General features: G+C 48.0%; 3 protein-coding genes across 12 annotated transcripts; 2 read left to right on the top strand and 1 right to left on the bottom strand.

The window, feature by feature from the left end:
• Positions 1 to 26,069: 26,069 nt before the first annotated feature.
• On the top strand, positions 26,070 to 41,817 carry COMMD7 (COMM domain containing 7). 2 transcript variants are annotated; one of them, XM_033153886.1, is made up of 9 exons: positions 26,071 to 26,218; positions 31,223 to 31,276; positions 34,099 to 34,201; positions 34,835 to 34,891; positions 34,982 to 35,019; positions 38,649 to 38,739; positions 38,923 to 38,972; positions 40,097 to 40,145; positions 41,338 to 41,817. In XM_033153886.1, the coding sequence occupies exons 1-9, from the start codon at positions 26,135 to 26,137 to the stop codon at positions 41,412 to 41,414; spliced, it is 603 nt and encodes a 200-aa protein (XP_033009777.1). In that variant the 5' UTR covers positions 26,071 to 26,134; the 3' UTR covers positions 41,415 to 41,817. The 2 variants fall into 2 exon arrangements, with proteins under 2 accessions (XP_033009778.1, XP_033009777.1); XM_033153887.1 differs by lacking the exon at positions 34,835 to 34,891 and having other exon boundaries at positions 26,070 to 26,218.
• Positions 41,818 to 92,009: 50,192 nt separating this feature from the next.
• On the top strand, positions 92,010 to 237,816 carry NOL4L (nucleolar protein 4 like). 7 transcript variants are annotated; one of them, XM_033153879.1, is made up of 12 exons: positions 92,010 to 92,156; positions 142,236 to 142,361; positions 145,897 to 146,052; positions 158,261 to 158,372; positions 162,673 to 162,782; positions 198,241 to 198,382; positions 226,138 to 226,409; positions 228,795 to 228,980; positions 229,321 to 229,512; positions 231,469 to 231,591; positions 232,011 to 232,212; positions 233,558 to 233,766. In XM_033153879.1, the coding sequence occupies exons 1-12, from the start codon at positions 92,115 to 92,117 to the stop codon at positions 233,764 to 233,766; spliced, it is 1,872 nt and encodes a 623-aa protein (XP_033009770.1). In that variant the 5' UTR covers positions 92,010 to 92,114. The 7 variants fall into 7 exon arrangements, with proteins under 7 accessions (XP_033009770.1, XP_033009771.1, XP_033009769.1 ...); XM_033153878.1 differs by having other exon boundaries at positions 92,011 to 92,156; positions 158,261 to 158,381; positions 233,558 to 237,816; XM_033153880.1 differs by lacking the exon at positions 142,236 to 142,361 and having other exon boundaries at positions 158,261 to 158,381.
• A 1,251-nt stretch (positions 237,817 to 239,067) lies between these two features.
• Positions 239,068 to 271,423, bottom strand: ASXL1 (ASXL transcriptional regulator 1). Of its 3 annotated transcripts, none has more exons than XM_033153875.1 (13): positions 271,295 to 271,423; positions 260,995 to 261,077; positions 258,365 to 258,367; positions 256,746 to 256,854; positions 256,077 to 256,197; positions 253,176 to 253,273; positions 250,164 to 250,257; positions 248,918 to 249,064; positions 247,752 to 247,915; positions 247,557 to 247,653; positions 245,426 to 245,531; positions 244,305 to 244,890; positions 239,068 to 243,526 (listed from the first exon to the last, which is right to left on the bottom strand). In XM_033153875.1, the coding sequence occupies exons 1-13, from the start codon at positions 271,352 to 271,354 to the stop codon at positions 240,722 to 240,724; spliced, it is 4,473 nt and encodes a 1,490-aa protein (XP_033009766.1). In that variant the 5' UTR covers positions 271,355 to 271,423; the 3' UTR covers positions 239,068 to 240,721. The 3 variants fall into 3 exon arrangements, with proteins under 3 accessions (XP_033009766.1, XP_033009768.1, XP_033009767.1); XM_033153877.1 differs by having other exon boundaries at positions 248,918 to 249,055; XM_033153876.1 differs by lacking the exon at positions 258,365 to 258,367.
• Between the last annotated feature and the right edge of the window lie 1,553 nt (positions 271,424 to 272,976).

The raw sequence follows: 272,976 nt of genomic DNA, 5'->3' as shown, positions 1-272,976 counted from the left end.
ATTAATCCTTTCGGCTCCTTTCCTCTCCCACCTCATCTGACAAATCAAAACTCTTGTGCACTTAAAAAACAACAACACCAGGACCTATTGCAGCAGCTTTCAAGCCCATGAGACTCCAAATCTCAGCATGTCGGGGGGGGGGGGGTCCTCATTCTGTCCTTAAAGGTAAAGGGACTCCTGACCATTAGGTCCAGTTGTGTCCGACTCTGGGGTTGCGGCGCTCATCTCGCTTTACTGGCCGAGGGAGCCAGCGTACAGCTTCTGGGTCCTGTGGCCAGCATGACAAAGCCACTTCTGGCGAACCAGAGCAGCACACGGAAACGCCGTTTACCTTCCTGCCGGAGCGGTCCCTATTTATCTACTTGCACTTTGATGTGCTTTCGAACTGCTCGGTGGGTAGGAGCTGGGACCGAGCAACGGGAGCTCACCCCGTGGCGGGGATTCGAACTGCCGACCTTCTGATCGGTAAGCCCTAGGCTCTGTGGTTTAACCCACAGCGCCACCCGCGTCCCTTCATTCTGCCCTTACAGATGACCAAAAAGGGGAAAGAACCAATCTCAAGAAACTGGTGCGGGGAGAATATCGCCCTTTTTAGTAATGCCAAACCCACTTCAGCCAGGAACAAGCCTTCCTCGGGGCCATTTGTGTTTCCTTGTGGACAATTCAAAAACATCCATTTTGAAACACCCAAATTTCTTGCATTTTTCAGGGTGCGTCCTCAGGAGTTCTGCCTACAGTGTTTTCAAATATGCTTTCAGTTGTCCACATGGAAACGTTAAGTGCACCTGTCTTGGCAGAAATGTGTTGGGAATAAACCAACAGTGCAATATTCTTTATTCAGCACCTGGATACGGGCTCCCCCTTTTTGGGTCCTCCTCACTGGAGGCCTCCCATTTCTGTGTGTTGTGTGCATCCTCGCAAATGCCAGAATTTCCCCACAAATGCCTGTTTGGCTCTGACCTTCATCTCTGGAGCTCTGCACTCTCTGCAACAAAGGGAAGGCAGGAAGCAGGCATTTGTGTCCTGGGTAGAGTAAACCTGCCAGCCAGCTGCTTACCGAAATCTCACTGATCCTGCACATCTGCTCCCAGACCCAGGACACAATGTGGGAGGAAGCTGCCTGGGCATGCGGGACCCCACCCTGTTACACAGAGACCCGCCTGTAAATCAGGCAGACAACCAGAAACCGTCTCAAGGGGGCTTTCCTCCAGAGAGCGATGCCTCGTGTGGAATGCAAGGACCGGGGCTCAGCCCCTGGGCCCAACTCTGTTTTCAGTTCCAGGGCTCAGCCAAATCATGTGTGAAGTGCTGGTTGAGGAAGAGACTACCCCTGACCATGTGCAGAGCGCTTTCCCCCCCCCCCCAAGGAAGAGAACACAAAGCTCTGGATTGTGCGTCCCATGAAAAATGTAAAGAATTAAAAATCCATGAAAAATGCATGGAAATTGCTAAATTGACATCAAAAATCAGGCAACAGGGTGACGAAACTTTTCGAAAAGAATGGGGAAATTATATGACATATATAGACAAGATGTGTAAAGTAGAACAATATGGAAATGAACCTCGTAACGGGGAGGGAAATTCAGCAAATGGAAATAGAACAGAAAGGTAATTAGTAGATGTTTGAAAAGGGAAACAAATTATGTACATTTTGAGAACATTAGATGTATAAGTTTGAGAGATTAGTTATTAAATTATGAAAATTGGATAAGAATGTGAAATATAAAAGTTTGATTTAAAGAAGACAGAACACGGAAGATTGGAAGTCGATATTAGATATAGAATATAAGCTATTCTATGTAATTATATGTGTATATTAAAATCAATAAAAATCATTGTTTAAAAAAAAACAGAAAAATGTAAAGAATTAAAGAAAGGCTACTATGTTTGGAAAAGGAGCTGCCCCCTGCATCTCTGCATGATTTGCCGCTCGAGTTTTATTCCTCCCATTGGCCTCCTTTGCAGAGCAGATAATTCTGCTGCAACCTCTGCCTTTTGCTCCTGATGCAAGCAGTGCAATGGAAACACGGGGCTTCGGAGGAGGCTGCAGGCAGGGACTCCGTGGTTCAGTTCAGACCATGATTATTATTAATTTCATTTCTGTACCACTTTCATCTGTTTAAGAACAACACCTCAGAGCGGTGTACAACGTACATTAAAACACCAAATAAAGCTATCACCTATAATAAAGTGCAAGTGTCTCTGCGTCCAGTCCCTGTGTCCGTGGGATTGCGCTACTGCGCATGTGCCCCACGGACAGCCGTTGGGACTTGGAGTGCAGAGATGCTCTGCGCGTGTTCCTGATGTTGCTAGGGTAACAGTTTGACCACATATGTTCTAGCGCCCATTAATTTAACAGGGTTAATGTACTAGTCCAGAATAAAACACTGCAGAAGAAAGTCAAAAATGTAGTATACATTCAAAGCAACATAAGTAACAGGAAAACGAAATATTCTCTCAAAGATTCCAAAATGAAACACTCGCCTTAGCCCAATAGTTCAGGTGTAGATGACAGACACAAGGCAGCAGGTAGAGGGGTGGCCTGGCCTGCCCAACGCCCAAATTGCCCAATTCACACATGCACGCAGATCCCTTGAGTTCTTCGCTCAGCAGCTGCTAGGCGAAAATGTAGGCTGACTCCCCTGGGAAGCAAGGCTGTGCCTGGGACGCTCCATTTGCGCAGGCCACCAGGGAGCGAGCACACCTTTTGTGCACCAACCTTTTGACTGGAAGGGGTGTGTAGCATTGTCCTCATTTTATCTTTTCGTGAAAATCTATTGTATCCTACCCCACCCCACCCCCAAACCCTGGAACAGGTGCAGGATCAGAGAGCAAGACTGCAGCTTGGCTGGCTCCATCAGTGAATCACACGGGAAGAGGAACAAACAGATGTGGGACGCTCTGGTGAGAAAGAATACAGCCAGCTGCCTTCAGGATCAGGTCAGCCAACTCCAGAGATGGGATTTCAGTTCTCTTAACTATCTTAAAATAAAATAAAAAGTGACCGGGGGGGCGGTGTGAGGAGGCACACATGGAGGGAATACGGCTCAGTTTCTGGCTTGATAGTCAGTGATTTGATCAAAAAGCGATGGATCCTGAAAGCTGGCGGTTATTGATCTCGCTTCCACAGGGGGCAGCGAGGGCCACCAACTTTAAAAGGTGGGCAGGAGCTAGGACCGAACAACAGGATCTCACTCCGTTGTGGGGATTTGAACCGCCGACCTTCTGATCGGCAAGCCCTAGGCTCTGTGGTTTGGACCACAGCACCACCAGCGTCCCCACACAAACAATAAAACCTGCTTTATTCCTGATTTGCGAACCAGGATAGGGCTTGCTTTCTTATCTCATGTAGGCATAATAGAAATTTGCAAGAAGCAGGCATTAAATGGTGCATTTCAAAGGAAACTTGCTATGTCCTTTGCACAAGTTAGCAAGGAAGGGATGGAGGTCAAGGGTGCTGGAGATAGCTGGGCTTTGGGAGGTTTCTGTATCATGGAAAACTTTAATTTAAAAAATGTAACATGCAAAAAAAAAAGCAGGGCAGCAGTGATACTGATGCAAAATACAATGTCCCTATTTTCATCTGAGGACTGTTGGAGGGAATGGGCATGGACCTGGGAGAGACCAGGTATGCCACCTTGAGCTCCTTAGAGGAAAAGGTGGGGTGTAAAAGGTAAAGGTAAATGGGACCCCTGACCATTAGGTCCAGTCGCGGATGACTCTGGGGTTGTGGTGCTCATCTCGCTTTATTGGCTGAGGGAGCCGGCGTACAGCTTCCGGGTCATGTGGCCAGCATGACTAAGCCGCTTCTGGTGAACCAGAGCAGCGCACGGAAACGCCGTTTACCTTCCTGCCTGAGCGGTACCTATTTATCTACTTGCACTTTGACGTGCTTTCGAACTGCTAGGTGTGCAGGAGCTGGGACCGAGCAACGGGAGCTCACCCCTTTGCGGAGATTCGAACCGCCAACCTTCTGATCGGGAAGCCCTAGGCGCCACCCGCATCCCTAACTTTAAAAGAGGATTGGACAAATTCATGGCCGAGAGGCTTATCCGTGGCTCCTGGACAGGATGGCTCTGCTCTGCTTCCACAATGGGAGGCAGCAACGCTTGTGAATCCCAGTTGCTGGAAACCGCAGCAGGGGGAAAAGTCTCTGTTGAGCTCAGTTCCCATTGGGAGCATCTAGTCAACTAGTGTGAGAACAGGATGCTGGACCAGATGGGCCACTGTTCTTATGGTCTTACGTTTTGGGGGGAGGGAGCAGCTGCCCCACACCAGCAACCGGGGCTGCTGCCTCTTTCTTACCCGCCTCCTTTCTCCAGAGTTAATCCCAGGCTTTTGTCCTCTGCTCCTTTCAAAGGGATGCAGAAATAATTGGTTGCCATTTAGCAGGTTCTGGCTGAATTTGTTTAATTGGGGCTTGCCCAGAGGCCCCAATGGAGGAAAAGGGGAGGTGCAAGTCAAAGGGAGAGGGTGCAGGTGTTGGAGGAGGAACAGGGGTGCCCGGGCCTTGCCCACCCCCCCATCCGCCTCTCTGCATGGCAGGCATAAGTACCGGGGACCAGCTCTTGGGAGAGGGGGCTTCTGCAATAGCCAGGACACCCCAAAGCTTCCAACCAGTCTTAAGAGACTGAGATATGAAAATCAGGAACTAAAAGGCGCCTTAAACCTAGTTTACGAGCACAACAACGGAATGTCTAGACGCACTTTTTTATATAACAAGAATACAAAGCTGGAAATGAATGGACAGCAGCTAAAATATTATGTTCATTTTTCACATGGTCGAGTCCTTTCCCTGCCCACCCCCTAATATTCTTAAGAGGCTCTCTTCTCCAGTCTTCAGAGAGTAGGTGGAAGTGGGGAGGAAGAAAAAGCCATTGCTCAAGACAAGAGGCTGGGGAGGAATCCACCCTGCCCTCCCCCCAGATCATTTTTTGCCCATGCAGCAATTCTGCATTTGTTCGGTTGTCCAGGTTGCAGAGACTAGGCTCGAGGTCTGTCTGAGGAAGAAAGGCCTCACCGCAGGAAGGGGGCAGAACCTCACATTCCTCTCCCAATATCTACCTTTCGGTAGAGCTGGAGAGCACTGCCCTGGCGCCTGGCACATTGGGCTCAGACTAAAGAGAGTACCGACAGCTGGAACCACAGGCCAGCAGAAAAATGGGTGCACAGATCACTTCTAGAAGCACTTCAGTATTTTAAATGCCTGTAACATATTTAGAAAAGCCACTAGCATTCTCCATGTGGGTTATAAAACAGGTCAGTGGCTCCCTAAAATGAACCACTTTCTGCTACTGAATGGCTTCTGTAAACCCTCAGTTTCAGAATAATTGAAAATGTTAAAATGGTGAGGATTTTTGGTGCACAAGCAAAATCCGGTTGAGCTGTTGCTTGAAAAAAATCGATAATACATCTACATGTCTGTCTGTTTGTTTGTTTTTTAAAAAAATGAAAGTAACTTGATGTATTAGAAACTGGCATTCTTAGGTAAAAAGTGACCACAAAATAAAATAAAAAATTCCTTCCAGTAGCACCTTAGAGACCAACTAAGTTTGTTATTGGTATGAACTCTTGTGTGCATGCGCTACGGTGGAAAGGTAAACGGCGTTTCCGTGCGCTGCTCTGGTTCGCCAGAAGCGGCTTAGTCATGCTGGCCACACGACCCGGAAGCTGTATGCTGGCTCCCTCAGCCAGTAACTCAAGATGAGCGCCGCAACCCCAGAGTCGTCCGCGACTGGACCTAATGGTCAGGGCTCCCTTTACCCTTTACTTTTAAGGTGCTACTGGAAGGAATCTTTTTATTTTGTTTTGACTACGGCAGACCAACATGGCTACCTACCTGTAACCAAAAAGGGACCAGTTTCACGCATACTAACAGTGCTTATGGGGAGGACAAAGGATGTTGCTCAGTGGTTAGAACACTTTCCTTGCAGGCGAGAAGATCCCAGGTCCAATCCCTGGCTTCTCAAGGTAGAGCTAGGAGAGATTCCCATATGATCCCCAGGTTAAACTCCAGCTAATCTGCGCAGACTAGGAACAGGCAAGACTTCAGGCTTGTGGAATCTACTTTGATGTTTTTACTAGGATCCACCAACCAGAGCCTGTTGCAAAAGACATACATTTAGAATTAAAGAATCCTGAGCCCAGGAATTTACTTTGAGCCCTGGATCTGAATGGAGTTCACAGTGCTCCCACCCAAAAATATATTCCTAATATGTTCCCCCACCACCACCCCAAAAAAAAAAACAGCCAGCAGAAGAAAACGATCTGTCAAGGGGGCGGAAATCAGCACAATCCCAGCTTTGGCTTTAATGTCTGAATTAATTTGGTAGGTTTCACTTCATCCCCAAACATCACACACGCAATATCCATCACCATCAGCAGTTGAACCCATGCCAACTTCTCCTCCCTTGCCAAGGATTATAGGCAGAGACCTTCTCTGAAAACAAGGCCAGGCACTTAAAAAAAAAACCCTCAGCAGCTACAGTCTCATTAAATTGTGCAAATCAGCAACAATTATGCACCTCTTAATTTGCATGGTTTGTTCTGCAACCAAATTAACTAGGCTTTGCGACAGAATTTAGACTCTTTTGACGAGGAGGTGGGGAGGAGGGCAAGCGAGAGTCAGTAGAGGAAAACAGTCAGGCCAGAGACCGTGTTGGTGGGGGGACGCAACGCATGAAGAAGGAGTGACATGGAGGTTGTGGAAAGGAAAAGGGGAGAGAATCTCAGGAACGCAAGTCCTGCTCAGTTGGCCACGACTCTGTGGCCACGACTGCAAAGGAGGTCCTCCTTGATGCTGAGAGCATTTATGTAGATAGGCGACAAGTCCTTGCCCTCATTTCACAGGATTTCTGCTCTGCAACTGCTGTTCCTCCTAGAATAAAGGTAAAGGTAAAGGGACCCCTGACCATTAGGTCCAGTTGCGGATGACTCTGGGGTTAAGGCGCTCATCTCGCTTTATTGGCCAAGGGAGCCGGCATACAGCTTCCGGGTCATGTGGCCAGCATGACTAAGCCGCTTCTGGTGAACCAGAGCAGCGCACGGAAACACCATTTGCTTCCCGCTGGAGCGGTACCTATTTATCTACTTGCACTTTGACGTGCTTTCGAACTGCTAGGTTGGCAGGAGCAGGGACCGAGCAACGGGAGCTCACCCCGTTGCGGGGATTCCAACCACCGACCTTCTGATCGGCAAGCCCTAGGCTCTGTGGTTTAGCCCACAGCGCCACCCACATCCCTCCCTCCGAGAATAAGTTTATTTGTTTATAAAAGCATTTCTGTACCGCCAGCTCGTTTATTGCTACTGCCATAAAACATAAAATGACTGGTTTAAACAGCTGTATAAGCCCACTGGCATATAAAGATATTTCAAGAAACCTTTGGAAGTCAAAGGCGAAGAGGATTCTGCCAAATCTCTGCCAAGGGAGTGTGGCTGGTTGCCCACTAGGGCATCTGGTGGGCTACTGCGAGAACAGGATGCAGACATGAAATACCTGACTTCAACAGCTAACATTCCCTCCCTCCCCCAGGACAATCTCAGGTACAGAGCTGGGCATCTTTAAGGCATCCTGGTCCCAAGTTGGTTGGGGCTTTGTAGATGAACACAGGTGCCTTAAGAAGATCAGAGGATCCACCTGGATCAGGCCATGGCTTGTCCATCATCCCGTTCTCACAGTGGCCAACCAGATGGGCCTTTGGCCTGATCCACACACGGTTGTTATGTTATCATTCTGTTTCCACAGGGGTCAGTGAGATGCTGAAATGATGCTCCTTGCAACTGAGGAGCAAAAGTACTTAAACTCTCCATTTGTGGAATGTTCTCCCCAGGGAAGTTCACCTGACACCATTCCTTTCTATATATATATTTTAGGTGCCAGGCAAAAATGTTCCTTTTTAACCAGGCCTTTGGCTGATTAATAGTCTCCAGTCTTATAATATGTGCCTTGTTTTGCCAGTTTTATTTTAGTTATTTCCTCACGCTTTTATCTTGTATTTTATTCAATGAATCGCCCCGAGATCTTATGATGAAGGTCCAAAATGTACAACTTATTTGAATGGGAAACGAAAGAAGAATTGGTAAAATCAGCGCTGATTCACTGGGCAAGAGATACAGGTCATAATATAAGAGTTGTCTGCATGGGAGAAATTATGGGCAAAGGATTTGAAATTTACAGCATGTTACACACTAAGGTAGAATTACACGGAAATGATTTATGGGTGGTATAAGTAAATGAACAAAAATGTACAAATCTGAAGCAGATATCTGTCAGAAATGTAAATAAAAAGAAGGTACATTTCATCATATGTGGTGGAAATGCAAAAAGGTTAAGACTTACTGGGAGATCATATATAATGAACTGAAAAAAATGCTTTGAAATCATTTGTTAAATGCCCAGAATCCTTTCTTCTAGGTTTAACAGATGAAAGTGTATTGAAAGATCAGAAATCCCTCTTTATGTATGCAACTACAGGAGCTCGAATGGTATATGCCCAGAGGTAGAAAGAGGGTGTAATATCAACAAAAGAAGAATGGCAGGTGAAACTGATAGAATATGTAGAAATGGCGAGATTGACAAATAGAATAAGAGATCAAGATGGAAAACTATTTGAAGACTGAAAATGTTTTGTAGATTATTTGGCAAATTACTGTAAGCATATTTAAAAAGTTAGCAGTAAAGGAGTAAATTCAGCAGTAATAACTAGGGAGATATAGAAAATGAGACAATGAAAAGATAGGGATTAATTAGAATATGCAGTAGAAAAGAAAATAATGAAGTGAGCCATGGAAAGGGCAGAGGGAAGTTGAAATTAAATGTGTGGTTGGATCATCGTTCATTGTCCTTATTGTAAAATGAAAATGACAGATGACTATTAAAAAAAGAGATCTTATGATGAAGGGTGGTTAATGTTAACAACAACAACAACAACAACAACAACTGTATCCCACTCTTAGATCAAACGATGGCTTGAAACTTAGCCGTCTCCAACGAAAAGCAGTGTGCTTTGAGGTGTCTTCCAGGGACTTGAACGTTCCAACTGTGGCGAAAGCAGAACTGTTCAATCAAGAATGTGGGTCACCGCAGTGGCCAAACAACCTCCGGAACTCACTGCCGGAAGAAGCAGCAATTGTGTCAAAACTCCAATATCAGCATCCTCAAAATACCTTTGCAAAAGGTTTGGAATAACTCATGAAGGATCTTGGGTGAATTCGGTGAATATCAGCTACCAATTTGTGTCCACCTTGGTGCAGCCCCCAGGGAAGCCAAGCTTATCCCCCCATCAGTGGAAAGAGTCTGGCCTTCTCCTCCTCCAGTGTGGTGTAGTGGTTAAGAGTGGTAGACTCGTAATCTGGGGAACCAGGTTCGCGTCTCCGCTCTTCCACATGCAGCTGCTGGGTGACTTTGGGATATCCAAACTCCTCCTCTTCTTCTTCTTCTTCCTACCCCCTCCCCCTCCCTCAATTATACTGTTCATATTAAGTGACCTGGGGATAACCAGGAGTGGAATTATGTGTGGAAGGACATTGAGCACTATTACAAAATTCCTGACACAAAAATTCCTGAACTTAGGATCTTTTGCATCAATCTCTGGGTGACAGAGCTTGGGATTCTACTAGATCCAGAAACCTGATTCTTCTTAGGCATTTAATTCACATGTCGATCTTTTTTATACACAGATTATTCAGGTCCCCAGTCACAGCTAAGGATGAGCATATATTACAATGTGCTTTCCTGCAAGATGCATTTGATGGTGGGAAATAAACTTATGAGCAGTGTCTAATTTGTTTTTACAAGGAAATGGTTGACAACAAGCATTCTTGTCGCAGATCCTTAACCATCCCAGCAATAATTTGAATGTGAGCTCTCCTGCGGTCGGTCACTTTTAATTGCATCCCAGGTTTGTTTGTTTCACTGTATAATTTTGTCTAATTGGTTTTACTGTCGTGGTTCTTAGCTCCCTTCAGCATTTGGAGGGACAGCATTCATATTTCAAACAATGTGTGCTATCTGGAGTGTTCAAAGCATAGCACATGCATTATCCGTAATCAATCATCTTCACAACAGCCCTGCAATGTGGGTCAGTATGTTTTGCATCTTCGGATTGCAGTGAGAGTGGCTGGGACATGAAATAATGCACAACCCATCCTAATCCAAGCGGAGACCCTTAGCCACGATGATTTGGCAGCACTGACACCGAGCTTGGCTGAGACACCCACCGTAGTGATGAAGGAACTCCCCACATGCTCAGAAGCACTGTTGTTTGAACCACCGCCAGAGACTTGGCGTTTGAACCAGGCTCTGGGGCTGAGCTCTACATTAAATGCAAAGTGAAAATTAGACCTGCCTCTAAACTCCCTCCGGCAATCTTGCCTAGCCCTCCAGCCCCCAAGGCTAAGCAATGTTGCCTCTCCTAGACCTCTCCCCCTATCTCTGTCGCTCTCACCTCGCCATTCTAACAGAGGATGTGGCCCCCATTTCTATCCACCTTCCCTCCTTCACCCTCTTTCTTTAATTACATCATTACCGGAAGGCCTCAAGCGCCAGGAAACTTCTGTTTTATAGCGGAGCGTTTGGAGAACTCCCGGCTCCTCTTCCTGCCTAATATCTACTCAAGACACACATTCTGCTCCCAAAGAATGGGAGGTGCTCTCTGAGTCCAGCAGCTTAGTCTCAGGTTGGCATAACCAATCCTTTTATTAAAAGGCAAATAAGAGCAGCCTGCTGAAGCAGGCCAATGGCCGTCCATCCAGTCCAGCATCCTTTTCTCACAGTAGCTAACTATGCCTAGGGGAAGCCCGCAGTCAGGATTTGAACACAAGAGCAGCCCTCTCCCCTGCTGTGGCTTCCAGCAACTGGTATTCAGAAGCATTGCTACTTCTGGCTGTTGATGCACAGCAAACATAGATACAACCACCACCTAGAGCCAACTTTTCAGGTAAAATGGATGTTGAAAGCTTGCAGGCCCGTTTGAAAGGCTATCTAGCCTCAAGACCATTCCCCCAGGCCCTTTGTGAGGAGAGGGCAATTGTCTTAGGCCTCCCGCATGGACAAGGCCACATGGGCCTGGACAAACAGTGCAACCTGACTGAGAAGATAAGGAAGGGGGAGGTCTCAAATGCCCACGCGCACGCACCCAGACCTCTCTGAGCATTAGAAAGGTCCTGGTGTGCTTACAACCCAATTCAGACATGCATTTCCAGGGCTGAGCGCACCCCTGGAGTCACAACATGGCGCATGCCTTGCACATCTCTTTGTCCGAAGCGACAACCCAGGTGGAGCCAGCTCTTTCAGCCCTTTAAACACCACAACCCACCGAGGAATGGCTGCGGCACAAGCAGGCTGCATCACAACACCGAAAGCGGCATGTGTGAATGCGCCGGCGGCGGGCAAGGCTTTCGTGCGTTCTCACATTACGTCAGGCGCCACCATTTCCCAGGCGCAGCTGTCAATCCCCCAGCATATAGAGGAGAGAAATCCAGGGACATTCGCAACCTGGCCTGCGAACATGAGGCCCAGTCGCAGTGGCAAGCTCTCTTAAGCAAGCTGGTAGCCGCTTGGACCAGACGCTGCAACCTTGCCATGTTTGAGTCAACAGCCCCCACCCCACCCCGTTATTCCGCAACCGTTTTTCCTCCGTTCGCAGAACAGTAGCAACGGAAAAGGAAAAGTCTTGGATGGAGAGTTGTGTAAATAATTCCCAAAAGATAGGCAAAATATGTGGGTTGTAGTATCCAGCTAAGGCAGGAAGGCAATCGTGCCTCCTAGGATGGGGGCTGTGGGGTTACCTGGGGGGGGGTGGCACTGCTAGGAGTGGGGGGTGAGTGCTGAAGGTGTCAATGACTATCAGACTTTGAAAAGCTGGTATCTCTGGATCAAGGTGATCAGTTTTGTTGAATTAAATTAAACTGAATAGTTTTTTCCCAAAGAGTTGCGGGGGAACCCCAGGTCATATTTAGGGGCATGGGGGTAAAGAAGATGAATAGAAGGTTCCCTAGCGGAATTGTTTAGCTGGATGCCATCCATTGAAATCAATGGGCTTGAGTCGCTCACAACCATTAGCATCAATAGGTCTACTCTGAGTAAGACTAGCACTGTACAGCAATCTTACCAATATGTGGGTGCAGGACGTAGCCACCCCACTTCTGTGAATAAAAATGTGGTTAAAGGTTTCAAGAGATAACAAATCCACATTTTGGTATATTGTTGAGAATACCAGCCAAAGAGTGATTATTTTAACTCTCATCAAATGTGTCCATTGCAGAAACGTTAGTAAATAACCAATGCAAGTATGATCTTCTGAGTTACACACACACACACTCTCTCTCCCTCTCTCTCTCTCTCTCTCTCACACACACACACACACCCCTTCATTCTGAAATCTTCAGACACTTCCTGCACAGAAAAGTTCCATAGACTTCAGTAAGATTAATCAGTAAATGAATGATTTAAAGAACTCTCAATGAATCAGCCATTCCACCTAGGTGTCTCCGCAGGTGAGATGGGCCACATCCCAGCCATCTCAAATTGCAAACATAGGTTGTGCACGTGGGCTTGTGGGCTTCTAACCGTTCGGTAAACTTTCCCCTTGCCACCTTCGCCAAACTAGCGCCCTCCAGCTGAACCACAAATCCCATCAGCCCCATAGCCAACATGGTCACTTTATAGCGTTATATCTTGCTAACTCATTTTGAGACCCCTTTTTTCTGTGTAATAGAACCTGACAAATATAAATAAATATAAAATGTAAATAAATAGGTAAACAACATCTGGAGGGCACCAGGTTGGGGAAGGCTGGCATAAAATGTAAACGCTGGGCACTCTGTAAATGTGCGAGCCCATCATTTCACGTGCTATATGAGCACACACAAACACCCTTTTACCTATAACAAAGAGGCTTATTATGTCACCTTAAAGATGTGCATCCGCCTTCGCCAACCTGGTGCCCCCAGATGTTCTGGACTACAACTTTACTCCAAAAATCTGGAGGGCACCAGGTTGGTGAAAGCTGATGTACCGATTTGTTGCATGTGACAGATGGGCCTTCTTATCAGCTTCTGCCACAATGAGTCAGTTCCTCTTCAAACTTCCACTGGGTATCAAACATGTTTAACTTCTGTAAAGGTAAGAGTCAGAGAAATGGGTTCTGGAGAGCTCACTTGAGTGGTGGTCCTCAACTGGGGCAGAACACCAACCCAGCCCCACTTGGGTTTGGGGCGCTTCTCAATGGAGAGGAGAAGAAAAGATATGGGGCGGGGCGCGCGGGGGGGGGGTACTTTTTGCAAAGCTCTTTGATGTTGTTTTGAACCAGCCACTTCCCACCTGGAAGCTCCGCAGGGGAATCCGCTTCGGGGGACAAAGGAAAGGGGCGGGAGGCTGAGCAGTCCAGCCCAGAGGGCAAATGCGCCACGCCGGGAGGGTCCCCACGGTTCCCCCATTGAGTGGAGAACGGGGCAAGTGTAGGCAATGCGTGGCCCACCCCAAACGGACAGAAAGAGGGCCCTGCAGTGCGATCCTACACACAAAAATGGATGCATGCATATGTTCCATGGGACTTGGGAGTAAGTTTGGAAAGGGTCGCAGCCTCGACGTCACGGCCGGGCTTTGGGCTACTCAAATCTTAAGCCAAAGGAGAAAAGAGAAGACCCACCTCACTGGGCTGTGCCGCTGGGGGGGGGGGACACTTCGACAGCAAACCACGACCCCTGCGAAGGGATGGCATCCCCCATCCGATGAGGCTACCGCCCTGCGCGCTTTTCCTCTGGAGGGAGCTCCGGGGTGGAACCGCGCGTACCACCGGGCTGCGCATCCCACCTTCCCCGGCGCGCGCTTCCTCCTCCCGGGGGCTGCGCCGCCGTCGAGGCAGCCGAGCGTTGGCTCGGAAACTCCACGGGGAGCGAGGAAGGGGGCGAGGAACCGGGGAGGGGGCGACCTACCGCGCTCCGGCGCCTCCCCCAAAACCACACACCCTCCTCACAAACCCCCCGGGGTGAGCTCCCCAGTGGTGGCGTCCCAAACTGAATCGCAGTCGCCGTCGGTGCGCCCGCCCGTGCCTCCCAGCGCCCGGCTTCCTCTTCCCTCCCCACGAGGACAAAGCCCCGGGGAGCTCTTCTCCCATGGCCCACCCCGGGCCCCGATCCCGGGGTGCGCGATCACCGCCACCCCCACCCCCGGGCTCCCCACCAGCACCGCGCCCGAGGCCACTCACCTCGGCGCCCGCCTCCTCGTCCTCTCCGTCGGGGTCTCCGCGGTTGGGTTGTATTCCTGCTGCTGCCGCCGAGGCTGCTTTGCCCGCCCGCTGCCAGGCGTGCCTTTCCCCCCTTTTCCCGGGTCTCAAATCGGAAACTGACAAGCCCCAGACGACGTTTACATGGGCGGGTTAACCCTCCCCGTGCTGCGCTGCACTGCTACGCTCGCTGGATCCCTTGCTGGCCCGCCGGGCGCCCCTCCTCCTCTTGGGCAGGGGGGGGTGGGTTATCAGGGGGAGGGGATCGGCGCCGAGCACGCCCCCTCCCCCCACCCCCAGCCCAAAATCTCCCTAATCCTCTCCGGGCCAGTTGAAGGCAGCAGGAGGCGGGTCTCCAGGTGAATGCTTTTGCCAGGCCTGGGGGGGAGGGGAGGGAGGAGGCACCGGGCGCCTACCCCACCCCCAGGCCAGATTCTCCTCCCAGAGCCCCCCCATCCCCCCACCGCATGCTTCTCTCCGGATCCCTTGGCCTCCGGCAGGGCCCGGATGGCCAAAAGCAAAAGTTTCCAGCGGGTGGGGTGGGGAAGGGAGGCGGGAGGAGGAGAAAATAGGTGAGTCTGGCGACGTGAAGCAAGGAGGGGAGCGAGGTGGCCTGGCCTGGCCTGGCCTGAGCAGGGGTGGGAGGGAGAGAGGTGGGGGCCTCGCCGAGGAAGTAACCCAGAGTCCGCACACAGGAGAACCAGGAAATGGACGGGGGTGCTGCTTCCTGGGGTGAATATTTTCCTGGGCAGGCTGGCTCTCTGGTAACCCCATTGCCTTGCAAAGTAGAAGGCAAGTCTCCCCGCTGCTTCATTAGCAACCTGTTACAATGATCCCAGAACATCTTCCCAAATACAGGAGCATTTTGATTTTCAATGCACAGCGCATTACGCCTATTTTTATTGGTTTCTAGGAAGCATGTGACACTCTTGAGTGCATCCAGCCCCAAGGTCCCTGCCCCTAGGAGCTGACAATCTGACATTTGACAGGGGGGCTACACAGGGGTCCCCGAAACGAGGGCAGACCAAACGGTGCCAGAGGGAATATGAACACCCAAGAAGTGTGCATGCACACGAAAGCTCATACCAATAACAAACTTAGTTGGTCTCTAAGGTGCCACTGGAAGGATTTTTTGTTTGTTTGTTTGTTTCAACTACAACAGACCAACACGGCCACCTACCTGTAACCCCAACACAAAGTTAACCTATGGAACTCCCTCCCCCAGGAGGCAGTGATGACCACCAACCTGGATGGCTTTAATTCAGGATTGGAGCAAATTCATGGAGGAAGGCTACTAGTCAGGATGGGTTCTGCCCTGCCTCCCCAGCAGTGCTTGTGAATCACAGTTGCTGGAAACTCCGGGAGAGTGGAGGGCTCTTGCACTCAGGTCCTGCTTGATGGTTTCCCCGCATGCAACGGTGAGAGCAGGATGCTGGACCAAATGGGGTCCCCTTTGGCCTAATCCACAGGCTCTTCCTATGTTCTTGACAGGGAGTGATGGACAGGGCGGGCCCCATTGCAAGCAGCCCAAGAGCCAAACTCCAGGGCACCGACCTCAGCATCTCCTACTGCAACATAGCAAGGGGCTACCTCTCATGGCCCAGGGTGCATTTTGCAACTAGCTTTCCCCAACCCGGAAGCGAATATTGTCCAAAACATCTGGGTGGCACGGCATTGTGGAAGGCGGCAGATGTCCTGTGCTCCTTCTCAAATCCTGCTTGGCGGAAAGTATGCCTTAAGAGCGTGAGAAGAGCCTGGGTGCCGGATCAGACCAAAGGCCCGTCGAGTCCAGCATCCTATTGTCCCCAGATGCCCACGAGAAGCCCGGGGCCAAAGTGCCAGAGCACTGCTCTGACCCACTTGCGATCCCAGAAACTAGTATACGGAGGCACATTGCCTCTGGCCTTGGAGGCAGAGCATAGCCATTGTGACTAGGAGCCACTGCAAGCCTTATCGTCATCCATTAACGCAGTGGTTTTCAACCAGTGTGCCATGAAGGAGTCAGGGGTGCCATGGGCAACACTGGCCTCTGTCCCTCTTTCTTTCCTTCCTACCTTCCCTCCTCGGATGCCTCCGAACTTAAAAATGGAAAGCGTAATGCTGGTGGTCAACAAAAGAGGTTTAAAGACTGTCTCAAGGCAGTTACAGGTGGGTAGCCGTGTTGGTCTGCCATAGTCAAAACAAAATAAAAAATAAAAAAAATTCCTTCCAGTAGCACCTTAGAGACCAACTAAGTTTGTTCTTGGTATGAGCTTTCGTGTGCATGCACACTTCTTCAGATACACTGAAACGGAAGTCACCAGACCCTTAAATATAGTGAGGGAGTGGGGAGGGGTATTACTCAGAAGGGTCTGTACATGTGCAAGTTTCTTGGTGAGGTTGATGGACTTCCATTTCATGCGGCTCAATAAAAATGTAGTATAAACACTGACAACTGGGAAACACTTGCCTGCCAGGGCTCCAGTTGGAGAACAGCCTTTACCAAAGGTGTCATGGGCTTTGAAGACACTCGAACTCAGGACACAAGGGAGAAACATGCTAAGAGGAAGGCATGCTTGGCAAATCCACGCCGTGATCAACTCCCGCCCGCAAACCTATGTCCCCACTGTGGAAGGACGTGTGGATCCAGAATTGGCCTCTGAAGTCACTTACAGACTCATTGTTAAAACCGTGTTTATGGAAGACAATCTTACTCGGCTACAAGGGATCGCCAAAGAAGTTTTCTCTGCCTCCCAGAGGCTTCCACAGCTGTTTGTTGCAGCAGCCCTGGCTACAAGCACCGCAGGCGAATGGTGCCTCTCGGGCTGGTCAGGAGGTGCTTCCCAGGCCCCTGTGGGGCAGTGTGAGGAGGCACCTCTCTTTGGGGCAGGGGGGGGACAGCTCAGAGACCAGGGGCAGCGGCAGCAGCTGCCCAGAGGACTCCCAAGGAGAGGGGAGAGGGGAGGAGGGAACACTCCACAAGGGGAGGGTGTTTGAAAAGGGGCCAGCTCTGCAGGCAAGGAGTGACATAACTGGGCTCTTGAGCCCCACAGGGGTGCCGCAGAGAGCATCTAGCTGGTCAAGGGAGCCGTGGACCCAAAAAGGTTGAAAACCTCTGCATTAGCATGTGTAATCCTCTTTCAAAGTCACCAAAGATGGCTGCAATCACTGCCTCCCGTGGTTGTGAGTTCCTCAGTTTAGCTCCGCTCTGTGTGAATAAATCCTTTTATTTGCATTTCCTGAATCTTCCAACTTTCAGCTTCACCATCTCCCCAGAGGCATCTGCCTGGCTGCTACTGGCAAGCAGAGCATGAAGGCAACCACCTTCCCTCCTCCGAGCATTGGAGACCCCCTTCAGCGTCAGGGCTTCTGCCGGTGGTTCTCGAAAGCCGTGGGTGATGCCGCACTGTTGTGGCAGGAGAGGGTGGCAAATGTGGCGGGGGAAATTAAGGACAAGCGAAGAAGCATTTCCGTGTAGTATGGAGGTCCCACCAGAAACAGGATCCACGTTCATAACTATGTATATTTTGGGAATTATTTGTGTTCTTATGTAGCTGCATTGTTTCATACTTTCTGGGTGGCCCAGGATCATGTCATAAAGTAACCACGTTCTGTGTTACCAGTCAAGCGCTGCTAGAACTTCTTTTTTGTTTTTCAGTGCATTTCTTATCAATAAAATATCTGGTGAAAGTGTAGCCCAGAAAAAAAGGGTTTGAGAACCTCAGACAGGATGTCGTCAGCTGGGTTTTTTTCCATGGAGTCGTGCCTCTGTTCTTTTCAAACGCATCAAGGCCGCCACAACCTATGGTGATGTCTAGGCCATGCATAGGATAGCTGGGATAGCTCAGTGGGTAGAATATGAAACACTCAATTTCTGGGTCGTGGGTTCGAGCCCCACGTTGGGCAAAAGATTCCTGCATTGGAGGGGTTTGGACTTGATGACTCTTGTGGTCTGGATAATGTTATTTTGTTTGCCATCCCAGGACTAGGAAGTCTTCTGCCGCATGACTTTGGTTCCTGCGCCGCAACATGCAAACTTCTTGGTTGTCTGTCCACAGGGTCGCTATGGGAAATGGACGCAATGAAGGCTGCAAGATTTCAAAACTGCCTTATAATAAGTGGAAACTCCACGACTCCGCTGGTATTTCCTCCTGAATTTTGAAGTTTGATTTTTACATGAGTGTTATCATTAATTTTCTTTACCCCCTTTCCTCCGTTCACAGTTCTGCACCCCTCCCCATTTTATCCTCACAGCAACTCTGCGAGGTCGGTTAGGGGCGAGGGGCAGTGGCTGTGACTCAAGGTCCCACTGACCCAAATCCCCTCTCACTAAATGGCTGAGTGGGGATTTGAACCCTGGTCTCTCGGGCCTAGGCGCTAACCACTCCATCGTACTGCCTATTCTGCTGCTCCCCATCACTTCAAAAATGACTCCCAAGTCAAGATAGCATACTGGCTACAAGGCTTAGCTTGTTGTTGTTGTTCAGTCGTTCAGTCGTGTCCGACTCTTTGTGACCCCATGGACCAGAGCACGCCAGGCACGCCTATCCTTCACTGCCTCCCGCAGTTTGGCCAAACTCATGTTAGTAGCTTCGAGAACACTGTCCAACCATCTCATCCTCTGTCGTCCCCTTCTCCTTGTGCCCTCCATCTTTCCCAACATCAGGGTCTTTTCTAGGGAGTCTTCTCTTCTCATGAGGTGGCCAAAGTACTGGAGCCTCAACTTCAGGATCTGTCCTTCTAGTGAGCACTCAGGGCCGATTTCCTTGAGAATGGATAGGTTTGATCTTCTTGCAGTCCATGGGACTCTCAAGAGTCTCCTCCAGCACCATAATTCAAAAGCATCAATTCTTCGGCGATCAACCTTCTTGATGGTCCAGCTCTCACTTCCGTACATTACTACTGGGAAAACCATAGCTTTAACTATACGGACCTTTGTCTTAGCTGCAAACACACAAAGACCCGAGTTCAAAGCATGTCATTTGAATTATACACCTTTAGGTGCCAGGAGAAGATGTTCCTCATTAACCAGGCGTTTGGCTGATTGACATTTGATGCCCTTTTGACTGTGTTGTGGAAGCAGAGATTATTGGTTTGTTTTCGTTCCTATTTCTGTTATACATTTTGTGTTGTTGTTGTTTTATATGGTAATTTTATGTTGTGAGATCTACGGGCACAGGGCGGTGTACAAATTTATTAAATAATAGTGATGAAAACAAGGTGCACTTCATGGAGGAGAGGGGTACTGATGGTTACCAGGATACTAACCATGAGGGGCACCTGGCTGGCCACTGTGAGAACAGGATGCTGGCCTAAATGGGCCATTGGCCTGATCCTGCAGCCAGGCTCTCTTTATGTGGAGATGGTGTGCTGGGCCAGAGGATGTCATCTGCAGCACCTTAAACAATTAACAGATTTATTATGGCATGGACTCAAATCCAACTCGCCAGATGCCAAAGGGGGGGGAAGTGACACCATTTTGCAGCTGGCCAGCTGTGCAACTGTTTGAGCTCAGGCAGGCGAGGATTGCATAAAGCAAAAATGGGTAGAAATTCACTTTTTATTATTGCAAAGTCTCCCTGTCCCCTGACACATTCAAAGAGGCTCTTCAGAGTAATAGACCTGGTGGTCACTTTTCCGGTAGTTATTTAGTTTCTCAGGACTCAATTGCTCTCCCAATTGATTGATTTTTGCCTGACAGAGCATGCTCAAGGTCACTTAGCACAGATTATGTCCCCAAACAACCATCCTTTGCCTCACCTTTGTACTCACAATGGGATACAGTTCCTAGAGCAGGGGTCCCCAAACTAAGGCCTGGGGGCAGGATGCGGCCCAATCGCCTTCTAAATCTGGCCTGCAGACGGTCCGGGAATCAGCGTGTTTTTACATGAGTAGAATGTGTGCTTTTATTTAAAATGCATCTCTGGGTTATTTGTGGGGCATAGGAATTAGTTCATTTATTTATTTTTTCAAAATATAGTCTGCCCCCCCCCCCCATGGCTGAAAAAGTTTGCTGACTCCTGTCCTAGAGAAATGAGCTGGCTGGAAGTTTAGCCCTTTTGTTTTCCCCCTTTGCTTAAACAAAAAGCACTGTGAGTTCTATAAGGCCAATTCTTGCAAAAGACTTTTGGGCAGCCCTCCTTCCTCTCTTCATGGCAAAATGGGCAGATCCATCTTCATGACAAAAAGTCTTTTCAGGCAGTCATTTGCAAGATCAACCAGAGGCAAAGGGAGATTTGAATATGCAGAGATTACCTGAGCTTCTGCATTTCAATGTGCAACTTCCAGGCCATTGGTCAAATCCCATCCCTCTCCTTCCAGCCAATGTACCCCTAGCTGGGTGCATGCGCTTTTTAGAGAATCAGAGTTGAGTTGGCAGGGATCCCTGAGGGTCATCTAGCCCAACCCCTGCAATGCAGGAGTCATGACTAAAATATCCATGACATACCAAACTGCTTAAAAACCTCCAAGGAAGGAGAGTCCACTGCCACCCGAGGGCATCTCTGTTCCACTGTTGAACAGCTATCAGAAACAAAATTTAAAAATTCCTTCCAGTAGCTCCTTAGAGACCAACTAAGTTTGTTCTTGGTATGAGCTTTCGTGTGCATGCACACTTCTTCAGATACCTTTTTCTCGTTGTTTTGATTAGTAGCCTGTAGGTTGGAAAGGTTAGAATGTTTTTTGTTTTTCTCTTTTTTTCAGTAACTCCAGTTGAAAGGAGTAAATGGTTTGTTTTTCCTTGTGGACCTCTTGCCAAGCTGGGTGGTTCCTAATAGAGTTGTCCGTTACAGAGAGTTCCTCCTTTATTTGCTTCTGTTTAGAGTACAGAACGCCGATCAGATGTTTGAGCAGCTTCTTGGAGAAAGTGTGGCGTAGTTTCCTTGCATATTCAGTAGGATAAGTGGATCGTAGAGGGTTCTTAATTCTAAGACCCTTGGGTATAATGTCCAGGTTCTTGCATTTAGTCAGAAACAAGATGTCAGTCTGTACCTGTGCAAGTTTCTCGGTGAGGTTGATGGACTTCCATTTCATGCGGCTCAATGTGGTGCCTTCCCTATTTCCATAGGCCAACTAAGTTTGTTATTGGTATAAGCTTTCGTGTGCATGCAAATTAGTTGGCCTCTAAGGTGCTACTGGAAGGAATTTTTTTAATTATTTTTTTTTTGTTTCGACTACAGCAGACCAACACGGCTACCTACCTGTAACTAGAGCTACCAGAAAGTTTTTCCTAATGTTCAGCTGGGATCTCCTTTCTTGTCATTTGGATCCCGCGGTTCGGGTCCTACCTTCTGCACCCGAACCAAGCCTGCTCCCTCTTCCACATGTCAGCCCTTCAGATATTTGCAGGTGAAAGAAAGAAGAAAGAAATATATATATATATAACTAAGATAACAGTAAATCATTCATTCTTCTTTCTTTTCTTTCTCTTTCCTTTTCTTGTTCCTTTCTTTATGAAGAGTTACCTGTATCAGAGGAAAAACAAAATAAAATAAAAAATTCCTTCCAGTAGCACCTTAGAGACCAACTAAGTTTGTTCTTGGTATGAGCTTTCATGTGCATGCACACTTCTTCAGATACATGCACACGAAAGCTCATACCAAGAACAAACTTAGTTGGTCTCTAAGGTGCTACTGGAAGGAATTTTTTATTTTATTTTGTTTTGACTATGGCAGACCAACACGGCTACCTACCTGTAACTGTATTAGAGGGACGCAGGTGGCGCTGTGGTCTAAACCACAGAACCTAGGGCTTGCCGATCAGAAGGTCGGCGGTTTGAATCCCCGCAATGATGGGGTGAGCTCCTGTTGCTCAGTCCCTGCTCCTGCCAACCTAGCAGTTCGAAAGCACGTCAAAGTGCAAGTAGATAAATAGGGACCGCTCCGGCGGGAAGGTAAACGGTGAAGGTAAACGGCATTTCCGTGCGCTGCTCTGGTTCGCCAGAAGCGGCTTAGTCATGCTGGCCACATGACCCAGAAGCTGTACGCCGGCTCCCTCATTCAGTAACGCAATATGAGCGCCACAACCCCAGGGTCGTCTGCGACTGAACCCAATGGTCAGGGGTCCCTTTACCTTCACCTTTTTACCTGTATTAGATGTCTCTCTCTATTTTTCACTATTTTTTAAATTTTTGATTCTTTCTATTTAAGTGATTTGTATGACGATTGTAAATTTTGTTCTAATTGTTTGTATTTGCAGCATTAACTCAATAAAATAATAGCAAGGTATTTGCAGGTGGCTCTCATGTCCCCTCTCAAGACTTCCAGGCTTTGAGATTGCTCCTCCCAGACTCCCACCTGTTCTGCAGCTTCTCTTGCCTCGGATCCTCTGCTCTAAATGCCACAGCACCAAGCAACATCTTCAGTTAATTTCTTCGCAGGCCAGACTGCCCTACCCAAATCTCCTTGCAACACTTGGGACTTAGCCAGGCTGCCGGCCATTCATTCCCCTTGACTGTTATTCTTCCCCTTCTTTATGGACTCCCAGTGTCAATGGAACGCAAACTCCCCACAAAAGACTTAACTTCACAATTGTGTTGGCATTGTTTGTGCTATTGTGGTTGCTTCTGGTGCTGGAGGCACACCATCGCCATTTGTGGCTGGTAGCAACTGATACCTTTATCCTCCATGAATCTTCTTTCAAAGCCATCCCAGCTGGTTGCCATCACAACATCCTGTGGGAGAAAAATCCATCGTTTTAACTTCACACTGCATGAAGGTGTTTCGCACTCCTGAGAAATCTCTATGTGGGACAAGAAGCTACAGTTAGAACTGGATACGGAACAACTGTTTGGTTCAAAATTGGAAAAGGAGTACGACAAGGCTGTATATTGTCTCCCTGCTTATTTAATTTATATGCAGAATTCAAGGCTGGACTGGATGAATCCCAAACCGGAATTAGGATTGCAGGAAGAAAGATCAACAACTTCAGATATGCTGATGACACAACCTTGATGGCAGAAAGTGAGGAGGAATTAAAGAACCTTTTAACGAGGGTGAAAGAGGAGAGCGCAAAATATGGACTGAAGCTCAACATAAAAAAAACTAAGATCATGGCCACTGGTCCCATCACCTCCTGGCAAATAGAAGGGAAAGAAATGGAGGCAGTGAGAGATTTTACTTTCTTGGGCTCCATGATAACTGCAGATAGTGACAGCAGTCATGAAATTAAAAGACGCCAGCTTCTTGGGAGGAAAGCAATGACAAACCTAGACAGCATCTTAATAAGCAGAGACATCACCTTGCCGACAAAGGTCTGTATAGTTAAAGCTAGGGTTTTCCCAGTAGTAATGTATGGAAGTGAGAGCTGGACCATAAAGAAGACTGAGCGCCGAAGAATTGATGCTTTTGAATTCTGGTGCTGGAGGAGACTCTTGAGAGTCCCATGGACTGTAAAAAGATCAAATTTATCCATCCTTAAAGAAATCAGCCCTGAGTGCTCACTGGAAGGACAGATCCTGAAGTTGAGGCTCCAGTACTTTGGCCACCTCATGAGAAGAGAAGACTCCCTGGAAAAGACCCTGATGTTGGGAAAGATGGAGGGCACAAGGAGAAGGGGACGACAGGGGATGAGATGGTTGGGCAGTGTTCTCGAAGCTACTAACATGAGTCTGACCAAACTGCGGGAGGCAATGAAAGACAGGCGTGCCTGGCGTGCTCTGGTCCATAGGGTCACGAAGAGTCGGACACGACTGAACAACAACAAGCATGAAGGTGTTCTTCCTTTAGTCTCTCCTGAATCCTCCAAGGTTTGGCTTCAGTGTATGGCTGTTTTTTGTTTTGGTTTTAATGCCCACTTTTAATTCTTCAGCATATTTCCCTGCATGATTTCCCATTTTTACAGCAACTTTTCAATGGGTTTTCGGTGTGATTTCGCTAGATTGTTTTTACACTCCCAAGGATTTATGGCAATAAAATGGTTTGCATTGCTTCATGGAGCAAGATGGCTTTAAAGCTAGATCCAGATAGGGAACATGTGGCCTTCTACAAATCCCATCATTCATGGCCATTGGCTTTGCTGGCTGCTGGGAACTGAAGTCCAAAAGCTACTAGAGGACTGCAGCTTCCCCATCTCTGAACTACAGGGAGAGAAAACTAGGATCAGATAGGAAGACACATTTGCAGGGATCACTTTACTTATGGCAAGCTTACCGCCTGAGAAATGACCCACCAGTATGATTATTGCTTACTTATTAACTTCTATTCTGCCCCTTAGCCAAAAGGCAGTTTACAAAACAACAGCAGTAGGACAGTGCTTAGCCTCAAACTTACAATCTAAAAGGCGAAACAAAATAAAAATAATTCCTTCCAGTAGCACCTTAGAGACCAACTAAGTTTGTTCTTGGTATGAGCTTTTGTGTGCATGCACTCTTCTTCAGGCATAACACAAGAGGAAATGTTGAAGCGGAGGGAAGAGGAAAGAAGGAAGTTCAGATACGTGCATATGAAGCCGCTGGGGGAGGTGACTAGCAGGATTGTTAACAGGGACTTGGAGTATGGTCATATGGTGCCAAATTTTTGCATAGCAGTCTCCACTGGCTACCAGTCCATTTCCAGGCCCAAATTAAAATGCTGTCATTGACCCCCCGCAGACGGTCCGGGAATCAGAGTGTTTTTACATGAGTAGAATGTGTCCTTTTATTTAAAATGCATCTCTGGGTTATTTGTGGGGCCTGCCTGGTGTTTTTACATGAGTAGAATGTGTGCTTTTATTTAAAATGCATCTCTGGGTTATTTGTGGGGCATAGGAATTCGTTCATTATTATTTTTTTCAAAATATAGTCCGGCCCCCGACAAGGTCTGAGGGACAGTGGACCGGCCCCCTGCGGAAAGTTTGCTGACCCCTGCCTTAAAGGGTCATTTTCTCTGGCAACAGTGGTCTGGCATTGTGGTCCCTTCCCTGCGAATTAAGACCTTCTAAAAAAATACCCCCAGGCTTCTCAATCTTAAAACCTTTTAATGGTTTTTAATCTTCCAGGTACCCTTGATTACATTTTGATGCTGTTGTGAGTTTTGTTGTGCCAACTGGATTTTCTGCTGTATTATAATTTCTGCTGTTCTATCAGTTTTTATAGGGTGATGCTGTTGTCCATGGATCCCCAAACTAAGGCCCGGGGGCCGGATGTGGCCCAATCGCCTTCTCAATCCGGCCCACAGACGGTCCAGGAATCAGCGTCTTTTTACATGAGTAGAATGTGTCCTTTTATTTAAAATGCATCTCTGGGTTATTTGTGGGGGAAATATAGTCCGGCCCCCCATAAGGTCTGTGGGACAGTGGACCGGCCCCCTGCTGAAAAAGTTTGCTGACCCCTGTTGCCTTTACTTGTTTTAACTCAATTATTTGGTTCTGATTGCTTAAATTGCAGCACCAACATCAACAAAACAAACAAGCCATGTTATCCCAGGGGTGATGCTGGTGCTGTGACTGGAGTTTAAAACGCCTGTGCTCAGAATCATGCAGGGGGTTGGACTAGATGGCCCTCGGGATCCCATCCAACTCCACAACTTTGTGATCCAATGAAAATGGTTTGTTTTTAATTTTTGATGCTACTGTTGCTCTGATAAGAAGCAACCTCTTTCTCTGGACTAGACGTGGGGCTTTCCCTCCACGATCCCTCCAAGTGACCCTTACCTCGGAAGTAAGCGGCCGGAAGAAAACCCGCGGGGCTTGTTTCCGAGTAGACTCGATCCGACGGCGGGGCAGGAGCGCGAGGCCTGACACCCGCCCCCATCCACCCTCCAACCCGCCAACTCATGCGCGCTTTCCTCGGCAGAGACCTGCCGGGCGGGCTTACTCTCGAGTAGTAGCGCCCCCCCCCCCGGGAGCGAAATCGAAAGCGGCTGCGCCGGCAAGGGCGGAACGCGGCGGGGAGGAGCCGGGAGGCGGCAGCGGCAGCAGCCGAGGAAGGCGAGCGCGTCGGATCCGGGCGCGCAATGGGGTTGCTGAGCTTTGCGCGCGAGCCGGTACCGGAGACGCTGAGCGCCGACCTGCAGCAGCTCAACCAGCTGAGCGCCCAGGTGCAGCTGCCGGCGGAGCGGGGGGCTTGGGAGCGGGGGGGGGCTCTTTCCCGAATACTGGGGCGCTGTTCGCCCGAGACACCCTAAAAAAACCCACAAGTGGCGCGGAGAGGAGGGGCCCTCCGGCCAGTGAGGCTGGCGCTTCGCCACGGGGAAGGAAGCGGGGCGCACGAGTGCGCGCTCCACTTTTGCGCTTCGCTGCGCGTCATCCTAAAGGGCGGCACCACCCCCCCCCCCACGGCTGAGATCCTGTCGACCGGAGTCCCGGCACGCCCGGAGGCTCCGCGAAGCTGCGTGAGCAGGATCGGGGCCCCGGGCTTCCCTTTTAAAAGCCTCGCTGGTCTTGGAGAGGGTTGGAAGGGACCCCCTCCCCCCAAGGCTACAAATGCGTTTTAAGGATAAAAGCTGCCTTTCTGGACGCAGTCACTCGGGGAAGTAACCAAAAAACCAAACCACTTGCGATCAACTTTTTTTAAAAAAATAAATAAAACCCAGACTAGTTATTGGCATCCATTCTTCCAAAGAAAAGCACACGATTTTGGTTAGTTTGATATTCTGCCTTCAGAAACGGCCCCTCGCGTTTTATCCGTGTAATTTTAGTTGCCCGTGTAAAGGTAGGGCGTAGTACAGTATTTGCAGGATTATAAATGATCGGTGAAAACTGGATTAGAAGGAATAAAATTTAATTTAGCCATGTGCTACTGCAAAACTGCAGCTTGGTCAAGATACACCCCATAAGCTTCCTTTCTCTGCCGGCCTCGCCACAACCTCCACCTTACGACCATGTCTAAAATCACTTGACTCCCCATGAATATTTCATCTCCCTGTTTTTTGGAAAAACAAAAATCTACTCTCTAATCTCTTTGGTCTTCTGATCACCCTCTCTCTTTACCTAGTCTCAGATAATTCTGCAACTCTTGCCTACTCCGGGGTGTTGTTGTGGTTTTTATTCTTATATTTAATAAATTTTTGTTAATTTTTTTGTATGTTTATTTTGCATCTTGCAGTGATTGTTGTGTAGTTTTTAAAAATGTTTTGTTTTTTGGCTACTTGAATGTTGTGGTTACGTATTTCTTTTCGTGTTGTCAGCCGCCTTGAACATAGTTTAATCTGTGGAAAGGGGGCATACGAATAAAATTAGGGATGCATGTGTATGTCTTGAGACTCTTGATTCAGTTCAGGAGCGGAGGGTTGCTCCTGTGGTCGAATCCTGCTTGCAGGATTGGTTGGCCTTGAGAGAATAGGGTGCTGGGATAGATGCAGATCTAAAAACTTTGTGTTCTTATACCTCTGATCGAGCCGCAATACTGCCTTGTTTTAATTTTGTCTTCTGGTGCCGTATATTTAGTATTTCCAAGATTATAAACGATGCACAGGGACTGGATTCAGAGGAATGGTTTTTATTTAGCAGTGTGCTGCTGCAAAACTATACACAACAAAACGGCTGCATTCAGCTTCCTTTCCCTGCTGGTCTCACCCAGAACTCCTTCCCCGCATACAACCATTTCTAAATCACTTTAGTTCCTGCTCACGTTATCCCTCCCTCATTGCACAGCGAGCGTATCTGACCAAACGGCACCCAGCAAATTTTATGTGTGCCGCCTCAATAGCTGACCCTGTTCTTGTTTCTCCTTGGTTCCTGCTCCTCCACTCTGCTGGGGCCACTTAAAAAAATAATAATACCCAAAATAACTCTTTATTACTATTATTATTTTTAAAAAGGTTATACAGAATTCTGCAAAGTGCCGTGTTATCAAAGCAGAATCTGATGACAACATACGTTGCCCATATAGGTGAAGGTAAAGATATACCCCTGACCGTTAGCTCCAGTCGCGAACAACTCTGGGGTTGTGGCGCTCATCTCACTTTACTGACCAAGGGAGCCGGCGTTTGTCCACAGAGTTTTTCTGGGTCATGTGGCCAGCATGACTAAGCCGCTTTTGGCGAACCAGAGCAGCGCACGGAAACGCCATTTACCTTCCCACCGGAGCGGTACCTATTTATCTACTTGCACTTTGACGTGCTTTCGAACTGCTAGGTGGGCAGGAGCAGGGACCAAACAATGGGAGCTCACCCCGTCGCGGGGATTCGAACCACCAACCTTCTGAACCGCAAGGCATAGGCTCAGTGGTTTAGACCACAGCGCCATCCGTTGCCCATATACTGTTGAACAAATATAGACATGAAATGAAGCCAGAATAAATAAACCACAGGCATGCTGCAATAGCTCACTTGGTGGAGCATGAGGCTCTTCATCTCTGGGTCTCAGGTTCGAGCCCCATGTTGGGCGAAAGATTCCTACCTGGCAGGGGTAGATGATTCTTGTGGTCCCTTCCAACTCTGCAGTTTTATGCGGATGCGTGGAAGGTGGCGACATCATGATTAGACAAGACAAGGTTAATTAAACAACGACCCTGTTTTACCGCATTAGCCATATTTGTTTGTAGACCAAGCCGGGGGGAGGGGGGGTCCTCCTTCCTTACAAATGAAATAAAGTCAAACCAAACAGGTATGAAATCATCCTTTTTTTCTTTAGTGCCTAGGGACTCTCGGCCTACAAGTTAGTTTTTCCAGTAGGGTTATATCCCAGAGTGATACCCCTGTGGCTGCCACAGAGGTAGGGAGAGTCCTAACTTATCCTCAGCTGGCTCTTGGAGAACTCGTGAGCTTTCTGTCTCCACTCCAACCTGGTAGCACAATAAAAAGCGCAGCTGTTAGTCCTGCCTTTTTCGCATTCCAGGTATCTCCCTCAAGGTCATGCTTCTGTTGTGGGGTTATCGCCTCATCCAAGAATGCAACCGCTTTGCTGTCCTCGATGCCCTGCCTTCCGCCCCCTATGGCTGCACTGTTTCGTGATTTATTTATTTAAAAAAAATACTTGTAGGATTTCATTTTGATTATTTAGTTCCTAAAATGTACGCGCTGCTTGCAAAAAGAAAACTCTCAGAGCGGTTTTCAAAAAAGGCAAAACAATTTAATCTCATCAATAAGAAAACAATGCTAATTTAGGACTTTGGGAAAGATGAACTAACACGAAACTAAAAACAGATTAAGACTCGCATCAACTTTCTAAACATCTGGGTGGGCTTGTCTAAACAAGAATGTTTTAAGCAGGCGCCGAAAAGAGTACAGCGAAGGTTCCTGCCTGATATCAAGAGGCAGGGAGTTCCAAAGTCCCTGCCACACTAAACAGGCGAGTTCTTACAAATGTAGCACCTGTAACAGCACCGGTTCTAAGCAGCCGAGTGGCCGTACATGCAGAAAGGCGGTCATGTAGGTAAACTGTTTGCATCCAGTGCTAGTCCTGCCCAGAGTAGACCGACTGCAATTAATGAACAGTGCTAGCACTGAATCATAGAACTGAGGAGTTGGAAGGGAACCCGGGGTCATCTAGTCCAACCCCCTGCGATGCAGGAATGTCAACTCAAGCATCCATGACAGATGGCCATCTATCTGTCCATTAATTGTAGCAAGTCTACTCTGAGTAAACGTTGCTTGGCTACAACCCTTTTTTAAATAAATAAACTGCATTTAATGTGACCATGTGAGGACTCTGCCAGAGCTCTGCAGGCCTCCCAGGTGTGCAAACAGGGCTGCTGCCTCTCTCGGGGGGGGGGGGGGATTTGGAGAATGCCCAGCGCATGCAAACAGGGGGTTCCAGAGCTCCTGGGTGGAGGTTGATACCTTTTAATTGGGCCAGCTCTCCTTATTTGCAAACTTGCAAAATAAAGATAAATTGGACTCCTGGGTGTCACATTTTCCACAGAGCTAGCTTGCTCCTAAGGCTGTAACATTTTAAGTCAGTTGATTTAATTGATGCATTAAACCCTTTCCAGCTTAAAGGTCCAAATTGGGCGACCGTTTTTAAAACGGCGAATTGTGCTTCATGTGAGCCCTTGAAAATCCACGGGTGTTTCTGGCACGGGTTGCAGAAGAAGCCCACCATTCAGGAACGAGACCCCCTTCTAAGATGGTGCCCCCAACTTGGTGCCCTCCAGATGTTTCAGTCTACAACTCCCATCAGCCACATCTGGAGGGCACCAAGTTGGAGAACCCTGGCTACAGAAACACATGGACACGCACACAAAACCCCAGGCCCATGGAGAAGCCTGGCCAAACATAAACATACAGTCGTACCCTGGATCCCAAACATCCTGGAGCTCGGACGTCTTGGCTCCCAAACGCCGCAACCCCGGTTTGCGAATGTTCTTTTGGAACCCGAATGTCCGACGGGGCTTCCGTGGCTTCCGATTGCCTGGGGGACTTCCTGCAGCCAATCAGAAGCCACAATTTGGTTTTGGAAGTCGATCGGACTTCTGGAACGGATTCCGTTCCGCTTGCCCTGGACGTTGGAGGGTTAAGCCAGCTTTGGGGAGTGGGGGGGGGGCTCACCACCCTGGACCTCAGATAAGCTGTGCACCGGCCTCTGTTGATATGCACATATATGCAGAACTAATTAAGCAATTAAAACTCATAACTGTTATTCCAGGTGGGTAAGATTTATTTAATCTTCACAAGGTGGCTGTTATTAAAGCAATCTTAGTTGAATTGGTTACAGGTAGGTAGCCCCGTTGGTCTGCCATAGTCGAAACAAAATAAAAAATTCCTTCCAGCAGCACCTTAGAGACCAACTAAGTTTGTTCTTGGTATGAGCTTTCGTGGGCATGCACACTTCTTAGTTGAATTGGATTACTGAGTAATTGAGTTCCAAGTCTTAAAGGGGAAGTGTTCTGGCAAGGGAATCGGGACCTTCGTGTTGTGGGGCAGGGAGTGTCCCTGTTCCCAGGTCCATCCACCTTGATGGCTCCAAACCACTGCCTTCACACACCCAGACTGAACCACCAAGTCCCTTTTAAAAACTATATATACAGGGGGAAGTTTTGAGGATTGCTGCTCTTTAAAAAAAAGGAACAATCTGCATTACACACGGGGAAGAGCAGGAGAGGTGGGCCCAATCCCCGGCAGGTCTTGTGTTGCTGACACCTTCGTTTTGTCTCTCTCCAGCAATTCTCCACTCTCGTGGAAGTGGTTTTCCGATTTCTGCAGGAACCGAAAGAGGTAAGCCGTCCACAGAGAAGTAGGCAAGATAGCATCCGAGGGGGTTAGCTGAGGCTATTTTTGCTATAGTTTTACTCAAGGTGAGCATCTGAGGAGGAGGAGGAACTTTTAAGCGAATTACAGTAGCATCTTTGCATGAGATAAAACGAAAGGCCAGGCACCCTGTCACAAGTCTGCAAGTTCTTTGCAATTCTTTGTAAAGTGTAGATTGCTGTTCTCATTTTTAAACAATAATAATAATAATAGCAGTGTCATGAAAGTGATTATTATCTCAATCTGAAGGACAAGACGGGGTGCCTATTCTGTAAGGGCGCATTCCAAGCAATAGCAGAGCATGACATATCAGCAGAGGAGCATGTGTATGTTTAAACATGAGATCCTGTAAATAATAATTATTTTTATTATTATTTATACCCTGCCCATCTGGCTGGGTTTCCCCAGCCACTCTGGGCAGCTCCCAGCAGAATATTAAAAACACGCTAAAACATCAAACACTAACAACTTCCAGATTTTTTAAGGCTGCCTTCAGATGTCTTCTAAAAGTCAGATAGCTGTTTATTTCCTTGACATCTGATGGGAGGGCGTTCCACAGGGCGGGCGCCACCACCGAGAAGGCCCTCTCCCTAAACAAATGCAGTCAGCTTCATTAATAATAATAATAATAATAATAATAATAATAATAATAATACTGCCCTTCATCTGAGGATCACAGGGCTGTTTACAATATAAAAACTTGCCCCCTTCGCTGACCTATAGCAAACACAATTTTCTTTCGCCAACCCATTCTCATCCCTGCCTTTGGGGCACGGGGGTGGGGGGGGTTGCAGAAAAATTTATTGGACTGTTTGAAAAGAAAGAAAGAAATACTGTGAGTCTGACTGTTTCATCCTCACCAGATCTTCTCCAAAGTTAGCCATACCGAACTCTGTGGGGCTTCCTCCCAGGCAAGGGAGAAACAGGTTCTAAAGTCAAGACTATTAAAATGAGGCCTTCCTTAATTTACAACTTGCGCCAGGATCTCGCCCCTTCTTTGTGCCTCTTCCTTTAATGACTGCTCAGCTTTCCCTACCGAAACGCGTCATAAATTCTGCCCAAACTTGGGCAGACGACTTGGAAACCACCAAACGTCTGACTAAAATTATGCCCCGCTTTCTCTTGCTATAAAAGGAGGGGGGGGAGGCTTCTGTCTCTAAACAGGGACGGAGATATCGGCTAAAATAAAAAATAACAAAGGTACAGTCTCAAGGCAGTTGTCAGATAGCAGCGGAATATGTCATTCATCACAACTCGGGATCCCCAGTTTGTTTCTTAAATCCACTTTTCACCCCGCTGTTTACAAGTTGGGAACTTTTCCTTGAACATCTGATTCTCAGTTCCGTCAGAGACTTAAGGCAGGCACCCTTAAACTTCGCCCTCCAGTTGTTTTGGAACTACAATTCCCATCATCCCTGACCACTGGTCCTGTTAGCTAGGGATGGTGGGAGTTGTAGGCCAAGAAACATCTGGAGGGCCGAGTTTGGGGGTGCCTGGACTAAGGTAACTTCTAAGCTCTGAACAGAAAGTACTTAAAGGCACAAATACAGGATGGGTGACACCAGGCTTGAGAGCAGTACATGTGAAAAGGATCTAGGAGTCTTGTTAGACCATAAACTTGACATGAGTCAACAGTGTGATGCAGCAGCTAAAAAAGCCAATGCAATTCTGGGCTGCATCAATAGGAGTATAGCATCTAGATCAAGGGAAGTAATAGTACCACTGTATTCCGCTAGTCTGGTCACACCTCACCTGGAATACAGTGTCCAGTTCTGGGCACCACAGTTCAAGAAGGATACTGACAAGCTGGAACGTGTCCAGAGGAGGGCAACCAAAATGGTCAAAGGCCTGGAAACGATGCCTTATGAGGAACGGCTTAGGGAGCTGGGTATGTTTAGCCTGGAGAAGAGAAGGTTAAGGGGTGATCTGATAGCCATGTTCAAATATATAAAATAGAGGAGGGAGAAAGGTTGTTTTCTGCTGCTCCAGAGAAGCAGACACGGGGCAGTGGATTCAAACTACAAGAAAGAAGATTCCACCTAAACATTAGGAAGAACTTCCGGACATTGAGAGCTGTTCGGCAGTGGAATTTGCTGCCAAGGAGTGTGGTGGAGTCTCCTTCTTTGGAGGTCTTTAAGCGGAGGCTTGACAGCCATCTGTCAGGAATGCTTTGATGGTGTTTCCTGCTTGGCAGGGGGTTGGACTGGATGGCCCTTGGGGTCTCTTCCAACTCTAGGATTCTATGATTCTAAAATCAGAATATAGCCAAAGGTACACATGAATAAAAGCAATAAGGTATTTCATTCCCAATTAAATAAGAATTCTTTGTGGCGCCAGCACAAGCTCAAATGAGTCACAGAGGCAATTCTTTCTTTTTCATGGTTTTAATGATGTGCGGATCATCTCCTTCTGCACAGTGTCCCAGAACTCAGAAATCAAGTTCAAAGGGGAGCTTGATTAACAGTGTAGGTGCAGTTCTGTTTTTCAGCCTTAGTATACAACCCGGGGCAAAGTTCCCTCCTGGCATAGCTCAGACGGCAGAGCATGAAACTCTTTAATCTCAGGGTCATGAGTTCGAGCCCCATGTTGTGCAAAAGCTTCCTGCATTGCAGGGGGTTGGACTAAATGACCCCTGGTGGTCCCTTCCAACTCTACAGTTCTGTGATTCAAAGTCCCTGTGAACTCAGTGGAACTGACTTTGGAGTTAGGCAGGCATAGGGCTGCACCAGAAACTAGCATCCGTGTGCAGCTTGGTGTGGATCGCTCTCCCTGCTCTTCTCCTCTTACAGGTCGAAAGGTTCCTAGCTCAGCTCTCTGAATTTGCCACCAGCAATAAACTCAGCCCGGGCCCTTTGAAGAACATCGTTAAAAGCCTCCTGTTGGTGCCAAATGGTGAGTGGGGGGCTTGGGGGTCCCTGGCGGTGTGTGGATGCCTGCCATTGACCAGGGGAATCGAGAGAGGTGCTTCTCCCCTCTTTCGTGATGGGACCCCTCACAAGGGGGGGGGGCAGCTGCTCAGTGAAGTTAGGAACATAAGGAGAGGCGGGGTGCAGGATCAGGCCAAAAGCCCATGGATTCCTGCATCCTGTTCTCATGGCTGCCAGCCAGATACCCACAGGGAGACCCCAACCTAAGCACAATAGCAGCTCTCCCCACTTTCGATTCGCAGCTAGGACAGAGGCATCAAGACTGTGTAGCCACTGATGGCCTTGTCCCCGTGGATTTGTCTATCCTCCTTTTTACAGCCATCCGCATTGGTGACCATCCCTGCATCTTGTGGCAGTGAGTTCCAAAGTTAAAACCGTGTGCCGCGTGGGAAAAGTATCTCCTTTTGTCCGTCCGGAATATTCCAACGCTCCGTTCTGGCGACTGTAACCCTGGTTTTAAGGAGCTCATATACCTGAGTTTCTAACGCTGCTTGGGTGTCTTTCTCCCGCTCTTAACTCCATACAGTAGCGATGTTGTCTAACCAGACTTCTCTCTCTTTCTCCCCTGTCTGTCTCTTTTATGCATTGTTTATCTCAGGTGCCCTAAAGAGGAGTCTTTCGGCAGAGCAGGTTAGAGCAGATCTTATCACCCTAGGTAGGTCTCTCTGAAATGCCCCCCAGCGATTCTTGAAGGTGGACGGTGGCTGCCGGCCTCCCGTTTAACCGTGTTGAATTTCTCCCGCAGGGCTGAGCGAGGAGAAGGCCAGCTATTTCGAAGAGCAGGTACTGTGAGCATTCCTTTCGCTACTGAAATTTTAATTCCGGGGGGGGGGGGGGGGAGGTGCGTTTCTTCTGGGCTGCCTGTCCCCTGAACTGAGCTGTTGCCTTGTAACCAGATACAATCTGCCAGGCCGCTTCATTTGCCAGCTTTAACCGGCAGATCTTTTGTAGGAAGGCTTTTAAAGATGATTCAGGGGGTGATTATCATCATCTTCATCATCATCATCACCACTCTGGGCGGCTCTCAGCAAAATATTAAAACCACGGTACAACACCAACCATGTCATTTTTAAAAAGAATTTAAAATAAGCCTTTATTAAATTTGTGTTGTTGTTTTTTTTTAAAAAAGGGATTTCAAACATAAAACAAAACATTAAATCTTACATCACACAAATAATAACAGACATAAATTTACAATAGTCTCTTTCAAATTATACATCAAATTTAAAATATGACTTCACATTGCTTCTACAACGGTTTTCTTAGTATAATACTCATTTCATTACTCTAACTAATAATTTGATTACTCTCATTCTTACAAACAAACAAAAAATTATATAGTTTAAATCTCCCACGTGCATAACTTAATCCAAGCAAATCATTAGTTCCGTTTTCAAACCTTCTTTTCTTAAATATTCCTCCACATATTTCCATTCTGCTTTTGTTTTCTGTTTTTGTATATCTCTTATTGCCGCTGTCATCCTTGCTAAATTCATATATTCTATTAGCTTAATTTGCCATTCTTGGACTGTTGGTATTTTTTCTCCTTTCCAGGTTTTAGCTATAAGTATCCTAGCTGCAGCACACGTGTACAAAAGGATGCTTTTTCTGTCTTCAGGAATATTCTTGGGGGTCATACTTAATAAAAATAATTCAGGTTTTTTCCCAAATGTGATTTTCCAACATTTTTTCAAATTTTCATATATAATATCCCAAAATTCATAAATCTTTGGGCATTTCCACCAACAGTGGAAATACATACCTATTTCATTGAAATGAAATGAAATGAAGCATCATTCATTTCAGACTTCCCTGAGCAGGGCTGCCTTCAGATGTCTGGCTTCAGGTGTCTTCTAAAGGTCAAGTGGTTGTTTATCTGGACTGAGGAACATGTTGTTGTTGTTATTGTTCAGTCGTTCAGTCGTGTCCGACTCTTCGTGACCCCATGGACCAGAACACGCCAGGCACCCCTATCCTCCACTGCCTCCCGCAGTTTGGTCAGACTCATGTTGGTAGCTTCGAGAACTCTGTCCAACCATCTCAATCTCTGTCTTCCCCTTCTCCTTGTGCCCTCCATCTTTCCCAACATCAGGGTCTTTTCCAGGGAGTCTTCTCTTCTCATGAGGTGGCCAAAGTACTGGAGCCTCAGCTTCAGGATCTGTCCTTCCAGTGAGCACTCAGGCCTGATTTCTTTAAGGATGGATAGGTTTGATCTTCTTGCAGTCCATGGGACTCTCAAGAGTCTCCTCCAGCACCATAATTCAGAAGCATCAATTCTTCAGCAATCAGTCTTCTTTATGGTCCAGCTCTCACTTCCATACATCACTACTGGGAAATCCATGTATGGAACATGTTATTACTGTTGATTTATTAGGGCACAGTCTCTCCCAGGCATTCTCCTGCGTGAGTCCCCTTGAACTGAACAGGAGATCTGTTTATTGAGCCCCAGTGATGTCCTGGGTGCTGTATCAAACCAAGAAGGGTATGCAACCATCTCCCATTGCAGGACAGAGATGGGGTTGACCCCCTTTGAGCAGGAGGAAAGGGAGCGGGCTTGGCAGGGGTGGAGATAAGCAATAGATCACCACCTCAGCCTTAAAGGCTAGAATCGTAGAGTTGGAAGGGACCCCAAGGGTCATCTAGTCCAGCCCCCTACAATGCAAGAAACTCAGCTAAAGCATCCATGACAGGTGGGCATCCAACCTCTGCTTTGAAACCTCCAAGGAAGGAGAGTCCACCCCCTCCCGAGGGAGACACTGTTCCACCGTCGAACGGCTCTTCCCATCAGAAAGTTCTTCCTGATGTTTAGTTGGAATCTCTTTTCTTATAACCAGAAGCCATGGGTTCGAGTCCTACCCTCCAAAGAGTCCTACCCTTAAGATATTTATATCTTGTTCTCTAACACAAACAACTGGCATTCTTTGGATCACGTATTGCCAGTGCTGGATTTATGTATAAGCTAAACCAGCTATAGCTCAGGGCCCCACTCTCTTGGGGGCCCCCAAAAAACTTAAAGAGGGGGGGACTGGATGTACATTTCCAAAATATAAGATAAAAAACCAATAAAACAAAACCTACATACAGCAACAATGTTTTGTGTTGTGGAGGCTCCTTTGGTGTGAGAAATGGGCCCCGCCTGCTAGCCTGCTCCCTAAAATATCACTGGTTTGCTCATTTCTATATACAGTGGTACCTTGGTTCTCAAACTTAATTGTTCCAAAACCAAAACGTTCCAAAACCAAGGCGCGCTTTCCCGTAGAAAGTAATGCAAAACGAAATAAATCCATTCCAGACTTTTGAAAACAACCCCTAAGACAGCGATTTAATTTCACTATTAATATACTTCTTCTTAAATGTATTTCAGTTCAACGTTTACTTTGATTAAATACATATTTTGTTATGTGCAAATGGCTTTCGATACCTGTTCGATCCATAAATTGTTGTTGCTGTTCAGTCGTTCAGTCGTGTCCGACTCTTCGTGACCCCATGGACCAGAGCACGCCAGGCACGCCTATCCTTCACTGCCTCCCGCAGTTTGGCCAAACTCATGTTAGTAGCTTCGAGAACACTGTCCAACCATCTCGTCCTCGGTCGTCCCCTTCTCCTTGTGCCCTCCATCTTTCCCAACATCAGGGTCTTTTCTAGGGAGTCTTCTCTTCTCATGAGGTGACCAAAGTACTGGAGCCTCAACTTCAGGATCTGTCCTTCTAGTGAGCACTCAGGGCTGATTTCTTTGAGAATGGATAGGTTTGATCTTCTTGCAGTCCATGGGACTCTCAAGAGTCTCCTCCAGCACCATAATTCAAAAGCATCAATTCTTCGGCGATCAGCCTTCTTGATGGTCCAGCTCTCACTTCCGTACATTACTACTGGGAAAACCATAGCTTTAACTATACGGACCTTTGTCGGCAAGGTGATGTCTCTGCTTTTTAAGATGCTGTCTAGGTTTGTCATTGCTTTTCTCCCAAGAAGCAGGCGTCTTCTAATTTCGTGACTGCTGTCTCCATCTGCGGTGATCATGGAACCCAAGAAAGTAAAATCTCTCACTGCCTCTGTTTCTTCCCCTTCTATTTGCCAGTAAGTGATGGGACCAGTGGCCATGATCTTAGTTTTTTTGATGTTGAGCTTCAGATCATATTTTGCGCTCTCTTCTTTCACCCTCATTAAAAGGTTCCATAAATTACCATATAGCATATATTCAACACAAAAAAACACCGGCCATTTGTTGTTGACAAAGGACAGCTGGACATTACCTTCAGGAGCTGAGGGCCACATCAAACCTAAATCCAGCCCTGCGTATTGCATGTGAAACTCTGGGAGCCAGTCTTCCGTGGAGGTGGGCTTTGGTGGAATGGGCACGCCGGACACACATGCCAGGTTTTGCTTCATTTTGCTTTCTGCAATCTTTCCAGTGGAAGGAGAAATCGCCAACCCTCTCGCGCCTTGCTGTGGGCCAGACCCTGATGGTTAACCAGCTCGTAGACATGGAGTGGAAATTTGGAGGTGAGCGGCTCTGTGGGCTGGGGGAGACCTGTGGGGGGAGTCATAGAATCACAGAGTCGGAAGGGACCCCAAGAGTCATCTAGTCCAACCCCCTGTAGCGCCAGGTGCCTCCACCCCACGGAAGCTCCGCCTTTCAGCTTCCCCTGGGCACCCCACATTGCTTTTCTTTGTTCTCTCCGGCAGTTACAGCAGGAAGCAGCGAACTGGAGAAAGCTGGAAGCATCTTCATGCAGGTGGGTCTCCTGCAACACACGAGGAGATGCTGTTTTTGGAAGACCCCTCAGGTAGAGCCAGGGGCAAAAATAGGGTGATGGCACAGGCGTTAAGAAAGGCCACCCTGTATCCCGCAGACACTCGTGGGACAAGGGTGGCGCTGTGGTTTAAACCACTGAGCCTAGGGCTTGCCGATCAGAAGGTTGGTGGTTTGAATCCCCGTGACGGGGTGAGCTCCCGTTTCTCGGTCCCAGCTCCTGCCCACCTAGCAGTTCGAAAGCACATCAAAGTGCAAGTAGATAAATAGGTACCGCTCCGGCAGGAAGGTAAATGGCGTTTCCGTGTGCTGCTCTGGTTCTCTTTGTCATGCTGGCCACATGATCCGGAAGCTGTCTGCGGGCAAACACCGGCTCCCTTGGCCTATAGAGCGAGATGAGCGCCGCAACCCCAGAGTCGTCCACGACTGGACCTAATGGTCAGGGTTCCCTTTACCTTCACTGTCCCGCAGACACTCGTGCCTGAAGAATTCAGTGTCGCGGGAAACTGCTTTTATTTTAGTTTCCGAAAACCAAGTTTCTAGTCCTTATGGCAGCATAGAGAGGCTTGAAAGTGTTTGGGCAATGCGGTTTGGGGTGGTAGGCAGAGGGCATCCAAGTGGCACAGGACTTGAGCATCCTTGGTCCTCCCCCTGACTATCAGAAGCTGCAAAATAGTGAGTTGGTGCAACAGATTTGCCTTGGAGATGTGCCTTGTACAGGTGGCAGAACTGTAGCCCTCCAGCTATTTTGGGCTAAAGTTCCCATCAGCCCCAGCCAACATGGGACTCGGTTCCCATTTTGGGTAGGGTGGTAGGTGCAGATTTCTTCCCCTTCGCAAGTCTCCCATCTTTTGCTGTGGGTCACAGCCCAGAGTGGCTTGCCTCTGTCCCCCTGTCCAGAAGCACCCATGCAACCCCCCCCCCAAATTCCTGACTCCTCAGCTGCTCCATCTACCGCCATGTAAAAACGTTAACAGTGGAAGAATCTCAGGGTTTTCCATTTGCAGAAAAAAAGCACAGCGTTTTTCCTTTTTTCGCCTCCTTGCTCTGATGCAACTTCCTTTCTCCTTCTTTAAAAAAAAACACAAACCTGATTTTTATTTCCAGCTGAAATTGGTGGTTAAGAAAGGAAACAAAGTGGAGCCTCTGTACATGGGTGAGTGAGCCATTATTTTGTCCTGGGGGGCGCATTCTACAAATAGAGGGAGACAGTTGAAGCCCCAGGAAGGCTGAAATTGCACCCCCTGTAAAAGACAATGCAAGGGCACGTATTTTGGGATGGGGGCGGGGCGGGGGGAGCTGCTGCTTTCAACTAACTCTAAGGTCGGAGTTTTGTCCCTTGACTTGAGTGCATTCAGTGGTATCCAATTTAATAGTATTATTATTATTATTATTATTATTATTATTAAAATAGCTTTATTTAATTTCAGACTTATAAAATACAACCATATCAAATCAACCAATAGAAACAAATAAACAAACAAACAAACAAAAACCCCAAAAGCATATAATCTAGACATAATAATCCACAAAAATTATATTTGAAAAAACAAAACACACAGAAAAAGCAAAGAATTATAAATAATTATAATAATTATAAATAACATAATAATAATTATAAATAACAATTAAAAACTGACTTCCAATTGTCTGTATATCGCTTCCCTTAATAATGAAACAAAACTTGCTATACCTTATACAACGATTGAAAAATATATAACTAAATAAATAGCTCACATTTTAATATAAATCTCCCCACATATATCTCAATCTAAGCTATTATTATTATTATTATTATTATTATTATTATTATTATTTGTATCCCTCCTTTTCCCCAGACTGGGACTCAGGGCAGCTTGCACAAATTAAAACAACACAGATAAAATGCAAAAAGCTTAAAAAGGTAGCAATGATAATGGTGTAAAGCATTATTATTATTATTATTATTATATTACATTTTGGGAGCTGCAGCTGTAAAAAGAAAACTGCTCAGCTACTCAACCTCCAGTAGAGATCTCGGGGGGGGGGGGCACACATATCATTTTGCCTCTTACTCGCCTTTTCTCTGAACTTACTAAAAGTCCCAAATGCTGCAGCCCAGCCAGATGGGCGGGGTATCAATATTAAAATCACCGTTGTTATTACGAATCTTTCTTCTGTCCCCTTGATACTGTTGTAAGAATTTATGACAGTTACAGAATTTTTATAACAATACTTTTGGTTGCCCTTTTCCGAGCAACGGTTAACTTGCTACAGGGAAAATACAAGTGCTTTTCTTGTTTTGCGAGTCCTGAATCATTTCTGTTTCTTTCTTTCTCCCCTCTCTCTCTCCCTGCCCGCGGAACCAGAGCTGACGCTGCCTCAGTTTTACAGCTTCCTTCACGAGATGGAGAGGATGAAAACCAGCCTGGAATGCCTCAGCTGAGTTTCCGGAGGGGCATCGGCCGCGGCCTGCTTTAAACCAGACAGGGGAAGCTGAACGTCAACCACCCATGGCCCCTGGATCAGATCCCCCAACCGCCATTTTCCCCATTGAGAAGTTTGGGGTCAAAGAAGCACCCCACTTTTAAAGTCTGGCTCCCTTGGGGGCCCTAAGAGCCATTAAGGGACAGCAGAGGGTGGGAAGTGTTTTGTAAAACCTGCAAAAGTCTGGTGTTTTTTTCTCTCTCTCTGGCTGCATAAAAGGCTTGTTTGGGGAGAGCAGTGTGCTGCAGATAACGGTGCTTGGAAGGGGATTGAGGAAGCAGAAATAAAATGGGCATGGGGATGACTTTTCGCTCTCTTTTGAGAGGAAGAGGTGGCAGCTGTAAAATCTCCTTTAAAATCTATTTTTTAAAAGTGTAATATAGAACATAGGTTTGCGCAAACCACTGAGGAAGACGGTAACACAATAAAATTCAAAACAGTAGCAGTTAATTGCACAGTTATTTGAAAACCATCCTTGGAGGTTTTTAAACTGAGTTTGGGTGGCCTGGATGCTTTAGCTGAGATTCCTGCACTTCAGGGGGGTGCGACTAGATGACTCTCGGGGTCCCTTCCAACTCTCAATGATTCTAAAACCCAGTTTGGTTTAATTAACTTGACAAAACTGATGAACCGGGTTTCGAAGTCTGATAGTCATCTACACCTCCAGAACCACCACCTCCTTGCCTCTTGGTGCCCCCCCAGGCAATCCACGCCCCCCAGGGGGTGCCCATTTCGGAACCACCTGCCCTGAACGGAAGTACGAATTCCCCATTCGCTATAGCCTTGCCCAATGGGATGCGGGTGGCGCTGTGGTCTCAACCACTGAGCCTCCTGGGCTTGCCGATCGGAAGGTCAGCGGTTCGAATCCCTGCGAAGGGGTGAGCTCCCGTTGCTCTGTCCCAGCTCCTAACAACCTAGCAGTTCGGAAGCACGTCAAAGTGCAAGTAGATAAATGGGCACCGCTGTGGCGGGAAGGTAAACGGCGTTTCCATGCGCTCTGGTTTCTGTCACGGCGTTCCGTTGCTCCAGAAGCGGTTTAGTCATGCTGGCCACATGACCTGGAAAGCTGTCTGTGGGCAAACACCGGCTCCCTCGGCCTGAAAGCGAGATGAGTGCCGCAACCCCGTAGTCACCTTTGACTGGACTTAACCGTCCAGGGATCCTTTGTTATTGTTGTTCAGTCGTGTCCGACTCTTCGTGACCCCATGGACCAGAGCACGCCAGGCACGCCTATCCTTCACTGCCTCTCGCAGTTTGGCCAAACTCATGCCAGTCGCTTCGAGAACACTGTCCAACCATCTCATCCTCTGTCGCCCCCTTCTCCTTGTGCCCTCCATCTTCCCCAACATCAGGGTCTTTTCTAGGGAGTCTTCTCTTCTCATGGCCAAAGTATTGGAGCCTCAGCTTCAGGATCTGTCCTTCAGGGCTGATTTCTTTGAGAATGGATAGGTTTGATTTTCTTGCAGTCCATGGGACTCAAGAGTCTCCTCCAGCACCAGAATTCAAAGGCATCAATTCTTTGGCGATCAGTCTTCTTTATGGTCCAGCTCTCACTTCCATACATTACTACTGGGAAAACCATAGCTTTAACTATATGGACCTTTGTCGGCAATGTGATGTCTTTGCTTTTTAAGATGCTGTCTAGGTTTGTCATTGGAGGAGGAACCGGCAAGCCACTCCCGTATCCCTGCCAAGAAAACTCCATGGACAAAGACAACAGAGGTCCTTTACCTTTTACCTTTATAGCTTGGCCCAGATCCATGCAATTCTTATCAGCAGCCCCCTTCATTTGCACATGGAACTTCCAGCGTTGCCTAATAGGTTTGTGGGATCAGGGATCTGTGAAACCTGCCTCATTCCATTCCTTGGGATTTTTCCAGCCCTGTTCCAGAGATGCTCCAATGCGTCCCTGGGTTCTTCCTTTTTCCCCCTCACTGGAGGGGGGAAAGGGAAGAAAGTTGTGCAAGTTTGCCCAAAAAGGTAAACCGACTCTGGGGTTGTGCACTCATCTCGCTTTACTGGCCGAGGGAGCTGGCGTTTGTCTGCAGACAGCTTCCGCGTCATGTGGCCAGCATGATTAAGCCGCTTCTAGCGAACCAGAGCAGCGCATGGAAATGCCGTTTACCTTCCCGCCGGAGTGGTACCTATTTATCTACTTGCACTTTGACATGCTTTTGAACTGCTAGGTTGGCAGGAAGTTTGCCCAAAAATTCCTCTCAAAAGAAGAAGGCATTCACTAAGGCCAGACACCCTGATATGCCACCCTTGGGGGAAGATTCCCAGATGATGGGGGCCATGATATTTTATTTTATTTTATTTTATTTTATTCTATCCTTCCTACGGAGCAGCTGTCACCAACCTGTTGCTCTCTAGATATTTTGGACTACAATAATCATCATAATTTTATTATTATCAGACAGGGTTGCCCCAGCCACTGGGCAGCTCCCAACAAAATATTTTAAAACGCAATGAAACTTCATACATTAAAAGCTTCCGTATACAGGGCTGCCTTCAGATGTCGGTGGAAAGTCATGTACAATGGTACCTTCGTTCTTGAACTTAATCCGTTCCAGGAGTCCGCCCAACTCCTAAAACCATTCAAAAAGCAAGACACAGCTTCCGATTGGCTGCAGGAGCTTCCTGTACTCGATTGGAAGCTGTGTCGGGTGTTCAGCTTCCGAAAAACGTTCACAAACCGGAACACATCTGGGTTTGTGGCTTTCGTGAGCCACGCCATTCAACTACCAAGGTCTCCCTGACATCTGACGGGAGGGCGTTCCACAGGGAGGGCGCCACCACCGAGAAGTCCCTCTGCCTGGTTCCCTGTAACTTCGATTCTTGCAGTGAGGGAACCACCAGAAGACCCCCCAGAGATGGACCCCGGTGTCCGGGCTGAACGATGGTGTGGAGACGCTCCTTCAGGTATACAACTCCTGTTGTGGGAGTTGTCGTCTGAAACTTCTGGAGAGCACCAGTGTATTGATGGTTGTTCAGTTAGGCAAGTGTCCCTTTCTCGGCTATAGGGGAATCAAATGCTCTTTGGCAAAAAATCAAAATCTAGTGAACCTTCTAGTTGAAAGTGTCTGCAGGTGGGCTTCTCGCTGGTGATCCAGAATGATGATCTCTTGTGGCGGTGCAATCTGTCACACTTGCACACCTCTGGCCGTGAGACCAAACTAGCCTTCCATGTGTGTCCTTCCAGCCACACACTGCACCCCAACAATTTGCATTTTTTATATTGCAGAAAAATGGAAAGTGCCCAAAATGGATTTTCCAGAGTGTTCCATTCTGCAATAGTTTGCTTTTACAGGGACAACCCTGTGCCCTGGTATAATTCTTCGTAGACTCAGCAAAACAAACAATTGAACTTAGGCGGGGGGGGGGTTATTTACTGTATTTCATTAAATTTATACCCCACTAGATTGTTTTTTTTAAAAAAATCGGTTTGCAGAAAAGGCAAAATCAGAAAAATAAACAACAATCACTTGAAAAACTTTCAGAAAGTTAGCTGCATACTAAAATACAGATTAGAACTTGCACCAGCATTCTAAATACCTGGGCAGGCTTCTTTAAACGAGTGTTTTTAGCTGGCACTGAAAAGAACACAGTAGCTGAGGTCAAGAGGCAGGGAGTTCCAAAGTCTACCGCCACACTAAAATACCAAGTTCTTACAAATGTGGAACAGGGATTGTGTGGCACACTGTGGGCGTATATTGGGTAAGGCAATCTTTCGGGTAGACTGGTCCCAAGGTGCTAATGGCTTTATATACAGTACCTACTAATTGAATTTGGCTTGGCAGGCAGTGCAGATCTGTTGGGCGCAGGTGTCGCATGTGTGTGGCAAGGCCTCTTTTGTCAGCAACCGTGCTGCATCCTGCGCTAACTGCAGCTTCCGGACCAGGAATTTTGTCTTCAAAGAGTCCCTGCTTTCTTTCTCTCTCTCTCTCTCTCTCTAATCTGGGCCCCTGTGCTATTTTCCTTTGAGGCCAAAACCGGAAAAGAGGACTTTTCACTTCCTGACCACGCTTCCTGAAAGGCACCTTCTTTGCTGCTGCAGACAAGAACTTCCTCATCGCTTTGGGGGCTTCTCCGCACACCAAGGCTGAAGGCTTTTTCAGACAAAATGGGGAGCGTCCCAAGTAGCAGAAACTTTGGTTTTTGAAAGGACCATATTAGCGCCAGCCCTAATGAAGTACTAGGAGTTTGGTTTCCTAAGCACGGTATCGTTTGTTTGCTTTGCGGAGGGATGCTTCTTTAATTTTATAAAAAGGCAACCTTGAAAGCCGCATCTTTTGACTTAACGTTTATTTCATTTCATGGGATTTATGTTCCTCTCGATTGCAGGACACTCAAAAGCAGTTTATTAAACCATCACTAAGAAATTTGCAGCCATAATTTAAAACATACAGAAAGTTAAAACCACAATAGAATAGACTAAAACAATTGAAATTCCTGGGTAGCCTTGTCTAAATAAGAATGTTCTCAGCAGGCGCCTAAAATAATACACAATTGCAGCATCTACCTGATCTATTGAGCGCCACTGGACAGGACATGCACATTTTAACAAAGCAGGACCTTGGTGTTTTTCTGTTGCAAGCCATCCAGAGATCTGTGGATGAAGGGAGGTAAAGGTAAAGGGAACCCTGACCATTAGGTTCAGTTACGGATGACTGGGGTTGCGGCGCTCATCTCGCTTTACTGGCCAAAGGAGCCGGTGTCCAGCTTCCAGGTCATGTGGCCAGCAAGACTAAGCTGCTTCTGGCGAACCACAGCAGCACACGGAAATGCCATTTACCTTCCCGCCAGAGCTGTACCTATTTATCTACTTGCACTTTGACGTGCTTTCGAACTGCTAGGTTGGCAGGAGCAGGGACCGAGCAACGGGAGCTCACCCCAGATTCGAACTGCTAACATTCTGATCAGCAAGCCCTAGGCTCTGTGGTTTAGACCACAGTGCCACCCGCATCTGTGGATGAAGGGAGGTGTTGTTGTTGTTCAGTCGTTCAGTCATGTCCAACTCTTCGTGACCCCATGGACCAGAGCACGCCAGGCGCGCCTATCCTCCACTGCCTCCCGCAGTTTGGTCAGACTCATGCCAGTCGCTTCGAGAACACTGTCCAACCATCTCGTCCTCTGTCGTCCCCTTCTCCTTGTGCCCTCCATCTTTCCCAACATCAGGGTCTTTTCCAGGGAGTCTTCTCTTCTCATGAGGTGGCCAAAGTACTGTTGCGGTACACAAATATAATTAATAATAACAATTCTCATGTGTGGTGCAAAACCTGGCTGAGCCAGCATGCATATCACCCCACAAACACCACTGGGATGTGGGGCTAGCCTGTTTGTTCAGGATCCCACCCAGCGGAGGGCTAATCTCCAAAAGGCAGAAAGCTCAGCAGGGAAGTGAGGGCCTCTCGCACTCCGGTCAGAGTGTCCCTGCTTGGTGGTTTCTGCCTCCCCTCTTTCCATGGGGAGCCCAAGACTCTTCCATAGGCATCTTCTGGTTCTCCCTTCCTCCCTCCTGTTTAAAGAAGCCCTCAGGGCAAAATCTGCCTCAGAGCACCTTGCCAGCCTCTGAGAAATGTAAATCCTCACTCCTGACAGCCGCCAAGGTTAAGCCAAGCCAGTGTCCCACTGGGACATGGGAAAGGCCAAGATTCGAATCCCCCCTCGGCCATGAAGCTCACTGGGCGTGACTTTGGGGCAACCAGTCGTTGGCTCTCGGCCGAACCTACCTCACAGGGTTGTTGGAATTAAATGAGGGCTCTGTGGAGATAAAAGGAGAGAGAGATACACAATAAATAAATAGAAATGGCATTGCCTCCTCTTCAAACCCCCACTGTCCTTGCCTCTCTGTCCCGTCCCTGGATTTTCCCACGGTAGATTGTAGGCTCTGTGGGGACAGAGTCCTCTCCAGGTTTGAAATCTGTAAGATGCCACCTGTGTACCCCCCCTTCCCCCCCCCCCTTGAGCTGAAGCTGGGGAGAGAGCAGCAGAATTGAGAGCCCTGGTGGTACCCATGAAAAGAAACGCAGGAAAGTAGAAATGAATAAAATGCCTGCTTTTTATTTGTGATGTTTTAGGATGTTTGGAAACCACTTAGAGAATCGTAGAATTGCAGAATTGGATGGGACCACAAGGGCCTTTTGCCCAATGTGGATCTCGAACCCGCAACCCTGAGCATAGAAGTGCATCTTGAGCATCCTCTGGAAGCTGTTTATTGGCGTTGCCAGATGCACCTCTGTAGAAAGGGTGTTTTGCAGCTTAGGGGCCACCACAGAAAAGGCCCTCTCCCAGTCATAGAATCATAGTTGGAAGGGACCCCGGGGGCCATCTAGTCCAACCCCCTGCAATGTAGGAATCTCAGCAAAACCACCCACCACAAGCCACTGCAGCTAGAGGAACTACCAAGAGGACCCCCCTCTGCCAACCTCAGCACCCGAGAAGGTCTGTGGGGAAGGAAGCCATCTTTCAGGTATAGGGGGCTTGAGTCGTTAATAGGGTTTAAGCAGTATATAAATTAAGCAAAGGCACATCCAAATGGAATAAGTATATGGGTGGTGCTGTGAAAAATCCTCATAAACATGGAGAGCATTCTCCCTTCCCTCGGCAACCGCAGGAAAGCAGGATCCCATTTGCCATCTGCGCCCCTGCCCCCCGCCGCACGCTTCAGCATATATTGCTCCTAGGTTGTGCAACCAAATTAATCACCACCTTGCTTCCTCCTTGCCCTTTCTCCCTCGTGCAGCACTTGCTTCTGCAAGCTCAGGGCAGCCTCTGCAGGCAAGGTCCCTTCGAGGCTTGAGAGGCAAAAGCCCCAGAGGTGGGTGACGTACATCGCATCTTTGTGGGGGGGAAATTTGATAGGGAGCTGGGTATGTTTAGCCTGGAGAAGAGAAGGTTAAGGGGTGATATGATAGCCATGTTCAAATATATAAAAGGGTGTCATACAGAGGAGGGAGAAAGGTTGTTTTCTGCTGCTCCAGAGAAGTGGACACGGGGCAATGGATTCAAACTACAAGAAAGAAGATTCCACCTAAACATTAGGAAGAACTTCCTGACAGTGAGAGCTGTTCGGCAGTGGAATTTGCTGCCAAGGAGTGTGGTGGAGTCTCCTTCCTTGGAGGTCTTTAGAAGAAGAAGAAGAAGAGTTTGGATTTGATATCCCGCTTTATCACTACCCGAAGGAGTCTCAAAGTGGCTAACATTCTCCTTCCCCTTCCTCCCCCACAACAAATACTCTGTGAGGTGAGTGGGGCTGAGAGACTTCAGAGAAGTGTGACTAGCCCAAGGTCACCCAGCAGCTGCATGTGGAGGAGCGGAGACGCGAACCCGGTTCACCAGATTACGAGTCTACCGCTCTTAACCACTACACCACACTGGCTTGACAGCCATCTGTCAGGAATGCTTTGATGGTGTTTCCTGCTTGGCAGGGGGTTGGACTGGATGGCCCTTGGGGTCTCTTCCAACTCTAGGATTCTATGATTGCAGATGTGGACCACATCGCTGCCTCCCACAGCTTGCCTGTGCGCTGGAAGGACTTTTCTCTGCCCTGAATCTCCCAACATGCAGTTTCATGGGATGTCCACGAGTTCAAGTGTTACGAGAGAGGGAGAAAACCTTTTTCTGTCTGAGCTTTCTCCATGCCATGTGTAATTTCATAAACTTCTGTCAGTAAACTCAGTAAACTTGCTTTCTTTTTCCCTAAACTGGAAAGTCCCGAATGCTGCAGCCTTTCCTCAAAGGAGAGGAGTCTCTCCATCCCCTTGGATCGTTTTGGTGGCTCTTTTCTGAACCTTTTTTTTCCGACTCTACAATATCCTTTCCGAGGAATGCGGTCCTCCGAATGCGGTTTGCGCCAGTGATGTGAACAAAGGCTCTGAGATCTCCTTCCCTGCCCAGGCCAGGAAGAGAGGGAAAGCAGCGATAAGCAGGAGAGGGATAAGCTCCAAGTCAGTGGGGCAGGATGGGGGGGGGAGAGGCCTGCCTCTCAGCGGGAGAAGCAGCAGCATCTATGAGCAGCAGGGAGCAGGATTCGAGAAACGCAGAAGGAGCAAGTAGATGGAGGCTGTTGTGTGTTTTTCAAAGCGCAGTTACTTAACTCCGGTTTCGAAAGGTTCATTTGCATCCATACCATGTCGAAGAAGCTTGTAGATGAATTTAGCAGTCAGCAGAGGACTAGGTAGGGCCGGGCTGAATATGGTTTGAGAAGGGGATTGCATACCCCGCCCCCCCAAAAAAAATTAGCTGATGAAAATAGGAAAGTCCTATTCTATTATTCTTGTTTATTTTTTCTCTCTTGTTAAATTTGCTGGAAAATTGGTATCCGAAGAAGTGTGCATGCACACGAAAGCTCATACCAAGAACAAACTTAGTTGGTCTCTAAGGTGCTACTGGAAGGAATTTATTTTATTTTGTTTTGTTTTGTCTATTATTCTTATTAGTAATATTATTATACCCCGCTCATCTGACTGGGTTGTCCTAGCCACTCTGGGCAGTTTCTAACATATATAAAAACAATAGAACATTAAATATAAAAAAAACCTTCCCTATACAGGGCTGCCTTCAGATGTCTTATAAAGTTTGTACAGTTATCTCTGGCTTGGGGGGGTCGCATAACTCAATTTCCTCCAACATTTCTCTGAAGAAAATAGGGACATCCTAAGGAAAAGCAGGACTTTCCAGGATCAAATCAGAAACTGGCTCGGCTTCTGTAAATCCGGGACTGTCCCTGGAAAATAGGGACACTGGGAGGGTCTGCAGATATCTGATATCTCATAGTGTCATAGAGCTGAGTGAAATCTATTTTTTCTCTCTTGTTAAATTTGCTGAAAATCTTGCTTTCACTCTACCACCCTGCCCTCAAACATTATTTGGGGCACATTGTGTGACCGTGCGAGAGCCCCTTGCGCATTCTCCCCGTGAACAGGACAAGCTTGTGCATGTTTGCTCACAAATTAAGTCTCGCAGTCTCCTTTGCACGAGGCTTTTTCCTTCGTAAGCTGTGGCTCAGGGTGTCTCCTTGACAGGCAAACCTCCAGGCCCTTGCTTTGCTCGCTTCTGCCTGCCTGCCCCTGCCCCCACCCCACCCACGAAACACACACACCCCAAGGACACGCTGCAGAAGGCTCTGGGCCTCCTGCTGTGCCAGATTGCATTCATTTCCTCTGGAAAACGGCCTTGCGCTGGCTGCTGAAAGCAGAGGGCAGAAGTAATCTCGCCATTAGAAAGGAAAACCAGGGTAATGAGATTAAGCAAATAGGTCACATCCATACCATAAATCTAAGGCACATTTGAAACATATGGCTTCCCACCCACCCACCCCCAGACTCCTGGGAACTGTAGTTGTCCCTCCCCTTAACAAACTACAGTTCCCAAGAATCCTTGCACGTTTTAAATGTGCGTTTTCAATGTGAGGTGTCTAGCTGCTGCCCATGCTTCAAAATAGCTGCAACTCGAAACCATTCACCAACCGTCCATTTACATCTGAAATCGCTGCTGCGGCACACAAATGAGAGTTTGGGATCCCCACCATGTGTGCGTTTGTGTTCCTGTAACTTTCTGCTGCTGCTGGAAGTGGCAACACCTTCTGCCACCAGGAAGCTGTTAATCTTGAAGGTGACACAAGACACTTCGGCGTTTTCAGTTTGTTGTTGTTTAGTCATTTAGTCGTGTCCGACTCTTCGTGACCCCATGGACCAGAGCACGCCAGGCACCCCTATCCTCCACTGCCTCCCGCAGTTTGGCCAAACTCATGCCAGTCGCTTCGAGAACACTGTCCAACCATCTCATCCTCTGTCGTCCCCTTCTCCTTGTGCCCTCCATCTTTCCCAACATCAGGGTCTTTTCCAGGGAGTCTTCTCTTCTCATGAGGTGGCCAAAGTATTGGAGCCTCAGCTTCAGGATCTGTCCTTCTAGTGAGCACTCAGGGCCGATTTCTTTAAGAATGGATAGGTTTGATCTTCTTGCAGTCCATGGGACTCTCAAGAGTCTCCTCCAGCACTATAATTCAAAAGCATCAATTCTTCGGCGATCAGCCTTCACTTCCATACATCACTACAGTGGTGCCCCACTAGACGAATGCCTCGCTAGACGAAAAACTCGGTAGACGAATGGCATTTGTCTAGCGGAAGCTGCCCCACAAGACGAAAAAGTCAATGGGGCTGCCTTGCAAGACGGAAAAAAAATTTTTTTTCGTCTAGCGAAAACCGCTATTTGCATTGGTGCTTCGCTAGACGAAAATACTCGCAGAACGAATTATTTTCGTCTAGCGAGGCACCACTGTACTTTGATGTAGGTATGATGTATCTGGGGGGGTGGTCTTGAGCTACAGGGTGGGCAATTTAAAATGTCTATATAAGGGCCTGTGCGCATGGCTCGCCCCCCCAACCCCCGTGTGTGTGGGGGAGCACCCTGTTGCAACAGCTTTAATAAAGATCAAGCTTACTAGATGTTTTGCTGGCTGGCCTCTGTTATTTTCTCCTACTGGTAGGGAACCCACAAAAGGACTCTATACGGCCTCTTGGGTACCCCATAAGGGAAAAGGAGCAGGTTTTTTTCTCTCATAACAATTTCTAAGAGCTGTTTGACAGTGGAATGGGCTCCCTCAAAAGGTGATGGACTCTCCTTCAATGGAGGTTTTTAAGTAGAGATTGGATGGTCATCTGTCATGTACAATCTAGTTGAAATACCTGCACTGCAGGGGGTTGAATTGATGACCTTGTGGTTCCTTTTCAACTCTACAATTCTATGATTCTATGAAAGGAGAGCAGGAGTCGCAGAAAATGGATATTGCAGGCTCATCCTTGCCACTGAATGTCCTGGGCTACAAGAGCCTCATAGCATTTATATTTGGCTCCCAGGCAAATGGAAGAATGTTATTGCATTTGTTTTCATATGACATTGTAAGCTGCTTTGTGCTTCCTCTGGGAGAGGGGGGAAATGACATAGAAAGAAATGCTGAAATGAAGTTAAGGTTCGGGACAAGGAGTCTGAAAATTTCTGCAAACAATTAAAAGAAGGGTTTGTGCCAGGGGTCAGCAACCTTTTTCAGCTGTGGGCCGGTCCACTGTCCCTCATACCTTGAGGGGGGCCGAACTATATTTTGGAAAAATAATAATGAACGAATTCCTCTCTGCACAACAAATAACCCAGAGATGCATTTTAAATAAAAGCACACGTTCTACTCATGTGAAAACACCAGGCAGGCCCCACAAATAACCCAGATACAGGTAGGTAGTCGTGTTGGCCTGCCATAGTCAAAACAAAATAAAATAAAAAATTCCTTCCAGTAGCACCTTAGAGACCAACTAAGTTTGTTCTTGGTATGAGCTTTCGTGTGCATGCACACTTCTTCAGATACCCCAGGTAACCCAGAGATGCTTTTAAAATAAAAGGACACATTCTCTTCCTGTAAAAACACGCTGATTCCTGGGCCGTCTGTGGGCCAGATTGAGAAGGCGATTGGGCCACATCTGGCCCACGGGCCTTAGGTTGCCTACCCCTGGTTTGAGTGGTCACAGCTGGCCAAGTAGGCAAGACACTTGCCTCCCTATCTGGCACAAGAAGCAACTGGTAGCTATGAATATTCCTTGGTTATTAATATGCCACAATAACTGGTGAATACAGGGTCTCCGCCCCAAGGTGCTTACAATGTGCAATTCAAAGATGTGGGGATAAAAGTGAGGAGAGGAAGAAGATGGAGAGCTGGGTAAAGGGGTGAAGAATATCTGCCGAGTTTATGTTCTCTGGCATCATTTCAGTAAAGGATTAGGAGTCTGGAGGTGCGCCAAATTCACTCATGCATTGTGTTATGGCATGGAGAAGCTGAACAATCAGCGACCTCCATTTCTGCTGGAAGCAAGCCTTCCTCAGAGCTCTGCCTTTCCAAGCTGACATCCTTCTGCGACGGAAACTGCACAGGACTGAGAAAAAGAATATTATCTCACCAGTCGCCGCCCAGCGAAGCGTCAGATCACCCACTTATTGCGATGGGGAAACGGCATCCCTTTGCAAGAAAAGGAAAAACCCGGATTACCAAACCACACAGCCCAGCTGTCTCTCAGGGCCTGCTTGACCTGGTTTCTAGGTGTGCACTGATTCGGCAGAGACACCGCCACCTGCAACAGTCACTGTTAGCTCTGATTCTGCCAGTTGCAATCAAGTCACTATGGAAACTTATAGCCATGTCTGAGAACGTATTGTGTGTGTGTGCGAGCACACACACACACACACACACAGCTTGCATACACCTATCCCAGCCAAACCTACACAGCATCTTAAAAAGCAAAGACATCACCTTGCCGAGCCGACAAAGGTCCGTATAGTTAAAGCTATGGTTTTCCCAGTAGTAATGTAAGGAAGTGAGAGCTGGACCATCAAGTAGGCTGATCGCCGAAGAATTGATGCTTTTGAATTCTGGTGCTGGAGGAGACTGTTGAGAGTCCCATGGACTGCAAAAAGATCAAACCTATCCATTCTTAAAGAAATCAGCCCTGAGTGCTCACTAGAAGGACAGATCCTGAAGTTGAGGCTCCAATAATTTGGCCACCTCATGAGAAGAGAAGACTCCCTGGAAAAGACCCTGATGTTGGGAAAGATGGAGGGCACAAAGAGAAGGGGACGACAGAGGACGAGATGGTTGGACAGTGTTCTCGAAGCTACTTAACATGAGTTTGGCCAAACTGCGAGAGGCAATGAAGGATAGGCGTTCCTGGCATGCTCTGGTCCATGGGGTCACGAAGAGTCGGACACGACTGAACGACTGAACAACAACAATACCAGCCAAGAAGGTTGTTGTTTAGTCGTTGAGTCGTGTCCGACTCTTCGTGACCCCATGGACCAGAGCACGCCAGGCACTCCTGTCTTCCACTGCCTCCCACAGTTTGGTCAAACTCATGTTGGTAACTTCGAGAACACTGTCCAACCATCTCACCCCCTTCTCCTTGTGCCCTCCATCTTTCCCAACATCAGGGTCTTTTCCAGGGAGCCTTCTCTCCTCATGAGGTAGCCAAAGTATTGGAGCCTCAGCTTCAGGATCTGTCCTTCCAGTGAGCACTCAGGGCTGATTTCCTTCAGAATGGATAGGTTTGATCATCTTGCAGTCCATGGGACTCTCAAGAGTCTCCTCCAGCTCCTCCTTCATGGATCACTGCCTTGTCGTGGCGAAGGGGCTTGAATAATAACTCAGAGAAGCTATGAGCTATGCCGTGCAGGGCCACCCAAGATGGACAGGTCGTAGTGGAGAGTGGTGGCACTGTCAAAGATGATTTCTTGCAAATGAGATGTTTAAATATTGTAAAGAAAGTGTAGTGGGTTTGGGGGGTGAGTATGGATGGTGCCCTGTGTCCCTTCCAGTTCTTGGTATCCTGTATTTGTAGGGATAGAAGGTACAAGAGCAAGCCTGCCAAGTCAGTCCCTAGGACTGGTAATGGTTTTGGCTGACTAGTTAAGTACCACGATTTCATTCCTTTACAACCAGGGCTGGCTCGAGTCACGGCACTGCTTTGTGCACCTGAGCTGCGCAGTTTAAAAGTTGCGCCCCAGAATCCTTTGCAAAGTGGAATAGAATGCTGGGACACAACCCTAAGGTTACTTACATCATAGGAGCCTAAAGGTAAAGGTAAAGGGACCCCTGACCGTTAGGTCTAGTCGCAGACGCCTCTGGGGTTGTGGCGCTCATCTCGCTTTACTGGCCGAGGGAGCCAGCATTCAGCTTCCGGGTCATGTGGCCAGCATGACTAAGCCGCTTCTGGCGAACCAGAGCAGCACACGGAAATGCCGTTTACCTTCCCACCGGAGCGGTACCTATTTATCTACTTGTGTGCTTTCGAACTGCTAGGTGGTCAGGAGCTGGGACCGAACAACGGGAGCTCATTCCGTCGCGGGGATTCGAACCGCCGACCTTATGATCGGCAAGCCCTAAGCTCTGTGGTTTAGACCACAGCGCCACCTGCGTCCCTTCATAGGAGCCTACACAACACAAAACACTGTTGCTGTATATAGGTTTTATTTTATTTGTTTTTTATCTTATATTTTGGAAATGTACATCCAGGTTTTTTTTCCTTTACATTTTTCGGGGGCCCCAAGAGAGTGGGGCCCTGAGTTATAGCTTGTTTAGCTTATACGTAAATCTGGCACTGCTTCCAATTCAGTCCCACAAGTGCAAAGCTCCGTCTCTCTCTCTCTCTCTCTCTCTCTCTCTCTCTCTCTCTCTCTCTCTCTCTTGCCTTTTTCTATGGTGTCAGGCAACAGCACGGTCCTGAAGACTGCCTGTCTCTGCAGCAAAACCAGGAGAAACCCCACCCTGCATTGTAGTGTTGGGAGGGCTCCCCAGGGATCATCTATCCCAACCCACCGCAATGCAGGATTCACAGCTGGAGGATCCCCGACAGAAGAATGGAGAGCTCACTACCTTCCGAAGGAGTCTGTTCTACAGGCGAACAGCTCTTACCATCAATGTTTCTGACATTGTCTCCAATAAGCCCCCATTTCTAGGATTCTGCTGATCACAGAATCCTAGAATTGTAGAGTTGGAAGGGACCCCAAGGGCCATCTAGTCCAACCCCCTGCAATGATATTCTCTACCTGATTGCGCCCCCTTATGTGCTGCGACAATTTGGCACCAGTCTGGAGGGTATCAATTGCTCAGTTTGTGCGGCGATGTAGAGTTTTCGCTGCAAAATGCTGCAAAAAAAACCTGCAAAACTTTGGCACATGTTTGGAGAGGACCTCAAATTTGGGGGTTTGCAGTTAATTCTGCTTCTGCGAAGTTTACACAGAGAGATAGAGAGGGGGCACACCCACAAGGCCTCTCTCTTTTCGAAACTTCGCACCAAAGTGCTTCTTAGACATGCAGTGTGACCAGACAGACTGCAGAAGGCGTCCAAGGACCACGTTTTTTTGTGCAACAGATCTCCACCAAGGGAAGTAGCTGCAAGTCCATTAACAAGAAAAGTGGGTGGCAGCAATGATTAGCAGGCCCACGAACGCAGGACCGCGTGAAATCATTCTGGGCAGATCTTGTCACGCTGCACTCGAGCGACCAACTGGACAACCAGTTGCCAGTAAAGTCTTTTTAAATGTAACAGTGCCACCTTCCCTCCGTCGGTCCCCTTCCTGTCTCACGAGTCCTCTGTGGTTCCTAGAATTACAGTGTTTACTGGAGGCTGAGATGCAATTCTGGGGAAGCAGAAGGGCAGGACAGCAGCCGGGGCAGCAGCGAATGACGGAATTATTTGCAATGCACGACGAGATGATGAGCTCCTAAGAGAGAGCGAGAGAGCGTTTATTTTGAAATCGGAAATGGAAATTCGACCCAACAGACCGTCTTGATGTCAAGTGGAAGCCTGATTCTAGAAAGAATAGAAAATAAATGTCTGATATTTAAGGAAGGTTTGATTGCATAGCATTTCTGCAACCTGAATCTGCAAAACAGCAGTGTGTTTGCTACTCTGCACCAGGCGGCCAGGCGATGGAGACATCCCTGGTGCTGGAATCTGGCTGTCATTAACGGTGAGGAAGTAAAAGGCAGATGGGGAAGAATGCAAAAGAGCACAACATGGGTGAGCCTCCCTCAACCTAGAATCATAGAACTGTAGAGTTAGAAGGGACACCCACATGTCATCTAGTCCAACCCCCTGCGGCGCAGGAATCACAGCTAAAGAATCCTTGACCACGTGGCCATCCAACCTCTGCTTATAAACTTCCAAGGAAGGAGACGCCACCAGCTTCCGAAGTAGTCTCTTGCCACCAGAAAGTTCTTCCTGGTGTTGAGTTGGGATCTCCTTTCTTGTAACCTGAAGCCATTGCTTTGAGTCCTACCCTCCAGAGCAGGAGAAAACTGAGAGCCAGTGTGGTGTAGTGGTTAAGAGCGGTGGACTCGTAATCTGGTGAACCGGGTTCGCTTCCCCGCTCCTCCACATGCAGCTGCTGGGTGACCTTGGGCTAGTCACACTTCTCTGAAGTCTCTCAGCCCCACTCACCTCACAAGAGTGTTTGTTGTGGGGGAGGAAGGGGAAGGAGAATGTTAGCTGCTTTGAGACTCCTTCGGGTAGTGATAAAGCGGGATATCAAATCCAAACTCCTCCTCTTCTTCTTCTTCTTCTTCTTCTTCTTCTTCTTCTTCTTCTTCTTCCTCCTCCTCCTCCTCCTCCTCCATGGGACAGCCCTTAAGATATCTGAAGATGGCCACCGTGCCTCCTCTCAGTCTCCTCTTTTCCAGGCTAAACATACCCAGCTCCTTCAACCAATCCTCATCAGGCTTGGTTTCCAGACTCTTGATCCCTTTGGACACCCTCCTCTGCACACCTTCCAGCTGATGGACCAGAGGCGGATTTCGGGGAGTGCGACCGTTTCAGCCATGCTGGACGCGAAGCCTCAGGGGCATTGCGGGGGATGCTGCAACTATGATTCAGAGCAGAGCATGAGAAGCTGGAGTGCCCAATTTTGGCGTCACACAAGGTGCCGCCGAAATTGAGACCCCAAAGTCCACCACTGGGTGGACTCTCCTTCCTTGGAGGTTTTTAAGCAGAGGCCGAACGGGCATCTGTCAGGGATGCTTTAGCTGATTCCTGCAATGTAGGGGGTTGGACTAGATGACCCTGGGTGTCCCTTCTAAATGTACAGTTCTATGTGTCTGTAACTGAAGAGGCTTTAAGGTTGGATCTGTTAGGTGTGGCTTCTTTCCTGAGCTTTGGTGGCTGTTATTTTTGTTTCTGCCTGGTCCCTGTTCAAAGGAAGGGCTGCCGAACAGCTAATGGGGCAGCTTGAGGAAGATTACTGGGGTGCAGAGGTATCGACCAGGTTGGTTGGGGGGGGGCGCAGGATGCCTCGCAAGGCTGGAACGTTTTATATCAAGGCACGCTGCTCCCTTCTGCTTCGGCCCCCTTCTGTGCACGAAACGCCTTCTGATCTCAGCATGGCCTTGCTCCATAGCAACTGCATTCCATTTGGCACACAGACTTCCCTTTGCGTTGGGCTATGGGTGGTATCCTGCAGCTGCCAGATTGAGTCGGATCAAGGGAGGCCACTGCTTACAGCAGTCGGGATCAGGTGCGTCCAGGGTGGGGAGAAGTTAGGAATCCCAATACACACACTGCCGGGAAGAGCTTCAGGGGAAGCGAGGAGAGGCAGTGTGGCACAGTGGTTAGAGTAACAGACTGGGAGAGGCCGGGCTTGGTCACGAAGCTCGCTGAGTGACCCTTGTCCAGTCAGTCAATCTCAACCTAACCTCCCTCACAGGGTTGTTGTGGGGATTAAATGAGGAGGAAGGAAGAACCACGTACTGCAGGGGGTTGGACGAGACGATCCTCGTGTTCCCTTCCAACTCTCAAATTCTATGTACACGGCCTTGAACCCCCTCGGAGGGAAAGGAGGAATATAAATGCAACAAAATAAATAAATAAAATAAGGAGAGGGCCCCATCCGCTGATCAGTGAAGGAGCAGCTGCAGCTGCATTGCTTTCCTCTTCCCTCCTCATTCTTTTTCCTCTTTTGTGTCATGTCTATCGGCAGAGTGCTTGGAAAAGTGTCTGCACCTTATGCAAGTTAAATAACAACAGCACGCAGCGTCACACACACACACACACACACACACACACACACAAGCACAGTTCTTGGTATCAGATGATCCCAGGGAGCTATACATAGCTCCATTCTCTGGCCTAGTTCTCAGTGAGGTGGTAGACCTGTATGTAGGTGATGTCATTTAAGAACTGCAGGCAGAAAGGTGGCGGGAGGCAGCGAGGATGAAACGCTCGCTAGCAGCAACAACAAAAAAATGCCCCCAAGAAAATGAGTGTACCGGGGTAAGTAAGGAGAGGGTTATTCTACCCTACCCTTCTTCCTGTTGTCTTTGTTGTCTTTGTCTGAGAAGAGAAGACTCCCTGGAAAAAACTCCCTGGAATAGACCCTTATGTTGGGAAAGATGGAGGGCACAAGGAGAAGGGGACGACAGAGGATGAGATGGTTGGACAGTGTTCTCGAAGCGACTGGCATGAGTTTGGCCAAACTGCAAGAGGCAGTGAAGGATAGGGGTGCCTGGCGTGTTCTGGTCCATGGGGTCACGAAGAGTCAGACACGACTGAACGACTGAACAACAACAACAACAACCCTTCTTCCTGATATGCTAGTTTTCTATGTGCAGGGAATTTTTTTTTTTTTTACTAGAGAAGTGTTCAGGCATGTCAGACTCCCCCCTGCAGTCTGTGGTACAGCCCAGACACAGGCTGCCTACCCCTATGAGGACTAGGCACATGATAAGTCTCAGTAAAGAAGGCTGATCGCCGAAGAATTGATGCTTTTGAATTATGGTTTGATGCTTTTGAATTATGGTGCTGGAGGAGGATGCTTTTGAATTCTGGTGCTGGAGGAGACTCTTGAGAGTCCCGTGGACTGCAAGAAGATCAAACCTATCCATTCTCAAAGAAATCAGCCCTGAGTGCTCACTAGAAGGACAGATCCTGAAGTTGAGGCTCCAGTACTTTGGCCACCTCATGAGAAGAGAAGACTCCCTGGAAAAGACCCTGATGTTGGGAAAGATGGAGGGCACAAGGAGAAGGGGACGGCAGAGGATGAGATGGTTGGACAGTGTTCTCAAAGCAACTGGCATGAGTTTGGCCAAACTGCGGGAGGCAGTGAAGGATAGGCGTGCCTGGCGTGCTCTGGTCCATGGGGTCACGAAGAGTCGGACACGACTGAACAACAACAAAGGACAAAGTAAGAGCTGTTTGGCAGGCTCTGTCGGAAGATGGTGGACTGTCCTTCACGGAAGGTTTTTAAGCAGAGGCCTGATGGCTGCGATTCCTGCATTGCAGGGGGTTGCCCTAGATGACCCATGGGGTCCCAACTCCACCATTCTATAATTCTGTAACTCTGTGAAAGGTCGACTTTATCATCCAGGAACCTGGCTTTTATTTCAAAACTCTGGCCTCGCTTTTCCTTGGCAGCTAAGTTATAGGCATAAAAAACCCACATAGTTAAAAAGTCAAAAACAGCTACCAGAAAAAGAGAAATCACCCAGCGCATGAAACACACGCAAACACAAAACCAGCCAGCGCAACCCCAGTCTCCAAAAGACCCAGGAGAGTCTCCCGTGGCATTTTGAAAGTGAGCATCAGGGCAGCTTGGCTGGAAATATACTGCAGAGCCAAGAACCAGCATCACCAGGCAAAAGGATGAAAGGGGACGCAGATTTGCATATAATTTGCTTGTGCTAATCCATATGTATAGAAGCAAATTTAGAATCGGTTTCTAAATAAAAGTACAATACATTTCACTCATCATTTAGTTAGGTGAGGGCTGCCTGTTGATTGCCTAAAGTCCCTGCGGGTCTCTCTCCTCGCTGTTCTTTACAGAATCATAGAATCGGAAGGGACCCCGGGGGGTCATCCAGACCAACCCCCCTGCAACCTCCTCAGCTCTGCCTATTGAGACACGGCCGCCAGCAGCAATTCTCCTTAGTTGCCAGTTTGTACAGGACACATATGTCTCCCCATATGAGCCCCCCTCCCTTGAGATTGTCCAGAAATGCTCTGGTCAGAATCCCTCTCATAGCGGAAATGGGGATTTTGGGGGGGGGGGGGCTGGGAGCAGGGTCTTTCAGAAGTGGCACCCTCTTCCTGGAACACCCCATTGAGGGAGCCAGCTGAGCTCATTTCCTCCTCGCCATCAGGAGTCTAGCAAAGGCCTTCTTACTAGGAGGAGATTAAGGTTGCAAAACCGAGACCCAGTTCTGCTGACTTTTAATTCATCATTGCATGGACTTCCTCCCCAATTCTATAGTCACAACAACCTGCAAAGTAGAGGTTAGACTGAGAGATAGCAACTGGCCCAAGGTCACCCAGAGAGTTTCCTGGCCGGGCAGATTTGATCCTAGTTTTCCGTGAATACTCTTGCCAGCTCATTCTTATGTTAGATGGTTTTGCTATACCATAAACCGCTTCAAGAGCTTGTTCCGTGCCACTTAACATGGAATTTGTTTTTTTGTTTTAGAAACGAAAACGTTCCGTATATTTCAGAACAGAACTAAGTATCCACGTGGACTCACAAATAGCATATTTCTAAAACAATAATGACATTTACATTTATGAAACCACATTTTGCAGGGAGCACAGCAGCCAGAGCTTTGACCACTTTTCATTTACTTTTCATTTATTTATTTCATTTATAACCCACCTTTTCCTCTAACGAGCTCAAGGTTCTCCCCCGTCCTTATTTCATCTCCACAACAACCCTGTGAGGTAGAAACAAAATAAAAAAATAAAAAATATCCTTCCAGTAGCACCTTAGAGACCAGCTAAGTTTGTTCTTGGTATGAGCTTTCGTGTGCACCTGAAGAAGTGTGCATGCACACGAAAGCTCATACCAATAACAAACTTAGTTGGTCTCTAAGGTGCTACTGGAAGGATTTTTTATTTTGTTTCGACTACAGCAGACCAACACGGCTACCTACCTGTAACTAGAACCTGTGAGGTAGGTTAGGCTGAGAGGCAGTGACTGGCCCAAGGTCACACCCAGGGAGCTTTGTAGCTGAGCGGGGATTCGAACCCTGGTCTCTCAGGTCCTAGTCCGACGCTCTGAGCACAACGCCACCTTGGGGAAACATTCGGAAGGTGACGACATACTCGTTCCTTCATTTCCCTGCAAACTCCCCTTCCTTAAACAGCTCTAGCCCCTTGTGCTTTGGGAAACACACAGAGAAATAATTACTGTAATTTATTAAGTAGGAATGCCGCACATCACTTCATTGTGGGGGGAACTGTGACCAGGTCACTGGTCTCCTAGCTATTGGTGGGCAGCTGCAAAGCCCGCCCGCCCCCCACCCTTGCTCCTAACCCCCCCACCTCACTCCCCCTTATGGTCCTTGATCAACTTAAGCACCTAGGAAAGAGAAAAAAGCGGAATGAAATGTAAGGATAAATAAAATAAAGGCTTGTGAGGAGCCCAGAGGCAAAGCATGACAACAACAGCTCTTCCCCGCCCCCAACTGGCATTCAGAGGTACACTGCTCCTGGCCATGGAGGTTCAATAGCCATTAGCTAGCTGAATCCTCCAAGAATTTGTCTAGTCCTGGAGAGGCACAGGAGGGCCCCTGGAGCGACTTATTGGCGAGGAAAGCAAACGGCCAGAGCCCAAGTCTGCTTAGTTAGTAGAAGCCGGTTTCGAGAGGATGGTGTCTCGGGTTCCAGAAAAGCAGAATCCCTTGTTACAAATGCACTTGGGGAAGGACGAGTGAGGCATAATAATTTGCAATAAACAAATAACTGGGTGCTAAAGAAAGGGAAAGAAAATACCCAGAGGACGGGATTAAAAGCTAAGAGGCATCGAAACAGAAATAGCAACATGCAATTTCGTTTTTACGCCGAGGTTATCTACCAGTGCATGCTGCCCACAGAAGGGGGGAGGATTTCCCAGTCAGGGTTACCCCTCCCTCTCCCCCCCCCCTCTCCCAGAGACAGCTCTGCAGCTGCAAAAGCAACAACAACAAAAGTCTATTTTCATATTGTGAACTGCCCAGTGATCATTGGATGAAGGGCGGCATACAAATTTAATAAGCGAAGTAAATAAAGAACAGGCTGAAAACACAACAGGGGAAGCTTTTCCGGCAGGGAGGAAGTTTTACCTGTTGAGTTTCTGCCTGCTGTGTGCGGTGGCTAAAGCCATAGAGAGCCTTGCCCTCCCACCAAAGGAAGCGGAGAGAGGGTCGTTGCTTGTGGTCTGCCCATAGGCGTTGAAGTGGCCCATGCGATGACAGCAGGTTGGATCATTACATAGATGAGTTCCCTTTGGCCTGATCCAGATGCGGATGCTCGTCTGATGGTCCCACCTGGCTGCAGCGACTCCATTGAAGGCGGTTGAACTCGATGGCCTTGTGTGTCCCTTTCAACGATACAAATCATACAATCTTAGAAGTGCAGGGTGGGAAGGGGTCATCCAGTCATCTAGTCCACACACACACCCCACCCTGCAACACAGGAATCTCAGCTAAAGGACCCGACAGATGGCCATCCAACCTCCGCTTTAAAATCGCCCCATGAGAATCTGCCACCTCCCAAGGGAATCTGTTCTGCTGTCAAACAGCTCTTACAGTCAGAAAACTCTTCCGAAGGTATTTATTTATTAAAGTTATTCGTCACTTGTCACTCAAAGGTCTCCAAGCGACTTAAAGCAAAGAAAAATATACAATACATAATACCATGGGGGGATATTATAATACATTAATATTTCATATAACGGAACATTCATGGGACGGACGGACGGACGGATGGACGACATACCAGCTGTAAAGATAGTATCAAACAACATTAACAACACAAAGCAATACTCTAACCCACTAATTAGCGAATAAACAAAACCTCAGCCTCCCGCTAGCCCAAAAATCGTTCACATTGAACCAACAATGCCCCCATTTAACCCCCCCCCCCATTCTACCCAGAAGCCTGGTGGCAAGGCCAGCTGTGAGAAATCAGTGCTGGGGGGTCCCTTGTCCCCCAGCATCTCTCCTCTCCTCTCCCGTCAGGAGGGAGCAGCACCAAAGCAAAGCAGGAAGTTGGTAACAAAAGTTCTACCTGCTTTGCAGCTGACCCGGCTACTGCTCCTCTCTTGTTGCTGCTGGGAATCTCCTTTCCGGCCTTCCTAAGATGCTATGACTCCCACTGGTTGTGCAGCCTGGTTCTGGGCTTGGCGTCTATAATGCTTTTAGCATCCTTAAGTCTCCCTTCTGCTCCTTTCCTCCTTCATTCTCACGACTCCTTGGTGAAACCTCTGGAGGACGGGGCAGACTCGCCTCGCAGCACCCAGAAATTGAGGCCGGAGGGCCTTGCCATCTGCAGGAGGACCGCCGGCTTTCCTCGAGATTGCATGCCCTCCAAGTGTCCCGATTTTGCAGGGACAGTCCCGGAATTACAAAAGCCATCCTGGATTCTGATTCTTCCTGGAATGCCCCTATTTCCCTCCTGCCAGTTCTGCTGCTGCCAAGCCCAGGGAGGAGGATAAGCCAGCGCTTGTCCCCAGCAGCAGCTGCAGCTGCAAGGAAGCACCCTGTAACCTCTCCATCGCCTCTCCATGCCCGCCGCTGCCAGCCTTGGGCAGCTCGTAGCGGCTGCTGGAGAGTGGGAAAGGAAGAGGAGAGGCTGCCATCTCCAAGGCCCAGTTCCATGTGAGGCGCCAGCTTTGAGGGGCAGGGCAGAGGGCACAACCGCCCTGAGTGGGAAGCAAGGGGGAGCGGAAAAGAGCACAAGGTGTCTTCATTTATTTATTTTTTTAAAAAAATTCTTTGTGCATTTGTGTCTCATCATAGAATCATGAAGTTGGAAGAGACCCCAAGGGCCATCCAGTCCAACCCCCTGCCAAGCAGGAAACACCATCAAAGCATTCCTGACAGATGGCTGTCAAGCCTCCGCTTAAAGACCTCCAAAGAAGGAGACTCCACCACACTCCTTGGCAGCAAATTCCATTGTCCAACAGCTCTTACTGTCAGGAAGTTCTTCCTAATGTTTAGGTGGAATCTTCTTTCTTGTAGTTTGAATCCATTGCCCCGTGTCCGCTTCTCTGGAGCAGCAGAAAACAACCTTTCTCCCTCCTCTAGATGACATCCTTTGATATATTTGCACATGGCTATCATATCACCCCTTAACCTTCTCTTCTCCAGGCTAAACCTACCCAGCTCCCTAAGCCGTTCCTCATAAGGCATTGTTTCCAGGCCTTGCCCCTTCCTAACATTTATGTATCTCTGTGTGTTTTTTCCCCCCCTGCAAAGGTTGGAGTTTTGTAATGGTTGGAAGCTGTCCAGAGTGGTTGGGGCAACCCAGTCATATGGGTGGGGTACAAATAAAAAAATATTATTATATATTATAAATCTACCAAAGAATAAAATGAAAGAAATTGGCATTAAGGGGTTTTCTCAGGACAGCGGAGGGCTATGCCTCGTTGGTGAAGTGGCCCTCGCCTTTCTTCTGATAGAAAATGCTCTGGGCGGTGGGACACAAAAATGGGGGGGGGTTGTCAAGGAGGGTCAGTTGTGGGGGAGGGAGAAATGTCCCTATTTTCATCTGATGAATCTTGGAGGGTATGAGATTGCTCCTATAGCCCACTGAACCACCCCCCAAGGTCCACGCCTCAAGGCCTTGCCCCCGAAAAAAATCTAACTTTGAGGAGCAGAATTATATATTGTTGTTGTTTAGTCATGTCTGACTCTTCGTGACCCCATGGACCAGAGCATGACAGGCATTCCTGTCTTCCCGCAGTTTGGTCAGACTCATGTTGGCAGCTTCGAGAACACCATCCAACCATCTCGTCCTCTGTCATCCCCTTCTCCTTGTGCCTTCCATCTTTCCCAACATCAGGGTCTTTTCCAGGGATTCTTCTCTTCTCATGAGGTGGCCAAAGTATTGGAGCCTCAGCTTCGGGATCTGTCCTTCCAGTGAGCACTTGGGGCTGATTTCCTTCAGAATGGATAGGTCTGATCTTCTTGCAGTCCATGGGACTCTCAAAAGTCTCCTCCAGCACCAGAATTCAAAAGCATCCATTCTTTGGCGATCAGAATTATGGTCCAGAATTATGTAAAAGAAGTAGTGATTTGCAGATTATGTCCACAATTTTTTTTGTTGTTTCAGAACCGGTGCTCTGAACTGGCACAGAGTTGGGTGTGTGGCTTTGTTTGCTTGAATAGTGTGCAGAATCCTAATGACACTGCCATCTTACGGACCCAAGGGAGGTGGAAGGAAGGGCATCCAGCTCTGCCAGCCCCGCTGAGAAGCCATAGGGGATGGCAGCAGAGCCCCTTCTCTCTCTCTGAGTCAGCCCCCAACTGTGGGCACTGCTGCAGCTGGCTGGCAGGAATGAAGGCCGGCCTGCCTGCCTGCCAGCCGTAAGACCAGCTGCTCTGCGGAGCCGTGAATCAGCTGGACTCTGGGCTTTGAGCAAGGCCCTCCTGTGCCCCAGTCCCAGTGGGAAAAGTCTGGGTGGCCCTGACCCCCCCCCCATCTTAAACCCGGCAGAGCTGGCAGTGCCCATGCAACTCTGAGTCATGCCCAGGATGATGTGTATGGAAGTGACACTCAGTGCGGGGTCACATTTGGCAGCCGAGAGCGGGCATGCCTGTCTCGCATGACGCGAGCTCTTCAGATTTGGGGAGACGCAGGAGCAAATAAACAACGTGAGTAAGCCTGCCTCCGATGGCTGGTACACAGCAGCCCCCACAACTTTCACGCTAAAAGAATAATAATGGGCACCTCTCTTTGCCACCTACTTAGGGAGGGAACGCCAGCAACCATTTTTTGAAAAACAACAACATCAAAAAAAAAAAAACCTCTTTTTTTCTTTTCCATTTAGATTCCAGCAAGCTGCAAATTGCTCTGTGTCATGCCAACCTGGCTCCCAAACAGTGCAATATTCGGAATTTCGGATCTCAGGAGGCCCTTGTGCTATTAAGGGACTGAGGTGGCACTTGGGGCTGAACAGTCACGCTGGCAAGCTGTCCAGCAAAGTTGCTCAGTTCAGGGGAGGAAGGGGAAGGAAAGGTTGAGAGAGAAAGGGAACGGTGGCATTTCTCCGAGTTCAGGAGCTGAGCTCGGGGGGGGGGGGGAAGAGGCTCCGTCCTCCAATCGATTCAGAACCAGGGATGGAGAGAGAGAGAGAGAGAGAGAGAGGAGAGAGAGAGAGAGAGAGAGAGAGAGAGAACAGCATTAACTGGGTGCAGCGGGAGGCTGTGAGCTGTGCCCTGCCTGGATCCAGCTGCCTCCTGCTCTCCAACTTCACCCCCCAGTTCTGCCCTCCTTCTCTGCTGCTACAAAGGCTTGCTTGGCTGGCGAGCGAGACTCCAGCTGCCACACATCTGCAAGCTTCTCCTCTCTAATCTTAACATGCACATACATATATATATGCATGCATATAAATGTATATATAAATATATACAAGAAATGTGCATGCATTGTTTTGCCACAGAGGGGGAAATGCGAGGAGTGGGGTGGCATATATATTTTTTTGCAGGGAGAACACTGGAGAGCACAAGGCAGGAGGAGGGAGGGAGGGAGTTGAGAGGGAGATGCTTGCAATTATTCTCCAGCCAAACCCTTCCAGCAGATTGCAGTCATAGCAACCGCGATGGGTTGTCCCAGCCAGAGTCTGCAGCGCAGTAAAAGGAGTGTGGGACAGACAAGAGGGAAAAGAGGCAGCCTTGCCTTGCATCGCTCAGCGCGCTGGGCAATGGGGAGGGGGGGCGGCGGCTGGCACTGGCACAGACAAAGAGCAACTGGCAATCCCTGCAGCGCCAACCTTCACCCCCCCCCCTTCCCTCACAACACACACACACACACACACACTTTTTGTAAATGCTTCCTGACACACATTTGATCCTAGCCAGGGCTGACTTTGCAAGTTTCCTCGGCTTCCTCTCTTGCTGACTTCCATGCGACTAAATTATACACGAGAGGAGAGACAGGTTGGGAATTGGAAGAACAGACCCTCAGCAGATTTAAGAGCGTGGAGGGCTAACAGCCACAAAGCCAAGGGTTCAAATTTTGCTTCTCTCAGGCACTTACTCGGCGAGCCTTTGGCAAGTCACTCCATCATTTCCATCCTTTGTACTGGACTACCTTAAGAGGCTGTTGTCAGCCTGAAAACGTAATACAGAGGTTTGGCTTCTCCATTATATTCAAGCAAACGTGATGTGTCCCTCTGGTGCCTTTGGTCAAATGGAAGAAGTTGGTTTTTCAGGCAAGTGCAAAAAAACATACAAACGAACACCCTGCTAAACCTGTTTACTAACAGTGGGGTGAGTGTACACAAGGGAGATCGGAGGGAGTCCAAGATGGATGTGGGAGGCATCTAAGGAAACTGGTGTGGCTGCATAAGGAGCTTGCAGATGAGCTAAGAAGGGCATGCATAAGAAATGGAAGAAGGGGGAAATCACAAAGGAGCAGTATACATGAGTAGCCAACAGTTGCAGGGTGAAGGCCAAGCAGGCCAAAGCTCAGAATGAGCTCAGAATGCAAGAGAGAGGAAGAATAAATTCAAAGGGTTTCTTCAGCCATGTCCGAAGCAACAGGAAGAACAAACAAGCGGCAGGTCCTCTGCGTGGAGAAGACAGAGAAATGCTATTGGGTGGCAGAGAGAAGGCAGCGGAAACTCCTCAACACCTACTTTGCCTCTGTCTTCACCCAAAAGGAAAGTGATGCCCAACCTGGTGATAACAGAATAAATGTTGCAAGGAGGGAACTGCAGCCCAAGGTAGGAAAAGAGGTAGTAAGGAACCATCGAAGTGCTCGGAATGAATTCAAAGCTCCAGGGCCTGATGAGCTGCACCCAAGGGTGCTATAGGTACCGTGTTTCTCATAAAATAAGACACCGTCTTATATTTTTTCCCCCTCAACAAAACACAGTATGGCTTATTTTCAGGGGATGTCTTATTTTAACCGCGTCGCATCGGTACGCTGCATAGCCACGCCTCTCCAGGCTGTTTTAATGGGAGGTACAACGTCACTATGGCTTATTTTTGGGGTATGGCTTATTTTCAGGGAACGGCTTATATTTCGCAAATGCATAGAAATCCTGCCATGGCTTATTTTATGGCCATGTCTTATTTTAGGAGAAACACGGTACTTATGGATGTAAGCACAGAGGCTTTCTCTATGATATTTGAGAATTCTTGGAAGTGAAGTCCCTACAGACTGGAGGCGGGAAAATGTCTCCATCTTCAAAAAGGGAGGAAAGGAAGACCCAGGTAACTGCATTAATATGAGGAAAGGTGCTTAAACAAATAAATAAACAGTCGGTCTGTGAGCACTTAGAAAAGGATGCTGTGATGACTAAGACCCAGCATGGGTTTCTCAAAAATAAGTCATGAGTTCTCTTTTGGATGGAATTACAAACTCGGTGGATCAGAGGAATGCTGTGGACATCTTGATTTCAGGAAGGCTTTTGACAAAGTCCCCCATGTAAGTCTTGCTGCGAAGTTGGTAAAATGTGCACTGGACAAGGCAACTGTGATATGTAGCTGGCTGACTGACTGAGCCCAAACAGTACTCATTAACAGTTTCTCATCATCCTGGGATCTGGTCCATGGGGTTACGAAGAGTCGGACATGACTGAACGACTGAACAATAACAACAACAACATCATCCTGGGGAAAAATAACAAGTGGGGTGTCACAGGGTTCTGTCCTGGGCCCGTTGTTGTTCAACGTCTTTATAAACGACCTGAATGAAGGAATTGAGGGGATGCTCATCAAATTTGCAGTTGACACCATACTGCTGGCAGGGGTAGCTAATGTTGCATAAGGCAGAATCAGAATTCAAAATGACCTTAACAGATTGGAGAACTGGGTCCAAGGTAATAAAATGAATTTCAACAGGGACAAATGTCGGGTTCTGCACTTAGGCAGGGAGAACCAGATGCACAAATATAAGATGGCAGACACCTGGCTTACTAGCAGTACATGTGAAAAGGATATAGGGATCTTGGTGGACCAGAAGCTTAAAATGAGTCAACAGTGTGATGCAGCAGCAAAAAAAGCTAATGCTATTCTAGGCTGCATCAACAGAAGTATAGTGTCCAGATAAGAAAAGTCATAGTCCTGCTCTATTCTGCCTTAGACCACATCTGGAATACTCTGTCCAGTTCTGGGCACCACAATTTAGGAAGGATGTTGACAAGCTGGAAGGTGTGCAGAGGACAGCGACCAAGATGATCAGAGGTTTGGAAACCAAGCCTTATGAAGAACGGTTGAAGGAGCTGGGCAATGCCTGGACATGTTTACCCTGGAAAAGAGGAGACTGAGAAGAGATATGAGAGCCGTCATCTTAAGGGCTGTGACATGGAAGAGGGAGCGTGCTTGTTTTCTCCTGCTCTGGAGGGTAGGACTCGAACCAATGGCTTCAAGGAAGAAAATTCTGAATAAACATCAGGAAACATCAGGAAGGAGCTGTTTGACAGTGGAAGTTTTCCTTGGGGGGGGGGGTGGACTCTCCTTCCTTGGAGGTTTTTAAGCAGATGTTGGGTGGCCAGCTGTCATGGATGCTTTAGCTGAGATTCCTGGATTGCAGGGGGTTGGACTAGAGGACCCTTTGGGATCTCTTCCAACTCTGCAATTCTATGATCCTATGATAAGAGGAGGAGAATTTTCTTGCAAGTATTGCTCCTTCTTTTCTCAAAGTCCTGCTCCCTCCCATCCATGGGAAAACCAAATAGCATTACATGAGAGAGGGAAGTACCTCTGGTTATGTGAAGAGTGCCTTTCCTTACACAAGGAGCGACTGTGCAGGGCCGAATTTCCCCCGCAGGAGGCCCTTCTCTTTTCAAAGAGTTAAGAACAGCCCACACACCTCCCTTGACAGCATTCTGGTACCCGTGGATTCCTGAAACTTTGGTGGCATATAGCAGCTGCTCTCCCAGACCAAGGCAAAAACCAGCCTAACCTCAGAAATCACCTATGCAGGAACTGCTGCTTTCTCCAGAGTCTGTCCACACAAACACACATATTAGGACTGAAAGTGACTTCTTTGAGGCTTAACTTTTCTTTTTGCCCTGCTGTTATCATTAGTCAAACAGGTTTTTCAGGCTTCTGAAACTGCCCGAACCTGTTTAGCAGAGGTCAAAGTGGGATCTGCATTAACTCCTCTTCTCTTTACTCAGACTACAACCTTTCGCCATCCAAACGGTCTGCAGTAATGCTAGCCATATTCAAGCATATTCAAAGCATGCTTAAAACACATTATTTAAGCACCTCTGAAGAGCCAACGCTCAGTATTGGCAGCTTTGCTTGAAGCAGGAGAGCGCCGGGTTCGAGTTCAAAGGACCTGATAGGAAGGGCTTGGGAAGACCTCCTACTACAGATAATTCCAGACAGCCTTGGGGCCGATGGATGGAATGGGGGAATATTTGAAACTGGAGGGAGTCCTTGTCCTTCTCCGGCCTTTCTCCCTGACCTTGAGCTGAGCAATGTCCAAACAATGCTTTCTCGGGACTCTCCACAAGCCCTCTCTTTCCCAGGCCTTTTCTGTCTGGAAAAATTGGAGGATTAGCTGGTGTTATTTCTGCATATTTTAGTTCCTTGTTCTTCAAGAGCCTTCTGTTTTATGGTTGCCTGACCTGTCTTTCCAGTATCAAGTCAGAGGTTGCAGAAGGTGGTGGACTCTCCTTCACTGGAGGTTTTTAAACAGAGATTGGCTTATCATCTCTCAGGGATCTTTTTAGCAGTGATTCCTGCATCTTGGGGGTTGGGGTTGGACTAGATGACCCTTAGGAGCAACGTTCGAAACTCCCATTGTTTTAGGCACATTTTGTGACAGGGAGTCTTTTTCTGTTTCCTCACTTCCACCTACTTTCTGAAGACTGGAGAAGAGACCTTCTTAAGAATATTAGGGGGGTGGGCAGGGGAGGGACCATGTGAAAAATGAACGTAATATTTTAGCTGCAGTTCATTCATTTCCAGCTTTGTATTCTTGTTATAAAAAAGGCATGCCTAGACCTTCTGTTGTTGCACCCATAACCTCAGTTTAAGGTGCCATTTGGCTCCTAGATTTCATATCTCAGTTTCTAACCCTGCCCTTGGGGTCGCTTCCCAACTCCATGACGATAATAAGACACATACAGGTACGGTAGTCATTAAACATGAGGAATCAGCACGGTTTTGGTCCCGTTTCCTCTTTTTCTGGGACAGCATTGAAGTTCTTCAATAACGGCGCTTGTCCCTACCTCCTGCGACCGCACAGGTTGGCTCCTCCTGCCTCAGGGCCCAGGTAATGCCAGAGGGAACCCTGGGACTTGTAGTTCCTGAAGGAGTACGTCTGCCGTACACGTAGCTCGTTTGGTTAGAGCGTGGCGCTGATAAGGCCAAGGTCACAGGTTCGATCCCCGTGTGGGACAGCTGCATATTCCTGCACTGATAAAACTTAGGGAACAAGCGGTGTTATCATAATGATTAAGGCCTTAAATGATAATTTTAGGTTATATTTAGTAACTAAATTTTAATTTATATTTATATTTAATTGTTGCTATATCTGTATCGAAAAGCAATGACAAACCTAGACAGCATCTTAAAAAGCAAAGACATCACCTTGCTGACAAAGGTCCGTAGTTAAAGCTATGGTTTTCCCAGTAGTAATGTATGGAAGTGAGAGCTGGACCATCAAGAAGGCTGATTGCCGAAGAATTGATGCTTTTGAATTATGGTGCTGGAGGAGACTCTTGAGAGTCCAATGGACTGCAAGAAGATCAAGCCTATCCATCCTTAAAGAAATCAGCCCTGAGTGCTCACTGGAAGGGCAGATCCTGAAGTTGAGGCTCCAGTACTTTGGCCACCTCATGAGAAGAGAAGACTCCCTGGAAAAGAACCTGATGTTGGGAAAGATGGAGGGCATAAGGAGAAGGGGACGACAGAGGACGAGATGGTTGGACAGTGTTCTCGAAGCTACTAACATGAGTTTGGCCAAACTGCGAGAGGCAGTGAAGGATAGGCGTGCCTGGCGTACTCTGGTCCATGGGGTCACGAAGAGTCGGACACGACTGAACGACTGAACAACAACAACAACAATATCTGTATCGTCCCTGTTAGACCTAATTGCAAATTTAAATGTATCCCTATCGTGTTTTGTGATTTCCTAGATACTGTATGTGGGCTGGAACTGGTCTGTGACCGTGATTATAAATTTCAATTCCTGCATTGCAGGGGGGTTGGACTAGATGACCTTTGGTGTCCCTTCCAAGTTTTCCAATTCTATGATTCTATCTGAAAGCATCCCAGTTCTGCCTCTCCAACCCTGCCCTGGAGAGGCAGAGCACTAAAAATTGTGTTGGGCTGGATGGAGTTGGCACAGGTCTTTCCCCCCCCCTCCTCTGTCATCTTGTTGCACAGAGGAGAGGCTGTCACTCTCCATGCCATCTCTTAGCATTCAGTGCTGCTTGCTTGGTTTCCCCGGATAAGGGCCGCCCAGGGCCTTTGTAATCCTGCAGGACAAAAGGCGCAGAGCAGGACCCAGCGGCCTTGGGCACCTTCTCTGCCCTGTGAAGGGGTTTCTCTCCCTCCAGGCCCTTCTGTCCCCTCACTTCTTGTTTGGAAGAGAGAGAGAAAGAGAGAGAGAGAGAGAAGGAGGGGTGGCAGGAAGTAGCAGAATGGATGCTTGCAATAATTATCCAAGCAGCCCCTTCAAGTATAGCGCAACCATAGCAACAGACACATGTTCCGTCCCAGCCAAGGAGAGGCGCACAAAAATTAACCTCTTCCAGGCTACTGATAGCCAAAGCACCCTTTTTTTTTCTTGACCCCGCCAGGGGAGAAGGGTTCCGTGCCCCTTCCCCCCCCCCGACCCTGGTGCAAGCTGAAAGGCAAAGTGTCCAGACCCTCCTAGGGTCCCTATTTTCCAGGGACAGTCCCAGATTTAATGAAGCCGGTTTCTGATTTGATCCCAGAATGTCTCGCTTTTCCTTAGGACGTCCTTGTTTTCATCGGAGAAATGTTGGAGGGTTATCTGAGCCCTGAGCCATCTGAAGGCTGCCTTGTATAGGGAAGGTTCTTTTAAAAATGTGTTATTATGTTTTTACATATGTTGGAAGCTGCCCAGAGTGGCTGGGGCCACCCGGTCAGATGGGTGGGGTATAAACAGTGAAATAATAACAATACCAATATAATGATAGGTAAAGGTAAAGGGACACCTGACCATTAGGTCCAGTTGCAGACGACTCTGGGGTGGTGTAGTGGTTAAGAGCGGTGGACTTGTAATCTGGTGAACCATGTTCGCGTCTCCTCTCTCCACATGCAGCTGCTGGGTGACCTTGGGCTAGTCGCACTTCTCTGAAGTCTCTCAGCCCCACTCACCTCACAGAGGGTTTGTTGTGGGGGAGGAAGGGAAAGGAGAATGTGAGCCGCTTTGAGATTCCTTCGGGTTAGCGATTTTAAAGCGGGATATCAGATCCAAACTCTTCTTCTTCTTCTTCTTCTTCTTCTTCTTCTTCTTCTTCTCTTCTTCTTCTTCTTCTTCTTTTTCCCGCCAGAGTGGTACCTATTTATCTACTTACACTTTGACGTGCTTTCGGACTGCTAGGTTGGCAGGACCAGGGACTGAGCAACGGGAGCTCACTCCGTCGCGGGGATTCGAACCACAGACCTTCTGATCGGCAAGCCCTAGGCTCTGTGGTTTAACCCACAGTGCCACCCGCGTCCCAATATAATGATAGGATGCCCCTATTTTCATTGGAGAAATGTTGACCAATGTATTGCAGGCTGCAAAGCCACTGCAATGTCCAAAGATTCAGGGCCAATGAAAGGAAGTCCTTCTTCATGCAGCTCATGGTTAAACTGTGGAACTCCCTGCTGCAGGAGGCAGTGACGGCCTCGTACCTAGATGGCTTTAAAAGAGGGTTAGACCAGGGGTCAGCAACCTTTTTCAGCCATGGGCCTGTCCACTGTTCCTCAGACCAGTGTTTTTCAACCTTTTTTGGGCAAAGGCACACTTGTTTCATGAAAAAAATCATGAGGCACCACCACCATTAGAAAATGTTAAAAAATTAACTCTGTGCCTATATGACTATATATAAAGTAATTCTCTTGATTTTTCAATTTTTCCCAAGGCACACCAGGCAACATCTCGCGGCACACTAGTGTGCCGCGGAAAACAGTGGTTGAAAAACACTGCCTCCGACCATGTGGTGGGCGGACTATACTATGTTTTTTTTTGGGGGGGGGGAAAATGAACGAATTCCTATGCCCCACAAATAACCCAGGAGATGCATTTTAAATAAAGGACACATTCTACTCATGTAAAAACATGCTGATTCTCAGACTGTCCACGAGCCAGATTTAGAAGGGCGTTTGGGCCGCATCCGGCCCCAGGGCCTTAGGTTGCCCACCCCTGGGTTAGACAGAGTTATGGCAGGGAGGGCTATTGATGGCCACTAGCCAAGGTGGCTGGGCTCTGTGCCCAGGCTGGAGGCAGCAATGCTTCTGAATGCCTGCTGCTGGAACCACAGCAGAGGAGATTGCTCTTGTGCCCAGATTCCCATGGGGGCATCTGGTTGGCGACTGTGAGAACAGGCCGCTGGACTAGAGGGCCATGGGCCTGATCCAGCAAGGGTCTTCTTTTGTTCTTACATCACATTTGCACAAGATATGCATAGATCAGCTTTGGCCAACTTGCTGCTCCCTCCAGTGTGGAGAGCCAAGTGTGGTGTAGTGGTTAAGAGCGGTAGACTCGTAATCTGGTGAACAGGGTTCGCTTCCCCGCTCCTCCACATGCAGCTGCTGGGTGACCTTGGGCTAGTCCAACTTCTTTGAAGTCTCTCAGCCCATGCTTACCTCACAGAGTGTTTGTTGTGGGGGAGGAAGGGAAAGGAGAATGTGAGCCAGCTTTGAGACTCCTTCGGGTAGTGATAAAGCGGGATAGCAAATCCAAACTCTTCTTCTTCTCCAAATGTTTCTGTAGTCCAAAACAGCATGGCAAAGGCTGACATCAGACTATCCTGGGATGCAATGCTCAGCCTCTCCCCTCATCAATGGATAGGAATATTAATTTATTTTATTATAATTGTATCCCACCTTTCCTCCAAGGGCTCAAAGTGGCATATAAGATTTTTTTCTTTTCTCTCCCCATTTCCCCCTTCACAGGTTAGGTTAGGCTGAGAGGCGGCAGTCGGCCCAAGGTCACCCCAGCGAGCTTCATGGCCAAGTGGGGAACAGAACCCAGGACTCCCAGGTCTTGGTCCAAACACTCTAACCACTGCACCACACTGCCTCTCAGTCTTGAAGGAGAGGAAGAGGTGGGTTTCCAGGCAGAGCACAGCCACCCACCCATGAGTGAAGTGGGCCACTAATCCTGGTTCTCGGTTAGCCACACATAACCTGATATCTTAGCAGGCTGCCTGGACCCCTGCGACCCACCCACTGGAAAAGTTTCACTTCTCAAACTATGGAACTATTTTTGACATGCTCAGCTTCCTTTTTTTTATTCATGGGAGGGGAAAAACAACCTGACTTGGATATGGGCATCTCTGAAGCATTGTAACGGGAGGCCTTTACGTTGCCAGGAAACCGCCCCCCCCCGTTAACCCACAAACATGCCCCCAAATGTTCCAGGACTTCCTCAGGCTTTTAGGTTCCTCCTTTTTTCTGAAAACTGCATCTTTGAAAATGGAGGGTAGGCCTGACAGCTGCAGACTGTAGAGGCCAGGTGTGAGGCATGAGGGTGCCCACGGCTCTACATCTTGGCTGTCACTGAACTCAGCGCCCACACAGCTCTGGGCACAAGGAACCAGAAATCCACACCCAAAAATTTCAGAGCTGCCAGGCTGGGGATGCTTCTAAGCAGCCAGACTGAAGATGTTTGCTGCATTCTGCTCAGAGGGCTGTTTTAAAGCACACCCATGGGACTTAGGGTGCTCTCATCTGTGTATGTGCACACACATAGGAGCAGAAAGAAGGCCCGATCTCGAAGAATTGATGCTTTTGAATTCTGGTGCTGGAGGAGACACTTGAGAGTCCCATGGACTGCGAGAAGATCAAACCTCTCCATTCTGAAGGAAAACAGCCCTGATGCTCACTGGAAGGACAGATCCTGAAGCTGAGGCTCCAAGACTTTGGCCACCTCATGAGAAGAGAAGGCTCCTGGAAAAGACCCTGATGTTGGGAAGATGGAGGGCACAAGGAGAAGGGGACGACAGAGGGCGAGATGGTTGGACAGTGTTCTCGAAGCGACCAACATGAGTCTGACCAAACTGCAGGAGGCAGGGAAAGACAGGAGTGCCTGGCTTGCTCTGGTCCATGAGAAGAGAAGACTCCCTGGAGAAGACCCTGATGTTTGGAAAGATGGAGGGCACAAGGAGAAGGGGACGACAGAGGATGAGATGGTTGGACAGTGTTCTAGAAGAAGAAGAAGAAGAAGAAGAAGAAGAAGAAGAAGAAGAAGAAGAAGAAGAAGAAGAAGAAGAGTTTGGATTTGCTATCCCGCTTTTCACTACCCGAAGGAGTCTCGAAGCGACCAACGTGAGTCTGACCAAACTGCGGGAGTCAGTGGAAGACAGGAGTGCCTGGTGTGCTCTGGTCCATGGGGGTCACAAAGAGTCAGACACGACTCAACGACTAAACAAACAACATAGGAGCAGAAGTGAGGATGCTGTGCCCACATTCATCCTGAAAACCTCAAAAGAACACACACACACATCAACAACATACAACATTGGATGTATGGCCCAGTTTAGTCACTGCTGCAGATGAGGAACTTCAGACCACACGGAATACATTGTCCAATTCTGGGTGCCACAATTTAGGAAGGATGTTGACAAGCTGGAACGTGTGCAGAGGAGGGAGAGACCAAGATGGTCAAGGGTCTGGAAACAAGCCTTATGAGGAACGGTTGAAGGAGCTGGGTATGGTTAGCCTGAAAAGAGGACACTGAGAAGGGATAGGATAGCCACATTCAAATATCTGAAGGCCTGTCACATGTTAGAGGGGGCAAGTTTGTTTCCTCCGCTGTGGAGAGTAGGACTCAAACCAATGGCTTCAAGTTGCAAGAAAGGAGGTTTTGACTAAACATCAGGAATAATTTTCTGACAGTAAGAGCTGTTTGACAGTGAAAGAGTCTCCCTCAGGAGGTGGTGGACTTTCCTTCCTTGGAGGTTTTAAAGCAGAGGTTGAATAACCATCTGTCTTGGATACTTTAGCTGAGATTCCTGCATTGGAGGGGTTTATCATAGACTCACAGAATCAAAGAAATGGGGAGTTATAAGGTACCCCAAGGGTCATCTAGTCCAACCCCCTGCATTTTACACGACCCAGGTTTATTTTGTGCCCCCCTCCTTTCACCACCCCTAGGTCTGCCTCAGCCTGCACAAGATCACTCTCCCCTCCTGTGCCTTCTAGAATAGATGTTATGGATAGTAGCCCTTGATAGCTCTCTCCTCCTCCATGAATTTGCCTAATCCTCTTTAAAAGTCGTCCAAGTTGGTGACCATCACTGGCTCCTGTGGCAGGGAGTTCCACAGTCTGTGCTGCATAAAGAAGCACATCTTTTATGTGTCCTGAATTTTCCAACATTCAGCTTCATTGGATATCACACACACACACACACACACACACACACACACACACACACACACACACACAGAGAGAGAGAGAGAGAGAGAGAGAGAAGCTTTATGCACTTTATCCATGCCATGTATAATTTCATAAATTTCTACCATGCTACATCTTCCTTACCTTCTCTGTGGCATCCCAGCCTCTGGCTCTTTGGGAGAGACATTTGCTGTATTTCCTTTGGTGGGTAAAGCCCTGAGCTCTCTCATGGGCTGAGCAACACAACTGGGACCCTGCCTTTCGCAGAGGGGCAGCGGGCATGGCCAGCCAGCTGGAACAATTAACAGAACGGAGCCAGATGGAAGTAGGAAAGCTGGGATGAGGAGGAGTCAGCTTAGGTTTAAAATCCAAGCGAATAAAATAACAAAGCAAACAGAATCTTCCAAAGGCAGCCAATTTTCAAACTAATGTCTTTCTAGCAAAGGAAACTGCAGGCAGGGTAATGTCCCCCCAGCATAATTATGATATTTGCTTCATGTCCCAGAGCGGCCATCCAGTTAGCATCTTTTTCAGTCATGCATGCTGCTTGGGAACTGCTGCAAAAGGCAAAAGAGCAAGAAAAAGGCACATTTTCATTCATTCATTTAAATTGTTTGTCTCTTTATCTTGCCCAAAGCGACTTACAACCAAACACATTCCTTTTTGTTTATATATCGCCTATTTCCTTCAAAGAGCTCAAGGTGGCATGGATGGTTCTCCTCCTTCCCATATGATGGTTCTCCTCCTTCCCATATTATCCTTACGCCAACCTTGCAAGGTAGGTGAGCTTCATGGCTGAGTGGGGATTCAAACCCTGGTCTCCCAGGTCATAGCCCAACACTCCAACCATTACACCACTACTGGTTCTCATGCTGCCACACATGCACAACACAGACAACAGCAATCTTATGGCTGAGGGAGAACCAGCGTCCTGCTGTCTGTCTGTTTCTTGTCTATTATTCTAAGCCCAAATTGCAACACACTGTGCATGTGAAGAGGTGGGTATCTGAATCACTCATCGCAAACACGAATTGTCGCTTGGCTACACCAGTCCCCAACCTAGCACTTTGGGAGATGGGAAGGGCCATAGCTCTGTGGCAGAAAGACTCCGGCTCGTTCCACAAAGGCATCTCCAGACTGGACTTAGAATGACCCCTGCCTGGGATCCCGGAGAGATGCTGCCAGCCAGTGTCTACAGTATGGAGCCTCAGCTTAAGACAGCTCCATATGTTGTTGCTAAGCTGACACAGAGGATAGCTCGACTTTGGTCCTTTCCAGAGTCTTTTTTGAGGAGAGGGGATTTTGGCCGATGTTGCAGGCTCTGCGAGGGTTTGGCAGGTTCTCCACGAGGCAGGTGAAGTTGCCAACTGAGGAAGGCGAGGAAGGAAGAGGTCTCTCCTGGCATGGCAGTCTGACCAGCAAACATTAGCAGGTGGCAATGCTAATTTCTTTCATGCTGCGGAAAGTTTCACCAGCTCCTTTCTGTGGATCGAAGGTGCAAGAGCAAGCCAGACTGTTTGTCTTCTGGTAGGTTGACAATCCTACCTCCAAATATTTGAGGGTTGGCATGGGGGAATAGAGTCCTGTGTCCAAAGCCCCCCCCCTCCACCGAGTCATAGCTTTTTCCAGTGCAGAAAATTTAAAGACTTCAGTGCCTCTGTTGGCACCTGCCACCTCTTAGGCAACCTGTGAGATGTATATCCATCTCTGTCTCAGACTGACCTGAACTTTTCGCTTGCCCTCCGGCATCCCAGCAGATCAGAACTTAAGTTTCACGTATCACGGACTCAAAGAATCATAGAATTGTAGCCAAAGCATACATGGCAGGTAACTGTGTTCTTTTATTTTATTTATAAAGGCCCTTATAAACCGCCACAAGCTGGTATGGTATGCAAGTTTAAAAGGTTTCGAAAAAGCAGGAAAATCGCAATGCCCTAATGTAAAGCATAACAGATCAGCCCAAGGGCATCATTTATTAACTCCTGGACACCAGAAAATGTTTGTGTGCACATGTATGGGGTTTTTTTTAAATTAGTTTTTATTAATGATTTATTTATGTTATAAAACAAACAAATGAACAAAGAAAAGTACATGTAGCATCCCCATTTTCGATTCATAGATTCTTTTTCACAGTTTGTTTATATTCTGTATGAGACATATTTGTCATAGACATTAGGGGAGAAGGATGGAGGGAGTGAAGGAGATGGGGACGATAATGATCTTTTGACCTATTGCATAGTGTTTGTGCTGTGTTTTTGTGTCAGCATCATATTAAAATATTATTTATTTAAATATTTATTTAAATATTTATTTATTTTTATTGGCAAGAGATTGGAAGGTACAGAGCTTGGTTGGTTGTGTTCGGTTGGTTGCAGTGTGGCTTGTTTGTTTGTTTGAGGGGGGAGGCACAAGTATGTTTTTAACCAGTGCTGACAATTTCTTAGATTCCATCGGAGGAGCCACCACAAAGAAGGCCCTGCCCCTGGTTGAATGCACATCCAGTAGGGCATCTGTAGCAGAGCATCGTGTTGGGATATGGCAACAGGGAGATCCGCACATCTCATAGAGAGAGAGGCCCATCTCTTGGAAGATTCAGGACAGAAAAAAGGAAGACTTTCTTCCCACAGCACACAGTTAAACTATGGAACTCTCTCCTGCAGGAGGCAGTGATGGCCACCAACCTAGATGACTTTAAAAGAGGATTGGACAAATTCATGGAGGAGGAGAGGACAATTGATGGCTACTAGCCAGGGACGCGGGTGGCGCTGTGGTCTAAACCACAGAGACTAGGGCTCAACTCAACTCATTTTATTTTGCCTTTAAGCCCATATACATAACAACCAAAAACAGAAACAGAACAGCACAATCTGGTTTACAATTATTAACAATAAATTAGATTTTAAAAAGTGCAGCCTAGGGCTTGCCGATCAGAAGGTCGGCGGTTCGAATCCCTGCGATGGGGTGAGCTCCCGTTGTTCAGTCCCAGCTCCTGCCAACCTCGCAGTTTGAAAGCACATCAAAGTGCAAGTAGATAAATAGGTACCGCTCCAGCGGGAAGGTAAATGGCGTTTCTGTGTGCTGCTCTGGTTCACCAGAAGCGGCTTAGTCATGCTGGCCACATAACCCGGAAGCTGTACGCCGGCTCCCTCGGCCAATAAAGCGAGATGAGCACCGCAACCCCAGAGTCACCCATGACTGGACTTAATGGTCAGGGGTCCGTTTACTAGCCAGGCTGGTTCTGCCCTGCCACCACAGCTGGGAGGCAGCAATGCTTCTGGATCCCAGTTGCTGGAAACCACAACAGGGGAGAGTTGCTCTTGTGCCCGAACCCTGCTTGCAGGTTTCCCACTGGCATCTGGTTGGCCACTGTGAGACCACGATGCTGGCCTAGATGGGCCACTGGCCAGATCCAGCTGGGTTCTCAGCTCATCATGGTGCTGTGTTGGCTTAGGACAAAAGCCAGGGCAACTTATCTCCATTTAAAGAAACCCAAAATCTGGCATCTGTCTTAACTTTCAGTGCTTCTCAGATATGACAGTCTCACCTGGGCAAATCGGCGTGGCCAGACGGGCAGGGCAACTTCTGTTTCCTGAGAGAAATGCTTGGCTTTGGACAGTTCCTTTAAATCCCCTTTTGAAGCGGAAGGTGAACCGGGTGCTCTTTCTTCCTCCCGTTCCTTCCCCATTCCTTTGGCTGCCTTCCCGCACCCTCTCCAAACACACCTGGAGCCTTGCTGGCTGCAGCAGCAGGCAGTGGAAGGAAAGAAGGGCCAGCGACAAAGGAACAGGTAGGTGATGCTACAGCGGCCTCCTCTCCTCCCAGTTCAAGGGTGGATTCAAGGGCCCAGGAGGAGCCGCCAAGCCGTTGCCCTGTCCATCCTGGCACCAGGCCCAAACGGGGGGGGGGGGTCATATGGGCCCCTTGGCCCGGGCCTCCGATTCCAAAGGGGGCCTCGGTCGGCATATTCACAATCGCTCACCATTATTTAAATGTAAATACTTAAAATAATCCTTTCCCCTATGTATTTTTTAAAAAAAGCACTATTGTATATCTATACTTACCATTTTGTCTTTATATGCAGATACGGTTCAAGCCTTGAAATAGAATTATTTGTCAGCATAACTTTTGTGAAAATTATTTATATACTTATTTATAAGAATTCGGAGACCCCCAGGGTAAAAAAAGAAAAATAATAATAGAATCCTAGAGTTGGAAGAGACCCCAAGGGCCATCCAGTCCAACCCCCCCGCCAAGCAGGAAACACCACTGAAGCATTCCTGACAGATGGCTGTCAAGCCTCCGCTTGAAGACCTCCAAAGAAGGAGACTCCACCACACACTCCTTGGCAGCAAATTCCACTGTCAAACAGCTTTCACTGTCAGGAAGTTCTTCCTAATGTTTAGGTGGAATCTTCTTTCTTGTAGTTTGAATCCATTGCCCCGTGTCCGCTTCTCTGGAGCAGCAGAAAACAACCTTTCTCCCTCTATATGACATCCTTTGATATATTTGAACATGGCTATCATATCACCCCTTAACCTTCTCTTCTCCAGGCTAAACATACCCAGCTCCCTAAGCCGTTCCTCATAAGGCATCGTTTCCAGCCCTTTGACCATTTTGGTTGCCCTCCTCTGGGCACCTTCCAACTTGTCAGTATCTACCTGGCCCGGGCCTCTGCCTGGCTCTGCAAGGGCCTGCCTGGCACCCAAAGAAAGCAGCGTGGAGGCACCCCCTGGGGGCGGGGCGTCATGGCGCATGCATTGTGATCTCATGACGCATTGGATGCACTGCACATGCCCGGCTGGCACTGCTGCGAGGCGGTGAGTGAACAGCGGGTCGTGGGGCTGCCCCATCCGTAAAGAAGCACGGATGGGGTGCCGGGTGGTGGGGGAGGGGCCGGGGAGTGTCATCCCCCATCCCCTGGAACCCGGGGCAGAGCGCCCCCTACACCCCGCCCTTCCTACGTCACTGGCAGCAGCAACAACACCCCATCTTTTCCTGTCTCTGACCCACAAAGGCTTCTGCCATGAAAACAGGGTTAGTTTTTAAGAAGGGCCTCTGTTGCTCTCTTTGGTTGCTGTTTTGCTACAACAGGTTCACAAGGCTCCTACCCCTCTAGAGCAGGCATAGGCAAACTCGGCCCTCCAGATGTTTTGGCACTACAACTCCCATCATCCCTAGCTAACAGGACCAGTGGTCAGGGATGATGGGAGTTGTAGTCCCAAAACATCTGCCGGCCGAGTTTGCCTATGCCTGCTCTAGAATTAGTGCTGGTCCAGCAAGCATCTTCTGTGCCGACTATTAAACACATGATTCTCCCCGCCCCCCCCCCCAAAAAAACCCACACAACTGCTGAAAAAAGTTTTATTCTGCCAGGCCCATGCAGGCAATTAAGAATAATCTCTCCACAATGGCTAACAGGTTATCTGTTTAAAACTTTTTATGCTCTTATTGTATGGTTTTATATTTTCAATGCTGTAAACCGCGTTGATACCTTTTTACGATATAGCGGTATACAAATATTTTTTTTATGAATCAACAAGATGTTTTGCGGCCTGACGTGGAGCCCAGATACCTCCCCCCCCCCCAACTAGGGCTTAACACTTGAAAAAAAAGTCTAGCTACACTGTTCAAACACCCATTACTAGTGGGTTCTTCCTGCTTTTGTTTTTATTATATATTTTGTGTTTTTATATGGTGATTTTATGTTGTGAACCGCACTGAGACCTGCGGGCAGTATTCAAAATTTAGCAGCAGCAGCAGCAACAACAACAACAACTGCTTTCCAGGAATGGGGAACTGGCATTGCTGGTGTGGGGTAGAAAAGCAGGTCTTTAAAAATGACCAGTTTTGCTTGTTGTTTTAAATGGCTGGATCTTACATGGCAACATTTATTTCACCTGCTAATGTCTGCTGACCAAGCTGCTTTCAACAGGAAACATAACGAGTAAAAAAATAATAATATGAAAGCTCATACCAAGAACAAACTTACGGTAGTTGGTCTCTAAGGTGCTACTGGAAGGATTTTTTTTTTGATTTTTTTTTTACTATGGCAGACCAACACAGCTACCTACCTGTAACTGAGTTTAAAAAAAGTTGGCAACCTTGTTGTTGTTGTTCAGTCGTGTCCGACTCTTCGTGACCCCATGGACTAGAGCACGCCAGGCACGCCTATCCTCCACTGCCTCCCGCAGTTTGGTCAGACTCATGTTAGTAGCTTCGAGAACACTGTCCGACCATCTCATCCTCTGTCGTCCCCTTCTCCTTGTGCCCTCCATCTTTCCCAACATCAGGGTCTTCTCCAGGGAGTCTTCTCTTCTCATGAGGTGGCCAAAGTACTGGAGCCTCAACTTCAGGATCTGTCCTTCTAGTGAGCACTCAGGGCTGATTTCCTTCAGAATGGATAGGTTTGATCTTCTTGCAGTCCGTGGGACTCTCAAGAGTCTCCTCCAGCACCAGAATTCAAAAGCATCAATTCTTCGGAGATCAGTCTTCTGATCTTGGCAACCTTAGTTCTGGGTAAATACATTTTCCTTTCTTCACTTTCCACTAATGACAGTAGGAACCAAAGTGCCATGCAAATGCATGCAGGGAGCGAAGTAGTTCTGGGAAGCATCAGAAGAGAAGGGTGCCCAGTGACCATTTCGTGAATAGCTATTTTAAGACTTTTACAGTATTCCGTAAAGTTTTGTTTGGTCCATGTTTCATCATTCCACGTGACATCATTTTAAAGAGTTTGCTGCTGCAAACGTGAGCATCTTCGCAGCCATTTGCCCACGATTTCTAACTGGTGGGCTGAGCCCGAGATCAGTTTCCATCTCTCTGATCCGAGGGGCAATGCATTGGGCCTCGCTGGCCTCAAGAGATCTGTATTGTACAATTGATTTGTTGGGGCAAAAACTCATGCCCTTCAGAGGACGTGCTAACAGGGGCTCCTGGGAATTGTGGTCTTCAACATCTGGAGAGCACTAAATTGGTGAGGGCTGGCCTACATGATAATCTCACGCAGGTGGACGTTCTGACGAAACAGTACACAATTTCTGAACTATGCTGTGTTAGTCTTCGAGGCACCTCACAAATTGGGCTATTTTTTGCTTCAACAAACCAACACAGCTGCTTTCCAGAATCTTTCTCATCTGAGGTCAAAACCTTGAATAGCAGCATTTAAGAGCCAGCAAGCCAAACTTGGATCTTTCCTATCAATTAACAGTAACATAGCATGAAGAAGAAGAAGAAGAAGAGTTTGGATTTGATATCCCGCTTTTCACTACCCGAAGGAGTCTCAAAGCGGCTCACATTCTCCTTTCATCTTCCTCCCCCACAACAAACACTCTGTGAGGTGAATGGGGCTGAGAGACTTCAGAGAAGTGTGACTAGCCCAAGGTCACCCAGCAGCTGCATGTGGAGGAGCGGGGATGCAAACCCGGTTCACCAGATTACGAGTCTACCGCTCTTAACCACTACACTACACTGGCTACACCACACATGACCCTTTCGCCTGCCTGAGACAGAACGCGATGGTTCCATCATGAGGATTTGCATTTACTCTCTTTGCTTGGGCAATTTGTTTGCATTTCACACATGAAAATGGGGACTAACTTATAACATACCTAACTTATAACACACCTAATCTTCCAAGGATGCCGGTCTTCGCACCCCACTGAACACTGGAGAAGAAAGAATCATAGAAGTGCAGAGCTGGAAGGGACCCTGAGGGTCATCTAGCCCAACCCCCTGCAATGCAGGAATCTCAGCTTAAGCATCCATGACACATGGCCACCCAACCTCTGCAGGGACGTCTTGCCCATAGAGGCAAGTGGTGCGGGGCGCCGGGGCACCAAGTTCTGGAGGGAGCCAGGGAAGAGGCGGAGGCTGGGCGCAGTGCCTCCCGGCATCAGCTTGCTGCCCTCGCCCGCCTCGCCAAAGCAGTGCTGCGCCCGGAGTCTCCACCTCTTCCCCCTCCAGCTGCTGCCTGCCTCCTCTAGCCCCGCAAAGCTGCCAGCAGTGCCGTAAAAAGGTCGGCAACTCTGGGAACGGGGCTGGGGGTGGGACGCCAGAGGGATCTTTGCACCACGGCGCCGGATATACTTAAGACGGCCCTGAACCTGTGCTTAAAAATTTCAAATGAAGGAGAGAGCCCACCACTTCCTGAGGGACATGATTCTGCTGTCGAACAGATCTCTACTCATCGACTTTGCAAATGCCTGGCCTGCAGTTTTGAAGGCCAAGAGGGTGTTTTGCCCTGTGATCTGTATTCTGCCATTGCTACTGTGTGAAATTTTAGGCCAAGCATGACGCAATTTCTTGGTTGTTCACTAGTGTGCATTCACATGTATGCAGACCCTCCAAGTGTCCCTATTTTCCAGGGACATCCCTGATTTAGAGAAGCCATCCCGGTTTCTGATCTGATCCCGGAATGTCCCACTTTTCCTTAGGATGTCCCTGTTTTCACTGGAGAAACATTGGAGGGTATGGAGTTATCTGACCCCCTGAGCTGTCCGAAGGCAATCCTGTACAGTCATAGCTCAGGTTACGATAGCTGTGGGTTGCGTTTTTTTCATGTTACGAACATCGCAAACCCGGAAGTGTTTACTTCCGGGTTTCGCCGCGCACGCAGAAGCGATATTGACACTTGGGTTGCAGACTTTTTGGGGTGTGAACAGCACTCCGGAACGGATCATGTCCGCAACCCAAGGTACCACTGTATAGGGAAGAGGTTTTTTAAAAATGTTTAATGTTTAATTATGTTTTTATATATGTTGGAAGCAGCCCAGAAGTGCTGGGGCAACCCAGTGAGATGTGTGGGGTATAAATAGTAAAATTATCGTTATGGAATGGGACGTCCCTATTTTCATCGGACAAATGTTGTACGGCAAGAGCATTAAAGAAAAGCAAGAGAGGTGCACACTGAGCGAGAGATCTGCCTGGGAAGATCCTTCCAAAAGACATTTACACGTGCAAATTGTTAAGAAGGGAAAGGAAACAAGAGACAAGGGTTCTTGGTGAACATCAAGGCTGCCAGACTCAAAAGAGAGCAATCTGTCACAATTAAGATATTTGTCACTAAAAGGAACTGTATGATGCCTCCTGCTGACATCACTGTGGAAATAAGCAGCCTTAGCTTTAACAGGGGAAGCAAAGCTAAGCTCCTTCCTGTGACAAAATCTGCAGCATTTTAAAAAATTCAGGTGGTGATTAGATCCCAAAATGAGAGCCTCGCCCCATTAAGAATTCAGCTTCACAGCAGAAATGCACAACCCCTTCTTGGTCCTCATTGAAGCTTCCAAGCAGCATCTCGGCTCCTACAAAGCTCATATTAAATGCCCACATTTGTTTATAAGTCATAGAATGATAGAATCGTAGAGCCGGAAGGGACCCCAAGAGTCATCTAGTCCAACCCCCTACAATGCAGGAATGCCTCCACGGAAGGCAGTTAAGGCCACTTGGCAGAATTCTGGATGAAATTCCCCATAAGGAAAGTGAAAATGAGGTGTGATAAAACTTCAGGGGTTATATAATTCCAAGTTGTTTTGACCAAAGAATGGAATTAAAATTACTCATTGTTTAAACGTCTCAGTAAACACACAGAGACTGCATGAGTGATAAAGGTAAAGGGACCCCTGAGCATTAGGTCCAGTCGTGTCCAACTCTGGGGTTGCAGCGCTCATCTCGCATTACTGGCTGAGGGAGCCAGCGTACAGCTTCCGGGTCATGTGGCCAGCATAACTAAGCCGCTTCTGGCAAACCAGAGCAGCGCACGGAAACGCCGTTTACCTTCCCGCCGGAGTGGTACCTATTTATCTACTTGTACTTTGACGTGCTTTCGAACTGCTAGGTTGGCAGGAGCTGGGACTGAGCAACGGGAGCTCACCCCATCACGGGGATTTGAACCGCCGACCTTCTGATCTGCAAGCCCTAGGCTTAGACCACAGCACCACCCACATCCCTGCATGAGTGATACAGTAGGTCTAATCTTTCACTGGGTTGTTGGTAGGAGACCATGGCAGGAGACCATGGAGGAGGGAGACTTTGGAGCTGAAGGCAAACCTCTGCAGAGTCACAGCGTCTGCTATGCTGTGGCTGTAGTACATTAGGTATGTAAGACAGAGATAAGCATATTATGGGAACAAAGTGGGATAATATTTGTAAAGCACCTAACATAGGGACACATACTAAATGAACATACTCCTTTCTTGGAGGTTTGTAAGCAGAGGTTGGATAGTCATCTGTCACAGGTGCTTTAGCTGGGATTCCTGCATTGCAGGGTTCCAGGTTGTCAACATCCTTCTTAAATTGTGGTGCCCAGAACTGGACACAATATTCAATGTGTGGTCTGACCAAGGCAGAATAAAGTGGGACTATAGGACATTCCTTGGTCGGGACACTATACGTAATTCTGCTGATACAACCTGGAACAGCATTAGTGTTTTTTGCTGCTGCATCACACTGCTGACTCATGTTAAGCTTGTGGTCTACTAAGACATCTAGATCCTTTTCACATGTACTAATGGCAAGCCACGTGTCCCCCATCTTATATTTGTGCAGCTGGTTCTTCCTGCTTAAGTGCTGTGGGGATTAAATGAGGAGGGGGAGAACCATGCCTGCAGCCTTGACCTCCGTGGAGGATAAGGTGGTATTATTATTATTATTTATTGAATTTATATATAAATGCAACACATTAATACATAAGAAACTGGGAAGGGCCAACTCAGGTCTTGCCATTTGCAATGTTCCACATTCCCTGCTGCTCACGACAGAGTTTGCCCATCTGTTGGATTTTTAAGGGGAAATGAAACAAATTTTAAGAGGACTGGTTTTAAGAGGGCGTGGGGGTCCTCTTTAAATTTCTAGAGTAGCTTCAGACCTGGGGGGGGGGGAAGAGAGAGGATTTGCACTTGAACAGTGCAATCCTGGACATGTCTTCCCTACTGTTTTCAAAGGAGTGTGTATAGGATTGCAAACTTTGAAATGAGCCCGCTACACCCAGAGAAAGTTGAAAGGGAGGTGTAGGAGAAGTGGGGAAATCCGCTGGATGGGAATCCAGAGCATAGATGGGAATCATAGAGCATAGGGAGTGGTGCTTTTGGAAGGGCAGTCTATATCTCCATCATTTGCCTTTTGGGGATGGGTATGCGGGGGCGGAGGGCTGGTTTGGAGGCTGGCCTTGCATGTAGAGAACCTCCAGGAATTTCCTACTCCAGGGCTGGCCACCACAGGACGGTGATGTATCTGTCTGTCTGCTTTCTTTTAAAGGGAAGTTAAATGGAGAAGAGGACGAGGAGGTGGGTGGAGGAAAGGCCTTTGGCCAGTTTACTAAACCATTTAGCAGTGGCCATTATTATTTGGAAGGAAGGGAGGGGGCGCAGAGAGAAAGCCATAGCTCCTCCAGTGGGTCAAAGCTGTTCAATTCCAGAAGTGTTGAGAACCACCCTGAGATTTGCAGGTATAGGGTGTTATACACATTAATTAATTAATTAATTAATAATAGAAGTGAGGAGTAAAGGATCTCACAACCCTTTACGTCCTTGCCCAACCCTCCAATTCCAAACTCACTAGTGAGGAAAATGTAGTCTGCACATGCACAGAGTGTGTGTATGAACTTAACAAAGCACTTAGCTTTACACTTTTAAGTACTGTAACTATTTTTAAATAAAATAGGAAATTCTTTCCAGTAGCACCTTAGAGACCAACTGAGTTTGTTCTTGGTATGAGCTTTCGTGTGCATGCACACGAAAGCTCATACCAAGAACAAACTCAGTTGGTCTCTAAGGTGCTACTGGAAAGAATTTCCTATTTTGTTTCGACTATGGCAGACCAACAGGGCTACCCACCTGTATTTTTAAATAATTATTTTGTTAACGTTATTAATGTTGTTTTATAGATTATAAATGCTGTATTGATTTGTTAATCATATGAGTTTTGCTCTAATTGTGACGTATAGCATATTTTTTATTGCTGCTTTGTTAAAAAAAATTATATATTGCAATTGTTTTATTGATTTGTTCATTACTTTATATTATTTATGCTGTATTTAGAATAAAAAAATCTTGTATGTTATTGCTATTTATTGTTTGTAAGCCGCTTTGAGATTCATTTGAATGAAAAGTGGCGTGGAAATTCAATTAAATCAAATCCGAGAGCCACTGACAAGGTGATGATGAAAAAAATCACATGGTTTTCAACGGGGCTTGCTCCCTGGTAATTATGCATAGGATCGCACCGCAACGAAAGACTAAAGTACTGAATTCACAATCCCAAAATCAATGCTGAGTGGCGTTCTGCACAAATTCAAGGGCACCGTGTCTTTTAATCCGTCACGCATGTAGAAGTGGGCCCCCAACCCTTTCACTCTCTCCCCAGGAACACTCTGCACATGCTCAGACACCACTCTTTTCTCATTTCACACGTGCTGGGGCGAAGCCACGCCCCCCGGCCCGCTAGTCAGCAGCAAGGGCATTCTGCACATGCTCGTCGGCACCGGCTGTTTCCTTAGCATTTCGCCGGTCGCAAATGAGGTCAGCGCGAAGCTGTTGTAGGTTTCTAACCTCCGCCGGGAAAGAGGAGCACCTGCCCCCGATCCAGCAGCGCCCCCGGGGCGTCTCCCGGCCTCTCCCGCGTCGTCCGGGTCCGCCTCCCCGCCGAGCTGCGCGCCCGGGCGGGCCCGCTTGGCAGCGTGTCCGGCTTTCTCCCGGGCGCCCTCCTCTTCGCTCGGCAGGCTCGGAGCGCCCCCTGTGGCCGCCTCGCTGCCCCCGGGGCGCCCCTCCCTCTCTCCGTCCCTGCCCGCCCGCCTGCCTCCTTCCCCGGCCGCCTCGTCGCCGGGCAGCCGCGCCGTCCTTGCCCTAGCTCCGCATCCCGTCCTTGGCGCGCCCCGCCCCATCCCTCGCCGGCCAGCAGCAGCGCCGGCGGCAGCAGCCCGTCGTTGCGCGCGGCGCCCCGGGCGAGGACGAGCCGAGGCGGCGGCTCTAACAGGTGGGATCCCGCGGCGAGGGGGCGGAGGAGCCAGCGGGCGGGGGCAAAGGAGGAAGGAGCGACGAGACCCAGCCCCAGCCGCCGACACCGCCTGCCAGGCGAGCTGGTGTCCGCGCCACAGGAGCGCCTGCTGCCGCCCGAGCCGCCGGTGCCTTTCCGAGCGCCGCTGTCCCGGCCGCCTCCGTCCCGCCTGCCCGCCGCGTCGCCGGCCTCGCCCGCCCGCCCGCCCTCGGGGCTCCTCCTTCCGCGCTCGCCTTGGCCACGCCACGCCAGGCAGGGCGCCGCGCTCGGCGCTCGCTCGCGCTCTCCGCCCGGGACAGGGGCTGCTCCGCCGCCACCACCCGATCGCCCGCGATGCCGAAGCCGACCCAGCCGCCGCCGCTTCTGCTGCGCTCGGCCAGCGGCGGCAGCCGCCCCGGGGACAGCGAGCTGGGCCGGCAGTTCCGGGACTGGTGCCTGCGCACCTACGGCGACTCGGCCAAGACCAAGACGGTGACCCGGAGCAAGTACCAGCGCATCGCCGAGGTGCTGCAGGGGGGAGCCGGCGCGGGCGGCGGAGGCGGCGGCGGAGAGAAAGGCAAGTTCCAGTTCTGGGTGCGCTCCAAGGGCTTCCGCCTGGGCAACGGCGCTCGGGAGCCGCCGGCCGCGGCGGCGAAGATGGGTCAAGTGGTGGTCTATGTGCCGGTGAAGACGGGAACGGTTAGTGCGCCCCAAGCCTGTCTGTGCGTCCGTCCATGTGCAGTGTCTGTGTTTTCCCGGATGGGTGGGTGGGTGCGATTGGGGGGGGGATCGGCACCGCAACGCCCCGGAGGGTGTGTGGGAAAGAGGGTGTGTGGGTATCCCGGCCCAGCCTATCCCGGCACCTCCCCAACCCCCAGCCCTGTCCCGTCCCGTCGCACCCTGTCCCGTGCCGCATGGCCAGGAGGGCGCGCTGGAGCCAGACAGATGCCCGCGCCTCCAGCCGCGCCCCCTCCCGCTGCCCTCCCCTCTCCCTTGGCACAGCAGGAGGTCATTTGGGGGTGGGAGCAAAGTGGGGGCGGCGGCGGCGGCGGCATGGCTGTGTGCTCTCGCGTCGCCAGCGCTCTCCTCGGCGGGGTTGGGACAGTCTATGCTGCCAAGACCTCCCCCCTCTCTCCCTCACCGCCCCGGGAGGTCATTTTTTTTGGGGGGGGAGCGGAGACGCTGGGGAGGGGGAGGTGCCCCGCCTCCTCCTTCCAGTCCGCCCCCCCCCCCGTCTCCTCCAAATGTCCCACTTCCTCGACCTCAGCAGGCGCCGGAGCGGGGCTGGGGGCGGGGAGCGAGGTCGCCTCTGCGCGGGGCAGCCTCTCTCCCCGCGCCCCTCCCGGCCCAGCCAGCTGCAGCTTCCACCCCCCCCCCTCCACCGCCTTCCTCGTGCCAACGGATTTGGGGCCAAATCGCCCCCTCCTCCGGGCAGGCGCGCGCGCGCGCGGGGAAGCACGATGGAGAACGGACCCCCACCCAGCCCCTTCCCCGCTGCCCCCTCCTGGCCCGGCGCCCCTCCACCTGCTCCCCCTCGACTGCCTTGTCCCGGAGAGGAGGAGGGGGAGCCTTTCCCCCTCCCCTCCCCCCCTTTGCCCCCGAGGGGAGGGGGCGGCCAGGGCAGCGCCGGGCAGGTTGCGGCGCGCGGCCCCGGCTGCGCTCGGGGGTCTCCGCTGCTTGCCGCCTGTCCCGCCGAGGCGCCCTCATTGTTCCGCGCCTGTCCGGCGGCCGAGGACGCTGCACCGCCCGCCCGCTCGCCCTCCGGCCCGGCCCGGCCTCCGCACACCCCCACGGCCTCGCCTCTGTCCCAGCAGGCTGCTGGCCCGGGAAGGCGCAGCCAGCCAGCCGAGCCGGGCCCCTGCCGCTCCCGCCCGGAGCCCGCATTGTTCCCTTGGCGAAGGCCGGGGCGCTTTCTCCACCCCCCCCCCCCCAATTTAAACTTTCTGCCGGCTGTAGCGGGTGGGGTGTGCGGACGGGGCGGGGCAGCCAGGAGCCGCCTCGTGCATTTGGACATAGGCGCCCGTCCCCTCCCTGGGCCGCCCCCGGCCCGTCCGCAGCCACCCACCCATCCCTCCATCCTCCCTCCCTCTGCTCAGCTGGCTGTGCCAGGGTGGGCTTGGGCACGCTGGGAAATAGATGGGGGGGGGGGGCTCTTGCTCTCTCTCTCTCTCGCTCCCCCCCCCAGCGCTCTCTCTCTCCAGCTCGCGTCTCTCTTCCCCCCCCCCCCCACCCCGCCCCGGCGAGCCAGCCCGTCCCTTGCACCATCTGCCCAGGAGATTGGGCGCCTGGCAGACAATTGCTCGGAGGTGGCCTTGCTGGAAAAAAGTGCACTTGCGCCTGTGTCCCCCCCTTCCCCTCCCCCCCTCCCCAAGCAAGGAGGCACCAGCTTAGCTCTGCTGCTGCTGCTGCTGCTGAGCTCAAGGGTTGGCAGGGAGAATATTCTCCATGGGGAAGAAAAGTGTCTAGCAGAGGAGGAGGAGGAGGAGGAGGGATTACTTATTTATTTAATATTTCCCCCCTCCTTCCTTCTCCAGCGCTCCTCGCAGGCTTGCTGCTGCCATCAGGAGGGCACAGGAGGGGTTTTTTTCTTCTTCTTCTTTCCAGGCTAGGGGGGAGGATGCCATGAGGGCAGCCCATCTGTGTGAAATGGGGCACGGCTTGCCTCCCATCTGGCCTCCCTGGTTATGGGGGGGGGGAGGAAGGCCATTCTCTTTCCCCTTGCCCCCCTTTACGCAGAGAGCAATTTTGGGGGTGGGGTGGGGTGGATTTTATTGTTGGAGCTATATTTGGAGAGGTATGCTGAGGACTCTTAATGTTGCAAACACCTACTGAAGGTACCAGAAACCCATCCTTGCCTGCTTGATACTTCTCTTTCCTGGTTTGTGCGTCCTGCTTTTCTCAAATGATGTGCTTGTTTGGGGGGGCCCCACGGGGCCTGGGCTGCCTCCTTCCCCAGAGCTTTTGTGTTGTGTTGCGCACGCATGTGAGTTCTCTCTCTCCCACACACACACCCTTAACCAGTCGCTGTGTGATTTGGGACATCCTGGGGCCCCCAGGGTCTGCCTTGCACAGTGACAAGCAGAAGCCAGGGAAATCCTCTGTGTGTGTGTGTGTGTGTGTTGAGCCTCTGGGCCCAACATTTGCTTCTCTTTCCTGCGGGACCCACTGCACACCCCCTAGGCTTCTCCAAATCAACAAACCGCATCTTGGCCTCCGACTGAGGTTCAGAGGAGGGAGCCAAGGAGTCCCCAGTTCAATTCTCAGAGATTGCAGCACCTGCAGGCAGAGGAACGGGGATGGCTGCTAGGGAAGAAGGGAACCCAAAATGGCTCCAGCCCCTCTGCCATCTGTCTCAAACCCACCTGACCAGTTTTTCTGTCCCAACTTCCCCTCTCCCAATATTTGTGTGTGTCTCTTTTTGTTTGCGTTCGGTTTAGCTTTTACCTTAGTCAGGGGAGCTGCAACTATTTTTTTGCATGCAATAATAAAATAGTTTGCATGTGCAAAGGAGGTGCCATCTCTTGCTTAGGTAGCCTGATGGGACTGTCCTGGGACGTCCCAGTGCGTGAGTAGGGGAAGTCAAGGAGCGCCCCCCCCCAAAAAAAAATTCCTCCCCAGTGTTAGAAATTAGCCAGGCACGTTTGGCAACTGGCACAGGTCCAATTGCGACCATGGGGAAGTCTCTGGATGCCAGGTTGGCAACTCAACTCTCCATTTGGCTGGGCTCTACAGCTTTCTGGAGCAGGTAAGCAGAAGAGCTTGTGTATTGCAATCATAGCCCACCTTTTCCTCCAAGAAGTACATGGTTCACCCCCGCTCCTCAGTTGATCCCTACAACAACCTTGCGACGTAGCTTAAGAGGCTACCTACGACCCAAGGTCACCCAGTGAGCTTCAGAACTTAAATGGCAATTTGAACTCTGATCTCCCAGGTCCTAGTCCAACACTTGAATCACTATTTTATTTTTATTAAATTTTATTAAATTTGCATACTACCCTGTGCCCGCAGGTCTCACATTACACCCCACTGGCTTCCTAGAGTCCTTTTGCTATAGGGCAGCTCTATGAATTAAGTAGGTAAATAAATAAATATGGGGAAAGCAAAATGTCACTTAGAGAAGGATCTGAAGTATTTTCCTTGAAGCTTGAATTTATTTATTCTGGATTGTTTTATTTTATGTGCTAATGTGTTGTGGACCACTTTGAGATTTTTATTCTTTAAGCTATAAAGTAGTGTAGAACTGAAATGCATGATGATGATGATGATGATGATAATAATAATAATAATAATAATAATAATGTTCATTGCATTCCGTTGTGGCCACCGTAGCCTATGTTTAAAGGTGCCATTTGGCGATTAGCGCATATACCTGAGTTTCTAACACCGTTCCTCCCTCTTAAACACTAGGGGAGTGCATAGTTCCTGCATTCTCCTGCACAACCCCAAAAGAGAAGAAAAGTAGGTTTCTTGGCGTAGTCGCTATTTATTCCAGAAGTTGATTGGGCCCAAGGGCTGGATCTGCCCCCCTCCAACTCCAGCACCTTTAATGCCCCCCACCTCTGGGCCCCATCCCCCAAAGCACAAAGTGGCTGTTTTCTGCCCTCCCAACCCTGTGGCCATTTCCCTGTGTGGACTTCATGGGACCTGCATGAGACAGTCCTGGGAGGAAGTGTGTCTATCCTTTATGATACCGCCCTTTGCGTGTTTCGAGAGGAGGAGGAGGTAGACCGACAAAGCCAGCATTAGAGAAATGCGTGGAGCAGAGGGCCATCGGTGGCCCTGCCCTCCGCAGCTGGAGGCAGCAATGCTTCTGAATACCAGTTGGTGGCTGGAAGCTGCAGGAGGGGGGAGAGTTACCTGTACTTTTGTGCTGGGATCCTGCTTGTGGATTTTCCTTTAGGGTGCCTGGTTGGCCGTGGTGGGAACAGGAGGCTGGGCTAGGCGGGACCCCTTTGGCCTGATGTTGCATGCTCTTCTTATGGTCTTATGTAATTTCGTTACTGTTCCTTCCTTCCTTCCTCCCCCCAACCCAAAAGGGCCACCCTCCCCATGTCTTGTGGGTGCTGCTGTTGTTTTGCAATGCTGCTCGCCTCTGCTTTTCCACCTGGGCTTGGAACTGGGGGAAATGCAGGCAGGCAAACGCCTTTCCTTTGCAGCATATTCAATATTGTGCTTCTCTCCATAGGCTTTGGCGGGGGTGGCGGCGTTTCTGACTAAGACGTCTGCCTCTTTTCTCCCTGGGTGGGGAGGGGGGGGGGCGCTGCGGCGGCATTCCTCGGCCAGCAGAGTCTCCTTACATCCTGTCCCATCCTCCTCTGCCAAAAATGTGCAGTGACCTTGCTGGGTGGTTGCTGTGGGGCGACCCGCTCTGTGACCTGTTGCTCCAGCCTTTGCATTTGCCTTTTGCTCGCTGGGGGGCGGGGGGGGGGGGAGTGAGAGGCGGAGGGGAGAGGAGGCCGCTAGCTAGCCAGGGCAAAAAAAACCCCCGCTGCTGCCGAGATGCTGCTAACTGGGGCAATTAGCTCTGCCAATTAGTAGTGCAAATGCTTCCCAGCCAGTTTCTCTCTCCTCTCCTTCCCACCCCTGGGGCTTTCTGGAAGTGGAGTGGCACATTCCCACTGTTGCCACTGCAGGTTGTGTGTGTGTGTGTGTGTGTGTTTGTTTGGAGGGGAGGCACTCTACTCTCCAAAACGTCCTTGGGTTTTGCAGGCAAAGGGGTTGGGAATCCAGGCGGGTCCGCTGAGCAGGGAGGGGGCCCTCTGCCAGGTCCTGCTCAGTGTCTCCAGGTTGTCGGGTCGGAAATCTGAAGTCCAAAGAGATAGCAGAGGAGCGGAAGAATGTGCTAGGGATCCTCGCGGCAGGGATAAGATCTCGCCTCCTCATGACATCTCTGGCCTTGCTTGCGGTCAGAGAGAGTGGGCGTCCTCGGTTCCTCCGGCCGGGCAGAGGAGATGTCTCGGGCTCTTGCTCGCTGGGCCTAACTTTCCCCTCGCCCTCCTCCCCAAGCCCAGACCCAATCGGCTTCAGGTGGATTGGGACGCTGCTGCTGGCTGTCCGCTCCCCCCCCCTTTCATCTGCCAGAGGGATGGAGGCACCAGATGGTGCTGTGCTTTTGGAGAGCCGGGGTGGGACAGGCGGCCAGGCCTGTGTCTGGCACTGGAACTCTCTGCATGTCAGTTTTCCAGGCGAGAAGGTCTTTCTCTCTTGTGTGAGAGCGCCAGACAAAGGCCTGGCCTGGGCTGCTGGATACGTCTCTCTCCCCTCTCCCGCCAGCCCCCAGGGAGGGTGTGTGCTTGGTAACTGGTGCAGAGTGATCCGTGAGAAGCCCCTGGGCCATCCTGCAAATACACCAGCCCCTCCCAGCCAGGGCTTGGCTTTGGGTGTGTGTCAAAAGGTCCCCTTCCCTTTCGGCCTCCTCTCCTTCCATTTACGCTTCCGTTGGGATTCCTGCATTGCAGGGGGGGGGGTTGGACTACAAGACCCTCGGGGTGCCCGGCCACTTTAGAGTTCTTTGAGTCTATGATTCATTGCCGGCATAGGCAAACTCCGGCCCTCCAGATGTTTGGGACTACAATTCCCATCATCCCTGACCATTGGTCCTGTTAGCTAGGGATGATGGGAACTGTAGTCCCGAACATCTGGAGGGCCGGGTGATTGCCTATACCTGATTTACTGCATCTATCTAGCGCCTGTTCCTCCCAGGCAGTGGACGTGGTTCTCATTTAATCCCCACAACAACCCTGCGAGGTTTGCTAGGCTCGGAGGCGGTGACCAGCAGCCGAGGTCATCCAGTGAGCTTGGACCCTGCTCTCCTGGGTCATAGTCTGACACTGCGCCACACCTAGGTTTTTTGTGTTTTTTTAACGGGGTTCGCCGTGCGGTCTGGCCGGATCAATGCTGTATTTCAGCCAGTCGAGTCTCGTTCTTCAGCTTGTCATGGTTACAGAACACAGGCCAGCCTAGCGGGAGAGATTCACATCTCTGGCCGGCTGCGGCGCAGACTCTCGGGGTGAGTCAAAACTGCGCTGCGAGATGGGCCTTGATTTACGACGGGACTTCGGGGCTTGAGAGTTCCTGTTGTTTGTTGCTGTCTCTGGTTTTCCTGCCCCCGGAGCTCTCTGGATGCCACGGAGGCTCAGGGCTATCAATGGATAGGTTGGCTATGCCCTCTCGTCACAGACGGAGGCAGCAATTCTTCTGCATGCCAGTTGCTGGAAAGAAGGGGGAGGGAGAAAGGGCTCTTGTGTTCGAATCCTGCTTGGGAGTTTCCCACAATAGGCATCAGGTCGGACACTGCGAGAACAGGGATTTCTGGGCAGGATGGGCCACTGGCCTGATCCGGTGGGTTCTTCTTGTGTTCAGTGACAGCTGACGGATGGTCACCTGCCATGGATGCTTTAGTTGAGATTCCTGCATTGCAGGGGGTTGGACTAGATGACCCTCGGGGTCCCTTACAGCTCTCCGATTCGGTGATTCTAAAGGTCCATTTGGGGGTGGGAGCTGGAGAAGGGGAGACTATAAGTCAGCGGAGAGCTGCATGAATCCCTAAATTACGCATAGTCTATGCTTCCAGGCACAGAGGCAGTCTTATCTGGCAAAATCTAGGAGGCCCTCCTCCTGTTCTTCTAGGGGCTTAAGTGCTGCTTGCTGCTTTCATATGGTGGGCACCTGGTTGGGTGCCGGGAGGACAGGGTAGTGGCCTGCTCCAGCAGGGTCATATGGTGTCCTGGTGGAACCTCCAGTGCCAGAGGCAGTCTACCTCCCTTTGCAGGTTCTTAGGCTCAGGTTACATCCTTAGAGAGCCTCCAGCGCCAGAGGCAGTCTACCATGCCGTTTAGGTTCTCGGGCTCCTGTTGCCATGCTGAACCCTAGTCAGCAGTTACGGTACTTTGCAGGGGGTGGGGTTCACTCAGGAAAGGATGCAAGGTGGGGTGCTCAGGGAGCCAGGATCCTCTCCCACCTGCCCTACAAACTGGACTTTAAAGAAGATAAGCTGCACGCCTCTTTTCAGAAACAGGATTAGCAGCTGAAGGCCCAAGGACAAATCCAGCCCATTGAGAAGGTTCTGCTGGGGTGGAATATGATATTCCAGTCCACATTAATGCAGAGCACAGATTGGGGTTCAGGGGGTGGAAGAGGACCCCCCATGGATGTTACTTTGAGTCTTGTGGCTGTGCTGCTGTTTCCCGAAGCCATGCCCCTACTTGCACTGCCCTCCCCGGCCCCATCAAAAAGCACCACAACTGTATCACCCTAATCGTGGAGTCGGAAGGGACCCCAAGGGTCCTGTAGTCCAACCCCATGCAATTTCTGCAACGAGGTCACAAATGGCTGTGCTGCCTGGAGCGGATGGGAGGTGCACTTGAGAACACCTGGGGGGGCAACACCAGGTTGGCACAGGTGGGTTTTGTGGATTAATTGCTCCAAAAATCAATGGGCCAGGCAGCAGGCTTCTTAGAAGCAATTATAATTGCTTACAGCGCAAGCACTTGAAATCCATGGGCGGCAACCGCCCTGGTTCTCTCGCCCAGGAGAATACCTTTTCTGTTACGAAGCTTTGGAAGTTGCCTGAGAGATGCCAGACGAGCTTTGTCCATCTCAACCAGCTTTCGCCAACCTGGTGCCCTCCAGATTTTGCACTACAACTGCCAGCACAGATTTTGCACTACAGCTCCAGCCAGCACAGATGGAGGGTGCCAGGGTTGAACCCGAGACCTTCTGCATGCCAAGCAGATGTTCTCCCATTGAGCAGCAGTTCCTCCCGGGACATGTATGCATGCATCTGCTAAGGAACAAGAGAAAGAATGCTTGCTTCTTTCAGAGCCAGTGTTGTATTCATATGCAAATATATGTACATCCAATCAATTCAATTTGTTAAGATAATATTAATTGGCTTAAGATTTCTTTTCATCTTGTGACCTCCCTGGACTGACTCCCTTGTCTTCTGCGCTCTTGTAGGATTCGGCGTCCTAAGAACTTTGCTTGTTTTGAGAGAAATCAAGTTCCTAGTCCTCATGGGGCAGCCTTTCCCAACCAAGTGCTCTCTAGGTTGCTCAATGGCCACACTGGCTAGGACTGATAAGAATTGGGAGGCCAAAACTCAGGAGGGTACCAGGTTGCAGGAAGGCTGAACGGAGAGACATCTTTGAATGTTGGAAGATTGGGGACAGATAAAAGAAAGTCCTCCACGCAGTGCTTTGTTAAACTGTGGAACTCCCAACCACAGGAGGCAGTGATGGCCACCAACCTAGATGTCTTTAAAAGAGCATGAGATCCAGCAGGGTTTTCTTATGTTTGTATATATTTATGCTGGCTGTGGCTGATGGGAGTTGTTGTCTCATCTGGAATATCGCCTCTCACCTTATATACCCAGCTGATCACTGCAGTCTGCAGGAGAGGGCCTTCTGCAAATACCATCTTTGTCAGGAGGTCCCTTCTACAGCTACGGGGTCTTTAGAGTGGTGGCCCCTACATTTGGGAGTCCCCTCCTTTTGAACATTAGAAAGGCGCCGTCTCTGCGGCGGAAGACTTTCCTCTTTCAACAAGCCGTTAAGGTTGAGGTATTTCCAGGACCGCATCTGCGTTGGAATCATTTTTGAGAAGTTTTTAATTCTGATTTTAAGTTAAATTACCCCTTGCTTGCCATTCCGTGCTCCTTTGTCGGGGAGATTTAAACAGAATACAGGAAATAAAACAAATAGCAAATGGCTCAAAGCATCTGGAAGGCACAGGGTTGGTGAAGTCTTCCCTGGTGTAAGGGGCGAGAAATGGATCTCGCCTTTCATAGAGTTGGAAGAGGGACCCCAAAGGTCATCTAGTCCAGCCCCCTGCAATGCAGGGATCTTTTGCCCATTTTGGGGCTTGAACTCAAGGGATCAAGAGTCTCATGCTGTATTGGCTGAGTGATCCCAGTCGGAATAACTCAGGGCGGCGTCATTCGGCTCCCGTCTGCAAAGTGGGGGGGGGGGTGATAAACTTTGGCCTACCTTACAAGGTTCCTGCAAGCATTGCCTAGATCAGGGGTCGGCAACCTGCGGCCCATGGGCCACAAGCGGCCCATGGGGGTCGTTTAACCGGCCCACGAGCAACCCCTGAACCGAGCTGCCTGCTTGGCGAGTCCCCACGCATTGTGCTAAACTGTCACAGCACGAAGCGGGGACTCGCTTCCGCGGCGCCGGAAATCGCGTCTGCACAGACACGATCCGGCCCACGGAGCGATCTCCGCTGGAGTGAACCAGCCCAGGCGAGGTAAACCTTGCCAACCCCTGGCCTAGATAATGTGCACGAAGCGGTTTGAGCATTTCAGAATTCTGTCGAGTGTTTCTTCAGCCTTCTCTCGTGGTTCCTGTGTCTGCCCCATCTTTCCCTTGAGACAAAAGCCCTGCGTGGAAGGCGAACTCCCACATGTGCGGGAGAGAGAGAGAGAGAGAGAGATCTTTGCTGTGCTATTTTTGCAATTAGCTCTGTAGAAGCCACACTGGCAGGGTGGGTGGAATTAAGGATATAAAACGGCCTTTCCTCGATTATTTGCACATAAGAGCTGGCATGACAGGAGCCTGTAAAATTATGCATGACGTGGGGATAGCATGAGAACTTGTGGACATCCAGGAAAGCTGAGTGTTGGAAGATTCAGGACAGGTGAAATACTTTTTCCGCGCAGTGCATGGTTGAACTATGGAACTCCCTCCCACTGGAGGCAGTGGTGGCCACCAAAAATGGATGGCTTTAAAAGGGCGATTGGACATGTTCTTGGAGGAGAGGGTTATGGGTGGCTACTAGCTGGGATGGCTATGCTCTCCCTCCAAAGTCAGAGGCACCACTTGCTGGAAACCACAAGAAGGGGAGAGTTTCTTTTGTGCTCAGATCCTGTTTGCAGGTTTCCCATGGGGGCCACTGATGGGCCATTGACCTGATCCAGCAGGGTGTTCTTAATGTTCTTACTCTTGAGTGTGAGCAGAGTGCAAGTAGTGCTGGAATTGGGGCGCAAAAATTGAGAAGATCCATTTGGGGATGCCAAATTTTGGGCTCTCCATATTGCAAAAGGTTACCAAAGTCTGCCCCCCCCCCCGGTGAAAGTGCTGTGTTGTTGCGGGGAGATGGCTGGTGTTAAGGATATGAAATGCCCCTTTCCTGATTATCTGAACATAAGGATTCCTCATGCATGGTCAAAGTTAACCGCCAGTCCAAATCTCCACCGGGGGGGGGGGGGGAGACACACGCAAGGTTCACACAAAGGTGGAAACTTAGATGCAGACCTCACCTGGAATACTGTGTCCAGTTCTGGGCACCACAGTTCAAGAAGGATACTGACAAGCTGGAAGGTGTCCAGAGGAGGGCAACCAAAATGGTCAAAGGCTTGGAAACAATGCCTTATGAGGAACGGCTTAGGGAGCTGGGTATGTTTAGCCTGGAGAAGAGAAGGTTAAGGGGTGATATGATAGCCATGTTCAAATATATCAAAGGATGTCTCATAGAGGAGGGAGAAAGGTTGTTTTCTGCTGCTCCAGAGAAGCGGACACGGGGCAATGGATTCAAACTACAAGAAAGAAGATTCCACCTAAACATTAGGAAGAACTTCCTGACAGTGAGATCTGTTTGACAGTGGTATTTGCTGCCAAGGAGTGTGGTGGAGTCTCCTTCTTTGGAGGTCTTGAAGCGGAGGCTTGACAGCCATCTGTCAGGAATGCTTTGGTGGTGTTTCCTGCTTGGCAGGGGGTTGGACTGGATGGCCCTTGGGGTCTCTTCCAACTCTAGGATTCTATGATTCATTGTTCCTGGTCTGAGTGAATGAACATTAGGTGATGAGTTTCTAGCTCTTGGTGTTTCTCCGCCTCCTTACCGAATCTTTCCTTAATAGGCATTCATAGGAGTTCGTGCTTCCAAATCCCATAATGTAGGTTAGACTGAAAGGCAGTGACTGGTCAAAGGTCACCCAGTGAGCTTCTTGGCTGAGCGGGGATTTGAACCCTGGTCTCCCAGGTCACACAATCCAACACTCCAATCGTTTACACCACAGCAGCAAGCCCAATTACTACTGCTACTACTACAAATTTTACTGTTTATACTCCGCCCATCTGGCTGGGTTTCCCCAGCCACTCTGGGTCGCTGCAGCACATATAAAAAACACAGTAAAATGTCAAACATTAAAAACTTCCCAAGACAGGGCTGCCTTCAGGTGTCTTCTAAAAGTTGTGTAGTTGTTTATCTCCTTGACATCTGATGGGAGGGCATTCCACAGGGAGGGCGCCACCACCGAGAAGGCCCTCTGCCTGGTTCCCTGTAACTTCACTTCTTACAGGGAGGGAACCCCCAGAAATGCCCTCGGAGCTGGACCTCAGTGTCCAGGCAGAACGATGGGGGTGGAGACTCTCCTTCAGGTATACTGGGCCAAGGCCATTTAGGGCTTTAAAGGTCATCACCAACACTTTGAATTGTGCTCGGAAATGTACTGGGAGGCAGTGAAAATCCTTCAGGACTGGTGTTATATGGTCCCAGCGGCTGCTCCCAGTCACCAGTCAAGCTGCTGTATTCTGGATTACTTGTCTAAACCTAAGAGTCACCAAGCCATTTGAGATTCATAAACATAAAACCGTAATAAAAAACAAAGCAAAAATAAATTATTCCATTAAATTTGTATACCGCCCTTCATCCATAGACCTCAGGGCGGTTTGCAACACAGAAATACAAGATAAAAACACAAAATGCATATTAAAAACTCCAAATGTAACTAAATTATTTGCACCAGCCTTCCCCCCCCAACCAGTTGCCCTTCCAGATGTTTTGGACCACAACTCCCATCAGCAGCAGCCAGCATTTGTAGTCCAAAACTTATGGAGGGGTACCTGGTTGGGGAGAAGGAAGACCCAGAGCACGTAAGAGGATGTGCTTTCCTGGATGTTGCCGTAAAAAACCTGCCTGGACCTTTGAGCCAATGCGCCCAGGTCTTTGCATCTGTAAAGTGAAATATGTTTTCTGTTTGTTTCCTCTCTCCCATCACGGTTTATTAAAACCTCTCGTCGTCTTTCTCCCCACCGAAATAAAAGAGCCAAGAGTGCCAATTGTGAAGCCATCCTTCGTAGGGAAAGGCTCCGTTCCCCCACATTATCCTTGCGCTTGCTGTCTGTTGTGACTCTTTTTGATGTGTGTTGACTAGGAAAGCAGCGCATACCAGATTCTAGAGAGGCTGATGCACAATAGACTTCTGTCTCGACATCCTAATGATGATTTCAGCCGGAGCACAGCTCAGGTCTCTGCGTGAATCCGGGAGCGGAGAGATCATAGACCAGGAGGAGACTCCGCCCCGGTGTCTTGTCTTTCCCCTCTCCTTTTTCCTTCTGCTTGGAAAAGAAGTGGTTCCGCCACTTGCTTCAGGCAGCAAAATGTCTGGGGTGGCTTTAAAAGAGGACTTGGGGGGCTAAGGCTAGCGGTAGCTACTGTCTTCTGCTTTCATGGTGGCAGGCAGCGTTTCTCTCAATCCCAGTTGCGGGGAATCAGAAGGGAGGAGGATTGCTGCTGCTGCTGCTGCTACACTCAGCTCCTGTGTGTGGGCTCCCCACTGGAGTTTCTGGTCGCCCACTGTGAGAACAGGATGCTGGACTCGATGGGCTGCTGGCCTGATCCAGCAGGCGCTTGTGTTTTTGGGTTGGCTCCAGCTTCCTTATTCTTAAGGTGGTGGAGGAACCTTGTTGTGAACCACCCTGTGGTTTTCAAACCAAGGGGCAGCGTACCAATGTAATAAATTGAATTAAATAAATCGATCCCTTTGCGATGGAGGAGTCCCAGCTAGAGAACCCCGACAGAATGGGCACACAGCCTCCGTTCAGAAACCTCCAACAAAGGAGGGTCCCTGGCCTTCCGAGGGGGGGGGGGTCCGTTTCGGTGAAAGTTCTTCCTGACGTTTAGTCAGAATCTCCTTTCCTGCCGTTTGAACCCGGCTGTTTGGGTCCTGCCCTCCGGAGCAGCAGAAAACCAGCTTGCTCCATCTTCTCCATCAAGCGCACCTGCCCCAGATTGGACCGCCGCTATGCAAACCGCAGGAAGGAGCCGCGGGGATTGGATTCTGCCCTAAAACCAAGCCTGCCTCCTCGCTGCTTCCTTTGTCTAGCTTTCCTGCGGCCTCCCTCTCTCCTCCACCTCCTCCTCTGGTGCTGCGAGCATCGCTCCCTTTGTTGCTTAGATGCCAGGGATGGGCGGCAGTGCCATTCTGCACCCCCACCCCCATGCTCTGCGGCGAGGCTGCCTCCCCCCCCCAAGCTCTCTCTTTGTGCAGAAATGCTTTTAAGGCCCTTTCTTACTTCCACCTCCTCTTCTCCCAAGACCCATGGGACATCTTCCTTCACCGGAAGTGCACAGCTTTGCATTGGGGATTTTAGCCAGCCGCGTAGCTGAACCATCCCGGCTCTTTACCTGCGCAAGTATTTCTCTGCTCCGGCAGAAGCCCTCGAGCTTGTGGCGGGTATTAAAGGTCAGTGTGGGCTGGGAAGCACGGCCCTGTCTCTTAGCAACCGGGTCCTTCCTCGGAGCTGGACACTGAGGAGCATCATCCCTTAACGGCTGCTGCTACTGCACCAGAAAAACAAACAAACCACAGTGATGTGCAGAGGAGGTGGGTGGAAGGATCAGGCCAGGATCTCTCTCTCTCTCTCTCCCCCCCCCCTGCTTTTCAGGCACTTAAGAAAGCTCAGAGCCGTCCTAATCAAAGCTGCTCTTTAATTGCTTCTCTCTCCTGCCTGGGCTGCCTCCTCCAAGGTAAACAGATAGGCCATTGGCTGGCAGCAGCAGGAGGCCTCGTCCCAGATACCTGGAGAGGAGCAACGCTGCATTATTGATGCTGCTCTGGTCCTACCAGGCAAGGGGTGCTGCCTGCATCTTCCCAGAAAGCGCCTCCTTTGGGGTCCTCCTCTGACCTCTCCCACTCCTTTGCACGCACGCACGTGCAGCAAATTGAAGGGGAAGAAATGGAGGCAGGGAGAGATTTTACTTTCTTGGGCTGCAGATGGAGACGGCAGTCACGAAATTAAAAGACGCCTGCTTCTTGGGGGAAAGCAACGACAAACCTAGACAGCATCTTAAAAAGCAGAGACATCACCTTGCCGACAAAGGTCCGTATAGTTAAAGCTATGGTTTTCCCAGTAGTAATGTACGGAAGTGAGAGCTGGACCATAAAGAAGGCTGATCGCCGTAGAATTGATGCTTTTGAATTATGGTGCTGGAGGAGACTCTTGAGAGTCCCACGGACTGCAAGAAGATCAAACCTATCCATCCTTAAAGAAAGCAGCCCTGAGTGCTCACTGGAAGGACAGATCCTGAAGCTGAGGCTCCAGTACTTTGGCCACCTCATGAGAAGAGAAGACTCCCTGGGAAAGACCCTCAAGTTGGGAAAGATGGAGGGCACAAGGAGAAGGGGACGACAGAGGATGAGATGGTTGGACAGTGTTCTCGAAGCTTCTAACCTGAGTCTGACCAAACTGCGGGCGGGAGGCAGTGGAAGACAGGAGTGCCTGGCATGCTCTGGTCCATGGGGTCACGAAGAGTCGGACACGACTGAACAACAACAACAGCATGCAGCTGCCCCTTTCTGCCTCTTTGCAAGCCCAAAAGCTGTTCCCTCTGCTTGGGGAGCAAGGGCGGGGGAGGGGGGTTTCCGACTCCAGCAAGGTTTCATTTTGAAACCTTGGACACCTCCAATTCCTCTCCCTGCCCAATCCCTCACTTTGTTCCTCTAATTAATAACTCTGCAATTGGTCCCACAGGAGCCTCGGCTTCTGTTTGCTTAAAAGTGGAACCTGTTGGCTGCCGACTTCCCCCTCCTCGCCCCTGAATGCGGGTGGGAGGGAGCAGGGCAGATGGCTGAAAGTCTCCCCTGCTTTTTCACACCGGCCTCTTCCTCCAAACTGTGCGTCTCGCTTTCTTCCAGATTTCTTCTTGCTGCTCAGAAACATTTGCTCGGTTAAATTATCTGCCTGCTGCAAGACCACAAGAAGAAGCAGGTCGTGGTTCACTGGTAGAGCATCTCCTTTGCAAGTAGAAGTTTCCGGGGTCAATCCTTGGCAACCTTTCCAGGTGCGGTTGCGAAGGGACTCTGATCTGAAACTCTGGATAGCTGCTGCTGGTGGTTTGTGTTGAAGACAATATTGAACAACATGGACTCTGGCAGCGTCCTCAGTGCCAGGACCTGGTAGATGACACAGGTCTTTCCCCACAGAATAGCTTTTTAATGGCCGCTTGAACTGCAGAATTTGTCAGGTTACCATGCTCATTCTGTCTCCGTTTCTGTGAAAACCACCACATTTATGTAGAGAAGAACAGAAGAAGAGCCTGCCTGCTGAATTGCATACCTATTCCTATTCAGGGGTGAAACTCGGCCTTATTACACCCGAATTTAAATCCCTGTTTGGCACCCTCCCCATGCACTTTTTGCGTACACACAGGGTGGGAACCTCAATGGTGCCCCCCTGGTGGCTTAAAAAAGGTAAAGGTACCCCTGACAATTAGGACCAGTCGCGGACGACTCTGGGGTTGCGGCGCTCATCTCGCTCTATAGGCCGAGGGAGCCGGTGTTTGTCCGCAGACAGCTTCCGGGTCATGTGGCCAGCATGACTAAGCCGCTTCTGGCGAACCAGAGCAGCGCACGGAAACGCCGTTTGCCTTCCTGCCGGAGCGGTACCTATTTATCTACTTGCACTTTGACGTGCTTTCGAACTGCTAGGTGGGCAGGAGCTGGGACAGAGCAACGGGAGCTCACCCCGTCGCGGGGATTCGAACCGCCGACCTTCCGATCGGCAAGCCCTAGGCTCAGTGGTTCAGACCACAGCGCCACCCACGTCCCATACTGGAGGCTTTAACCATGGCAAAAATCCGGGGGGGCCCCCCCCCCCCCCCAGCTACGGCTCTGATCCTAATGGACCACCTAGCTCAGCATCCTGTTCTCACAGCATGGCCAACCAGATGCCTCTTTTAGGGTTCCAGCAAGCCAGGGCATGGGCACAGTTCCGCCATGCCCCACTCGTGATCCCCAGCCACTGGGATTCAGAGGTATGAACCTTCTGATCCTGGGTTGTAGCAGCCTGCAAGCAACCTGACCAGTAACCATTGACGGAGGTTATTCTCTGCACCATGCATTTAAAGCTATGTCGTACCACTTTAAACGGTCCCAAAGGATGGGAGGAAGACCCTTCATCGCCTACAGACAGCCACCCAATCTCAAACAGCTCCTCACCCACAATAATACAACAACAGGACTCAACATGGACACTGGTACCAGAGCCTGCAATAAACCCAGATGCCAACTTTGCTGCCACATAAACCCGGATAACACCATTACTGGTCCCAACAACATCAAACACACCATCTCAGGACTATTTAATTGCTCATCTTCCAACATTGTGTATGCAATCAAATGCCAACAGTGCCCTTCAGCTCTCTATATTGGACAAACAGGCCAAACCCTACGCCAAAGGATAAATGGACATAAATCTGATATCAGGAATCACAAGACAGAGAAACCAGTAGGAGAACACTTCGATCTCCCAGGACATTCTATAAAAGATCTCAAAGTAGCTGTCTTAATACAAAGAAATTTCAGAAATAGACTGGAAAGAGAAGTGGCTGAATTGCAACTAATCACCAAACTTAAAACCATGGAAAACCTGGTTTGAACAAAGACATTGGATTCTTATCTCATTATACATAACAAAGCCATCTTTAGCCATCTCACCCCTTGCCTTTCCCTGCAAGACTAATTGCAGCCGTTTAGAGTCGTCAACAGGTTTTCCACACTTATCAGCCTATCACCCATTCCCACCACCCTTCTGAGTAATACCCCTCCCCACTCCCCCACTATATTTAAGGATCTGGTGACTTCTGTTTCAGTGTATCTGAAGAAGTGTGCATGCACACGAAAGCTCATACCAGGAACAAACTCAGTTGGTCTCTAAGGTGCTACTAGAAAGAATTTTCGATTGTGGGAACTGTAGTTTGTTTATTAAAAAAAAAACATTTCCCCACTGCTATTCAATTCAGTGCTGCTCATAACATAAAGGTAAAGATAAAGGGACCCCTGACCAGTGTTCTCGAAGCGACTAGCATGAGTCTGGCCAAACTGCGGGAGGCAGTGGAGGATAGGCGTGCCTGGCGTGCTCTGGTACATGGGGTCACGAAGAGTCGGACACGACTGAACAACAACATACCTACCTCGGAGCTAAAATTTCCAGAGTGTTTCAGTTGCTCTTCCCAGGGATCTCTGGGAACTGTAGCTCTGTGAGGGTGCTAGGGGGTCTCCCAACAGCTCTCAGCACCCTTGACAAACTACAGTTCCCAGGATTCTTTTGGGCAGGGAAGCCATGGCTTTGTAAAAGAGGTATGATAATACTGCTTTAAGTATAGCGCAGATGAGGTCGGAGTTGAAAGAAGAGAACTGTTGCCATCGTTGCTGAGGAATAGACTTGGTAGGTTTAGGTAGCAGAATTTATGGGCTGGGTTTTGCTCGTCCTAGAAAGTGGCTTTCATTGGCTTCTGCTAATAGAGCTGTGAGCCAATTAAAGATTTTTCATCAACTAAGTCGCTGGCCTTCAAATGATTAATCGATGAATTGAAAATGTATGCACTGGAAAATAGCGGTGAAGGTGAGGAAGAATTTTTGTTCTTTTAAGGTTTGCAGTAGGTCGGTTCCTGTTGTTTTGCTGACAAATGCAAGAGTTCCCTTGGAATATGCTGATTAAATTAACTCCTGGCCCAGCAACAAAGTCAAGCTATCCTCTCTCAAAAGGATGAACTACAGTTTAGCCTCATTTCTGTTCTCATGGCAATGGAGTTGCAGCTTGGGCCAGATCCCTCTGGATTGCTAACCCCCCCCAGAAGTCTACCCGGTGTGGCTGAAAACCACTTCCTGGTTGCTTTTCAGGAAGTGCGTGGGAAATGTTGGTTCTTGGGGTGTTGGCGTGGCCTTTTTCCTTGGTGTGTGATATTAGCAGCTGTATGGCAAGCAGAAACACAACAGGCACGGCTTTCTCCGTTAGGGCCCTTTTGGGAGGTGAATCTATACCTGTTGACTTTCTGCCTGCCTTGCACATGTTAAAGGTGGGAAGAAAGCAACGTGGAACCCCCAGACAAAAGCTTCATTTATCTCCATGGGACTAATCAAGGGTAAGTGCTTTTGGGATGGCAGATCTTCCATATCCCTGAGGTTTAATAATAGCTGCCTGCCTCCTGGTGGGTGCAGTGTTGATTAATCAGATAATACCTTGAGCTCAGGTCAGTTTTTAGCAGAGTGCATCTTTCTTGCAGTACTTTGAAAATGCTTTGCACTGCATAAGTTTTAAAGACAGCAGGGCTTAAGTGTGTGAAAGTGAGCTTTAAAAGGGCCAGAACCATTTGCAGAACCCAACACGATGCATACTGCTTCACTGAATTAAAAACAGCACTTACCGTAATCTCGTTACAGGTAGGTACCTGTGTTGGTCTGCCATAGCCGAAACAAAATTAAAAAAATCCTTCTAATAGCACCTTAAAGGGTAAAGGGACCCCTGACCATTAGGTCCAGTCACGGACGACTCTGGGGTTGTGGCGCTCATCTCGCTTTACTTGCCGAGGGAGCCGGCGTACAGCTTCCGGGTCGTGTGGCCAGCATGACTAAACCACTTCTGGCGAACCAGAGCAGTGCACAGAAACGCTGTTTACCTTCCCGCCGGAGCGGTACCTATTTATCTACTTGCACTTTGACGTGCTTTTGAACTGCTAGGTGGGCAGGAGCAGGGATCAAACAACAGGAGCTCACCCCGTCGCGGGGATTCGAACCGCCAACCTTCTGGTCAGCAAGCCCTAGGCTCTGTGGTTTAACCTACAGTTGGTCTCTAAGGTGCTACTAGAAGGATTATTTTTTTTGTTTGCACTTAATCTGGTTATTATTTCTCTTCAGCTGGCTCCCAGATTTAAGTCTTAAAACACTCCTTAAATTGAGTTAGTTCCGCATCCAACAACTTCTCCTCTGCCTTCGAACTAATAATATATATATACCTGTCCTGTTTCCATATGTTGGGTTGGGATCACACCTTTTGCAGAAGGAGAAGCCGCTGCCCATTTGCATTAAAACCCATTGCTGTCCTTTTCTGCTGAATTATTTCTGACCTGCCACTGTCTTCATTTAACTGTGATGGGCTGTTGTGGTTATTAATCAAACAGCACCAAGGAGTGCATGATATAGGTGGGGATTTTTTGGCCGGGGGTGGGGGCAGATGGAAGATACAACAGACATCCGCAAGGGTCAAAAGGGATGGAAGGGGGGGCAAGACAGTGCAGTGAAGTGTTTGGTAGTTTAATTTCAGCTGGAGAAAAGCACATAAGAGCCTGCAGGATGAGGCCAGTGGCCCACCTAGTCCAGCATCTTGTTCTCTCTCTCTCTCTCTCTCCTTTTACAATATTTATTAAATTAACTCCTTACATAAATAAACTTTAATACATGTACAACTTTGAATACTTAAGCCGTTAGATAATAATTTACACTTGTATATGTACATGCTCCTTTCTTAGATTATTTAAGCTAAACAGAAATATATAAAATTATTAAATTCAATAATCAAAGTACCAATAAGCTAAATCTTATAAATACAGACTTCCCACCTAGTCCGGCACCCTGTTCTCACAGTGGCTGAACAGTTGCCTGTGGGAAACTAGCAAGCAGGACCAGAGCACAAGACCCCTCTTCCCTCCTGTGGTTTATTCCTTTTGTTGTCCCGTTAGAAAGACATGGCTTTGTGAGGTTTAGCACAGGGGTCAGCAAGGTTTATCTTGCCTGGGCTGGATCGGTCCTGTGGAGGTCCCTCCGTGGGCCGGATCGCTCGTGTGAGCACGCAATTTTCAGCACCTGTGCATGGTTTAGTGCAGCACTGGGCTGGTCAAATGACCTCCGCAGGCCGCTTCCAGCCCATGGGCCTTAGGTTGTTGACCCCTGGTTTAGCAAATTCTGTTGCAAAAGCTGCTTTCACCCTATAGCTCACCACCATGCAAATGGCTAGCTTCCTGAGGATACGGAAGAATTGAGAACTGTTTTTTCTCAAAACATCTAATCAGAAGTGGCCCTCTTTTCACCTTGACACGGGATGCAATCCTGAATTCTGTTAGGAGAAAATGTTTTCATTAGACTGACGTGGCACTGATGTGGGTGGCAAGGAGGAACACCTTGCGGGCACTGGGAGGAATTGTGATAACTGCTCTGATTTTAAACTTTTTAATGCTGCCTGTGGGGTTATGAATAGAGCTGCTTCATTTTCACTGGTGCCTTTGATAAATTACAAGTGGATTCCAGGAATCAAGCACAACTGACGGCCCCCCCAATATCTAACAGCGTTTAAATTATTTTATCAATGCTTTTATATATTTCTTTTTTTAAAAAAAATATTAGTGTGTTTTCTCCATTGCCTAAAGCGATAAGATTAAACTGAAGACGTCCTAAAATAGCAATTAATGAAACACGCTTAAAGGAACTGAGCACAAATGCATTTTTTGGCTCTAAATTTGTTCGGCATTTGACAACAGATATTTCTGCCTTGCAATACCGGGTTGGTGGAGTAGATATGTGCACGTGTTTACTCAGAAGTAATACCCACTGACTTTCCATGGGACTTGTGCTCAAGTAAGTGCTGAGAGGGGGTTGGACTGGATGGCCCTTGTGGTCTCTTCCAACTCTATGATTCTATGAGAGGACAGTAAAATAATAATAATAATAATAATAATAATAATAATAATAATAATAATAATAAAATTATTTATACCTATCTGGCTCCCCTGCATGGTTAACTGCACCTACAGCAGGTATGGGGAAAATTTTGTTTCCTTCAGCTATTCAAGCAGAGTGTTCTAGGGCAAGTTTGGGGTCATGGGATGGGATGGCAAGCACAAACCAGGCCGATCCTTTAAGGGCAGGTTTGTCGGGACGCGATTCTGTGCCATTTGACTGAGCCATCTGTTCCTCTGGCCTCAGAGCCGGGCTTATGAATGTCTCTTTGTTACCCTTTCTCCATTCCAGTTGCTGAAGGGAATTTTCACACATCTTCCCCGCCAACCCTAAAATGCTCCAGGAACCAGATTAAATATTATGGCGGAAAACTCAAAATGTGGATTTTGCGAAGCAGTCGAAGGTGTTTACACCCACATACGCACACTTCTTGAGGGGTCAGTTGGCATCGTTTCTGCTGTGTGTGTCACCATCCTTTCGTTTATTTATAAAAGGGGTCTGAAATTTGCTAGGTCAGTGCACTAAAAGCGACAGCCACGCGCGAGATATATATGATAAAGCAGACTTTTTTTTTACATAGTAAAATGTTCGGGATGACAACTGCTCAGTGGGGGAAAGCTCTGGGGCTCATAGAATCACAGAATCCTAGAGTTGGAAGAGACCCCAAGGGCCATCCAGTCCAACCCCCTGCCAAGCAGGAAGCACCATCAAAGCATTCCTAACAGGTGGCTGTCAAGCCTCCGCTTAAAGACCTCCAAAGAAGGAGACTCCACCACACTCCTTGGCAGCAAATTCCACTGTCGAACAGCTCTTACTGTCAGGAAGTTCTTTCTAATGTTTAGGTGGAATCTTCTTTCTTGTAGTTTGAATCCATTGCCCCGTGTCCGCTTCTCTGGAGCAGCAGAAAACAACCTTTCTCCCTCCTCTAGATGACATCCTTTTATATATTTGAACATGGCTATCCTATCCCCCCTTAACCTTCTCTTCTCCAGGCTAAACATACCCAGCTCATGTACCTTGATAAACAGGTATTAGTGCTTACTACAAATTTGGCAGCCCTCAAATGCCTGAATGGTGCTGATGGACACTGATCCTCTCCTGCAAAACCCTATACTCCTGGGTGGGAGTCAAGTGGGGGAGTCAGGAGGTGTGAACTTGGTGTGTTCACAAGAGCGCATTCACAAGAGCTCAGTGCTTCAAAAACTGGGCATTCCAAATGGCTGTAACCATTATATTAAAAATGATAGTTAGAAAGAGCAGGGGGTAGCTTTCTCATAGTGCTAGTTCAGGCATGTCCAACAGGTAGATTGTGATCTACTGGTAGATCACTGGTAGATCACTGGCTCCCCACAAAGAAGCTCAGCAACTTTGGCTCCCCTAGAAATCTTCCGCGATCTAAACCCTAACTAAAGTTACGCGCGCTTCCAACCCATCCAACCCTCAGCCCCAAAAACCCTTAAACTAATCTGAACTTAACCCAACTAAATAGAACCCAAAATAAACGCCAACTGAGATACCTAAGCAGGGAGCCGTAGCCTTTTATTGATAACCAAGTGTGACATCATAACCAATATATTTACCAATAGGAACGCTGTTGCTGCCCTCCAAAAAGGCGGGAAGCAGAATAAACGACCATTGATAACTTTGAAAACTTCTGGAACTACAATTTTAGGCGGAGTGATCTCAGTGGCAAAATGCCTACTGAGTCTTACTTTTACTTTCACTTTTGTGGGGAAGTACACATAAAATAGTGCTTAAATAACCATTAAATTAAACAAATAACCGCGGGTTCAAAGGAACCCACAAAGTGTATTCCCACAATAAAGTGCAGAAATACAGGTGAAACTCGAAATATTAGAATGTCGTGGAAAGGTTCGTTTCTTTCAGTAATTCAACTTGAAAGGTGAAACTAATATATGAGATAGACTCATGACATGCAAAGCGAGATATGTCAAGCCTTTGTTTGTTATAAATGTGATGATTATGGCGTACAGCTGATGAGAACCCCAAATTAACAATCTCAACTTTAGGGTTTTCATCAGCTGCACGCCATAAGCATCACAATTATAACAAGCAAAGGCTTGACATATCTCACTTTGCATGTCATGAGTCTATCTCATATATTAAACTCCAGTAGCTAATGAAAACAATTGCTTACATAAATGGACTTTTCCACAATATTCTAATTTTTTGAGTTTCACCTGTACATACAAAAATGAGGCTGGATGTTGTAATCATAAGGTCAGAATGGAAATTTGGCTCCAAGTTGGAGACTACAGGCCAAATATGATGATGATGGTGTTGTTGTTGTTTGTTGTTTACCTGCTCTTCACCAGCAGGTCCCAGGGCACATTACAGTGATTTAAAATTCCTTGCTACAGGCATCAAATTCCACACCTGGGATTCTTGGAGGGTTCACCAGTGGCAGAGCCCCCCATTTCTGATAAAGTGAAGTCTGGCTTGCAACCCAGATCTTCCCCATGCCTTAAATGAAGCACACAGTTTTCTAGGCAGGCCAAAAGCAGAAGAGAAAATAAGGCATTCTTTTGGTTACTTCTAATGCTACAGTTCTATGAGTGACGATAAATACCAGTAACAGTTAAAATTTATGTCCTACCTTATGGCCTCAGCAGGAACCTCAGGTAGACACAAACACACAAGATTTCGGTCCACACTGATAATACCACCACGGGTTTCTGAGATTCAGAAAATTTTTGTATTGTGATGATGACCAAAGTATCCAGCTGTATAGGCCATTGCTTCTTGCTCTGGTGTCTGCTGCATTTGTTCCTTGCCCTGGACACTGCCACTTGATTCTGTTGTGGGAGGGTGCTATCTGATTTCGGAAGGGCGTCTGGCCGCTTTCCTTGCAGGCACTGACAACACATAAATGTGAAAATGTGTTCTCTGCGCTGTTGGGTAGCGTGGATTTTGTCAGCATTTCAGAATGACTCGGAAACAGGCAGGTCACCAGATCTGCTTGATCGCTACTGCGTTTCGAACGCAGAGCATGCAGACTGTGTTCAAGCCCCCACCCCACCCCCCGACAAACGTCGGGAGCTGTGTAGATATCATAAGGAGCGGAGTGCCTCTGAGGGTGCGCAGAGAGTGGCTTCCCCTTGCCCCAGAGAAATCCATGCACCAGAAAGGTAGATTGGAAGTTGAGGTTTTGTGGGTCAGAGATTGGCTGTGCAATGTCCCTTGCTTACTCTGCACCAGGCGGAACATAGGAACGTCAGGAGCTGCCTTGTACTGAGTCAGACCATTGCTCCATCTAGTTCAGTGTTGTCTACACTGACTGGCAGCAGCTCTGCCCCAGCCCTACCTGGAGATGCCAGTGATTTAACCTGAGATGCTGCTGGCAAAGTAGATGCTGTAACCACTGGTGCACATGTGATGTTAGCCGCAACCCCGACCAGTCTTAATAATCTAATAATAATTTATTATTTGTACCCCGCCCATCTGGCTGGGTTTCCCCAGCCACTCTGGGCGGCTTCCAACAGATATTAGGATACATCTTGGTTGTTTCTGAAGAAATGCTGCATTTCGATGCCTTTCCCTGCAAACCGGCTTTGGTCTGCATTGAGAGGAAGAGCAACCTTGCTGCATTTCAAGCTCCTAATGGGTGCACAAAGCCTCTGCGGCTTCTTCCAGGCATGTTTGAGCACCTTCACCTTTCGTTGCAAAGACCCACAGCTGTGAGACTGAGGTGGAGCGAGTGCCTTTGCCCCCTGCTCCCGTGATGGGAGCCTTGTAGAGGGGGAAAGGCCAGTTATGTGGAAGAGCCGGGCATGCTTCTAGGGCAGCCGGCTGGGTCTGGCGAGCTGCTCCCCCCCCCCCCCGGCAGAGTGATGGGCGTTTAAAATGTGGTCAGAAAACAAGGGCGCCCGTTCACTGCCAGGAAGCCTTTTTGCATCGACAGGAAGTGGAATCCAGCTGGCATCAGCCCCTCCTCGCCTGAGGGCCAGAAAGCGTTCTATCTGGAGTCCTGCAGAGCGGAGGCCAGGATTGGGAGAACTGCAAGCCCCTTCCCCCCCCCCCCGTGCCTTAACCCGTGCCCTGGCCCTGCTAAGCCTCTTAGGGCAGACCTCTTCTCTTCCCGGCCCTCTCTAAGTGGGCTGGAGCTGGCTGAGGGCTCCCCTCCTCGGTCTCTAGGGAGAGTTGCCATCTGTGCCCCAAGAAACACTGTTTGCAATGTGCCTGCCTGACCCTGGGCAGAGGGGCAGGAGCCCCTCCAAAACACGGTGCATGCTTGCAGCTCCAGTTCTACTGTTTGGTGTCTCCCCCCCCCCCCAAAAAAAACGAATGCAGGGAGGACCCACAAATAAACTGAGCCTGTTTTGCAGATTTGATTGATTGGCATCTGGCGCAGAAAGGTGGGGTCTGCGGCCCATAGGTTACCGGTACTCGTTGACACAACGGTTGCCTCCACACACCACATTTCTCGCTTTCAGGAGATGCTCTGGGCTTGGGGAATTGAAAGGGGGGGTGTCTTGTTACGCCTGCAAACGAGGTGCGGGGCTATAATCTGTGCAGGGTCAGCGTAGAGGTTACTGGCGGAACCATTACTGTACAGATCAGGTGGCAGTTGCCTGCACATTTTGGAGGAAAGCGTTCTCTCATTTTCAAGCATCTAAGGCCATGTTCACGTAAACAAAAGCACCGGTTGCTCCCGCAGAGGTGGTTCAGGAGGAGGTGTGTGCCTGGCCGCTGTGTTGTGCTCTTATTACATAAAATTCCCACAAGGAGGAGCATGTTCGACAAAACACAGGCAGTTGTTCTTCGGGGCTTTTTGCTTTCCAGACAGTAGCTGGTTCTTCTCTCCGTGGTGGCCAGGGAGATCCCAGGAAGAGGAGATGGCCCTATATACAAGCAGTTCAGGATCCCAGGCTGCTTTGCTCTTTGAAATAGGAGCCTGTAATTTTGTTACCTCCAACTCTCTTTAATAACGCCTCTCTCAGGGGAGATCCAGAGCCCTTTCTTATTTTTTTTTTTTTTTTTGCATTTATTAAGTTTATTTACAACACATAGACATACACTCGTCAAACTCAACATAGAGATAATAATACAAAATCAAAAGATAAACAAACAACAATATAAACCTTAATTATTTACATAAATCTACGCATAACCCAAGTCCAAATTAATACTTGCATCGCTAACAAATTCAAGTACATAAATACATAAATAAATACATAAATAGACCTCCTGTCTTTCCTGTTGTGTACTCCTTTTCTACTTGTGAAGATACTTAACAATTTTTTTTTCTTTATTTATATCCAAAACCTTCTACATTACCGAATACAGCTTCTTTTTCTCAAACTCATTTTCATTTTCATTTTTTTCCTCCAGGGTTATTCAAAGGCCGCCACAGACTTTATACCATTTTCAATTCCTTGCAGGTATTTTTTATATCTCTCCCATTTTTTAACAAACTCCTGTCTATTATTTCCTCTCAGGCTGCTGGTTAGCTGAGCCATCTCTACATATTCTTGAAATTTATTTTGCCAATCCTTAATTTTTGGGGCGTTTTCCCCTTTCCAATTTGCTGCGATCAGCATCCGTGCAGCAGCTGTTCCGTATAAAAAAATATCTTTTAATCTCTCTGGTATGTCATTCCCAATAATACTTATTTTGCAGCTTCTGCGAGGGGAGGATGCTGAAAAACAACCTCTCCCCAATGCAGTTAAAGGAAGAGGTCAGGATTCTGTGCAGATGACGGTCACCAATGGGAACCTGAGTTGGGAGAGTCTTTCGCACCTCCTGACTCTGTTGGAATAAGTAAATGTTGTGCTCTGGGCAGCTGGTGCCCATTTCCAAAGGCACATCACATTGTGGTTCCCAGTAGAAGTCTGCAAAATGCGAATTTCCATCCCAGCACATTTATGTTTTCAAAGTGGGAGTGGCTAAAGGAACATTAAAAGGGAAAGAGTATACTGCTCTTGCTGAGATAGTTTTAAAAGCGGAGCAGTGATTCGGATTAACACTTTGGACTTGGCCTTTTAGCAGCTGATGCAGATCTCTCTTAAAATTTCTGCCCCTCATGCAAAAGGCACAGGAGCCTTGTCAGAAGAAATAGTGGCAGTCTTAGAAATCATTGAAACAAAATAGAAAATTCTTTCCAGTAGCACCTTAGAGACCAACTGAGTTTGTTCTTGGTATGAGCTTTCGTGTGCATATAAGGGTCTGGTGACTTCTGTTTCAGTGTATCTGAAGACGTGTGCATGCACACGAAAGCTCATACCAAGAACAAACTCAGTTGGTCTCTAAGGTGCTACTGGAAAGAATTTTCTATTTTGTTTCGACTATGGCAGACCAACACAGCTACCCACCTGTAACTTAGAAATCATTGGTGAGGGGAAAGGCACCCTACACATCCTCAGATAACCACATCACATGTTCATTCATTTATTCATTGAGTACATTCGTATCATTCTTTTGTTCCTTCGTGGATCTGAAGGTGATGTGCCAGGGTGGATTACAGAGATGCGCATACATTTCCCACACATTCATTATGAGGCCATGGGCCATTTCATACATTATATTTGTAGGTGTATACCTAAAGGCCTGGCAAGGACCCAGGTGGCGCTGTGGGTTAAACCACAGAGTCTAGGGCTTGCCGATCAGAAGGTCGGCGGTTCGAATCCCTGCGACGGGGTGAGCTCCTGTTGTTCGGTCCTAGCTCCTGCCCACCTAGCAGTTCGAAAGTACGTCAAAGTGCAAGTAGATAAATAGGGACCGCTCCAGCGGGAAGGTAAACGGCGTTTCCGTGCGCTGCTCTGGTTCGCCAGAAGTGGCTTTGTCATGCTGGCCACATGACCCGGAAGCTGTCTGCGGACAAACGCCGGCTCCCTCGGCCTATAGAGCGAGATGAGCGCCGCAACCCCAGAGTCGGACACGACTGGACCTGATGGTCAGGGGTCCCTTTACCTTTACCTAAAGGCCACAAAACATATAGGGACCTTCAGAGAAATCTCCTCACACTTTAAAAGGTTAATCTCACTCCTTATTGGGCTTGGTGCACACACATAAAGAGCGCAGTAAATATACTGCCTTGGGACGCGGGTGGTGCTGTGGGTTAAACCACAGAGCCTAGGGCTTGCTGACCAGAAGGTCGGCGGTTCGAATCCCTGCCATGGGGTGAGCTCCTGTTGCTCGGTCCCTGCTCCTGCCAACCTAGCAGTTCAAAAGCATGTCAAAGTGCAAGTAGATAAATAGGTACCGCTCCGTCGGGAAGGTAAACGGCGTTTCCGTGCGCTGCTCTGGTTCGCCAGAAGCAGCTTAGTCATGCTGGCCACATGACCCAGAAGCTGTACTTCGGCTCCCTCGGCCAGTAAAGCGAGATGAGCGCCGCAACCCCAGAGTCATCTGCAACTCGACCTAATGGTCAGGGGTCCCTTCACCTTTAAATATACTGCAGGGAGGAAATCTGCACAGGTACATTGGCATGTGCGTGGGGACCCTTCCCAGGCAGACCAAACACACAGCTGGTGGGGAAGGAGGCCAGTGTACTTGACAGGGCGGCGCACATAGGTGCTATGCGCTCTCCCAACACGTGAGGGGAGTTCTTTTCAACAGCGGTGCAGCTAGGTAATTTTAGACTCTGGACTTAATAGTCTTACGACGCAACACCTGCACTCCCCAGACATGTGCATTTAATGGCTGCAATTTAAGGTGGGCTGTGCACGAGAGCCTACAGGCTCTAAGGCCCCTCCAAACCCAGGAATCTCATTAACTTGCCATAAATTAAGTGGTTGTCAGATTCTAACGTAGCTTTAATATGACACATAAAGTTGCTTCTGTAATTGGTGCACATTCTGAGTTTATGCACTCCATATTTACCTAAAGTTATTCTCTATAATGTTTCCTCTCTGATCAGAAGGTGTGTAATTGGATACTATCAAACTAAATGGGGAGGGGCCTCCTACAGAATGTATTTTGCACAAGGGCCAACAAGGAAGTATGGTTGCGTCTCTGTGCATTCTTTCAGTTGTGAAGCACACAACCAACATTACTTTCATACTGCCTTGTGGTACATGCTTTCCATGTTTTACAGCTGTGTCTACAGTGCTACCTCTGGTTACGTACTTAATTCGTTCCGGAGGTCCATTCTTAACCTGAAAATGTTCTTAACCTGAAGCACCACTTTAGCTAATGGGACCTCCCGCTGCCGCTGTGCCGCCAGAGCACAATTTCTGTTCTTATCCTGAAGCAAAGTTCTTAACCTGAAACATTATTTCTGGGTTAGCGGAGTCTGTAATCTGAAGCGCATGTAACCTGAAGCGTATGTAACCCGAGGTACCACTGTATTTTTGTGCTTTGTTACAGAAACAAAGAACAAAATATATATATATATATATCTGAAGAAGTGTGCATGCACACGAAAGCTCATACCAAGAACAAACTTAGTTGGTCTCTAAGGTGCTACTTGAAGGAATTTTTTATTTTATTTTGTTTTTTAAAAAAATAGTTTGGCAGGAAAAATAACAATAAAAAAGAAATACTGTGAGCAAGTGCAGTTTTGTCTTTCAAAAGCTCACTTAAATCATAGCGCCATCATGGCGACATGATGGAAATGTGGTTTGTTTCTGCTGCCTGATCCTAAATCACATTTGCTTGGGAATTATTTATCTACTTATAAAAATATTTGTATACCGCTCTCTCTCTCTCTCTCTGTATGTGTACAGCAATGAAAACAATAAAAAACAATAAAACGATTAAAAGTTTTTAAAAAGACATCAATAAACCATCATGGAAGGATCTATTCTAAGCATCATTGGGGGGGGGGTGCATTAAAAAATACAACATTTTAAGATAAAAATAATAGAATGAGAATTTGTAACTATGGACGCAATGGGATGAGCTCCCGTTCCTCAGTCCCTGCTCCTGCCAACCTAGCAGTTTGAAAGCACGCAAGTAGATAAATAGGTACCGCTCCGGTGGGAAGGTAAATGGTGTTTCCATGCGCTGCTTTGGTTCGCCAGAAGCGGCTTAGTCATGCTGCCCACATGACCCGGAAGCTGTACGCTGGCTCCCTCGGCCAATAAAGCCAAATGAGTGCCGCAACCACAGTGTCATCCACAACTGGACTTAATGGTCAGGGGTCCCTTCCTTACATGCTAGGGGGCATGTGGCTGATCTAGAACATGTTTTTGTTTTGTATTGTTTTAATTAAAGAGAGAGAAAGGGTGCTACATCTGTTCCACTGGGTGCTGGGATTCCCACGACAGAAGCAGTAGTGCTTCTGCATGCCAGTTGCTGGAAACAGCAGAAGGGGAGAGGGCTCTTGTGCTCGGATCCTGCTTGCTGGCTTCTCACAGGCCTCTGGCAGGTCCCTTGAGAACAAGATGCTGGACTAGATGGGCTTATGTTTTATGCTTCAGGTGCTGAGGCTGTGCCTGTTTGCTGCAGCCTCCACCACCACCACCTCCCAATCCCTGGGTGCTCATTTGGTGGTGACAATAGTATGCAGGTTTCTGTTCTGGCCCAAGCTGCACCCGTTTGCATGTGAGCGTGGCAAACCAGCCATTTGAAAACCTGCCTCCTCTAGAGAGCGAGGATCAGTGGCGGCGACTCCTTGAACGTCCCCTGCCAGGCAAACCCGAGTTTGTTGCCTGGTAACGTGTGAAGCGGCCCTTTCTTTGTTCCTGCACAACAATATTCCCAATCCCACTCGGGCCGCTTGAAGGATAATGGGGGGTGGGGAGCCGCGTCGGTGCAGGTGGAGGGGACTTGTTGGGTCTGTTGAAACGCACCCACAGGAGCCCCATTAAGGAGGGGGAAAGCGCCACCCGAGACGAGGCTGTGTGTGTTCGAGAGCAGAGCATAACAAAGGGCAGGTGGCTGGCGCGGCAGGTGCGCCTGGGCAGGCGGGTGCGTAATTGGAGACGCCACGGAGGGGGCCCACCTCGCTCAGAGTCACGCGGGGCGGGGGAGGAGCGGAGGGTCTCTATCCCGCCGCGAGAGGCCTCTCCGCAGCTGCCTACCCTCCCCTTCCCTCCTCGCGCCCTGGCCTGCCTTGCTTTGCCCTGCCCTGCCCTGGCGCTGCCAGCTGGCGAGTGCCTCCTTCCTGCGCGCAAAGGAGGGGCAGCCCAGGACGGCCGACGGCTTGCCTGCCTGCCCCAGGCGAGGACAGCCCGGGGAGGGATCGCTGTGCCAGATCCCTTCTCCTCTCTCCTTCGCACTCCCCCCCCCCGGTTCCCATGGTTACCTTCAGTACCTGCTTGGCAAAGGCCTTGGGGTGGCGCTGCCCAAGCGGTCCCGCGGGGGATTGGCAGAGGGAATCTCGCCTCGCCTTGCAGCCAATGGGGCCGCCGCCGCTGGCTCGCTTTCCCTCCCCGGCGAGGCTCCGGCTGCTCCTCTCCGGGCGGCCGCGCCTGCCCTGCCCAGCTGCAGGGCTGCGCTTGCATCTGAGCCTCTCCGTCCTGGAGCCTGTTTGGGACGCTCCGGCGCTCGGCCTTGCGCTTCGGAAGCTGGCTAGAAGGAAGGGTGCCCTGAGCAGCCCTCCAGGCAGAGGGCCCGCCTGCGCCCCCACCCCACGGAGATGGGGCGGGGAGCGTTGCAGGGGGCTCGAAGAACCAGGGCATCTCTTGAGAGGGCGAGTGTACATCTCGCCAGATGTGCAAGGCGAGCATGGGGGGCTGCACAGGAACACTGACCCTAAACCCCGAGGCTTAGGGGCTGGTTGTGTTTACTCAGTGGCAAGCCGCATAGAATCATAGGGTTGGAAGGGTCCCCAAGGGTCATCTAGTCCACCCCTACAATGCAGGAATCTCCGCCATTCTGCAAATGCCTAGACAAGGAACATTAGAGCAGCACTTCTCAAATGGTGGTTCACAAGTTTCATTCAGCTTGCCCACAGCACGTCCACATTAGATACTCATTTTGCTTTTTAATTGTAGTTTTACCGCTTTTTTATTATATTGTACTTTATGTATTGCATTGCAATTTGAATTCTGTGGAATGTGAATTATGATACAATATAAGAAAGGGGAGAAAGCAATAAAAAATACATTTTAAAATCACACAGCGCCTAGCGCTGCATTTTCCAATTGCCGCAAGAAGCAGAAAAAAATCATTAAGTGGTCTGCCAGGAAGGACCCTTAGCAACTGGACCATTGGGGGAAATGTTTGGGAGCCCTTGCATTAAAGGAAGGGAAGATATTGAGTTACGTGTGCATCTCCGTGTCAGCAGCAGTATTCCTATCTGCCCCCTGCTTCTCTGTTCGATTTGTAGCTTGATCCTGATTTTTAGGAGGACAAAAGTATCACTACTAACTCTGATATAACTTAGGCCAAAGGGCTGCAGATAACTGCAACCTTTGTTCAGCTTTCCCCAACCTGGTGCTCTCCAGAGGTTTTGGACAGCAACTCCCATCAGTCCCAGCTAATGCATCCACACTGGCAGGAGCTGATGGGAGTTGTAGTCCAGAACATCTGGCCGCCTTGGCAGTTCCAGGACTCCAGAGAAGCAGCCCAACAATCTCTGCTGCCCTGACTTTCCTGCCAATAAGTTTTCCCCAAAGCTTCTGACATGCAGTGGAAAATTTTGAAGCAGGGGTGGTGGGGCTTTGGGGCAGAAAACCCAAAGAGATGGACTGAAGCTGGAGAGGGGTTTAAGTTAAAGTTACCAGATTTTTTTCAATGAATCCGGGGACACTTTTCAACTTCAGTAGGAATGATAGAATTTTGCCAGGGAACTGATTTGTAAATCCAGGGACTGTCCCTAGGAAATGGGGACGTCTGGTAACCTTAGTTTTAAGTTCTGCACCAGCCATATTTGGGGCTGGAGGCTCCTGGTCTTCTCTGTTACTACAGTGAGTGTTCCGTGACTGAATCCTTGGTCAGGTTAAGCCCAGGTAGGAGTAGCCCTTTTTAGGCCTGCAGAGTTAGCTCTAAGTGAAGCATGTGGTCCAAGGGAAAGAGGAAGTCTGGTTGACCCCATCCCCCCATCCTGCACCGCACACCCTCTTCTCTCCAGAGGGACAGCAGGCTTCTTAATCTGTTGCTCTCATTGCACCTTAAAGTATTTTGGCACAAGCCTTCATGGATTAGAGCCCGCTTCGTCAGATGCCCAAAGCGTTATTCTCAGTTGGCAGATGGGTACAGAGAGCATGTTCCCCATGCTAGACACCGGGGCCCAAAGCCATGATCTGCAAGTCTTCTTTTTTTAATGCAGAGCCGAAATGTTCACAGACAGGAACAGAGCGGTCTGTTCAAAGCAGCAGCCATTGGTGATAATACTGCCTTTCTAGCTGCAGTATGCTAGTTTAACACCTGGAAGGGAAGAAATGGGATTTTCCTGCTATAAGGGACGGGGAAACCAACATTGGAGGGCACTGTTGTTGCCCTGGAAGGGGGTCCAGGGGGGCATATACCTTGGGTGATGATTGGGGAATTAGCAGTGTGTGTGCTGGGATAGGGAAAAGGAAAAGGGTTTGTGAGTACCACCCACTTGGGAACAGGAAGTAGGACACTGGTATCACTGAGGGGAGGAGAGCGATTTTTTGTTGGAGGCCCTGGTGACTCAAGGGGAAGGGAAAAACAAGCCACTGGAATAACTGGTAATGCAGGAGACTGGGGGACTGGCACCACATGTGTGTAAAGTTGCCACATTTGTCTGCAGATATTATCTGACCGGGAAGGCTGTTGTAGTCTGAGTGTGCAGAGTTCTCTCCCCTCACACACCAAGGAGAATGATGGTGGGGGGGGGGACACCCATAAGGGCAAAGAAACAGCGGAATGTTTCAGACTTGGCTTGTCCACACTAATGTTCCATGCCGAGTTAGGAAGAGAGCAGAGGGAATTGTTGCAGATCCTTTGCATCCCGGTCATCATCTGTTTGATTTACTTCCATCTGGATGTCGCTACAGGGCTTTATATACAAAAACGGCTAGGCACAGGAACAGTTTCTTCCCTTGCGCCATTAAATTGTTAAATTCGTAGTTATGTAGTGGAAGGGGAGGCCAGTTATGGGTGGGGTTCCTTTGCTGTGTTACTGTATTGTGAGTGGAATAGTGTTGTATAAGGTACGTTTATATTGCAATGTAGCCGAAGCAAAATTCCAAGTATGTTGGTACTTCGCCAGTAAAATTATTCCTATTCCTATTCCTAAAGAACATGGGTCTGAGAGGTTTTCCATTTGCCTCGCTGATTTTCCCGGGGACACCCCCGCTTTACCACTGAATTGAAACAAACACTAGTTTGTGGGAAACCTGTTTGATGTTTGCTCCGATTCAGCAGTAAAGATTGGGTTTCCCCGGGGGAAAGTGGTGGGACGAGTGTGGACAAGCCCTTGGACGGGGGAAACCTCCATTCAATTCCCCATTCACCCATGAAATTTGCTAGGGGACATTTTTTTACCAGTTTAACCTATCTCACAAGGTGGCTCTGAGCATAAATATGGGATAACTTTAGGGGAAGTAGGGAAGGCGGTGTGTATTAATTTGTCAGGTGCCACTGAGCATTTGCAGAGTGCCTATGTTCTGCTTTGGCAGGACCTCATGTGCGGAAGCTGGGGAGATCAGGGAATGTGTGCCTTTATCAGTCCCATCCATCAAAATAGTGCCGGTGTGGGTCTCTGTAGTCTCACAGCCTTCACAAAGCACCCATGCACCCCACATGTGTGCTGTGCTGTGTACATGTGTGTCTTGCACACCGTGATAACTCACACATACACTAGGACAACAAGGGGGTGAACACTTTTTGTTTTAATCCTCCCACACCTTCTGGTGAAGAGACAAGAAGGCAAATGTGCGGTTGTGTCTGTAACATTGGAGAGGGAGAGAACAGTGGCTAGCTGGTGAGATGGTGTTAAGTTCCAGAAAGGTGGCATGGCGGGGCAGTCATTCGGAGAGAAGCAGCCAGTTTAGGCAAGGGTCACCCTGTGAGGTTGCAGGAGGAGCATTTGCTTTTGGGGATGGAGAGCTGAGCATCAGTCTGGTGCAGGGGTTGGCAAGGTTTACTCCAGCGGAGATCCCTCTGTAGGCTGGATTGCGCGCACATGATTTCCGGCGTCTGCATCTACGCAGATGCGATTTCCGGTGCCGCAGAAACGAGTGCCCGCACCATGCTACGTCAATTTAGTGCAGCGCACGGGGACTCGCCTAGCGGGCAGTTCGGTGGCGGCTCATGGGCCGGTTAAACGACCCCCGAGGGCTGCTTGTGGCCCATGGGCCTTAGGTTGCCTACCCCTGGTCTGGGGTCTGTTAAAGGCCATGACAAACAGGACCTGCCACAAAATGTTGCAGCATGAAGTGATCCTGCCAGCCAGCCGTGCCTTCCTCCGGGACAATACTCCATTACATCCTGCCTCCCCCCCTGCATGAGAGGGTCATTAGGAGTAAGGGAATGGGAGGGGGAAGCGAAGCTCTTGGGGGAAACGTGAAATGGTGAAATGGCATGATACAAGATAAGGAAAGAGACTGGGGGCGGAGAGGGAGAGAGAAGGTTGCCTGGGAGGAAAGGATAAGGGGAAGAAGAGGCTTTGGGGCCTGAGCAGGGGAGATGGCTGGAGGTTGCAGGGGGGCAGGGGGCGGAAAAGGCCGCGGTGCCGTAATGCTGCAACGTTGCACACGCAAAACAGTATCTGCTTGTTGCATTGCATTCTGCTTTAAACAAACAAGCGCTTAAAAAAAGAAAAGGAAAGTGGCTGCGGACAACATGCAGGGTGAAACACTAAATAAGTAAATATTCATTAAAATGTAACAAACGGGTCATGAATAATATTTTATTTTATGTTGGTCCTACGGAGCAACTGTCGTTCCCTCATGTTTTTGCGCTCGGCAAAGCCCCTCCCTGGCCCATAAATATAAGGGTGGGGGGGAAACAATCAGCTAATTGCTTTTTCAATTACCGTAGCAGTTCGTGCAATGGAGCAGAATAATAACAATAATAATAATTTGTTTATTAATCTTGTTATCTTTAAAAAATTGATATTTGGGGTGACTAAATTGTTTTGGGAATGCACCCCCCACCAAATGGCATGTTATAATCCCAGGTGAATATTGCCCCCTCCAATTTTCAGATTCGGAAGGGGGAACAAAATGGGGAAATCGGTCATTGTCTGGCAAGGGGGCCACCCTATTGAGGCTGGTTGCGTGTGTCAGGAAAATGGCCGCTGTTGCGCCACAGTTTGGCTGGGCCTTGAAGGAGGCCTACGATGGTAGTTTTTTTGGCTACTTCCTCAGAGTGCGCACAGCTCATTCTTCCTCAGGAATGCCAGGGCGTGAGGTAAAGGCAGCTTCTCATTTTCCCAGATGACTTTCTGGGGAGCGTGGTCTTGACACCACCGCTGCAATTTTTTATTTTTATTTTTAAAAAAGAAGAGCCCCTTTTGAAGAACATGGCTGCCGGGTCCCTGTCTCTGATGTGCAGCCATTTGCTTCCCCTCTCCTGGGCCTGCAATAGGAAGCAGCCTGGGTTTTGCAAGGGGTCCGGCGTCCCAGATGAGGCAGACATTTCCAGAAAAGCCAAGAGACGCTGGTATTTTCTGTTGCTTTGTACCTCAGCGTTAGGGTTGCCAGGTGTCCCTATTTGAGTGGACAGTCCACTTTTTTCACATTATGTTCACTATTTCCCCCCCACAAAATAGTGGACTTTTTTAAATTCAAAAGCTTTATGATGAAATGCTATTTTAATACACGTTAAAATGTTTGTAAGAAAATATATAAATTGATTTAATTTAACCCCCCCCCCGCTTGTCCGCTATTTTTTGGAAGCAGACCTGGCAACCCTACTCAGCGTCAAGTTTATTTTAGTTAAATTACGACTGTAGCGTAATAGCGTATGTTACTTATGGAGCGCACAAAAATTAAAACAATAAAATACAGTATTTAAAAAGCGGAAAAAAACAATGAAGTACTTTTAAACTGATAAGTACTTAGAAGGTTTCCTACAGGTTCTGGATTTTTCCATGTGGTACAGCATTCAGTCACTGAAGTGGTACAGGCCTGATACCAGTTTTGCGCCTCAGAGATGACTGAGAAATATTATTATTATTATTATTATTATTATTATTATTATTATTATTATTATTATTAAATTATGCCAGGCTGCTGGATCAGCCCAAAGGGAGCCCATCTTTGTAAACCACTTTGAGTTGTTGTTTTAAACAACCAAGTAGTGTATAAATTCTATGAAATCATGAAATACATCTAGCCCAGCATCCTGGGAAAAGGCCAAAGTGGGGCCTGTCTTTGCAAACTGTTTTGAGATGGTTGGGCTCCCCCCACCCGTTAGTTTGTTTTTTACAATTGAGCTACGTATAAATCTTACAAGATTATAAAATAAACCTAGCCCAGCATCTTGTTCTCATACGCTGTCTCACACCCTGTCAGGGGAAAAGGCAGGGTATAAATAATAAATATATAATAAGAAGTCCAAAATCGAAAAAAACACCCACAAAAAACACCCACAATGGCTGCCACAGTCTGCATGTAGCATTGAAACCACTGCCGCCGTTCAAGGTGCCTCTCCCTTTCTGCCGTATTTTAATTTATCGCCTTGGGAGCCTGCATGCAATTCAGCCTATTTTCTTCCTCCCACCAAGCCCACCCCTTGGGTTTCCTGCCTAGGCAGGGACTGGGACGTGGGCCTGGCAGAGGCCTCAATTCAATGTGCACCGTCTGCGGCTCAAACCACGCTGGTTCCTTCACGATGAAATGGGAGTCTGGGTACAAATAGCTGTCAGCCGAGATTTAGCTGAGATTCCTGCATTGCATGGGGTTGGACTAGATGACCCTGGGGGTCCCTTTCCCACTCTTAAGATTCTCTGATTCTAGAGTTAGGTGCTTGGAGGGGAAATGTGGGGAGACGTAGGGTGTTGAAGCAAAGAGAGAGACGGAGGTGACTGGGGAATCCACCCAGGGCATGTAGGATAGGAGCAAGAAACCGGAGCCATTTCAGCTGCCAGCCATGTCCTGGAGCAGGGGTCCCCAAACTAAGGCCCGGGGGCCGGATGCGGCCCAATCGCCTTCTAAATGCGGCCCGCAGACGGTCCGGGAATCAGCGTGTTTTTACATGAGTAGAATTTGTCCTTTTTTAAAAAATGCATCTCTGGGTTATTTGTGTTGTCTGCTTGGTGTTTTTACATGAGTAGAATGTGTGATTTTATTTAAAATGCATCTCTGGGTTATTTGTGTTGCCTGCTTGGTGTTTTTACATGAGTAGAATGTGTGATTTTATTTAAAATGCATCTCTGGGTTATTTGTGTTGCCTGCTTGGTGTTTTTACATGAGTAGAATGTGTGATTTTATTTAAAATGCATCTCTGGGTTATTTGTGGGGCCTGCCTGGTGTTTTTACATGAGTAGAACTTGTCCTTTTATTTAAAATGCATCTCTGGGTTATTTGTGTGGCCTGCCTGGTGTTTTTACATGAGTAGAATGTGTTCTTTTATTTAAAATGCATCTCTGGGTTATTTGTGTGGCCTGCCGGGTGTTTTTACATGAGTAGAATGTGTGCTTTTATTTAAAATGCATCTCTGGGTTATTTGTGGGGCATAGGAATTCGTTCATATTTTTTTCCAAAATATAGTCCGGCCCCCCTCAAGGTCTGAGGGACAGTGGACCGGCCCCCTGCTGAAAAAGTTTGCTGACCCCTGTCCTGGAGCCTAAAGACTTATAATAGCAAGTGAGGGAAGCCAGGCATGTTTATTCAGAAGTGAGCCCGGTGGGGCAGACTCTCAGGGGAGTGTGTGTGTATGTCCTAAGCGCATTTCCTATTCCCTTGAACATGGGGATTTACTTATGAGTAGACATGCTTGGGTGGGTGGCGGGGTCACATTTATAATTGAAACACCATTCCCTCACCTATCTATCTATCTATCTATCTATCTATCTATCTATGAGGCGGGGACGTCCAACTCCCAATAGACTGTGATCTGCTCATAGTATAAAAAACTGGCAGTGATCCACCCATTGTCATTGGAAGCACCAAAGTTGCTGAGCTTTTTTTTAGGAAGCCAAAGTTGCTGCCCCCCTTTTTTGGGGGGAAGAGGGAGAAGGAGATAACTGAGGGGCCAGAGATCTACCAGGAACACCCCACGATCTACCTCTTGGACATGGCTGCCCAGAGGGAAGCCATGGTTGTGAAAGTGGTTGAATGCTAGTTTAGGTTTGCTGATATATATAATATGTACGTGTATGTATGTGTGGAGCCTGTGGGCGGTGGAAAGAAGAAGGGTGTTCTGTGTTGGCAGTGGAGGGGCTGCAACAGAAAGAAACAGCCAGATGGAAAGATGCGAAAGGCAGTGTAGATGAAAGAGAAAGAATACGAGAGCTGGAGGCAGGCGCTTCTAGACAGCTGCTGTTTTGGGGTTGGTATTCCATCATAAACCGGCAAATTGAGGTTGCACAATTATAGTTGGTTGGGGGGGGGGGTCTTGTGCTTATCGGATTTTTTGCTGTAAGGGAAGTTGTCGGGGTATGGTTGCTGGAGCTCCTCGTGCACGGCCTTGGATTGGTTATGCACGAGGTACCAGTTGCGGGGAAAGTGGCCAGCGTTCCGCGTGCTTTTGAGCACGGTCGCCGGCCAAGCCTCACAGTCTGAAGGATGATGAGTAAGCCAATTGAAGACTCTGATGGTGTGTGAGTTCCTAGTTGCCTTCTTTAAAGAAACGTTGCCTCGTGAAATAAAATTTGTACCCTGACTCTGAATAGGCGGACCGATTTACAGAAAATTAAAATTTTACTTTACTCCCCCGTTAACCCCAAAGGAAGACAGACACCGGTAGTATCTTTAGTGGCTTCGGCAGAACCCGCGTAGGCTCGTCCCCTAAGCTAAGTTCTCCTAAACTTAAAGACCCTGCGCGCCCAATCTTCCGCGAGGCTAACTAAATAAACTAAAACCGAAATATCTTCCGCGGGCCTAACCCTAGGCTAACCTAAAGAAAACCTAACTAAGGCTAAACCGAATGATCTTCCGCGATCTAACTCTAACTAAAGAAAAACCCATCCAACCCGTCCAGCCCGCTCCTAGCCCCTTAAACTAAACTTGACTTCAACTAAAACCCAACTAAAAAGAACATAAGAAGAACGTGCGATCTCGTGCTACTCTCTCCACCTAAGCGGGGTGCCTCTGCCTTTTATTAGGGAACAAACGTGACATCATCATAAGTACTTTAACCAATAAAATCACTGTTGCTGCCCTCCAAAAAGGCGGGAAGCAAGTTTAACGCTCATTAACAACTTTGAACATGACCGGATCTACAAAATAAAGGCGGATTAATCTTGTAAGTGAATCACACTATTCATTCACTTTCACTTTTGCGCGCAATTATACCAAAAGTAGACCTTAAAAAACCCATAAAATAACCAATAAATTATGAATCCATGGCGGATCCGTGAAACGTATTCCGACATATCATCTTTCTTTTTTTGTTTTAAATTAAATTATTTTTGATTTAGTTATATAAAAAAAAGAAGGTTAGAGATATCATAAGCATTTATCTAACACAAACATTACCATTTGTTTTGATATAAACCTCGACATGAAAAGGCAGAGCGTCAACAGTGCCAACAGTGTCCACATCAAAACTGTGATATAAACACTGGCAACACTATCAACATCCATCCCCCTCATAAGAGGAAATACTTGTACAATAATGTAACAATAAAGTCGTGAAAATAACAAACCACTAGCCAAACATAAAAAGTGATCGATCCGATACACTGTAAACCCTTTTAGGTATATATAAATACTTCAATATGTAGTGTAACACAACAAATCATCTTATAAGCATATATACTTTCGCGTGCAGCGTAAAACAACAAATTACTCCCCAAACACAAGAGAGGACCTGATGCAGGTCCAAAATTAAAAATAACGGATAACGACTGCCCAAACATAAGAGAGGTCCCGATCCGGGACCCAAAATTAAAGTATAACTAGAGCTGGGGCTACATGGCCTACCCAGACCCCTCCCCCATTTTTTTTTAATTTTTTATTTGGAAAACTTAAGTAAAATGGATAAGGCAACATAAAGGGTGTGTGGCACTGAGGCTACAGAATCGAGGGAACTTTCAGGAAGACAGATTCTGGACTTACCACAGCGACCACAGGTAACGGGGAACTAGGGTCCGATTCCAGAAAGGGGATTTAAGGCACCTACGTACAAGTGGTTTGCGCCACAAGAGGGGATTTAAGCTACCTACATAAAGGTGTCCCAGCCAGGATGAGGATTTAAACCAGCTACATAAGGGTTTCCAGCGAAACGATATTAGATTTAAACCAGCTACATAAGGGTCTCCCATTAACAGCAGGAAACAGAGTGAAGGGAAAAGCTGGGAACCTGGTTTACTGCCAAAGGTAGCATATAGAGGGGGAATCTTTAAAATAAATAGGGGTACCAAAAGGGTAGGACGCCACCAGACTTGACATATATATCTTGAACAAATCCGAAAATGACCAATTCTTTGACCAAAGGAAATATAAATGTTACCACATTTTGAACTACAACTTTTGCAAGCACAACGTGGAGATTTAGGATTATTGAAATAAAACATATATATATAAATATATCTATGACTAGAACTGCACAAAGATGATGCTTTGACCTTACATAAACATTTCCATATCATCAAAATTGTGACGCCCTAAATGGAAACCATTTCAGAAAAGCTTTGCATATATAAACATCCATATCATTAATTATCAAGCTATAAGGAAAACACATGTAACATGCGAGGCGGATATTTCAAGAAGCATACAAAGGCAAATATGCAATTTTTACAAGTACAATATAAAGTACAAGACAGGTTTAGAACTGCAAAATGGTGTTGGAGAGGAGGATGAAGACGATGAATGAGTTGCCGGTCGTCTTCTTCTCCGACTACACATGACCATGTGGAAGAAATAGTCCTGGAACTCAGGAAAAGTTCATGGAGCTCAGGAAAGTACTGAAACATCGAGCTCTGAAGAAACAACGATACCTGTAGAAGAAAGGAGGTTAAGCAAGCAAATCAAGGTGATCTGCTAGTGAGTGCAGGTATGGGAATAACTGGAACAAATCTAGGCAGCCAGGAACCAAGGGGCTGCCCAGAGGCAAACAAAAGGCCTAGGCAGTAGGAGGGTAAGGCAAACTGCCCAGAACTCAACTGGTGCTGTTAGTTGAGCACTTTTGAAGAATTGCTGCATTTGACATTGGAAGTTGAGAAGTTAGCGAGTAGCTAACAACCAGAGTTAGACATCACGGCTTGTGATGAAAAGGGAGCATCGAATTTCACGCAAAGTTTGTCCAGCGTGTTTCTTAAGTGAAGAATGGAATTGATCACACAAACAAGGTGTGGAAGTAGGGGTTTTTTCCGCAGAAGTAAGGACAGTCCTCCGCTGAGAGGATTAAGCAACAAGGGGTTGTCGTTGAAGATGCAGGCTGGCAAGTACCACGCAGGGTTACATGACTTGACCTTCAGGTGAAGAGTTCCTTGCGGAAGACAGTACTTCTGAGCACAAGGAGGAACCGTCTGAAGAGCCTGTAGTAGAGTTCTTGGTTGATGCAGGAAAAGATACTCCAGAAGAATACCTGGGGAGATGCGGAGCATATTTGCAACCAGGTAGAGAGCAACAGAAAGCAGGTGAAAAGAGTTTGCGGTTTTGGTTGGAAAAAGGTATGCTGCAAGAAGTGATGGCAGCAAATTATAGGCACGGTGAGTACCATTCAAAACCGGCCAACAGAATGCCCATGCAAAAGACAGCACGGAACATAGCAAGGAACATCCCATGGTTGGCGATTGGATCATTAGAGCAGGGGAAAACTTGAACGACATGAGAGTGCTTGAAGAATCTGCTGAATAGAACTTGTAGACAGGAGAATTCACCTTACCAAGCGGTGAAACTTTCCAGGGGGACTTTGCAATAGGCTTTCTGCAAAGAACAGTTTTAAGACTATCAAGGGAACGCTCTAAGATCAATGACTGTGGAGCTTTATCCATGAGGTACTGATGGAGAGTAAGGGGTTGCATGCGATCCTGGTGTAGTAGCTCTTTGATTAGGGCCTCTGCTGCAGCGAGCTTTTCTGACGTCAGCGCCCATTGGTCGACCCATACAGGGGGTCCTTCCTTCCAGGTGAGTGGAAGAGCATGTACTGGCGCTGATGCAAAGGCCCACATCAAAAATGTGTATGGACAACAGTTCTTGCCTTAGACAATAAGTCTCTACCCCAGAGGGTGATAGGCACATCCATGACAAGTGGACGGAGCTGCACCATGGAGCCTGAGTCTGACTGGAAGGTAATCGGATGCACGCTCTGGTGGGCGGGTTCGAAACCTCCGACTCCAAAGACTTCCTGGGTGACAGTCGTTGCCCACTGGTCAGGCCAGTCCTTTCTGGCGATCACTGTGACATCTGCGCCTGTATCAAGAAGACCCTTGATCTTTCGTCCACCCATTTCTAAGACGAGATGAGGGCGTTCTTCTGTAATCTTGATTAGCGCCATTGCTGCCTGAGGAGGCAAAGAGTCTACAGGAGCTGTAGGTGTAGAAGTAAGCAAATAGAGTCTGGCAATTTCCAAACCTTTTGTTAGGACACAAGGAACAGTTGAAAATCCTGGAATCAGCAACTGCGATGAATCTGTGATTCGAACTAGGCCTGCAGTCAGTGTGACTGTGGCAGGGAGGCGATCCATCCTAGGCAGAATAAGGCAAATTGAGGTGTCTGGGAATGGACCACGAATGGATGTTGGCAATTGCTGAGCAAACCATGGATTTGAAAAATAACAGTCCTCTGTTAAGAAGAGTGGTATACCTGGGACAGAAGATTCTTCTTGTTCTTCATTGGCAGTGTCTGAAGACATCTTTTTGGCTTCGGGTTTTTTGCACTGCTGAAGTTGGCAACTCTGAAGCTGCTTGGCGTTGAGTTGGCAAACTTGAGGTTCTTCTGTTGGTAAAAGTTGCTGATGCTGTTGAACCTGTTGGCATTCAGGCAGTTGTGCATCAAACTGGCAGGATGGAACTTCCTCTTTGACGCGAGGCAGTGATTGTGGCGGGCTGAGCTTAAAAGCTGGAGGTGACACAAAGGTGTGGACATTGTTAACTGGAGTGATGTTTAAGCTTCCACAAGAGGGAGCTGGCTCACTCACTTGTATTCTTTGGCCACATGGAAAGTGATCATCAGCTGGGCTGCAACTTGAACACTGCTGTTTCACCAAGGGCAAATGTCCTTCGATGACAGATTGACCTTGACTCAATGGTGAGTAAAGCTCAGGTGCTGCGAGGTTGACCTCAGTAGGATGTTTTCTCAATGTAGAGGGCAATTCTGCGATCAGAGACTTGACTGTGATTGCTTGTTGTGAAGCGGGGGTGACATCAGTAGGAACTGAAGGGCGGTTAGCAGAAGGTGAACTGAATGCTATGTTCTCTACTGGAACCCTTGGAATAGGTAAGGCAGATGATGAAACCTCTGGAACCTGAATGCTTGATGAGGTCACATCTTTTCTCTGGACATCTGAAGAGTAGATATCTCTCTGGATCATTCTTTTTTCCTGATGACCTGGATAAGGAGTAGCATTGTTCACCTTTCTGGGATGGTTGACCTTCATGATGTTCTTGAACTTGCACCCTATTGTTTTACCGGGGCCGGGGCGCGGCCCGCAGAACCGTTTCCCTGAACTGGAGATGAGGTAGGTGATGTGTTTTGTGGATTCAAGCGACAATCATTTGCCCAATGAAATCCTTTCTGACAGATGGGACATCTCTCTGGCGGCTTGGCAGAAGGCCTTGGCGTTGTTGTGCACTGCGACCGGAAATGCCCATCGCCTCCACACCCATAGCACTTCTTGACTGGCGTAGAGCTGTCTTGACGTGGCATCTGTACCGCAGCTGCCAAGAGCTGTGCTTTGTAGGAGTGGGTACCGACATTCTGGCAGACGCGTAGCATCTCAGTCAATGTGGCATCTGGACGAGCTGCAACTGCTGTTAGGGCATTCTTGCAGTCATCATTGGCATTCTCAAAGGCAAGTTGTTTCGTCAGCATGTTTCTGGCATGACGATCTTCTATCTGGCGTTCCACTGCAACAATCAGGCGATCCACGAAATCCCCATAAGGTTCTTTTGGACCTTGCCTAACTGCAGCGAATCCTGATACTGAGCTAGCATCTGTGCGATTGGGTAGTCTGCGCCAAGCTTTGACTACAATGTCTGCTATGGTGACAAGTGCAGCATCAGGTATGGCTAGCTGTTGATTGAGATTGGAGTAATGTCCTGATCCTGTGAGCATATCTTCTGTGGCAAGTGGCGTTGCACGTCTGGCTGCTACTTCTTTCCACTCTTGCAGGCACAGAAGAGCATCTGTAGGCGACAGGAAGGTGCGAAGAATCAACTTCCAATCAGATGGCAGAAGTCTACTAGTGGACAGTCCTTCAAGTAAACTTCTAGTATAAGGAGCTTGAAGTCCATTTTCGCGTATGGCTTTTCGCAGTTCACGTAGTGTTTCAAAAGGAATGGCTTGATATCTTGCAGGTTGTCCTCCATTGGCACGAATCACTGGAAAGATGTGCATTGGATCAGCACTAAAATCTATTTGTCCCAAAGCTGCTTCTAAAGCTTGAGTTCTGCAGATGGGTTGCATTACTGTTGGATCTGTAGGTGGCATCAGTGAGTTTAAATCTTCTTGATGCTTTCCAAATGATGGGCCACTAGATGGCGCTAAAGAGTCTTTGACATCTGGATGCCTTGAAGATGGCTGACTATGAAGACAAGATGGCTGACTTGAAGTTGGACGAAGACAAGATGGCTGACTTGAAGTTGGATGAAGACAAGATGGCTGACTTGAAGTTGGAGCATAAGGTTGTTGGCTCTGTACTGCAAGTCCTGGCATCTGGATCATCATTGTTTGGCTTTGCTCTTGTCTTGGAATCTGCATTGGCATTGGAGGTGCTGAAGGGTTGGTAAATTGCTGTTGTGCTGCTTGCATTGAAGCTTGGATTGCTGTTGATTGGAAATCAGCTTGCTGCAAAACTGGAGCTGCTGGCTTGAGCGCGGCCTGCAGGGCAGCAGGGTTTGCTGGCAAAAAGGCTGCTTGCTGCTGCTGCTGCTGGATCGCTGGCAAAAGCGCGGCTTGCGATGGAGGAAGCGGGACCGTTGCTTGGAGCGAGGTCCGCGGCTGCTGCTGACTTGAAATCGCTGGCTGGTAAAAGGCCTGCGATGACTGCTGAGCGACTGGCGGTGGGGCAGTTCGCGGCGGGGCTTGAAAGGCCGACGGCGTCTGCTGCACCGGCACAGGCGGCAATGAATCTGGCAACGACAAATTGGACAAGGGCGAGTGCGTGTACGACAACGGGGCCTGAACTGGCTGCTGCGAGGGGGCCGAAAATGGCACAACCGCAAGCGGCAGCACAGGGGCACTATTAAAAGCAGTATTTCCTAAATTCACTGTTCCATTAAGCAAAACATTTCTTGGAGCGATTTGTTGAAAGCAGTTTCTTACTTTGCTCCATACTAATTGTACAGGAATTCCGATTTTCGGGTTGGCCATAAATTCTAACCCGATCCTTTCCCATGAGGCTAAATCTTTCGTTCCCTCCTTAGGGACCCAGGGACAAATTTCCCCAATGGTTTTAACTAAAAGCTCTACTTCTGATTCAGAGACAGGGTGACCATTTCTTTTCAAAAGGTACAATAAGTCTTCACAAAATTTTACTTGAGCAGTTGAGAGTGAGGAGCCCATTTTTTAAACACTTTTCCAAAACTTTTCCTCCCCCACCCGTAGGCTTCTACTAGGGGACACCGGTTCTACCCGTAGGCTTTAACCGAAAAACCTGGCACCCGTAGGCTTTAGCCAGAAAACCTCCGCCCCCACCCGTGGGCTTCTACTAGGGGCTACCGGCCCTACCCGTAGGCTTTGACCGAAAAACCTGGCACCCGTAGGCTTTAGCCAGAAAACCTCCGCCCCCACCCGTGGGCTTCTACTAGGGGCTACCGGCCCTACCCGTAGGCTTTGACCGAAAAACCTGGCACCCGTAGGCTTTAGCCAGAAAACCTTTCCCTCCCACCCGTAGGCTTTTTCGGGAGACACCGGCCCTACCCGTAGGCTTTGACCGAAAACCCTGGCACCCGTAGGCTTTAGCCAGAAAACCTTTCCCTCCCACCCGTAGGCTTTTTCGGGAGACACCGGCCCTACCCGTAGGCTTTGACCGAAAACCCTGGCACCCATAGGCTTTAGCCAGACCCTTCCCACCCGTAGGCTTTAGGGAAGACCTTACTCTGCCCGTAGGCTTACACTAAACTCCTTGCCGCTCTACCCGGGGACCCCTTGGGGCAAAAATACACGCGCGCGACTTCTATTTACACTACTTTGGGCAAGCGGTGGATTCGCGCTACTGCAGCGAAATCCTAGATAAACCGGGCCGTTATACCTCACCTCTCAATGTCTGTTTCCGAGCCACTTCCGATATGTTGCCTTTAACCGGAGTCTTCGTGGAAGCGATTTTTGACTACGCTTTACCTCAGAGAGGGCACCACTTGTCGGGGTATGGTTGCTGGAGCTCCTCGTGCACGGCCTTGGATTGGTTATGCACGAGGTACCAGTTGCGGGGAAAGTGGCCAGCGTTCCGCGTGCTTTTGAGCACGGTCGCCGGCCAAGCCTCACAGTCTGAAGGATGATGAGTAAGCCAATTGAAGACTCTGATGGTGTGTGAGTTCCTAGTTGCCTTCTTTAAAGAAACGTTGCCTCGTGAAATAAAATTTGTACCCTGACTCTGAATAGGCGGACCGATTTACAGAAAATTAAAATTTTACTTTACTCCCCCGTTAACCCCAAAGGAAGACAGACACCGGTAGTATCTTTAGTGGCTTCGGCAGAACCCGCGTAGGCTCGTCCCCTAAGCTAAGTTCTCCTAAACTTAAAGACCCTGTGCGCCCAATCTTCCGCGAGGCTAACTAAATAAACTAAAACCGAAATATCTTCCGCGGGCCTAACCCTAGGCTAACCTAAAGAAAACCTAACTAAGGCTAAACCGAATGATCTTCCGCGATCTAACTCTAACTAAAGAAAAACCCATCCAACCCGTCCAGCCCGCTCCTAGCCCCTTAAACTAAACTTGACTTCAACTAAAACCCAACTAAAAAGAACATAAGAAGAACGTGCGATCTCGTGCTACTCTCTCCACCTAAGCGGGGTGCCTCTGCCTTTTATTAGGGAACAAACGTGACATCATCATAAGTACTTTAACCAATAAAATCACTGTTGCTGCCCTCCAAAAAGGCGGGAAGCAAGTTTAACGCTCATTAACAACTTTGAACATGACCGGATCTACAAAATAAAGGCGGATTAATCTTGTAAGTGAATCACACTATTCATTCACTTTCACTTTTGCGCGCAATTATACCAAAAGTAGACCTTAAAAAACCCATAAAATAACCAATAAATTATGAATCCATGGCGGATCCGTGAAACGTATTCCGACAGGAAGTGATGGGGAAATGGGTTCCAAGCATTGCATACTCTTGCACCCCCTTTCGGAGTAGCAGTCCTTAAGACTGTTTGGCTTTGGGCAGTTCAGCCCTAATAATCTGATTTACATCAATGGCAGAGTTTCCCCATTTCCACTCTCTTAGTGTTTTCACTCCTCATATGGTTCTGCAAGTGCCAAGCAGCCCACAATTCGCCCACATGAGCTGAGAGGGAAGGAAGCCCTCCAATATATGCAAGTTGAAAAGAGGTCCATACGTTTCCTCCATAAATGAACAAAATGGATAGTTGCTGTTGGTGTGGAGCCTATAGTGCTGCTGCTACATGGGGAGGGAGACTCAAATCCACCCCCCCCATCAGGGAAATGATAGTGCTATTCCTGAGAACACTGTTTCTACAGCCACCCAGCACACAGGCTTTTGCTTGAGACTCGCTGGCCATCCCAGGATCAGCTATGGTGATGTGCTGCCCAAAACCACCAGGATTAATGCCAGTCATGGGGATGTCTGAATTCTTACGTATTTTCGTATAACGCAAAAGGTCCCACACTTGCACATTGAGCTGCAGATGCATCCGTCAATGTTGGGAGCTGGAGAGGGTGGGGCAAGAGGAGGCTGGACTAATTTGGGTGCTGGGCAGTTCCTTTTGCATTTTAGAAAGTGTCTGGGCAAGGGTGGCAGTTCTCCACTGTTTGGTATGTGGGAGGCCTCAGCGGAGATATCTGTTGATTTTCACTAGAAAACCAAAGTCAAGCGTGTGCTCATCTTAGAGCCAAAAGAGAGACATGTTAGGGTTTTTTGTTTTTTTTTTAGAATGTGAAATGCAGCAGTGAAGAAGAGAGAGAACGGCAGATTGCAAGGGTCTGTTGAATGAAAGTTTAATGGGTTCCGATAGTAGCCAGGGGAGATACCTTACCAAAAAAACACAACCCCAAAACTGCCCCTGAGCCTTTGACGGCAGCCTGAAATTGACGGCAGCCTGAAATTGACGGCAGAAATTGAACAAGTGTTCCTACCACCTATTTCCAAGCCAGGAGAAATTGAGCTTGTTAAATTTCTGGATGTCGGGCTCTGTTAAAGGCAGAGAAGCAGGGCCAGGGAGACTGCATTTAACCCTGACCTTCGCAAATTAACAGCCCCCTACACTCAGAAGTAAGTTGCATTGAGTTCAATGGGTCTTACTCCCAGCTGAGGGGATAGGATTGCAGCCTAAGCTGGAAATAGGGACACATAGCTGGGCTTCCATGGAACAGGCTTAGCTAGTTGTGGAATCTTCTGGAGTCCTTTAAGGAGAGACAATAAATATCTGTTGCAAGGTACGATTTATGTGTAGGGTGTCCAGAAGTCTCGAGGAGGTTGGGCTAGAGAAGTGTCTCTAAAGGTCCGAGGCAAGACTGAAGCCTGAGTGACTGCTATTCTTACCCACCAATTTTCTAAGCAGGAATGGTCACTTGTTGTGGGAGGCGAGGGATCCTGTCAAGTGAACAGCATCTCATCTGATACTTTACAGAGGGACTTGGGGGAAAAAGAAGAAGTTGGGTTCCTGCCCCCAAGATCTTAAAAGTCAGTTATGTTGTCAGGGAGGAAACACTTAAGAGAGCATGTGTCCGGTTTTTTCCATTTTGTGACACTTTGTCATTCCTCTTAGACTGAAATTGCTAATGAGGGGCAGAAAATAAGCCCAAGAATGAAGAAGCAGACGTTGAAGAGGCAGGCAGATAGAGGAGGTGCAGATGCTGGAAGCTCTATTGCCACCTCCAAGGATTCAGAAAAGGTAACAGGTTCAAGCAGCGGCCTGGAAAACTGTCAGCATATTTGTCTGTCCCCCTAACCCTGCCTCGCCACCCAGAGGTAGTACTGTATGGTATCTAAGAACCCAGAAAGCTCCCTGTTCAGACCTCTTCTCTGCCCACACCTGCACAAAGGGCATGATAATATTACTAGCAAGATGCTATCATCATCATCCCCCCTGTCCTCTTAGTGCAAGGTTTGGGCTTGCCTGAGAGATAACCTAGTGAAATGGCAGGCAGCTTAGGATTCTCTCTACCTCTATTCAACAACAAATTAATAATACTTAAAACAGTATAATAAACTTAAAATTGGCAGCGTTTTTACTGGTCCTACTTCTTTTAAAAGTAGATGTATTCATATATCTTCTGTGCATGTTTCTCAGTTGCACAGAGAATGTAAATACAGCTAAGTAGTCAATGCTGTTTAGGGTTAGGTGTGCTGAAGTCTGTTGAGGTCACTGGACTTCACGTCACTCTGCGTAAGACTAGCCTGCAAATCTTCCTTAGAGTGCTGAGAAAGGGAATGTCCAGAAGCTCCCACTTGAAAACATGAGGTGGGCTTAGTTTTGTCCTCATCTATGACACAATTTGCTTCACTTTATACTGAAATGAAAGATTTCTTGCATTAAGTGCTGAATTTAAAAAGAAATCTCTCTGGTTAAAGCAGGGGTTTGTTAAGTACATAAGGAGGAACGTAGAAGCTCCTTTATAACATGTCAGGCCGATGACATCCTTTATGCAGTATTGTCTACGTTGATTGACAGTGGTTCTTTAGAGTTTCAGATCGGGATCTTTCCCTATGAAAGTACAAAGGCTTGTTAGAAGAGTAATTAAATATGTAGTTGTGCATGCAGTTGCATGACTGCATGACAGCCCTCATGGATTAGGCTAAATACAAGCCTTTGAGAAGTGCAAAAACGGTATAAATGGAGCAGCCTACCCTTGCTGTTGTCTCCAGTGTCTGGTATTCGGAGGTATACTGACGCTGTATATTTAGATATCATGGCTAATAGTTATTGATTGACACCCTCCATCAATTTGTTCTACTTTTGTTTTTAAAGCCATTGTAAGCCAGTGGCCATCACCACATCTCAGCAGTGAATTCTGTGTAATTTTTGTGAATGAGTAGTTTCTGTGAATGCAGACAACAGCACACTCACATGTGTGCACAAACTCTGAGCCAGCTGTAGTTGACAGCCAGTGAAACCTTAGTTGCACATTTTCCATGAGCTCCTCAGCACCCTTGTCTGACGTGTTGAAAAATCAGCACTGTAACAGCATGATTTCCAATCTTTAGACAAAGTATGCTTGCCTCATTCCTTCAAGATCTCATTTTCCATCAGCTTTCGTGGCACACGAGCTTTGGGTGTGGCACAAATAACTAGCTAGGGAACAAGGTATGCCTCCTTTCCCTTGGCAAGTCTTGCCAGGATGAGCCAGCGCCCTTTATGTCAGCCAGATAAGATGCTCAGTGGCATTCGCCTCTTCTGTCCTGCTGCCACGTGGCTGGTTTAGAGCACCCCCTACTTGCACTCCAAGCTTAGCTGCACTGCTACTGTTTGGCTGTATGTCAGAGAGAGAGAGAAAATGAATGTGAAATCTGGGAAAGGTCAGAGGCGGGGAGGAGGGTGACTCAGTGCTGTTCCTCCAGGGATCCTGGCCCCAAGGTGAAAAAGGTGCCCTGCTTATTGGTCTAGACGGCATGTGTGTGTGCACATGTGTGTTGATGGACGCACCTGTCTAGCCTGCTCCCTGCCCTAGCTCAGCTTCTGCAAGCTGAAACATCATCCTGTACTAGAGCAATGCTTGGGTATCAGGCATGCTCATTCAGCACACTGGACATTTGCAATACACATGGGGAATGTGTGACACTTAGTGCTCTAAATGGCAGGCCAGGCAATGAGTCAGGTCAGTAGTGTAGTTAATGAGAAGGACACCCAGGCACCTTTCTCGAAATTGCAGCTTTCTTTCTTTCTTTCTTTCTGCCATAAAACAAGCTTCTAGCCCTTATGTTTACAAGGAACAACACATGGAGAATGTTATGCCCCATCAACCAGCTTTCAAGATATGACCAATGAGTGCTAAGACTTCAGAACAAAGTTGGCTTACATGTATACTCTTTTTGTACTGATTTACACTGCCCTTTATTTCTCTCCTTCCCAGACACTACAGAATTCCTAGCTGAGCAGGGTTCATGCTGGTGGCACATTGTTAAAGGAGGGGGTTGAGAGTTCAAAACACTTAGCAAATAGATTTAGAGTTGATAGGTTAATCACCAAAAGTTTTCATTGATTTCGTGAACTGAATCCAATATGAATTTGTAAGGGCAAAATGTTAATTGTGCAACTATTATTTTTAAGACAGGGTTGGGGAACCACTGTGGACAATCACATAGCATCATAGGAGATCAGGTGGATCCGTCCCTACTAGGAAGCAGCGGGACTTGCATTTGGCACTGCATTTAAGCAGTGTTGGACGCAAGCTCCCTTGCAAGGGAACAATTGGGAGGGCACTCTTTAAGCCAATGGTCCCTTGCAAGAGTCCTTGCATTTGGCACTGTGTAAAATCAGCACCAAGTACAAATCCTGCTGTTTCCACAAAATCGAAAATTCTTTCTAGTAGCACCTTTCGTGTGCATGCACACTTCTTCAGATACCTGAAGAAGTACCTGAAGAAGTATCTGAAGGTATCTGAAGAAGTGTGCATGCACACGAAAGCTCATACCAGGAACAAACTCAGTTGGTCTCTAAGGTGCTACTAGAAAGAATTTTCGATTTTGTTTTGACTATGGCAGACCAACACGGCTACCCACCTGTAACTGGTCCTGCTGTTTCCAGCAGGAATAGGATCCCTCCAGGAGCTCCCGTTTTAAGTTTTGTGAGTATGGGGTGTGTGTGTGCTGGTGGAGGGGCTCTGGTATGCTACCGTATTAAAGAATGAAGAAAACCTTAATAAATATATCACCTATCTTCTAAGTTCGAGTGGTAGATGCTTACTTAATAAAGCCTACATAATTTTACGTTTCTTTAAATATATCAGGAAGTCGCTTCTCTTGATAATGTGCAACTTTGTTGAAATTGCTCAATTAAAAGGCAGGTGTTTAACAACTAACAGTTCTTTCACTGATTGATAGCCAGCATTGTGTAGCCAGCAGGGGAGCGATGGAGGTGGCCCAGACAAAAACACACATGCCCCAGTCTGTTGATGAGATTGCTATAAATAAGAAGAGTGGGATTTCTTCATGGGTTCTCCTGCTTTCACCTCTCCCATTTTGGCTTTGGTTTTTGGTGGCGGCGGCGGCAGCAGCAGCAGCAGCAAATATCACACTCCTTGCCCTGATAGGAACCACCTCAAACACCCCTTCTCCTTACATGTTCAGACCTTGGCAGGAGTGGGATTCTGTGTTTCACCCTTTCCCTCCCTCCCGACTGCCCGCTCCGCTCATATTATCCTGCAGCCCTTTTCTTCACCTCTGTCACCCATTCCTGAGACTAACTTGACTTGCCTGCGCTGTTGTAGGGGGCAGATGGTCTGTCGGAGCCCGAGGGCATCGCTCTCAAGCGCGTCGCTGTGGTGGAAGATTTCTTTGACATCATCTACTCGATGCATGTGGAGAGCTCGGCGGAGCCAGGCAAAGCACCCAAACATGCCGGGCAGAAGAAGACCTACCGGGCGGTGAGATTCTTGTCTTTGTACCTCTGACAGAGGCCCCCAATGGGCCAGTGGCCACATCCCACTATGCCCCCCTTCACACACCCAGAGGTGGGCTGACTAGGGAACAGGCTCTTGCATGTGAGAAGGACTGGCTAAGAGGGATCAGAGTGGGCATCAGTGGAAGCAGGGTGGGGGGAGAGGAGATGGCCGTGGCAGATGTGCTTTGAGAAAGGAGGGGCCAGGCATGAGCAGCAAGGCACGGGGAAGGCAGTGACCAGCCATGCAGGATGAAAAGGAAATGCTTCTTAAACAAAGGAAGTACTTCGCCATTCAGCGCATGCTCAGCCTATGGAACGTCTTGCCAAAGCTTTGCAATACTTAAGATATATATATAATGTTTCCTGAGCGCTCAAAGGTGTTTCACGGGCATTGTCTCAGGTCCTTACAACAGCCCTATGAGGTAGATCATCGTCAGCAGCAGCAGCAGTAGTAGTATTAAACCAATACGGCGAATGGAGTTGGGTAGGGGGCCGAAGCTGGAAAGATGGTAGATTGCCTAAGACTGCCTCATGCATTTATGGTGGTCTTTTGCAGCTCATACACTGCTCTGGCTCTGCTGTAATGGATTTTGTGATAGGTTATTAGCATAAACGGCTTTAAAAAGAATTAGGACAAATGCTAAAGAGGCCTAGTAGCTCTTGGGGTACTGTGATAACTGTACATGCAAACTTCATATTCTGAGACAGGTAAGGTATTTTGAAACAAAATAAAATAAAAAATTCCTTCCAGTAGCACCTTAGAGACCAGCTAAGTTTGTTCTTGGTATGAGCTTTCGTGTATCTGAAGAAGTGTGCATGCACACGAAAGCTCATACCAAGAACTAACTTAGTTGGTCTCTAACGTGCTACTGGGAGGATTTTTTTAATTTTATTTTGTTTTGACTATGGCAGACCAACACGGCTACCTACCTGTAAAAGGTATATTGAGGCAGGCCAAGTATGTTTCTTCTGCCTCACATTTGGTGTTGGGTGTAGAACTCAGCATGCCGGTTGCTGGTTTGTTTGTTTTTTAAAAAGCAGGTGGCTAGTCCTCAGTGCTGCAGACCAAGCTTCGATTTGAATGTGTGATCACGGTATCTTCTCAGCAGCTCAGATATTGAGCACACAACTGGAACGAGGAAGGTTCCAGTCTTCTTAAGCCAGAAATCAGAAGGCAGGACGTCAAAAACTCTTAGCTAACTTTTTGCCCTTCCCCTTCATAAGCAGAAGAAGATGATGGCATCCCCAGAATAAGCAAATGCATATAGATTGGCTTGTGGTTTTAAACAGGGGTAGGCAACCTAAGGCCTGTGGGCCGGATGCGGCCCAATCGCCTTCTCAATCCGGCCTGCGGACAGTCCAAGAATCAGCATGTTTTTACATGAGTAGAATGTGTGTTTTTATTTAAAATGCATCTCTGGGTTATTTGTGGGGCATAGGAATTCGTTCACCCCCCCCCCATATAGTCCGGCCCACCACATGGTCTGAGGGACGGTGGACCGGCCCACAGCTGAAAAAGGTTGCTGACCCCTGGTTTTAAAAGTTATTTTTATTAAATGCAAAATTAAGCATAAACAGCATCACCACAGGTTAGAAATATTGAAACCGAGACAAAAAGGGGGCCAGATACATCAGTAATATATTCCAGACTTTTGGTATAATGGAAATAATAATGTCTATAGAACTAAAAACACCACTAACATGGGAATAGATTGGCTTAATTGACATTATTTATTCAAGATGGAGAAATCAGTTTTCCTTGGCCCAGACTGTTAGTTTTCCTAGGACATACAGTAGTCCTCCGTATTTCCATCTCCTACTGCTTGCAGAATCTTCTAGAGGTTCCAGCAGGATGCTGACTAGAGGGACAGGTGGCTCAGTTGTGCACATTAAAATTATACGCCCAGTAAATTTGGACAACAGATTGGGAGAATCCAGCAGTTGTCATGCCCGTACTCCTGAACTGAATATTTCATTTAAATTTTGATGTAACATTTTATGCTTGCTTCTCGGCTTTCATTGCTAAATGCTCAAGTGTGGTGGGCTATACATTTATGTTATTCATTGAAGTATTTATCAAATTGAGTGACTGTTACTCAATTGAATGAATGTTATTTATTCAGTTGTTATCATTAGTAATAACACATGCTTCCCTGTCCCTTCCCATGTAACATGCTCAGTCTCTTTCCATATATCCTTATTTCAGTCACATTAGCTAGACTGGAGATGAACTGGCCCCCAGGGGCTTGCTAGTAGGAGAACACTGGGGCAGCTTCTGCCTCTCCATTCTCTTCCTTTACTTGGGGCCTACAATCTCTTGCCTAATTCTTTGCTGCTCTGTTTATTCCTGGGGCACCGAGCAACTGAATGCAGCAAGCGAGGCGTTCCGAGGGCTGCACAGCTTGCAGCTTTTGCACTGTGGTTTCCTGTGACATTTGGGTTTCTGCTTGAAAAATTGCAAGGCTACCATGCCCCCCCACCTCTGCCAGCAATTTGGTTGCTGCTGGAGATCCAGGGGGGCTAAACGTGCAGCTGAAGACTCAGCTTCTCTCTCTCTCTCTCTGTAACCCCTTCACCAGAGCCCATCCTCCACAGGGCACATGGCTGCCTGACTTTCTACAGTGCAGGCCTGTCCCTCCCTTCCCCAGCTGGGCTCTGTTTGCCTCTGGCATAATTCCCAGGGAGCAAAGAGCTCCTGTTCATATTCCCTGTCCCCTAACAGCGGCTGCAGGTTGGGCAACCTGGAGGCTGCCCCTGTCGTTGCCTCTGCACGCAGCTAGCAAAGCTATTGTCTGTGCCGATTTTCTCTGCCTATCGGCGGGTGACCTCTCCATAATGGAGGAGGGCAAGGCCACCAGTACAACTACAATTCAGGAAACTTTCTGCTTGTTTCGACAGTAGACAGCTCTGGCCCTCCCCCAATTCCTTCAATTTGGCTCCGGGGAGTGCTAATCTATGCCTTTCACAGCCTCAGGGGAGCAGGCTGGATCTGCCCGCGCTCCACCCCTCTGCTTGAGCTGATCTCATCACATTAGCAGGCCTGTATCCCCTCCTGACCTGGGAGGACTCTGCTGCCATCTTCCCTTTCTGGTGCCCCCATCGGGGATGCCGCACTGGACCAGAATTAATACTGAGATGCCAGATTCAGGGGTGAACCCTGTCTCAGTGGGAGGGACTCTGCTGCCACCTCTGTTGGTGCTTGCCCCCCCCCCCAGCACTGTGTCTCTGGGTTGAACCACTTCAGAATGCAGGTGAGGGTCCGCATGATAAAATGAGCCCCCATACCAAAATGGTAAAATTAAATTCAAAAGTACCCTGAACATAAAAAGCTAGGAAAGATTATTTTTTTTTAAAAAAAGGCCTAGCCTTCTATGCAGTAGGCTACATTTGTGCATGTAGGGAATTTCTTGGCAGAGGGAGCGTTTTTTTGTGAGTTCCTACCTGCAGTCTGAAGTGGCACACCCCAATACGCAGGTTTACTACCTCTGTGAGAACTAGGCCAGATTCAGCAGAGAGTCTTTGTCTTCCACTTGCAGAGGGCAGCCAATCAGGTTGATAATTTGGAGCTGGAGGTAATTCTCTGCTTGCTTAGGTAGGCTATCAGAAATAAATTAGCTGACGTGTTTGCAAGAAAGGGCCCCATGGGGACTGCCAGAGTGCTGCAGTCTGGTGTCCCTAATATGGGTAAGTGCAAGAAAGGTACTTCTTCAAAAGAAATTAAAGAGGTGGCAGAGAAATCATTATACTACATAGCTACCTGCCTCAGGAGTGGGCTTTGTGATAAACTACATAAACACAGTGAACTTAACACCTCATCAGGGGTTGCCTCCTGCATAGGATGACACTTACTCTGTGCTTAGTTTTTGAAAGGGTCCTGGGACTCAACAGAGTGGTCATTTATGCCCCATCACAGATTAGCATAAATTAGCATATATAGCAATTTACAAACGTATTTGCTAATTTGTAAGTCAAGGTGCATTATGTACTGTTTGGGTTCTATCCAAAGTAGTGCTGAGTAATGCATCCCATCGGCACAATGATTTCTGCTTGTGCAATGTTGGGACAATGTGCAATGTTGCTCTCCTCCCCTCCCCACCCTCAAATTTGTTCTAGGAGTTCAATCCGTTCCTGAGTTTTCAAAACATTCACAGTGCAGGGGACTCTCTGTCTTCTAATCCATGCAAGGAATCTTAAGGCCTGGCAGAAATCTCAAATCAGTGCAGGTTTGGACACATGGTGGGGGGCGGGTTGTACAAATGGGAATCCTTGCACTGACAGAACACCTTAGTTGGATACCAACTTGTGGAATAATAGCTGATGGCTAGAAATACAGTGCATCTCACCACAGTGGGGAAAACATGACCTGCAATCCTGCTTAGTTGGCTGTCCAGATATTAATTGATGACCAGCAATTTCAAGCCCCCCCCCCTCCATTCTTATGGTTGTTTATCTTTAAACAGCCTGGAACTAGTTACAGGTAGGTAGCTGTGTTGGTCTGCCGTAGTCAAAACAAAATAATAATAATAATAAAATCCTTCCAGTTGGTCTCTTAAGATGCTACTGGAAGGATTTATTATTATTATTATTTTGTTTTGCCTAGGACTACACAGCCTTTCAAGTAGAGGACTCGTTGAAACAGACTGCCCACTGTAAGGTAGTATACATGGCCATCCTAGGACTCAGAAGACCACCTAGAGTCATGCTCTCCAGTCTGGAAGCCCCTTCCCTTAATTTCAGCAAGCATTCTGCACATGCTCAAAGGCAGTAAGTAGTTCTGCGCCTGTTCTAGGACTGAACCCTGGAACTGAATCTGTCTGTCCCCATATCTGTGCAGGTATTTCAGGACAGCGGCATTCTCGCCACAAACAGCTCTTAGTCCACTTGTTAACAGTCATCAACAGGTTTTCCACACCCATCAGCCAATCACCGATTCCCACCACCCTTCTGAGTAATACCCCTCCTTACTCTCTCACTATATATAAGGGTCTGGTGACTTTTATTTCAGTGTATCTGAAGAAATGTGCATGCACACGAAAGCTCATACCAAGAACAAACTTAGTTGGTCTCTAAGATGCTACTGGAAGGATTTTTTAATTTTTTATTTTGTTTTGACTATGGCAGACCAACACGGCTACCTACCTGTTCCTAAATGAGATCACAACATGAAAGTGACAAAGTTTGTAGTACTGCTTCAGAACCACCAGGGGTAACTTCCCACCTGCTTTCCAGATATGGCCATGTTGTAGACAGGTAGAATGGAGGAAGAGTTATTAATATGGCAGCTAGAGGAGCTAGCAGTTATCAGTTGCCTGTTTACCAATTCACCGAGTTTACAAAGACTGATTTGGGACACATTAAAGAAAGACAATTGCTGTCATTCCCTGCTTCAGGTGGTTGAGATTCCTGTGGAAATCCTGTGGGATTTCATCAGGCCAGGAGCATAAGGTGTGTGAAGTGGTGGACTTGAACCGGAGGGTTCTGGTTTCAAATCGCACCCCCCACCACCACCACCAGGCATGAGGCTCAGTGTGAATGAATTTGGACTGCACTTTCTCTCAGCCAAACCTACATCACAGGGTTGTTGGGAGGCTAAGAATAGGGTGTATCCTTATCTACTAACCCAGGCTGCTTGGAAGAAGGGGGTATATAAACATGTTGATTTAATTAATACCAGATTCAGTAGGTTGAGTTTCATGCCAAGGGTGTAAGGGTCGATTCATACACCAACTCTACTTGCTCTCTTTTCCTAGCACGTGAGTAGCTGACTCACAGCAAGAAAAGTGTGCTAATGAGCTGGAAACTGGAGAGTTTCAGCCAAAGCTATTGTGGTCTGTTATCATGATTATTATTATTTTGTATTTTTTCTGATAATGGAAGCTGCTACAGGCTACCGCCCAAGTAAGCCAGATTCCAGCTGCTACCACATTGCTCTCAAGAACAAGTTGCTCCTGCAAGGGGGGAAGGAGAAGATGCAAGTGGCAGAAAGCAGGATGTGAATTTGCTCGGATCTCCGCATTTGGGATCAGAAGAGTTCGGGGTTGTTGTTTTTTCTTCTCCTTCAGATCAGGATGGGTTCCCCAATGACTCGTGAAACTCACTGCTGCTTTTGCCACACTTTGAACTAAAACATGGAAGAAGCAAGATGAGGCACTGCTGGGGTCCAGTTTTCAGCTCATTTTCCGATTAGCCAAGCAGCCTCCTCTGAATTGCATCCCTTCTTTGGGCAGCTCCTGAAAGGGGAATTGCTGACACGTGGGCTTCTTGAGAGAAGAAGGTGAGGCAGGGTGGCCCCTCAGCCAAAAGGGGCTCTAGGAGGCCTTGGCAAGTGCTTAGGGAACAACCATCTTGGCATCTCCAAAGCAGTGTGGGACCAGGTTGTCCCCCCCCTGCTCTTTGCCCTGCTGCTTCTTAGCCTGCCAGCAAAAATTGGGTTGTACTGCCACTTAGTGGAGATAGGTATCTTTATTTATTTTTTTAAGAAAAAACCAGGGTGCCTTGTTTCTTTGAAAAAAATCACTGGGTTTTGTTTTGTTTTTTTAGTTCTCTCTCCCTCTTCTAGAAAGGTTCAGGTCTCTTTTCCTTCTCTGTTTTGATTTTTAAGAGTAATCTCATGTGATATGTGTCCTAAAGTTTATTTTCATTTTTTTTTTTAAAAAAAGCATACACATATATGTTTTTCTCAGCGCGCAAACTGAAAAGGGTTAATTGGAATACAAAACAGAGGGTGTTTTCTCCATTGTTGCTAAGAATGTTTAGTCTCTAATGTGACTTTCTCCCTACTACTCCTCTCCATCCCACCATTTCTTTTTAACTTAGCAATACAGAATGGTTAATGCCACAGCTATTTGTTTATTTGAATAACATCCCTTCCTATAATGTAGCTATTTGATCTGAAAGATCTGGCAGAGGACATTCATATTTTTTTTTTGATCCTGAGAAGAGACACAAACGTAATGATACACATTATCATGTGCTCTTGCCCATTTTTGCCACAGAGAAACAGGCCATTATTTGAGCTCTCCTGCCGGAGGCATGGTTCTCCTACTATGAAAAATGAAGCCCGTTGTGTGTGTTTTTGTAAGGCTGCAGTTCAGATCATATAAATCTGCTTTACAGTGAGACAAAGAGTGAGACCAATGGTGTGTTTAGGCCAGTGCTGTCTCCTTTGCCTGACAGCAGCTCTTCAGGTTTTCAATAATAATAATAATAATAATAATAATAATAATAATAATAATAATAATTTGTACCCCACCCATCTGGCCGGGTTTCCCCAGCCACTCTATACCTGAGAACCTTTTAGCTGAAGGTGCCAGAACATGTAGCCCCTTCCTAAAGTAAAATCTGTCTTTTTCCCTGTTACCTGGCTTGAAAATATGAAGCATATTAAATATGATTTTTGAAGCTGCCTTAACATGTAAAGCATACTTATTTATTTACATTGTTTGTATGCTGTGCAATTAGCAATGTCTCCTGGGCGGCGAACAGTAAAAGTAAAAAACAAACAAACGTAACAACAATCAGCAAGCCGAGTAAATACATTTAGAACCATGGTGTGAGAATACGACAATGTTCGGGCCAACTTTACATTTTACATCATTATTTGTTTTGATATTTTAAAATTGCAAACCACCTTGGGTGCCTTGTCAGAAAGGTATATAAATGCAATAAATAAATTATGTAAGCATGCCTAATGCATGATGTTGTTGTGCAGAAACAGGGAATACCGGCATAGGGCAGGATTCACTTAACCAGCCCTGTCAGTGGAAATGGAAGCTCAGCAACTTGCGCAACAGGGCTCTTCCCCCCCCCCATGTTCCCCTTGAAATTGGCTTGGGGGGCGGCAGTCATGAGAACCCACAGAACAGTTTACAGGGGGAAGAGAGGAGGTGCCGTTCCACCTGGCAGGCTGCAGTGCTTGCGCAGATGAAACAACTGGACTTAAGCCTCTTTTAAGCAACGATGGATGGAAATTGATTGGCAGTAAGTTCAGGACTGGCACATCACATACTTACTATGTGGAATTGGTTACCCTCAGAGGTGGAGGTGGCCTCTGTCTGAGGTGGCTTTTAAGACAAATTGGTGGAGTGGCAAGGGTGGTAAATGACCATTAGTTGTGAGGACTAAATGAAGCCTCCATGTTCAGAGGCAGTGTATGCCTGACTATCAGATGCTGAGGGCAGGCAAGAAGCGGTGACTATTTCTGTTTTGCTCTGCCCCTACATTTCACGGGGCATCTGGTGGGCCACCCCACTCCTGGAGCTAGCCCTGGACTAAACGGATCCTCGGTCTGATCTCTTATGCTTTTGTTTGTGAAATCAGACAAAGAGACACTTCTTCCAAGGCTTTGTTCTTGACACTGCTGATCTCTTTTCCAGAACGTGATCTCAGACAGTTCATGCGGGTCTGTGTTTTCAAATGTGTTAAAACCTTGATTTGCTGCTGAGACACGAAATGCCCCACGCTTCTGTCATGGGACTCGCTGGCATTCGCAGCAGCACAAAGAGGCCACTTTGGCAGGGAATCAGGAGGGGGAAACTGCAAAGGCTTTTCTAACCCCACAATGAGTGTGCCTGGGAAGGGCCAGAGCTCAGTCTTGCAGAGCACATGCTTTGAGCATCCAGGGTCCCAAGTTCAGACTCCGTAGGTTGAAAAGAGCTCAGGTAGTGGGTTTGGGAAATGCCACCTTTTTTGAAGCACTGGAGAATGGCTGCCGGTGAGTCAGAGGAGGCAATACCGGGCTCCACAAAGGCGGTATAAGGCAGCTTCCTACATGGCCCCGGTTCAATTCGGTCTTGACTTTGCTTAATGGCCTTGGGTGCAAGTTGCTGTCCCTTTGGGCACACTTCTCTACCTGTAAAATGGGATAGATGGAAGCATCAGGAACCTTACAGGATTCCTGTGAGCACCAGAAGAGTTGTGAATTACTTACTGATAATAAATATATAACAAGAGCAACAGAAGCAGAAGATGTCTGTTTTCAGGGCTTTGTGCTGGCACTGGAGGTTAGACTAAGCCTTGCACTCTTGCCACAACCATGGTCAATCAGTTTTGGAAATATTACAGTGGACCAAATGCAGAAAGAACAGGAATGACACAGAACAGCCTCTGGCCAATCGAGCAGCTCCCGCGAGGCTACTTTGCGCAGTAAAGACTTCGAGCATGCTCATGCTCAAAACCTGCTCTCCATTCTTTCACGAAAAGCTATGGTGACCCGGAAACTACAACTAATCCAGAATACGGCAGCTAGACTGGTGACTGGGAGCGGCTGCCGAGACCACGTAACACCGGTGTTGAAAGACCTACATTGGCTCCCATTACGTTTCCGAGCACAATTCAAAGTGTTGGTGCTGACCTTTAAAGTCCTAAACGGCCTCGGTCCAGTATACCTGAAGGAGCGTCTCCACCTCCATCATTCTGCCCAGACACTGAGGTCCAGCTCCGAGGGCCTTCTGGCGGTTCCCTCACTACGAGAAGCCAAGTTACAGGGAACCAGGCAGAGGGCCTTCTTGGTAGTGGCACCCACCCTGTGAAACGCCCTCCCACATCATGTCAAAGAGAAAAACAACTACCAGACTTTTAGAAGACACCTGAAGGCAGCCCTGTTTAGGGAGGCTTTTAATGTTTAATAGATTATTGCATTTTAATGTTCTGTTGGAAGCCGCCCAGAGTGGCTGGGGAAACCCAGCCAGATGGGCGGGGTATAAATATATTATTATTATTATTATTATTATTATTATTATTATTATTATTATTATATCACAGAATACTTGGGTGTAGGTCCTGGGAATGACTATGGCGCTGCCATTTTAAAAATCAGCATGTTCAAACTGTTGATGATGTGATGCTTGTTCTTCTATAGTTCTTCAGACATTTAACTGCACAAAACCTTGCATAGATTTGGGCCCTGGAAATGTCAGCCTTTATTTATTTATTTATTTATTTCTATCCAAGTTTATTTACGTCTTGGTTTTTTTAAAAAGCCCTCTAATTGGTTTACAAAAATACAAAATAAAGCGTCAACATTCTTCAGATGCCATCACAGAAATAATGGAAGCCAGCCAGTTTTTTCAGAATTTCATATTCTAACTTATCACGTTGGCAGAGGGGCAGTTGAAAATATGTCAATTTTATTTTGAGTATGGACTTTTTTGCTTCTTTCTCACAAAATTAGGATTTCCTTAGTGAGGCTTGTTTGTGGTGGCTTTGTTTTTTTTTGGGTAGAGTGCAAACAACCCTGCCTGTTGTTAATATTTATTAAAGTGTTATCAGTTCCCAGCAGAAACCATGCTGTCATTGTTAGCCATAACCTTGGTAGGGGGAATAATGGGTTGTTCTTGGAAGGGTGAGTAGGTTGAAATGATGAGAGAAATAAATAAATTTGAACTGGTTCCCCTGTTCTGAGACTTTCTAAGCAGTTGCTGATATTGGGCTTGAAGAAGTGCTGGGTATTTGGGAAGTGGCAACTGGAGACCTGTACCCTGAAGGGGATCTTACAAAAGTATTGTTTGCAAAAGTGGCTAAAGAACAGAGGGCAGTGTTGTACCTGGTGTTGCTTGAGAATTCTAAGAACCCCCCAAAATAAGGACAGATTTGAAACTAGTGGTTAGAGTAAGCGCAGTTTTGCATCTTGATTCAAAATGATAATCAACTGTAACCAAACATAGATGAAAACCTGGTCCTTGATCTCAGGAATCATCATGCAAAATTTGATCATGAGATCTTAAGAGGTGGTCACAAGTACAGTGAACAAACAACTTCCCAAAATATAAGTACATATTATTATGATTTATATTGTGCAATTTCCACAGAAACTGTACTCGAGGCAGCTAATGACAGAATTACAAATAAAACAGTATATTATTCAAACAATAGCAATGAAAACGTAAAAGAGTTTGTCTAAAAGCATGCTGGGAATTTGTGGGCAGTGACACCACCCCGTCCTGCCAAAGGCTGTTCCAAAGTCTGGGGGCTGCAGCTGAGCAGGTCCTCTCACCATACCCCAGAGGGGAAGTAGCCATGGAAGGGGGCCTTTGGAGTGGAATGGGGTTCTCAGGCAGGATCATACTGGGGGAGGCTGTTCTGCAGATACCTTGATCTAAGGCCATTCAGGGCTTTAAAGGCTGAAGCCGGCATCTTGCGTTTATATCACACCAGCAATGCGCATGGTGCTGTACAGCTGGGCACTGAAGCGAAGCAGCTTTCTGTTTTCTCCGTCAGCGAGGGCCAAGCTCTGGAATATGTCTGGGTTTTCCTGGAGGGACCAGCGAAACCCACAGTGGTGGTGGGGGACATCCGTAGCAGCAGTGGGGCTGCCCATGGTAGAGGAGGAGGAGGCGGTGCATGCCTGCGTGCCTACGACAGTGCCGTGGCTTGCTCACGGAGGCAGGGACAAGTGATGTCCTCTTCAGGTCCAGATCTACTGCCTAAGGCGACTGTCTCACCTCATCTCATGGGCTGCCCGGCCCTGGCAGGGACCAGGAATGAAATAATATTAGTTCTGGAAGGACAGTCAGCATCATCCAGCCTATCTCCTGCCAGCAGCAAGGCACCTACCTAAAATGTCTATGTTAGGTAGAGCTGGGAATATTCATTTTCCTCTCCAGTGACAGAGCTCCCTGGGAACAGCCTTAGGAAATAGATCAGTGAGTGCTTCTTCTCTTTAGCCTGGAGAAGAGAGGATTGAAGGGGTGACATGATAGCTGTCTTCAAATATTTGAAGGGCTGTCATGCAGAAGAAGGAGCGGACTTGTTCTCTGTTGCTCTAGGGGGGGCAGGAGTAGAACCAACAGAAAGCAATGTCAGGGAAGCAGAATTTGGTAAACTTTAAGGGGAACTGTCTAACCAGGGATGGGGAACCCTTTTCAGCTCAAGGGCCACTTTCCCTTCCAGGTAACCGTCTGGAGGCCACCTCCCAGAGGTGGGTGGGGCCAGATGCAAAAAAGGGGGAGGGAACAAGTGTAATTTTTACCTTTGTACAGTTGCCTAGTTTCTACATGTTTTGCTCCTCCCTATAAGTCGCTCTGAGACATATAGTGAAAAGCAGAATATACATTTCTTAAATAAATAACAAATAAATTGACATTTTCTGTACATTGAACCTGCACTAAAACAGCAAGGCAAAATATGCTCATGTGGGGCTGACTTACTCATCCAGGATATGGACCGATGTCATCTTCTTGTTTCTCCTCCAGATTGCTGAAACTTACGCCTTCCTTCCAAGAGAAGCTGTGACCAGGTTCCTGATGAGCTGCACGGAGTGCCAGAAAAGGATGCATTTCAATTCCAATGGGGTGGAGCCCAAAGGTAGGACTGGTAAGGTTCCCTCCTTGAAACCCTGTAGAGCTGCTGCCAGTCAGTATTGCTGGAAGCCACCCAGAGTGGCTGGGGTAACCCAGCCAGGTGGGTGCCGTATAAAGAAAAAAATTATTATTATTATTGACAGCACTGGGTTAGATGAACCACTGGTTTGTATCAATGGTCTGACTTGATACAAAGCATCTACAGGTTGCATACCAGTGATTTCCAAACTTCTTAGTCGATGGACCTCTTGTAAAATCGCTGATGGTCTTGGTGGATCACTTCAGGATTTGTTTGCCCCTTGAAGCAGCAGTAATGCACTGTTCTAGATTATGTGTTATTTTTAATTGTGTTCTTATTGCTTCTTTTCTTTCTTACGTTGTGTTTTATTGTATTACAATTTGCATTCCATAGAATTCAGATTGTTCTACAATAAAATACAATATAAGAAAGAAAAGAAGCAATAAAAATACAATTAAAAGATCAGTATGAGTATTTAATGCAGAGATGCCACGGACCACCTAAATGAAGCTTGCAGACCACTGGTAGTGCATGGGCCACAGTTTGGGAATCCCTGCCCTATGCAATGGGGTGTCCCATCTGTTGGTTTCACTTTTCCAATCCTTTAGTGTAGAATACATCTCCTAGGACCCTTTCTGCATGCTTCTGTGTTTGTAATCACCCAGAGACTTTACCCGTAGCAGCTTAAATGGGCAACACTGGCCAAGGAGGACTAAGTGGCCTTCTGTTCACTGCCCATTGGCTTCATGAAGGTGGCGGAATATTTTTTACAGAGCAATCCTAAACATGGGAAGCTGGTATAGCTTACACCAGCGTAAGTGACCCCTATTCTACACTCTGTTGAGGAGTCACTGGGAGGAGCTACTGTCATCTAATCTGGAAGGTGGGGGGGGGCTTGATTTTTGAGGATCGGGCACTTGGTCACATGACTGGAGAAGGTGACTCTCCTTGCCTTCCCCCCACAATACCCCCATCTCAGGGACTTACGTAGGTGTAAGTTTCTCTGGCTGAGCCCCTGCTTGAACCAGGGTGAGGGACTGAGCTTTGGCTCAGATCGGAAAACCCAAGATCCACCAGATCCAAACTCACTCATCCCTTATGGGTCTTGTGTTTGGATTGCACTGTGAGCCTCATTCTCCTCTTTGCTTAGCAATGATCTTGCAGTCCTGTACCCAGGGTGGCGGCACGTGTCTGCTGCAATTCCGCAGGAGGGCAGGGAAAGCGTCCTATGCGGCATTAGGCACAGAATTCAGCTAGCAGAGAACTTCGGCTCTCAGGGTAGGGGGAAAGGAGCAGGCTCTGAGCCGTGGTGCCTGTGAACAGATGCTTGGAATTGTGTGGGCTGAAACCTCAGAAGCCAGGGCCATGGGTGGGAGAGGTGGGTGGGGGAGGGGCACAGGTACCTTGAAGAACTCCCGGTGGCCTCTCCCTGAGGCTAGCTAAACCAGAATGAAAAATATGGAAATACAGTCGTAAAAGCTGCAGAATAAAAGCATGCAGAAACTCAGTTTGCATAATTTGTACACAAGTTGCAATATCCTGTTTGGGTGTCCTAGGCACAGAACTTAAAACTTTTTAGCACAGAGCCTAGGGCTTGCTGATCAGAAGGTCGGCGGTTCGAATCCCCACGACAGGGTGAGTTCCCATTGCTCAGTCCCAGCTCCTGCCCACCTAGCTGTTCGAAAGCACGTCAGAGTGCAAGTAGATAAATAGGTACCACTCCGTTGGGAAGGTAAATGGTGACTCCTTCGTCCAGTAACACGAGATGAGCTCCGCAACCCCAGAGTCGGACACGACTGGACCTAATGGTCAGGTGTCCCTTTACCTTTACCTTATACAAAGGCCTACTGATACTACAAAAATGTGTAGCATGAGGGTCGATCAGAGCTACTTTTGTGGAAGCCGCTATTGTAAATATTGGTGATCCCTGCTCCCTAGCCAGGCACAATTAAAATTATAATCTAGAGGCAAGTTTGAACATTTGATTCTCCCTCCCATAAAACCCATAATAATTAGAAGGTCAGTTGAAAACACACCTAAATGCATTATTTATTTTAATTTCCATTTTCAAGAGTTTGAAAGCTCAGGTTCAACGTTAGCATGGGTTCACATGTGCCATAAGTACATGTAAGCCAAAAAGTAAAAGGATAAAACCAAATGCAGGAGATCAGCTGCTGCTCCTTAACTATGCATATGCTCCCCGAAGTGCCTGCCTAAAGTTGTGTGTCTTGAGCTGTTGGCAAATGTAATCGATAAAGGGGACAGCCGTTTTGCCACAGGGAGAGAGTTCCATATTGGGGTCTTCAGGGAGAAGGCCCCTCCGCGGATCACCATGTAATGAAGCATAGTAATTGCTGGAACAATGCAAAGGGCCTTCTGCGCAGATCATAAGGCTCAGGTTGTCAGATATGGAGGAGATACTAGTACTCCAATTATTTGGGACCTAGGGTGTTTATGAATGCCAGAGTCAATTTCTTTAATTGGGTCCAATAGCAATTAAATAGCCAGCATTACTGATGATCCCATGCCTCAGATCCCTAGGTGAAATGCTTCCAGCAGCATCTTCGGGAGGGAATCCTGTGGCACTCTGTGCCTTAAAACTCAAGGGGCCTTGCAAAAGTTGCCTACTGCCACCCTCTGATAACAGACCTGACACTAGGAGTGGAAGGAATCCTCATAATACCACGCCTCTGACTCCTAGCCTACAGAACTGATCCAGAAGGATCCTGTGGACATTGATCTCTAAAGCCACCAGGAGAGCCATAAAAACTACATGGCACAGGGGTGCTGCGAAACGAAAGCAAATAAAGCTTGTAAAGGCTTTTGGAAACGGAAAGTGCTATAGAAAGTGTTCATGGCTAATAATATTGAAGTCTTAGATATCAGGATTTTCTGAGGCCCTGGTCAGTAGCCAATTTTCCTTAAGAGCCATTGTGAAAGCAGAATGAGGATTTGTAGGACCAGTACCTAACACCAAAAGTGGCCTTGACAACAAGCTCTCTTAGTTAGTTTTTCTCTGCATCTTTTTTCATTCCCAGGTTGGCCCAGGTATTAACTCCTATTTGAATGGCTGACACAGATGTTAAGATTTTGAATGCTGCAAATTCTGAAGAAGAATATTTGTGCTGAATGCTCACCTTCCAACAGCAGTCTGGCATTTGCCAGGTCCATGAGAACAATTTGCAGTTGATTTTGAAATGCGTCCCTTGTTAATCTGCTAAATAACAATGGCCTTCTGCCTTGTGATGTATTTTTTCCAGTGTGCTCCTTGGCCCTGAGTAAGCATTGCGTCCTTGCTCTGCTTCCTCCCCGCTTTGCACTGAGAATTTGGCTGCAGAGGTTACAGCCAGATGGGGGCTACATTGATTGTATTCTGCACAGTATGAATGAAGGTCCTTGTCAATAGCGCCTGTTCCACAATATCCAGAAGGGTAACCATGTTAGCCTGTTGCAGCAAAAACAACCAAGAACCTAGGTGCCAGAAGACTCTTTCGTTGTTCCTTCACAATAGGTGCCCTTAAAAATAATCTACACAAGCCAAACTTTTTTCTTTTTTCTTTAATCCTTCATATGCAAGCCTTTTGCCAGGAGGGGCAGGGAAAACAAATGACCCTTTTGTTCCAAAGCTTCATTCTCTCTGTGCAGGGAGAGAGGGTGGTGATGGAAGCAGCCTCCTCACCTATGAAGGAGAGATGGATTAGATTATACTTGATCAGCTTTCACAAAGGACATGGGCCAACTCTAGTTACATGAATCTATTGTGGGGGGGGGGGGACCCAGGGAATTGCAGGTTGACACAAAACTTAACCCTCTCCATTGGGAATAGGTAACCTTTGTCCCTCCAGGTGTTGCTGAACTACAACTCCCATCAGACCCAGCAAGCATGGCCTGAAGAGCATCAGGCATAAAGTACAAAGGAGGAAGACCAGACTCCTGTTGTCTATAATGAGCCTGGCCAATCCAGAAGCTTCATACTCCCTGCCAGTCAGAGATGCTGGTATTGCACAGCTGAGCCCACTTCTGCTCCTAAAGTCCACTCTTGATTCCTGAGCATATACTCTCTACAGTTACTCATTAGGCTTGGAAGCAGTCAGCTCCCATTGTGCACCTTTCATTGCAACAAATAGACCTAATCACCCCACTCCCATTCTTTTTACCGGTATATAGGAGCAGGAAATGCATGCATGGGTCTTGTTTGAGCCTTAGTTTGGGGAAAAGGTGGACAGATGTTGTTTGGCCTTCTAACTTCCAAATGACTCCCCTCCTCCTTTCTATTTATTTACAGAAAACGAACCTCCTTCCTCTCTGGTCTCTGGCATCATTGACTACAACATGCCTCTCACCTCCACCTACTTGAAGCAGATGAAGCTGCGTGTCATGAATTCCCAGGAGCAGGTGAGCTTCTTTCTTCATAATTTATCAAATCAGTCTTAATCTAGTAGGCGTACAGCTCAAAGCTTACCGTGGTTTTTAAATGCTGCCTTTGTTCGGACCAAACTCTGTTTCACAAAGCAGTGCATCATCTTTTTGAATTACACAGAACTCTCTTTCAGGCTGGCTATAATGAATAAAAAAAACCAGGGAGGAGGCTGGTGAGGGGTCTCTGGGTGAAGGCATTCTGTTTTAAGCCTAGCCTTAAATTGGTAAATAAGGGACGCGGGTGGCACTGTGGATAAAACCACAGAGCCTAGGGCTTGCCAATCAGAAGGTTGGCAGTTCGAATCCCCGCAATGAGGGGATGAGCTCCCGTTGCTTGGTCCCAGCTCGTGCCAACCTAGCAGTTCAAAAGCATGAAGTGAAAGTAGATAAATAGGTACCATTCCGGCGGGAAGGTAAGCAGCGTTTCTGTGTGCTGCTCTGGTTCACCAGAAGCAGCTTAGTCATGCTGGCCACATGACCTGGAAGCTGTACGCCGGCTCCCTTGGCCAGTAAAGCGAGATGAGCGCCGCAACCCCAGAGTCGTCCACGACTGGACCTAATGGTCAGCGGTCCCTTTACCTTTTAAATTGGTAAATGGAGGAAAACAGGTTAGAACTATGCTTTGTGCGAAAGATATTGGGCTCCACCAAGAAGAGAAGCAAACGGAGGTTGTTGTTTTTCCTTTGGCAACATGAAAGTGAGCAGGAATATGAATCTCTCTCTAGTGGAATTCATGCATGTAAGGCTGAGCACAGAAACAAGGAAAGATGTACGGTGGCCCAGCAGTAACCAAGCTGGAAAATAATTTTAGAAAATGTATTAAGTTAGCAAACTGAAGCTGAATTAGTTGGCAGTTGGAGGGCTGAATGTTGTTCTTCTGCGGACCAATACTTCAACCCACTTGCCTGGAAGAAAGCCCCGTTGAGCATAATAGCTTATGAGTTGTCATTTATAGGATCATACTGTTAGTCCCGTCTCTCTGTGGAGTAGAAAGTCTGGATAACATACGTGTCTTGACTATTTTGTCTATTTTCTCAGCACTGCTGTAGTTGCTAAGTCTGTGTTTAAAGCTAGTCTAAAACTAAGTATGAAAGTGCTAAAGTGAGGGGTGCAGCTTTGGCTGAGGAATAGAACAAATTTTAGCTATGCTACCTGAGAAGAAGAAAGGGGAGGAAAGGTTTTAAACTGAAGTGTAATTTAGTCAAGTTTGAAGCAGGCCCTCAGGGCCAAAACTGCAAGTGATGAGCAGTTCTCTGATTTGGAGCAGAGGACCAATGGAGGGGAAGAGCTCCAAACCCTTTCTTTTTCTGTGATTTGTCATCTCAAAACTCTATCCAGCTTCTCATCTCCCTATAGAGAGAAAATAGTTGTGTTCATTGCAAGGGAACTGCAGAATCTTGCAGTGCCTTAACGACTAACAAATTATGATTTGGGTGTGTTGGATTGTATGTATGTGTGTGTGTTTGAAGGGGATGAGAAAGGGGTTGTTTTCTTTAAGTAGAATTTGTTGTATCTGGAAAAATGCTGTAGAGCTGGAGAGGACTTGTATGTCCCAGTTTTTTAATTTGATGGATCTGACCACAATGACTGAAAGCAAACAGGACATGGGCAAGTTTTTGGTTTTTTGCCTGATCGGGACTGGCAAGGATGTTAAGTGTAGGTTTTTGAAGGAATCTGGTTCTTCCCTTTCCATGAGGCTTCTTCACATTTGCTTGTAGGAAGAGAGAGGACATTCACCTTATTTTTGAAACACAGAGCAAGCCAAGCCAGGCAAAGAAAGGATCATTTCATTTAGGATGAAGAGAGCAGGAAGTGTCAGGGGGGTAATCTGTTAAAATGGACTAATCCCTCACAATCACTTTGACCTGAGATTCAACCAAATGTTTGTAGTGTTGTTGTTTCTTGTAATCTGCAATTGGTAACCTGTCCAAGTGGTTGAGGCTCTGAAACTTGTAGCTTCTGCCTGAGGGGCTGCTGTGCCTGAGACATTTTCTAAAGATTCCCATTCTGCAGCTGTGTCCTGATGCATCAGATCCTCTTTGCGGCATCTTTTTCCTTCCTCCAGGAGCGAAGTGGGGCAAACATTCTCTTCTCCCAATGACTGCTGCACTCAAGACAGAGTGGGACAAAAAATGGGGAGGGTACCATGACCTTCCTACTCTGACTGTGGGCTTCCCAGAGATAGCTGACTGCCACTGTTGAAAAAAGAATACAGTACTAGAGGGACCTGAAGAGTCATATATTCCTACAACTGCACAAGCGTAAACAAAGAATAATATTTATTAGGCTCATGTTCAGTGTCCGACTGAAATATTGCATCTGTGGTGTTGAAGGTATTGTCCTGCCAAGCCAGTCTCTTGCGATATACACCTTGGTTTCTTTGCCTGAAACATTTAATCTTAATTTCCCTTTACCACAGAAAATCCAACACATAAAAATACCCCATTATACATCTTCAGTCACTGATGGGGTGTGGTGGGATGTTTGCCACATGTGTGGTGATGTTTCAGTGGGTGGTCTCTATTGCAACACCTCTGTTTCTGTTTGCTCCATACCTGAGCACCACCTAGCTGTTTCCTTTGTGGTAGCCCCCAATACCCATTTTCATTTAACACTGCATGCTGAATGCATGCCTAGTTTGGAACAGTTTTCTGAGGATCCCCATACTCTCAGTTGGGGGCAATTATGCTGGAGACCGTAATTGTGGTGCATACGTTGGACTTTTCTCTTTTAATTTTTAGTACAGGTGTCTTGTGCAACACCTCATTATCATAATTTGGTATTTTATTGCTGCTGTGGTTTTTTTGGCTGATGGTGGGGAATGCATGGCTGAAGTTTTAACTGTTTTGGTGGCCTGTGGAGTATTCCTAAATGTTTGGGATATTGCCACCACCCCCAATCCCGCAAAGAGTAGTTTGCTATAGCTGAATATTACTCGTGTGCAAGACATCCGTACTAAAGATACAGCAAAACAAAATCAGATTGAAATTGATACCTACCTGCCCTGCAAAGGGCACATGTTTTCATTATGCTTTTGCATACTACCTCTGGGGGAAATTCACGTGCACAGGTATCAAAATAGCTTTGTGCATGCTCAAAGTAGCTCACAACAAAGAGACAGGGATGCATTTCAAGCAAATACCGGTACTACAAAAACTATTTCATCATAACATAGCAAAACAAAAATACAATAATGTACAAAACCCATATTTCAATACCATATAAAACAAGATTATTAAACAACATAAAGGTAAAGGTACTCTAGGGTTGTGCGCTCATCTTGCTCTATAGGCCGAGGGAGCCGCCGTTTGTCCGCAGACAGCTTCCAGGTCATGTGGCCAGCATGATTAAGCCGCTTCTGGCAAACCAGAGCAGCGCACGGAAACGCCGTTTACCTTCCCACCAGAGCGGTACCTATTTATCTACTTGCACTTTGACGTGCGTTCGAACTGCTAGGTTGGCAGGAGCTGGGACCGAGCAACAGGAGCTCACCCCGTTGCAGGGATTCAAACCGCCAACCTTCTGATCAGCAAGCCCTAGGCTCCACAGCACCATCCGCGTCCATATCCAAGTCTTTAAAAAGGGAATGCGTGGACAGTTGCAGGCACAGCAAAATCAGATCTGAACGACCTGTTTGTGATATAAAGCCTCCAGCCTGGAAGTACCCCTAGCTTTGTTTTGGTGTGGGGTCCGGCAACCAAAGTTAAAGGGAGTACTGGAACATTTTTGCAACCTTCCTAGGCAGCAGCCCAAGAGGAGGTCATTCTGTTAGCATAGAACACGGCGGTAGCTGCCGTTGGAACTCAGATACCACATGTCCCTGTTAGGCTTCGTGCTGGTTGCTATGGATTTGCAAGACCCATTAGAGCTATTTTAAGAGACAGAGTTGCCATGGCAGGACCCAGCCCTTCCTCTCTTGCATATCCCAAGCTCTCCCCTGGCTTCCGTTGGAATTTGAGGTGTGTTAGGAATGGAGCAGGCGGTCACACCTGATGCAGGTGCCGAATTTAGAGAATGTCTTCAAGAGGCATTTTTCTTCAAACCAAAGGCATGAGGTCAGGGTGGTGGGAGTAGGAAGTCCGGATATTATAGAAAGCTACTGAAGTGAGTGGGAGTTGAACATTGCTTTGTGTTGGGGAGGATTCGTGCCCTGTGCTCATCTCTCCTCTTCCCATTCCTGAAAGGCTGAAGGTAATTGGGTGATCTGCAGGTCTTGAATCTGCTATTCATGCTAAACATTTCCTGGTCCCATCTGTGTGTTGGAGCTGCAGAGAACACAGATGAAAACAGTCGTCATTGCTGGGACATTAAAACATGAACTCCCATTCTCCCTACATAATATCGTAATCTTCCTACAATAAGGGTTGTTTATTTGATTCACATCCTGCCTTTCAGATATGGAAGCCCCCCTCAAGACACCTCAAGACACATTAAAAATTAAACTATTAATTTAAATAACAAGAGTAAACAACAATAAGGCCATTTAGCAACAGCTAAATTCCAGAACAATGAATCAGCATCCAGTTTTCCACCCAGAGGCTTGAGGAAAATAAGTCTTAGTTGACTGTTTGCTAGTGCAGTCCTATACATGACTACTCAGAAGTAAGCCCCAAGTAGAGGGAGTATAGGATAGCAGCCTAAATCTGCATGAATGTGCAAATGAGACCTCAAGTTGTGCGAATGGACAACATTGGGAGTGGCAATCCTTGTGGTAATGACTCCAAACCATTCAGGGCTTTGTATGTCAGAACCCAAACCTTAAATTGTGCTCAGTAGCAAGTAGGCAGCCAATGCAAGTGTCAGAGAATAGATGTTATGTAATTTCAGGTCCATCAGGTCCACCAAGACACTGACTGCTGTGTTATGCACTAGCTGCAATCTCTGAACCATCTTCAAGAGTGTAGATGGTATTCTAGTACTCAGCAGTATCATTTTAGAAGAGGGACTCCCTCTTTTCTCACATAGGAGAAACTCTTCTGCAATGGAAACTGTCATCCAGATCACTGTATTAAAATGGTTATTAAAAAGTTAACATTTGCAGCCCAGTTAATGGGGGACACTTTTTAGTCTATCAGAATATTTTTATCAGTATAGCTAACTAGTGGGTGGGCTTCCCTAGGTAGCAAATTCCACAAGGGGGGGCATTGGGAAGCCCTTGCCTGTCTTAGCCACTTTTTAAACCCCAGTTAGTAGTCCAAGGTATCTGAAGCAGAGCCTTTTTTCTTTAAGCCGGGCCACTTTTGAAGACAAAAATGTAGGTGGAAGTTTGCATGTGAGAAGGCATTCCCTAAAATATGGGATATGTTTCCCCCTCCTAACTGGTCTTATGCAAAGTTCATTACTTAAGACAAGTGGTTGACAATGAGAAGCCTAACATATTCCGCTATGTATCTATTAACTTTTTTCCAGAGGCACAAGGACATCAAGTGACTAGCACAGACTCATTTTGTGAGTCAATCACCCTCTTGGGAACCCAAGATCTCTTGTAATGACCACCAGGGCCTCCCTTAATCATATTTGCAAAAGGAAGCTACTATATAATTGTTTGTATTTTTGATTTTTTTCTCCACTGCCCTTTGCTCTTGATTAACTTTTGCAGAAACTTTGCACTGCAGAAATCGGAAAAACCGGGCTGAACAAATGTTATTACAAAACAAATTATATCTAGATCTAGATCTGGATAGGCACAGATATATACACATACTGTACACAATTAGTGGAACTGAGAGTAGGAGCTTTGTAGCAGTTTGCCTGAAGGTGCAGAATACGGTGTCAGCACCTGTGATGGCGTGTCGTGACTCTTCGCATTGAGTGGAAGTATTATGTGTAACTGCAAAATTCTTGTTCTAGGTTGATCACTGGAGAACTTCTGCTTGCATGCATTGACAATGGAAAAGCTGCAGGGGGAGAGCCTGGCTGGGGGGGGGGGCATCAAGTATGTCCAGTCTACTTAGCAGATCAGCTCAATCATGGTCATAGTTATGTCCTCCTTTAAAACAGTAGTTCAGGTGTGAGTTCTGCAACAACTTCTACATGGAAGACTGACATGGAATTTACAATTAAAACAGCTGCATAAAACAGCCCCTCCCCCAAAACCATAAACAACCAAAATCAATGTAAAAGCACCAGAAAAAAATTAGGACGTACAACAGAGAATTATAAAAAAGGCATAAATAGGCTGATTGAAGAATTCATTTGATGATCTTTAAAATCTCCCTACCCACTTTCACACCTTTGTCATTGAATGGTTTCCTGCTACAGATATATTCAAATTGTTATACTGTGTGTGTGTGTGTGTGTGTATTTCAGAAATTTGGCCTTCTACTTCTTTTTGTGCTTACTGTTTTGGCTTACTGTTAGGCAAAAGAAGCACAGCCATTATTCATTTTGTTTTCCTCATTTGGGTAAGACTTCCGCTTTTTAAAGGAAGCCTTCTTGGATTTTACAGCTTCCTGGTCTGTGCTATATAACCACACTGGCACCCTTGTCGGCTTGTTTGTAGCCTTTCTAATCTGTGTTATATATTTTATTTATTCAGCTAGGTTCATTTAACCTCCACGCTTCCTGAAAGGATATAACTGGTCTGACTTTTCTTTTCAAGTTTTTTTTTTTTTTTTTTTAATAAAAATTTATTGGCATTTTTTCTTATACCACCTACAGTGGTACCTCGGGTTAAGAACTTAATTCATTCCGGAGGTCCGTTCTTAACCTGAAACTGTTCTTAACCTGAAGCACCACTTTAGCTAATGGGGCCTCCCGCTGCCGCCGCGCCGCCAGAGCACGATTTCTGTTCTTATCCTGAAGCGTTATTTCTGGGTTAGCAGAGTATGTAACCTGAAGCGTCTGTAACCTGAGGTACCACTGTACTTTTAACTAATCCTCTCATTTTTTAGAAATCTCCTCTTCCAAATTTAAATGTAACTGTGTTGGACTTTTTATGCCTGGCATCAGTTCATGCAGCTGAGCAACAAACAAAAAAGCCCTCCAGGATCCCATTACCACAGGGCAATGATTCTCAAAAGAGAAAGACTTTTGGTCCCATAAACTGCACTGATCAAGTAAGGGGTATAATTGTGAGTACTGGCAAATGCCTGGCCTTCCTTACGTAGATGGGGTAAGCATCCATGCAAGACGGCAGCAGGGTGCTTGTAAAAACCTGTGCTGAGATTTGTCAGGAAATGACAGGTCGGGGAATGCATGGCAGGGAGATGTGTATCCATTTCCTCAAATAAACCCATCTCCCCCTCCCCACTGCTTTGCCCATGCCACCTCCTCCCCTTGTCCTTTCTCAAGAGCTCACTTCTCATCAGCCGCTTTGCCTCCAATGCCTTTTCTTATCTCTCTTGTGTCTTTTCCCAACATTGGTGCTCTTGCTCTCTGTTCGTCAGGCTGCTTTACCTTTACTCACTTCTCTTTTAAGACCCAGGTTTTTTGGGAGGAATTGCCCCTTAGGTCCCACCAAGCAAGGCTCTGTTGTTTTGCAGATGAGTAATTTGGTGGATTGAACTTTGAATTCTTGCCTCGGTTGGCAGTATTTTTTATGTCTCTGAGTGACAGTGTAGGGGTCACTTTGCTGGGGGGTCAGCACGGGAACCACTAAGACAAGTGGCCACAGAGAGAAAGGTTGGTTAATTTGAACAAAGAAGTGTCAATAGGACAGTTGATGGAATGACTTGCCGCCTCTGCAGAGGCAGCTGAAATGTGTTCCCCCACTTTTGGGAGACGTGCCAGTACCCCTGCTCTGCCAGTATTTTATGAAGGATTACTTGATAAATAATGCTTTGTCTCCCTTGGCTGTTTGTCCTCCTTCCTCCAAATGTATGTGGTTGCCTAGTTCTTACGGTCCTCCTCCCACCCATGGCTATTATTTTCCTGAACCACCTTAGCCTCATTTGACCCACTTATCCACTGCAACTAGACTCTCCCTAATCCCAGTGCCACCACCCATAGGCAGCTTCTCCAGTCTTTTCTCGACACATGTCCTCTAAGACCCATGCTCTCAACCCTCACTCCCCCACCCCGAACCCTTTCTCTTTCAGTCCAGCGCAACTCGCTATGATCCTTTTGGGTCCCAAATGTGGAAACAAGGTCACACACACCTTGAGATGTTTAGGGGCAGTGCGGTAATGTTTAACTTTCTTGGGATGAGAGAATGCCACATATGCATGAATCGTTGTAATGTATTTTATTTACAAATGTATATGGGTTTAGTGACCGCTACAGCAGGTGGCGAAAGTGCTGCCTCTGCTTCATATTTCCAAAGCAACATTGTGGACAACTGCACCCTGGTTCCTTCTACTTCAGCTAAACTTACAGCTTGTAATTGTCTGTCTCCCCTTTTTCCATGCTCGTATGGCCTTGCAGAGAACTCATTCCCCCAAGTCAATTGCTCACTTTTAAGGTCTAAAACTTTTTCTCTTCTTACTGCTGTTTGCCTTAGTTCCACAAGCTCCCTTTCTGGGAAAGTTAGCTCAAGCAGAGGGATTTTTTCTTATATCTACTGCTATGAGAACAGATGCAAATAATTCATTCAGCTGCAATCTCCTTTTCTTCCTTTAGCACCATCTAAAGCTCCAGTGGCCTCTCTAGCTAATGTTCTGTTTGAATATATTTAAAGATTTTTTGGTAGTTCGTCTTCATGTTTTTAGCAATGTGCTCCTTGACTATTTTAATTTTCATTTCTTGAATTTATTCAATCAAAGCTTGTGTTCCTGCTTGTTCTCATTTGAACAAGACTTCCATTTTCTGAAGTGAACATTCATAAGAATGGAGGAAAATAAGAAGAGCCTGTTGGATCAGGCCAATGGCCCACCTAGCATCCTGTTCTCACTGTGACCAACCAGATTTCAATGGGAAGCCCAAAAGGAAGCCTAAGCACAACAGCACTCTTCTCATTTGTGATTCCCGACAACTGGTATTTAGAGGCATACTGTCACTAATACAGTGGTACCGGTACCTCGGGTTACAGACACTTCAGGTTACATACGCTTCAGGTTATATACTCCGCTAACCCAGAAATAACGCTTCAGGTTAAGAACTTTGCTTCAGGATAAGAACAGAAATCGTGCTCTGGCGGCACAGCGGCTGTGGGAGGTCCCATTAGCTAAAGTGGTGCTTCAGGTTAAGAACAGTATCAGGGTAAGAACGGACCTCCGGAACGAATTAAGTACGCAACCAGAGGCACCACTGCAGTAGAGGCAAAACATAGCCATCGTGTCTAGTAGCCCTATTAATAAATATCCTCCAATTGCTTCCTTGACTCTGATCAGGATCCTGTTATTTTTTTGTTTGTATGCTGCTTACATACAAAAATGGCTTCTAAGTAGTTTACAAGTATAAAATCAATTATAAAACCCATACATCATTAAGACACACAATAAAACAATTCCCTCAAAGCATTAAAAACACCCATAATTAAGATATACATTAAATAAGCCAGGTGAAAAGAATAGCAATTAAGATAGCTTAACAACAATTAAAACAATTTGTTCAGGAGAATACTTGCCGCAGCAGGTGTATCTTCAACAGCTGATAGAATGCCAATACGGATGCGGCCTTTTGCATTTCTGCTCCACCAGTGAAAAAGTTTGTCCGAAACACCAGTACCATTAGAGAAAATGCTCTTGGCCATGGGTAGGCAGACTAAGGCCCGGGGGCCGGATCCAGCCCAATCGCCTTCTAAATCCGGCCTGCGGGCGGTCCAGGAATCAGTGTGTTTTTACATGAGTAGAGTGTGTCCTTTTATTTAAAATCCATCTCTGGGTTATTTGTGGGGCCTGCCTGGTGTTTTTACATGAGTAGAATGTGTGCTTTTATTTAAAATGCATCTCTGGGTTATTGGTGGACCCACAAGGTATGAGGGACAGTGGACTGGCCCCCTGCTGAAAAAAGTTTGCTGACCCCTGTCTTGGCCCTAAGTGGTACCTTTCCTTATTTATGTTATATAGTCCTGTTGTAATCTTACTATCTGTGGTTTTAAATATTCCACAAGCATATTGGGGAGATTTAACCCTATACACTTTTCCCTTCAACATCCTTTTAACCAGCTCCTTCATTTTGGGGAAATTTCCTCTTTAGACTTTCTTGGCAGTTGTCCAGTTAGGTATATGTTGAATTTGATAGTACCGTGCTCACTGTTCCAAATCTGTTCAATAACAGTTGTATCCCGCTTTAGGTCCTGGATGCCACTTAAGTTCATGCTTGGTGCCCCCTCTGATCAGTTCCATGACCAAGAGTTCTTGGGCTCTGGATTTAGGGCAGGGATGGAGAACCTTCTTCAGCCCAAGGGCCACATTGCCTTGAACATAACCTTCCTGGGGGCCACATGCCAGTGGTGGGCAGGCACCAGAAGCAAAAGTAGGCAGAACAAGGGACGTGGTATTTATATATTTGAAATATATATATTTATATAAAAGGTAGAGGTTTGTACACACGTCTCTCCATCATCTAACCAGGCAAGTAGGAGGCATTTTCACAGGATGCAGTCCAGCCAGCAAAAGCCTAAAGGGGGGGGGAGGCATGCAGCAGAGATGGTGAGGGTTGTGGTTTGGGGAGAGTTCTGAGGGCCATTGACAGAGACCACAGCTGGATGGCTACAGTTGGCTCCTGGGTCTGAGCCCCCTTACCCCTCGTTTAGGGCTTCTAATTTTTTTTCTGGCTGTCATGACTGGAACATGCATGTATCCTAGTCTGTGTCTGGGTAATTTACACCACCCATTACTACAGCACTTCTTCCTTTATTTCATTCTGTATCTCAGGATCACCTAGGCCTTTTGCTCAGGGCGACAATAGTACCGGTATGTCCCCAGTTTGGCCATTTCTAGCATGATGAACTTTTATGTTCTCTTAGACATACAGAGAGTCACTTATCCAGTATGCCTTTTTCTGTCCTTCCTGTAGAGTTTGTATTTAGAGTTAACTGTGTCTCCCTCGTTCTCTCCATTCCAATATCTTTCCATTATGCCTAATCCTATTCTATATATTCTTTGCTTTAAAATCAAGCACCATCTTGGCTTGGAGGCTTCTAGCATAATATAATCTCCATAGACAGAAAACGGTCTTTTTCTGGACCAGCCCTTTTTAACTATAGAAACTGGGGACTGGACCTGGGACCTTCTGCATGGAAACCAGTGACTCCTTTTACTAACAAAACGAAGACAATATTTACAGTTAGATGGTAACTCAAAAGTCATTTAGTCCAACCCCATGCTAGTGGAGGAAATATACTGCTACAGTTTCCCTGGCCCCTGTTTAAAAACTAACAATGATTGAGAGTCTGCTACCCTAACAGCTCAAGCTGTCAGGAAGTTATTTCTAAAAATTCTATTGTCTAAACCCTTGTAATTTGAATTCGTTAGCATGGGCCCTTCCCATTCCAGCAATAGAGCACAAATTTGCTCCCCGTCTTTGGCACACATGGAAATGTCTTCATCACAGGGTTAGTTTCTTGCTCTTCTCACTGAAGTTAGAATTTTCTAGCCTTGATGGCCAACTCTTCTTCAGTGCTTAGCAGCTTTCTGAGATGAATTGAACTTTGATGTGGATAGTTTGAGGATGAGAGAGAATTCCGTGCCATAGAACTGCATGTTAAGAGTTCACCTCCATTAACATTTGCTTCCAGTACAATCTAAAACAGGTTTGCATCTCTCCTCATGTCTGTGGCATCTGGATACATTCAGCAATCAAACTGGTTTTCCTGCTGGTTCAAAACGCTTGTCCATGCTTTGCTTGTCCCCTGCCTAGAAAGCAGGGGCCCAAGAGGTTTTCAGTTTGCCTTGTTGCTTTCCACCCAATTGACATTTGCTTTGATTCAGCAGTAAAAAGTGGATTTTCCCAGGGGGAATTGCAGAGCCCAAACATTTTCTTCTAGATCCCCCAAACAAAAAGTTGTTGGGCGGGATGGAAACCAAATGACAACTTTAAACTGGTTACAGGTGGGTAGCCGTGTTGGTCTGCCATAGTCAAAACAAAATCGAAAATTCTTTCTAGTAGCACCTTAGAGACCAACTGAGTTTGTTCCTGGTATGAGCTTTCGTGTGCATGCACACGAAAGCTCATACCAGGAACAAACTCAGTTGGTCTCTAAGGTGCTACTAGAAAGAATTTTCGATTTTGTTTTAACTTTAAACTGCTCCAGTTTCAACTTTCTTTACAAAGAAGGGGCTTCATCCCTCTGATTGGAGGCAAGCTGCAAGTCCTATTGAATAATATTAAAGTAATTTATTTGCAACAAATAGTGTTGTGTTTAGGCCAGGAGAGGCCGGGGTCATGCCCTTCAGTGGCTTCCCCTAGCTTAGACATTCAAATACCTATGCAGTTATCAGCAGCCTTAAGCAAACAACTACCACACATCCTAACAGGTCAAAGCAGAGAAACACCTTCAACATACATGTGGCAAAAGATCTGGTCCCATGGAACATAATTCATTGGAAGCTCTCGCTGAAATAATGAGAGCTGTCATTCTCCACTTTGCATGGTGGATTGTGTCCCCTTGTTGAGTAATGCTATTTGGATTTCCTGCCGCAGGCACCAAACTGCCTTGGGCTGGCCTATGAACCCCAATGAGACTTGCTCCCAAGTAAGCAAGAACTTGAACGTGGGTAGTCCCCCGAAAAGTGCCACGGGCTGGTGTGTGTCTGCGCCAGCGCCCCGTGTGAATAACCTGCCGGGAGCGCCCCTCTTCCTTGCAGGGCACATCCAGCCCTGCCTTTCCTGCAGGATGCCTCGTACCTGCCTTCCATCATCCTTCCCGGCAAAGAGTCCAGGCCGCTCTTTAGAAAATGGACGGGCTCCTCTCCCTCCCTCCCTCTCTGCCTCCTCCTCTCCTCTCCTCTCCTCGTGCGTTTCCCCCCGTTTCTTTCTCTCCACCCTCCGGCGGCACAACACAGCGTCTGCCTCTGGCTTTCGCCTCCTTGCGCGCACGGTGTGTGTGCATATGTGTCTCCGACAGGGCGTGCGCCGCCTCCTCCGCCTCCTGGTCTCTCCCCACCCTCCCGGGATGCGTGTAGGAGGCTCAGGCTGCCTGTGTCCCCCCTCCCCCAGTCCTCTCTTCCCCGTCTCTCTCTCTCTCGCTCCCCCCTCCCCCCGATCCGGGAGTGACGCGCTCCGCAGTGCCAGCCCTCCTCTCTCCTCTCCGCTCCCCTCCCGGTGGGGCGCTCCTCCTCGGGCAGCAGCTGGCTGTCAGCCTTCCCCGGAGCGCCCCCTTCTCTCTCGTCCAGGGCTGGCGCAGGCCGGCGGCGGGCCCCAGGCGCCGCAGCGGCTCCGCAGCAGGTAGGCGATGGCTGGGGCCGGGCAAAAGCGGCGACAGGAGACGGGCCGCCCCGGCCACAGGGAACGGGAGGAGAGAGAGGGCCGTGCGTCCCCAGACGCGCCGCGCTCCGTGCGCCCTGCTACGAGCAAAAGCAGCGGGTCGGGGGGGGGGGGCAACTTGTGGGTCTTGGGACCAGCCAACCATTCCCCCACCCCGGGAGGGGGTGGTGGTCGAGTTGAACCCATACTAGCCTGGCACTGGGGGCGTGCAGAGAGAGGAAGGTGTGCGCGCCCGAGGAGGAGCGTCCGGAAAGCCCTGTCGACCCCGGGGTGTGTGCCGGCGAATTGGGCGTGCGGGTGGAAGACCCCGAGAGGTGGCCGCTCGGGGAGGGATAGGGGGCGGCGGCGGCGGGCCTGCCCTCGCTGCGCTCGCTCTCTTGTTTCACTTTCCGGCAGCCAAAGCGCTTTACACTCCCGGGCGCCTTTTTCAGGGGGCGGCCACGCGTGGGGGTGGGGAGGGGGCGTGTGGGCACGGAAGGGGCGGAGGCAAGTTTATTAGAGGGGAGCGCTGAGCAGCCTGCGACTCGAGGGGCGCGTCCTTTATTGGAGGGGGTGCGCTTTTGTTTGCTTGTCACTATAGGAATTCCTCGGGATCCTCGGATGGGGGAGTGGAGGAAGAGCAGCGACTGCGGGGTGGGGACGCGGAGAGAGGAAAGCGCTCAAGGAACGGGGAGGGGGGGTGTCCGTTTGGAGTTAGCCAACGGGCCGCATACACTCTGCGCTTGGAATGCACGGGGGGGGGATCCGTGGGGGGGGGGGTCAACGGCAAGAGGTGGAAGAAGAGTGTTCAGCGATGCCTGGCAGGGCGTGGGGGAGGGATGGGAGGCGCGTGGAGGCGGAAAGGGACAGGGGGCGTGTGAATGCCGGACTGAACTCGTGGAGGAGCATCCGCGCGCCCTGCGATTGTTGACAGGTTGCTTGGGCTCTGTGTGTACACGGAGGAGGGCAGGGGAGGACGACCTGGTGGTGGGCGGCTGGGTGGCTGCTCCGTGTACGGGTAGATACAATGGAGGACGGCCTGGGGCCCGTCTCCAGGAAGTAAGTTGCGAGGACTTTACATGGTGGGAGTGAGGGGTGTGTGCATGTGTGGATGCACACTCGGGAACTTATCCGACGAGTGTTACAAACAGTTGCTGGAGAGTTCCTTTTGTAGACGCACTCCTGTGACCTGTCCCACTGGAACGTGGGCAGCTGTGAAGTGAATGAGTTTGCAGTAACACACCGCATTTCTCCTTCTTGTGCGCGCAAGAGCAGGGCGCTGGATTTGTGCGCGCGTGTGAAAAGTAGTTACAAAGTGCTGCGTGTCGGGCAGGGCTTGCCTGACAGTTTGCTGGCGTTTTGGCCGGGGTGAGGGGCGCGGGTGGGCGGCCTCGCGCGGAATCTGCGCGCAGCAGCAGGAGAGTCAGACGCGGCGCTCGGAGTTGTGAGGCTGGTAATGCGTGGATCGGGGCCGGCGGGCCGGGGTCCCGTTGGCTCGAGGGAGGAGGGGCGGAATCTCGCCGTTTTTGAAAACTCCCTCGTGCGTTCTGATTCCAGACTGGTCCCCACGACTCCTCTACCTACCGACCCTCCTTCCCAGACAGCTACCCGAACCGAACCGCGTCGGCCTCGTCTTCCCCTCTTCAGCACCTAGAGACACCCCCCCCCTCCGAGCGGCCTCTCATTAGCGTCTCTAATGAGCCCGATGCCTGGAGAAAGGTTAAGGTTAGCGCGTCCTTCCCTTCTCGTTTCCCTTCCCTCGCTAGCATCTTCCCCTCCCCGGAAGAGCACAAAAGCGCAGAAAGAAGAAAGTGGGGAGAGGCGGCGGCGAAGGCAGATCAATGGGGAGCTCCAGACCCATCAATTCGCCCAGGGAGCTGCTTCTCCTTCTCTCCAGCATCGATTTTCCCTTTCCCACCCTAGGCGCAGGGAGAGACACCCCTCCCTTCCTAGCCTTCCCTCCATCATCTCCTTTCCACCTGGAGAATAGGAGGGGCGGGGGTCTCTCTCTCTCTCTCTCTCTCTCTCTCTCTCTCTCTCTCTGCCATGGCGCTCCTCCTCCAGCTCTTCCTCCCCTTTTGGGTGGGGGTGGGTGGATTGGACTGGAAATAGATTTCTCCCCGGAGGTAAAGCTGGGCTTTATGGGTCAATCCCTGCTTCAGGCAGCAACCTCCGGGCACCAGCTCGTTGCAAACACTCCGTCAAGATTTGCCTGCCTGAGCTTGGGGGTGGGTGGGAGAGAAGGGTTGGTGTAGAAAAGGAAGGCAAAAAGCCCCCAGCCAGACCTCTAAGGAATGAGTGTATCTGTGGGTAAGGTGAAGGCTTTTCAAAAGCAAACCTCTCAGGTGCCTTGATGTGGTATTGCTTAACAGTACTTTTCTTAATGGGAAATATTTCTGACTCTGTTTTTGCAAACCCTTTCTCAGGTCTGCTATTTACTTCCTGTGTTTTTTCTCCCCAGCTGGGTGGAGGAACAATGGAACAGGCGTCACATGCTAATAGTTTCTTGGCAGTAATGTCACTTCCCTTAATATTTGGTGGAACAGACAGTGAACTGTTGGCAGGGTATAGGTTGGGCAAAGGGGAGAGTTTGGACTTGGGATGGGAGGGGAGGGAACATTTCCATTAAGATAGGGTAGGTAACTGTCAAATACCTATTTTCCTCTTCTGCTTTAAATGAATCTTGGTAGGTTTCACTGGATCCTTTCCTCTGTACTGTAATATTGAATCCAGTGCCTATTTGAGTTCAACAAGTCCCTCATCTACAGTGCAAATACTGTTCATGTTTTATCACTCAAATAGTCATCCGGAAAATGTGCAAAGTTTTCTCCAGCAAAGTGTGCAAAGTTTTCTCATTCACTTGTTTACTCCAGAACATGTCATTTCAAGTTAGAAGACTTTTTTTTTTTAGTGCCCAGATTGAGATTTCATATTGTTTGCCAGGGCTGAAACTAAGCTTTATTTCACCTGGGTCAAAGATGCAGTTTGGCAACCCCCACACACATTTGTGTACACACACACAGCCTCAATGGTGCCCCTTATGGGGTTCACCTGGGGCAAAAAAAAAAAACCCAAACCAGTGAGCCCCCCTCCCCAAGCTACAACTCTGATTGTGCTCCCATTTTTCTGTTGAGACTGATACTGTTGAGCCCATGGCAGGGCTGGAACTTGAGCCTTGGCTAGTCCTAGACCTTGATGGATTTTCATGGCACCTGGGTGTGTAACTCCGAGGATTATATTGATAGCCTCACAATTTTTTAGATCCCCCCAAAATACTCACTTGATTATTCCCTCTTGAGAACCAAGTTTGTACAGGAAGGCATATTAAGAGGTATTTTGAGTCGCTGCCTACTATTTGTGGGATTTCCTTCCCCATGTGGCATGTCAAAACCTGAGCTACTTTGATTTGTACAGTGGTACCTCTGGTTAGTTAAGTACTTAATTCGTTCCAGAGGTCCGTTCTTAACATGAAAATGTTCTTAACCTGAAGCACCACTTTAGCTAATGGGACCTCCTGCTGCCGCTGCGCCGCCAGAGCACGATTTCTGTTCTTATCCTGAAGCAAAGTTCTTAACCTGAAGAGTTATTTCTGGGTTAGCGGAGTTCTTAACCTGAAGAGTATGTAACCTGAAGCGTATGTAACCCGAGGTACCACTGTATTGTGGCATCTTTTCGTTTAATACTGAAGAGTGCAGATAATTTGCCTGCTTTTCAACCATTTTTAAATGTTTTAATCTGTCCTGAGCTTGAGGCCTGTGAACAGGTTAGCAATTCAAATAAAATGAATCCATATTTCTTGGCTCTAATGGACTTTGGAACTGGGTGCCAGTTCTCTCCTGCTGAAGGCTAAGCAAAGCCTTCCAGCTTCAGGAAGGGCAGTTTTGAAAGCCTGTCTGACAGCCGTTTCCCCTGGCATGGCTTGTAGCCCTGTCCCCCCCTCCCCCCAGTGTTCTCTTTAAATATGCCTGGAGGCAGAAATTTGGAAACCTTTTTTCTGTAGAGTTTGCTCCTTTTTCGCTTCGAGCAGTGACATATGGAATACTTTTCATGTTTAAGTATCTGTCTCTTTCTGATCCGGAGAAGGACAGGAATTGAGGATGATAGGGAATCTAGCAAATATCAAGCATGCCAAATGAAATCTATATATTTGAATTTCCCCCCTCATATTTCAGGGAAAAATGATCATGCTTTTGTATCTATAACATGTTGAGTCAGTCCACCAGTTGGGAGTTCTCATACATCTCACCCTTGAGCTCATTCATTTAGAAAGGGTGGAATCCTGTATATACTTACCCGGGAGTAAGTCTAATTGAACTTAATAGGAATTACTTCTGAGCAGACATATCTAGAATTGCCCTGTAAGTACAATTTGGAAATAAGTTGAGTCACAATGAATATGTCTCTTTCTCAAGTAAAAGTGTTCAGGATCAAGAGGTGTTAGTCAAATTTCTTTATAATGTTTTTAAGTAATTAATCAACCGTTAATGTTAAGCTGATTACAACAATTACCTCTGTCTCAATGTAGGTGGTATTTTGAGCATATTATTCAATGAAAGTGATTATTCCTTTACAATAAATAAAAGGCATATCATGTATTGTTTTCAAAATCCTTTTAATGCATGGCTTGTATCTCCCCCCCCCCCCCCAAACGAGACTATCAGCACTGAACATTCTTTCAGGGCTGACAGCTCTGATTAAAATACATCTTCAGCTAATGTATTATAATTGATTAATCAAGTAATGCTTCCAGCTCCATTTCTTATATTTTAATGTCTTAGCTGGTACAGTGTTCCTGAGCAGATTCTCTTCTGTTAGACCCAAGAGGGGTACAGTTTCATGCAATAGATAATGATGAGAGTAGGGCTTGCTGTGAAGAGCAGCACACATTAGCCAACCTGTCAGAAAGGCTTTTGCTGCATGTGATTTGTATAGTGTAAAAGCAGGTAGCATTCTTTGTCCTTTTGTGTGGTCTTTGGGTATGGCCACTGGGCTACATTGATGATACCATCGGCTTCTAGGCTTCCAGGTGCAATATCAGCTGGTGTAACAGCCTCCAGCGCTTGCAGTTAAAAGAATTTCCCTTTCTATTGAATGCACTTTTCTGTGGACAGAAGTAGTTATGCCATGGTTAAATGTGGCTCAGTATCTTCTAGACATGCTCACAAGACTGTGTTTAATGCTTGATAGCTTGGAGAAGTGGTTGTTAATGCTCAGATGAAATATTCCTTGTGGCTGCTCACTGTCCCTACTCTGTGCTGTTCTGCCCTTGTTAATTTGTTTTTTTTAAAACAACAATAAAACGAGTACCTTACAGAAGAGGTTGGAATATATCAGGGGTCAGCAACCTTTTCCAGCTGTGGGCTGGTCCACCGTCCCTCAGAGCATGTGGTAGGCCAGACTATATTTTGAAAAAAAATAATGAATGAATTCCTATGCCCCATAAATAACTCAGAGATGCATTTTAAATAAAAGTAAAAGCACACATTCTACTCATGTAAAAACATGCTGATTCCCGGACCATCCGTGGGCTGGATTGAGAAGGCGATTGGGCCGCATCCGGCCCACGGGCCTTAGGTTGCCTACCCCTGGAATATATTATCACAACATTATCGGACTCACATCCCACCCCTCACCTCTCATGTGGTTTTCGAATAGTTTTCTAAATAATCAGATCTTACGCATGGCTGCTGATTCACCAATTTTCAGTTTCCACATCCCTTTTTCTTAAAAAAATCGGACCACCATCAGGGGCACGAATAACTTATTTTTGAAGTTTTCAACACTATATGTTGCCTTAGCCTATTTTTAGGAAAAGTGACTAATACGTTTTAGAAATGAAATGGATACACAAGAGAGCTGAGTAGTGTAATGGTTAAGAGAATCAACTGTGGACCAGGACATTCCTGGTTCAAATATTGCCTCTGACACAAACTTCCTAAGTCCAAGCACCCCTTTCCTCAACTGGACCAGTGCAATGGAGGGGAGAGTTAAATCTTCCTTCTGCATGGAAATCTCATCACATCTGCTATTACTGTTAATTTTAAAAACCAGTAAGTGGCACAGTTACAGCACAAACCTATGCATGTACACTCAGAATTAATTCCCATTAGGTACAGTGGGGCTCACTCCCAAGGGGAGGTGGGTACAGGATTACAGCCTTAGTTTCGCATCCAATTTGGACCTCGCAGTGTCAACCCACTATCTGTAATGCACAAATGATACCTGCTCACCTCAGAGATGAAGTAAACATTGCTGGATAATGCATGTGAGCTGCTTTGGAAACTGGAAAACACCATATAAATGCTCGGTATCATCATCATCATCATGTAAATAAAACCCACTTCCCAACATTCCGGGGTGACCAAGAAACAGAACCCAGGGGTACTCAGAGGTCCAGTTTGGCCATGAGGCCATTTCCCCCAAACCACATAACACCTGACCAACACTGGGTGGTGTCAGCTGATAGGCAAGGAGTAGGGTGCAGTCCTGCTGAGTCTTACTTCACCAGCTCTTTTCCTGTGAGACACATGCTAGTGAAGTAGACCCGATCAAACCTTCCTCTCATCAGCTGGTGAGTGGAGACTTTAATCCTGCTGGGAGCTGCTTCACGCACCCTGTGGGGGTCAGCCTTGACAGGTGGTTGGGACTGCTTACCTGCCAGTCACCTGGTGTCATGATGTCAGATGATTGACAGGTGGGTAGCCCCACCCACCTGTCAGTGTTGGCTCATGGGGTATGGGGGAGGTTCTCCACCCCTGATTGAAGAGGTGAGGCTGTCCAGTGAAAGGGCAGGATTGCTTCCCAATGGCTGGGGTGCAGGCAGCAGGCTTAGTCCCCTTCTCAAGTACACTCCTTTTTTATAGATTTTATAGCATCCTGCTCTTCACCATGGATGGTATCAAGGTGGAGCACACAACTATGCAAATTCATATTTTATTTTATTTTATTTAAAAAAAAACCATAGGTCACAGGTAACACGGATGCACTCGTTTTGCTAGTTACATTCTGGATAGATGAATGGCTGCTGTTCATTTCAGGGGTGGGTGGGGAATAAAAGCACAGCTGTAGTGGGGCCAGATTCTCCCCACACATGCTTTTGACAAGAGGGAGCCTTGGAGAGGGAGCAGACATCTCTCCTTTTTTTCTTCTTCTCTGAGGAAGGGGAAGTTTTCTGCCTGGTTCACCCACCAAGCCCCAGGGGTCAGCTGCAAGAAGTGGGAGAGGGAGCACCGTCCATGGGGTGGGAGGATTCCTCTCCTCCTCTGGGCTCGGAGGCCATGTTCGAAGGAGAGTGGGGGCAGCAGGAGCAGGTCTTGGAAGAACAAATCCCGGCACTGTGCTTCCCTCTGGCCATGCCAGTGCCCTTTCCATCTCGAATGCATGGACACAGCCTGACACACTTGGGGGGGGGCCTTTTGCTGGCTACAACCACAGCAAACTGTTCCAGTGTGGGGATGACACTCAGGCTCTCTGTGCATAAAGGGCAACATATATCCTGCAAAGCAAAGGGATGTGTATTTAAAAACAGAACCACGCTTCTCTTGAAAAGCATCTCTCCCCGCAGACCCCTCCCACCTCTCCCATTCAAAGGAAGCATTTTGCATCTCTGATCTTGTTCAGAGCAAAAAAACTCGAAATCCCACAGAGCGTGTCAAAGCTCTTGGCTGTACCTAAAGCAGCTCTTTGGATCTTTGCGCGAATACTTTTCGAGTGGAGGTGCAGCAGTGCGGAGAAAGCCTGAGCCCAACTTCCCTGGTGCTGCCACCCTCGCCAGTCCTGCTGACCTGTACGGGTGTAGAGGACTCTGGCAGGCCTCCACTAATGGGAAGCTCTTAGTGGGGCACGCCTCCTTCGCCTGGCAGTCTTTATAGTTTGGGAGGGCTATTGCGTTGATGGCAAAATGGGCTATAAACGGGTTGTTTGCACCCAGAAGAGAGTAGAGTGTTGTGAGGAATATTGGGGTGTGAAGGAGGAGGTGGACAGGGTGTTCCTGAGTTTGGGATCACACATAACATAAGCCCAGCCCAGGGAAATTGACCCTGGCTGTAAAAGAACCAGGTTATCGATAGCACTTGCTTCTTATGTTTACCAGACAGGGTTACATGGCGAGCTCTGAAACAAAATTGTGTCACTGAAGGTGGTTTCTGTGGGGTGCCTGTATTCCAGAGAAAAATGGAAGAGGTTCCAGTTGAAGGCTAGAAAGAAAGAAAAAGTAGAATTGAAGACTTTCTCTGTGGTCCTTCTCACTGCCAGTATCCCCTCCCTTCCCTGTTTTTTCCTGTCATCAGGGAAGCTGGAAGACTTAACAGATGTTTAAAAAAGCTCTTTTCCATGCTGAGGGGCCAGGGTGGTGGCTGGGTGTCACAGAAATGCAATGCATTGCCAGACCGGTGCCTTTTTTTCTTTTAACCAGGTGGGACATGATGGGGATATCAGTCTGGTGTGAATAGTGGAGCAGGTGGAAGGTGTGTGTGTGTGCGCGTGCCTGTCTTTGGACTCCACTCCTTTCTCTGGGTGTTGCCTTATGAACGTACCTGGCAGGGGTTTGGTTGCTCTTTCAGTAAAGGAGCTGAGTCAATATTCCGTGACCCTAATCGGTGGAACTTTACTGCAGGGTGCTCCTCTGAGCTGGGAGTGTTGGGCGGGGGAATGGGGTGGGGAGGGAGGGAGAGGAGAGGGGAGGGTGGAGGAAGGTTAGGCCAGGAGAGGCCAGGAAAGAGATTGTGCTGGCTGATTAGGGCAGCTGCTGTCGCTTTCATCCGTGTCACCCCTGGCATGGCGTGGTTGCTGAGAGGGACCTTGGTAATGGATTTGTGCTCTATTTTGTAATGAAAGTTTCATTTGTGGTTTGTTTACAAGAAAGAAGAGATTAGCAGAGAGAAAGCTCCCGAGAACTCAGGGAGGAAAGGAAAAGAGCTCTCAGGCTGAAAGAAAGTGGAGGGAGTGCTGGTTGGATTGAGTGGAGTTTGTGACTGGGGCAGCTAGGTAGAATGGGCTGATGCACATGACAGAAAACAATGCCCCCCCCCTCAAACGCCTCTCCTGGCTTCATGTTGTGGGAAACCAGATGGAATGTGTTCTTGTGAAGGAGCCCAGAACATTGGGTGCTTGGGTCACCCCGTAGTTTCAAGGGCCCCAATGACTGTGTGCAGAAGAAGAGTGTAACATGGTGCTCTGGGAAGGTTGGTCTTGTGAACTGATGAAGGTGGAATTCTCAGAACCGAAAGGGAAATCCAGCTGCTCATTTGTATTTGGGGTGGTGACGGGCATTTGCAGGCAATTTTCAGAAGGCTATAAGATTTCTGACGGGGGTGGAGAAGAGAATGTGGCACATGTTCACTTATCTGCTGTGGATGAGAGAAGGAGCAAAGGTTTAAAACAAGTTAGTAAAAAGCCATGTGTCTGGCTACCCGGGATGAGCAAGAGTGGATCTAGACAATCAGGAAGGGAAAATTCTGTTTATGGGAAGAGATCTGGTCTTTTTTATTTATTTGAAGATGATGACATGCTACTCTACTGTACAAGTGTCTAATGCAGGCATGTTTGGGCAAGTGGCTAGTAAATAAAAATAATGTCAGCTGGAAACTTTTGTGGGCTTAATTCCAAGTCTTTAAATAAAAACCTGCAGGGAGGTTGAATCTGGCAACCTATTAGGAAGTATCTTCTAAACTGCATCTGAGAGGCTGGGAAATATCAAGAGAATGTTGGTCCCTGGATCTGCCAAGGAAGGTTAAATAAAGGGTGTCCTTTCTTGGGATTTGGGGGGTGGGAGGACTGTTCCGGATAATCTGCCGAGTTCCTTCTAGGTATGCTGCTTCCTACACTTACATATTTTCTGATTTTTTCAGCTTAATGCTTCGGTACAGAAGATGCTGTTTGTATGTATCTCTGTACAGGCAAGGTAAAGCTATACTTCCCTATGTGGGAGATTCAAAGGGCGGTGGATGTATATAGCTGATGTTCTTTCAACCCCAAAATCTGCATGCGCTCTTGGCTTTATCTCACATGGGTCTCCCTGTTCACACCACACAGGCTGCTGTGATTTTGAGTCCAGCGCAGGCCACATTATATGCATGGTGGGAGCAGAATTACAAGCCTTGAAAAGGGGGGACATGCATTGCTCACCTTGTGCTTGGTTTAGTAGCAAGTCAGCAATGCAGGGAGTTGCTGTTTGGCTGTGCCATCATTAACAAAAGCTGCCAGGAGATGCTGCTGACATTGGGACCTGTCTGGCAGGGCCTCTTATCACAGGAATCCATGTGGCATAAAGAGGACAGAGATGGCAATTGTGGCTGGCACAGGAAGGGCTTCACAGGGAATCCTCCCAGTGTGGGCTCTTACTGGTTATGACAAGGCACCCTGGTGAGATTCTTGGCAAATGCAGAGCTTAGCTGGTAATGACAGGCTGCTTGCGAAAACAACGAAGAAGCTTACTGGTTTTGGTGGCTCGTTTCTCAGCTGTGCAACATTTCCTGGGAGCTTTGGATGCCTTTGCTGCTTGGGCTGGCTGTCAGTAGTCTGGCTAAAATGAATTGTGGGGTGGGTCTAGCAAAGGATGCATATTAGACTTGTATTCCATTACACTTTCCCCCCTTAAGTGTATGCCTTTACCTGCTACAAGCCCTCGGTTTGGGTAGACTAAAAATGTGGCATGAATGAATAAAGAATAAGTGTTTACACATATACCAAAGCTGAATGGGGAAATGAATATTTGAAATGTCTTATATTGAAGCGGGCTACTGCTGCATCTAGCCCTGTGCTGCTTCCTCTGATGGGTAGCTCCTCGCCAGAGTCGGGGATTGGACCTCCATGTAAAGTGAGCCCTGCCGTATTCGCAAAAGAGGGCACCAAATCTAGAGAGAAGGCAAGTCTCGGCAAATTGCAAATGTGTGCTGAACAGAGGAAGGAGCAGGATAACTCTGGTGTCAAGCGAGAGGGAAAGTAAACTTGGCTGCAGACTACGCTACCTGATTTGTGCAAACTAGCTTGTCTGTATGTCAGGAAGGGCCACAGAAACGGTTGATGAAAAGTTAGTGAGTCAGCATAGTGATGCTGCTGCCAAGGAAGCCACCTCTGAACTGGGTTACTTTAAGAAATAAGAAAGGAAGAAGGCATGGGAGGAAGTGCGTGTTCTCTAGCCTAGTCAGCATGTGTGTAGCCTTACTGTGCTGAGCCTGGGTCACTCCAGTTATCAAGAAAGGCAAGGGAGGGGCAGGCAGTAATCCAAAGCGGAGCGAGAGAAACCATTTGGAAGCATTGAGAATAGGTTGGGGTGGGGCGAACACATACACACAACAGGTGGTAATGGGTTCACTTAGTTTGGAAATGACTGCAGCCTGTTCCCATAATACGTTTCTGCATGGGATATGCAGACTTTTAGCTGCGCCACCACATATTGAGTTTTTCCTGTGGGTGCCAACAATACAACTTGAAGTGGGCAAAAGTGGTTAGGATCCCATTGCCACCTGGGATAAGTTCATGGCCTCAGAATTTTACGTGACATGATTTGTGTGTGCAGTAGCAAGGCTGAAGGGGCTCAACGTAGCCAAAGGATGCAGTTGCTGTGTGTAGAAAGGGTTGTGAGACTGGGTCCAGTGGGCGGAGGGGCTGTCACTGAGGATAAACATTTGATTGTTCTCCTTTTCTCCTGTGGATAAGATGAGAACTCTTTGGCATAAACTGCAATGGAAAATATTTAATCTGTATGTTAGGAAAACTCTCTAGCTGCCAGATTGGTGGTTGCCTTGAGGCACGGTGGTGTCTCTCTCACTTGGAGGCCTCTAAGAGCAGGTTGCATAAGTTCAAGTCCCTGGGACAGGGCTCTGTTTCTGTGATGTTATTGAGGAGACAGGGTGACCAAGCTGTGACATATGTTCCTCGACAGACTGAGAGGCACTGCACAGGCCCCTGGGATTCTTCCAGTTTGTGAAGTTTAACCCCCCAGCTGGACTTTTAGCATGTCTTTGCATGGTTGTGAAGACCTGGAATTCCCAGGACACATCTGCACCCAATCTTCATTTGCGCTTATGAGGCACATCTTATGAGTCTGTGGTCCACACTCTGGACAAACTACACAACTTGAGCCCAGGCTAGTCTCTGCGCATCTGCTTGACCACAAGTGTGGACTGTACACTCTTCCTGGTGGAGTAATTGCGTGGGATGTCTTGTAAGATATTGTTCTTCCTTTTTGGGGATACTGATACAGGGACCAAATTGGGGAATTGCGAAGTCTCCTGTTCAAATCTTTCCTCGATCGTGAACGTATTTGGAAGATGCTTTTTCTCAGCCTGAGCTCTCTGCATATTCAGCATGGGGATAAGAACTGACGTCCCATTTAGAATCACTATAAGGATTAAAACAAGACAGTATATTTGAAGTCTGCAGAGCACTCAAAAGTGCTATATAAATGTCATGTAGTGATTTGAGTGTTCCCGTGCTTGTGGAGCTGCAGCCCCATGCGCAAGAGAGAGAGAGAGAGGTATCAGCAGGCATTGTGTCAAAACAACAAGAATGAATTACAGAAAACTGTTAGCAGAGAACATTTATCATAATCTGACAATTGCCTGGGGAAGAGAGATTTTTACTTGGTGTTGAAAAGTTGTTAATAATGACTCCCCCAGCAAGGTCCACCTTGCTGGGGGAGCATTCCACAAGTGGAGAGCCACAACTGAAAAGGCCCCTTCCCTCACCTTCTGAACCTCCCTCAAAACAGGCAAGCCTGCAATTTTGTCTAGAGGTATTGCACCCCTGTTTCAGGTTGAGGTTGGACTGAATGAAGCAGAGAGTAGCTTACAAAAAACCTGCTGTGCAGTTTGTTGTTTTTATCCCTGTATTGCGGGCTGAGAGAGTCATGTATAGCAACCCTAATATATATATACTTTCCAGGGAGGTGGGAAGAGTCCTTAAAAATGTGAAAGGAAAGAAACCCAGACAAAACAGCTTGAATGGAAGAGCAATTAGTGCTGTAAAGTTCACTGTTATGCCCCTATTGCAGGTTGGAAGGCAGTGCAGAGGGGCAGGGAGGGAGACGGAGAGTAGCTTACAGGAGCAATGTAGACTCCTGTTAATATTGCAGGGTAAAGGAGGACTACTTGAACTGCTTCCTCCCAGGCCAGAGCAAACACTTAATTGCTTGGAGAAGCCATTTACTTGCATGCAGTCTGCACTTCTTAAATGTTAAAATTTGAAAAAATAAACACCTAAAAGTTGTTTGTGAAGCTAGATCTGTCAGAGTAGAGATGCTTTTCTTTGATGCTAAGGCCCAGGTAACACTCCCCTTCCCCCCAAGATACACTGTAACATTTTCCTGCAGGGAAGAATGTGTGTGTGTGTGTGTGTGTGTGTGTGTGTGTGTGTGCGCGCGCACACAAATTGCTTGAAACACAGAAATGCTATCCAAATGGTTTATGATTGACTATGATCAGTAGGAACTCCTGTGCAGTCAGAGCCATAGGAGAAACTTTTGGACGAATCTGCTCTCCACACCCCCACTAACTTGGACAATCTGGAGTGACTTGGTAGATAAGAACAGCTAAGGGCAGGGCCTGACCTAGGGGTGCATGGCCTTTTGCTAATGGCATTTAGCTTCCCACTTGGGGTACATCAGCAGTGGGGAACCTGTGGCCTCCCACAGCCACTGTAGCCAGAGGATGATTATTCTGGCTGGCATCCGTTTGTCTCAGGAGACAATGGAGAAGTGCACCTTTGGGGATGAAGTCAAACTGTTGGAAGGTTGCAGAGCCTTCTGCGGTAGAGACCAATAGGAGAGAGACATGTTTGGTTGCAGCAGGGGTAGATGAAGGGGTCTGGTTGTGCTGCTGTAGATGCACCATGGTGCTGCTTCTCTCTGCATCCCTCCCAGCAGTCATTCTTCCTCTGGTCACTGCTGTGGATACATGACCTGAGTATCTGTCTCCAGGCACTGCAGTCGTCTGCAAGGAATTCCCACACAGCAAGGCCGACGTTGCCAGTTTCCACTTCTCATTTGCAGGCATCTTTGTAACACCGAGTTGGTCTGCCAACGGGCCCAGTACCTGAAGCCAGCTCCCCATAGAGCATGTCCTTGGGTATCCTGCCATCTTCCATTCTGTAGATGTGACCAAGCCACTGTAGACATCGCTGAAATAGGAGTGCGAACATACTTGGATTGTGGGCATGGGAGAGCACATCTTTGTTTGAGACTCTGTCCTGCCATGCACCACCCAAAATCTTCCTGAAGCATTGAGGCATTGCTCCTTGTGGCTGTAGGTTGCCCACGACTCACTTCCACAAAGCATCACACTTGACACGCATACCTGGTAGACCTTAATCTTTGTATTGGTCATTAGCATCCCATTCTCCAATACCCTTTTGGAGAGGTGAGCCATTGCTGCCTTGCCAATGCACTTGTGCAGCTCAACATTGATGGAGAGGTTGCTGGTTATGGTGGAGCCCAGATGGGCAAAATTGTCTCCCACCTCAAGAGTGTGGTCCCCAATGCTGGTGTGTGGCATGCTGGTGACACTGTTCCAACAATTCCTCGTTCCAAGGATATAGAGGGTGTCTCCATCTGTGTCATGGTCCTGCCCACACCACAAAATTCAGCTTTGAAATGGGAACTAGAAGTGAGGGTTCTATGTTACTCTAGACATTTCTAATCTACGTGTAAGAAGAATCCCATGGAAAATGAGTTCCCTCTTCTCTCCTGACCTGGACACATGAGAGTGGGTGTGGAAAGTTAACTGCTTGTGCCACATGGTGGAAGGTGCTGTAGGGTTCTATGCTGATGGACGTTCTTTTTATTTGTGGTGTGTGCATTAAAATTGTTGTGCTTGTGACAATCCTGTGAGGTAGGTTAGGCAGAAAGATTATGATTGGCCCAGGGTGTTGCTCTGAAGATTTTGAGAGTGTTGATTTTATGATTGCTGTAAAAGCTGCTCTCTTAGGACCACACTACACATTAACAGCTGCATGTCCTATATGTCAGAATGCGGATTATGCTGAATTCTTAGAAAACGTAGTGAATCAGTGAGGCACTCTCAAGTGTGGCACAGGTGGGGAGGTTATGTGTGTCGAATGCCTCCCCACCCCCCACACTTAACCACCAAAGTCACATTTCCCCTGATATTTTTGCCTTGGTGAGAATTGCCTGATGCCTCAGAGACCTACCAGGAGAAACAGGGTGGGTGTGGAGTGAGAGATGTGGGAGAAATATTATGCACACCTCTCCCATCCTCCTGCTTTTTTAGCTGGCTCGTTTCCCACTAGGAATTCAGTGGTAACTGGTTTCTGACACATGGGCCTGCCACCCTCACGTCTAGTTTGGCAGTTCTGTAAATATAGCTACCTGGGCAAGTCCCAGATACTGCAGTGATGGGCACTGTGTAAATGGGTACAGTAATTCAAGCTGCTGAGGTTTGTGGTGTTGGTAGTGAAAGAGGTGGAGAAAATATGCTGGTCTGCCCCCTGTGTGTATTTTAAATGCGATTATTTTATAGAGACCAGAATAGATAGCAAGTAGGGTGCAGAAATCTTGCTTTCTTACTTATTTTGGATTTCTGTTGCATGTTCAACATGAAGAATCCTCTGCCATCCTTAAATCTTTTCATGCCCGCAATATACTCATCACTATTATCAGAATGGTGTGTATTCCACTTAAAAAAGAAAGGTGGAATTCCGCAGCCTGTACAGTATAAACTTATGTAAATTGGACCTGTTGGTATAAATTCTCCTGTTCTGGCTAATTCATTCTTCTGCAATTCATGGGGGAAGGAGCCCTGCAAAGCATGGAAACTCCATCCCTGACCACAGGCAATCTTGTCCACCTCCCGAACCTGACCCCTTGAGCTTCCATCATGCACTAGTCACACAGTTCCAAACCTATTTTCACAGCCATAAGGGCTAGAAACTTGAGTCTTAAACTGAGATTCTCTGGAAGCTGAATTCTGTGCTTGCATTGAACTGCTGCGTACACATAACCCTTACCTTCCACTGTTTTTTAACAGAGAAGCAACTGAGGCTGTGACACTTTTTCTTTTGCCTGTGGCTGAGCAGTTGATTTGAACCGGGATCTCCTGGCCACACAGTGCTAAGGCAGGCTCCTGACATCTTACCTTGCATGTACCAAGGGGACATTTGCCAAAGGAAAATGGGGTGCACACTTAAGACGAGCTGAAATCTGAATTTCAAGGGTGTTCTCTAGGCTGTTTTGACCTGCAACCAGTTTTATAAGCCAGTCAGGCTTGAGGCTGTGCAGAAGCCATAAATTCCAGGAAACTCCCTGCAAGGCGCATCTCAGTGGGGATTTGGGGTTGGGGGAGGAGGCAGGATGAAGCCACACTTCCTGCCTTGTGTGAGCAGATCTGTCTGCAGCCAGCAGGACAGGAAGAGGAAGAGGGCCTGTTCTGAAGATGTTTGTCCTCAAGAAAAATAAGGAGGGAGGGAAGGGAGGGGGTAGAGCAACTTTCCAAGGGCCTGTTTGGGGAAGGGAGGCCAGGGTCCAGACCCTCGTAACTTTTTGGCTTCAGGCTGGTACACTGAAAATGAAAGGATTGCTGGGGAATAGATGGAAATGATAAATAAGCCTGCTAGGGTGCTTCTCCATTTTAAAATGGTATGTGTAATTTTGTTGTTGCTCCCAAGCAGACTCATAAAAGGGCAACTAAAATGTCCAGGTTGGAATGGATGGGTTGTACTTTTCCTTAAGAAGAACAGCTTGAAACCATTCAGCCTTTGCAGGATAAATGATGAATGAAACAATGAATGGGTTCTGTTACCCACGTTTATAAAGTCATGAGTAGGGAGAAAATGCTTCCTTACGAGTTGCAGTTCCTTTGGGTTCTCTTCAGAAATGGATAAGCAGCAGGTGGACACCGGGCAGGAGGGAGCATCTCTTTACCCCGTATCTGAGTGACTTATGTCAACAAGAGAGGGGTCAGCTTTCTAAGGGAGGCAGCAGCAGATACTTAGGCATTAGCTTTCCAGGAGTCTGAAAACAATGTTCGAGAAGTTCTAAGACCTTAAAAAAAGGTGTCCAGGCAACATTCTTTTTCAGCCTTGCCGATAGAACTCATTGCCACAGGATGTTGAGAGAGCCAATAACTGCTTTTAAAAACAGGTTAGATATATGAGTGAAGTATAGATTTATTTGTCAGAAGCGCAGCTTTTCTCTGCAGAGGCTGTATACCCCTGGCTAAAAGCTGAAAAGAGATAAGGGGGTTCAGCTCCCACGCCCTCCCCAAAATCCTCACCAGATTATCTGGTCTGAGGCTCATTTGCAGAGGTAGGTGGGCCAGCAATGGTCTGAGCTGCCTTTGAAAAGCTGTTCAAAGACAAGGCTAAACAGAACAAACAAAAGCAACTCTGTGTTCATATGCCCAGTGGCTCTAGCCCATTACTAGGGATGTGGTCTGTCTATCATTTCAGGAGGAAAAAGGCAGGCAGAAAACCCATTAAAGCAAATGCCTTGGAACAGGGGCTTGCATCGAGTCCTGCTCTGTCAGCCCTTGCCGCAGGGGTCTTTTAGGGAGGGGTCCCTCTGCTTTTCCGTTCATGCAGGCTCTTAACTGCCTTTATGGTGACGCTGATGATTTTGAAATCTTGTGGCTGACCTTTCCGGCTCTGGAAGCCATCCAAGGCCTGTGCCTTAAAGCACAGTGAAGGTTAGGAAGGAGGGAGGGAGAGGAGAGGAGAGGAGAGAAAGAGGGTGCACACATGAGAATGTCCTCTTGACCGCGGGAGTGGGAGACAGGAATGCAATCAATTCCATAGGAAGTGCTGTGGAGATGCCAGGCGAGGTTTTCTGCGACCTTTGAGAGGGTGTGTTTGTTCCCCTTCCAGCAAATAAGAACCCTTAGACAGAGTATTATTATTCAGCTGGCAGACCAGCAGGAGCACCCTCAAACGGCCACCTGCCACCTGTGGCACCAGGAGATAAGAGGATAAAAAGCACCATTTGCCAGAAGCATCCCCTGCGCAAAGTCCATTGGCCCATGCAGGAGGCAAGAAAGGATGTACACTTCAGCGACGTCTCTGCAGTGGGATCCCCACCATATCAGTTTGTACTTGGCAAGACAAACCATCTGTCAGCTCTTTGGTGGGATGAACTGCTCCCTTTGCTTTTGTTCAGCTCCAGAGGTGAACAACTCTCTGGATTTGTGGGAGCAGTCAGAGCCGTCTTAAGGGGATCTGCCGCCCTGGCGCGGCTATCCCTCCGGCGCCCCCGCCATGCCGCCTCTCCGCCGCCTCCCTCCCGCGCTTGCCGCCCCTTGGGAGGGGGGTGGGCGAGCGGGGGATGAGGGGCGTGGCGCTGGAGCGGCGCGGGGCTCTGCGCGCCCTTCCAGCGCTTCCGGGACGGGAGGCGAGGGCGGCCGGCTCGCGCTCCCGCGCGCATCCGGATGGCGCGGCGCAGCCGGGCGGTGCGGCTGGGTAGCTTGTGCTCCATCGGGTGGGCGGCCGGCTGCGCGCGGAGCGCGAGCTGCCCGGCTGCGCCGCGCCACCCGGCTGCGCGAGCCGCCCGCCCTCGCCTCCCGTCCCGGAAGCGCTGGAAGGGCGCGCAGAGCTGTGCTCCTGTGCTCTGCTGGGCAGCCAGAGGGCGTGGCGTGGCCGGCCACCTCCTTTGCCGGGAGTCAGAGGGCGCTGCCGGCAGGCGCTGCCAGCGGGGCTGGAGGACGGGGGCGCCCTCCAGGCCATTGCGCCCTGGCGCGCCGCGCCACCAGCCCCAATGGATGAGACGGCTCTGGGAGCAGTGCAGTGTGAATGGCAAGTGTGCACCCTTAAATACTCATGTATAGGCACCTGGGAGCCTCACTGATGCTCACCATTATGCATAGAGAGAGGTGCATTTTTGTTTAGTTTGTTTGGTGTTTTTCATGCTGTGGCAACCAACTTACTATGCAAAGTGTGGACCGCTTTTGATACTGGGCCATTACGGTGAGGATCACTTTCCGTTATTCAGCACCAACACCTGATTCTTGGAAGTTTGTTGCTTCTGAAGAAGCAAGCTTCTGGATAGAAATAAACTGTGTTTGTTCAAATAGCAAGTTCCTGTGGCGCCTTAGTATGGTACTTGCCTAGAGGCTCATTGCACGATGAACTGATAAATATAACAAATGAATATAAATATTTATTTATTGCAGCAGAAATTCTCATGGACCAGAGCCCACATGATCAAGTGCCTGAAGTGGGAGAATGAATTAGGGAGGCTCCTTAGGCAAACTGTCTCCCCCCCCCTTCCCACCAGCATTGGGGTAATAATGCCAGCCTGTCTTATGGAGTTGTTGTAAGATCATTGTGATAATGTATGTGAAGTGCTTGGAGCCGTTGGAAATAGCATTAAATATTAGTATAACCATCAGTAAAAATAATTTGTTAAATAGGACTTTAATAGCATTTTAATGGGGGCATTTTATATGCATTTCCTAATTTCACTTTGCTGCTCTTCTCTCCACATTTCCTGTTAATATCATTTCTGTGTTGGGTTCCTCTCGGCCAAGGCTGGGGAACATCTGGCCCTCTAAATGTTACCAGGCTTCAACTTCCACAATAATTGGCTATGTGAGCATGCAACTTTCACTTGTCAGGTGGGGCTTGTGGCACAATTACGGTACCTATTATTTCTTTATGGTCCCATCTTCTGCCACACCTGTCTCTGGGCCTGTGGTCAAGCTGCTTTTGTCTCTGTGGTTGTTTGCCTGAGAGACTCACTTCTGTAGACCAGTGTTTAAGGTGAGCGGGTGGAGGTTACTGTGATTTTCTCCCCAGGGGAAGATCTTTATGGCTAGCCATCTTGTTGGCTAGTCTACACTCTTGAGTAACTATTTTCACAAACAATAAAAACAGGAGTTGCCATATGTCCTCTTTCTCCAGGACATGTCCTCTTTTTCATGGGTAGAGCTGTCATAGTGATCCGTAGTTAAAAGTAGAAGTTGGCAAACGTGTCCTCTTTTTTGCTCTTCGAAATATGGCAACCCTATCAGGGCACACATCTCTTTGCTAAGTAAGAAAAAGTGGACCAGGAGTGGGGAGTGGGAGAATGCAGGCAGGTTGTAATGCTTTTATATTTTGATGCAAAAAAATTGAACACAAAAAACATGCAGAGTAAAACCATACCGTATTCAGAACTAAGAAATACCAGTTTCCCCCCGCCAGCATCCATTGGCCCTCCCTTCCCCAGAGAGCTTAATGTCCTCAGCACAATCAAAGCATATTCATAGTAGTTAGTTACAGCAGGATCAGAGATAGGAAAGGAAGGGAGAGGGAGTCAGTGCAAACACATATCGACCTAAAAGAGCCAACCAGATTTGTATTGGATTAGAACCAATCTATTGCCACCTTATGCATTTACATAGTCAGTAAAGGAGTACTTTATCCCACAAATGGATCTCACTTTCTTGAGCTGCTTAAGTATTCTCATTTTGCAGGCGAGGTTTTAAAATAAAGGCACTCCCCAAACCCTTCGCTACCGGTAATCCAAAATAAAAAATTTAAAGTTCTTCTAGAATTTGGCTATGGTGGATCAGATGTCTGTATTGTGTTTTTAAGCACTGGTATAGTTAGTTCCAGAGGGCAATTCATGTTAGTCTCTTGTAGCAAGCATTCAGATTTTTGTGGCAGCTTAAAGACTAGTAAATATATTATGGCATAAGCTTTTGTGGATTCACAGCCTTGTGTCTGTGAAAGCTTTTGCCAAAACAAATTTGTCAGTCTTTAAGGTGTCACATTATTCTTTTGATAGCTTTTGCTACAACTGATGATGTGTGTTTTACCCAAAAATAAATACTGCAAAAGCTCTTAATATGCACTGGATTTTGTGAGTCATATATCCTCAAGTAGTTTTTTCTTGCTTGCTGAGGGTCTTCCTTAAGCCCCCACCCCACCCCTGCACAAATATGAAATGGCACTACTGCTGATTCTTTGGCTATGACTTTCTTGAATTTCCCCCTTAATATGCATCTCCTTCACCTATCGGTCCTTGAACCTTTTTCCCAGGGGCCAGCAAACTTTTTCAGCAGGGGGCCGGTCCACTGTCCCTCAGACCTTGTGGGGGGCCAGACTATATTTTGAAAAAAAAATATGAACGAATTCCTATGCCCCACAAATAACTCAGAGATGCATTTTAAATAAAAGCACACATTCTACTCATGTAAAAACACCAGACAGGCCCCACAAATAACTCAGAGATGCATTTTAAATAAAAGGACACATTCTAATCATGTAAAATACGCTGATTCCCAGACCGTCAGCGGGCGGATTGAGAAAGCGATTGGGCCGCATTCAGCCCCCGGGCCTTAGTTTGGGGACCCCTGCTCTTGCCCATCCTTGCTTCATTTATTCTATTTTATTCTTCAGTTTCTTTGTTTTTGCTGCTGTTCTGCCCAAAACAGCCACTTCCATCTCTTGTATATTTTCAAAAACTTCTAGGCAGAGACTGCATCACACCCATAGTCTGGCACCCGGATGGCACTAGAAAAATGTAAAAGAGCCGCATCGTATTGGTCGCGTAGTTGCATTCAGATGTGGGAGATCCCAGGGTCAAATCCTCACTTGGCCAAGAAGATCCCCAGATGACCTTGAGTGGGTCACACTTTCTTAATCTACCTCCTGGGATTGTTGTAGGGATAAACAAGATAAGACTTAGACATGAATGTTGTGTCCCCTGACGGGGGCAATGGCAGGGAGATGCTGCAGAGGGGACTATGAATAATATCCAGGATACAGGATCTCCTGGTTCTGGTATGTATAATAGGCTCCAACCACAGCAGCTTGTTTTTCCATGCCAACTTCCTACAAGCGTTCCATTGTCTGCTACCTGCTTCTAGCAACTAAACTGCCAGTATGCGCAAGCTTTGCCCCATCTGCATGGCTCCTATAGCCAGGCTGGTGCAGGCAGCTCTCTGCCACAGGGAGGGTGGATGTCAGGCAGGGCAAAAGCAATCTGTCCCTGGAAGCAGGCATTGCCTAATTGCCCTTAATTAAGCTCTCTGTCATTCGTCATCTTCACATCTTCAAACAAGAAGCCTCAGTGGGAAATGGGCTGTGCTGGGGAAGTCTGGGGGCAGGATTTAGGGGTGGGGAGAGAAGGGTGGGTGGGTGAGGGCTGGTAGAAAGGCAGAATCACCCTCACCCCTCCCTTTGGTTTATCTTTTAACCCTTTCTTGCTCCTCTCTAGGATGAGACATCGGTGAGCAGTGAGGACTTTGATATGAGTGACTCCACATGGATGTCAGCTGACCAGCATCTTAACTCCAGTTTGAGTCCTAGCCAGGAGGAAGGGATGCGCAGCCCGCAGAACATCCACAGCCAGGAGGATGGTGAGTGCCCATTAATGCCATCTGGGGTGAGGGGTATTTTTCGAAACTTTTTTATATTGTACCCCCACACACAGTGCATAATTTATTATGCTCTTTGGCCCTTTGGATCCTTCTGTCAAAAGTTCTAATTATGCATCTCTTGATGTAATTAGTGCTCTTTGCCATGTGCAGGTTGTAAAGAACTCCAGGCCAGTGATGGAGGCCATGCTTGCAATCTCTCTCTGGTGGCAGCTCAGCAACTCTTGTCTTGTGGTGCCTTGAGAGAGAGGCAGCCATCCCAGTGATATGTGCCTGTTTCTTTCTGAATTAAAACTTGGTCCACATGTGCAATAGAATGAGGTGGCGATGAGAGTGGACTGTGCAAGCTCAGGATTCAAACATGTGGTGTGTGTTTGTTTGCGCGTGCCATTTCTTAACGCTTTCCCCAAATTCCCTCTGCAAGTAGAAAACCAACGTGCAGCAGAAAGAGCATTATATGCAGGAGAAAATTAGAAACAAGATTTCTCCTACCTGCTGCCTGAAATGGTACCCTAACCCGCCACCTCAGGGCTACTTCGTTTTTCTCCTCATGTACATAGGCTAAAGTCATTGTGTAAACCTGGGAATGGCAGCTAGGTGAGGCCCTGAAAGTGTTCATATCTCCTTTCATTTGTTAAGAAAGTAAAATTACGAACCAACGTGTGGATTTGTTGCATTGTGCTGTCTCCAGCAAAAGACGACTGCTGACTTTGACTGGTCAGGGAATCATTCGGGAAGCACATTTGACCCTTGGCTCCTCCTCTGTTTGGTGACTTCATGCTGTCCAAGTGCTTATTCCTTTACTCCAAAGTGATGCCATCTTACAGGATCCAGCTGACTGTGGGGTGGGGAGTGGGAGGTGGGAGAGGTGTGTCCCCCCGATTGTTCATACCCCCATATTTGCCTGGAGAATAGAACCAGCCCACACGATGGCCATCCCTGTTGTGGTCGTGGACAGTTCTGGGATTGTTATGCCTGGTGACTGGAACCGGCACTTCTGGAGAGAAAGTGGAATGCAGTGATTCCACATCCAAGTGGTAACCATAGCTCAAGGGTAGAGCACATGACTTGCATGCAAAAGTTCCCTGCCAAAGTCACCGTCATCTCCAGTTACAGAACCTCACATAGCACAGCTGGGAAAGACCTCTCTCAGATCCCGGAGAGCTACTTCCCATCAGGGTTGGCAGAAAAGGGCTTGGTAGACTAATGGCCTGACTCGGTATAAGGCAGTTCCTTATCGTTTATGAGACTGTGGGAAAATAATGCTGCAATCGAGCCTTTGGAAAGCCTCTTAAGGAGCAAGTGAGGAGTTCCCCCTGCAAGGAGTCCTCCCTTTAAGGGTGGTGTTATGCAACAGTCCGTTGTGTGCCGTGGTGCAGTGCATAGTGTGGTGATGACTGGAAATGCCTTGTGACAGGCAGTAAATTTGCCAAATTTTTATATAGAGGGAGGGAGGGAGACATAGAACCTAGATTGAGAGTGTGGCTTGCAGGAAAGGGACTTCAGTCCTTCTGCTACACCGTTTTATCAATGAAAATGTCCTACTCCCAAAGGTGCCACTTACTGCAAATACACTTTCTGGGTCAAATAGGCACATACACACACCCCAGAGAATTACACAGGCAAAGGGGCTCAATCCATCCCTGTGACCTCCCAATCCTTAGTTCCCCATGGCTGCTGTTTCTAACAGACAGCTGCATGGGGGAAAAATATCATCTGGTTCCAAATTGCAAAACTCTTCTAGAAAAAATAAGGGCCTGGCAGAGGACTAGAAAAATCTGATGGTGTTCAAGATATTGTAGGGATTGGGTAAATAAGTAACAAGCCTTCAGATCTAAAATATATATGTGAGAATTTTAAAAATTTCTGTTCAGAGCACAGAGAACATATCCTACAATGATGTTTCTTTCATTGTTGCAAGGTCTTAAAACAAAAACTGCTGCTCCCCTGCCCTGTTGTCAGTTCAGTTGCTTGGCTAAATAAGAAAATGTCTTAGAAGAATCCATCCTGTGAGGTCCTCTCCATCTTCAACTTATTATAAGCACAGGTGGAGGTATGACTGGCATTTCCCCCCACAGGTGGAATCTTGTGGGTGCTTCTGCCTTTCCCATCCTTGTGACTTCCCAGCCATCCTGGCAACAGTCAGGGCTGAACAATACTTGCAGGATCTGGAGCATGACTGGCTCTGCTGCGGAACACTCCTCTAACCTGAATAAGTGCAGAGGTGGAGGTCCATGTAGAGAGATCTCGTGCCATGCAGGGCTTGCAGCTGCTGGTGGCTTGCATGGGAGGGAAGTGTGTGAGTGGAAGTGGAGGTTAATCTCCCTGGGGAGAGGAGCGCAGGTAATTAAGAGGGGTCAAAGTTGAGCTGTGTGGGATGCATGGGAGGAGGCTAGCTGGGAAGGGGAGGTGTTGTGTTAACTCTGCAGAACTTGTTAGCTTTTGAGAGTAAATAAGGGGGTGGAAGTCGAGGAGTTTGGGTCAAAGTTCATCTCCATGGCATTTGGATTGACTCTTGTTCTGGTTTCTTGGAGAGCTTGAATCCTTCATTGTCCCCAGAGGCCTCTGCACAGAGGCAGCTGGAGGAGCCCGAGAGGAATTGCCTGGTCCCAGAGAGCACCCAGAGCTGCCTTGTGCTGCTCTGAGACAGGGGTGGGGTAGGAAGAAAAACCTCCCTATGTTTAAAGCAAGAAAGGGCCATTGTCCTAGCACACTCCCTAGCAGGGCCCATGGGAGCAGGGCATTGGGGCCTTGTTCCTTTCTGCCTCTATGCACACGGAGAGCTTGTTGCAAAGTCTCCACCTTTGACAAAAGATTGGTAGGGGTTCTTAAGGTCTCTTACACCTTGGGAAACTTTTGAGCAGAATTTGCTTCTTTTGGGGGCATCACCCAGAGAACTGCTGTTGTTTGGAAACTGATCTTACTAACTAACTAGCCAGCCACTGGGAGCTGTCAGGATAAGCCTGCACAGTGTTGTGAGCAACCCTACCAAACAGTGCAACCCATCGTGATGGCCTGCAAGATGCTTGACAGCCTCTCCTGTTTGTGCAGCCACAAGTAGCAACAAAATCTAGAGGCTTACTGGGCTCAATGGGTCCTGGCTCAGAACAAAGATAATTGATCCGGCGAGTCAGAAATCTGCCTGCCACCATGGCAAGCATCCCACTGCCCTTTGGTGAAGGTGTCTCTCCTCTCCAGCCTGGAGTTGAGGAGGATGCAGGGACCATCCTCCACAGGTGGGCTGAGCTTCAGACTGCACAGTACAGCTGATGGGAGCTGGAGAGGAAGGCTGGTGCTTTCCTTTTTGGGTGCTCTTTGGTTGAATCACACTCAGAGTGTCCCTGCTGCTTAGTGCCAAAACAGAAACCCACTGTGGCGTTCACCCAAACTTCGGATTGGCATAGAAGGTGTTAAAAGGGGATAACCAGTAAGAACCTTGAGGGGGCGGAGTTATGTGGGCTATATAAACCCCTCCCGGGGAAGGAAGGGGGTTCTTAGTTCTTTGGTTCTTAGTTCTTTGGTCTGGGGTTCGTTAGTCTTTTGGTTCTTTAGTCTTGTCTTTAGTCTTTAGGCTTGTCTTTGCCTAGGGGGCTTGTTGTGGGTATTTAGAGCCTGGAAGAAGGGTGGCAAGGGAAGGAGTAGGAACAAGGGTGGGAGAAATCGTTGGGCACTGTTGTTAACAAGAACACAACCAAGAAAGTACTGTTTATTCAGAAACCACATGCGTATGTACTAAACTTCAAATAAAACAGTTTTGTTCCAATATTCTCCTTGCCTGAACTGAGTGAAGTAAATACCAGACAAACTGGTTGGTGGCAGCGGTTAATTAATAAAGTGGTGAGTGCAGGTATCAACGGACCGTTAAACGTCTGGGGGACCTGTGCAGGTGGAGCGAACCGCCACAAGTGGTGGCACAGCGGTGGGATCAAAAAGTCCAGTGACTGGAAAGAGAGGAGCAATACACCTGGAAGGGGGAGAGGATAAATCTGGAAAGGATATTATCCCGTCCTAGGGTGTAATTGTGGAGACTCTTGATCACCGTGAGGCTGAGAAAGAATTAAGAACTGGTGATCTCAAAAGTTATTCTGGCAGAAAGGTTTAAGTTGTGGTCGGGGGAAAGTACGCTGGAAAAGGTTAGAGAAAGAACCTTAGGCGTGACTTTGAGACCATAGTCTTGGAGAACCTAGCCCAGAAAACAGAGAGAGAAAAACGTTCTTTTCTTTAATAGACTGTTCGAACTCCTATTTTAAGAAAATGCCACCCAAAAAGACTAAGAACCCAGTGAGAGAAATCTCTTACGAAAGCTCTGGTGAAGAGAATGGGAATCCTCAGGGGGAGGAAACTAGAGTAGAAGAAATGACTACAACCCCACCCGAGGTAGAGGTTCCACAGTTCTCAGAGGATTTTGAAAAGTGGAAATTAGTACAAGAATATAACTTCAAATTAGAGCTTGAAAAATTAAAAGCTGAGCAGGAAAAAGAAAAATTAAAAGCTGAGCAGGAAAAAGAAAAATTAAAAGCTGAGCAGGAAAAAGAAAAATTAAAAGCTGAGCAGGAAAGGGAAAAATTAGAAGCAGAGAAAGAGGAGCGAATGAGGGAAAAAGAAATGCAGTTTCAATTAGAAATGAGAAGATTGGAAGTGACTGCAATAAAAAAGCAGAATAACAGTAACAATACCAATGGGCAAACACTTGTGAAAATAGAGTTAACACGTTTCCCAGAATATAAAGATAGATACCCCACAAGCATTGCAGTAGCTCCACGGTTAGGAGATGAAATTAATGAAATCCGAGACTATGTGTATGATGGACCCATATATGGGGGGAGGAATTGGGAGAACAATAAAAATAAAACTGAACAAAATCGAGGAAAATTTACCTCAGACTCCACTAAGGGAAATTACTCATCAGAGAAGGGGCCCAATGAAAAGACATCCCTACAATCAGGGAGTGCTGAGGGAAAAGTTAATGAACCCAACAAGACAGATCCTCCTGAAATCTTTTGTGGGAAATGTGGGGAAAAGGGACATCGGAGGGATGAATGTTGGCAAGGAAAAGAGAAAATAAATAGTCCCACAACTATAAAGAAAACATTTTGTGTCCAGGCTGTAGAGCAGGGCCCAACTGATTTGGTTGTCATGGCAACCAACTGGAATACAGTTGAGCAGGGGCCTAAGGAGGTAGCTGAGGCCAAGGTGCTACATTGTAATACAATCCAACATGATGGACACCTATTACAAAGTGCTGGGGAAAACATTTGGGTAGAGGAGAACAGATACCGTGGGCTGAAGGATACGAGGTCACAAATCACAATCCTTCACCCCGAGATAGTAAAATCGGAGGCCATCATTCCTGGGAAGACTATAAGAATAAAGGGAATTTTCAAACATCCTGAGGCACTACCGATGGCAAAAGTTAAAATTGGATATAAGAGTTGGTCAGGACAGTGGGAAGTAGCGATCTCTGAAGAGATTCCCACTGCAGTCCTTATTGGCTGGGATATAGTAGAACATGTGCAAAGTGCTTTTATAGTCACCAGAGCACAAGAGAAGTTATTGTTGCCCAGGCCTGAACAAAATGATACAGTTGCTGTAACAACTAAGGAAGGAGAGCAGCTGGGGGGAAGGGTGTCTATGGAAACAAGAGACGCTTTATTATTTCTCCTGACTAATAGTCAAGCCTCAAACTTTGTGGAAAAACAAAAGGAGGATTTAGAGTTAAAACCCTATTTTGAGGCGGCAGAGATAAATAAAACCTTAACTCCTGAGAGTCCAGAACAATTTAAGTTGGACCAAGGTTTATTATATAGAGAAATTCTTATCAACCCAGCAAGGGGTGGTGGTGAGATACAACCACGATTGGTGGTTCCAACTGAATATAGGGGCAAGATCCTGCAAAACACACACAACAGTGTGTTTAGTGCACCCATGGGGATTAATAGCACAAAATACCTGACATTCAGGATGGACGATGAAATCCGTAGTGTCCAACTGAATGCCTCAAAGCCAGTTAAGCCACTAAACCATGAACCCAATCTAGACTACAGTAGGCACGTTGTTGAAAAAGCCCGTGAAGTTGGTAAAGAAGGGTATACCTGCAGTGTGACCAGTGACCTATCTGTGAGATCAGTTAGAACAACTAGTCGTATTTATGCTAAACCATTCCGCAGTTGGAAATATAGAAAGAAAAACGTCCTGGAAGTTATAGCTGACATGGTGTCCCATCAACTTTCTATGAAAGTGAAAGTGTTTCCTGCACTAGAGATTGTGTGGTGGGAAGATGGGTACCCTGCTGCTTACGCAACACAAATAAATGTCCAAGATAAACGTGGTTACACAGCGTTAATGTGGCCACCACAGCAAAGACTTTAAAAAGTAGTCTTCAAATTGCTCAAAGTGGGAACTGTTAAATCAATACAGAGCAAAGATGGACTGACAGCAAAGGAGATTGTTATGAGCAATAAGCAATCAGAGCTTTTAGCCTACTTTCATTAAGTGATCACGCTTGTATAGAAAGCTTCAGCAAGCTGACTAAAAAAGAAGCTATCCATAAATTTATGAAAACAGTTCCCAGTATGTTTAAAAGCCAGACAACCAGTTCGTATGCAGCTGTTGAGGACATGGAGATGTGTGTACAAGGCCTCGAGCTTGAACCCTTAACAGAGATCCTGAAGGAGGGAGAAGTTGGTCCAAGAGAGCTTTTGATCCTGAGAAACAAGGATTTTACACAGCTTGGAATCCACAATCGTAACAGATGCATCGAGTGCAGAGATCGGAGGTGGACTGTGTCATACGGCAGAGAAAAGACTGGTGCCAGAGAAAGATTCTTCTTACAGCGTTTAAGGACACTAAGGAGTGTGAAAGTTCCCTTAACATCGTCGCCGATGCCCTATCCAGGAGACCGGAAATGGAAGAAGAAGAGTGAACTACTGAAAATAACCGTAGTAAAATTGTATATATGTTGTTTTGGGGGGGTGGACATCCATGAATAATGAGGTATGTTTATGTGTAGCAACTGACAGTTGATCAGGAGGTCACTTGGCAAAGTGAACCCTCCTGAATCAAACTTTCTAAAGGGGGGAGGTATGTGGCGTTCACCCAAACTTCGGATTGGCATAGAAGGTGTTAAAAGGGGATAACCAGTAAGAACCTTGAGGGGGCGGAGTTATGTGGGCTATATAAACCCCTCCCGGGGAAGGAAGGGGGTTCTTAGTTCTTTGGTTCTTAGTTCTTTGGTCTGGGGTTCGTTAGTCTTTTGGTTCTTTAGTCTTGTCTTTAGTCTTTAGGCTTGTCTTTGCCTAGGGGGCTTGTTGTGGGTATTTAGAGCCTGGAAGAAGGGTGGCAAGGGAAGGAGTAGGAACAAGGGTGGGAGAAATCGTTGGGCACTGTTGTTAACAAGAACACAACCAAGAAAGTACTGTTTATTCAGAAACCACATGCGTATGTACTAAACTTCAAATAAAACAGTTTTGTTCCAATATTCTCCTTGCCTGAACTGAGTGAAGTAAATACCAGACAAACTGGTTGGTGGCAGCGGTTAATTAATAAAGTGGTGAGTGCAGGTATCAACGGACCGTTAAACGTCTGGGGGACCTGTGCAGGTGGAGCGAACCGCCACACCCACCCTTCCCACTCAGCTCTTCAGGTGGCTGTTTTGACACTTGGCAGCAGAGGCACTCTGAGTGCCTCAATAGCTAAGTGCCAAAACCAGTCCCAGCTCCAAGTCTGAATCTTGAAATGGGGGGGTGGGTTTGTCTCTGCAACTTCACTGGACTTTGAAGACCCTCAAACTCCAGTGCAACTACAGGGACCTTGCTTATCTTCTTCTACAACTGTCAGAGGACGGGTTTAGCAATGCAATCCTATGTGCATCTAGTTGGAAGTGGATCTCTTTGAGTTTTATGGGACTTATTTCCAAATAAGTGTTCAAAATGCTTCATAGGAGAAGGAAAGGGTGTATGATGGATAGGAGATGAATGGGCATTGGGGTGGTGTTACAGTGCCCCTTGAAAGCTTTCTCAGAGGGTCTTTCTGCCAGATCAGGGCCCTTCTGCACCAGCCTAGAGCTGCAGCAGTAACTAGTTGAGACTTTCCACCACCCCACACATACTTTCCATCCTTGCAAGCATGAGCTTCCCAGCTGCAGTTAGGATTGCTCCAGTGTGGAGTAGTGGTTAAGAGTGGTAGACTCGTAATCTGGGGAACCGGGTTCGCGTCTCCTCTCCTCCACATGCAGCTGCTGGGTGACCTTGGGCTAGTCACACTTCTCTGAAGTCTCTCAGCCCCACTCACCTCACAGAGTGTTTGTTGTGGGAGAGGAAGGGAAAGGAGAATGTTAGCCGCTTTGAGACTTCTTCGGGTAGTGATAAATTGGGATATCAAATCCAAACTCTCCTCCTCCTCCTCCTCCTCCTCCTCCTCCTCCTCCTCCTCCTTCACTCAGATGTATCAGGAGAACCTCACTTTGCAGTGGCAAAAAAGCAACCGGGTAAACGATTTAGCAGGCCCAGCAGAAATAAATACAGTGGTACCTTGGTTTACAACCATAATCCATTCCACATCCGTTTGTAAACCAAAACAGGTTGTAACCCAAGGCGCGCTTTCGCCAATGGGGCCTCCAAAAATAGAATTTGTTCGTAATCTGGGGAAAAATGTGTTGTAATCCCCCCAAAAAGGTTGCAAACTGGGACATGCACTTCCGGGTTTGACGTGTTTGTAACCCAAAACGTATGCAAACCAAGGTACCACTGTATACACACCTCTTGCATTTTGTATTTCCTAAGCACTCAGCCTAGTTATTCAATTTGCTCATGAAATCTAGGAAGATAGCAGCCTTATACTGAATTGTATCATTGGTCCATCTAGTTCCGTATTGTCTATGAAGACTGGCAGCAGTTCTCTGGGCTTTCAGACAGGGATCTCTATCAGCCAGAGATTGAACTGGGACCTTTTGCATGCATTTAAGCTATGGCCCTTTCCCAAGTTTGGAGGTGGAGACATGCATACGTTTCACCAAAGAATGTCAAGATCCTGCCAAAAGGGGAATGATATAATCCTAGAGTTGGAAGGGACCTTGAGGGTCATCTAGTCCAACCCCCTACAATGCAGGAAGCAATAACACAAAGGAGAAGGTATAGTTTTGAGAGGAAGAGCCTGGGCAGCAGCGGTCATGAGAGACCATGCCCTCTTCCAGTCCTGCGCAGTGGCAGGCTGCAGAAACGCTCCGGCGGCCAATTGCGGCACCAAGAGGAGGGGCGGCCGCCAGGGATCGTGCCCGCCTCCCGGGCAGGGCGCACACACCAGCCAGGGAGGGAAGGAGGGAGGCAGGGCTGATTGCTGCACACCCAGCTCGCCGCCGCCGATCGCCTCCTCCTGACTTTCCCCTGGCGGGGGGCAGGCTGCCACCCCTACTGTGCCGCCGACGTGGCCCCGGACCTCTTGCCTGTCGCCCTCCAGAACGTGGCGCCCTGGTGCACCGCGCCACTAGCCTTTATGGCTAAGACGGCCCTGGGTGCTGGTGTCCTGAAATCACTACGAGGCCTTGCACTTTGGTGCTTTGTTGGCTGGGTTGGTAGATGGAGAATTGGTGTTGGTACTGCGGAAGTAGAGCTCGAGTCTCACTTCTGCTGTCATGTAGGATTGTATGAACTCAAGGATCTGCCAGAGGGGCACAGTAGCAACCTCTATCATTCTCAGGGGGTTGTGAGGGTAAACCTACTAGAAGTCAGTGGTTAGGTGTCAAGGAGTGCAAGAAAAGTTTGTGCAGCAAAACGTATTGGGAATTAAAACAGCTTTGGATTTTATTGATGGTAATTATAATGAAATATAGAATTAATGTGAGCTGCTTTGAAAGTCCAATGACAATAAGTTAGCAGGATCAAAATCTTAGAACAGTGGCAGAGAACCTCAGTCTCAGGAGCAGAATGTGGCCCACCAGTCTCTGTCCCCTTGACTCTCCGAAGGTCACAGCACACACCAGCCCTGCTTTGCACCCTCCATTGCTTTTGTCTGGTTGGAATGTGGCCCCTTTCTGCATGGGTGGATGGAGAGAGAGGGGAACACTTGACTTTTGCATGGGTGTACAAAGTCACTCCCATTGCTCTGCCCACTTTTGCCTCTGAGCCTGCTCCACGGATATGTGCAACCCCCGACCAAGATTGCCCACAACAGAACACACTCCACTCCTGTCTTAGGAGAAATCAACATCAGTAGTTAATAGCAGGGAGCTCAAATTGCAGGGAAATGGCTTCAAAATGTTCTGAAGGGCTGTTGCCATCGCTGCCCTTGAAACACATAGCACCCCTGTTTTTTTTTCTCCTGAGAGAGTTATGCGGGGAAATGTTTTTCAGCCTTTTGGGTTGGCAAACCTCTGGCCATCCAAATGATGTTGGACTCCAACTCCCATCACCTCCAGCCAGCATGGCCTGTTGTCAGGGATCATGGGAGTTGTAGTCCAGCAGCGCTGGGAGAGCCTTGGGTTTCCCCATCCATGTGCCAGTGTAGGGAGGGTGAAACTGAGTAGTCTGAATGGTAAACAGCTTTTGGTCCAGTCAGTTTCACTCCTGAGGAAAAGAAAGAAAATGCTCTTGAATGGCAGGACAGTAATGTTGCACAGCTGGTGTCTCTTCCCCCCTTTCTTCTTTTAAAAATATTATAGATGCAGTTAAGTGCTTGTGTGTTCACAAATTTTTAATTAAAATCTATGTAGTAGGTGCCCTGAAAATTGTGCGAGAATATAAGGTAAAGGGACCCCTGACCATTACGGTAGGTCCAGTTGTGGACGACTCTGGGGTGACGGCGCTCATCTCACGTTACTGGCCGAGGGAGCCAGCATACAGCTTCCGGGTCATGTGGCCAGCATGACTAAGCCGCTTCTGGCGAACCAGAGCAGAGCATGGAAACGCCGTTTACCTTCCCATTGGAGCGGTACCTATTTATCTACAGTACTTGCACTTTGACGTGCTTTCGAACTGCTAGGTTGGCAGGAGCTGGGACCGAGCAACGGGAGCTCACCCCATTGCGGGGATTCGAACCGCTGACCTTCTGATCGGCAAGCCCTAGGCTCTGTGGTTTAGACCACAGCACCACCCGCAGAATATACGGGTGTGCAAAAGAGATCATTAGGTATGCAGTGGTGCTGATGCTGAGTCTTCTTAAGGGCCCTGTAGTTCAGTGATTCAGCAGATACTTTGCATGCAGGGATGGAACCTGGCAGGGAAAAACTTTGGCGAGTCGCTGCAGAGTGGCAAGTTGGGCCATTCGCTCATCTTGCCTGGCCTTCCCCAACCTGGTGCCCTCCAGATGTCTTGGATTACAACTCCTTTCTGGCTGGAGAGTGCCATGGGGGATCTAACCTGATATTTCCATGACTTGTACTGTTTCAGCGGATTTACAAAGCAATATGGTAGCCTTGTCTGCTTAGCTCAGGCCACGTTCCTTTCCCAGGTACATCAAATTGATCAATCATATTTACTTATACGCAATGTTTGCTCAGTAAAATTGCTCTCGAGTTGCTTTATGACAAATTACCGGTAAGTGACAACAATAATAAAGCAACATTCATAAAATAATAATTCATGTCATAATTGCCATTAATACAACAATTCATTCCATTAAAATATTTCAATGTAAAGAAGTAACTGGTAACAATAAGGCCATGCATAATAAAACTAGCTTTCAAACAATTAAAACATAATTAAATTCAATCCCCTATCATTACCAATACAGCAAAACACACAAACACACACACACCCTGAAAACAGCCTCCACAGATTTCTCAAAAGGAGCTGTATAAAGCACAAAAAGCACAATACGACACTGCAGGCAGATGCGCAATACACTCAAATCCTGGGGAGAGTTCTCTAATTTAGTAGAAGCAGAATTCAGAATGAAAACCAATACATTCCTGCAGCACATTCCTCTCATCCCCACCCATCGAACTCAAAAAGGGCTGGGTATTTGCATGCCCTATACCAACTCCACACCAACGGAAATAATCTTAATACACTTTCATGAGGAATGGCCTTTCTCATTCAGAAACCATTTAGCCTGCGCTTCCCACCTGGGACACCGTTTACATTTCCTCTCCCCTCCTCTCATCAGAGTAAGTTCAATAAAAAAATCCACCTCACATTCAGAAACCAAGTAGATATTGCTTTTGCGACAGAACTCCAAAGCGGGGACACCAAAAAGTGAAATGCCGTTGAGTGCCATTCACAACCACCTACTTTAAGTACAGTTTGACACAGTTTGGAGCATTTGGGGTGGAGTCTTCTCAGCAGGCTAGATGGTTCACAGAGGGATTCCTTCTCTGTGCTCTTCCCCAATAAGGCACTGAGAGCAGGAAAAGGGGGAAATGCTGGCCAGAGTGGGAATGTGATCAAAGTAAAAAAGAGCCCCTCTGGATCAGATCTAGGGTGCATCTAGTATGACATCCTTCTTCTAATTGTGGCAGGGCACGAAGGCAACGGCCCTCCCCTGTGCTTTGTCCTCTGCCCCTTGTATCCAGAGAGTTCATGCTCTTGCGGAGGTGGAGGTCCCATGCTTGAATTGCCAGTAAAGGTAAAGGGACCCCTGACAGTTAAGTCCAGTCGCAAACAACTCTGGGGTTGTGGCACTCATCTAGCTTTACTGGCCGAGGGAGCCGGCGTTTGTCCACAGACAGCTTCTGGGTCATGTAGCAAGCATGACTAAGCCACTTCTGGCGAACCAGAGCAGCGTACGGAAACACCGTTTACCTTCCCGCCGGAGCAGTACCTATTTATCTACTTGCACTTTGACGTGCATTCGAACTGCTAGGTTGGCAGGAGCTGGGACCGAGCGACAGGAGCTCACCCCGTCGTGGGGATTTGAACCGCTGACCTTCTGATCGGCAAGCCCTGGGCTCTGTGGTTTAGACCACAGTGCCACCCGCGTACCAGAGTACCCTGCAAGACCAGAGGAAGAAAATGAACAAAAAGCTGTGAGTTACAGGTATTGGCAGCCCGTCAGTACAGCTATAGAGTTGTATCCCACTAAGTTATGCTCAGAGTTGACCCAGTGATGGGCCTAAGTTAGTTAGTCATGCCTTTTAATTTCAGTGGGTCTTACTCTTGAGTAAGGCTAACGTTGGCTACAACACAGTTTTTATGCAGCCTTTGAGAACAATAGATGACCCAAACCAAGCAAAAGGTGACTCAAGCCTCTCCCCACCCCTCTTTTGCTGTTACTGCCTGGAAGTCTTTGGCTGGGTGTCATCCTGCTGCAAGGTACTTATAAACCTCCAGAATGGCAGAAGGGAGCCAATTAGTGCTAATGGATTTGGCACAGAAGGGTTAGCTAAAAGGCATTGGGAAAAAAGCTTTGTCATCAACAGAGCAGGTAGAGTTCGTGTCAGGTGATGCAAGGATTGGGACAATGTGTGTAGATCAGCATCCAGCACTCCTGACCTCTGGAAGGCAATGTCACTTCACGCAGTGGTCCTTGTGGCCTCCGCTTCCCAAGGGAGAATGATGCACTCACCAAGTCCTCTGTCGAGGAACAGAGCCTTGGGGACACCACCACTAAGGAGCAGCGTGTAGTTAAGCTGTGGAACTGGCTCCCAAGTTCATGGAGGACCCAGCCATCAGTGGCTACCAGCCACAATGTCTATCTCCTAACTCCGCTGTCGGAGGCGTTAAGCCTCTGAATACCAGTTGCTGGAAGTCACAAGTGGGCAGAGTGCTGTTGCGCTCATGCGCTGCTTGCAGGCTTCCCATAGGCATTTGGTTGGCCCATGTGAGCACAGGTTGCGGGACTCAGTGGGTCATTGGCCTGATCCAGCAGGCTGTTCTTATGAATATATTTTTATGCCCAGCTGCCAGGTGCGTTCTTGGGATGATGCCATTTGCCCTGGGTAGCACTCTATTTTTAAGGAATTTATATCCTGCTGTTTACACAAGTTTCAAGGTAGCTGACAAAAATAGTACAATGACAATAAAAGCAACAAAGCGTTAAAATCAGTAAAAAACAAAAACAAACCAATAACGAATCAAGCATCAGATTTGTTATTTGTAGCCAGTAATTTTGTTTAGTCGTCTTAGTCGTGTTCGACTCCCCGTAACCCCATGAACCAGAGCATGCCTTGGAAACACTCACTTTCTTCTCAAAGCTTCTCCTTTTTAATGTCCATGGAGTTTTCATGGCAAAAATATCCTGGTCCCATGGCTCTTGGGGCTTGAAAGTTGAAGTCTAGTGCCTTCAGTTGAGCATGCAAAATAGCTGGCGTCCAGTTGAGATCTTTCAGCATGGCACGATATATTCGCAAGAGTCGAGCCCAGTCTGGCAACCTAGTTGCTGTATTTTGTACCAGTTGTGGTTTACAGATGTTTTGAAGAGCACCACCCACATACAGTGTTGATCAGTGCTTTTTTTCTTGAAAGGGGGTGCCGGAACTCACCATGAACTCACCTGGTTCTCTTATAATGGCAATGGCATCCACCTGAGTTCCAGGGAGTCCCAGCTGAAAAAAAGCCCTGGTGTTGATGTAGCCTGACTGTTACGAGGGCATGGGTAATTGTGCCAAAGCCACCTCTCTCCGAGAAGGATGCAGCTGCCTCCTGCCTCCTGTGACTTGACTTGCTCTGTTTCCTGGCCCAGCCCACTGTCTCGTTCCTCCTCCTCTTAAACTGCACCCCCCCCCCGCTGCAACCTGTGGCATTTCATGCTGCTGCTTACCAGTAACTTTGACCATTTCATGTCAAGTGTTATTAGAATTGGTGCATGTGCAGAGTGGCAAATGACACTCGAGGGGTTTTACTTAAAGAATAAAAAAGGACAAACTTTATTGGGGAAGAAAAATTAAGGGAATGTAAAAACGCATAAAAGAGCAACAGAAACAGCATAATACCTCATAAGGCAGGTTCTTTGGGGATAAACAGTGGGGTGTTCTGTGGTGGTGGGTAGGGGGCAGGAACAATGACATCCAGGGGAAGGAAGTGCCACATAAATGGTCGGGTTCTTTAACTACTGTAGATGCCAGTGTTGGGTATCCAAACATGGATTCATCCCAGCGAGACCCAGACTGAAATTCTTTGAGGTCCTGAAATACCAACCACACAGTTCCTTGCTGCAGTTGCAGGTCTGTCTTTCCCCAGAGGGCATGAGTGTTCAATCCCCCCCCCCCAAAAAAAATGAAATGGTGAAGTTGAACCTCCCAAGGCCTGGAAGGGAATGGGGCTGGGAGGGGCCTCCCCCACCACATCCTGCTATCTCTGGAGAAGCAGCAGTTGCTGTTCCTCTTGGGCTGAGTCAAAACCTCCCTTCTGCTCCTGATGCAGCCTCTCTCTCTCTCGAGATTGTGGTGGGAAACTTACTCTTAATGCAAGCAGCAGGCAACATGCATATTCAGCGCTCAGATGATTCTAAATTCAGCATAAATGATGTAAATGAAGCACATTTACTTGGAAAGTTTCCTGATGGATGGAAGCAAAGTAAATTGCACAATGGATTGTGATTTTGGGGGGCACAGATGAGGCTGAAGAGGGAATGAATGGCACAGAGATCATGCAGAGTGCTGTCGCTGAATGAAAAATAATTTAAGTCCTTTAACTTAACATAGGTTGGATACAGGTAATAGTTCTTATGAGAGCTGAGAGTGATAGGAAGGAGCCATAATTGTTCATGATGTGCCTGATCATTTATTTTACCCCACTTTCCCCATCTCCAAGTGAAGCTGTTTTTGAAAGGCTACAAGAGCTGCCTTGCCATGGGGGGGGGGCAACGATGGGGGGGGGGAAACTGCCTTCAGCCTACTTGTTGCAGCAATAGTGTTCAGGGTCCCATACAGAATATAGACCCCACCCACCCCCACAAGGGTTTGTTGTTCACGTTCCACAGGAGTCTGTGCTCTGTTTCTACATGGGAGGTACTTGGGATTCGGCCCGACCCTCAAGCTTCCTCTCCAGGGCAGGTGTCAGCCTTGGAATGCGGAAAGTAACAAGATGGGTGAGAGTGTGCTTGGGCATGTGCAGAGCTTACTTCTTCACCACTCAGTGAAACAACAACAACAACAACACACACACACACACACACACACACACACACACACAAACACACACACCCGCTCTGGCATCACCGAAATCAGAGGGAAGAGACGCTTCAGGTTACAGACTCTGCTAACCCAGAAATAGTACCTCGGGTTAAGAACTTTGCTTCAGGATGAGAACAGAAATCACGTGGCGGCAGCGGGAGGCCCCATTAGCTAAAGTGGTACCTCAGGTTAAGAACAGTTTCAGGTTAAGAATGGACCTCCAGAATAAATTAAGTTCTTAACCCAAGGTACCACTGTACCGGTATTATACTCATGCTCCAGTACAGGGTGGACTGTACAGGTATATATGTTTGGGGGAGCCCTACTGGGACTGGTGTTTTTGCATCAGGGCACTGGGTGCCTTAGGCAAATGAGAAAGTGCGCTGCCACTGGTCCTCTCGTCTGCCACTTGGCCTTGGCGGCAAGAGAGGAAGGGAAGGGCTGGGAGTCGGTCGGTACAAGGAGACACCTTTTTTCATACACAAAGGGCAGCTCCCAGGACAGTGCTTCTTTGTCCTCCCTTTCTCCCCACCCAGACTCAGCTGCGGTCATACTGGGGGAATAGCTAGAAGCTCACTGTTTTGCTTTTGGTACTGCAAAGCATCCCAAGGGCACCAGGTTGCAGGAGACTGGCTTAGACATTCACAGGAAGAAAGAGCTGAGATCTTTTCTTCTCCTCCTCCTCCTCCTCCTCCTCTTCCTCCTTCCATAGATCTCAGGATGGTTCACAACATAAAGATGTAAGATAAAAAATGCAAAATAATAAAAACAAGAAGAAAAAACAAACAAACCAATAACCCACTCCCACTCCCACAATGATGTTAATAAGCCAAAATGACTGGTTAAAGAGGAATATTTTCACCTGGTGCCTAAAGATGTATAATGAAGGTGCCAGCCGAACTCTCTCCCTGGGGAGAGCATTCCACAAATGGAGAGCCACCACAAAAAAGGCCCATTCTTGTTCCCACCCTCTGGACCTCCTGTGGAGGAGGCACACAAAGAAGGGCCTCAGAAGCTGGTCCTTGAGGTATTGTGGTCCTGAGCTGTTTAACGCTTTAGTCCGAGCAGGCATTTGTAGGGAGGGGGTGTCCCCTCTGTGCTTCTGATTTAAAGCTAGTGACCCCCCACTTGGCTATGACTATGCTCAGGGTCCAAATCCAGAGATGTAGAGTGGTGGGGGCAGGGGGGCAGTGGCCCCGGGTGCATAATTTTGAGGGGGCGTGAGCCAGGTGCTCCCACGTGGGGACCCCCGCCCTGCCTGCTGCCAGGGGTCTCTGGGCCGCAGAGCCTGGCCTGGCTGCTGTGTCTCCAACTCCTTGCGGAATGGCTGTCCAGCCAGTGCTCACTTGCCCAGAAAAAGAGTGGGCGCAGAAGGAGGGAGGCGAGAACAGGCAACCCCAGTGTGGCCTGGCCCAGTTCTCCTCCCAGCAGGCGTTGGGCGGGGATTCATCCACCAAGGACTGGGTTGGCCGGCTGGGCTCCCCCCTGCACAGGTGGGCAGGCAGTGCATTGCAGCCCTGTTTGGCTCTGGTGGCAAGGGCTGGGCTGGCGAGGTGAGCTCCATTCACCCTTTGTGCCCTGCTCCTGCTCGGTGTGTCTGCATGCGCCCCGGGTGCCTCCGCCACACCTCTGCCCAAATCTGTCCTCAGCCTGCTTTCGTTTCCACCTGCCCTCCTCCCTGCTCTCCCCCCTCCTGGCAGTGAATAATTGATGGCCCTTTAAGTCTCACTGGCTGTCGTTACAGCGAAATGCATGTGGGATGCTTTGGAAGCTCCTGACGGTCTGGTTTCTAGCCAGACCCAAGTTCAAAACCATGCGGAGGGAAGGACGTTTCTCTCCATGGAAACCGAGGCTTCTGTTTTCTCTAGGAGGCGACAGAGCAGCTCCCAGGGATTCTTGAGCAGCTAAGGGAGACTCCTCCGCCACCAGCGTTGCCTGCCTGCCTGCCTTCCCAGACAGTGCCAAGCCCAGGGTCCTCCAGGGGTGCCTGGGGTGGGGGAAGAGATATATTCAGGAAGAACCCCCCACTTAAGAAGCCTGAATGCTGGTTGGTGGATTATTCTGGGAGCCCTTGAGATCCTTGGGTGGTGATTGGTGGGGCTGCCTCCGAGGGAGGGCCCATTGTCCTGCTATAGGATTTTTCTGTGGGCTGCTGGCGCTTGTATAAGCTCATTGTTCTTCAGAGTCAAAAGAGGTTTTTGTCTCCCTGCTGGTGATGGGGTAGGAGGAGGAACGACTTGCCCCACACCCACATAGATAATTCTACTTTCCGCTTTAGATGGCCGTGTGCTTCCCTCCTCATCTGCCCACCCCACTCCGTTTCATTCAAGCAAGACCCCTAAAGTGGGCCACTTCCCCATTGCCCTGGCTGTCAGGGAGCAGGTGCTGGAGATCACACACCCCCCCCCAATCCATCCTTACTGATCTCTGCAAATCCTGCACTGCAGCAACGAGGATAAGCCAGCTGCCTCCTCCTCCAAAGGCAAAACCCGCTCCCAAATTAGTCTGCAAAACAAGCGGCTGGTGTCCTTCTGCCCTCTGCCCCAAGAGCCATTTTGCTCTGTCCCCTTGACATTTCCTGCCTTGCAGAGACAGGGCAACAAGACTGCAGTGGAGGTGCCTCCCCTCCCCCCCCCACATTAGTCAGGTTGGATTTTTATAACTGACATGTGCCATGGGCTTGAATCATAGAATTGTTGAGTTCAAAGGGACCCCAAGGGTCATCTGGTCCAACCCCCTGCAATGCAGGAATCTCAGCTACATCAGACATGACAGATGGCCATCCAACGTCTGCTTAAAAACCTCCAAGGAAGGAGAGTACACCACTTCCAGTAGCACCTTAGAGACCAACTACCGGTAAGTTTGTTCTTGGTATGAGCAAGAACAAACTTAGTTGGTCTCTAAGGTGCTACTGGAAGGAATTTTTTTATTTTCTATTTTGTTTTGACTATGGCAGAGCAACACGGCTACCTACCTGTAACTATCATATTGCTGCTCGGTCTCCTCTTTTCCAGGCTAATACCCAATTCCTCCAACCGTTCCTCATAAGGCTTGGTTTCCAGACCCCTCATCCTGCGTTAAGCCTCCCATCAAGGTTGTGCAGGTGTCTCTGGTGTTAAAGGCAGCACTCCCAGCACAAGGGTGGTCTCTCTTCTCCTGTCTTTCTGTCTGTCTCTTCCCCACCCGCCAAATCACTGTCCCTTTAGAAGATGCATTCATTCCTTGAGTGGCAGCAGCCTGTGGCGAAACTGAAAGAAAAACCTAGCCTGTCTGTGGTTTTAGCAGCACCCCAAAGTTGGACTTTTGCACATGGGTGTACAGCCCACAGAACTGTGGTTTGCTCTTACGGTTGTCAGTGCAGATGGCCAGCATGGTGCCATTCCGCTCCTGACCACATGTGAAACAGGCATGTGGTTTCTTCCTTGTAGGCTTGTGATGCTCCTCCTTCCACCCTGAGTCTGGCTTCGATTCCTCTTCCTCACACTCCTGTGCCGTCACCAGCCGTTCTTTGCCCAGGACCACATCACCTGCTGCCCTCCCTTCCGTCCTCTGTGCAAGTGTGGGTCAACAGTGGTAACTCCACCATTGTAGACAGTTGATAAGCCAGTCTTGTTCTGGCAAGCAGTGACAGGGAGAATTCGTACTGCACCTGACCAGAAAAGGAGACCGAAGTGGTGGAATAACAAAGGGGGGGGGTAATTCCCCTCCCCACTTGTCAGTGCAGGTGAAGAGCTGAGCCAGGTGGCTGTATGCAGACTGTGGGAGGTCCACTGGAGATGCCAGTCGCTGAATCTGTGGAAGATCAGGGTTGCCCTCACTGTAGCTTCTGAGAAGTCATAGCTGTTGTATGGGGCCCTGTGATGTGGGTCCTCTGTGGGCTCGGTGGGGATTAGTGCTGGAGGAGACCTAAGGGAAGGACAAGGAGTCTGGCCTAAGCACATGTTCCAAGAGGATGCATGCAATGGAGTCCCAGTGGTTGTTAATGAAAGAAGAAGCCACTTGCGGGTGGGGTGGGGGGGTAAAGAAGTGGAGGAGAGGATTCTGCCCTTGACCCCCCCCTCCTCCCAGTTGCCACTCCCACCCCTTGCTGGGCCAAAATGCTTGTGAACACTGGAGGCGACACAGGTTTAATTCATGGAGTAAGATGGCATGTGGTGAAGCGATGGCTGCTAGCATTGGTGGCTCTTAAAAAGTATTAGTCAGATTCTCTGAGGATTGCTCTATTGAGAGCTTCCAGGCTTGGCAGCCAATATTTTGAGGCACTCCTCTATTTGATGACTGCTGAATACTGGGGACATACAGCATGGGGAAGTTGATGCCTCCTTCATGCTCTGCTGATGAGCTTTCCAGAGGCATCTGGCTAGCAGCTGTTTGGAACAGGAAGCTGGTTTTGGTGGGACCCACCTTGGTCTGATCCAGCAGACAGACCCTCCTTATAATCTCGGTCCTTTGGTAGCTGCTGCAGTTGAACATAGGAAGCAACCCAGTATGATTGGTTAACTGGGATTTACACAGGATATGGGGCCTTTTTCAGTTATGATGCTGGATATGTGAGAGGGGGGGGGCCATTCAGGCCCCAGCAATCCAGAATAATTAAGGCAGTCTTTAGAGTTCTTTGTGTTCACCGTGGTTGGAGAAGGACTCAGTGCCTAATTCTTGAAGATGAATAAATTATGCCAGTTAGCAAACATTCCTTATTTGGGGTAAGTTATTTAGGTTCGCTTGACCCGGTGGGAGGGAGTGACGTGTGCTTTTGTGCGCATATTGAAATGTTGCATTTTAAACCTGCACATTTTCAGAAAACACCCCAGTTGTGGCCAGTAGCCATTGGCAGCCTTATCGTCTGTGAATTTGACTAATCGTCTTTTAAAGCCATCCTAGTTGGTGGCCCCAATTGCATCTTGTGGGAGTGAGTTCCATAGTTTAGCTGTGTGCCGTGTGAAGCACTTTGTTTTGTCTGTCCTGAATCTTTCAACATTTATCTTCGTTGGATGCCCCCCTTAGGTTCTAGTACTTTTGGGGATGGGGGGAGAAATATCTCTTTATCTCAACACCATTCATATTCTTACACACTTCTATCAGACTTGCTCGCCTTTCTTCTAAACTAAAAAGCCTCGAATGTCGCAACCATTTCCCCCAAGAGAGTTGCTTCCGTCCCTTGACCTTGTTGCTTGCCCTTTTCCAGCTCTGCTACATCCTTTTTGAGGTGAGGCAGCCATAACTGTATGGGATATTCCAAGTGTGCTCTCACCGCAGAGTTGCATGACAGTGCTATAATCCTGACAGGTCCACCTTCAATCCCTTTCCTAATCATCCCCAACATGCAATTTGCCTTTTTCACACCTGCCACAGTAATAAATGTGAAAACTTCATTATAGCCCCCCACCATCCCCACAATGTATTGGGGGCTAATGGGAAGACTAGGGATCTCATTTACCCCTTAGTATGTTTTCTTCTCCCTCTGTCTCTCTCACCCCCAACCCCCACTTCAAAGTATAGGTTTAGATTGTACCCTCCCCAAGGCAGGGTCTTGTCTTTTGCTTGTTGCTTTGTATATAACCCTATATAAATGAATCATCCATATACATTACTACAGAAATAACAGCAGTGTATGGATGGAGTCCAAGTTTGTTCTTGGTATGAGCTTTCATGTGCATATAAGGGTCTGGTGACTTCTGTTTCAGCGTATCTGAAGAAGTGTGCATGCACACGAAAGCTCATACCAAGAACAAACTTAGCTGGTCTCTAAGGTGCTACTGGAAAGAATTTTTTATTTTGTTTTGACTATGGCAGACCAACACGGCTACCCACCTGTAAAAGGGATCTTTCAGTTCATTATCCTCTGCTCTTCTCCCCCAGCCAGCCATGCCCTAGAAGGCTTGGAAGGCATCCTTTTCATGGAATCATAGAGTTGGAAGGGACCCTGAGGATCATCTAGTTCAGCCCCCTGCAATGCAGGGATGTGCACTTGTCCCATACGGGGATCGAGCCTGAAACGTTGCCATTATCAGCAGCACACTCTAACCAGCTGAGTCTGACTTCAAGGGCAATTGGGGATGAGATCCTGCTCATTCCTTGGGCGAGGAAAAAATTCCAGCAAGTTCAATCCTTGCTCTTTTTCTTTATCAGTTTCTGTGACCCTTGACATTAGAAACAAGCCATCTCTGTTCTCTACTTCCTCTGCTGTCAGTGGAGAAAGCCAGCTCTGCAGGGAAAGGGGCCCATTAAAAGAGTGGATGAGACTCGATCAGCCTTGGTGGTGGCTGCCCTGCCTTCACTGCCATGTGCTGTTGGCGCTCCAGCGGCAGCTCGGGGGCTGCTGCTAATCCAGGGAGAAGCCAAGGAGCAGGCAGCAAGGATGGTCCCAAGGCAGCACACACTTTCTCCCATTGGCCTTTGGGGAGGCCTGCCATTGGCCAGGCGCAGAAGGAGAGGCTCTGTTGCTGTGGCAATGCCTGGGCTCACTGCACAGCAGCCTGGTGCGCAGCTCGTGCCTCCATGGCCAGGAATAATTCTCCTTAATCCTTCAGAGAGGCATCATTGGATAAAGCTGGGAGCCTCCCTCCGGGAAGGAGCTGAGAACAGGGGGAGGGAAAGCCTCTCAAACTGCTAGCCTGGCTGTTTCCCCTCCCTCCTGCCCTCCTTCTCTCCATTCACTGGCAGAGATCTGCCCCCATTACAGGAACTATGCTGGGCGGGAGCTGGGAGATCCCCCATGCCCAATGGATCTAGGCAGGCACCAGGCACAAAATGGAAATGTGTGACAAAAGGGGTAGCAATTCACACCATGCAAGAACTGGCAGAAAGGTGGAGAGACTAGGCCAGAGTATTGGCAAGATATACTCCGTCCATCTGACTCACGCATGTATGTCTGCAAGGCACATTGTGCACTGATGTTCCTGGCTAAGGAGGGATCTGACCGTGGATTTTTCATATGCAAGTGGAACTCATACTGATTCTCTTTCCAGCCAGCTGTATCTTATGATGCACAAATAAAAACATGAAAATGTAAAAAGGTCCAGCCAATTAGTCCCCTTGTGTTCAGGATTTCAATCTAAGAGGCTCTAGGGAGAAGGTGCCTTTCTCCAGGGGTGGCTCAGAGGTACAAGCAGGCCATTGCAGTTATTTGTGTTGGGACAGTGAAGGTGCTGAACCCTGGATCTCAGGCAATATCTCTGGCAATGCCAGGGTGCTGATTGGATGGTTGTGCCTTCACCCAGTACTTTGAGTATCTGGCGTACCCAGCTGCAGAAACTGTGGTAGCGGCCACCTTCTCTACTGAGAAAGTTGGAGAAGCCCAAATTCCCCATCCAAAGAAAGTAGTGAAGGACCAGGGTCTAATGTGGCAGTATTGCTTCCATCTTGGTCAGTAGCAGCTCTTAATTGATAACAGAAGTTCAGGCTGTGTGGGACTCTAGTTCAGCTTTCCACAACCTGGTGCCTTCCAGATGTTTTGGACTACGACTCCCATCAGTCTCTGCATGGCCACTCAAAACATGTTGAGGGAGCCAGATTGGGGAAAACTGGACCAGTCTTTTTCTGCTTCTACAATCTCCAGGCATGCAGTGCCTCTTCCTACCAGGCCTCCATACCCTCAACAGATGCTGAAATTGTAGATATGCCCACGAGGCAGCTTCCTGTGTTCCTGTGCATAATCAGATTGCCCTCCCTCCCTCCGCCCTGCCTTGCAGCCAGAGGTGGAAGGCATGAGAGGTGCAGTCATCACCCAGAGCACATACTCAGAATTGCTGAGCCTAGTTTAGATTGAGTACTCTTAAACTCGTGGTCCAAGCGCTTTCAGTGACCGACGAATGGCATAGGGATTCTCACCCCTGTCAGAAATGACTCTGGATAGAATACAAGGGCTTGTGGAACCTGGGCAGATCAGGAGAGGCTGGGCAGAGATGCCAGGGGTGTGAAGTGTGTTTGGGAGGGGGGCAGCAGCAGCAGCAGCAGCAGATCTCGCGAGCAGCAGCCAGGAGCGAGATCTTGATCACAGGGTGGTGCCAGGGAGTATGGAAGGGCCTTGGCGAGGGAAGCCATTCCGAGGGAAGCCATTCCGCAGCTTCCTTGTAGATTGCAGGGGAGGGCGGGCAGGCAGAAGGAAGGAGAGCAGCCGCACCTCCCTGCTCTCCCCCCCCCCCTGCAGCTCCCGTCTGTCACAAGGATGCCGGGCTTTCTCCACCAGCAGCCGCCTGACCCTGATTGTCCTGCCACCTGGGTGAGGAAGCCAGCAAGAGGAAGTTGGGGGCTGCCATCTGCAGCTCCTTTGTTCATCACCCATTGCTTGGCCTGTGCAGGAAGCAGCTTTCTGCGAGGCCTTTGCCCTTTCCCCTCTCCCCGCCTTGCAGCACCTCGTGAATCCAAGGATCCAGTGGCGTAGGAAGGCGGGGGCGATGGGGGCGGGGCGGCCCGTGTTCCAGTCTGGAGGGGGGTGACACTCGGCGTGCCTCCTGTCCTGCCCCGCGATTCCCAAGCTGAGCCCCGCTGCCCGGGTGGACTGCGCATGTGCGGCAGCCCCGGACGGAGTGCGCATGCACAGAATGTCGCACATGTGCACTCTGTCTGGCCCGGCGCTGCTGCTCCCGCGGCACCCTTGCGAGCGAGCGGAAACTTGCAAGGCTGCCACGCACGCAAGCAGCATTGATGGGGCAGCCCAACGAGCCGCCACTCACTCGGTGGCTCGCAAGGTCGCTGCGGGAGCAGCAGCGCCAGCACGGAGGACTGCCCATGCGTGGCTTTTCCGTGCATGTACAGTCTGTCCTGACGTGCGTCGTGACGTGTGCGCGTGCGAAGCGACGCCTCGCCCCCAGGGGGTGCCTCTGCGTTTGTCGCCCCGGGCAGCTAAGCGGCTTGCTCCACCGCTGCAAGGATCTGCTGTGGTGGCAGGCAGCATGGGCGGGCCAGTGAACTGGCCAGGAGGCTTTGGTGGGGAAGGGTGCGTGTTGCAATGCGCCCCACAAGAGGCTCTGCCCTGAAACATGGCAGGCGGCTGTGCATGCGTAAAAAGAGGCCGGCACCTAATTCGGGTCCTGGAGAAAGAAAGCACAGGATGAATGAGTGCATCACGTGCTTGCTCCTTGCTCAGAGCTGCACATGAGGGCAAGAGGTTGGGATGTCATCTCCCAGTTGAGCTGCAGTGGGGGGAGGGGAAGGCCATGCCCTTTTCTGGTGCCCAAAGTCACAGCCATGGTTTGGGAAGATGCAGCACAGTGCCATTGTTGAGGGGCTGCTTGGTGCGTAAGTGTGTAAGGAGGCAGAGCCTGCTGCGTGTGAAATGCTGCCTGGCCCCTGCGCTTGTGCAGGCAGGGAGACCTGCTCTGTATGATGGATGCCAGGGCTGGAACAAATGTGTCTGAGGGGGGAAGGCAAGGCAAGGCACGTAGGCGATCTCCATGGGAACCAGGGGAGCAGCAGAGCCTGGCAACGGGGGGGGGGGGAGGAGCGGGAGGTGGTACATCCGCAGGCTGGGTGGGATGGGGTGGGATGGAAAAGATGGGAGATGGCAGGCGCTGTTTGCCTTGCCCTCGTTCTGCAGGTGGGGGATTGAGGCCGAGGGAGTGCTTTGCCCAGGGCCACGCGTTGGCAGGCTGGCTGGCTTTGTGACCACAGTTGTAATGGCAGCCAAGTCCATTGGCTCCCCTCCGCTGGACCAGAGGAGCTCCTGCAGCATCAGGTGCAGACACACATGCTCAGGCGTCCTGTGGCCCTTGCTAAGTGGCAGGAGGCCAGGGCATTGTCGTTGCCTCTGCACCCTCAACACAAGGGACCTGGATTCCGCTTTATTTTCAGTCTAGAGATGTGTTGAGGAAGGCAAGGGACGGGGTGGGCTTGCAGAGAAAAGAAGTGCCACCCTCTGAATCTCTGCCTCCATAGCTAGCGCTGGGGACAATCCTTTTTAAGAGTGCTGAAAGTGACTGGAGTGAGGCTTCCTATCCCACTTTGAAGGGGGGGGGCACACACATTTACTCCAGCACCTCTGGTCAAGCAGGTTCTCCAGGTGCTTGAAACAATAGAATAAACCTGCCAAACTGGTTTACTGAAGGCCAGAGAGGGCTGAGTGTACACACCTCATGCAGCCATCCTTTGTCCTCTCTCTCTGCTTAAGTATCTTCTCACCAGTCTGTACGAAAGGCATCCTTCCAAAGCTGCCCACAGGAAGAGCTCTGACGTTTGGCTCTCCCCTTTGCCCCTCCTGAGCTTTCACCCTCAGTTGGTTGGCATCTGTCTTTCTTGGGAGGCAACAGAAGAATCAAACAGTCAAACTGTTGGAGAGTTACAGCTCCTGCTGTGGCTGTAGAGACTGTTACAGGAGAGACATGTTTTGTTGCAGGCGAAGGCATCTGGTTTTGCTGCCACAGGTGCACTATGTGTTTATTCTCCCTGCGCTCCTCCCAGTGGTCATTCTTCCTGTCCTCTGGTCACTGCTGTGGATATGCAGCCTGACTGTCTCCAGGCACTGTGGTCATTTGCAAGGGGTTAATGTTGCTGGGTTTCATGTCATCCTCAGTAGTCCTTTGGGAAATGGAAGTTCCCGAAAAAGAATTACCCAGACTCCTCTGTGAGCTGCTGGTTCAGGAGTTACCGGTGTGATGATGTCCTCTAGATTCTGTGGACTGCAACTCCCATCATCCCTGACCATTGGCTGTGCTGTCTGGGGCTGATGGGAGTTGTAATCTAAAATATCTAGGGAGCCCCACACTGGCTGCCTCTGCACTACTTCATGATATTTCATATAAAAAGGGAGTCTTTGGAGCCTGAAGGCAGGTGTGCAAGACGGGGGGGTGGGGTGGGGGTGGGACTGAGTCTCAGTGGTGGGGAACTAACTGGCATGTAATTCTAAAGGACTATAGACATGCTATCTCACTAGTATTTGCAACTGCCTGGTAAGAAATGCCAGTATTATCTCCACATTTGTTCATTTTTATATTTCTGCACCACCCTTCACCATACAGTCATAGGGCAGTTTGCAACAACACCTTAAAACATGCAAACACACACACACACACCCATGAAAACATCAGCACAAAGTAAATGCAACATAAATGGAAGTACCGTGTTTCTCCTAAAATAAGACACCGTCTTATATATTTTTTTGCTCAAAAAAACACAGTATGGCTTATTTTCAGGGGATGTCTTATTTTAACCGTGTCGCATCGGTACGCTGCATAGCCACGCCTCCCCAGGCTGTTTTAATGGGAGGTGCCGCGTCACTATGGCTTATTTTCGGGGTATGGCTTATTTTTGGGGAACGGCTTATATTTCGCAAATGCATAGAAATCCTGCTATGGCTTATTTTATGGCTATGTCTTATTTTAGGAGAAACAGGGTAACATAAAATAGCAGTGGGTAAAATAGCAACGAATCACGCACACTCTCAATCTCAGAAGAAGGTGGGTGAAAGAGGTTTGCTTTCCCCTTCTGCAGTGGGGAGATGGTTCTACAGTTTGGGAGCTACCACTGAGAAAGCCCTGCCCTGGGCCTCAGGGTGGCATTGTTGGGGGTTTTTTTGGGGGGGGGGGGTTACTGATGTTGATGAGGGAAGAGCAAGATTGTGCCTTGGGTGAGAATACCGCAGGAGCTGTTGCTGCCCCTTCCCCGCTGCAAACTGCAGGTTTGGGGCCGCAACAGTAGCAGCATCTCGGGGTCTCTGGTCTTTCTGGTAATGGGACCCCTTCTCTTCTCTTTGCAGACGATTCCTCCTCGGAGAGCTGCAGCGGGAACGGCTCCTCGACCCTGAACCCGTCCACCTCCAGCAGCACTCAGGGGGATGCCGCCTACCCAGAGATGAACGGGAATGGAGCTGCCGTTCCCATGGATTTCAGTGCCTCCTCTGAGGACCAGCCCATCAACCTGTGTGACAAGCTGGCACCTGCCCACGTCACCCCCTCCTACCAGTCGGACAATTGCAGCGCCGATGGCCTGCGGAGCCGTGCAAAATATGGAGCCAAAAGCACAGCCGAGGTGTGTGTGTGTGGGAGAGAAAGAGAGGTGTGTGTGTGTGTGTGTGTGTGTGTGTGGGAAAGCCCCTGACATGGGGGCAGGGGAAGCGTCCCTCCACCTAACATCCAGTGGCAATAGCGGAGTTTCCCCCTGGCTACAGGCACGGTGGCAGAGTCAAAAGAAGACCACGTGGAGGCTGAAGCGAGAGCAGGTGACCCATCTGGGTAATAGGAGAAGATCAGTCACCCTGATAAGGAGTCCCTGTGGCCTAGCCTTGCGTTAAATTTAGAGCACTCCACGTTTTGTTTTCCTTTGCCACCGTAGTCCACCAACCAACTACACTTAGACCAGTGCCAGCAAATTTTCCTATGCCAAGGGCCTTGTTCCCAGCCCTATCTTGGCCAGAAACATTTCCTTTTAAGGCAGAAAGGAAGCAGAGTCACCAGACTTTGGGGGTCCTGGCCCAATGGCCCTTCTTTTGTGTGGTTGGAGCTTTTCGCAGGAATGAACGATGGTTGCCCATTGGGAGCCAAAACAGCAGGGGAGCCCTATGGCGTCTGTAGAGAATGACCAGATGACCAGGGCATGGTGAGATGAATGCACCATCCGCTTCATGGACCTTACAGAAAGGGGATTTCCATGGGCAAGAGCTCTCGCCAAGGTTCCAGGGGATTTGCTGTTGCTGACTGGTCCTCATGGTGGCCGAATCTTTCTGTGGCTGCTTGGAACAAACAGCTGGGGGGGGGGTCAATTTCCTGCTTTGCCTTGTGTGCTTCCTAGCATTGATAACAGAATGCTAGGCCTAAGTTTAATCCAGCACGGCTCCCCTCAAGTCCCCAAGATGGAAGAAGAGGACACTTCAGACTGACCCATATTTTGGGGTATTAGAGGTTACTGCCCACAAACTTCTGCTGCCCTTTCCTGCTTGTGTGGTGGCACCTCAGTAAAACCTTGTCTTACTGATTATAGCAGAGTTTCCCCCCCGGAGGCAGAGGACAAGAACAGTAGTCAGAGTCAAATTCCTCAGTCAAGAGCTTCTTTATTGCTTGACTGGTTGCACAAGCATTTCAGTTCCTAATATATACTTTTTACAGAGGTACCTTGGTTCTCAAACTTAATCCGTTCCGGAAGTCCGTTCCAAAACCAAAGCGTTCCAAAACCAAGGCACACTTTCCCATAGAAAGTAATGCAAAATGGATGAATCTGTTCCAGACTTTTAAAAACAACCCCCAAAACAGCAATTTAACATCAATTTTCCTATCTAATGATCCATAAAATGAAAGGAAATGAAAGGAAAAAACAGTGTACTGCAGTGACACAATCAATCAGTAGCTGAACTGGGTTCCACACAGTCACACACACACACAAAAAAGAGCCACAAAAACGCAAAATAAATAGCAAAAACAGACAGACCTCAGCGTAACACTCCAAACGGAAGTGTGAATGCTAATAAAATTTTGTTAAAAAAAAAAGAAGAAGTTAAATTAAGATAGGATATAAGAATTAGTTAGAAATATGATATGTATGTTTTTATTAGGATTAAGACTAAAGTTAAGTGATGATTATTGTTTATTAAGATAAGATTTGATGAGAAAGAAGATTTTTATAATGGTATAAAGTTACTAAAGAAGATTAGAAATGAACGCAGAAGAGAGGACGTGAGGAAGTCCCCAAACAATGTTAGGAATAAGATAAGGACTGATAAATGAGTGTTTTTTTGTAGTTTTGTAGTTTATTTTTTGTAGTTTTTGTATTTTGTGTGTGTTTATTTGTTAAAATCCAATAAATTCTTTATAAAAAAAAAAAAAAGGAAGTGTGGCACTCAAAACGGAGCACATTTGACTTCCGAAAAAGTTCGCAAACCGGAACACGTACTTCCGGATTTGCAGTGTTTGGGTTCCAAGTTGTTTGAGAACCAAGGTACCACAGTACATTCTTTCTATATCTCTCCAGCATGGTATAAACTCAGTGTGTGTGTGCGCGCGCGCACACACACTTTCCTTGTGCGGAAATTGCAGCCTGCAACTTCCTCCCTTCATTTGCACCTGCAGCTGACATCAATCAGGCCTAGAGTGCCACTCCTACACAGTAAAGAAAATTCTGGAACCCACTTTAAAGCTAAAAGGAACTTTTATCTGTTTCTTGAAGAATGTTTTCCTAACATGGGGTGTGGACTCGGGTCTTCCCAGGCATTCACTGCAGGAGTGGTGTGGTTGTGCCCCCCCCTCCATCCCATTTTAGCCCTCTGCCTCCTCTCTCCGCCCCACCCCCAAAAATTTAGACATTGTAGAAGCCAAGGCTGAGCCCTCCCAAAGTTAGAGACCTGTGAGCCACCAGAAGGCTAAGCAGGACCGGTGTAGCCAGGGGGGGCGGTTCAAAGGGCTGATTCTCTGTCTCCTCCCTCAGTCGCCTCCATACAGCTCTGGCAGTTACGATTCCGTCAAGACCGAGGTCAGCGGCTGCCCTGAAGACCTGACCGTGGGCAGAGCTCCAGCCGCTGATGACGATGACGACGAGCACGATGACCATGAGGACAACGACAAGATGAACGATTCGGAAGGAATGGACCCAGAGCGGCTAAAGGCCTTCAATGTATGGGCAGCTTTGTGTATGGGCAGACATACGGGGGGCAGACAGGGTTCAGTCGCGTGGCTGCACCTTTCCTTTCCCCTGTGAGAGGGGAGGGACTACAGCTCAACGGCCAACCCCATGCTTTGCGCACAGATTTGTCCCCTGCTTTAGCCCACCTGTGGCAACTGGTGATGGAGACTCTGCCCGAGAGTTGCTGCTGCTACCAATCAGAGTAGACCACCCTTCCCCAGCCTGGTGCCCTCTAGATACTGCTGGACTTAGGCGGACAATTGTGAACCAGGCAGGCTAATGATCCGTTCAGGTATGAGGCAGCTCCCTATGTTCCCTGTTGTTTCTGCAGATGTTTGTACGCCTTTTTGTGGATGAGAATCTGGACCGCATGGTTCCCATCTCCAAACAGCCCAAAGAGAAGATCCAGGCCATCATTGAATCCTGCAGCAGGCAGTTTCCCGAGTTCCAGGAGCGAGCTCGCAAGCGCATCCGCACTTACCTCAAATCCTGCCGCCGCATGAAGAAGAATGGCATGGAGATGGTGAGGTTTTTATTATTATTATCCCCACTTCCTTCTGCGTCTCCTCTCCTAAGATAGTTGAGAACCATCCCAACCCCTGTTGATTCCATTCCTCATTCATGTGATCCGCACCGGACCCAGTCTATGTAATTGCCCTGTGGGATGGCATCTCCACGCTTTTGCCATGATAAGGAAGACTTGGCCACTTAGGGACATCTGTCCAACTCTCTCTCTCCCCGGGGCATCCTCCACCCTCTGACCCTTCCCACTGACCTTGCTGAGTCACCTGGGTGGGATGGGGTGGCAGGGGGCACCCATTTAGTAGTGGCTCCCTGCCAGTGGTGTAGGGAGACTGCCGTTGGGTCCTCTGGGGTTTGGTCATGGGGCCCCATAGCTGTTGACAATTTCCACCACAATGTGAAACTTCTGGGAGAGCTTGTCTGGAAAATTAGGGTGTGGTTTCACTCAAATGATGGTGACAGTCTTCTGTTTTGCATCTTATTTTGGGAATGCTTGGAGATCCTGAATTGGTGCTTGAGTCCAGTGATGGATTGGATGTGGGTAGGAAGCTGAGACCATCTGGTCAAGACAAAGTTGCTGCTACTCATTAGGAGAGCTGATCTGCATTTAGGTTTAACGCTTCTAGACATGGTTGCATTCCTGCGAAGGATCAGATTCACTGAGCGTTCTCTTGACAGTCACCGGCTGTGACTTGGTCTGCCTCTAACAACTGCATGCCATGTCTAAGTTTTCTAGCATTGCTTAAGTACAGAAGAAAAGTTTTGTTGGCATGTTTTAACATTTTATCTTCTAAGATCCAAGATTGTAGATTTGCCATAGTTAGGTGCTCTCCTTTCAAATTTAGAATTTGAAACAGTCACTCATACATACCTTTGCTGTATATTTTATCAAGGGGTTAGAGAAAGCATAATTTATCTCTTTATGTGGCGGCTTCCTGGAAGATCCTTGGAGGCTCTTTTGAGCATTTTCCTTGATGGATCTAATAAATGTGTTACCAAACAGGTGGCAATATATATGTGAACATTTTAATGTATCCTTGACCAGCTACAATGGTTTGTTCCCAGCTTGTCACCTGGGAATTATTCATTGATTCTACGGAGGCTTTGATTTTTGTACATCTTCATATGTTCTACTTTGTTAATGGTCAGTAAACATTTGATCGATCTGCCTTTGGTCTTGGATAGCCACCAGGTAGCAGCTGTGGCTAGGAATGCTTTGGCACAACACCACTTCCTGGAAATCATAGATGTTGCCACTGTTTCATGTGCCCAGGTCACATCACATCAAGGTTAGGTTGCTACAGCACATTTTACACAGGGCTGCCTTTGAAAACTTAGAAACGTTAGTTGCTGAAAATACAGCAGGCAAGGCTATGGCTGTGGATACAGCACATGTTGTTTTATCTGGTGTTCGCTAATCTTTGTTGGCTTCTGGTTTGCTTGTGGGTACAACGTAAACTGTCCTTAAAGCCGGAAAAGTTTTTGTTTTTGTTTTAAAGTGGGGGGTGGGGGAGACCTAAATGATTTGGGACCAAGCATGTCATCAGAAGTTTGGAGGGGTTCCGGGACAGGACTTTTTTTTATCATGGCACCCAGATTGTGGAACTCCTTGCCCTGCGTTGCCTGATGGGCTTTTCAGCGCATTGTTAACATTCCTTTTATTTTGCTGCTTTGGGGTTGCTTGGGTTTTTCTTCCCTGTTACGTGGCTTGGCATTTTGAACAAGCACCCTTAGATTTTACTTCTTGGTTTTTAACCGGTTGCTTTATGGATAATTGGTTGTTCTAAGCATCCTTGGGGGCCTTTGGAGGCCAAAGGGAGGGGTATAAGCATGTTAATACAGAACCATTCATTTTCCCCTGAGCTGGTGATTCTTCTCCTTTGACTGTCTGGTCTGCCTGCCCACCCACTGACCCTCTTATCCGACGGCTGACATTCCTGGCTCTATGTGTCCCCAGACCAGGCCCACCCCGCCCCACCTGACCTCAGCCATGGCCGAGAACATCCTGGCAGCCGCTTGCGAGAGTGAGACGCGGAAAGCAGCCAAAAGAATGCGGCTGGAGATCTACCAAACATCACAGGTACGGGCCCTGGAGCTGACCTCTGGTTTGGCGCTGAACGCAGGGTTCTATGCCCTGGGGTGCTGTGGCAGAGCTGGTGCGCCTGTGCTCGCCCCATCGCCACCTGTTCACAAGCTGCGCAGGCTGCATGTTGCACTTGTGACTTTGAGAGCGGGCAACGGGTGTGGCGCTATGCACAGCGAGGGGAGTGGAGAGTAAAGAACAGCCCTCTGGGTAATTGGCTCAAAGGGCTCTTCGTCTCCCTCAGCCCCTGCCTGGCTGGAGGGGCCTGAGGCCAGGCACACACCCCACACACCCCGACTGGTGCACCCCTTGCTTAGAGACACATGTTGGGAAAGTCTCCTTCATTGCAGGAGGTTGGACTAAATGACTCTAGTGGTCTCCTTGAGTTCTGTAATTCTGTGATTCCTCCACTGCAGGATGAGCCAGTTGCCCTGGACAAGCAGCACTCCCGGGATTCAGCCGCCGTCACTCATTCGTCCTACACACTGCCAGCCTCTTCTTTCTCCCAAGATCCCGTCTATATCAACGGGAGCCTGAACTACAGTTACCGGAGCTACGGAAGCCTCGGAGGCAGCCTGCAACCTGCCTCCTCGCTCCAGACAGGGAATCACAGTAATGGTAAGCAGGGGGGGGGGGGAGAAAGAGAAGCTCTGGCTCAACCCCCTCTGCCCCCCACAATTATGCTTTTAGAAAGCTTTCACTGGTGCCACAGGGAGCTTTTAAAAAGCCTAATTGCTGTGGGGAAACGAGGCAGTTGAGGAGGGGAGGGGTGAGAGAAGGGAAAAGAGAGAAAGGGGCCAGGAAGAGAAGGAAGTTGATGAATGTTTCGTGTGCATGTGAGAAAAAGAGAAAGTGTGGGGTGACTCTGCCCCCCCTTTTGTGTCTGTCCGCACTCACTACTGGCATGTGGCTTGTGGAAGGTCCCCCAAAAGGGCATGCAGCCCTCAGGGTGAAGAATGCCCTGCTGTGCCCCGGCTGTCTTCCACTTCTGCTCAGGTGTTGCCCTCAAAGGGTGAGTCCAGGCAAAGGCCAGAGTCTCGTGAGGCAACACAGCAGCCCCTCGCCCTGTGCATTTGTCATTCGTTGTGCCTTTGGGCTCAGGAAAGGGAGACTCTGGGGTCCTTTGGCAAAATTTGGAAGTGTGAACCCCGCACCATCTTGCCCTGCTGGTTTTCAGGAATGGAGGGAGGTTCCTTGGTTGTGTCCAGTGTCCACACGACTAAGTGCCTGTCACGAGGTGTGCCTCAGTGGCCTCTGGCCTTCCTTCCTCTCACTCCCAGCTTGCCCTCACTGGAAGGATGTGATTTCTGGAGCCGCAGAAGATGCGTCTCTGGGATTAACGCTTCTCATCCCTTCCTAATGCCTCTTAACTCTGAAGCAAGATCCCACCCTGGGCTCCAGCCACTGAAGCCTAATCCCCTTGAGCGAGAGGAGGAGAGGGTGATGCGTTTTGCTCCCTGAAGATTGCGGGTCCTCGGGTGCACCCTTCAGGGCTCTTTGTCCCACCTCGTAATTCAAACATGGCCAAAGCTTGCCCAAAGCTCCCTCCCTGGCTGTCCACACCTCTCTGGGCTGCCCTGCCTTGCCTGCCTTCTGGAGGCAGCCGCAGACACACGTGTGTGCATGAGGGACTGTTTGGGGAGCAATGTGGTCTCAGAACCCAAGCAGCCATCGCTTGCTAACACTGATGTACATGTGGGTGTTCCTCCATTTCTTTCAACATGTGCCCCGCTTTGCCCCGGCTCACAGTGGCTTACGGCAGTCACACTTAAGCCAAAACAGCCACCCAAATCGCGTGGGTTGTGTTCTTCCAAGAGGCTGATGAGCAACACGCATCCCTGTGATGGGAAATCTCTCTTCCGGGGCAGGGCTTTTGGGGAGGAGGGTGGGCTCCCCTGTGGGCCGCCTGCTAGCAGCATCCTTTGTGCTTCCTGACCGTCCCTCTCCTGCTCTTTGCCTGCAGGCCCCACCGACCTCAGCATGAAAAGTGGGGCGCCCAGTACCCCCACCCCTGCCACCACCAACAGCACGAACAGGGGGGTGCCAGCTGCCCAGCTCAGCCCCACGGAGATCAGTGCGGTGCGGCAGCTGATCGCCGGCTACCGGGAGTCCGCAGCCTTCCTCCTCCGCTCTGCAGATGAACTGGAAAACCTCATTTTACAGCAGAACTGACTGCTGGCCTCCCTTTGGCTCCTGTGCCAGAAGACACTGTCCTTTGCTTGCAGAGGGGCTCCCTTTGATAACCTGCTCAGGACTGGCCATTCCTCTGCCTACCAACCACCTCCAAGCTGGCACAGGTTCTGACTTTTTTTTATAAGGTGGGATCCAAAAAGATCTGTTTCTTCTTGGAGCAGGAGCCCAGGGCCTGAGGACCTGCCTTTCGAACCTGCCTGTGCCAGTGCACTCCCAACACCGACCCAAAGGAGCCGGCCTGCAGCCTGGAGAGATGTAGGACTATTTTTTGGGGGGGGGGAGGAAGACGTTGGGGTGGGGAGAGCTGGTGGGGGATGGAGCTACAGGCACAGTCAGAATTTACTTTTGTAGAGCCCCCTTTCCAGCACCTCCCTCCCCCCATCTCCTGCCTCTTCCATGTCTTAGAAATTCCATATTTATTGAGAAATGGGCCCTCCTCCCCTTCTCCCTCTCTTCCCCCACCCCCTAATTTATTTTTCTTTCTTTTTTTGAAAATGAATTTTTGAGTTTGTACAGATTTGCCACTTTTGTGTCTGTCAGATGAGGAGGAGGTTTAATCCTGCACCGTCACACATTCCGTCCCGTGTTCCTGGGGGGCTGGAGGGCGAGGATGAGGAGATCTGCTTCTTCTCTCACTTTTTCACCAGGCAGAAGCCGTAGGGCTCAGAGGCCAGCCCCGGCCCCGGCCCCCAGCCACTTCCAGTTAGCAGGACTTGCTCTGGTCACTTTAAAGGAAAAGCCCCTGGAGCCCAGAAGAGAAGCAGCTGCCCAGCCTTCTTCCTTCACACTCTACCTCACTCTGCGTTGTGGGTTTTTTCCAGACTCGGGGAGAGTCCAGTCGTCAACCCTCAGGGGCATTTGAGCCAGCAGACCAGGCCTGTTCCTCGCTGTAGGGGGCAACTCTGCCTTCCTAACTTTATTTTTGGGTGAGGGGCTCGCCCAAGGCAGGGTTGCATTAGCTACATGAAGGGGGAAAGGGAAGGGGCGAAATGCAGATTCCTGTTCACATCATTCCTGGAAGGTTGTTGTTGTTGTTGTTTTTAAAAGGCTTTTTTGCAGCCAACTAGGCAAAGGACTCCTGCAAGAAGCCCAGTTTCTGATGCGTGGAACTGGGCCGAGCCATTTCTTTCTCCCCTCAAGTTCTCCTTCCCACAGCCCGGCCCATGCCTCTCCACCCACGAAATGCACTTGCTTTTTTGCTCAGTGCAATATTTTTTCAGTGCTGCTAAAATCAGGAATGGAGGAGCTGAGGCAGCAGAGCCCAGGCCATTGGGAACAGCTCAGCGCCAGCAGAAGACACCAGAAAACCCAGGGCCTCGGAAACGGGGTGAATTTGCTACACCTCCCCTCTGCTCCCAGCTGGGCAACTTTGACTGCCCCCAAGCTTCCCCATGATGCCACAGCTTGCTAGGGAAAGGGCTACAGAGTACCAGCCCTTGCAAAGTTTAGGAGAAATTTGCAGCAGCACTCCTAAGTTCCTTATTGGAAGCTCCCCCATGTAGGGCCTATAGGCCATGAATACTGGGCCATTTTCCTATTGGAACTGAGCTTTTCTTCAGTTTTTATTTGCCTTGTTTCATTAGGTGAAAGAAATACAACACTCCATTCCTACATTCAGTTTGTACGGAAACAACTTTTGCTTGAGAGGAATTTTCTTCCCCATATATTTGCTTGGGGTCAGACTAAGTTTTAAGCCACATGTTGTACCCAAGAAGTTCTCAGAAGTTCTCAGGAACAAACTACTGCAGACCCTTGGCAATTGCGGCTGTTCATGGCTCGGTTGCATTGTTTCTCCATGAGTGTGGCTTCGTTGCACATGAGAATTCCTGATCCTAGTTCACACACACCCGTTTCTCTATTTTGAGTCCACTGAGTGACACCCCAGGGGTTCCAGGGAAGCGGAGGACAGCCTTTTGGCGAAAGGCCCTCCTGCCAGCCCCACTTCTCTCGATTTCCTCTGCAGCAGAGAACACCCGGGTGTGTGTGACCTGCTGCTTCTCCCTCTCAACTTTGATTTTCTGTAAATATTTATTATTGTGAAAGGCCCAGGAAAGAATCAGTCCTTACCACACCACTTTTGTGCAACCCTGAACGCTGAAAGTGTGGCAGAGACAATCGCTGTCCTTAATAAAATCCTGGTGTTCAGTTTTGTCATGTGCGGCCTTCGCATTGCTGGAGGCACCACCAGGAGCCATAGCCATGAGGCGGGGGGCGGGGGCTGTTTACTCAAGAGAACAGGCTGCTTAGGTAAAGGTCTCCCCCACCCCACCCCCCGGGTGTAACTTTTTAGAGTCCTCTTCACTAGATCACTTTGGAACTTGGCTTCGTGTGCGTATGTTGCTGCTTTCGTTTTTTAAACCACTGGTTAGAATGTTTTGAGACTGATCTGATATGGCTCATGGAAAAAGACCAACGGGAAAGCCAACCGGGGCTCACAACCGACATCAGGGTTGGGTGGAGTTCAGGTAAGTATAGCATCTGTGGTCACATTTGGGCCACGGAAGCCACCTTTTGTTGTGTGTGTTTATAGCTCTAATTGTCTTAGGACATCTCTGTGGTCTTCAGCCGATGATCCCCATTGAGTAGGGACCCCGATTCCTGCAGAAGGCCAGCCCACCTGTTCTGAAAAACAGGGCGAGAGCCCACAGAACTGCATGGGCTGGCAGGTCTTTTTACAAAAACCAAGGAGGAATCTCCACCCACAAGTCCCTTCCCCATAGCAGCATTTTGGGCCAGGGAACGGCATTCGCGGGATTCCAAGTAGAACCCCCCCCCCCCCCGAACATTCTCCCAACACTGGAAGGGCCTCCCCTCTCTCATAGACGGCTGTAATGTTTAGTACCAGTTCTTTTACGAGAAATGCTGCTTTGAACTCAGAGGGTTAAATAAGATTTTGATTTGTAATTTTTTGTAAAACTTTTTACAAGGTAGCCTAGTGATTTCACCAGAATACCAACTACAATCTGTCCATGGTCTGATTTTTATATAATTTAGTGGTGCTTTAGAGAAAGTTCGGTTTGGTTGTTGTTTCAGAGCTGTACAGCTCAGTTCTTCGCCTGTATCTACCTAAGACCAATGTGAACCTTTGTACTTTTTGCTCCTGACTTTGGACTCAGTGAAAGTGTACTGTTTACATGTACAGAACTCCCAGCACATCCCGTGTTCTGCAAGACCTGCTCTTGGTGAGACACCCCCTCACCCTTGTTCATCTGCTTAGCAAAGCCACAGACTCTCTCATTGGCACCCTGCCCATCTCTGTGCACAAGCGCACTTGCCCGCCCCACTCCTGGGATGTGCTGCTGCAACCCAAAGGGTTTGTACACAAGCCATTCCGTGTTCTCCAGCGACCAGTTCAGTTATCGGGATCTTTAACACGGTAGGACTAAGGTGAAAGCAAACAGCTAGAATCTCCCTCGCTACTCAGCCCACAGGATGGCACTACTTAATTCTGTCTTCTGCTCCCTGGGCACCAAGGCACAAGAAACGGGGGCTGTGGGGCACGCATGACCCCGGAACAAGACCTCCAGCAGCCCAAGAGGCACCCATACTTCCCTAGAGACGCTAGAGGAAGGAAATGGCACTTAAAACCAGCTTGAGAAGGTGACACTTTATGGCTTAAATCTGTTGAATTCTAAAAAAAGACCTTCCCTGACAGGCACCTATGCAACTTCATGTGGCTCTTCTAAGCAGATGGGCACTTCCTCCTCCATGTGCTATGGAAATACTTTTGTGTTATATACAGTGGATCTTTTTCCAGTAAATGTGGCTTAATATTTTAATTCTTAGAACGTGTGTTTGTTCTATGTAATGCAACTTAATTCTGTTCTGTTTGTGAAATGAGTAGCACAGGCCAACCTCCTTGTCCCATTCACTTAAAAGACCAACGAGCTGTTTAAATTGAGCGGTTCTTTCCATCCATGGTATTACTTGCTAAATGCACTGATTTCATAAGTATGTGGAATTTTTTTGAGTCTGTATATCATATTATAAGACTGAATCTACTTAATAAACACTGTATAACAAACAGAACGCATCTTCTCGTTTCCAATATGGCTCCCAAGCAGCGGTAGACCTCTCCCACCTGTAGGCCTACACAGAGCAGTGTTCTGGTCTATTTTTATTTTAATTAAGTGTCCTCCCTTCACCCTAAGGTCCCAGGATGAGTTACATTAAAACCAATTTAAAATAACTTATGGAAAAATAAATATATGCACCTCTGGGTGTGTGTGGGGGGGGGGGCGAGTTCCATAGCTTAAAGGCCACCACAGGGGCCTTCTCTCTGTCTACCACCTCCCAGGCATCTAAGGACAGAAGAACTACCACCAGGAGGCTTCCTTGAACAATCTCAGCAGCTGAGGTGGTCTTTTGGGTATTTGGGGCCGGAGTCATTGAGGGCTGTAAACACTAATGTGAGCACCTTGAATAGGGCCCAAAACTAAACTGGCAACCAGTTAAAGGCAAAGGTAAAGGACCCCTGATAGTTAAGTCCAGTCGCAAACGACTCTGGGGTTGCGGCGCTCATCTCACTTTACTGGCCAAGGGAAGATGTTTGTCCGCAGTTTTTCCGGGTCATGTGGCCAGCATGACTAAGCTGCTTCTGGCAAAACCAGAGCAGTGCACAGAAACGCTGTTTACCTTCTCGCCAGAGCGGTACCTATTTATCTACTTGCACTTTTTGGCATGCTTTCGAACTGCTAAGTTGGCATGAGCTGGGACCGAGCAACAGGAGCTCACCCTGTCACAGGGATTCGAACTGCCGACCTTCCAATTGACAAGCCCTAGGCTAAGTGGTTTAGACCACAGCACCACCTGCGTCCCTTAACACACGTTATATGAGATCTAAATAGATCCCTAGCCAGTAATGTAGCCACTGCATTTTTGGACCAACTAAAGTTTCCGAGCCGTCTTCAAGGGCAGCCCCACATTCAGTGCATTGCAATAATCCAATATGGCAGTTACCAGAGCATGGAGTATGGTGGCCAAGTCATCTCCCTCCAGCAGCGGTTGGAGTTAGTGAACCAGCCAGAGCTGAAAAAGGCAATCCTAGCCACCAAGACCACTCAAACCTCATGACAGCATTGAATACAGGAGCACCCCTCCCGTCTGCAAATTTTCTCCTAGGCAAGTGCAACCCCAGCCAGGGCAACTTCAGTGTGGGATACTTTCCAGCAGGGAGCTGTGTTATTGCATTGCACGAGAAGCAAGGCTCAAGAACATCCCTCCTTGCTAATTACCATGCATGGAACAGGTGAATATCAGAAGGAAGATTAAAACCGCAAGTTTGCTTTTTCAAAATGTTTATTTTTTTTCCAATACCACAAGGGACATACAACACCAGGGGTCATCAGAGAGGACTCCCCCTCCCCACCAGACCAGCATCAGTCTGTACACTACAGTGGCCCCGAGGGGGTGCAGAGTGAGGGGCCCCAACTCTGCCCCCTCATCTTTGGTAAGCAGGTTTTAGACCATCAGCTTAGTTGCCTTTAATACCGCAATTCTTTTAACCTCTCTCACTTCCATGTTTCCAACTAAAAAGCTGCTACATTGATTTAAGAGTAAACCTTTCTGTAAAACGAGGTCCAGATTTTACACTTCTATAGCTTTTGAGCGGGGAGGGCTACAATTAATGAAAAAGAGGAGTCCGGTCAAGGAAGAGGTAGGTAGGAGCTAAAGGAGAAGAGGAAGATAACTGACCTTCACTATCCATTTGCTCTAATGAAAATGGAGTCTTTGCTTCCTCCCTTGCCCCTCAAGAGGGAAGCCCGTTGCAGCCAACACAGGGTACCCCAAGGCGAGGCGCGCTGGCTTGCCTGCTCCCACTGGCTAAACATGTCACCTGAGCGCTTGCCTCCAGCTCCCTCTAGAGTTGCAAGAGGGGCAGTGAGAAGCACAACTTCGGAGCCAGAGCAGCTGAGCAAGACCTGAAACAAACGCCACACCTCTCGCTCAAAGAGCAGGAGAGGCCGTTGCAGGTGTGAGGCAGGACAGAACACAGCAGCTCCAATTATGGACAGCAATTAGTAACCAACACCACTTTAATGCAATACTGCTGCAGCCTGAAAAATAAAGGAATTTTAAAAAACCCTTTTATGTACATAAACATCAATTTACAGAATTGCCCGGTACTGTGTACAACATATAAATACATGATCCAACAGGTGCATAGAGGGTACATATAGGAGCAAAACATTTCACTTTTTACACCCAAGAACAAAAAGTTTAAAATTATATATATATATATGTATATATAAATGACACTGCTTAGAAAGTAAAAAGGTTACGCCCAGCCCCTCTGCCCCTTGGTGCTTACAGTTCCTCTGGCGCAGAGGCTCCTACAACAGAAGACAATGACAGCCAAAGCCTCTGCCCTGACACAGCTGCACACAGCCAGGCCCCTCCAATACGGAAGATGACACCACACTCACCATCTCAGTAGTGACCCTCGTCCTGCAGTCCAGCCCTGAAGCCCACAACCATTTATTTCCTGCTCTCTCTTAAGTGGAAGGATCTAGAAAAACAACCACCTCTCTCCCCCAACCCAAGCCAGGGAGATTGCAGGAAGGGAGAATGGAAGACTGAATTCTGCTCCCCCTGCCAAGCGGGGTCTACTTAACCCCGCCGCTTAAAAAGGGATGGTGCTGGCTCTATAGTTCCCATAGAGCAAAGCCTCCGTCCCCAAAGGGCTCAAGGAACACAAATCACTAGTGCCAAGGAAGGCATTAAGCAAGCAGAATGTTCAGCAATTCTTGTGGGTGGGGGCAGGGAACCCCTCAGAAATGGGATGGTCCAATCCTAGCAGGAAAATCAAATATACAGTGCTAACATTGCCTCTATTATGACCAGAATATTTTGTGTACAGATTCCAGAACCCTCGTTATCAAAACAGACACACGAAATATACAGCTCCCCCCTTCCCTTCCAGGGCCGTAATTCATCATCTTACCACAAGGCACAACACACAAAGCTTGGAGGGGCCAATACAGTCGTCATGACAAAACGCCCCACAGCCTTTGCACATGATCATGGCTTTAAGGCTGCATGAACACTTGAGTGAAATCTCTTCCATGCTGCCGCTATCGGCAAACATTTGTGCAGAGAGGGACATACCACGGGACGTGGCAAAGTTCGCTTTGTGGCTTAGCTGCATCATACTTCCTGCAAGGCTCCTGGGGAAGCCTGGCACGTTGGAGGCGTAATTAAAGCCGGCAGAATTCAGCTGCAGCTTTGAAAGCTTCCCATAAAACGCCTGCTTGATGTTGAGCTGGGAAGGGATAGAGGAAGGCTCCAGCGGTTGGGCAAGTCCCTTCCCCAGTTCCCTTGGCCACTTGAAAAAGGGCAAGTTCCCAACAAGAGGGCTACTTTGTAGGTGCTCCATCATCTCCACGGGGCTTGGAGGGGCCTCTTTCCTCTTCTCCACGTTCCTCTTAGCTGGGCCAGAGCATGGCAGCACGTTCTTGTTCTCTACTCCTCTGCCGCCGCCTCCTCCAACATGCGCACGCTGCTTCAGAGGCCAGTCTTCCCTTGTGCCTTGCACGCCGTGTCTAGGCGCGGCACTCCTGGGGGGTGGCAGTAGCTTACTGTGTGAAAGCATGCCCAGGATGGGGGAGGGTTCCAGGACTCTGGGGTGCTGGGCTCTGGCAGCTGCATTGCAGGGGAAGCCAGAGCCAAAGACCTTCTTCCCAAGAACTCCTCCTCTCGGTTGATCTGGACCCAGAGAGGTTGTGCCGGTTGCTTTCAGCTTCTCTTCTGGGCTCCCAGGGGCAACAGATTCTGCAGGGACAGCAGCAGAGGAATCTTTTCGATTTTTGTAAGTGCAGGAAGAGAACGTTGCTCCTCCCAGACCCAGCTTATCAGGTTTCTGGGAAGTACCCACTGCTCGATCTGGAGAGTCTGAGCTTTTCTCTGGTTCCTTCTCTACCCTCTCCATAGGCAAAGGTGTTGGGCCAGAAGTGCACTGCCTCTTGGGGAAGTCCCTCGGAAACCTTGGTGCACAGTATCCATTGCCGACTTTGCCACTTGTGCCCAACCCCTCATCCCTAGAGGGCTTTTGGGAAAGGGAACTCTTGCACATGCTCTCCACTGGGAAAGAACAAACTTTGTTCAGAGAGGAGGCTGCAGCTACTATGTTAGGGCTGCTATGAGCCCCTGGAAGAACTGTTTTGAGAGGCAGTCCTCCCTTGAGCAACTGAACCACCAGAGGGTTGCTTGCTTCTATAGACAGAGGCTTGGGGGTCTCCACCACCAAAGGACTTTCCTGGCCTTCTGCATCAACATGGAGGGAAGATTCACAAGCTTCCTGCAGACGAGATGCCTGCAGCTGACAGGTGTTGGTGGCCCCTGCTTCTGACAGCAAGCCCTCCCTGCACAAGGAAGTGTCAGTTCTAACCAAACTTTCTATTTTGATCCTGTTATATTCCTCCTGGTGGTCCCTGTCGGGATCAGCTCCTTTCTCGGTAGCTTTGCTGTAGTCCTGCCCCAACTCTGCACTCTCATCCGTCAGCTCAGCTTCCAAGTCGGATGCCGTCTCCGTTGTCTCACTCAGAATGCTCCTGGTTTCCTCGTCACTGGAGGAGCTGGTGCCTGGCTTGGCCTTCGCCTGCTGTCCGTCTGTCTCCACTCCTGTCCTCAGCAACACCCCCCACGGGGGAAGGCAACTGCTGTGGGAAGCCTTTAAGCCTTCAGACAGCAGAGAAGCTTCATCCTTGCTGGTGTTGTGTAGCCCGCTTGGCGTTTCTCTTTCGTGCCGCTGTGGGGCCAGCTGCCTTGGGGACATGTGGAACTGTGAGGAGAGTTCCTCCGTCCCAACAATGCTGGAGTTCTCTGGATTAGGGATATGCTCCTCTATGTTTGGGCCAGTTGTCATATCTAGCCCCTTTTCCAGTTTGCTCTCCAGACCAACGGTACGGCTAGAAGTACCAGAGGTGGTTTCTTTCAGAATAGAGGCACAATTTGGAGGGGAACAATGGCCATGCTCATGCCCTTCCGTTCTACTTGTACCTTTGAAGAGAGCCACTGGAGAACGGCCTTGTTTGCTGCTTGGAGAAAATTCACTTCCCTCCTTCCTACCACGTCCCTCTTGGGAAGCAGTGCCTGGAGAACGTTCACTATTTATATCACTTGGGAGCTGCCCAGAGCTGCCCACTGGCGTCTCCGTGGCTATGTGACCAAGGGACGGCTCGGCCACAGCACCTCCCAAGCAGCTGCCCCCGGAAGCTTCTGCAAGCTGGGTAGCACCTTCAGACCGAAGTGAAGTCAGGCTGGAGGCCTGCCCAAATGCAAAATCTCCCTCAGCCTGCAGGGAAGAGGCCTTTTGCACGCAAGAGTTCGCTTTGGCCAGCTCAAAGCCGGTCTCCTCTTCTAGGTGTGAAAACGACAGTAGCTGTGCTCGCTGTAAATCTGACCTGCACTTCCCACGAGTTCTCTTCGATCTCCAGTATTTGGGGCGGTGGTTGGGCTGCCGGATCCTGCAGCCGCTGGTGCCACTGCTGCCACCACCACCGCCTTCATCCGTGTTCCTTCCACCTCCTCCCGGCCCACCCCCACCCCCAATGGCGGTGGCAGGAGAAGCAGTCTCTCGCTGGATCCTGCCTTGCACAGCACAGGCCTTAAAGTCAGCAGAGGCTGAGTCCCCGTTTCTGTCCTGGCTGGAGGGTTCTGTATTGGGGATAATCCTAGGACATATCTGGTAGGTTGGCTGACCTTTAACCACCCAGGGGGGTTTGATGCGGGAAAGTTGAATCTGTAAAAGAAGCAGACAAGAACAACAAGTTTTACACAATGCGCTGCTGCTTGTGTATGCGTGCTTTAGAATTACTGCACAGGAGCCCTCGATGGGACTCCAGAAAACCTGCAAGCACGTCATTTCAACTGTTATTCTCAAAATGTTTCTGGGAATGCAGTCAGGTAAAGGCATTCATTACCAGAGTCCTAGGAAGGAGGAGTATCTGATAAGCTAGTTGGGTTTTTGTTGTACTGTCTTTTAATGCTTTTCATTGTTTTTGCAAGAACCTTGAGCTCTGGGCAGGGAGCAAATAAAACACTTCTTTAAAAATCTGAGTTGGAAAAGGCCTTCCAACTCAGGCCTTTTCTCACCCAGAAGGTGCAAGCTGAAGCTCTGCTAAGAGGGAAGCTCTAGGAACTGTACCCAAATGGGACTGGGGTGGAGGGTATGGGAGAGGGTCTCCAAAGTTGTCCAAGCAGGACCAAGTTAAGGTGGTGGGAAGGTGCCCAAAGCTGTTAATGGCATGGGTGGATTTAAGCTACACTGAACCAAGCAAAAGGCTTTGTTGGAAGTAACTGTAATAGGAACCCCTCCATTTACAGACGAGCAAACAGAAGAGAGAATAAGCTTTCTTTCTGAGGGAAGGAAGGCTTTCCCAAGCTCACCCTCCTGCTTGCTTGCCTTCCTTCCCCACCCGTGCCCAGAGGGAGAGAGACGATCGAACACAGGCTGCTTCAGGCCACTCTAGCCCTGGTCCCCAAAGGCCTGTGTGACCTGCTATGAGGCTGTTACCTACCCGGATGGGAGGGACTTTGGGTTCCTCTTTGGTGGGCTGAGGCTTTTCTGGGTGAACACTTTCAATTGTGTTACGAAAGGACTGACGGTCTTCAAGCCGGGGCTTCTTCTCGGGGAAGGAGGCAGAGGCAGCCTGCTCAAAGCACTTTCTCTTCTGCTCCTTGGACTCCTGGTCTTGTGGCTCCTGGGACAGGCTGGGGGTCCTCCCCAACGCCGCGGCCGCCGACATCACATCTTCCACCTTGCTCTGGATCCTGGTCGCCTCAGGTGAAATCTCCAATTTTGGAGACACCCGGCTCGTTTCACACAAGTCCACTTCCGGCTTCGTGTCCCTCTGGCTGGGGGACTTCGGCTCCGGGGACGGTGCCTCTTTGGCAGCCTCCACGTGATCTGCCTCACACAGTTTGCTCAGGCTCCCCCGGGTTCTGCACCGGAGGGCATGCTTCTTCAAGTGTCTGTCTCGCTGCCGGGTGACAGGGCCCCTCTGCACCCTTGGAGGTTCCTCTTGGGAGGCTGAGGCAGCCCTGGTCTCTCTGTTGACTGGAACTGCTTTTTCTTGCTGAGGCTCCTCACTCGTTAAGCCCAGCCTGTAGTTCAGGGACACAAGGCAGGAAGTGAAAGGAACCCTGAATTAGTTAATGGTATTACTGCCGATTCTACTGGAACTTGACACCTTGCCTGAGCCAGTAGCCAAGACCAACTGGGGCACCTCAGGATAAACTTAGGTTGTTGTACATTATAAAGCAATTCTGCGTTGAATTTCTACATCATTTTTTAAAAGTGCTAATTCTTGCTAGGTCAACCCATTGCCTCCATACTCATTCGCCAGAACTTTAATTGTCCTTGCAAATTAAAAGATCTAGGGTGATAGCCAACATTAGTAACTTTGGTCAATTAAATTAGATTGGTCTATGCCAAGTATGACTTGGCTGGATATCACCTGTAGAAATTCATTTTAAAAATTAAAGGTTGGAGGTAGAGATGGTGAACTGTGGCTCTCTGAGAGAATTAAAGCTCAGCAGGCACCCTTGCAACCCCCCCCCCCCAGCGATGGCACAGAAACAGGTGAAGTTAGCTTGCGGTTTTGTTTTTTAAAGGCATTGGGGAAAAACACCCACTTACTTTTGCCCATAGTAGTCCTCAAAAAACCTCTCCTTCCACTGTTCTGTTTTCTTTTCCTTCTCCATTTCTTGTCTTATGCGAACCTGCATTTCATGAGTGAACTCCCCTGCAAAAAAACCAAAAATGAGAAGCTGGAAGCAGCAGGTGCTAGTATCCCAACTCAACAAACGTCACATCAGGAAAGTGCATGGCAGGGTTAAGTCCAGGGCAGAAGAGACTATACTTCTGCGCTCTTGTCAGGCGAGCTGTAATGATCTCAGGGGGACTCTGCCTTGGTGCCAAAGGGACAGCATTAACTGGGGCAAAATCATTTTTAAAAACCGATCAACGTGAGGAAGCTCTGCTGAATGCTTTACGTGTTCTTTGAAGTCTTACGTTAGTTACATATGAACAACTTTTTCTTTAACTAACAAGAGTTCTACTAACTACTAAAGATGGAAACACAATGCTGCCATTCCGCTTTCTCAACAGATCTCCCCTTTCCTCTCCCCTGCAGTCCCTCATGCATCTTCAAGATCTGCTCCAGAGGGCGCATGAGAAAAGGAGAGCAAGGGGAAGAAGCCCTGTTGGATGCAACTGAATGCTTCAGAGCAATAGGGGAGCCATGATCTGGGGAAACTGAGTTTCCCCCAGCGTTTCAGGGGTTCCTCAATGAGGAAACAAGTAATGGTGAACAAGGTTTCCCCCCAAACGCAGCTTGCTCACCACACAACTAATTGTCCCCTGCAATGTATAGCTACAGGACAGCCTGGGCAAGATCCGAGGCACCTACTTAGTTTGCATGAGGACAATGTCAATGCCAAAGAGGGTGCCCTAGGTTAGAACAAAGCCCAGAATCGTTTGCAACAAAGTGGCTCCATGGCAGACACTCACAGGTTTCTTAGAATCCAAGTTGGTGCCAAAAGATGTTATCTTTGAAAGGGAGATAAAAGGAAACCTAAAAGTATTTTGGCTGCCTTCCTCTTTAGAGATTTCTCCCTCCAGGGATTCTGCAAGATGAGGATCTTTAATCTTTTAATACAGACTCGCGAGCTGAAAGGATAGTATATACCCTGCCTTTTCACTAATAAAAGTATACAATGATCAAATGCACATGTCTCTGATTTTAGAATGGCTTTCTGGCCTGGGAGGTGAAAGTACAGTGGTACCCCAGTTTTCGAGCGTAATCCGTTCCAGAAGACTGTTCCAACTTCCGAAACATTCGTAAACCAAGGCGCAAAGGGCGGTTGGCAAATTCAATAGAGAAAATGGGGGGGGGGCGGGGACTCAGCAGAAGCCATTCAACTCTGAGGCGCACTGAAAAACAGATACCGTGTTTCTCCTAAAATAAGACATGGCCATAAAATAAGCCATGGCAGGATTTCTATGCATTTGCGAAATATAAGCCGTTCCCCAAAAATAAGCCATACCCCGAAAATAAGCCATAGTGATGCAGCACCTCCCATTAAAACAGCCTGGAGAGGCGTGGCTATGCAGAGTACTGATGCGATGCGGTTAAAATAAGACATCCCCTGAAAATAAGCCATACTGTGTTTTGTTGAGGGGAAAAAAATATAAGACGGTGTCTTATTTTAGGAGAAACACGGTACCTCCGGGTTTTCAGCATTCGAAAACCGAAACGTTCAACTTCCGAGACATTCAAAAACTGAGGTACCACTGTACTTCTAAGCCATGCAGATCATTCAAAATACTTAAGAGCCAGATTGATCTGCCCTGAAAATGCAGAGGTATCACCAGCGATGCCTCATAATCCACCAGAAGCTTCCTACAGATTTTTTTCTAAGTCACTTTACACAACTGAGCGGAGCAGGAGGCACCCAAGGCCTTGCACTCCAACAGGCTTTGTTGCTCAAGCAGACAGAATTAGATTTCACTGAATCTGTGTGCAAGGTGGAAGGGTCAGCAAAGAAGATGGATGCTGAGACTGGGGAAAAGCCGCCAATGTTTCTGTTCAGGTTGTCTGAAGCCTGCGCTCCTGCCACCTCATAAATCAAAACAGGCAGCCAGAGGGGCAGAGTGACTTGCGCCACCACCAAGCAGGATCCGGGGAGTTCGACTATAAGTGTATTCTGTACTGCCTGGCCTCTACCAAAGCAGCCACTCCACCCCAGGCAAGAACCAGGGCACCTACCATCAGCCAGCCTCTCTCTCCAGCTCTGGGCAGCGTGGGTGAAGAACTCGTTATTCAGAGCGCTCCCACTAAGCCGCATCAGCCCATCCGTCCCGGCCTAAAAGGAAAGAAATCACAGCGGATGAGAAGCGTGCACGAGTGTCGCGGAACAGAGGGGCAAAAGCGCTCCAAGACATGGCTGGTGGGGATCCATACCTGCCTGTCCACTTCAGGGAGAAGGAGAAGGAGCTGCTGCTGGAAGTGCAGAGGCAAAACATTGAAGGTCCTGGAATTTATCAGTGCTCGCAGGTTTGTGTTGACGAGAATGGAGCCAGGCGTCTCAAAGTCTATATCATCGCCTCGGTTCCTCTTCATTTGTCCTGCAGTTTCCGAAGAGTCTCATAAAACTAGGAATATTTACACAGTCTACACTCAAGAGGCCCTGCCCGCAACCCGGTAGCTGTAGCCCTCCAAAACACAGAAGGCGCTTCCAAGCAGGTTTCCACAAATCAACACAGACGGCAGTAGAGGCCGATACAGGCAGCTTGAACAATTAGGTCTTTCAAAAGACCCTGGCATCACCTGAATGCCAAGCACAATGGAGCCACTTCGAAACTACTGAGGCCTCCTGCCTAAAGAGCTTTCTGCTCCAGGAGGAAAACAGCTGGAGCGTGTCTGGACAGATGTGTGGATGCATGAGTGTAGCAACTACCCCCCAAGCAAAATTACAGGCCCCCAAAGGAGAGAGAACTGGCCTGGGGCTGCTAGCTTCAGGCAGTGAACACCTCCCCAGCCCTATACTTCAGGGGCCAACAGGAGCATCCACCTCCAGCCATTTAAAAAACCACCACAGGAAAACACCATCAGCTCATGCAGTGGTGGTAGAAGAGACAAAAATCAAGCATGCTTTACGAATGATTTTAATTGTCTGGACAGAGAAAAGTGAACAGCCTATCACTTTATCCCCAGTCAGAACATTTAAGATTCTGTCAGAAATTTTAAATATAGTCCTGTACAGTAACTGATTCCCTTCGTTCCTGCTCCTTGAGGATTTGTATGGAGTTTGTTTACTCACAGGAGTATAGAGGAAAGTTAAAATTATGCAATGCTCTATACTGTTCTGCCCACAGGGCAATACAATGAACAACAACAAAAACCACCCTTATCATCCATTACAAAAATATAAATTCAGCACATTGCCATCCAAAAATCAGTTTAATGTATCAGCAAAACTACACATTAAAAGCCTGTAGAAATAAATGTGCTGGTACAAAAAGCAGGGCTTCCAAGGCAGACCTTAATGCCTGGACTTGCCTATAAAAGCCCCGGGCTCCTTCTGTTTGAAGCAAGAAATCTAGATACAGACACCAGACTGCACCTACCACTTGTGGGTTTCCGGAATCCTCGGATCAGCTGTGGAGGGTCCCTGCCGATTTCTGTCCTGCTGCGTATAGCAGCGTTGCCACTCAGGGCAGAGGAACTGCTGCTGCTGCTGCTGCTCTCGCCACCAACTTGTCTCCCTGTGAACCCTGAAACCAGTCAGCAAGGAGCACCCCACGAGACAACGTTAAACACTCCCCACATTCCACACTGGACCTTATTATTATTAAACACAACCTCCACCCAGGTAAGTAGCTATGGCTCGGATAGGTAAGGGTATGGTCAGGTGAGCAAATGCCATGCTACAGAAACCCAAATCTTGACATTACAGTACTCAGTTTGCACAATTTATTCCAGCTCCCATTATCTTGGTTTTTTGGGGCGGTGGAGGCAGGAAGTGAGAATAAGCGCAGAAAGGGATAGGCAGCTGAACAGGAAAGGAGTAGCCCCACACAGTCCTCTCTGGTTTCAAAGCCCCCTTTACCCCTGTCATTATGCTTGGCAACAATTACTTCCCTTCCAGTCTGTCGTCAGTCTCTAAGCGTGCTGAGAGAGCTTCTCATTCTTTTCTTTTTATATAGTGTCTAGATGTAAGCACCACGTAAATTATTAGGCTGGTTTGATGATGGTAATATTGATGGTTTTTATACTGCTAATCACTCCAGTGATCCTTGGATGAAGGACAGTATATAAATTTAATAAATAAAAATATTATTATCTTGGAGTAGAAATGTCTCGTAATTTTTCCCTGCAACAATGCTGAGGCAGATGAAGGTAATCTGCTAACAATCTTTTTGCCATCTCATTTTTGTGGATTTTTTGTATTTCTATATTCTTGCAAATTTAATAAAAATGATCTACTAAAAAACAACAACCCAATAATGTTCCATGAACAAGGATCTGAACAAAGGCCACCCATCCTGAGGCCCTACGAGTATCTACAACTGCAGAGGCCAGGTGGCGGCTGCTGTAGCAGCTATTGCTTTCTTCTCTTTTGTTAAAATAATAGTGTTAAATGAAGTCAGGGATGGAACTCAAAGCCTAGGAGACACTTTACACCAATTTCCCAGTGAGCCGTATTCGGAACAAGGCACAATGTGTAGCACAGAGCCTAGCAGACCTAAAAAGTGCCAAAGAATCTCTGTTGCGCATGGCACTCAGAAGCTCTTGTGAGAGGTGCCAGGTAGGGAGGGGCTTGGTACTGGAGAGCTCATGTGCAAACTCAATGGGGGTGGGGAGTTTGCTCACCTGAAGAAGTTTCCATATGAGCACCATTTACTTTCAGAGGAGTCAAAACGACACGAGGAAGCATCACTCCTGTCTTTTTCTTCTGTTTGCTTGCCTGTATTCCAGAAAAGACCAAAAGAAACACAGCGCTGGTGAGGAAGTATCGGTTTAGGCTAAAGCAACAGGCTTGGCAATGACACCTCTCCCTTCCTTGCTGGAGGTCCCCACCTCTTGGGGCTGCTCCAGCTCCAGAGTTCCTGCACTGAGCCGGGAAGAGATCAGTCCATGTGGCCTGCAATGTCTCCCTTCAACTCTTAAGATTCTAAGGCATATTCATAGCACAAATATCTGCAATATTCTCTGAGGACAAGGCAAAAGGCAAATTTATGTATTTAGAAAGGTAGGTTTATATTAAAGGCTAGAGGCAAAAAAAGTCAGGAAGCAAGTAAAGAGTCTTACTGCTGGTTAAGCCCTAAGGTAATGTTGTTGTTGTTGTTGTTCAGTCGTTCAGTCGTGTCCGACTCTTCGTGACCCCATGGACCAGAGCACGCCAGGCACGCCTATCCTTCACTGCCTCCCGCAGTTTGGCCAAACTCATGTTAGTAGCTTCGAGAATACTGTCCAACCATCTCATCCTTTGTCGTCCCCTTCTCCTTGTGCCCTCCATCTTTCCCAACATCAGGGTCTTTTCCAGGGAGTCTTCTCTTCTCATGAGGTGGCCAAAGTACTGGAGCCTCAACTTCAGGATCTGTCCTTCTAGTGAGCACTCAGGGCCGATTTCCTTGAGAATGGATAGGTTTGATCTTCTTGCAGTCCATGGGACTCTCAAGAGTCTCCTCCAGCACCATAATTCAAAAGCATCAAGGTAATGTACCTGGATACTAACTCAAAGTTGAATTCCCCAATCACAGTGACTCTCCTTTAATCCAAGACACACCTACCGGTACATGGTTAATTGGTTAGTCTTAACCAACAAAAACCACCCTTATCATCAATTTTATCCCATGTTGATGGCCTTTCAGCTGATTCCCTGGTGACCCGCTGGAATGTGGAGTTAACCAGGGCTATTGACTGTTTGGCTCCGAAGCACCCTCTCCGACTGCATGGAGCCCGGACAGCCCCGTGGTTTTCCCCAGATCTGAGGGTGATGAAACAATCGTTGAGACGGCTAGAGCGCCGGTGGCGGATAACTCATTCTGAATCTGACCGGACACAGGTTAGAGCTCATTGTCGAGCCATTCACATGGCGGTAGTGACGGCGAAGAAAACTTTCTTCACTGCCTCTATTGCATCTGCAGAAAACATTTTCAGGTGGCTCGCAATTTAGTGGAACCACCTGCACCATCAGGGCCCAGTATGGGCCACATGATCTCCTGAAATGATTTTGCAAAGTTTTTTGCAGATAAAGTCGCTCAGATTCGGGAAGAAGTAGACTCCACCGTGGGAGCAGGGCCGGTGCGGAGAGTGCTAGAGTCCTGTCTAGTCCAGTTGCGTGGGATCAATTCCAATCTGTTACCTCCGAGGATGTGGACAGGCTGCTTGGATGAGTGAAACCAACCACCTGTCTCCTTGATCCTTGCCCATTCTGGCTTATAAAAGCTAGCCGGGAGGGGCTGGGCGATGGGCTCCGCGGGGTGGTGAATGCTTCCCTCTGTGAGGGAATCTTCCCAGACCCGCTGAAAGAGGCGGTCATTAAACCGCTTCTTAAAAAAACATCTTTAGACCCGGCCAATATGGCCAACTATCACCCAGTCTCAAATCTACCATTCTTGGGCAAGGTGATTGAGCGGGTGGTTGCTGAACAACTCCAGGCACGCCTGGAAGAAGCGGACCATTTGGATCCCTTCCAACTGGGATTCAGGCCTCATCATGGGACTGAAACTGCCTTGGTCGCACTGGTCGATGATCTCTGGCGGGCTAGAAATGAAGGTGAGAGCTGTTTCCTAGTTCTGCTGGATCTCTCAGCGGCGTTTGACACCACTGACCATAACATCCTTCTGGACCGGCTGGAGGGGTTGGGTGCTGGGGGCACTGTTATACAGTGGTTCCGCTCCTTCCTCCTGGGCCCTGTTCAGAAAGTGGTGGTGGGGGATGAGTGTTCAGACCCCTGGGCTCTCACTTGTGGGGTGCCTGAGGGTTCCGTCCTCTCCCCCATGCTTTTTAATATCTATACGAAGCCGCTGGGAGAGATCATCAGGGGGTTTGGGCTGGGTGTTCATCAGTATGTGGATGATACCCAGCTCTACCTCTCTTTCAAATCAGAACCAGTGAAGGCGGTGAAGGTCCTGTGTGAGTGCCTGGAGGCGGTTGGAGGATGGATGGCGGCTAACAGATTGGGGTTGAATCTTGACAAGACAGAAGTACTGTTTTTGGGAGACAGGAGGCAGGCAGGTGTGGAGGAATCCCTGGTCCTGAATGGGGTAACTGTGCCCCTGAAGGACCAGGTGCGCAGCCTGGGAGTCATTTTGGACTCACAGCTGTCCATGGAGGCACAGGTTAATAATAATAATAATAATAATAATAATAATAATAATAATAATAATAATAATATATTACCAAGTCAGTAAGTGGTGGGAGGGGAAGGATATACTTGGATGAATTGTCAAATCTACATCATTGGATTCTTTCAGCAAAAATCTGGACAGGTACCTACCTGGAGTAGGTGATTTATGTGGCCCTTCTATGCAGCAATTCTAGTCTACCTGCCCAATCTTGCAAGAGCACTCTCCCCACTTGTGGATCCCAACAACTGGTATTCAGAAGCACTCTGCCTCCAACTGCGGAGGCAGAACTCAGCCATTGGGGATAGCAGCCACTGAAGGAGAGACTTTGCAGAAGAGCTAAGAACTGCCACAGTGGGTCAACCTATGCAGCTGCAGGTTTCTCCTCCTACTGCACCAGAGCTCTGTTAAGCCCTTCTTGTATTTTTACTTCTTCTTTTACTTAAAAGGTTTATATGCATTGCTATCCTTTCTCGTGCATTCTTCTTTGCCCCACTTCCCACAAGCCCCCAGTCAAATGCCCCCATTCTACCTGTGAAGCTGCTCTATGGCTCTCCCGAACAGGAGGTACATTCTTGCTCTGAGGCTCAGTGGAACAAGAGGCGCTTGAGGAGGTTTCATCTAGAGATACTGAAAATAAAAGAAAAAAAATCATCCCATCAACATTGGTGGAAGAAACAAGCAGCTCAGGATTGGCCAATTGTCTTTGACAGGGCTGCACTTCCTCTGAAGAAGCAGGTAAGCAGTTCTGGGTCCAGCTTCATCACTGGAGACTCAAAACAAAATAAAATAAAAAATTATTTCCAGTAGCACCTTAGAGACTTAGTTGGTCTCTAAGGTGCTACTGGAAAGAATTTTTTTTATTATTTTGTTTTGACTATGGCAGACCAACACGGCTACCCACCTGGAGACTCAGGTAGCCTCGATGGCAAGGAGTGCCTTTTGCCAGATGAAGCTGGTACAGCAACTCTGGACATTCCTGGACTGAGACAGCTTGACCATGGTAATCTAGGCATTGGTGAATTCAGGACTGGGTTACAGCAATGAGGGGCTTTCCTTGTGCTTGGTATGGAAACTGCAATCTGTGCAGTGCTGCAGTATGGTTGCTCACAGGAGTGAAACCATGTCAGCATATTACTGTCCATTTGCATTTTTTGGTACAGAAAGTATTGATCTGATGTGTAGAGATCTTTCATATTCTAATTAATTCAAGAGGCTTCTGGAAGCTTCTCTGTATGAAATAAGCAAGCTGAAGGTTCATGATGTTTGGGTTATTCCTTCAGAGAAGCTGAGTACAGCTGGCTTAAACTGGTTCTGTTATCTCTTTCTGTCAAGGTCATGCTGACTATAATAATAAGGCCAGAAGGAGCCTGGGTTTCACTCTTTTCTATCTCTTTTTCATTCTGGTGTGGTGTTCTGTATATAGTGTTAAGGTTTTAGTCTTCTTATAAGTTATTGTAAGTTTAAGTTAAGTCTGCTGCAACCGGATTTCTTATGGACAGGGCCAATCCTGAATGTATTGGAATTGTGACCATTACGCTCATTTGCCTTCAGTAGCAGTAAAGCTCTGCTGGATGAAATACTAATTGCCTCTGGTCTGGGTTTTTTTGAGAATTCTGCAACGTGTTTAAGTTTTGACTCTGCTAACTATACATTGGAGTTCTGCTCTGGATCAATATGAATAGAATTAATGACAATTACACCTCTGCTTAAAGATCTGCACTGGCTGCCAATCTGTTAGTGGAACAATTCAAGGTGTTACTATTGGTATATAAAACCCAAAACAACTTGGGACTCATTTACTTGAAGGTTCACCTTACCTCACATATCCCCACTCAACCACCTTGATCTGTAGAACTGACATTTTTACAAGTGCCATTCGGTCTCCACTTGAAAGGAGTTATATTTCAAGCATGGCAGCAACTATAGTCTGGAACTTCCTGCCTATTGAAACCAGGCAGGCTCCCCAAGTTGGTGAGGCTTCTTTGACAACAGTGGAAAAACAGCCTTTGGTGTCACTGACCCAGTCCTGTGGAACACTTTGCTGATATTCTGTTGTTGCCTTTTGTTGCCAACTTTTAAACGCTTGCTGAAAACTTTTCTATTCTGCCAGGCCTAGGCAGTCAATTAAGAGTTGTCGTCTTCTCTGGCAATCCCTTGTAGCTGAGTAAGATTGTCTTCCATGAACACGGTCTTAACAGCGAGTCCATAAGTGACTCTGGAGGCCAATTCTGGATCCACACATCCTTCCACAGTGGGGACATAGGTTTCCAGGCAGGAGTTGATCACGGCGAGCGTTTGCCAAACATGCCTTCCTCTTAGCATGTTTGAGCATCTTCAAAGTCCATGACACCTTTGGTAAAGACTCTTCTCCAATTGGGGCACTCGCAGGCCAGTGTTTCCAAATTGTCAGTGTTTACACTACATTTTTTTAGATTTGCCTTGAGAGAATCTTTTAACCTCTTTTGTTGACCACCAGCATTACGCTTTCCATTTTTAAGTTTAGAATAGAGTAGTTGCTTTGCAAGACTATAATCAGGCATCCGAACATGACCAGTCCAACAAAGTTGACATTGAAGAATCGTTGCTTCGACACTGGTGATCTTTGCTTCTTCCAGTACACTGACATTAGTTTGCCGGTCATCCCAAGTGATATGTAAAATTTTGGGGAGACACTATTGACAAAAAATTTGGGGGAGTTGGAGATAGTGTTTATAAGCGGTCCATGTTTCACAAGTGTTCAGTAAGGTTGGTAGTACAATAGCTTTGTAAACAAGCTTTTTGGTTTCCCTGTGAATGTCCCGGTCCTCAAACACCCTGCACTTCAATCGGGAGAAAGCCGTATTCACAGAACTCAGGCAATGCTGGATTTCAGCATCCATGTTGGCCCTTGTGGAAAAATAACTGCCCAGGTAGGAAAAGTGATCAACATTTTCCAATATGTCATCAACATATTGAAGCTCTATGACGGAAGTTATGGTAACCTTACTCTTTACACCCACACCCACAACAATGGTGTGTTGATGTGATGTTTGTTTTTGATTTCTTTTTGCTTTTAACTTTTCATGATGTTATTGTTTAGTTTTATGATTTTATATTGTTGTAAACTGCTGTGATATACTTTTATGATGCAGCAGTATATGAATATTTTTTTAATAAATAAATTATTAATAATAATGTTTTGGCACCTGCCCCAAACTTCTTCGCTTAGCCCACTCAGAATAGGTGACTCTCAGGGTCCCTTCCAACTCTACAATTCTATCTGAAGCACACATCATTTTAGTTTATAATGTATATTTCAACTGTGATGATTGTTTATATTTTGACATTTTTGGGTAAATGTTTTTAGCTTCCGATTTTTATCAGTAACTTTTTGTAAACTGTTGTACAGATTCTGTTAACTAGATAAAAACTCGGTCAGGCAGGCGCTTACTGTCATTATCGCCGCTCACAGTGCTGGCTTCGTTGGAGCCACTGCTTTCGGCATCAGCAGCATCATCCAGCTCCTCTCCTTCAGGGGCAGACAGGTTCCGGGACCACTGCACAGCATCTTTCTAGAAAGACCAATCAAAGCTCAGGTGAATTTCCCCTTACAAACCAAAGTGGAAAATCACAGGGATAATACTGAACCCAAGGGAACACTGATGTCCAATACCTGAAGAAGAAGTGTGCATGCACACCAAAGCTCATACCAATAACAAACTTAGTTGGTCTCTAAGGTGCTACTGGAAGGAATTTTTTATTTTGTTTTGCCCAATACCTGGTTAATGGGTTAGCAAACACACTAATCTCAGTCCATCCACTTTGATTAAAAGTGCTGCTTTAAGCACTGGCTTTAGAAAAAAACAACATGCTGTGTGTCAGGTTAGTAGGTCTTATGGCACTAATGCTCAAATATTTAAAAATCTTATGAGTGCTATGTAAGCTGAATAGCAGGTTAAAATATGTAAGCTGAATAGCAGGTTAGCTTTGACTGTGAGCCCAGCTTGTGAGTAAGTCTAGATATCAGATTCTATCACGTGTCAGGTGTTCATTCAGTATTTGCCAGCTAGCTAGGCCTTTGCCAAATCTCTGGTGTGGAGGAAGAGCAATCTGGTCTTACCTTGAGGGTGAAAAGGCTGATGCGTCCAGGGAGTTTGTAGAAAAGCCCCTCACAGCTCCTTGAATTGGAGTGGAGCATGGCATTCAGGCAGGCCAGTGGGGATGTGCCACTGAAGGAAGGAAGGCAAAATACATCATTGGATATGGCAGCTCAGGCACACATTGCTCTATAATTAACAGGAAAGTTATGGAACCTCTGCTACTTCAGCCACCCTAACCCAGCACAGCAAGGCAAGACACCCCAGTGTTGAAAAGACACTTTCACTCTGTCTGCACGGCATAAAGAACATACTGTTTTCATCAGTCTCCCTGATCAGAATAATCACTACCAAACCAATTTTATTTTGTGAAACATAAAGGTGTGCTATGCAATCTGAAGTTAAATTCTGGCCAAATAACTTTATATTGTCAAGACAAATTTTACAACAATGATGCTAAAATAACAAGCCACCTCGCTCCTCCCCAGTATATTTCCCTGGCTGCTGTTGGGAATAAGAGAGATCTTTCAGTTTCCAGTGGGAGAAGCATCCAAACATTGCAATTGTGTGGTTTGGGCTTCTCCTTGAAGAAGCCACTGGCTATGCCTACATGCTGGGCTCCTAACTGAAAAGCCCAAGGCACACCTTCTATTCCACATGCTTTCGCATCACTGCAGACACAGTTGCATGTGGAGACAAGCGGAATCTAAACTGCCTTGAGTACTGTCAGGAGAAAGGTGGCGTCTGCCTAAATAAATAAACTAAACTAAACTAGTGTTATAACATGATCTTTTATTTCAGAATGCCAAAGGCAAGAAGGAGGTGCAAATATGTGTTTGCCTCTGTAGGAATATCAAATGTTGGGAAATAATGATAATATGTTTAGCTATGCTGGATCCCAACACAAAACTGCCTTGACTTCATGAACATGGTAACAATGGATGAAATGAAATGTTCTCCTTTGGGCCCCCTTTTACACAGAAGCATTCACAGAAAACACAAAACATAGAAAGCAGAGCTCTTTAAGTGAAAAAAAAAGCAATTAGAAAAGATGTCACACCATCAAAATAAAGAGCCAGTAAGAATATTTATAGGGACCCAGGTGGCGCTGTGGGTTAAACCACAGAGTCTAGGGCTTGCCGATCAGAAGGTTGGCGGTTCGAATCCCTGCGACGGGGTGAGCTCCCGTTGCTCAGTCCCAGCTCCTGCCCACCTAGCAGTTCAAAAGCACGTCAAAGTGCAAGTAGATAAATAGGGACTGTCCGGCGGGAAAGTAAATGGCGTTTCCGTGCGCTGCTCTGGTTTCGCCAGAAGCAGCTTAGTCATGCTGGCCACATGACCTGGAAGCTGTCTGCGGACAAACGGCGGCTCCCTTGTCCTATAGAGGGAGATGAGCGCCGCAACCCCAGAGTCAGACACGACTGGACCTAATGGTCAAGGGTCCTTTTACCTTTACGATTATTTATGCTGATAAAAAAGCACAACTTGTTATCATTTCTAATGAATTAACAGCGCAGTTAGTTGTGATCTGTACCAGGGTGGCAAATTTTTTTAAAATGAAATGAAATCCAGGAGGAAACATTTTAAATTCCTGAGGACAATTTTTTGCAGAGGCCCCATCCTTATTTAGAAAGTAATTTACCTTCTGTAGACATGCAGTGATTCCATAGCAATGCCGGTGACATGTGGAGAGGAAATGACGTATCAAAAGAAAACAGAATGGAATTAACACAAAATATTCAAACTCCAGGTGGGAGATAAGCTATTTCAGACAAAAAAAACAAAACAGTAACAGGGTATAGCCAGCTTGGGGCACTTTACTTCTGAAGTGCAAATAAAATTATTTATCTCATCTGCAAATAACTCTCTACCTTATTAAATGCAGCTGGAGACTATAGGTATATCTAATTAAGTCTACGCTCCTGTCTCAGTTAAAGGTGTTGCAAAATGAAGGACTGTGCTCTGAGCGTTTTCTGAAATGTCTTATAACTTGAGTCTCAGCCCAAAACACAGCGTCAGAGTGTACCAAACATACTATGGGCCAGATTCAACTAATCAGATACACTAGCAGAAGCCAGTGAAACAAGTTATGTAAGTGAAATGGGACTCCCCATCCTGCCCTCCCACAAGATTAAAAGCCTGTGCTGACTGAACAATTATAATAGCAGAGTGTTGAATTCCTCCCTCTGTCTGTAGTATATAAGTAGCTTTCACTCAACAATAAAATGCACATGGATAAATGTACGGGCTCAGATCTCTACCTGAACCACCATGAGATCTTTTGATGAAGGGCAGTATATAAATGATAATAATACTAATAATAATAACCTTGTTTGCTCTTGCCTTGGTAACACACTTTATACTCAGGAGGGAGAGGAGATAAATTTATTTATTTACATACTTAGAATCCATACGTTTGCAGAACTATTTCAAGGCACAGTACATCATTTACTGATGAAAATCAATAAATACTGATTAACGAAGAAAACGCATGTTACAAAAGCCTGTCTAAACAATATAGTTCTCAAAAGATGTCTGAATGAAAAGAGGTGGTTCCTGCCAAACCTCTACTGGCAGGGAGTTCCACAGGGCGGGGGGGGGGGGCTGGTCTCTAGTGACGGCCAGCCAAACCTCAGGGGCCATGTGGGGAGCCATCAGAAGTGCCCCATGAGAAGATCTCAGCGATCAAGGTGGAACGTAAGAAATCAGACAGTCCATAACATACTTCAGGCCCAAGTTATTTAGGGCTTTGTGAATTAACACAAGTACCTTGAACCTGGTCTAGTATCAAACCAGCAACCAGTGCTGCGCTTCCAGCAGCAGAGTAATGAGGCTGTTCCACAATCCCTTGGGAAAAGGCTCACATGGTGAAAAAAGCAATGATGATCATACAATCTAACAAACACCCTGATGGATGAAAACGGTTAAGGTAAAGGATTTCTGGGAAAAAAATTATAATGAACTAAAGAAAGTGTTGAAAAACACTTTTTTAAAGAAACCAGAGGCCTTCCTGTTGGGCATGGTCAATCAGGCGATACCTAGTAAGGATAGAACTTTCTTTATGTATGCCACAACAGCGGCAAGAATTTTGATGGCTAAAAACTGGAAAACAGAAGATTTACCAACAGTGGAAGACTGGCAAGTTAAGATGATTGAATATATGGAACTCGCGGAACTGACAGCGAAACTCCGTGACCAGAGGGAGGAGAAGGTGCAAGAAGAATGGAAGAAATTCAAAGACTATCTAATGAAAAGAGAAAAAATAGAGATTTAATGGGAATTAGATGAAAGAATAGGCGATAGTAATAAGTTGTTAAGGTGAAGTAGGATGTAAGTAGGTAGTATTGTAAATTATGATGTTTTAATTTTGAGATAAGAGTATGTCTAGGAGATATTAATTATGAGGTAGATAAGTTTGTTAAAGAAGGTTTTAAAGAGGTTACAAAGTTACTACAGTATATTCGAAATGAACGCAGAAGAGAGAGTAGGGGGAAGTCCAAGATTTTATAAGTTTAATATGTAAGGATGGAATTTTGCTTTGATATTGTATTTTTCTTTTTGTCTTTTTTCTGTTTTGTTTGTTTTCTCTGTATTGTTTTGTTGTTGTGTAGTTGTTTGTGGAATGTCTTTTTTCATTTTGAAAATCTTAATAAATTCCTTTAAAAAAAAAAAGAAAAGAAAACGGTTAAGAGCCATCAAAGTACAAGGTCTCTGTGATAATTTTACAACAGCATGATATAACTAACTCCATTGGGTTTAAATATGACATTTAGCCTTGTCAAATTCACCTGCTCGTCATGACTGGGACAATTCTACTAGTAACTGCTTTGTGGGGGGGGGGGGGCTTGCAACTCAGCCTATGCATTGCGTGGGATTAAGCAGAAGCCTTTGCCCATCACAGCCTCATCCACAATGAAGGCATGTTGATAGCTGGCAATCAGGATTTTAAAGAAAATCACAATGACTCTAACCAAAGGCACATTTCTCCTTCATTATACACCTTTAGGCGCCAGGCAAAAAATACGTTCCTTTTTAACCAGGCCTTTGGTTGATCTTATTGACAACCAACACCCTTTTTGAATGTGATTCTTTAAAAAACTAATTCTCTAACAGATCCTGGAAATCCACCAACTGAACCTAAAGGATGACATGGAACATTTTCAGACCAAATGCATGTTTTTAAAGGCAAGAAAGAAGTGAGCTAGAGGAAATAAAGAAGTCAACTTCATCCTACGACATACTTTTAACTTAAACACGAAGATCACTACCAACCTCATTTCCTTTAGGCCTTCTGTTTCTATGACCTGCAAAATCTGTTTTGGGGTCATGGGTCCATCAGAGTAGTTTTCCAGAACCTGAAAAGATAAATAAATAGTTCAAGCTTAGCATGTAAACCCCAAGCCTAAGGTATTCAAACTGAAGATAAAGGGTTAGAATCTAGCCAAGCCTTTCTACAAAGCTATCGAACATGGACTTTTCAGGCCATAACACTCCCAATGCAAGCCCATGCCGACTCAAAATGAAATGAGTCGCTTGTCAAGATTTCATCCAGTGCCGAAGGGCCAAGCTCAATGAGACAGGATTGCATCTCCGGACCTATTTTAAAAGCAGTCATTGGTGTGTGGGTGTACCATATTTTTCCATGTATAAGACGCCCCCTATTTTTTGGGACTACAAATTAAGAAAATAGGGGGATGATTGCCCAGAGTTGTTGAGCTCTTTTTGAGGGGGGTTGCCCAGAGTTGAGTTTTTTAAAAGAGGGACTGCCAAAAATCCCGAAAAGACAAATATTACGCATAGCCAAAGCCACCAATCATCTGCCTGGTCGCCAGCAGCACCCACCAATAGCCCACCCAATTGCTGCAGTGCCAGCAAATCAACAACAGCCATTGCCGCGACCATCAATCACCCGCCCGATCGCAGATGCCAATCTGCTGCTCACAGCAGCAACCAATTGCCCGTCCCCACACTGCACTATCCGTGTATAAGACAACCCCCAATTTTTAACGTAATTTTTTAATATAAATTCCTCGTCTTGTACATGGAAAAATACGGTATTTATTTAAGCAACTTATATACTGCTTAACTACAACAGTCTTTACAGTACAAAAAATAGATTTTTTTTTAATTATAAAACAAGCATCAATTAAATGCCTGCCAGAATAAAGAAGTATTCAGTAGGCAGTGGAAGCTATTCTTATTTTAAAAAATAATAATTCATTACCCAATGTTCAGCTTAAGGTCCCAGGACAGGTTACAATATTAAAACACAACATTACAACACATTATTAAAAACAGTTTCAAACAAGTTACAATTACAGAAATAAGGTGCATCCTTAAAATAAACCTCAAGTGTCAAAACCAGAGTAAAGAGGCAAGTCTTCAGCATTTGCTGGAAGCCATATAATGAAGGTCCCTCACTCTGTGGGGAGGGAGTTCTTCAACTTAAGTAGGGCCAAGGTGTTTTGAGGGGGCTGTTTATCCACACACCCTGCTTCTTTTCCCAATATAAATTGCTTTCCTGCAAAATACTATTTGCCCTCCTGGACAGATCATCAACTCTGGCCCTGAAAATCATAGAGTTGCTAGTACACTGGATCAATAGGTGTATACCTCCCAGACTATGAAACTGTCAGTGTCTCCGGGTGAAACAACTGACTCCCCAACAGGCAACCACAGACTGGAGTCGACCATGACCATGAAAGGTTGCACCTTTATTTCAGAGCCCTTTTTCAAAAAATGTATACAATGTAAGAAGGCATATCATAGCTACAAGATACTATGAAGGCAAGATTTTCAAAAGTACGTGGGATAATATCCAAATTTTGACAACAGCAATGATAAGAGGCCTCCAGCTCTGGCTTAAAATATATAAGCTCTTCAGTTCAAGTTAGAAGTCGACTTCTAAAGCTTTTCTTGAGAGAGATTTGGCATTTCTCAGCATCTCCTTTCAAAGAAGCTGAAGCAAACCTGTGCTGAGAAGGGGACCACCTACTTTTGATCAAACACACTCTTCTTCCTGATAAAAGTACCATGTCAAATTATACAAACATGGTAATAGAAAAAGAGATGGCCTCATGGATGTTCTGTAGGCTACTACACATGTTATTGAAATAAATTCCATTGTGTAACCTAAAGCTCTTATTTCAGCCTATTGCTACTCTCAAAAATAGAGAGTGCTGAAATAAAGAGTTTTAGGCCCACAATTTTCACTTACAGTCTCACTAAAGGACAAGTAGGCAACACTAATTGTTGTGTGCATGTGAGAACATAAAGTATGGAGTTCCTGCAAAGCTGTGCCAAGGAGTAGCAACTGCAGGCCATTTGAAGAGGTGAAACAGCATCAATGGGGCATCTCTGTTGGAAAGGAATGCAGGTCAATAGCCACCAGTGAATCTCCACCTCCACAAAGAGAAAGAGCAACCTGAACCACACATCCTGCTGTCACACAACCAAGAATCTGCCAACACGTCCTAGGAAAGGAAAAGCAAATTATATCCATAGCCCTCAGCCCTGCATTTCTCAGTATGTGATACTCCAAGAGCTGTGAATTATAAAGTTATTTGGCAGGAGACTAGGAACTGGAAACTGTGAAACACACACCTAAAGTTAACAGAAGCTCCCAGGGAATCTAAACAAGTGATCTAAAAGAAGGTGCTAAGCCACATGGCACTAAGGAAAGCCATTCTAATTCTGCACAAAGACAACTACCAACACAGACTTAGGTGATCCAGCCTCCTTAAAGGATAAAGAGTGATTCCAGGGCACTTTTCAGAAAGAGGAAGCCTTCATCAGTGAAAAAAGGAAGTAAGATCCTGGTGGAAGGGTTAAGCTCTGACATGGTAAGACACTTGGACACCTTTGACACAAATCACACACAGAACATTAACCCAGAAAGAAATGTAGCTTGCAGCTGCACATCAATGGATCACATGAACCAGTTCTCTAAAAGTTACATGTGAGATTAAGTAGAACTTGAGAATTCAAATTAAATATAAAGCATGTCATGCTGCAGGGCAGAAACAAAGCATGAACAAAAACATCAAGCTATAGAAGGATGTTCCTAAGGGGCATAATTTCTGCATAAATTGTAATGACTGCTAGCTACCTTCACCAGTATTACAAGTAGTGCACACAATACCTATGAGCATGTGAATAAGTCTACTGGAAGTCTGATACTATTAAAATCACAGCTCTTGTGGATGCCTCAATGAAAATGAATGCTCAGCAAAAGGTCTTGGTAGATTGATCTCTACAGTTTTATACTATAGCACACATCACATCTGAAAGGTAAAACACTACAAAGGAAGACAGCAGTTTAAAATAATTGTTTAACAAATCACAAGAGTTCTGAGATTTCTATGAGATTTCTTCTTCTGATATCAGATTTTATTATTATTATTATTATTTATTGAATGTGTACACTTGCCCTGCATCCGAAGATCGCAGGGCACCTCACAACATAAAAATACAAAATGAGAACACAAAATGCATAATAAAACAAAAACAAAACAAGAACCCCCCATCCCATAAACAAATGGCATATAAATATGAAACTTGCCCCTCTGTTGGCTTTTCAGACCACATGTTATCTTCACAAAGAACTTTCTGAAGCAGTTCTTTGATCACTGTGCAAGGGAAATAACTTAAAAACAGGGCAGAGCCGGAAGTACTGCCTGAAAATATTTTCAGTTTATGCTGATCCAAACACCAGGGGATCCTAGGCTGCAGCTCCTCCAGATAGTTTGCTACCAAGATTAGCTGTTTGACTTTGGCATGTGTTGACTATCATTCCAACTGTGTGTATTTTAAAATACTTTTCTTAGAAGCTGCGTGGATAGAATGTATAAGGCACCCAGGGGAAACTAAGAAGACATTTCAAAAACTATGAGGAGATATGTACAAAACATAGGTCTTATACAAAGATCTATTTTGAATGGGTTTGCAGTCGGCTTGAAAGCAACCCACAAACCAGGTGTGGGGCAGAAAGCCTTTAAGCAGATAATCTAACCTGAGGTTGAGCCAGCAACAAACCAGAAATAGAAAGGTAATGATGCTCCATGCATATTAAGAAGACTCCAGACAAAAGGGGGCAAAAGCAATATTGGTCTGATAAGCAAGTTCACTTGTAGACCAAGAGAAAGCAAAGTCTTCTCACAAGAAGATTGCTGCTGTGACATTAAGAGGACTACAAGGCATGGGCAAGATGAGCAAGGGGGCTGAGGTGCACATATGGATTTATCATCCATTCAATCTCAGTATTTTCAAGGTCAAGGCGGGTGACTATATTCCCTGCAACCTTGGTATCACCTGATAGCTTTATTTGCATGCTGCTGGCATTAGATAGTGGTTAAGCAGCAACATATGCCAGGTGTCTACGCAGAGCGTTTGACCCACAAAGATGAGAATCAGTGTATAAAATACAGATGGAAGCATCTAAGCAAAGAAGCCTGCCTTGATGCTCAGTATCACTCTGCGCCTGAAGAGGATGACAAACAGTAAGGAACTTTACCCGTTCAAACTCTAGAAGCCTGACAGAGTTGCTGAATTTCCTAGTCATATCAGTAGCTCAGTCAAATACAACCATTAAGCAATTTTCATTTACTTCTAAGATTTTTTATGTATGTGTGGGTGGGTGGTTAGGGCATACACCACCACTTGGTAAAGGTAAAGGGACCCCTGATGGTTAGGTCCAGTCGTGGACGACCATGGGGTTGCGGCGCTCATCTCGCTTTACTGGCCGAGGGAGCCGGCGTACAGCTTCTGGGTCATGTGGCCAGCATGACTAAACTGCTTTCTGGTGAACCAGAGCAGCGCATGGAAATGCCGTTTACCTTCCTGCCACAGCAGTACCTATTTATCTACTTGCACTCAGATGTGCTTTCGAACTGCTAGGTTGGCAGGAGCAGGGACCGAGCAACGGAAGCTCACCCCGTTGCAGGGATTCGAACCGCCGACCTTCTGATCTGTGGTTTAACCCACAGTGCCCCCCACTTGGTAGCCAAGCCCAAAACCAAAAGTCTCATTTGGATGCATTTTGGCTTGCCTACTAGAACTTGCCAAGTGCTGACAATCACCATGAGGTAATTGATAATATCATCATTTATCAGTTTTAGACCCTTAAATAGCAGCAGTTGCCAGGACATGCTGCGTTCGCCTCTGCGTAGTTCCTTCGTTATAAGAGTTAGATGCCCAGTGGAAAGTTGAACCCAGGCCTCCCCATTGCAAATTCTATGGACTCTCCACTATATCAAGATAGTTATCATGCTTGGTAGTAGTAAAAAGAACTCACTGAAGATCTTCAATGGCAGGCATATATATTCTTAAGTAGATGTCTAAAAACTTTAGCAGTTTCAGAGCTGGACAAAAATTTTGGTTGCCATCATCACTGTGTGTCTCCCGCTCCCTCCAAGCGCTGTGTTAGATGAAGCTCATTTGTCCAAAGCATCATGAGAGTCTCCAGCTGCTTTCAGCTAATGCCTGGAATTGCCTAATGGAAGGACTAAAGCAAGAGGTACTCACTTTGAACAAGCATGGGGGAAAGTCAGTAATACTCCCACTGCCTTTCCTGCAAAAACTGGTATGAAGTAATAGGCAAAAGCACTCTGTGCCACCCCTCAAATTCTTCCACATGCCAAAGGATGTTGGAAAGGGACCACAATCTCTTGTGCTTGATACAAAAGGAGACAAGATCTCACTTTATACTGGGCATCCATGGAAGCAACAGGTAGCAGTTTCCAGAATTAAGTGCATGGCTGCCACTGGCATTTTTGTGGCCCCTGTGAACAGAAAAAGTATCACTGTATGAATACTCTTACACTAAATACTAAACTTGAACACAGCTAAACAAGTACAGCCGTACCTTGGAAGTCGAACAGAATCTGTTCCAGAAGTCCATTTGACCTCCAAAACATTCAGAAACCAAAGCGCGGCTTCTGATTGGCTGCAGGAAGTTCCTGCGGCCAATCGGAAGCTGCGGAAGTCCCGTCAGATGTTCAGCTTCCAAAAATAGTTCGCAAACCGGAACAGTCACTTCCGGGTTTGTGGCATTCAGGTGCCAAAACATTTGAGAACTAAGCTGTTCAAAAACCAAGGTACGACTGTACACACTTCTCTACTAGTCAGTCGAACAGTGGATGAATATTGTCCAAGAAAGGAAACCACCAACTAAAACTGAAAAGTTTCATCCTCAGTCAATAATACAGAAGACAGATCATCCAGACTACAGCCAAATACAACTTGCCCTACTCAACAGAATTTTTTTTTAAGTAGAAGTGAAACATCACTTCCTGAACCCAGCTTCTGAAAACAGCACAGTAAAAGCAGATAGCTGCATGATCCAGCCTGCAAATAACTGAGCATGGTGTATGCCAGGGGTCGGCAACCTAAGGCCCATGGGCAACAAGTGGCACACGGGGGTCGTTTAACTGGCCCACGAGCTGCCCTCAAACCAAGCCACCCGCTCAGCGAGTCCACACACACTGCGCTAAACCGGTGCAGTGTGGCATGGGGACTCGCCTCCACAGCGCTGGAAATTGCATCTGCGCATGCACTGACGCTGAAAAACACATCTGCGCAGACGACGATGACAGAAATCATGGGCAGGCGTGCTCACGCACACATGCGCCTAATCCAGCCCACGGAGAAATCTGCTGGAGTGAACCCGCCCAGACGAGGTAAACCTTGCCGACCCCTGCTGTATGCAATGTCAGTGCTCATCTCTAGTTTGCAGTGGAGGAGGTAAGTGTTATCAGTTTTGATAAAAGGTTTTACACACCCACCCCTAAATAGATACAATTATGCTTCAATTCTGCATATCCCCTCCACACCTCTTTTTTTATTACTGGGAGTGGAGAATGGATGGCGCTGTTATTTTTAAAGTGCAAACCTAAAAGAAAGGACATGCCTCCATTTAAGGTTTCACAATTCACATGCAGGGAGAAGCGTTTTTTTGCAACTGTAACCACCCAGTAAATTCCTGAAACATTCCTCAGAATGCAAATCAGTTTGATCTCAGGAAGTGCTGGAAAACACTAAAGCAGAGAAGCTTCAGATTCTTGAAGCAAAATCCAATGCATTTTTAGTTAGAAGAACTCCCATCATGTGCCATTGGGGTTAAATCCAGGTCTGTACCACTGCAGTCTTACAGAATGTACTACACATGCCTAGTCAAAAGTCAGTCCTAGTAAGTATAATACTGAAGCTATCAAAAATATGGCTTTGCTCCAGAGGTGAAAGGTTGCTAGTTTATCTACTTCTAATGACACCACAAAATTATGTCCTTAAGCCCCTAACAAAACAAGCCAGAAATTTGGCCCATACCTAGAGGGGATATACAGTATTTTAGAAATATTGAGAAATTTAATCAGCACCTACTAACTGTTGGCAGCTTTCTCAGGGAGAACGCCTACTTCTTACCATAAATGGGAACACACATGCATTCCCCTCCAAGAGCCTACACTTCTCACTCTCTCAACCATTAATGAAAACTTCTGTATCTCCCTCACACCTGCATGAACACCCCTCACATCGAACAAGAAAATGGAATTAAAAAGTCACTTTCTTCTGGAAAATAACTCCTTCTGTGGGCCTTTAAAACCCTTGTGAAAAATCTATCCCTGCGCAATAGAGGACAGGAGGCTTCCTCTATCTTTAAATAAAGTTTCTCCTTTGTAAAAAGGACAGTGAAAATTACCTCAACTAACCATAATGTATGAGCCAGGCAGTATATTTCAATACAGTTCTTATGGAAGGAGAGCGAGAATAAATGGTAAATCACCTATTCTCACAGGATTTCCTTTCATAAAAGGGGAAAACACAAGCGTCCTTCCCAACTGGACATGAGAATATGATTCCCAGCTTCTACCCAGACATAGCACCAGGCAGCAATGAACCAATGGTCTATAGTGGCCCATTCTTTCACTTTCTTCCACAGCACCTCCTTATTTCAACCAATGGGAAACTAAGAATGTGAGAACATCCAGAGCAGGAGAAACTATTGCTAAACCAGCAGCGCGGGAACTCGCCAAGCGGCACCAGAAATCGCATCTGCGCATGTCCAGACGCCAAAATCGCTTCTGCGCAGGCACAATTTCTGGCGTCTGGGCATGCGCAGACACCATTTCCAGCACCGCGGACATGCGCAGGCACCATTTCCGGCATTGCACTGAGCCAGTCCAGCCCACAGACAATCTCTGTGGGAGTGATCCGGCCCATGGCTGGTAAACCTTGCCGACCCCTGCTGTAGAGTCCTAGATAAACATGGCAGTAGCACTTTAGCTTCTCTTTCCATCACATGTACAGGTAAGAGGTATGTCTGATGAAGTGAGAAATAACCTCCATCTAGAAAGACACCTGGCATTCTTTGAGTTTGCTCTGCCAGCAAGTCAATATACAATACAGTAACAGTGTAGTGCAGTCCCATATCATGGTACTAAAAGTCCCTACCATATTCGGGCAACACAGATATATCTGACATGCTTATGCCAACATGAATGAACTTAAACAGAGATGACTCTTTACTCACACATAGACAAATATCTATCAGGAAAACAGAGGTGACTAACTCTGAGCTTGGAAATTCATTTTCATACCCTGAACCAAAAGCAATCTTTTCAAAAAAGTTTATTCTACCACATTGTATCTTGCCTCTAATGTGGAAAGAACTATACAACCATATACTATGCTACAGACAATTTCTGTGTAACTCATTCCAAGTCCCATGACATAAGTATAAATTATAGGAAAAGCTCTCAAATTTCTTACATCCTGAGGGAGTGCTCTATGGAGAATGAGTGAAGTATAAATTCCTGTTGCATTGAAAAATTTCTAAATACACAAAATGGAATTCCAGTCCAATGCTTCATTATTTCCTGACAGGCTCCTCTCTTCCCATTATAGGATCCTTATTGCAAAGCTGGTGTGCTGCAGTAGGTAAGAGGCTGAGCTACAGATATGCAAGTCCTTCAATTACCCACAAGAAGGTTGTATCATAATGATTTCAATCCTAACCTCACTTACATTAGATTAAGTCCTACTGAATTCAATGGGGCTTAATTCTGAGTAGACATGGCTATGATTGTGTTGTAACATGGCTACCCCTCTAAATATTATTACAGTGGTACCTCGGTTTTCGAACGTAATCTGTTCCAGAAGAATGTTTGAGTTCCGAAATGTTCAAAAACAAAAAACCCAATACAGAAGCCTCAATACAGAAAACTCAATATGGAAGCCACGTGGCATGTTCGACTTCCGAGGCGTGTTCAAAAACCAAAGCATTTACTTCCATGTTTACAGAATTCGAAAACCGAAATGTTCATCAACAGAGACGTTTGAAAACCAAGGTACCACTGTATTGTTTCTCCCTATTCTAGGGAGACTGAAGGAATTGTCATTTGTTTGTAGATAAACTTCTGTATTACTAGCACAGCCTTCACAGAACCTACACACACATAAATGTGATGTTTGACATGTGACCACATTTGGAATGTTGTGTACAGTTATCTCACTTCAGAAGGAAGCAGTGAAAATGACTGGGGTCTGCAGCAGCTCTCCTATGAGAAAAGGTTGCAACATTCGGGACTTTTTAGTTTGGAGAAAAGTCAAGTAGGGGCATTTCAGACGTTTATAAAAAGGTTCCCCCCTCTCTCATAACACTAGAACCTGTGGCAATCCAATGAAGCTGAAAGGCCAGAGAAAAGAAAGTTCTTTTTCACAGAACTATGACATTTCTTACCAAAGCAAGATGGCCACCAGCCTGGGTGGCTTTAATGGTGGATTAGAAAACTTCATGGAACACAAGGATATCTATAGCTACTATGCAGGACCGTTATGTTCTCCTTCCACTGTCAGATGCAGCATGCCTCTCAATACCAGCTGCCAAGAATTACATCCAGGAGAGCACAGGTGCATTCTGGTCCTCCTTGCGGACTTCCTGCCAAAGGGTCTGGTTGGCCACTGTGAGAACAGGATGGGTGGACTACACAAATCTTTGGCTGGATCCAGCAGCCGGGCTCTTCTGGCATCCTTATGACAGAGATTCTGCATCAGGGGAATGGGGAACCTCCCAGCCCTCCGAGTGCTGTTGAACTCCCACCTGCCCCGGCCTGCACCGCCAATATGGTCAGGGGATGATGGGAGTTGTAGTCCCGCATCACCTGGAGGACTTCACACGTTTCCCACCTCCACTTTGTATATCCTGTGCAGGGCCTAAGGACCCCAAAGAGCGAACTCGGGGGAATTTCAAGTTTTAACCCTCCTGCATCGCCTTACCCTCGTACTTACGCCCATCCTCGTAGGGGTGCTTCTATGACACCCCACGGGGGTCACCCGGGAGAGTCGAGGGGGGAGGGGAAGTGGAAGTTGTGCCCACGTATCCCTCCCACCTGGAAAAGGCGAGGAGGACTCCTGCAACGTTTCCATGGGGAAGCAGCTCCTCCCTCACCGTGACAAAGGGAGAGGCAAGGAAGAGCCCTCCGCCCCATACACACACCGACACAAAAAGAAAAAAACCACGCGAAGGGCTTATTCTTCCTTCCTTCCAGCCCCCCACCCCCCCCCCCCACTTTCTCACCAGGCGGGCGGCCTCGGCCCACGTGCGCTCCTTCTTCCTCCTCTGCTTCATCTCCTTCATCTTCCTCCGAGGGGGAAACAAGCGAGGCGGCCCGAGGTAGAGGGGCGCTCCCGGCAGGCAGGCGCGCGCGCGAGGTGGGGGGGGGGGCGGAGGACAACAGCGGCCGTGGGGGGGGGCAGAGACCGTGAGGAGGAGGAGCGGGAGCGGGAGGAGGCAGGGAAGGCAGACGGGAGCGCGCGCGGCCGACCGTTACTCGGGCGCGGTTTTGGCGGGGGGAGGGGCGGGGCGCTGGGCTGCGCGGGCGAGGCGGCTGAGGGGAAGAAAAACGGCGGGCGAGAGGGAGGGGGGCTCGGCGCGCGCGCTCTAAGGGATGCTGATGGTGGTGTTGCCGCCGCCGAGGCCCGACATAACAACGGAGGAGGAGGAGGGGGCTGGGGTTAAAGGTCTTCGAAAGGGTGGGCGGGAAAAGGGAGGGGGGAAACGAGGAGGAGGGACTGGACGGCGCGAGAGGTGAGGTGGTGACGGAGGCACGCCAGGCCCGAACAGTGGCCGGCGAGGGACAATCCTGTCAGGAGCCCTGTCAGGAGGCGAGGGAGTGAGAGGGCTCGCTCGGGGGTTTGAAGGAAAACAAGCCGCGCGGGCCGACGGGAGCTGTAGTCTTTGCGTGAGTGGGCGTGGACCGGGGGGAAGAAAGCGGGACGGAGGCTGGCTAACGCGGCAAGGGCGTCGGTACTACAAATCCCAGAATGCGCCGCGGCAGGGAGAAGAATCCCTCTCCCGCCCAGAGAGAGGAGGGGGCTTCCGCTCCTGCGCTGGCGGCGCTGAGGGGACGCTGCCGCGGTGCATGATGGGCGGCGCCGCAAAGCGGGGAGGGGGAGAGGGAGGCCGGGAAGAGGCCGAGACATCCGGGTACTCGCGCATTCAGCCCTCGTGTGAACGTGCAAACCCCTTAACGCTCCCAGCTCCCGTGTTGGCCCATTGAGAGGCGGGAGGGAAGAGACGAGAGAGCCCAAACCCTGACCCCGTTAGGAGGGCCGGTCCAAATGTCACGGAGGGGCGGCGGTGGCGGTATGGTATACAGTAATGGTTAGAGTGTCGGGCTAAGGACCCGGGTTCGAATCCCCACTCGGCCGCGGGCCCTTCACTGCCTCTCGACCTAACCTACCTCGCAGGGTGGTTGCTGGGATTACACGTGCAGGAGGGGGGAGAACCATGTGCGCCACCTGAGGATCATGGGGAGGGGAGGGAAAGGTGCGATATAAATGCAAGAAATAAACAAATGAGCGAGGAAGAGAGAGATAAGTAGCACCGCAGACAGCAAACTCGTCGGACTCTCAGTTGCTGGGAACCACGGAAGGGAGAGGGCGGCTCCTGCTGCGTTTGAATTCTGCTTGCAGGTATGGACATCTGGAGGGCTGCTTGCTGCGAGGGTAGGAGGACTGGCCCTCGCTTGGCCTCATCCGGCGGCCAAATTCTTCCTATGGCCTTATGGAACCTCCTGGTCCAGGGGCAGTCTTTCTGCACCCCCAGGTTCTTAGTATCATTGTACTGTATCTAGACCAGCTTATATGAAGTCCGTGAAGCCGACAAAGCTTATCATTTGGATGTGTGCATGCGTGTATGTTGGGCACGGATGTTGGAGAGCCGAGGCAAATATCGGTTTTGCAGATATGGTTTTGCAG

Source organism: Lacerta agilis, chromosome 6 (assembly GCF_009819535.1).
Source record: "Lacerta agilis isolate rLacAgi1 chromosome 6, rLacAgi1.pri, whole genome shotgun sequence".
Taxonomy (NCBI): Eukaryota; Metazoa; Chordata; class Lepidosauria; order Squamata; family Lacertidae; genus Lacerta; species Lacerta agilis.
This window is presented reverse-complemented; position numbering and strand designations above follow the sequence as displayed.

Coding starts and splice junctions, on each gene's coding strand:
- ASXL1 (XM_033153875.1), bottom strand. CDS start 271,354: ATGAAGGAGATGAAGCAGAGGAGGAAGAAGGAGCGCACGTGGGCCGAG. Junction 261,078..271,294: donor GGGCCGAGGCCGCCCGCCTG/GTGAGAAAGTGG, acceptor TTATCTTTTCAG/GTTCTGGAAAACTACTCTGA. Junction 245,532..247,556: donor GAGAGAGAGGCTGGCTGATG/GTAGGTGCCCTG, acceptor GTTTTTTTGCAG/GGGAGTTCACTCATGAAATG.
- COMMD7 (XM_033153886.1), top strand. CDS start 26,135: ATGGGGTTGCTGAGCTTTGCGCGCGAGCCGGTACCGGAGACGCTGAGC. Junction 34,202..34,834: donor CCTCCTGTTGGTGCCAAATG/GTGAGTGGGGGG, acceptor TGTTTATCTCAG/GTGCCCTAAAGAGGAGTCTT. Junction 38,740..38,922: donor CATGGAGTGGAAATTTGGAG/GTGAGCGGCTCT, acceptor TCTCTCCGGCAG/TTACAGCAGGAAGCAGCGAA.
- NOL4L (XM_033153878.1), top strand. CDS start 92,115: ATGGGTCAAGTGGTGGTCTATGTGCCGGTGAAGACGGGAACG. Junction 146,053..158,260: donor AGAAGAAGACCTACCGGGCG/GTGAGATTCTTG, acceptor TTTCTCCTCCAG/ATTGCTGAAACTTACGCCTT. Junction 231,592..232,010: donor AGATCTACCAAACATCACAG/GTACGGGCCCTG, acceptor CCTCCACTGCAG/GATGAGCCAGTTGCCCTGGA.